At 41.4% G+C, this 288,358-nt stretch overlaps 6 protein-coding genes, 1 long non-coding RNA gene, 1 other non-coding gene and 2 pseudogenes across 15 annotated transcripts; 2 read left to right on the top strand and 8 right to left on the bottom strand.

Moving 5' to 3' along the window:
* Nucleotides 1-12,368: 12,368 nt before the first annotated feature.
* LOC105859972 (uncharacterized) lies at nt 12,369-35,642 on the bottom strand. Its single transcript, XM_020283230.2, has 4 exons — nt 35,600-35,642; nt 29,394-29,462; nt 26,350-26,476; nt 12,369-18,655 (listed from the first exon to the last, which is right to left on the bottom strand). Exons 2-4 carry the CDS (start codon nt 29,406-29,408, stop codon nt 16,989-16,991), a joined length of 1,809 nt encoding a protein of 602 aa, XP_020138819.2. The 5' UTR covers nt 29,409-29,462; nt 35,600-35,642; the 3' UTR covers nt 12,369-16,988.
* A 189-nt stretch (nt 35,643-35,831) lies between these two features.
* LOC142865738 (uncharacterized) lies at nt 35,832-45,664 on the bottom strand. 2 transcript variants are annotated; one of them, XR_012915873.1, is made up of 4 exons: nt 45,364-45,664; nt 45,050-45,243; nt 44,219-44,309; nt 35,832-35,942 (listed from the first exon to the last, which is right to left on the bottom strand). It is a non-coding gene; the product is annotated as an uncharacterized LOC142865738 (long non-coding RNA). The 2 variants fall into 2 exon arrangements; XR_012915874.1 differs by lacking the exon at nt 35,832-35,942 and adding an exon at nt 42,311-43,171.
* Nucleotides 45,665-65,317: 19,653 nt separating this feature from the next.
* On the bottom strand, nt 65,318-90,550 carry LOC105859968 (uncharacterized). Its single transcript, XM_075998933.1, has 6 exons — nt 90,476-90,550; nt 84,493-84,574; nt 84,236-84,335; nt 80,581-80,707; nt 80,396-80,425; nt 65,318-70,615 (listed from the first exon to the last, which is right to left on the bottom strand). Exons 3-6 carry the CDS (start codon nt 84,251-84,253, stop codon nt 68,766-68,768), a joined length of 2,025 nt encoding a protein of 674 aa, XP_075855048.1. The 5' UTR covers nt 84,254-84,335; nt 84,493-84,574; nt 90,476-90,550; the 3' UTR covers nt 65,318-68,765.
* Nucleotides 90,551-95,917: 5,367 nt separating this feature from the next.
* Nucleotides 95,918-146,230, bottom strand: LOC105859977 (uncharacterized). 3 transcript variants are annotated; one of them, XM_075998943.1, is made up of 6 exons: nt 145,328-146,230; nt 144,501-144,591; nt 142,924-143,007; nt 122,927-123,008; nt 119,180-119,306; nt 95,920-108,846 (listed from the first exon to the last, which is right to left on the bottom strand). In XM_075998943.1, exons 4-6 carry the CDS (start codon nt 122,939-122,941, stop codon nt 107,249-107,251), a joined length of 1,740 nt encoding a protein of 579 aa, XP_075855058.1. In that variant the 5' UTR covers nt 122,942-123,008; nt 142,924-143,007; nt 144,501-144,591; nt 145,328-146,230; the 3' UTR covers nt 95,920-107,248. The 3 variants fall into 3 exon arrangements, with proteins under 3 accessions (XP_012599756.1, XP_075855058.1, XP_075855057.1); XM_012744302.3 differs by lacking the exons at nt 142,924-143,007; nt 144,501-144,591; nt 145,328-146,230 and adding exons at nt 122,670-122,789; nt 129,321-129,686 and having other exon boundaries at nt 95,918-108,846; XM_075998942.1 differs by lacking the exons at nt 142,924-143,007; nt 144,501-144,591; nt 145,328-146,230 and adding an exon at nt 129,321-129,682 and having other exon boundaries at nt 95,921-108,846.
* A 2,622-nt stretch (nt 146,231-148,852) lies between these two features.
* On the bottom strand, nt 148,853-178,056 carry LOC142865732 (uncharacterized). The gene is made up of 4 exons (XM_075998926.1): nt 177,987-178,056; nt 171,201-171,282; nt 168,014-168,140; nt 148,853-160,188 (listed from the first exon to the last, which is right to left on the bottom strand). Exons 2-4 carry the CDS (start codon nt 171,213-171,215, stop codon nt 158,087-158,089), a joined length of 2,244 nt encoding a protein of 747 aa, XP_075855041.1. The 5' UTR covers nt 171,216-171,282; nt 177,987-178,056; the 3' UTR covers nt 148,853-158,086.
* Nucleotides 170,207-171,218, top strand: LOC105859966 (tRNA (guanine(6)-N(2))-methyltransferase THUMP3 pseudogene; annotated as a pseudogene).
* A 4,943-nt stretch (nt 178,057-182,999) lies between the features above and the next one.
* On the bottom strand, nt 183,000-245,332 carry LOC105859976 (uncharacterized). The gene is given in 15 exon segments (XM_075998985.1): nt 183,000-191,480; nt 199,891-200,019; nt 200,713-200,839; nt 206,527-206,584; nt 211,258-211,756; nt 221,098-222,279; nt 222,391-222,448; nt 222,743-223,098; nt 228,754-228,882; nt 229,195-229,310; nt 229,639-229,826; nt 239,668-239,758; nt 239,845-239,906; nt 240,869-241,013; nt 245,067-245,332. Coding segments are annotated over 12 exon segments (4,428 nt in total). The 5' UTR covers nt 239,740-239,758; nt 239,845-239,906; nt 240,869-241,013; nt 245,067-245,332; the 3' UTR covers nt 183,000-189,966.
* LOC105859965 (proteasome assembly chaperone 3 pseudogene) lies at nt 225,222-226,086 on the bottom strand (annotated as a pseudogene).
* Nucleotides 235,412-235,527, top strand: LOC142865775 (U5 spliceosomal RNA). The gene has a single exon (XR_012915903.1). It is a non-coding gene; the product is annotated as a U5 spliceosomal RNA (small nuclear RNA).
* An 8,428-nt stretch (nt 245,333-253,760) lies between the features above and the next one.
* Nucleotides 253,761-268,021, bottom strand: LOC105859969 (uncharacterized). 5 transcript variants are annotated; one of them, XM_012744264.3, is made up of 6 exons: nt 267,944-268,002; nt 266,274-266,351; nt 265,829-265,904; nt 262,257-262,383; nt 261,648-261,779; nt 253,761-256,576 (listed from the first exon to the last, which is right to left on the bottom strand). In XM_012744264.3, the coding sequence occupies exons 2-6, from the start codon at nt 266,288-266,290 to the stop codon at nt 254,286-254,288; spliced, it is 2,643 nt and encodes an 880-aa protein (XP_012599718.2). In that variant the 5' UTR covers nt 266,291-266,351; nt 267,944-268,002; the 3' UTR covers nt 253,761-254,285. The 5 variants fall into 5 exon arrangements, with proteins under 5 accessions (XP_012599718.2, XP_075855039.1, XP_012599721.2 ...); XM_075998924.1 differs by having other exon boundaries at nt 261,648-261,776; XM_012744267.3 differs by lacking the exon at nt 266,274-266,351 and having other exon boundaries at nt 265,829-265,919; nt 267,944-268,021.
* Between the last annotated feature and the right edge of the window lie 20,337 nt (nt 268,022-288,358).

Raw genomic sequence — 288,358 nt, 5'->3', positions numbered from 1 at the left:
CAGCAACCTCAAACTCCTGGGCTCAAGCAATCCTACTGCCTCAGCCTCCCGAGTAGCTGGGACTACAGGCATGCGTCACCATGCCCGGCAAGTTTTTTCTATATATAGTAGTTGGCCAATTAATTTCTTTCTATTTATAGTAGAGACAGGTCTCGCTCTTGCTCAGGCTGGTTTCGAACTCCTAATCTCGAGCAATCCGTCCGCCTCGGCCTCCCAGAGAGCTAGGATTACAGGCGTGAGCCACCGTGCCCAGCCTGTAACTGTTAAATTGAATAAAAACTTTGAGTTATATAAAAAATGGGCCAGGCATGGTGGCTCAGACCTGTAATCCTAGTACTTTAGGAGGCCAAGCCTGGAGAATCACTTGAGACCAGGAGTTCAAGAACAGCCTGAGCAAGAAGAGTGAGACCCTTACTCTACTAAATATAGAAAAAATTAGTTAGGTGTGGTGGTACATGCCTCTATTCCCAGCTACTTGGGAGACTGAGGCAGGAGGATCACTTGATCCCAGGAGTTGGAGGTTGCACTGAGCTATGATCACACCATTGCACTCCAGCCTGGGTGATGGAACAAGACCCTGTTTCTAGAAAAAAATATAAATCAAAATTATACAGAGATGTAAACAAAACTGTAAACAATGAAACATTAGATCTAAATGAAACACAGGATTTTATAATCATGCACTAAACAAGGCCCATCAAAGCAAGATAAACAAACAAAAATGGGGTCATGAGAAAGAAGATTTCTGTTTCACACTAGAAAAAAGAAAAAACAATACTGGCCTATTAAGAATTAAACTAGAGAATAAAATAGCTCTTAAAATATAAGAAAAGAGATTGGAACAAAGTATTATTATTCATTTAATATATACATATACACAAAACAATAAAACCTACTCAGGCTCAAATAATTAGAAAATGTACATTATTAAAAGTTGCCATTTTCCTATATAACCCAAATATAAAAAGATCATGGTAGTAACTTTTGCTTAAATGAGTGAGAAATCCCATTTGGTGTAGATGGCAGATGGTACCCTTGTAGCTGACACTAGAGACAGAATTTTCCCCAATCCAGCAAACTAGGAAACGCACCAACAGAAAAGAGTCAATCACTCTTTCCGTTGCCCAAGCTGGAGGATTCCTTTGATGTCTGGAGTGAGGTCGGCATGCTCAGAGGCAGCCAGTGCGGCATTATTTGTATCAGTGGAAAATTATAAAAGACCCACCTGTCTTCAGAGAATGCTCCACAGAGGATGAAAAGGAGCAAACTCTCCTGCTTGCTAACTTGACAACATGTAAATTTTTAAAACTTGCAGGATAAAATATCACAACAAAATATTCACTGAAGAATTTATTCAAAATCTCAATAACAATGTACAAACACATTTCTACAGGGCTTGGGCTGCCTCTAGCCACAGCACTAACAGCAGTGGGTCCCTACTGAGATGAGAGGCAGGCTGGGAGGCTTGAAAGAGGATGATCTGCATCTTAGCACCTAAGTGAACTGTGACCTAGGGTTTTACAGTGAAACAAATGTGCACACCAGGTGATGTCTCAAATAAACGTTATATGCAATAACAATAGAATGAGACTATGGCTCCATTCTCTCTAATGACAAACAAGTTCTACCCTGGGCTGGGCCTGGTGGCTGATGCCTGTAATCCTAGCACTCTGGGAGGCTGAGCCTTAAGGATTGCTTGAGCTCAAGAGTTGAAGCCCAGCCTGAGCAAAAGCAAGACCCCCGTCTCTACTAAAAATAGACAAAGAATTAGCCGGGCATGGAGGCAGATGCCTGGAGTCCTAGCTACTCGGGAGGCTGAGGCAGGAGGATCGACTGAGCCCAGGAGTTTGAGATTGTTGTGAGCCAGGCTGACGCTACGGCACTTAAGCCCAGGCAACAGAGTGAGACTCTGTCTCAAAAAATATAAAAGGAAGAAATTAAGAAGTTCTGCTCTGTGGTCTGAGTGAAATTGTAAACAATTTTACCTATAACACCTGCAACGCAAATGTCCCTGAGCAAACATCATAGTATAAGTGGGACCAAAGTCTTCAGAACAATATAAAGAATCTTCTGTAGTTACATATTTCTATCAATTTCATATTTTAAAATTAATGAAGGAATAAAACGTCCTCTATCTCTGACATCTGTTTCTCAACTTTCCAATGCATTCCATGTGTGTGCATGGCATTCCAATGCATTCCTAGTAAGAGACATACAGACTCACTAGTTTCTCTTCAAATGATCATAAAATCAAGCACAAAATGTTTCCTTATTGGTATCCTCAGCAAGAATTTACCAGATTCCCATGTACATTAACATATGACTTCCATGGGCAGCTTCTCTAATCCCAGTCTACAGAGAGCTGACAGTGCATCCGGCCGTGGCCCCTGAACAGGCCCTGCTGCCCGACAGCACTGACGCCACAGGGCCACACCCATCTCCAACCCCTGCCTGGGTGAGAAGCCCTTCCCAGGACCGTGTCCAATGGAGCCTCTCCACAGGGTCCTGTCACTGGGTCACAGTGAGATAGAATCTGAGTGGAGGTGACAGGGACTGAGGGAAGGCACGGGTGAGTGTGAGCAAACACAACAGGCAGGACGCTGCAGAGTCACAGAAGATCAGCAACTCCAGTGCCCGGCATGTCAGAAAGGAGGGAGACACAGATCCACCCAAGAGAACATCACCTTACCTGAGCCAGAGCCATTCCCGACTCCTTTCCTTTCCTTTTCCTGCTCTTTCAGGCTTCCTGTTCACTTAACATGAGTCTGCAGAAGTCAATACTGAAAGATACAAATATGCTGCTAGATTCGGAGAATGTACACACCCCATTCCTGGCCCACAACCACACACACAAGACACACACAAGACATCTGCCCTGTGGACAGACAGTCCCCTGCCGCCCGCTGCACCACGGGGGATGCAGGGACAATAAACTCCTACAGGACGACAAACTAGTGAGTCTATGACCCCTTTCATCTGAACCTGGTCCCCGCCTGGTGAAGCCCACACGCACGCTGCAGCAGGGGGGAGCTGGGCTGGGCTGAGCTCCCCTCCAGGGCACGGACCCACCCTGACCAAACCGGATGCAGAGCACAGCCCCCCTCACCCCACTGTGGATCATGGGCAGAGCTAAGGCCTCAGAAATAGAGGACACATGGCCGGGTGCGGTGGCTCACGCCTGTAATCCTAGCTCTCTGGGAGGCCGAGGCGGGCGGATTGCTCAAGGTCAGGAGTTCAAAACCAGCCTGAGCAAGAGCGAGACCCCGTCTCTACTATAAATAGAAATAAATTAATTGGCCAACTGATATGTATATAAAAAATTAGCCAGGCATGGTGGCGCATGCCTGTAGTCCCAGCTACTCGGGAGGCTGAGGCAGAAGGATCCCTTGAGCCCAGGAGTGTGAGGTTGCTGTGAGCTAGGCTGACGCCACGGCACTCACTCTAGCCTGGACAACAAAGCGAGACTCTGTCTCAAAAAAAAAAAAAGAAAAAAAAAGAAATGGAGGACACAGAGCTTTGATTCTCTATGCTGGATACAGAATAGATCAATTTCAAGCATTATTGAAACTCAGGCGCAGTCTGAGAATGTGTGTGGGAATCTCTGGCTGAGCCCGGCACCTCCTGCGTTGTGACCTCCTCTCCCCCTGGGGCCTTGTCGTCACCACTGTCCAGAAAATGGAAGAAGGAGCAAAAAGAAACATGGAGAGCTGCAATGTGGTACTTAGGTGAAGGTGAGGGTGTGGCTGGAATGGTGAATGGGGGTGGGTCACAGAAGTCCCAACTGAGAAGGTGACATCAAAATAAACACCTGGGGAACAAAGCGTGTTGGTCCCCTGCAGCTGAGGGGCCTGAGAGTTCTAGGCAGAGGGACAGCCCACCTGGAGACCCTGAGGCAGGAGCCACCTTGGCCACAGGAAAGGGGAAGAGGCCTGTGTTGCTGGAGCAGAGCGAGGACGACACAAGCAGGAGATGAGGCCAGAGAGGTCCTGGGGGAGCAGAGCAGGGAGGGCCAGGTCTGCACACATTTCTCTCCTACACTCAAAAGAATTACGGAAATGATATATTTCTTCACCTGTCCTAAGTAAACAATTTTTTCATTATTAAATAAAATTACAAAGAATGTACTATCTCTTACATTATAAATATATGCTGACACATTCAGCTAAGCCCCAGGAAGTACAGGGTCACTCTCACGTAAGATGTGGGACTGCAGGGAACACATCTGGGGGGAGTTCAGAATGTCCCTCTTGGACATATGAAGGGGGAGGTGCCTGTTAGATGACCAGCAGAGATGTCACAGAGACAACCAGACACAGGATTCTAGAGTTCTGGGGAGAGGTCTGCAGGTGGCGTTTACACCATGAGATGAGATGATAAGGAAAGGCAGTGGGTGACAGAGATGGGAAGACATTAAAGGACTGAGCCTTGGACACTGCCACACTCAAGAGAACAGGGAGTTCATGAGACACCAGGACAGGAAAGTGTGAAGTCATCAGGGAGGCGATAAGAAAATTAAAATAGAGTTGTAAAGGTTAGTGGAATGGCCTGAAGGCAAGAAGAAAAAAGAAGCAGTAATCACTGTGCAACATGCTGCCAACAGCAAAAGAAAGATGAGCACAGAAAATTAAATGTTGGATTTAGAAATGGGCAGGTAACTACACTAGACTGTTTTTTTTTTTTTTTTTTGCATTTTTTTTTGTTTTGGCATATTATGGGGGTACAGATTTTCAGGTTTCAATAAATGCCCATTTCTCCCCCTCCTCCCACAATCTGAGTTTCCAGCATGACCATCCCCCAGATGGTGCACATCTCACTCATTATGTATGTATATACCCGCCCCCCTCCCACCTGCCCAATACCCTATTACTGTAGTACCTAGATGTCCACTTAGGTGCTGCTCAGTTAATACCAGTTTGCTGGTGAGTATATGTGGTGCTTGTTTTTGCATTCTTGAGATATTTAACTTAGTAGTATGGGTTCCAGCTCTAACCAGGAAAATATAAGATGTGCTATATCACCGTTGTTTCTTAGAGCTGAATAGTACTCCATGGTATACATATACCACATTTTATTAATCCATTCTTGGATTGATGGTCACTTGGGCCGTTTCCACAGCCTTGCAATTATGAATTGTGCTGCTATAAACATTCGAGTGCAGGTGTCTTTTTTGTAGAGTGTCATTGGATCTTTTGGGTAGATGCCCAGCAATGGGATTGCTGGATCAAATGGTAGATTCACTTGTATCGCTTTAAGGTATCTCCATATTGCTTTCCACAGAAGTTGAACTAGTTTGCAGTCCCACCAGCAGTGTAGGAGTGTTCTTCTCTCTCTGCAACCACGCCAGCATTTATTGTTTGGAGACTTTTTGATAAAGGCCATTCTCACTGAAGTTAAGTGATATCTCATTGTGGTTTTGATTTGCATTTCCCTGATGATTAGAGATGTTGAGCATTTTTTCATAAGTTTGTTGGCCATTCTTCTGTCTTCTTTAGAAAAGTTTCTGTTCAAGTCCTTTGCCCACTTTTTAATAGGGTTATTTGATTTTTTCTTGCTGATTTTCGTGAGTTCTAAGTATATTCTAGTTATCAGCTCCTTATCGGATGCGTAGGATGCAAAAATTGTCTCCCATTCTGTAGGTTGTCTATTTACTTTCATGACTGTTTCTTTGGCTGTGCAGAAGCTTTGTAGTTTGATCATGTCCCATTTATTTATTTTTGTTGCTGCGGTGATTGCCTTTGGAGACTTCTTCATAAACTCTTTGCCTAGGCCAATGTCTAGGAGAGTGTTTCCAACATTTTCCTCTAGAATTCTAATAGTTTCATACCTTAGGTTTAAGTCTGTTATCCAGCGTGAGTTGATTTTTGTGAGAGGTGAAAGGTGTGGGTCCTGCTTTAGCCTTCTACAGGTGGCTATCCAGTTTTCCCAGCACCATTTATTGAAAAGGGATTCTTTTCCCCAGCATATGTTTTTGTCTACTTTGTCAAAGATTAGATGGCTATATGAGGATGGTTTTATATCAGATCTGTTCCACTGCTCAATATTCCTATTTTTGTGCCAATACCAGATTGATTTAATTACTACAGCTTTGTAGTATAGTTTGATATCTGGCATATTAATACCTCCCATTTTGTTTTTGTTGCCTACAATTGCTTTTGATATTCAGGGTCTTCTTTGGTTCCATATGAAGTGTAAAATTATTTTTTCTATATCTGTGAAGAATGCTGATGGGATTTTAATAGGTATTGCATTGAATCTGTAGATCAGTTTGGGTAGTATAGACATTTTAATGATGTTAAGTCTGCCGATCCATGAGCGTGGTATGGATTTCCATCTGTTTACATCCTCTGCTATTTCCTTCCTCAATGTTTCATAGTTCTCCCTGCAGAGGTCTTTTACCTCCTTGGTTAAGTATATTCCTAGGTACTTTAATTTCTTTGTTGCTATTGTGAAGGGAATTGAGTCTTTGATGTGGTTCTCAATTTGATTGTTTTTGGGTTATATGAATGCCTCTGATTTCTGTGTATTGAATTTGTATCCTGAGACTTTACTAAATTCATTGATCAGTTCCAGGAGTTTCTTGGTTGAATCTTTGGGGTTTTCTAAATATAATATCATATCATCAGCAAACAGTGAAATTTCATCTCTTCTGCCCCTATTTGGATACCTTTAATTCCACTTTCCTGTCTGATTGCTGTAGCCAGGACTTCCAGCACTATGTTGAATAGAAATGAAGATAGTGGGCAGCCTTATCTGGTTCCAGTTCTAAGTGGGAATGCTTTCAATTTTTCCCCATTCAGTATTATGTTGGCTATGGGTCTGTAATATATGGCTTGTATCATTTTTAGGTATGTTCCTCCTATGCCTATTTTCTTAAGTGTTCGTATCATGAAAGGGCGTTGAATTTTGTCAAAAGCTTTTTCTGCATGTATTGAAAGAATCATGTGGTCTTTGTTTTTGCTTCTGTTTATGTGGTGAATTGCATTTATAGATTTACGTATGTTGAACCATCCCTGCATCCCTGGGATGAAGCCCACTTGGTCGTGATGGATTATTTTTTGATAAGCGTCTGGATTCGGTGAGCTAAGATTTTGTTGAAAAATTTTGCATCTATATTCATTAGGGATATTGGTCTGTAGTTTTCTTTTTTTGTTGTATCCTTTCCTGGTTTTGGTTTCAGAGTAATATTCGCTTCATAAAAGGTGTCGGGGAGGTTTCCGTTCTTCTCGATGTTGTGGAATGGTTTCTGCAAGATAGGTACTAGTTCTTCTTTGTAAGTGTGGTAAAATTCAAGTGTGACACCATCTGGATCGGGACTTTTCTTTTTAGGGAGATTTTTAATTGCTGTTTCTATTTCAGCTCTTGAGATTGGTCTGTTCAGGAAATCTATTTCTTCCTGGTTGATCCTAGGGAGACTGTGTGTTTCTAGAAATTTGTCCATTTCCTCCACATTTTCCAGTTTGTGTGCATAAAGATTTTTGTAGTATTCATAAATTATATCTTGTATCTCTTTGGGATCAGTTGTGATATCTGCTTTTTTGTTCCTGATGGAGCTTATTAGATATTTCTCTTTTCTGCTTTTAGTTAGCTTAGCCAATGGCGTGTCAATTTTGTTTTTTGAAAGAACCTATTTTTTGTTTCATTAATCTCCTGAATAGCTTCCCTGTTTTCAATTTCGTTTAGTTCTGACTTGATCTTGTTGATTTCACTTCTTCTGCTGGGTTTGGGGTTGGTCTGTTCTTCTTTTTCCAGCTCTTTGAGTCATTTCGTTAGATTGTCTATTTGTGATCTTTTTGACTTTTGGTTATAGGCATTTATGGAGATAAACTCTCCTCTCAGAACTGCTTTAGCTCTGTCCCAGAGGATTTGATATCTTGTCTCTCCATTGTCATTTTGTTCATAGAATTTTTTTATTTCCATCTTGATTTCCTAATTTATGAAGTAATCATTTAGTAGGAGGTTGTTTAATTTCCACGTTTTTGTGTAGAAATGTGAGTTTCTGTTAGGGTTGATTTCTACTTTTATTCCACTGTGACTCTTAAATGAAACACAGAAGAATGTTACTTACTACTGTGAAATACATAGTTCATAGAGAATATTTTGTTTTAAAAATGGAAGAATGAATGGAACAAAAATCCTTACATACTGTGTGTTTCTGTGTGTGTGTGTGTATGTTTGAATAGACAGTACCTCCATTTGGGTGCACTGACCAAAATAATTCCCTAGATGTAAAAATCGATGATGCTGTGAAGGAAGGATTCTACACCATGCGCAGACTGTGAATAGGGTGGCAAGTGGCACATAATCGCAGGGCCAGCAACAGCCAGGAGCAGGGACAGACCATTCCCAGGCACTACTGAGTAGAGACCGCAGGCCCTGACACAGGGGGCCGGGCCTGTGGGGGAAGCTTTCTTCCTTTGCTTCCAGGGGCTCAATGGAGAGAGAAGAAAGGTCTTGGAGAGAAAAGACGGAAGAGGAAGAGTCAGACTCTACTTAGAAGTTCATAGTCCGTATCTGACCAGATCAAATAACAAAAAATTGAATAATAGACTAACTGGTTAAACTAGGTTTTGATGTTAAGGTAAAAGATCATTGACATCTTTACCCAGTATGCACTGAAAGAATCTAAAGTTATATATTAGTTACCAAACAATAATTCCAGTAAAAGATAAAAAGTAGAAAGCAAACAGACCTCCACATGAATCATACACAATTAATTTCAAAAGAAAAAATTAAATTGTTAAAAAAAAATCTCATGAATTCTAGGGTCAAAGATGAAAAAAATTGAAAACGTAACATGTTTAGAAAAGAATGATGTCACCTGATTATACGATGCCACCAAAGCTTACTTCAGAAGTAATTATGTATATACAAATGGAAATTGAATACAATAAGATTTATCCTAAACTTCCAAAGGAATACGAATGAAATGAATAAGAAAAAAAGTAAATCGGCCGTGGTGGCTCATGCCTGTAATCCTAGCTCTCTGGGAGGCCGAGGCGGGCGGATCGCTGGAGGTCAGGAGTTCGAAACCAGCCTGAGCAAGAGTGAGACCCCGTCTCTACTATAAATAGAAAGAAATTAATTGGCCAACTAATACATATAGAAAAAATTAGCCGGGCATGGTGGCGCATGCCTGTAGTCCCAGCTACTTGGGAGGCTGAGGCAGCAGGATTGCTTGAGACCAGGAGATTGAGGTTGCTGTGAGCTAGGCTGACGCCACGGCACTCACTCTACCCTGGGCGACAAAGTGAGACTCTGTCTCAAAAAAAAAAAAAAGAAAAAAGAAAAAAAGTAAATCAATTCCAAGAAGAGAAAAGCACTCTTAACGTGTCTTTTAAAAGTAACCACCTGGAAACAGAGACTCAGTCACTTTTCTGCCCTACTTCACTGCGCCACTCGCCACCATCCCAGAGGGACCCACAACTGACCGTGTGAAGTCACCGTCGTCTGGCCGAATAGGGCCTGCAAGCGAAAGACAGATTCTGACGCCGTAATTACAAAATGCACGTGTCTTACAGACCGGACTTTCCAATTCTCACCCTCGACCGTGTCATCGAAACAAGTGTTGACTGTATTAGATGACAGAGAAAGAAACGAACACACCCCGACGTAACCGTCACATGCCATCGCCGCCCACCGTCGCGCTGGCCTCCTCCGCGGGCGCGCAGGGAGAGCGGCGGCTGCGAGGGGAGGCCTGGGCGCCGAGGGCGGCGCGGAGGGCGGCGGGTCCGGGCGGGCGCGCGGTGCAGGCCGGGAGGGCGCGGCTCTCCTGAAGGGGCTGCGGCACGGCGCCCACTAGGAAGGCGGGAGCGCGGCCGGCCGTCGCAGCTTACGCGGGCGGGCCTGGCGGCCGGCGTCACCGGAAGGTTCTAGACAGGAAAACGCGCCCACGGCGGGTTCTGTGTGGCCCGAAGGCGGCGAGACGGAAGGCAGACGCGGTTCCCAGGACGACTGTCCCCAACGCGAGGCGACTCCCGGACCGCACGGGACGTCCGAGGTGTGTGTGGTGGCGGGACGCTAAAGCCATCCTCCTGCTTCAGCTTCACCAAAGTACTGGAACTACAGGTGTGAGCCACTGCACCCGGCCTATTATTCAATATCAATTCTTGGCATCATTTTCTTCTTTGTACTCTTATCATATTAATCAATCATGCACAGTCTCTTTGTGTCATCTCATTCCTCTCCCCATAACACACAAGGGATCTGTAAGCTCAGGGATCTGAGCATTAGAAAAGAATCTGATATTTTTTTAAATGGAAGAAAATCTCAGGGAAGCAGAAAATCCAGTGAGACACATATTTGACTCTGACTCCCTCATGGCTAAGACCTCAACATTTCCTGCTGTCTCCATGTGAGGCCATCTGCCTCCAGGACTCATGGAAATGAAGTAGCCTCTCTAAAACACTCCAACCATTTTTCTGGAGATACTAATACTTACTGGACATTTGTAATCGTTTGTGGTATTTGAAAACTAGGATAAATTGTTAAAAAAATATTTCCAAGTGCGGTGATGATTGTGGTCCTGTGGTGAGGTGAGGTCAGAGGATCACAAATCTTTACCTCAGGGCCTGCCTTTCTCTCACACACATCCTGGTGCTGAGCTCTTCACGGTTTATCTGTCATCCCGGCGGCAAGGAGTATGGTATTTTCTATTTTAGTATAAGAGGGTACTTGTTAAGGGCAAGCAAATAATAGGAATCTAGAGAGGTTCTCATAGCAGAAAAAGGATCCTACCTGGTAGAAACTCATCTAGATATCCCTTTGGGTTGTAGGAATAATTCCTGGGGTATTTGCTGAGCTTGTGGAGAAGGGAAGAGTTTAGTGACTCTACATCAATCCCTGATGCTGCTTAATATAATTTGATATGATCCACACTTATGATGATGGTTAATGTTTTATCCAAACAGTAATATACTCTGATATTTAAGTCAATCCATAATTGTATTTCTATATACATTCACCCCAGAATTGCAAGCAGTAATTTCAGAATATTACCGTGTTTCCCCAAAAATAAGACAGGGTCTTATATTTATTTTTCCTCAAGAAGACACCCTAGGGCTTATTTTCAGGGAATGTGTTATTTTCCCCTCAAAGGCTCAGCTTGCAGCACACACAGGATGGCCAGGACCTGACAGGGGTAGCTCACCTTGTTGGTGGGGCTGCCTGCACCTGTCCCGTCACCTCTAGGATAGTAGCTGTCAAGATCGGGCAGATGTGAAGGGCTGCACATCTTCTTTACCGCTTGGCCAAGAAATGAATGGGTTGTGCCGATAGGCTGCGTAGCCATGCCCATCAGTAGGTCTTATTTTGGGGTAGGGCTTATATTGTGCAAATACTTACAAATACTGCTAGGGCTTATTTTATGGGTAGGTCTCATTTGGGGGGAAACAAGATAGGTATTGGTGACAAACGTGTTCATGTCATGATGAATAAAGATACTATTTAAAGACAAGGTCTTACTATTTTGCCCAGGCTAAATTCAAACTCCGAGGCTCAAGTGATGCTTTAGCTTCAGCCTCTTGTAGTTGGGACTACAGGCATGTACCACTATGCCTGGCAGAACAGTGATTCTGTGTGATTGATATGAAGAAAAATGTATATGCAGACATAAGAAACAGCTCTTTAAATACAAATTAATTATTAGCTATTTCTGGAAGGAAAAAAATACAGAATATTTGATGTCATTTTCCATGGTAAAACTAGCCTAAATGTCCTATTATCTTGTAAGATTCCCTGGATCTGAATAGGAATGCCAGCCAATGAGAAGTGACTGGCCACCAGGCATTACGAAATGGGTATTATCTCCCCCTCACAAACTGTAATTAAAATCTTGGAGACTTTCTCCCTTCTATATCATTATATTTTCATATAATTTTCAGATATAGTTAGCTGAGAAGATTAGAAGCTTAGATATAACTGCTTAGCCTCAACACAGTTGCCTTTCAAACACCTGACCTTAGCCAACTCCCACATTAAGAGCCTTGTTAACCCTCCTGCACTTTATCAGTTTTCACTGAATTAAAGAAACATTTCTTTTTAATAATCATAGAGGAACTAGTTTGTATCAGCCATTGACTTATGTGTACTTCCATGTCATAAAATATTGTCTCCAAACAGCACTTTCATTTATGTAACCCCCAAATTTTTGGTTTTTGTGAACCCCTTGGTCAATTTGCAGCCCCTAAAATTATCACTGGAATAGAACATGGAAAAAATTTAGATTAAATATATCATTGGCATTAGTGTATGAAAGGAAAAATAAGGAAAATTCATGTGTAAAGATTTTTTTCTATACTTGAAAATAAGTCATGTCATATGGTAATATTATACTCTGAAATCTATACTTCTATAGACATTTTGAAAATGCGTATAGCAAAATTACTTAATATTTTTATTGAATAAACATTCCACATATTATCTTTTATTAAATTACAATAAAAATATGTTAAGCAATTTAAAGAGTATTCCAAAAACATTTTCAAAAATCATATTATGAAATGGTATCTACGAAAATTGTCGCCAGGCACAGTACCATGTTTCCCCGAAAATAAGAGATACCCATAAAATAAGCCCTAGCAGGATTTGTACGCATTTGCACAATATGAGCCCTACCCCCAAAATAAGACCTAATGATGGGCGAGGCTACGCAGCGTATCTGCACAACCCATGCATTCCTCACAGAGCAGTAAAGAAGAGCAGCCCGTCTCATCTGCCCCATGAGAGCTCTATTGCTCAACATGAGAGATTGGGGCCGATGGTTTTAAAGGAAATAGAGTGTCAAGAAATTCAGGATGGAATTCAGGGTTTGGAGAGTTATGATGATGTTTCAGAAGACGACAACTTAACTATATTTAAATAAAGGTAGATTGTTGTACCATACTTAAAAAAAAATTACACATCCCCTGAATATAAGCCCTAGGGTGTCTTCTTGAGGAAAAATAAATATAAGACCCTGACTTATTTTCAATGAAACATGGTAGCTCATGTTTCCCAGCATTTTGAGAGGTCAAGGTAGGAGGAACTTGTGAGGCTAGGCGTTTGAAACCAGCCTGGGCAACATAGCAAGACCTCATCTCCACAAAAACAAGTTAAAAATTTAAATTGAATCAAATTAAACTAAGTTGCGTGTTGTGACACACGCCTGTATTCCACAACTACTTAGGAGGCTGAAGCAGGGGATCCCATGAGCTTGAGAGTTCAAGACTGCAGTGAGCTATGATTGTGCCACTGCACTCCAGCCTGGGCAACAGAGTGAGACTGTCTGGAATGATTCAATGAAAATTATGCAATACAAACATCAGGAGTATCAAGAGTTAACATACAGGGTTTTATTAAGATTCTGACTCCATTTTTTGGTGTTTGACTAATGACACCCTTTAAGCCTCTCTACTCAAACTTCCCGTTTGGCCTTTCTGGAAAAGGTCATAATAAAGCCTATGAGTGCTCCCTTTCTTGGCAGCAGGAATTCCTAAACTGGTCCAGGTACCCTAAGTCCGTCCTTCATGTCATCACCAATATATCATAAGGCAGTGATATTTCCCTGCTCTCGAGGCATTTTTGGATCAGTTTAGGAAGCCTACTGTGCTTCTCCCAGAACATTGCAGTATGTGATCATAATCTACCTACCACTTCAACGTATTACATCATCACTTTTGAAAAACAAACCAATTGTTGGGGAGTGGTCAATGCAGGTCCAGTGAAGTGGTCACAAGAACAAATTACAAAAAATGTAATAGGGGTAAATATATGAAGTTACTAGGCTTATATAAAATAAAAATCTTATGGTATTTATTCTTAAGAGGAAACTCATAACTATTAATCTTTCCCGATTAGTTCCCTGAGCACTCTAAAGAGAACAAAGTTATTTTTATCCTTATTCCCTACATATACTTTTATTTTGTAGTATTTTTCATATTGTACATTTGTATTTTTACTTTGTGTAAATTAAAGCATGTGCCATGTATCTTATTTGGCATGCAAGATAGGCATTTAGAATATTTTCATTTTTTCAGATAGAAGTCTCACTCTATTTCCTGGGTTAGAGAGCAGTGGTGTCATCATAGCTCACTGCAACCTAAAATGTCTGGCCTCAAATGATCCTCTTACCTCAGCCTCCGAAGTAGCTGGAGCTACAGGCATGCTTCACCATACTCAGCCAATTTTTGTACTTTTTTTAGAAATGGGGTCTCATTATGTTGCTCAGGCTGGTCTCGAACTCCTGACATCAAGTGATCCTCCCTTCAAGGTCTCCCAGAGTGCTAGGATTAGAGGTGTAAGCCACCAAGACCAGCTGTATTTAGATTTATAATACAATCCATATTCAACAATAGTAATGGAGGCTTTCAGGTCTCAGAGAACAGAACTGCACTGCTATGGGATTTTCACCATACCCACATAAGTATTTCAAGTCAGATGGCAAAGACACTGACTCAAGTGCAAAACATACTTATAACTTCTCAATACTGTATGTTGATTCCACCACTAAAATATTATTATAGATTCTTTACCCTTAGGAAGCAAATGGTACAGTGTTATGTCAGATATGAAGTATCCTACTGAGGTGAAATAAAACTATGCTGGTAGAACAATCATGATTCACTCATAGTTAAAAAAAAGATTAAATGTTATTCATACATAAAACCTATGATACAGTTTGAATAAAACAATAGGAAATAATGCCAGCAGTTAAATGTGATTCCTGATCAAGCATATGCTATTGTGGTTCTTCTGATTCAATTCTCCTGTCTGATACATGTTCTCTTTTCAGTTTAAACAGTAAAAATATTTTTCGTCAATCTTGATATCCAATAGCTATTTCCATTGAATGGAAAAGGTGCTACCATTTTCCCTGCACTATTTCTACTATATCATCAGTACCAGCTAACATAGTACTTTCCTCCCATAAAAATTCTAGTCTCCTAAGGCATTGGATATCTGTATTTGATCAGAGCATTCCTTTTCTATTTACCACAGTGGTCTTCAGCATGGAGATGGGTACCCTGAATGCAATGAGCATGACTGATAATAATTTTACATTATTCTTAGCCCCTTCCAAATGCTAATTTTAATATTTAATTTTAAAAGGTAGTGTCCTTGATCTCCAGGAATGTGAATAGAAATCAGCCTCACCTAACAAAATAGGCTCTTTCTGCTAGAGGACCATGAAATGAGTAAGAAAGGCATAATATTTTTTTTTTTTTTTTTGTGGACGAGGTTCTAGGGCCCCAAGAGAGGGGGGCCCCAGAAGTCGCCCATAGAAAGGCATAATATTTTTTTTTTTTTTGCTGTGTGGTCGATATCTGACGAAAGGCATAATATTAATAAAAACAGATTCCAAACTTCATTTTGACAGTCAAAAATAAAGTAGCTTTTCTAAAAAACTTGAAATAATAGAATAAAATATTTTGTAACCTGACAATAATTGCACATTTCAAATGTCCTTTCACCTTTGATATATGCCATGACTTTTAACATATTTTCACTTGTAATTATTGTGCAGTAAATAAATACCAAAGGTTAATCTTGGAGAATTTGAGACTTCTTTATTCTAGGAACTCTCCAATGTGGAGTGTATTATGAGAATTGATGAAATAATCTCCAATATCATTAAATTTGTAAGTGTTCATTTGAGTATAAATTCATGAATGAATCCTAAGGATGCACCTTAGTGAATTTTCTAGGTTCACTATATTTGCCTTGTTTTTATCAAGTATGAACCTTTTGTGACAAAATACTCATGACTGTTTGACTAAAGGGTCAATACATTCACTATTTCGTGCAGTTCCTCTCCCGGAGGAACACTCTGATGACTGACAACATCAATTTTTGGGAGTTTTCTTGGAGACAGATTCTCACGTTGTTGCCTGGGCTACAGTGCCGTGGCATCAGCTTAGCTCACAGCAACCTCAAACTCCTGGGCTCATGCAATCCTTCTGCCTTAGCCTCCTGACTAGCTGGGATTACAGGCATGCACCAACATGCCCAGCTAATTTTTTCCATATTTTCCTTAGTTGACCAATTAATTTGTTTCTATTTTTAGCAGAGATGGAGTCTTACTCTTGCTCAGGCTGGTTTTGAACTCCTGACCTCTAGCAATCCACCTGCCCTGGCCTCCCAGAGTGCTAGGATTACAGGCGTGATACACCATGCCCAGCCAACATCATGTTTTGATGTTTGAATAAATGCCTAAGCATGCACCTTATCTTCGTATGGTTTCACCAAAGATGTATTTTTTGATGCCTACTGAGTTTAAGACCATGAAAATATCTGTGACATACATTATAATTACATGAAAGCTCATACATTACAATTAGATGAAAGGGAATTATGAATTCCCTGTTTTGATCATGCTTGAACTCATAACAAAGCTTTGAAACTCTCATCATATTTCTAAGTTTTCTCTCCTGTATGAGTTATCTGATGTGCCTAAGGAGTGAAGGTACACTAAAAGATTTGCATTTGTTAGGTTTGCCTCCAGCAAGAATTGTTTGCAGAATACTGATGTCCAAATTATACCCTAAGGCTCGCCACATTCAATACATTTGTAAGGCTGTTCTCCACTATGCATTAACTGGCAGTTATTATGCCGTAAGCAAAGACTAAAGGCTTTGCTGCATTCATCATACTTGAAAAGTTTCTTTTTACTATCCAATGTCTTTCAAGGCTTTAATGCTGACATAATACCTTCCCATGTCAATTACATTCATTACATTGCCACATTAATAAAATTTCTCCACAGGATGAAATCTCTAATAATGTGCAAGGTATGAATTCCCACTGAAACCCTTGCCACACTCATTTCATGACACTTAAAAGGTTTCTCCAGTATGGATTCTATGATGGTTAGTAAGGCTTGAACGCACACTAAAGGTTTTGTCACACTCGTTACACTTGTAAGGTTTCTCTCCAGTATGAACTCTCCGATGATGTGCCAAGAAGTAGTTTAGACTGAAGACCTTTCCACACTCATGACATTTGTAAGGTTTCTCTCAGGTATGAATTCTGCGATGATATACAAGATATGAATTTTGACTGAACACTTTGCCACATTCATTACATTTGTAAGGGTTCTCTCCAGTATGGATTCTTTGATGATATACAAGGTGTGAATTTTGAGTGAACACCTTGCCACACTCATTACATTTATAAGGTTTCTCTCCAGTATGGATTCTTTGATGATATACAAGGTGTGAATTCTGACTGAACACCTTGCCACACTCATTACATTTATAAGGTTTCTCACCAGTATGTATTCTTAGATGTTGCACAAGACATGAACTTCTACTGAATACCTTGCCACATTCTTTACATTTGTAAGGTTTCTCTCCAGTATGAATTCTCCAATGCTTTCCTAGGGATGACTTATAACTGTACACCTTCCCACATTTATTACATTTGTAAGGTTTCTCTCCAGTATGAATTCTGCTATGATATACAAGATATGAATTTTGACTGAAGACTTTGCCACATTCATTACACTTGTAAGGTTTCTCTCCTGTGTGGATTATAAGATGTTGTACTAGACATGAATTTCGAATGAACACTTTGCCACATTCATTACATTTGTAAGGTTTCTCTCCAGTATGAATTCTCCGATGTTGTACAAGGTGTGAAATATGTTTAAAACCGTTGCCACATTCCTTACATTTGTAAGGTTTCTCTCCAGTATGAATTTTCTGATGATATGCTAGGGATGACTTATAGTGGAACACCTTCCCACATTGATTACATTTGTAAGGTTTCTCTCCTGTGTGGATCATCAGATGTTGTACTAGGTATGAATTTCGACTGAACACCTTACCACATTCATTACATTTGTAAAGTTTCTTTCCAGTATGAACTGTCTGATGTTGTGCAAGGTGTGAAATTTGATTGAAGACCTTTCCACATTCATTACATTTGTAAGGTTTCTCTCCAGTGTGTATTCTCCGATGTTGTGCAAGAACTAAAATATTATTGAAGACCTCGCCACATTCGTTACACTTGTAAGATTTCTCTCCAGTATGTCTTCTCTGATGACTTGCAAGGTATGATTTCATATTAACGACCTTGGCACATATATCACACTCAAATCCTTTCTCTTCTGCATGGATTATTTGATGTATAGTGAAATGTAAGCCTAGATTAAAGGTCTTGCCACACTCATTACATTTGTAAAGTTCTGTCTCTATGTGTGCTTTCTGTTTCTGTGTAAATAATGAATCCATAAAATCATACTCATCTTCATGAGATATGTGGGGTTTGATAGAAGGAATGCTGCCAGATGGGGAAACCAAGGAATTGTTGACATAGTTCTCCATGTGATTCCATTCATAAGTTTTCTCTTCAGCCTTAAATAGCCTCAGTTCTGGTATATGTGACTGAAAGTTTAATCCAACCTCATTTTTAATAAATTTATTTCCTACATTCCTTCTATCATGCTGATCTCTTCTTCCATTGATATTTTCCTTATGCGTCTTATGGATTCTTTGGTAATATCTTTCAGCAACTTGCCACTGATACTCAAAGTTTGGTACATTTTTCTGGATTTGCCTAAACCAAAAATCTTCCATGTCATGGCTTTCGTGCCTTTCCAACATCACTGTTTGGGATATTTCTCCTGTATTTCTGTTTTCTTTAAGTGGGAATTCACTTATCATACATATAGAAGACAGACCTACAAGATATAAAGAACCACAGGTTTATAATGAAGAGGGTTATTAAACCATGCAGATGGTTATTAAAAACCTCCTAGTCAAATACATAACCTGACACCAAGAATAACATAGGTATAATAAGCAGAATTATAAAACCTCCAATTGTGACATGTGAGTTTTAGGAAAATGAGGTGCTTTTAAAATACAGAAAACATGGTTACACATCATTGAAAATAATTGCAGGGAACCCTATTATGAAACAATCTATCACCAGAACAGACTGTACAAACCTATATTGACCCTGGAAGAAGGAAGAATGTTCCACCATCAAGCCAAAGCACACAGCAATGAGCTGAAAGCACATGGCTGACCAATAATGAAAGAGAGCCGGGCGCGGTGGCTCACGCCTGTAATCCTAGCACTTTGGGAGGCCGAGGCGGGCGGATTGCTCAAGGTCAGGTGTTCGAAACCAGCCTGAGCAAGAGTGACACCCCGTCTCTACTATAAATAGAAAGAAATTAATTGGCCAACTAATATATATAGAAAAAATTAGCTGGGCATGGTGGCACATGCCTGTAGTCCCAGCTACTCGGGAGGCTGAGGCAGTAGGATTGCTTGAGCCCAGGAGATTGAGGTTGCTGTGAGCTAGGCTGACACCACAGCACTCAGTCTAGCCTGGGCAACACAGTGAGACTCTGTCTCCAAAAAAAAAAAAATAATAATAATGAAAGAGAATTATGTACTTATACTAGGAAAATGTATTAACTAGGGTCAGAGAATACACTGTTTGGAACAAATTAAAAAATAAAATCCTATATGACATAATGCAGGAAACCATGGCCTGAATACTTCTGTTGACTAAATTCATCTGCTAAAGTTCTATTCACAATCTTGCAGTCTTTACATACACCATGAAATATTCTTAGCCATTAACCAGCACTAGCTTGTTAGAAGAACTTTGAGATAAATTATCACTTTTCAATAATAACAGGAAGTCTACAACATTTATGTATCTAACTCCAACTGCACATTAAGTGAAGAAAAGACGACTTGATCCTGGGACTGCCAGTTTACACATGTTCTCAGGAACAACTGCTGATCCAAGCAGTACCAAAAACAATAGGTCATAGGAAACAGAGTAGCACAGTAAATATTATTTCAAGGGAGACACAAGATCTAAGCTGTGTTGCTAATGAAGTTACTCATCCTGCATTGATAATGGTATGTCAGTCATCACCCAGGGCACCAGTGAAAATAATGACTGAGGGATACCCTGGGTGATGACTGCACAAGTGTCCTGGAAAAGTTTTCCAATAGGGAACAACTGTCTTTACTTACACAGTGACAGCAGTGTGGCTGGTAAGGGAGCTTTGTGGAAATGGGAGTGGAACAAAAATTAATATGCTAAACAGTGATTGGATAGTCCATTTAAACCAAGAAACCACACGAGGAAAGGCCAAGGATGGAGGAAAGGCAAGAGTGGAAGGAAGGAAGCAATGGAGGGAAGATGTTTGTGTGCATAGAACGCTTCCTTGGCTGACTGTGCTGAGGTGGGTTTGAGGAAACAAAGATAGCAGGAGGATGTTGTCAAGTCTTGCCTGGATCACATTACTGAAATTGGGATAAAATACAACCTCATGAACTACAATATTAAACATATATTTTCATAGGCAACATTATGTCTGCAAATCTACAGAAATAGAAGCATACCATGTCAGTTAAAATTCTGACCTTGGTAGAAAAGAGAATCTGATGTAACCAGCCAATACATAACTATCCCATTATTAACTATGAGAATAAACAGATTTAATGGAAACTTAGTTTGATGATGTGGAAAGAAATTAGGTTTACATGTCTTACGTTATTTCATATAAAATTAAATTTATCAAATTCAGTGGCCTCTGAATTCTATCTCTAGGTGTGTGATCTACATACACATTCCAGAAAATGAGGTGTTCTCAGTGCAACCTTAAGGAAATAAATACCTGAATATGGCCATGGAGAAGAGATAGATGATTTCATTCTGTACAAACAAAGATACGATGAAACTTTACAAAGACGACAGCAATGTTGGGAGATCATGGATGCAGAATGATGATCTACTGGCTGAGTAGGTACAGATATGTTTGAAGAAACAAAGCTACTAGGCTGTCACTGACGTCTGCCCTGGATCACATTAGTAAAATTAAATAAAAACCTCACTAACTATAATATTAAATAAAGAATACGTTACTTTAAGAGAGGAATTTTGACACAAAAAAACTTGAAGAGTTAGTCTCCCTTTTTGGCACATAAAAGTTACAGTGCCTCTTTGCTGGCTCCTTTAATTATTTAAAATTCATCACTGGACCTCTTAAGACAGAACCTGGCATAAATAAAAGGCAGGAGGGCTGATGTCTGCAAGATAGCAGACTGAAAATCTCCAGACCTCATTACCTTAGGAAGAACCAAGTTACCAATATATCATACAGAACAGCATTGGGAAAACTCTTGAAACAAGACAGCCCTCTGAATTACTTGACAAAAATGTAAAACAGCTATCTTAATCATGCTCAATGAGCTACTAAATAACTGAGATAGACAACTAAAAGAAATTAGTAGAAAGATATATGAACAAAATGAGAATATAAAAAAGAGTAAAAGTATAAAGAACATCCGATCAGAACTTCTCCAGTTGAAATGCAGTGACATGAAAAAAATGCACTAGAGTGTTTCAACAGCAGACAACATAAAGCAGGAAAGAAATGAAAGAACTTGAAAACAAAGTAGCGTGTTTCCCCAAAAATAAGACAGGCTCTTATATTTATTTTTCCTTAAGAGGACACCGTAGGGCTTATTATCAGGGGATGTATTATTTTTTTTAAGTACAGTACAACAGTCTACATTAATTGAAATACAGTTAAGTTATCCTCTTCTGGAACATCATAACTTTTCAAACCCCAAGTTCCAACCTGAATTTTTTGATACTCTATTTCTTTTAGAACCACTGGCCTCAATCCCCTTGCCCTTAAAATATCTACAAAATATACACAAAAATAAATAAAAGGGAGTAAAAGCATGTCTCTACAATAAAGCAACAAGACACAAAAGAAGACGGTAAGTGAAAAATGAGGAACAAAAAATCTCACAGGAAATACAGATAGTACACAGCAAAAAGGCAATAGTATGGCCTTCTCCATTAATAATAGTTGAAATGTCAACGTCTAACTCAGCATTCAGAAGACACAGATTGGCTAAATAACAGGATCCAACTACATGTTGTCCACAGCATACTCACCTTAGCTCTAAGGATACAGGCTGAATTTGAAAACATAAAAAAATGATATTGCAAGCAAATGGTATCCAAAAGACAGCAGAGGTGGTATACTAATATACACTTTAACTTAAAAAATCTTTAATTAGAGACAAAAAAAGACAGCATATCATAATGAAAGGATCAACTCACCAACAAGGTACACTATGTCAAGGAAATATCAGAGTTCCATATATAAAGCAAACATTTACCCATTTGAATAATGGATAGAACAATGAGAGTTGATCAATAAGAAAGTAGAGGATTTAACTATCAATATAAACCAGTTGGACCTAACAGACACATACAGAACATACCACCTCAAAACAACAGAATATAAATGCTTCTGCACCATACATAAAGTAATCTCCAAACTTGACCTGATGTTAGGACACAAAAGGAAGTTTTAAAAAGATTTTTAAAACACTGAAATCATACAAAGTATCTTTTCCTGTCAGAGTGGAATAAAATCGGAGATCAACAGTATAAGGAAAACTGGAAGATCAACAAATATGGGTAAATGAAGACACTCTTAACCAAATGTGTTGAAAAAAATCACAAGGGAAATTAGAAAAAAATGAGAGACAAATCAGAAAGGCAACACCAAACACCAAATATGATGGAATACAAAAAAAACCCAGAGGGGTTAAAAGAGAGTCTTTCCTATAAAGCCTTACATTGAAATAGAATATCTCAAATCAACAACCCAACTTTATATCTCATTGAAGTAGAAAAAATAAAACACATCCAAAGATTGGAAGAACAAAATAATAAATATTAGAGCCAAGACAAAGAATAAAAAAGTATAGTGAAAACCAAGAAAATAAGAGTTACTTTGAATAGCTTATGAAAATTGAGAAAATTAATAATATTAAATACGAGGAATAACTCAAAAGCAAAAGCAACAAAAGCAAAAGTAGACACATGAGACTACATCAAGCTAAAGAGCTTCTGTACTGCAGGAAAAAAACAGAAGAGAAGCTGACCGGGCGCCGAGGCTCACGCATGTAATCCTAGCACTCTGGGAGGCCAAGGCAGGCAGATTGCTCGAGGTCAGGAGTTCGAAACCAACCTGAGCAAGAGCGAGACACCGTCTCTACTATAAATGGAAATAAATTAATTGGCCAACTAATATATATAGAAAAAATTAACCGGCCATGGTGGCACATTCCTGTAGTCCCAGCTACTCGGGAGGCTGAGGCAGTAGGATTGCTTGAGCCAAGGAGTTTGAGGTTGCTGTGAGTTAGGCTGAAGCCACGGCACTCACTCTAGCCCGGGCAACAAAGTGAGACTCTGTCTCCAAAAAAAAAAAAAAAAAAAACATACAGGGACCAGGAGAGGCTATGGAAAATTCAAGTGCAAAGAAAGATGAAGAGCAAAACAATATTCATGTGTTAACTGAAGAATGCAGTTTCCCCGAGAAATGTTGCAGAAAATACAGGTGGTATAAAAATAGTAGAGAAGGTGATAACGTATAAGAAATGTAGGAAGTTATGCTTCCAATAGAATAGTATGAGATATTCAAATATGAATTTAGCTTATCAAAATAGACATGATGAATCTAGACAGAAAGAATAATTATTATATTAAAATATATCATTTATTCCAAGAAAAGCTAAAATTTAAATAATATCCACAGATTATACTTAGAAAATTGGAAACACACTACAGAAAACTCAATGTGTTCAAATAAATTATGGCAAATCAACTTAATGGTATTTCTGAGATTAAGATAGTAATTTAACACAAAAAGGTGCAAATTTTGAGATATCACAAAGCCCTATTTTACATATTGTAATAAATTCAATGGACAAAAGTATTGTGGGTTTTTTTTTTTTCGACACAGAGTCTCACTCTTGTTACCCAAGTTAGAGTGGCGTGGCATCAGCCTAGCTCACAGCAACCTCAAACTCTTGGGCTCAAGCGATCCTCCTGCCTCAGCCTCCCAAGTAGCTGGGACTATAGGCATATGCCACCATGCCCAGCTATTTTTTCTATATAATCTTAGTTGGCCAATTAATTTCTTTCTATTTTTAGTAGAGATGGGGTCTTGCTCTTGCTCAGGCTGGTTTCAAACTCCGGACCTTAAGCGATCCACTCGCCTTGGCCTCCCAGAATGCTAGGATTAAAGGCGCAAGCCACCATGCCCGGCCTAAAAGTATACTTTAACAGTAAGTACACACTCAGATGAAACTGATGTAAAGGAATAATTAAATTGAATTGTAGGACACCCAGTAGGTGTGGGCCAGAAAATTGCCTGTGGGAGGACAGAGATCCCCACACATTTTGGTGACCAGAGGGAAGTGTTCTGCGGTGTGTGACAGGAGAAACACTTTGGCTGTTTCCTATCTCAAATAGACCTGAACAGGCCGAGAGGGCTGGAGGCAGCTCAATGCACTTGCTACAACCCAGATGCAATGAAAGGGCAGCCAGTATTTTCCCATCTGCTGATTAGCTTTTTCAAGTTCAGGAAATGGGGTGCAACCTGAGCACCATATGGAACCAAGTACAAAAGGAGACAGCAAGGGAGGAGACCACTTTGAAAAGGCCCCTCCTGTGCTGCAAATGGTTTAGGGACCAAAGAGTTCATAGAAGGCAGACCACAGGGGGTTGTCCATCACAATTTAAAGATTTTGCCTTTGTCTCAGCTGGAGCTGCATCAGTAGTAGAGGGTGAAAAACAAACCATCACATGTCTAAAGACCAGAGAGGTAAGTGGGGGCAAAGAAAGATTTCCGTTCAAAGCTCAAGTATTAAAACTGTATTGTGGCAGGGCGCGGTGGCTCACGCTTGTAATCATAGCACTCTGGGAGGCCGACGCGGGCAAATTGCTTGAGGTCAGGAGTTCGAAACCAGCCTAGGCAAGAGTGAGACCCCGTCTCTACTATAAATAGAAAGAAATTAATTAGCCAACTAAAATATATAGAAAACAATAGCCGGGCATGGTGGCACATGCCTGTAGTCCCAGCTACTCGGGAGGCTGAGGCAGCAGGATTGCTTCAGCCCAGGAGTTTGAGGTTGCTGTGAGCTAGGCTGACGCCACAGCACTCACTCTAGCCTGGGAAACAAAGCGAGACTCTGTCTCAAAAAAAATAAATAAATAAAACTGCATGGTGCCGCAGAACTCTTTGACATGGGGAGAGTTTTCTGAATACTATTTAATGGAGCAGCGTATTCTCTGCCCATCTGAGCTCTTACCTGTGTTCACACTTTCCATATGTCAACAGAAAAGTACCCAAACTCTGTAAAACAATTTGAAGAGGTTTATCCTGAGCCGAGTATGTGTGACAATGTCTTGGAGAGCCACAACCAAGAAGACTTTGAGCAAGGGATCTCGCCTTGGTTAGGTTTCAGTTTCGTTTAATGTATTTCAGGAAGTCAGAAATCACATGTAAAGTCATAAATCAATACATCGGAGGCGTCCACTAGTTTGGCCTGAAAAGGCAGGATGCCTTGAAGCTGGGCATTACAGGTTACAGGTAGGTTAAAAGATTCTTTGATTTGTAACTGGTTCACAAAATAAAGCTTTGTCTAAAGGCTTGAAATGTTTTAAGTTAAGATAAAGAAGTGTGTTAATCAGAGATAAGCCACTGGACATATACTGGACATATACAAATATTCAAGTAATCTGATAAGTAAATTGAGGACCTACAGGTATGGTTTTAGCTTTGTCATGCATAGCCTGAACCCTGTAAATGAGTTATAAATGACATCTCCAGGAAAGGAAGGGCAAAATGAGGCGTATCTGACATTCCTTCTCATGGCCAGTAACTCTGCTTAAGGGCATTTCTGGGGTCCCCTTGGCCAAGAGGGGTCCATTCAGTCACATGCAGGGGTAGTTTAAGATTTTATTTCAGTTTACAGATATACTCCTACCCTTTGGACTTTTTTCTATTTTCACTTTAGTCTCTATAGACTAGGGCTCTTTCCCTTGCTCCAACATGAAGATGATACTCAGGTCAAAAACATAGATTCCTGCTTTAAAAAAAAAAAAAAGGAACATCATGTGCTGGTGCTTTTCCAAAATCCCAACCCCACATTAAGATAGGAGGAAGGACATTACAGATGGATATAGAAAAATATTTCACAAATTCATCCACTGAATGTCCACCAGTGAATGCTTAGGGAATACTGTAAGATGCAGATGTCTTGCTGTCTTCCAAAATCTACTGAATCAAAAGCATGGGGGCAGAAAACAAAGAATTGGATATTTTAGAAGCCACATGGCCTTATGCATACCTCAGCCTATTATGATGAAGGGCAGAACATCTGAAAAAGGGGAACAGGTAAAGTCTAGTGGTACATTATGAAGCTTTTCACTTCTCAATCAATACAGCTTCATTCAGTCGGCAATGCGGGGGGTCCCAAGAGGCAATCAGAGAAAATATACAGATCCTGACTTCTAAAGAAAAGTAATTCTCACCCAGGGAGACTAGGTTCCTGTAGTTCTCCAACATCACGTCCCTGTATAAAGTCCTCTGAGCAAGGTCCAGGCATGTCCATTCCTCCTGAGAGAATTCTATGGCCACATCCCTGAATGTCAAAGGCCTCTGAAATGAAAACACATTTTACTGAAGGGTTATGGGGAGGGTTTTTATGTTTACACAAAAAGAGAAAAGGAAAGAGGTGAAAGGATCAATTCATTGAATTGGACGTTCTGACAAATCCAAGTGAGGTATTTTTGACCACATTATGTTTCCCTAATTCTCTTTTATTATACTTTTCCATTAAAGGTTCTAACTCCCTCTAAATGAGTATGGATTTTTTATATATATAGACAATAGAAGAAATATAACAATTAAAAATTCAATGCAGGGTTATCTCTAGAGATGTGTCAGATACTACTTGTGACACTGGAGTGATATTCAGTATCTAGATGAGTTAAAGTATCAATGGTGACTTCAGAGATGACAACATCTATGACGCCTTTAAAGAAAGGTCAGAATCTAAAATCCAACATGATGAGACCAATGGCAGTGACTGAAGCTTCTGAATACTTCCCATGTGCTAGGCGCTATTCCAAACACAAAAACAAACAGAAAAGATGGCTGACAAGTGAAAAGGCAGAGGGAGAGTAAGTGTTTACTGGGTACAGTTTCAATTTCCCAATATGGTAAATTTCTAGCAACTTGTTGGACAATAATTTGAATATACCTAACATTACTGAACTGTGAACAAGGGAACACACTTTACTAAAAGATGTATCAAAGACCAGAAAACCCAATTATCACTGGAAGACGTGGAGATGTAAAGACCTCTGTGATGAGAAGTCTAGAGCCATTCAAAGACAAAGAGAACATATGAGATTTCCATGAATTTGACAGTGTCGTGTCACAGGAGAACAAACATAATTATGAAAAGAAAAAGAAAATGGAAGGGTTTATCAGGCTCAACAGAAACCTCTTATGACATTACATAAATAAAATACCTGAAATAAGATATACATAAAAATTCAAATTAAACTGAGACATAATCAAAATGTTAAACAATAAAAGTTTAGATGTAAATGAAACATACTATTCTGTAATCGTGCAAGGCCATCCAAATAAAGATAAAATAAACAACAAACAAAGGCACAATAAAAAAAAGGTGGCATGAGAAAAAGGTTTCTGTATCATATTTAAAGAATGTATAATCTAAAAAAAGATACCAGGATATGTATAAAGAATAAAAACCACAGGATACAAAATACATCCTGAAATACATGAACACAAAATTGAGCAAAGTATGAAAATACTTTTTACATATACATATCCAGAAAATGAAAACCACACAGACTTACAAGAAACGGAAAAATGTTAATAGAAACGTTTGTCATTTTCCCCAGGTTTTCAAAAATATAAAAAGAACAAAGTAGCAAGTTTGGTTTAATGAGGGAGAATCTCACACGTTCTGGGTAGCAGAGGGTATCTCTGCAGCTGGGGTAGGGAAGCAATCTTAGCAGATCTAACAAACTACTAACATCTTCGTCCTAGAGACAGCAATCATTCTTTCAAGTGCCAACCTGAAGGAACCTTCAGACGTCTGTAGAGATGTAGGCAGGCACAGAGGCAGCCACTGTGACATTCTTTATAACAGTGAAAAATTATAAAGATCCACGTTCAGGGAATACTCCAACGAAAATGTGAAATAGCAAGCTATCCATGTTTACTGACGCGAAAACATGTAAATTTTCACAACCAGCAGGATAAATTATCACAAAGAAACATTCCCTGAAGATTTTTTTCTAAAATCTCATAACAACATGGAATATATCTGTACAAAACTTGCTCTGCCTCCTGCCAAACAACTGACAGGAGTGGTCCCCAAGTGACACTGGAGGGATGGTGGCAGATTGAGAGAGGGATGCTTTACATGTCAGGCTCTCAGCTGCATCTGTGTGTGGAGTTTTACTTTAACACAAACGGACACAGGAAGTGATGTTTAAAATAAAAAATATATATTTAATAATAATTGGTGGAGCGAGAATATGGCTGCACCCTCTCTGATGACAAAGTAATTCTGCTTCAATACGTGAGCAAAATTATAACCATTTTTACCTAAAACACCTGTTGCAGAAAAGGTTCTGCCAGAACATCACAGTCTCCATAGAATGGATGTGCTGAGAATGGTTTAAAAACTTTCCTACTCTAGGCCCTTTTCTTTAGAACAAGAGGCCCATTGACCATTTCGTGGCAAGCACATCTTGCTCTCACTCTGAAAACCTATATCTTGCTCTTGCCCTGTAACCTATCTTGTCCTTCCCTAATAAACTTCATTTCACACTTGCAAAAACAAGAAACAAACAAACACTTTCCTGCTCTAAGGCAAGAGGACTGGCAGGAGTCTGAGGTTATACTAAGCTATGCTGACACCACTGTACTCTAGCCTGGGCAAGAGAGTCAGATCATGACTCAAACACACACACACAAAAAAAAACAACAAAGAAAAACACCATAACAACAAAAACAAATATATATGTATACACACACATGTGTATGTGTATTAAACGTATTTCAAAAAAATTAAAACTTTCCTGCTGTTAGATATTTACTATGAACGTAGTTTGAGAAAAGATTTCCCACTTCTGATGTCTTTTTTCCCAAATTAACCAGGTATTTGTGCACCTTAGTATAAGACTTCAACTGCAGCTTCTCTAATCTTGGCCTTATAGCTGACAGTGCATCCAGAGCCCTGCTGCCCAACTGCACTGACACGACAGGGACCTCACCTTCTCTGCAATCCACATCTGGGTGTGAAGCCCTATCTAGGCCTGTGTCCAATAGATCCTCTCCACAGGGTCCTGTCACTGGGTCGCAGTGAGATGGAAAGGCAGTGGAGGAGACAGGGACTGAGGGAAGGCACGGGTGAGTGTGACCAAACACAACAGGCAGGACGCTTCAGAGTCACAGAAGATCAGCGACTCCAGTGCCCGGCATGTCAGAAAGGAGGGGGACACAGAGCCACCCACTGAGAACATCACCTTACCTGAGCCACAGCCATTCCTGACTCCTTTCCTTTCCTCTTCTGGACTTCTTCTTCACGTAACTGGAGTTACTGAAATTCCCATTGACAGTGTTAGGTTAGGCACAGGCTTAATAACATTTAGAGTTGATTCTATTCTGTGTCCAGTCAAGGTTCTGAGTCCTCCATTTGTCAGGGCTGAGGTCCCTGCAGGGGTGAGGGGGGCTGTGCTCTGCATCCTGTTTGGTTGGGGCTGGCTCTGGCCCAGGAGGGGAGCTCAGCCCAGCCCAGCTCCCCACTGCTGCAGCCTGTGGGAAAGATGGTCCCCTGTTGCCCATGGCCCCAGGAGAGATGCAGAAACAATAAACTCCTGCAGGAAGCCAAACCAGTGAGTTTTTGACACCTTTTGTCAGATCTTGCTCCCCTCCTGGTGAAGCCCACACACTCACTGCAGCAAGGGAAATGGGAATCTCCAGTAAGAGGGTTAAGACATGAATCTGCAAAATGCCTCAACACCCTAATGTGAAGCCAGGGCTGAGCTCCACTCAAAGCCAGTAAGCCTGGTAAAACCTCCCACCCTCTGACTCTGCTCCCCGCTCAGGGACATGCCATCACCAGTGTCCAGACAGTGGAAGGTAAAGGAGCAGAAACGAATACCCATTGTACAATATGGTCCACAGGTGGGGTTGAGAGTGTTGCTGGAATGTTAAATAGGGGCATGTCAAAGAAGTCCCCACTGAGAAGGGGATATCAGAACAACACCATGGAAGGAATGCTGTTTGTCATCTACAGCTGAGGGGCCAGAGGGTTCTAGGCAGAGGATCAGGCAACCTGGAGGCCCTGAGGCAGGAGCCACCTTGGCCCCAGGAATAGGAAAGAGGCCAGTGTGGCTGGAGCAGAGCCAGCCAGGACCACACAAGCAGATGAGGCCAGAGAGGTCCAGGGGGAGCAGAGCAGGCAGGGCCAGGTCTGCACACATTTCTCTCCCACACCTCAGAAGAACATTGGAAATGATGTATTTCCTCACCTGTTTTAAGTAAACATGTAATTTTTTTATTATTAAAACACTTATGAACAATGTAGTATTTCCTATGTTTAAAATATTAGCCAGTGTGCTCAGCTAATCCCCAGGAAGCACAGGGGCGCCCTCACCTGACATGTGGGGACTACTAGGAACATGTTTTGGGTGTTCAGAAAGTTGCTTTTGGACATATGAAGGTGGAGATGCTTGTGAGATGGTCTGGCACAGATGTCACAGGGACAACTGGCCAGAGGATTCCAGAGTTCAGGGGAGAGGGCTGCAGGGGAAATGGAGACATGTAGTGGGGCTTAAAGCATGAGATAAGATGTTAAGGAAAGGCAGGGGGTGTGCACAGAGAAAAGAGGTTCAAGGGCCAAGCTGTGGATCACTCTCACATTCACAGAACAAGGAGTTCAGGAGACTCCAGCAGAGACAAGTGTGAAGTCTTTAGGAGCCAAAAAAAAATTAAAACAGGCCGGGCACTATGGCTCACACCTGTAATCCCAGCACTTCGGGAGGCCAATATGGGAGGGTGACTCAAAGACAGGATTTTGAGACCAGCTTGAGCAACATAGTACCAAGACCACGTCTCTAGAAAAAATTTAAAAATTAGCCGGGTTGGCCGGGCACGGTGGCTCATGCTTGTAATCCTAGCACTCTGGGAGGCCAAGGCGGGCAGATTGCTTAAGGTCAGGAGTTCAAAACCAGCCTGAGCGAGACCCCGTCTCTACTATAAAAATACAAAGAAATTAATTGGCCAACTAATATATATATATATATATATATTAGTTATATATATAATAATATATATAATATAATATTATAATAAAATATATAATATAATATTATAATAAAATATATAATATAATATATATATTATATATATAAAAAAATTAGCCGGGCATGGCGGTGCGAGCCTGTAGTCCCAGCCACTCGGGAGGCTGAGGCAGTAGGATTGCTTGAGCCCAGGAGTTTGAGGTTGCTTTTAGCTACGCTGACACCACGGCACTCACTCTAGCCTGGGCAACAAAGCGAGACTCTGTCTCAAAAAAAAAAAAAAAAAATTAGCCAGGCATGGTGGTGCATGCCTGTAGTCTCAGCTGCTCAGGAGGAGGCTGAGGCAGGAAGATGGTTGGAGCCCGTAAGTATGAAGTGACAGTCAGCTATAATCATGCCACTACACTTTAGCCCAGGTGACACAGTAAGACCATCTCAAAAATAAATTAAAAAAAAAATTTTTACATAGTTTTATAATGGTTAGTGGTATGTCCTGAAGGCAAGAAAAAAGAAGCAATGAACAGCTTTGCAACATGCTGCTAACAGGAACAGGAAGATGATGACAGGAAATGAAATGTTGGATTTAAAAATGGCAAGGTCAGTGGTGACTCTGAAAAGGAAAGGATTAGTGGAAGGGTAGATGTGCAAGCTTCATTGCAGTGGTAAATCAAGAACCGAAGGCTAAATTAATGAAAGAATACAAACAAGATTTCAGTGTATGTTCTCTTAAATGGAACATAGATAAGGGATGCTTTACCCAAGAAGGAATGCAGTAAACAGAATACTTTCTGCTTTAATGATGGACTGTGGATGGAAAATAAAGGCTTTATTATGTGTATGTGTTTTAACAGATAATACCTCCTTCTGGGTAAGCTGACCAAACTAACTCCCTTGAACTAAAAATGGACGATGCCATGGAGGAAGGATGCCACACCGTCCTGGGACTTTGAGTGTGGCTGGCAAGCGGGGCACAATCGCAGGGCCAGCGACAGTCAGGAGCAAGGACAGACCATTCCCAGTCACCCCTAAGCAGAGACCACAGGCCCTGCGATGGGAGTGGGCCTGTGGGATGCAAATAAAACCTGAGTGACGTGATAGAGGCTGACTGACTTGCGGAGGGGACCCGAAATGATAAGGTGGGAGAGGTGGGAGACTAGACCTGAAGGAAGAGAAAGGGCAAGAGCTGTGATGATTTAAGGACAAAGGGTAAGATCAGGGACAAAGACCTGAGACAGGAAAGGTTTCTGTGTTTGGGAAAAGAAAAATGCAAATGTGATGGGGTGGGGGAAGAAATCTCTGAGCCTAGATCTGAAGGAGAAAGGGCCAGAGTCAGGACAATTTAGGGACACAGGGTAAGAGCAGGGACAAAGACTTGAGACAGGAAAGGGTTTGGACAAAGATAAATGCAAATGTGACCAGGGTAGAGAGCCACGACAACGGTGGGCTCCCAGGAGGAGGCTGCACACACTGGCAAGGCTCTGTGACACAGGGCTGTGGAGCCACAGGGAGGATCTGGACTTGCCCTCAGGAACATGGGAAGCCAGAGGAGGGCTCAATGCCAGGGACTGACATGACCTGCCTTTAGATTTAGCCCCGATAATCCTAATGCAAAGAAAGGCCTCTATTTATGGTTTCTGTCTCTGACCCTAAGGCTGCTTTTTCCCTTCTTGTGGGTCTGTTTCCATTTTGTTTACAGACACACACTCAATTTGGCCAATCATTTCACAGGCCGAATGTCAATCGAATTGAGGTTGTCTGGTCTAGTCCCTCATTTCCGTGTTGCAGGTGGGCTCACTGAGGCCAGAGGGGGAAACATTAAACCAAGTTATCTAAGAAGGTCTAAGTTGAGTGACAAGAAGGAGGTATAACTAAATTCTAATACAATGGCCCAGAAGGTCCAATGAGGTGAGTTGTTCTTTATCACACCTCCACTTGAAAATTGCATGACCATGTTTCACATGTATGAGCAAAAAAAACAACAAAAAAAAAACCCTCTCCTTCAACATTCTGATGCTACTGATTGAAAACATTTAATTTCTTTTTACAGGAAAAATCACAGTAATACATTGGTATGTGTTCACAATAACACGAACACATAGTTACTGGTGCTGAAGACAGTGAAAGATAATCATTTCCAGAAATAAGTTCTGAGCAACTTTTCTAATCAAGAATGCATGGACTCTTTTAGAACATCATTCCAGGTGAATCGAGCCCACCTTTCAACATACGCACATAATGGACTAGGGGAAACGAAAACATCTACTTAGTAAATCACAGATCACTATTTGAACAGATGATGTAAGGTAAGAAAAGTGAATAGAAGCACTGCTTAAACTAGCTTTTGATTTTAAGGTAATTGACATCTTTACCAACTATACACTGAAACAATCTAAAATCATTTGTTGGTTACCATGGAATGTTTTCAATAAATATTAATAATAAACAGTGGAAAGTATGTAGACCTCCATCTAATACGTAATTAATTTCAAAGAGAAACTATTTTGAAATGTTTTCATATCCTAATAAATTCTGGGGTCACGGGAAAAATTTGAAAATATATTCTATTTAGAAAAGAATTAAGTGAAGTGCACTGATTATACGATGCCACCAAGGCTTATTTTTGAAGTAATTTTATATGAACAATCAATCTGAATAAACTGGAATTTATTTCAAACTTTATAAAAAAATGAATGAAATGAAGGGGAACCAGAAAAATAAAAGGTAAATCCATTACCAAATGAAAACAAAATCACTTTCAATGTTCCTTATAAAAAGCTGCACAAAGCAACAGAGACTCATTATTTGTTCTACTTCACTTCCCTAGTCCCCACCCCATCCCAAGAAAGGAGGGTGACCCACAACTGAATGAGTAAAGTCACTGTCCTCTGGCTGAACAGGGACTGCAAGTGGAAGCTATACTCTGATGCCATAACTATAAAATGCACTAGCCCTTATGGACAGGAGTTTTGCAATTCTCATGCTCATCTGTGTAATTTAAACACACAAAATTTAAATTCATTATATTGCAGAGAAAGAAATCAATGTATTACAACTTAATCATCCATAAACAATCAAGTCACCACTCACCTGGAGTCAGGTTCACCCACTTTCTTCATTACTGTGTTTGCCACCCTCATTACACACATATCCCTCATTCTCACCTTCTCTCTTTAGCTCTTTCTCCCCCTCTTTTCTTAATTTTACCCCCGGGTTTCTGACCCCCTCTCCTCTTCTGCTTTCTCCCCTTCTTCCCTCTATTCCTTCTCTTCCATCTGAGCTGCTCCAGTCTTAAACCTTGTTTCACCTGCTTGTTGCTCTTTCTCTCCCATCTTTTCATTGTCCCCAATCTCCTATATTTCTGCCTCTTTCTTTCCCATCTCTGCTCTCCCCTGCTCTCCCTGTTAAAGTCTCTCTTCCCTGTGACACCCACTGTCTCCTCTCTCTGGCACCCCCAGGTTTCCTCCCTGCTGTGGTGCCCCCTCTTGTCCCAGCACCACGCTGCTCTCTCTGCCCTGGCTCCAAATAATTCGTCCTCTCCCCTCTGTCTGAGGTGCCTCCCCTTTGCTGCCTCTCTCCCTATTTTGCTGTCCTCCTCTTGGGAGACAGAGATTCTCTGTACGTTTGTCCACTTGCTTTTCTCCCCCTACTACTTTCTCGGCTTCTTTGACTCTTTGAAACTCCCTGACCCATGCTCTACTATGACATGTGTGCATGTGTCCCTCATTCTTCCTTATCTCTTTACCAGTCATTCCATTTTCCTCTGCATTCTCTCTTTCTCCTGACCCTCTTGCCCCCATGTTCAGCGGGAGGAGGATGGAATAAGATGCCCGCCTCCCAGAGGAGCACATTTCCAGAAGGGGGGGGAATTTCAGACGTTAGAAGTTTGGACTTGACGACCGGCCCCATCACCTCCCAAAAGGAAACGCGGGGTCCGGGAAGCGGCGACTGCGGAGGGGAGGATGAGGGGCGGAAGGGCCCGGCCGGGGACAGGGCGGGGTGTCTCAACGGAAGGGCGGGGTCTGCAGACTCCCCCCGCGGGCGGAAGACGCGGCCTCCCCGAACTGGCGCAGCGGCGCGCCCGGCAGGGGCGGACGAGAGCGAGGCTTGGAGGACGCGACAGACCGACCGCACCTCGCAGGTGAGGACTTTAAACGGCGCGGGGCGGGCCAAGAGGTCAGTAAAGCGCTTTCAGCAGAAAAAGGGCGCGAAAGGTTTCTCCATGGCCCTAAGGCTAAAAGCCTGCGGCAGAGGCCGCCCTGAGGGACACTTCAAACCCAAAACGAAGCGACCCCCGGGACTCCCATGGGGACGTCTGAATTTATTCCCCGTGGAGGAACGCGGATTTCAAGGCCCGCAGTGCCCCCAGATCCCGGGTATGGAAGAGCTGAGGGACTGCGAAGAGCAGACTTAAAACAGAGAGGACCACACTCACGCGCTGCACCGCGACAGTCACTCCCAGAGATCGGCTTCCGGGTCAGGCCTCAGCGCGGCGGGCGGGGCCACGACGGGGCGTGAGGAAGGGGCGGGGCGGGAGCCCACTTGGCTCCACGGGGCCTGGGGTGGTGCGAGGGGCGGGGAGGACGGGGTGAGGGGCGTGGCAGGGCGTGGCGAGGGCGGGGCCTGCGCTTCTCTCCCCACCTTGTGCCGCGGATCTCCCATTTTTCCGGTTGTGGAGGCGAGACCTGGCAGGGAGGTTGGAGCAACTGCAGGCTCTCTGTGAACTGGAGCGCTCTGGCGGGGTCGGCGTGAGGCAGTGATTGGATCCAAGAAAGGTCCTGTTATTAAAATTAATTTTAACAATATAATTCAAAAGCCCTGGATTGTCTGTGCAGCGGGTGCAGACTAGAATGTGAAACACAAAACCCTGCCTGGGCGGAATGTGCCAGGCATTGCATGCTGACGCCCAACTGCACAGAATACAAACACTCTATTTCTGCTCCCATTCACTCCGGAGGGGGAGAGTCACCCCAGTGCTCCGTTCCAGGATTTTCATGGAAACACCACCCCGGGGGCCTGGAGGACTAGGGCCACTGATAGGTCACCAAGTGTTGCTGTGGAATAAAATGGTAAATTTAAGGTAAAGAGTAGATAGAAATTACATAGTTCTTCTTTACACTTGATATTTCATTATACACTTGAAATGCCATCCTCCAGCCTCAACCTCTGGAATAGCTGGGACTCTATATTAGGTATTTGGGGTTTTTTCCTTTTTTTTTTTTTTTTAATGTTCTGTCAGGTGTCTATAACAAAGCCTGTAAGATAGTCTTGAGAACATATTTGGATTGATTTTCACCAGGACACAATTAATTATGCAATACTGCTCAGGGTATTTGCAGGCAGGTTGTTTTTTATAGGAACTGAAAGAAAGTAAAACTAGATTAGCAAATTTTAAATAACTTCACTTCTACCGTCAATAATTTTATGGCAATGTCTGTGAGTTAATGTGTACAATCAAGTATGTTTTCTGTCACATCTTTCATTGTGGAAGGTTTCGTCCTTCAAGAATTGGTAATTGACATACGATCATGTGTAAATGGAAAATTAGCATATTTGAAATATTAGCCAGTTAAAACAAGCACCATTTCCTGGCATGACATACAGATAAATATAGTATATATATGCTCATTTATATAAGATGCAGTGTCTGGGATAGATTTTGGCATCTTTACAAGCTGGATTCCTCTGCAATACTGCAGTATTCTGCAATACTGCTAAATAGCTATGTTCCCAAGAAGGAACTTTTAGCCTGGGCTTCATGATCTCAAGCAAAGAAATGAATTGATTGTGGAGCTTTTCTTTACACTCAGAACAAGCTAGGTGGCCAGGCTTGGTGGCTCATTCCTGAAATCCCAGCCCTTTGGGAGCCTCAGGTGGAAGGACTGCTTGAGGCTATCAATTTAAGACAAGCCTGGCCTCTATCTATACAAAAACAAATACTTTTTTCTAAAAAAACTCAGAACAGAGAAGCTGATTATAGCTGAAAGTCATAGATGTGTTTTCTATGTGGGGAGTTTGGTTGCTTCTAAAACTTTCAAAGGAGCATCTTGAACATACTTAGATACAAGAAAAATTTTTAAAATTTCCTTAACCACAGAAAGGTTTTAACATATGCCTCCTTGTAATATCATTGTAAGACTTAGGCCAGCATATGGAAGTGGGGAATTAAAAAAATAAGATAGATGCAAATTATTAACAATTCAAAAATGGTTTTAATCATACTTTCACGTATTGAGTATGTATTATAGCATGTGAGACAAACACACATATATACATATATATACATATACATATATATACATATATATACATATACATATATATATACATATACATATATATATACATATACATATATATATATATATATATATATATATATATATATATATATATACAGATTCTAACACAGATGGAACAATGAAATTTCCACTGTCAAAAAACAAATTCAGGCTGGGTGCGGTGGCTCACGCCTGTAATCCTAGTACTCTGGGAGGCCCAGGTGGGCGGATTGCTCGAGGTCAGGAGTTTGAAACCAGCCCAAGCAAGAGTGAGACCCTGTCTCTACTATAAATAGAAAGAAATTAATTCGCCAAATAATACATATAGAAAAAATTAACCGGGCATGGTGGCATATGCCTGTACTCCCAGCTACTCGCGAGGCTGAGGCAGCAGGATTGCTTGAGCCCTGGAGTTTGAGGTTGCTGTGAGCTAGGCTGACACCACGGCACTCACTGTAGCCTGGACAACAAAGCAAGACCCTGTTTCAAAAAAACAAAACAAAACAAATTCAGACTCTGGTTAAGAGAGATTTCATTCAAAAGGAAGAATGTTCCAAGAAGATGTGCAAATGTGCAAGAGTGACAGAGAAAATAGCTTTTCTTTTATATGGAGGAAGAAACAAGTCCAGGTAACACCAGGTGTGGGGCAGTGGATGAGCACCTGCCATGACTCAGGGATATTTTATCCTAAAATCAGCCTAGTCCTGGGGGAACTGTTAAGGAGGAGAGGTTGTTCTGAATCACAGTGCCCAAGGGTGGTCCAAAGTGCAGGGATCTGGGAGAAGCAGTGAAGCCTAAAGCTTGATCAAGTCAAGTTAACCAGCATTGTTCCCACACAACAATGATGTAGGCTTTAGGGTGTCAGAGTATGAACCTGCACTGCTCTAGGATATTCATTATACCCACGTAAGTATCCTAGGCAGACTGCAGAGAGAATAACTCAAGTGCAAAGTATGATTATATGTTCTGAAAATTATATGTTGTTTAATTGCACCTTGAAAAACATTGTTATAGAGGCTTCAGGCTTAGGAACTTCGTGGTGCACTGTTAGCATCTGTTACGACATATGAAAAACATTAAATTTTATTAGCTAACACATGAGATCTATAATACATTCTGAACTAACAGATAGCAAATGTAATGTCAGCAGTAAAACGTGACTCCTGATTCAGAATATGCTATTGTGATTCTTTCAAGTAAGCCTCCTCTCTGATAACTGTTTGCTTATTGGTTGATTGGTTTATGGATTGAGACAGAGTCTCACTCTCTCCCCTAGGCTAGAGTGCCATGGCATCAGCCTAGCTCACAGCAACCTCAAACTCCTGGGCTCAAATGATCCTCCTGCCTCAGCCTCCCAAGTACTTGGGCTACAGGACATGCTACCATGCCTGGATGATTTTTTCTAATTTTAGTAGAGATGGGGTCTTGATCTTGCCCAGGCTGGTCTTGAACTTCTAACCTCAAGCAATGCTCCCACCTCAGCCTTCCAGAGTGGTAGGATTTTAGGCATGAGCCACTGCACTGGTTGCCTTATTTTTTAATTAAAAAGTAAAAAGTTTGCACACTGAAAACTAACAAATATTAATAAAAGAAATTAAGAACATATATATAAATTGAAATACCTCAAATATTCATGGATTAGATTATTAAATGTGCACAATATCCAATGTAATTTATAGATTCAATACAATTTCCATAGAAATTACTATAGGTTTTTTACAAAAAGAAACAGAAAAAGCAATCCTAACATTCAAATGGAACAAAATACAGCTCTAAATAGCCAAAATAATCTGTAGAACAAAGTACAAAAGTGAAGTTTTCACATTTATGTATTTTAAAATGTTACAAAACTACAGTAATTAAAACTGTATTGTGCTGGCATAAAGACAGACATATAAACATATCGAACAGAAGGGAACAGTCCATAAGTAAACCCACACTTATACAAGATACCAACTGATCTTCAACCAGGGTCAAAAGAACATAAAATGGAGATAGTGTTTTCATTAAACAATTCTGGAAAAAATGGATATCTAATGGAAAAAATACAATTGGATCCTTATGTTACATTTAACACAATAACAAATTCAAAGTGCATTCAAGACTTGACTGTAAGATGTGAAACTATAAAATTCTAACAATAAACCATAGGAGAAAGCTTCGTGACATTTAGTCTTAGCTTCATTTCTTGGATGTGACACCAAATGCATAGCTAACAAAAGCAAAAAGAGACAAATGGGACTATATCATACTAAAAATATTCTCCATAGCAAAAAATAAAGGAAAAAAAGAATTAAGAGGATGAAAAGTTAACCCATGGAATTAGAGAAAAATATTTCCAAACAATATGTCTGGTAAGAGATTAATATCAAAAATATATAAAAAACTCAACTCAATAGCAATAAAACAACTAACTTGATGAAAAATTGAACATATTATACTGGTACTTTTGATTAAACCCTCCCCTCTGACAAGTATTCTTTTCAATTTTAAAAATAAAACTAATATTTCCTCGGGTGACCATCATTTCCCCTGCATTATTTGTACTACACAATCAGTCCCTAATAATCTATTAAATCTTCATGCCCTAAGGTCTTGGCCTGCTGTATGTATGGGTCAGTTGGTTGTTTTCCTTTTATCCCACAGTGCCCTCCAGTCAGGAGAAAGGCACCCTGAAAACAAAGAGCATGATGAATAACATCATAGTTTTATAGTATTTTCAGCCTCTCCCATACATTCATTCAGACATTTAATTATAAAGGGCAGAGTCTTTCTTCAAGAAACTTAGATAGAAATGATCTTCATCTAATGAAGTAAGTCCATTCATCTTATTAATTTCTTATCCAGAGACCCCCATCAAAGGCATGTAAGAATGTACAACATGGCCGGGCGCGGTGGCTCACACCTGTAATCCTAGCTCTCTGGGAGGCCGAGGCGGGCGGATTGCTCAAGGTCAGGAGTTCGAAACCAGCCTGAGCAAGAGCGAGACCCCGTCTCTACTAAAAATAGAAAGAAATTAATTGGCCAACTAATATATATAGAAAAACACAGCCGGGCGTGGTGGTGCATGCCTGTAGTCCCAGCTACTTGGGAGGCTGAGGCAGCAGGATTGCTTGAGCCCGGAGATTGAGGTTGCTGTGAGCTAGGCTGACGCCATGGCACGCACTCTAGCCTGGGCAGCAAAGCGAGACTCTGTCTCAAAAAAAAAAAAAGAATGTACAACATAAACACATTTCAAGTTGAGGATAAAAGTCATAAACAGCAATGTACTCTTTTCAGTAAACCTCAAATAATTGAATATAACCCAAAGAAAACTGGCCATTTCCAAACTTCCTGGTCCCTTTGATAAATATATCTCAGATTGTAACATATTTTGACTTATAACTGTTCTGCTGTATGTAATCTGAAAGATTAATCAGGACATTGAAATTTCGTGGCCCGATTGCAGGATGGGGGATGAACACAGAAAGACACAGACACAAAAGACGATACAAGACTGCAATGCTTAAAGTACCAGTCGTTTTATTTTTATACTATTCCATTTGGCAAGCGTCCTGCAGCTATTTTCTCACGCCAGCTATTTTCCCAGCTACTTGTTGGTACATGACTTCCCACGGGCCAACAGCACCTGTTCCTTTAGACATAGCACCAGAGATGCCCTTCAACGTCTGATACCGTTTGCAAATAACAAGACGCCTGGCTTGTTTGCATAGCACAATAGAGGAAGATGTTTGCATCGTATCCTCCACGTCTCATACCATTTGAGGATAACGAGACGCCTTGGCATGCATGTAAAAGCACAGGTCCTTGGCCGTTTGTCCAGAGGAACAGTTCTCACTGCTAGTCAACATGTCACGTCCTGCTAATTGTGGAAACAAGCAATGTGCTTCCGTTCTGCTGACTTTGGGTTTCGGCCAATCTGACCCAGGAACAGCTCCTTCAACTCACGGTGGCTCACACCTGTAATCCTAGCACTTTAGGAGGCGGAGGCCAGAGAATCGCTTGAGACCAGGAGTTCAAGAACAGCCTGAGCAAGAAAAGTGAGACCCTTACCCTACTAAATATAGAAAAAATTAGTTAGGTGTGGTGGTACATGCCTCTATTCCCAGCTACTTGGGAGACTGAGGCAGGAGGATCACTTGATCCCAGGAGTTGGAGGTTGTACTGAGCTATGATCACACCATTGCACTCCAGCTGGGTGATGGAACAAGACCCCTATTTCTAGAAAAAAATATAAATCAAAATTATACAGAGATGTAAACAAAACTGTAAACAATGAAACATTAGATCTAAATAAAACACAGGATTTTATAATCATGACTAAACAAGGCCCATCAAAGCAAGATAAACAAACAAAAATAGGGTCATGAGAAAGAAGATTTCTGTTTCACAATAAAAAAAAGAACATAAACTAAAAAACAATACCGGCCTATTAAGAAAGAAGTAAACTAGAGAATAAAATAGCTCTTAAAATATAAGAAAAGAGATTGGAACAAAGTATTATTATTGATTTGATATATACACATAAACAAAATAAAACCTACTCAGGCTCCCAAATAATTAGAAAATGTACATTATTAAAAGTTGCCATTTTCCTACATAACCCAAATATAAAAAGATCATGGTAGTAACTTTCGCTTAAATGAGTGAGAAATCCCATTTAGTGTAGATGGCAGAAGGTACCCTTGTAGCTGACACTAGAGACAGAATTTTCCCCAATCCAGCAAACTAGGAAACGCACCAACAGAAAAGAGTCAATCACTCTTTCCGTTGCCCAAGCTGGAGGATTCCTTTGATGTCTGGAGTGAGGTCGGCATGCTCAGAGGCAGCCAGTGCGGCATTATATGTATCAGTGGAAAATTATAAAAGACCCACCTGTCTTCAGAGAATGCTCCACAGAGGATGAAAAGGAGCAAACTCTCCTGCTTGATAACATGACAACATGTAAATTTTCAAAACTTGCAGGATAAAATATCACAACAAAATATTCACTGAAGAATTTATTCAAAATCTCAACAACAATGTACAAACACATTTCTACAGGGCTTGGGCTGCCTCTTGCCACAGCACTAACAGCAGTGGGTCCCTACTGAGATGAGAGGCAGGCTGGGAGGCTTGACAGAGGATGCTCTGCATCTTAGCACCTAAGTGAACTGTGATCTAGGGTCTTACAATGAAACAAATGTGCACGCCAGGTGGTGTCCCAAATAAACGTTATATGCAATAAGGATAGAATGAGACTATGGCTCCATTCTCTCTAATGACAAACAAGTTCTACCCTTGGCTGGGCCTGGTGGCTCATGCCTGTAATCCTAGCACTCTGGGAGGCTGAGCCCCAAGGATTGCTTGAGTTGAGGAGTTCAAGACCAGTCTGAACAACAGCCAGACCCTCGTCTCTACTAAAAAGAGAAAGAGAGGCCGGGCGCAGTGGCTCACGCCTGTAATCCTAGCACTCTGGGAGGCCGAGGCGGGAGGATTACTCGAGGTCAGGAGTTCGAAACCAGCCTGAGCAAGAGCGAGACCCCGACTCTACTATAAATAGAAAGAAATTAATTGGCCAACTAATATATATAGAAAATATTAGCCAGGGATGGTGGCGCATGCCTGTAGTCCCAGCTCCTCGGGAGGCTGAGGCAGGAGGATTGCTTGAGTCCAGGAGTTTGAGGTTGCTGTGACCTAGGCTGACGCCATGGCACTCATTCTAGCGTGGGCAACAAAGAGAGACTCTGTCTCAAAAAAAAAAGAAAGAAAGAATTAGCCGGACATGGTGGCACATGCCTGTAGTCCAAGCTACTCGGGAGGCTGAGGCAGGAGGATTGCCTGAGCCCAGGAGTTTGAGGTTGCTGTGAGCTAGGCTGACCATCAAAGGGATGTAAGAATGTACAACATAAACACATTTCAAGTTCAGGATGAAAGTCTTAAACAGTAATGTACCCTTTTGAATATACCTCAAATATGGATTACAGCACTTAAGCCCAGGGAACAGAGTGAGACGCTGTCTCAAAAAATATAAAAGAAAGAAATTAAGAAGTTCTGCTCGGACGTGTGAGTGAAATTATAAAATTTTTACCTATAACACCTGCAACGCAAGTGTCCCTGAGCAAACACCACAGTCTTAGTGAGACCAAAGTCCTCAGAACAACTTAAAGAATCTTCTGTAGTTACATATTTCTATCAATTTCATCTTTAAAATCAATGAAAGAATAAAACCTCCTCTATCTATTCATCTGTTTCTCAACTTTCCAATGCATTCCATGTGTGTGCATGGCATTCCAATGCATTCCTCATAAGAGACATACAGACTCACTAGTTTCTCTTCAAATGATTATAAAATCAAGCGAAAAATGTTTCCTTATTGGTATCCTCAAAAAGAATTTACCAGATTCCCATGTACATTAATATATGACTTCCATGGGCAGCTTCTCTAATCCCAGTCTACAGAGAGCTGACAGTGCATCCAGCCGTGGCCCCTAAACAGGCCCTGCTGCCCGACAGCACTGACGCCACAGGGCCACACCCGTCTCCAACCCCTGCCTGGGTGAGAAGCCCTTCCCAGGACCGTGTCCAATGGAGCCTCTCCACAGGGTCCTGTCACTGGGTCACAGTGAGATGGAATCTGAGTGGAGGTGACAGGGACTGAGGGAAGGCACGGGTGAGTGTGAGCAAACACAACAGGCAGGACGCTGCAGAGTCACAGAAGATCAGCAACTCCAGTGCCCAGCATGTCAGAAAAGAGGGAGACACAGAGCCACCCACTGAGAACATCACCTTACCTGAGCCAGAGCCATTCCTGAGTCCTTTCCTTTCCTCTTCCTGCGCTTTCAGGCTTCCTGTTCACTTAACATGAGTCTGCAGAAGTCAATCCTGAAAGATACAAATATGCTGCTGGATGCGGAGAATGTACACAACCTATTCCTGGCCCACAACCACACACACAAGACACACACAAGACGTCTGCCCTGTGGACAGACAGTCCCCTGCCGCCCGCTGCACCACGGGGGATGCAGGGACAATAAACTCCTACAGGACGACAAACTAGTGAGTCTATGACCCCTTTCATCTGAACCTGGTCCCCGCCTGGTGAAGCCCACACGCACGCTGCAGCAGGGGGGAGCTGGGCTGGGCTGAGCTCCCCTCCAGGGCACAGACCCACCCTGACCAAACCGGATGCAGAGCACAGCCCCCCTCACCCCACTGTAGATCCTGGGCAGAGCTAAGGCCTCAGAAATGGAGGACACAGAGCTTTGATTCTCTATGCTGGATACAGAATAGAATCAATTTCAAGCATTATTGAAACTCAGGCGCAGTCTGAGAATGTGTGTGGGAATCTCTGGCTGAGCCCGGCACCTCCTGCGTTGTGACTTTCTCTCTCCCTGGGGCCTTGTCACCACTGTCCAGAAAATGGAAGAAGGAGCAAAAAGAAACATGGAGAGCTGTAATGTGGTACTTAGGTGGCGGTGAGGGTGTGGCTGGAATGGTGAATGGGGATGGGTCACAGAAGTCCCAACTGAGAAGGTGACATCAAAATAAACACCTGGGGAACAAAGCGTGTTGGTCGCCTGCAGCTGAGGGGCCTGAGAGTTCTAGGCAGAGGGACAGCCCACCTGGAGACCCTGAGGCAGGAGCCACCTTGGCCACAGGAAAAGGGAAGAGGCCTGTGTTGCTGGAGCGGAGCGAGGACGACACAAGCAGGAGATGAGGCCAGAGAGGTCCTGGGGGAGCAGAGCAGGGAGGGCCAGGTCTGCACACATTTCTCTCGTAGACTCAATAGAATTACGGAAATGATATATTTCTTCACCTGTCTTGAGAAAACAATTTTTTCATTATTAAGTAAAATTACAAACAATGTACTATCTCCTACATTATAAAATATGCTGACACATTTAGCTAAGCCCCAGAAGTATAAGATCACTCTCACGTAAGATGTGGGACTGCAGGGAACACATCTGGGGGGAGTTCAGAATGTCCCTCTTGGACATATGAAGAGGGAGGTGCCTGTTAGATGACCAGCAGAGATGTCACAGAGACAACCAGACACAGGATTCTAGAGTTCTGGGGAGAGGTCTGCAGGGGAAATGGAGACCCACAGGTGGCGTTTATACCATGAGATGAGATGATAAGGAAAGGCAGTGGGTGACAGAGATGGGAAGACATTAAAGGACTGAGCCTTGGACACTGCCACACTCAAGAGAACAGGGAGTTCATGAGACACCAGGACAGGAAAGTGTAAATTCATCAGGGAGGCGATAAGAAAATTAAAATAAAGTTGTAATGGTTAGTTGAATGTCCTGAAGGCAAGAAGAAAAAAGAGGGAGCAATCAACTGTGCAACATCCTGCCAACAGGAAAAGAAAGATGAGCACAGAAAATTAAAGGTCGGATTTAGAAATGGGCAGGTCCCTGGTGACTGTACTAGATTCTTAAATGAAACACAGAAGAACGTTACTTACTACTGTGAAATACATAGTTCATAGAGAATATTTTGTTTTAAAATGGAAGAATGAACGGAACAAAAATCCTTACATACTGTGTGTATATTTTAATAGACAGTACCTCCATCTGGGTGCAATGACCAAAATAATTCCCTAGATGTAAAAATCGATGACGCTGTGAAGGAAGGATGCCACGCCATCCGGAGACTGTGAGTAGGCGGCAAGTGGCACATAATCGCAGGGCCAGCGACAGCCAGGAGCAGGGACAGACCATTCCCCGGCATACTGAGTAGAGACCACAGGCCCTGACACAGGGGGCCGGGCCTGTGGGGGAAGCTTTCTTCCTTTGCTTCCAGGGGCTCAATGGAGAGAGAAGTAAGGTCTTTGAGAGAAAAAGATGGAAGAGAAAGAGTGAAACTCTACTCAGAGGTTCACAGTCCCTATTTTACCAGATCAAGTAAAAAAAGTCACCGTCGTCTGGCCGAATAGGGACTGCAAGCGAAAGACAGATTCTGACGCCGTAATTACAAAATGCACGTGTCTTACAGACCGGACTTTCCAATTCTCACCCTTGACTGTGTCATCGAAACAAGTGTTGACTGTATTAGATGACAGAGAAAGAAACGAACACACCCCGACGTAACCGTCACATCATCGCTGCCCACGGTCGCGCTGGCCTCCTCCGCGGGCGCGCAGGGAGAGCGGCGGCTGCGAGGGGAGGCCTGGGCGCCGAGGGCGGCGGGTCCGGGCGGGCGCGCGGTGCAGGCCGGGAGGGCGCGGCTCTCCTGAAGGGGCAGCGGCGCTGACGAGGGCGCGCTCGGGCCGGAAGGCGGGAGCGCGGCAGCCCGTCGCAGCTTACGCGGGCGGGGCTGGCAGCCGGCGTCACCGGAAGGTTCTAGACGGGAAAACGCGCCCACGGCGGCGGGTTCTGTGTGGCCCGAAAGTGGCGAGACCGAAGGCAGACGCGGTTCTCAGGACGACTGTCCCCAACGCGAGGCGACTCCCGGACCGTCCGAGGTGTGTGTGGTGGCGGGACGCCCGGGATGTGAAGGGCTGCAGGCACTGCCCGCCCTGCACGGACGACGCCGAGCGCCAAGCGCAGGTTTCCCCTCAACCTAGTAAGAGAAAAACCCTCCCGCCAGGGCGTCACCCGCCCTCCGCGCCCTCCGCTGCGGTGTGTGGGACCTGGTGAGCGCCCTGGGGGCGGGGCTGGTGCAGGGCAGGGGCAGAGTCCGGACGCTCCCGGCAGGGCCATGGCCCCATAATCCCTGGGCGGAGCGCGAGCGGACGGCGGGGCCAAGGCGCCATAATCCCTGGGCGGGGCGCGAGCGGCGGGGCTATGGCCCCATAATCCCTGGGCGGGGCGCGAGCGGACGGCGGGGCCGAGGCCGGGTCTGGACGGGGCCTGCGCATCCGGGCACCTCGCTAACTGTGAGACTGTTTTCCGAGTTTGAGAGACCAGTCCTCCCCACTTACCCTCAGGGGACATGTTCCAAGACTCCCAATGGATACCTGAAACCTCAGATAGTATCAAACCACACATATGCTATGTTTTTTCTATATGTATGTACCTATGGTAAAATTTAATTTATAAATTAAGCACAGTAAGAGACTAACAACAATAATAAAATAAAACAATTATAACAATATACTGTAAAAACAAAAAAAGCGACTAGTACTGCACCATACTGTAAAAACAAAAAAAGCAACTAGTACTGCCTGTGGGGCTGGAGCACCTAGCTGGGATCTCGCTGCCAGTGTCAGTGTGAGTCGGTAATTGGATTCAGGAATGTTCGTGCTGTCAGAATTCATTTGAGTAATTTAATTTGAACCCGGTGCAGTATTCTGTTAAGGGGATGCAGTCCAGAGAGCAAAATGCAAAACACTGGGAAGAATGTGGAATTCTTTTTTTTTTTTTTTCTTTTTTGAGACAGAGTCTCACTTTGTTGCCCATGCTGGAGTGTGTGGCGTCAGCCAAGCTCACAGAAACCCCAAACTCCTGGGCTCAAGCAGTCTTTCTGCCTCAGCCTCCCAAGTAGCTGTGACTACAGGCATGCGCCACCATGCCCAGCTAATTTTTTCTATATATACTTTTAGTTGGCCAATTAATTTCTTTGTGTTTTTAGTAGAGAGGGGATCTTGCTCTTACTCAGGCTGCTTTTGAACTCCTGACTGTCCTTCTCTGATTACAGGATGGGGGATGACACACAGAACATACACATAAGATGCAGACAGACAGAATTGGCTGCAGTCCCAGAAGAATAAGGGACACAGAGACAAGACACAGTTTGAGACTGCAGAACAGAAATACACTAGTCGTTTTATTTACATACAGTTTAATTGGGGAAGCATCCCGCAGCTATTTTCTCATGCCAGCTACGTTCCCAGCTACTTATTGGTACATGACTTCCCATGGCCAACAACACCTGCTTTTCCAGTCAAAGCAAAAAAGTATGGCCTTGTATAAGACACCACATTTGATGTCTGACACTGCTTTCAGATAACAATCTCAGCTGGAGTGCGAGACCACAAGTCCTTGGCCACCTTGCAGCGCCTAGCACCCTGTGCTGGTTACCAGGCAACCTTGGCTCACATGGGAGGCCACGGGTGCTTGGCCTTTTCCCTGGAGCAACAGTTCCTTCAGCCCGTCAACAAGCCACATCCTGTTGATTGTGGGAACAAGCAATGGACTCCCGTTCTGCTGAATTTGGGTCTCAGCCAATCTGACCCAGGGACAGCTCACTTCAGCTCACTTGATCTCCCCCTATTATTTTAATTATTTAATTATTTAAAATAATTATTTAAAATAATTATTTAATTATTTTAATTTTTGAGCACGGATATGTTGAAAAACCATCCTGATATCGTAAGACTGTTCTTTTCTTTTTACTTAGTGGTATGCACACAAACTGGAAAATGTGGAGGAAATGCACAAATTTCTAGAAACACACAGCCTCCCTAGGTTCAACCAGGAAGAAATAGATTTCCTGAACAGACCAATCTCAAGAGCTGAAATAGAAATAGCAATTAAAAATCTCCCTAAAAGAAAAGTCCCAGTCAAGATGGTTTCACACCCAAATTTTACCACACTTACAAAGAACTAGTACCTATCTTGCAGAAATTATTCCACAACATCGAGAAGAATGGAAACCTCCCCGACACCTTTTATGAGGCGAATGTTACTCTGATACTAAAACCAGGAAAGGATGCACCAAAAAAAAAAAAAGAAAACTACAGATCAATATCCCTAATGAATATTGATGCAGAAACTTTCAACAAAATCTTAGCTAATTGAATCCAGACGGTTATCAAAAAATAATTCATCACGACCAAGTGGACTTCATCCCAAGGATGCAGGGATGGTTCAACATACGTAAATCTATAAATCACCATATAAACAGAAGCAAAAACAAAGACCACATGATTCTTTCAATAGATGCAGAAAAAGCTTTTGACAAAATTCAACACCCTTTCATGATACGAACACTTAAGAAAATAGGCATAGAAGGAACATACCTAAAAATGATACAAGCCATATATTGCATACCCATAGCCAACATAATACTGAATGGGGAAAAATTGAAAGCATTCCCACTTAGAACTGGAACCAGATAAGGCTGCCCACTGTCTCCATTTCTATTCAACATAGTGCTGGAAGTCTTGGCTACAGCAATCAAACAGGAAAGTGGAATTAAAGGTATCCAAATAGGGGCAGAGGAGATCAAACTTTCACTGTTTGCTGATGATATCATAATATATTTAGAAAACCCCAAAGATTCAACCAAGAAACTCCTGGAACTGATCAATGAATTTAGTAAAGTCTCAGAATACAAAATCAATACATAGAAATCAGAGGCATTCATATACGCCAATAACAATCAAAATGAGAACCAGAAAAAGACTCAATTCCCTTCACAATAGCAACAAAGAAATTAAAGTACCTAGGAATATACTTAACCAAGGAAGTAAAAGACCTCTACAGGGAGAGCTATGAAACACTGAGGAAGGAAATAGCAGAGGATGTAAACAGATGGAAATCCAGTCCATGCTCATGTATCGGCAGACTCAACATCATTAAAATGTCTATACTACCCAAACTGATCTACAGATTCAATGCAATACCTATTAAAATCCCATCAGCATTCTTCACAGATATAGAAAAAATAATTTTACACTTCGTATGGAACCAAAGAAGACCCCGAATATCAAGAGCAATTCTAGGCAACAAAAATAAAATGGGAGGTGTTAATATACCAGATATCAAACTATACTACAAAGCTGTAGTAATTAAAACAATCTGGTATTGGCAAAAAATAGGAATATTGACCAGTGGAACAGATCTGAGAATCCTGACATAAAACCATCCTCATATAGCCATCTAATCTTTGACAAAGTAGACAAAAACATACGCTGGGGAAAAGAATCCCTTTTCAATAAATGGTGCTGGGAAAACTGGATAGCCTCTTGTAGAAGCCTAAAGCAGGACCCACACCTTTCACCTCTCACAAAAATCAACTCACGCTGGGTAACAGACTTAAACCTAAGGTATGAAACTGTTAGAATTCTAGAGGAAAATGTTGGAAACACTCTCCTAGACATCACCCTAGACAAAGATTTTATTAAGAAATCCCCAAAGGCAATCACCACAGCAACAAAAATAAATAAATGGGACATGATCAAACTACAAAGCTTCTGCACAGCCAAAGAAACAGTCATGAAAGTAAAAGGACAACCTACAGAATGGGAGAAAATTTTGGTATCCTACGCATCTGATAAGGGGCTGATAACTAGAATATACTTAGAACTCACGAAAATCAGCAAGAAAAAATCAAATAACCCTATTAAAAAGTGGGCAAAGGACTTGAACAGAAACTTTTCTAAAGAAGACAGAAGAATGGCCAACAAACATATGAAAAAATGCTCAACATCTCTAATCAGGGAAATGCAAATCAAAACCACAATGAGATATCACTTAACTCCAGTGAAAATGGCCTTTATCAAAAAGTCTCCAAACAATAAATGCTGGCGTGGATGTGGAGAGAGAGGAACACTCCTACACTGCTGGTGGGACTGCAAACTAGTTCAACCTCTGTGGAAAGGAATATGGAGATACCTTAAAGCAATACAAGTGGATCTACCATTTGATCCAGCAATCCCATTACTAGGCATCCACCCAAAAGATCCAATGACACTCTACATCTGGCGGATGGTCATGTTGGAAACTCAGACTTGTGCGGGGAGGGGAGGAAAGGGCATTTATTGAAACCTTAAAATTTGCACCCTCATAATATGCCAAAATAAAATAATAATAAAAAAAGAAACTACAAAGTATTAAGAGACCTAAAAATCCTATATTAACTCCTATTAACCTAAATAATGTCTTTAACTGTGAAATCAGGCTTACTAGTGCCACCCTATGGGCTAGGCCTTGGAAAAACTCATTTTCATTAAATTCTGGAAGATTCTCTTGGAAGATGCTTTTAATCTCTCACTCGAGACTTTGAAAATCAGCAGTGAAATTGCGACTTCCAGTCAGCATATGCCACAAGGCCTGCCAATGTTTACTGCTATTAAAAGGGATAGGGGTGACACAGAACTTAGTAGAATTCCAGTCACATCAAAGGAATGACTGAGTGGTTAAAACCTGAATTTGATCGCCAAGCCACTGAATCGTGCTTTATAAATGGAGGATCTCTCCTTCTAACTGACTATCAATCTCCTGCTGATGTTGCCACAATCGATGAGAGTCCTCATGCCCACTTGGGAATACAACCAGCGGTCTGCACTAGTGCTGTAATGCCATCCCTGCAGTAGCAGCAGTGGCAGAAATGGCAATTAAACCCACAACAGTAGTAACTATAAGACCAATGGTTCTCTTGGCTATTGAAGGGAATGCCTGTATTGTGATGGACAGAATAAAAGCAAGGAAATCAGTAAGTTTATGAGAGATATATGCAGGAGCATTGTCAGTTTTAACAATTTCTGGAAGTACCATGACTGTGAAACAAGAAGAAGGTGAGTAATGACAGCATCAGCCTTTTCAGAGCTTTGGGCCGTGGCCCACTGAATATGAGAATGGGTATCAATGGTGTGGTGGACATAACGGAGTCATTGAAAGGAAGCAACATAAGTAACATCTATTTGCCAAATATGGTTCCCTCGTAATCCAGGTGGATTGCACCCGGAAGGGAGGGGAGAGAGGGTGAGAGGAGCACAGGTAGCACAAGAACAAACTATTGCACATGCTTGCTTACAGGAGAGAGAGAGGACGTTGAAGGCCTTTAGCACTGGTATGATGAAGAGTATGTTCAGTAAGGGCTTCTTGAATGGGCACAACGAGAAGAGAATCAACACTTTCATTGCCTTTAGACAAAGGACCTGGTAATCCAGAACGAGATTTAATATGCACAATAAAAATAGGAAAGTGGTGAGCTTGAAGGAGAGTCTTCAAATGAAAGAACAAATATTGTAAAGTTGTTTGGGGGTTAAGTGGTAAAGAAACAGTGGGAAGTTGAGAAGTAATATAAAGAACATATTGAGAATCACTGACAATGTTTAAAGGCTCAGAAGGGAAATTTTGCAACACTAAACATATTGTGCTGTGGCCCGTTTACAGGACGGGGGATGAACACAGAACTTAAAAGAAAGACATGAACACACACAGACAGTACATGACTCGAGTGCCCAATGCACTGGTCAGTTTATTTTTATACTCTGAAAAATTAAAGTTAGTTCCCTGTACGTGACCACCTAGGCATTACAGCAATGGCCATACATTGTGGAAGACATAGCCTTAAAGGACACAGATGTCCCCTGACTCAAGGTTTTTAGGTGGTTGCTCTAGGTGCCAGGCATAGATCACAGACCAAGATTAGCAATGTTGGGCAAGGCAGCCACGGTTCCTCTAGGCTGGCCCACGGTAGCTGTGTCTGTCTTAGGTCGTTCCTCCCTGAGGAATCTTACCCGTCATTGACTAACCAGCCATCTCAGGGGGCAAAGCAGCAATCACAGGAACAATATGTTTATCGTGTGGCCTCCAGATCCCCCCACTGCCTCGGGGCTGGGCAGCTCTTGCCTTAGTGCAAAAACTCAGGTCCTTTGTTATGCCTCTAGGCAGCAACCTTGTTTGTCACAAGGACCCAGTCGAAAACACATTGCTCTCAAACATTCTGGCAGAGCACGTAGATTACTCACTTAATTTAATTCTCTTTTTAAAATTTATTTATTTTTTTAGAGACAGAGTCTTGCTTTGTTGAGTGCCGTGGCATCAGCCTAGCTCATGGCAACCTCAATCTCCTGGGCTCAAGTGATCCTTCTGCCTACGCCTCCCGAGTAGCTGGGACTACAGGCATGCCTGGCTCATTTTTTTCTATATATATTAGCTGGCCAATTAGTTTCTTTCTATTTATAGTAGAGACAGGGTCTCACTCTTGCTCAGGCTGGTTTCAAACTCCTGACCTCGAGCCATCCACCCGCCTCGGCCGCCCAGAGTGCTAGGATTACAGGTGTGAGCCACCACCCCCAGCCTTAATTTAATTCTTAAACCAAAAAAGTGTAATGTCAGTCCCCAACATATTGCATACAGTTCACTCTGTTGTACAGATGTGAAAAGAGAAGTAACAATTTTCTGTGCTGTAGAACTCCAATAACCTGCTTTTTGAGAGCTAGAAGCATCTGTAAAAAAAAAAAAAGTGAACCCTTGGAAAGGACTGGAAGTGATGGGAGACAGTGGGAGGACTGTGTGTACCTGCAAAAAAGAATATAGCTTATGTGGGGGATAATGGTTATCGAAGCTGCCAATGTAATCTGCATAAGCCACCTGCCAAGCAGTAGAAAATTCAGAGTTAGTTTGAATATCTTTAGAACTTAAACTGGTAACAATTTTACAATGATCTTGTCCAGAGAGTTGACAGCATTGCTGGTGACCTCTGATGATTAGCTGGGCAAGTTTATCCACATATGTTAGGTGCTTTTTATTCTGTTGATTTGATAAAAATATCCATTCAAGAATTCCATGGGTCTGTCCTAGACATCCAGAAGGAGAATGAAAAGTATGAAAAAGAAACAATATAACAGTGAATAAGGATTCAGAAAAGGCAAGGAAACCAGAACTGAGATGCTGCTCTACAAATTGTAATACTTGTTCTGCTTGTGGAGTGAGAGATCGGGGGCTGTTGAGGGCAGAATCACCCTTGAGGTAGCAAACAGATGTTGCAATGCAGAAGTAGGTATACCAAGTGATGGCCAAAGCCAATTAATATATCCAAGTAATTTCTGAAAATCATTAAGAGTCCTAAGGTTATCTCTCTGAATTTGTAATTTTTGGGGTCGAACCTGTGTTTCTGAAAGACAATACCCCAAGTAATCTAAAGGTAGGGTAGTTTGAACCTTTTCAGGGGCAATAACCAATTTAAAAAGCTTAAGGTGCTCCTGAATTTCAGCAAAGGCTGCATCAGGCAAAGCTTGTGATGGAGCAGCAAGGAGAATGTCATCCATATAATGGTATAACACAACAGCAGGGTGCCAAATACGAACAGGATTTATGGCATGATCAAAACACTCTTGCCGGGTGTGGTGGCTCACGCCTGTAATCCTAGCACTTTGGGAGGCTGAGGCGGGCGGATTGCTCAAGGTCAGGAGTTCAAAACCAGCCTGAGCGAGACCCTGTCTCTACCAAAAATAGAAATAAATTAATTGACCAACTAAAAATATATATACAAAAAAAAATTAGCCGGGCATGGTGGTGCATGCCTGTAGTCCCAGCTCCTCGGGAGGCTGAGGCAGTAGGATCGCTGAGCCCCGGAGATTGAGGTTGCTGTGAGCCAGGCTGACGCCACGGCACTCACTCTAGCCTGGGCAACAAAGTGAGACTCTGTCTCAAAAAAAAAAAAAAAAAACACTCTTGACACAAAGTAGGGCTATTTAGCATGCCTTGAGGAAGCACCCACCACTGATATCTTTCAGTGGAGCAGCCATTATTATATTCAGGTATAGTAAAAGGAAAATGTTCACAATCTGAATGCTGCAGAGGGATAGTAAAGAAGCAATCTTTAAGATCTATAACCATCAAAGACCATCCAGCTGGAATCATAGAAGGCAGGGGCAGGCCAGCCAGCAAATGACTCATGGGTTGGATACATTTATTAATCTCTCAAACATCTGTGAGAAATCGCCATTTTCCAGATTTCTTTTTAATAACAAAAACAGGAGAATTCCAAGGAGAAGTAGAAGGTTCAATATGTCCAGCATTAAGCTGTTCAGCCACCAGTATTTTTCATGCTTCAAGCTTTTCTTTTGTCAGAGGCCACTGCTCAACCCACACAGGTTTATCTGTGTTCCATTGGAGTGGAAGAGCTCGAGGGATCTCGTGACCAGTGGCAATTAGTTTAAAGAAGGGGATTTTTCTGAAGGCTGCTTAGGATTCAATTCCATCTTTAACATCATATTCTTAACATTAGGGGAAAGATGAGGAATAGTCATAAAAGCTCCAAATTGATGTAGCAAATCTCGCCCCCATAGGTTCACAGCAATGTTAGTAATATGAAACTGTAAAGAAGCTGTTTGGACTTCTGGTCCCCCACAGTCAAAAGTATCATTGCTACAATAGACATATTGAGCTTGTCGTAACTCAGAACAGTGACCTTTGGCCAGTCGGGAGGCCATTGAGCAAGACAGTTAATAGAAACATCTGTTCCAGTATCCACCGGGCCCTCAAAAAAACGGCCAGCAACAGTAAGGTTAAGTACAGGCTGGGAGTCCTGAATAACAGTTTCCGAAAACACCTTTGTTCCTGTGCTGCCAAAACCTCCTTTGTGGTTGGCATTCCTTGCAGGAAAAGGAGCAAAAAGCAAAAGCAAAATTGAGCTATATGAGTCCCTGCAAATATTTGAGTTATATGAGAGCCAGAAACCATGATTTGAATCTCTCCAGTATAATCAGGATCAATAACTCCCAGATGTATAAATATGCCTTTAAGTGCACAGCTAATTCTGCAATTACTAATCCAACCTTCCCTTCAGGAAGAGGCCCATACACTTGAGTAGATAATCTGTGAACTCCATCTGCATGGGTTAGCGTATAAATTCTAGTGACAGCAAGATCTGCCGCTGCACTCCCCAAGGTGGCAGCATAGAGCTGAGTAACTTTCAGGGATTGCTCAGTTGATGCACTGTTCCATTGGTCACTGGGTATTGCGGAAACTGAGGCCTCATATTGATGTAAGGGCCCTGAGACTGAGGGCTCTCTGGGAAGTTTTCCGAATTCCCACCATTAAGAGGTGGCAAAGGACTGCCATTCTTGTCAAACGTTGGTCTACACTCATTAGCCCGGTGCGGCCCCTTCCCACAACGCTCACACAACCTTCACGGCTGTTTCCTTGACACCCTGGGCACAGGGCCAGCATTATCTTGCTTGCCCCACCTACACTCTTTTCTCACATGTCCAACTTTTCCACAAACAGGTGAAATGATTATTTCCCTTTTGAATAGCTCTAGCTAATAAGGTGGCGTTGTACCCAAATGCTCCCAGGATAATAGGAGTAAGAGATTTTCACTGGAAAAAGCATCAATCAACCCAGTAAAAAAAGGAGACTGCGGACTGTATGCCTGAACGGAGTGTTCCAACTCTTTTAAAAATTTGTATTGCAAAGATTGATAAGTGACATTCACTCCACCCTGGGGATAATTAGGGTCCTGGCCGGGACCAAACTCTTGCTGAGTAATGGGGAAAACTGATGGTTGAGGAAAAGTGAAAGTGGCTCAGGATTCTAGACCCTATCCGCTGCACCACTTGTTGTGGCCCGATTACAGGACAGGGGATGACACACAGAACATACACATAAGATGCAGACAGACAGAATTGGCTGCAGTCCCAGAAGAATAAAGGACACAGAGACAAGACACAGTTTCAGACTGCAGCACAGAAATGCACCAGTCATTTTATTTATATACAGTTTAAATGGGGAAGGGTCCGGCAGCTATTTTCTCATGCCAGCTACTTTCCCAGCTACTTTTGGTACGTGACTTCCCACGGCCAACAACACCTGTTTTTCCAGTCAAAGCAAAAAAGCACAGCCTTCTATAAGACATGGCCTTTGATATCTGACACTGCCTTCAGAAAACAAACAATCTCGGCTCGAGTGTGAGACCACAGGTGCTTGGCTGTTTCCCTGGAGAAATAGTTCCTTCAGCCGGTCAACAAGCCTCGTCCTGTTAATTGTAGGAACAGGCAATGGGCTCCTGTTCTGCTGACTTTGGGTCTCAACCAATCTGACCTAGGGACGACTTGCTTCAGCTCACTTCACCTGACCTTGTGCAATCCTCCCACCTTGGCATCCCATTGTGCTAGGATTACAGGCGTGAGCCACTGTGCCTGGCCTGAATGTTGAATTTTGTGCTGATGTTCCACAGAACAAAATAGAAATCTTTTCCCTTTTTCTTCCCCATTCAATCCAGAGGCAGTCAACCCAGGACTCAGTTCCAGAGACGTTCACAGAGACAACAGCTGGCTTGCATGGCATGGAGGACAAAGGCCAGTGATAAGTTAAGTCACCAACAATTGCTTTAAAAAGCACAATACGTTTGTAAAAGTAGATATTAATTATGTAGTTCTTCCTTCAACTTCTTGTCTACTTCACAGGAGATGAAATAACCTCAAATACCTTTTGAATAAACATTGTTGATATAATATGCTTCTTCAATAATTCCTAAATATACTCCAATTTCAAATTCACCTTATATGAATTCAGGAAATTACTAGAAAATGTTTACTGTGAAGATTGTAATCAATTTTAGGCTTTCTCTTTGTTTCCCCTTTCTGAACGTTCTGTCAGGTGTGGGTAACAAAGCCTACAAATTAGACAGACTTCAGAAGACATTTGAATTTATTTTCTCCTAAAGAATAATTAATGTTGCACTTTGGCCTATGGCAGAACGTTGTGGTCCATCACCAGTCATTCTACTCATGCATCAGCTCCATGCCCTTTAGTTGAGGAGGATTTAAAAACAGTAGGCCAGCATCCTTCATAGTGTTTCCTTTTCAAGGTTTTCCCAGTGATTCTCATTTGTTTATGCTACTGCATGTTGGGGGCTGATTCTGGAGTTATGCCTTATGCTAATCATTCACTACAGCCTGTAATGTGCGTGTGCTGCCTGACACAGCGGTAGTCGGCATTTTCTTCAGACGCAGTTGCTGCCTTGTGACTTGATAAGAGGCCTGAGTTGTTCCACATAAGCAAATGCTCCCAACTCCCACACGGACGGCCCCTGTGGTTGGAGTCTGGAGGCCATGAGAACAAGAACAAGAACTCTCCTAAGAACTGGCCCCCAATTGATGATTGGTAGTCAATGATGGGTAAGACTCCCCATGGAGGGGGGCTACCTAAGACAGCACAACCGTGGGGGCCAGGGAGGATCCGCCACTTGGGATTGAGACCAAGAAGCACTTGAAATGGCTGCATTGTTTTATGTTGCCTATCTCGACCTTGGCATTTGAGCTCTGTCCGGCACCTTAACTTTAGTAACCATTTTGAGGTCTGAGATCATGGGAAATTGTTCCTTTTTGAAACAACTCCGGAATTGACTGATGTCGCTGCTATACATAAATGCTCACGTACAAGGAACTAAACTTGGATCTGTAGGGTATAAAAATAAAGTGACCGGTGCATTGGTCACTCGAATCATTGTCATGTCCATGTGTGTCTGTGTCAGTGTTTTATGTTGTGTGTCATTCCATGTCCTGTAATTGAGCCATGTAAACTGTATGAAACCTGCAATGAAATAAAATCTGATAGAATATACATAATCTAATAATATCAATTTTACAAGTGATCTAAAGGAAAATTGGTGACTGTCTTACCTACCTATTTTCATTTATTATATATTATTTTTATATATTATTTCTATTGTATTTATTCATTATATTTGATTTTTTATTTTATTTTTTTCATTATTTATTCTTTATTATTTATATTTATCATTTTATATTATTTTTCTATGTTTATATTGTGAATCAATACACATATCATAAAATTCATACCTGGTGACATTTACATATTCACAATGTTGTGTAACCATCACAACTATCTAATTCCACAATATTTTCATCACCTCAGAGGAAACCCTGTACCTAACAAGCAGTCACTCCCCATTCCTTCCTCCCTTCTCCCTCAGGTGACTACTAATCTGCTATCTGTATCTACACATTTGTCTGTTGTGGGTATTGCGTATGAATGGAACTGTAACATATGTGACCTAATGTGTCTTATATTGCATTATTAGATTTTATGTTCTTGTACCTTTGGCTTATAACACAAGCCTTTCATGTCTTACTTATAGTCCCAATGTTCTGTTCAAACACTAATAGTTAGATTGAAGTTTTCCTAGTTTTCAAGATCAGTGAATATTTCAAATACCATTGATTTTAATGTATTTACAACATACCAGGATTTTCTGTTAAATGATCTCATCATGATGCTTTTGTGTGTGAGAAATTTTATACAAATCTTATACATCTTTTCTCTGGATATTCTGCTATATAGGTGTTCTGCCTTTAACAATGTCAATACTGGGAGAGTGCATTTTCTTAGAAAATTCCCATTGTTTAAGGGTTTCCAAATCAGTATTCATTGAATCATACAATTTCTTCAGTGTCTTTCAAATTTTAATGAAACTTATTGTTGGAACAGTTTTAGATTTCTAGACAAAAATTGCAAAGATAATACAGAGAGTTTCTATTAGCCTCTACACAGTACAGGATCACTACTGAGATATACTTGTTAACAGATTCATACTTTATGCAGATTTCCTTAGATTTTACCTAACATCCTTCATCTCTTCTTACATCTCCTTTATGGTACCACCTTACAAGCAGTGCTCATCTGTACTTATTTTCTCATGGGGTTTGACAATTTTTCAGACTTTCCTTGCTTTGGAAAAACTTAAAGGTTTTGAGAACTATGGCTTAGGTACAATGGCACTGTCAGTGGTGGCACTGGCAAAAGCAACTCTTCTGGAACTTGTCTGGTGTTTATCTCATGATTAGACTGGTGTTATCTAGAAAAAGACCTTCAAGAAAAGTACTATGTTCACGGTATCATGTGAAGGGTGCACACTATCAACAGGACTTACTGCTGCTTGTGTTGACCATGATCACCTGGCTAAGATTGGGCTTGTCAGGTTTCTATGCTGTAAATATAATCTGCACCCTGCTAGATACTGTATTCTTTAACAGGGAGTAACTGTCCACAGCCTACACTTGAGGACTTGGGAATGATTTTCTCCCTCACTGAGAGAGAACAATTTACATAACTTATTTGGATTTCTTTTGAATGGAAATTTGCCTCCTCCCCATTTATTTACTTTTTTTTTTTTTTTTTTTGAGACAGAGTCTGGCTTTGTTGTCCAGGCTAGAGTGAGTGCCGTGGCATCAGCCTAGCTCACAACAACCTCAAACTCCTGGGCTCGAGCAATCCGTCTGCCTCAGCCTCCCAAGTAGCTGGGACTACAGGCATGCGCCACCATGCCCGGCTAATTTTTTATATATATATCAGTTGGCCAATTAATTTCTTTCTATTTTATAGTAGAGACGGGGTCTCGCTCTTGCTCAGGCTGGCTTTTGAACTCCTGACCTTGAGCAATCCACCCGCCTCGGCCTCCCAGAGAGCTAGGATTACAGGCGTGAGCCACCGCGCCCGGCCCCATTTATTTACTTTTAAAATCATGTTTTTATATCCTAATAGGCCACCTAATCTTTTTCTTTAAAAAAATTGTTTTTGTAGACACAGGTTCTCTGTTGCCCAGGCTGCCCTCAAACTCCTGGGCTAAAGCCATCCTCCTGCTTCAGCTTGACCAAAGTACTGGAACTATAGGTATGAGCCACTGCACCCAGCCTATTTTTCATTATCAATTCTTGGCATCATTTTCTTCTTTGTACTCTTATCACATTAATCAGTCATACTCAGTCTCCTTGTGTCATCTCCTATCTCTCCCCATAATACAGAAGGGATATGAAAGCTCAGGAATCTCAGCGTTAGAAAAGAATTAGATGTTTTTTTATTTATTTTTTTTTTATATAAACTCTACTCGTGTGGAAGATGTTTTTTTAAATGGAAGGAAATCTCAGGGAAGCAGAAAATCCAATGAGACACATATTTGACTCTGACTCCCTCATGGCTAAGACCTCAACATTTCCTGCTGTCTCCATGTGAGGCCATCTGCCTCCAGGACTCATGGAAATGAAGTAGCCTCTCTAAATCACTCCAACCATTTTTCTGGAGATAGTACTAACTGGACATTTGTAATCGTTTCTGGTGTTTGAGAACTAGGATAAATTGTTAAAAAATATTTCCAAGTGCAGTGATGATTGTGGTCCTTGATGAGGTGAGGTCACAGGATCACAAATCTTTACTGCTGGGCCAGCCTTTCTCTCACACACATCCTGGTGCTGAGATCTTCATGGTTTATCTGTCATCCCAGCAGCAAGAAGGAGTATGGTATTTTTTATTTAATTACAAGAGGGTGCTTCTTAAGGGAAAGCATATATAAGGAATCTAGTGAGGTTCTCATAGCAGAGAAAGGATCCAACCTGGTAGAAACTGGTCTACATATACCTTTGGGTTGTAGGAATAATTCCTAGGGTATTTGCTGAGCTTGTGGAAAAGGGAAATGTTTAATGACTCTACATCAATTCCTGATGCTGCTTAATATGACTTGCTATGATCTACACTCATGATGATGGTTAATGTTTTATCCAAACAGTGATATACTCTGATATTTAAGTCAATCCATAATTGTATTTCTACATACATTCACCCCAGAATTGCAAACAGTAATTCTGGATAATACCGTGTTTCCCCAAAAATAAGACAGGGTCTTATATTTATTTTTCCTCAAGAAGACACCCTAGGGCTTATTTTCAGGGGATGTGTTATTTTCCCTTAAAAGCCTCAGCTTGCAGCACGCACAGGATTGCCAGGACATGACAGAGGGAGCCGACCTTGTTGGTGGGGCTGCCCGCACCTTTCCCATCGCCTCTAGGATAGTAGCTGTCAAGATCAGGCAGATGCAAAGGGCTGCACATCTTCTTTGCCACTTGGCCAAAAAATGCATGGGTTGTGCAGATAGGCTGCGTAGCCATGCTCGTCACTAGGTCTTATTTTCAGGGTGGGGCTTCTATTGTGCAAATGCTTAGAAATCCTCATAGGGCTTATTTTATGGGTAGGGCTTATTTTATGGGTAAGTCTTATTTTTGGGGAAACACGGTAAGTATTGGTGATAAACCTGTTCATGTCATGATGAATAAAGAAAAATTTTAAAGACAAGGTCTTACTATTTTGCCCAGGCTAAATTCAAACTCCAAGGCTCAAGTGATGCTTTAGCTTCAGCCTCCTAAGTACTTGGGACTACAGGCATGTACCACTATGCCTGGCAGAACAGTGATTCTGTGTGATTGATATAAAGAAAAATGTATATGCAGACACAAGAAACAGCTCTTTAAATAAAAATAATTAGCTATTTCTGGAAGGAAAAAAATACAGAATATTGGATGTCATTTTGCATGGTAAAACTGGCACAAATGTCTTATTACCTTGTAAGATTCCCTGGATCTGAATAGGAATGCCAGCCAAAGGGAAGTGACTGGCCACTAGGCATTAGGAAATGGATATTATCTCCCCCTCACAAACTAAAATTAAAATCTTGGAGACTTTCTCCCTTCTATATCATTATATTTTTATATAATTTTCAGATATGGTTAGCTGAGAAGATTAGGTTAGATATAACTGCTTAGTCTCAACACAGTTGCCTTTCTGATCTTTGCCGACTCCCACATTAAGAGACTTCAGTTAACCCTCCTGCAATTAATCAGTTTTGACTGGATTAAAGAAACATTCCTTTTTAATAATCATAGAGCAACTAGTTTATATCAGCCATTGACTTATGTGTATTTCCATGTCATAAAATATTGTCTCCAAACAGCACTTTCATTTATGTATCCCCTCAATTTTTGTTGGTTTTTGGCAACCCCTTGATGTATTTGCAGCCCCTAAATTTATCACTGAAATAGAACAAGGAAAAAATTTAGATTAAATATGTAATTGGCATTAGTGTATGAAAGGAAAAATAAAGAAAATTCATGCATAAAAATTTTCTGTATACTTGAAAATGAGCCATGTCATATGATAATATGATAATCTGAAATCTATACTTTTATAGACATTGGAAAATGCTTATAGCAAAATTCTTAATATTTTTATTGAATAAACATTCCACGTACTATCATTTATTAAATTACAATGAAAATATGTTAAGAAATTTAAACAGTATTCCAAAAACATTTTCAACAACCATATTGTAGAATAGTATCTATGAAAATTGTCGCCAGCTGCAGTACCGTGTTTCCCCGAAAATGAGACCTACCCATAAAATAAGATCTAGCAGGATTTCTAAGCATTTACACAATATGAGCCCTACCCCGAAAATAAGACCTAATCATGGGCGAGGCTATGCAGCATATCTGCACAACCAATGCATTTTCTCATGGAGCAGTATAGAAGAAGAGGAGCCCTTCTCATCTGCCCCATGAGAGCTCTATTGCTCGACATGGCAGATTGGGGCTAATGGTTCTAAAGGAAATAGAGTTGCAAGAAATTCAGGATGGAATTCGAGCTTTGGAGAGTTATGATGATGTTCCACAAGACGACTTAACTATATTTAAATAAAGGTAGATTGTTGTACGGTACTTAAAAAATAAGAACACATCCCCAGAAAATAAGCCTTAGGATATCTTCTTGAGGAAAAATAAATATAAGATCCTGTCTTATTTTTGGGGAAACACAGTAGCTCATGCCTATAATCCCAGCATTCTGGAAGGTCAAGGCAGAAGGATCTCATGAGGCCACGCATTTGAAACCAGCCTGGGCAACATAGCAAGACCTCATCTCTACAAAAACAATTTAAAAATTTAAATTCAATTAAGTTGGGTGTGGTGACACACGCCTGTAGTCCACAACTACTTAGGAGGCTGAAGCAAGGGATCCCTTGAGCTTTAGACTTCAAGACTAGAGCGAGCTATGATTGTGCCACTGCACTCCACCGTGGGCAACAGAGTGAGACCCTGTCTCCAATGATTAAATGAAAATTATGCGATACAAATATCAGGAGTATCAAGAGTTAACGTACAGGGTTTCACTAAAAGTCTGACTCCATTTTTTTGTGTTTGACTAATGACCCTTTAAGCCTCTCCACTCCCTCCCTCTTCTGTTTGGCCTCTCTGGAAAAGGTCATAATAAAGGCTATGAGTGCTCCATGCCTTGGCAGCAGGAATTCCCAATTGGTCCAGGTATCCTCACTCCTGCCTCCTGTCATCACCACTATAACATAAGGCAGTGGTATTTCCCTGCTCTCAAGGCATTTTTAGACCAGTTTAGGAAGTCTACTCTGCTTCTCCCAGAACATTGCAGTATGTGATCATAATCTACATACCACTTCAACGTATAGCATCATTTTTGAAAAACAAACCAATTGTTGGGGATTGGTCAATGCAGGTCCAGTGAAGTGGTCACAGTAGTAATTACCAAAAATATAATAGGGGTAAATCTATGAAGTTACTAGGTTTATATAAAATAAAAATCTTATGGTGTCTATTTATTCTTAAGAGGAAACTCATAACTATTAATCTTTTCAGATTAGTTCACCAAGCACTCTAAAGAGAACAAAGTTATTTTTATCCTTATTCCCTACATATACTTTTATTTTTTAATATTTTTCATAGTGTACGTTTGTATTTTTACTTTGTGTAAATTAAAGCATATGCCACGTATCTTATATGGCATGCAAGATAGGCATTTAGAATATTTTCATTTTTTGAGATAGAAGTCTCACTCTATTTCCTGGGTTAGAGAGCAGTGGTGTCATCATAGCCCACTGCAACCTCAAATGTCTGGCCTCAAATGACCCTCCTACCTCAGCCTCCGAAGTACCTGGAGCTACAGATATGCTTCACCATGCTCAGCCAATTTTTGTACATTTGTAGACACGGGGTCTCATTATGTTGCTCAGGCTGGACTTGAACTCCTGACCTCAAGCGATCCTCCCTTCTAGGTCTCCCAGAGTGCTAGGATTAGAGGTGTAAGCCATTAGGCCCAGCTGGATTTATATTTACAATACAATCCATGTTCAGCAATAGTAATGCAGGCTTTCAGGTCTCAGAGAACAGAACTGCACTGCTATGGGATTTTCATTATATCTACATAAGTATCTCAAGTAAAATGGCAGAGAGCATGACTTAAGTGCAAAACATACTTCACAGTTGATTCCGCCACTAAAATATTATTATAGATTCTTTACCCTTAGGAAGCAAATGGTACAGTGTTATGTCAAATATGAAGTATCCTACTGAGGTCAAATGAAATTATGCTGGTAGAACAATCATGATTCACTCATAGTTTAAAAAAAGATTAAATTTTATTCATACATAAAACCTATGATACAGTTTGAATAAAACAATAGGAAATAATGCCAGCAGTTAAACGTGATTCCTGATCAAGCATATGCTATTGTGGTTCTTCTGATTCAATTCTCCTGTCTGATACATGTTCTCTTTTCAGTTTAAAGAGTAACACTATTTGGCCGGGCGCGGTGGCTCAAGCCTGTAATCCTAGCACTCTGGGAGGCCGAGGCGGGCGGATTGCTCAAGGTCAGGAGTTCAAAACCAGCCTGAGCAAGAGCAAGACCCCGTCTCTACTATAAATAGAAAGAAATTAATTGGCCAACTAATATATATATATAAAATTAGCCGGGCGTGGTGGCGCATGCCTGTAGTCCCAGCTACTCGGGAGGCTGAGGCAGCAGGATTGCTTGAGCCCAGGAGTTTGAGGTTGCTGTGAGCTAGGCTGATGCCACGGCACTCACTCTAGCCTGTGCAACAAAGCGAGACTCTGTCTCAAAAAAAAAAAAAAAAAAAAAAAGAGTAACACTATTTTTCGTCAATCTTGATATCCAATAGCTATTTCCATTGAATGGAAAAGGTGCTACCATTTTCCCTGCACTATTTCTACTATATCATCAGTACCAGCTAACATAGTACTTTCTTCCCATAAAAATTCTAGTCTCCTAAGGCATTGGTTATCTGTATTTGATCAGAGCATTCCTTTTCTATTTACCACAGTGGTCTTCAGCATGGAGACAGGTACCCTGAATGCAATGAGCATGACTGATAATAATTTTACATTATTCTTAGCCCTTTCCAAATGATAAGTTTAATATTTAATTTTAAAAGGCAGTGTCCTTGATCTCCAGGAATGTGAATAGAAATCAGCCTTACCTAACAAAATATGCTCTTTCCTCTAGAGGATGATGAAATGAGTGTAAGAAAGGCATAATATTAATATAAATAGATTCCAAACTTCATTTTGAAAGTCAAAACTAAAGAAGCCTTTCCAAAAAACTTGCAATAATGGAATAAAATATTTTCTATCCTGACAATAACTGCACATTTCAAATGTCCTTTCACCTTTGATATATGGCATGACTTTTAACATATTTGGACTTGTAATTATTAGGCAGTATATATCAAAGGTTAATCTTGGAGAATTTGAGACTTCCTTATTCTATGAACTCTCCAATATGGAGTGTTTTATTAGAATTGATTAAATAATTTACAATATCATTACATTTATAAGTGTTCATCTGAGTATAAATTCTTTAATGAATCCTAAGGATGCACCTTAGTGAACATTCTAGGTTCAGTACATTTGCCTTGTTTTTATCAAGTATTAACATTTTGTGGCCGGGCGCTGTGGCTCACGCCTGTAATCCTAGCTCTTGGGAGGCCGAGGCGGGCGGATTGCTCAAGGTCAGGAGTTCAAAACCAGCCTGAGCAAGAGCGAGACCCCGTCTCTACTATAAATAGAAAAGAAATTAATTGGCCAACTGATATATATATAAAAAATTAGCCGGGCATGGTGGCGCATGCCTGTAGTCCCAGCTACTCGGGAGGCTGAGGCAGAAGGATCACTCAAGCCCAGGAGTTTGAGGTTGCTGTGAGCTAGGCTGATGCCACGGCACTCACTCTAGCCTGGACAACAAAGTGAGACTCTGTCTCAAAAAAAAAAAAAAAAAAAACATTTTGTGACAAAAAACTCATGACTGTTTGACTAAAAGGGTCAATACATTCACTATATTTGTGCAGTTCCTCTCCAGGATGAACATTCTGATGTTTGACATCATCAGTTTTTTAAATTTTTGAGACAGATTCTCACTTTGTTGCCCGAGCTAGAGTGCCATGGCCTCAGCCTAGTTCACAGCAACCTCAAACTCCCAGGCTCAGGCAATCCTTCTGCCTTACCCTTCTGAGTAGCTGGGATTACAGGCATGTGCCACAATGCCCAGCTAATTGTTTCCATATTTTCTTTAGTTAACCAATTAATTTGTTTCTATTTTTAGCAGAGATGGGGTCTCACTCTTGCTCAGGCTGGTTTTAAACTCCTGACTTCTAGCAATCCACCTTCCTTACCTCCCAGAGTGCTAGAATTACAGGTTTGAGCCACCGTGCCTGGCCGGCATCATCAGTTTTGATGTTTGAATAAATGCCTAAGCATGCACCTCAGCTTTGTATGGTTTCACCAAACATGTATTTTTTGATGGCTACTGAGTGTAAGGCCATGAAAATATCTGTCACATACATTATAATTACATGAAAGTTCATACATTACAATTTGATGAAATGGAATTATGAATTCCCTGTTTTGATCATGCTTGAACTCATAACAAAGCTTTGAAACTCTCATCATATTTCCAAATTTTCTCTCAGGTATAAATTCTCTGATGATGTGTAAGGTGTGAATGTGGCAGAAGACCTTCCCACATTCATTACATTGGAACGGCTTCTCTCCTGTATGAGTTATCTGATGTGCCTAAGGAGTGAAAGTACACTAAAAGATTTGCATTTGTTAGGTTTGTCAACAGCAAGAATTGTTTGCAGAATACTGATGTCCAAATTATACCCTGAGGCTCGTCACATTCAATACATTTGTAAGGCTGTTCTCCACTATGCATTAACTGGCAGCTATTATGCCTTAAATAATAACTAAAGGCTTTGCTGCATTCATCACACTTTAAAATTTTCTTTTACTGTGAATTATCCAATGTCTTTAAAGGCTTTAATGTTGACATACCTTCCCATGTTAATTACATTCATTACATTGTCACATTAATAAAATTTCTCCACAGGATGAAATCTCTGATGATGTGCAACATACGAATTCCCACTGAAACCCTTGCCACACTCATTTCATGACACTTTAAAGGTTTCTCCAGTATGGATTCTATGATGGTTAGCAAGGCTTGAACACACACTAAAGGTTTTGCCACACTCATTACACTTGTAAGGTTTCTGTCCAGTATGAACTCTCCGATGACTTGCCAAGAAGGAGTTTAGACTGAAGACCTTTCCACACTCATGACATTCATAAGGTTTCTCTCAGGTATGACTTCTGTGATGATATACAAGATATGATTTTTTTTTTTTTTTTTTTGAGACAGAGTCTCGCATTCTTGCCTAGGCTAGAGTGAGTGCCGTGGCGTCAGCCTAGCTCACAGCAACCTCAAACTCCTGGGCTCAAGCAATCCTACTGCCTCAGCCTCCCGAGTTGCTGGGACTACAGGCACGAGCCACCATGCCCGGCTAATTTTATATATATATATTAGTTGGCCAATTGATTTCTTTCTATTTTTATAGTAGAGACGGGGTCTCGCTCAGGCTGGTTTTGAACTCCTGACCTTGAGCAATCCGCCCGCCTCGGCCTCCCAGAGTGCTAGGATTACAAGCGTGAGCCACCGCGCCCGGCCAAGATATGAATTTTGACTGAAGACTTTGCCACATTCATTACATTTCTAAGATTTTTCTCCAGTATGGATTCTTTGATGAACTACAAGGTGTGAAATATGATTAAAGACCTTGCCACATTCATTACATTTGTAAGGTTTCTCTCCAGTATGGATTCTTTGATGAACTACAAGGTGTGAAATATGATTAAAGACCTTGCCACATTCATTACATTTGTAAGGTTTCTCTCCAGTATGGATTCTTTGATGATTTACAAGGTGTGAATTTTGACTGAATGCCTTGCCACACTCATTACACTTATAAGGTTTCTCACCAGTATGAATTCTTAGATGTTGCACAAGGTATAAATTGCGACTGAAGACCTTGCCACATTCATTACATTTGTAGGGTTTCTCTCCAGTATGAATTCTCCAATGATCTCCTAGGGATGACTTATGACTGAACACCTTCCCACATTCATGACATTTGTAAGGTTTCTCTCCAGTATGAACTCTCCGATGTTGTGCAAGGTGTGAAATATGTTTAAAGACCTTCCCACATTCATTACATTTGTAAGGTTTCTCTCCAGTATGAATTCTGCGATGATATACAAGATATAAATTTTGACTGAAGACTTTGCCACATTCATTACATTTGTAAGGTTTCTCTCCAGTATGGATTCTTTGATGATTTATAAGCTGTGCATTTTGACTGAACACTTTGCCACATTCATTACATTTGTAAGGTTTCTCTCCGGTATGGATCCTTTGATGATTTACAAGGTGAGAATTTCGACTGAACAGCTTGCCACATTCATTACATTTGTAAGGTTTATCTCCAGTATGAATTCTCCGATGTCGTGCAAGGGGTGATATATGCTTAAAGACCTTGCCACATTCATTACATTTGTAAGGTTTCTCTCCAGTATGAACTGTCTGATGACTTGCTAGGGATGACTTATAATGGAATTCCTTCCCACATTCAATACATTTGTAAGGTTTCTCTCCTGTGTGGATTGTCCGATGTTGTACTAGGTATGAATTTCGACTGAGCACCTTACCACATTCATTACATTTGTAAGGTTTCTCTCCAGTATGGATTGCCTGATGTTTTGCCAGGTGTGAAATTTGATGGAGTACCTTTCCACATTCATTACATTTGTAAGGTTTCTCTCCAGTGTGCATTCTCCGATGTTGTGCAACATGTGAAATATTATTGAAGACCTCGCCACTTTCGTTACATTTGTAAGGTTTCTCTCCAGTATGTATTCTCTGATGACTTACAAGGCATGATTTTTTATTAAAGACCTTGGCACATATACCACATTCAAATCGTTTATCTTCTGCATGGATTATTTGATGTACAGTGAAATGTAAGCCTTGATTAAAGGTCTTGCCACACCGATTACATTTGTAATATTCTGTCTCTATGTGTGCTTTCGGTTTCTGTGTAAATAATGAATCCACAAAATCATACTCATCTTCATGACATATATGGGGATTGATAGTAGAAGGAATTCTGTCCAGTGGGGAAACCAAGAAATTGTTGACATAGTTCTTCATGTGATTCCATTCATAAATTTTCTCTTCAGTCATAAATAGTTCCAGTTCTGGTAGATGTGACTGAAAGTTTAATCCAACCTCATTTTTAATAAACTTATTTTCTACATTCCTTCTGTCATGCTGGTCTCTTCTACCATTGAGATTTTCCTCATGGGTATTATGGATTCTTTGGTAATATCTTTCAGCAACTTGCCACTGATACTCAAAGTTTTGTATATTTTTCTGGATTTTCCTAAACCAAAAATCTTCCATGTCATGGCTTTCGTGCCTTTCCAACATCACTGTTTGGGATATTTCTCCTGTATTACCGCTCTCTTTAAGTGGCAATTCGCTTATCATAGATATAGAAGATAGACCTACAAGATATAAAGAACAGGTTTATAATGAATTGCAGATGGTTATTAAATACCTCCTATTGAAATACATAACCTAACACCAAGAGTAACATACGCATAATACGCAGAGTTATAAAACCTCCAATTCTGACATGCAGGTTTTAGGAAAATGAGGTGCTTTTAAAATACAAAAACGTGGTTACATATCATTGAAAATGCAGGGAACCCTATTATGAAACAGTCTATCACAAGAACAGACTGTACAAACCTATATTGACCCTGGAAGACGGAGGATTGTTCCACCATCAAGCCAAAGCACACAGCAATGGGCTAAAAGCACATGGCTGACCAATAATCAAAGAGAATTATGTACTTATACTAGGAAAATGTATTAACTGGGGTCTGAAAAAACACTGTTTGGAACAAATTAAAAAATAAAATCCTATGTGACATAATCCAGGCAACCATGGCCTGAATAATTTTGTTGGCCAAAATTCACCTGCTGAAGTTCTAGTCACAATCTTGCCAACACCATGCAATATTTTTAGCCATTGACCAGCACTAACTTGTTAGAAGAACCTTGAGATAAATTCTCACTTTTCAAATAAAAACGAGAGGTCTACAACGTTTATGTATCTAACCCCAATTTGCACATTAAGTGAGAAAAAGACGACTTGATCCTGGGACTGCATGCTTACTCATGTTCTCAGGAACAACTGCTGATCCAAGCAGTACCAAAAACAATAGGTCATAGGAAACAGAGGAGCACAGGAAGGATTATTTCAAGGGAGACACAAGATCTAAGCTGTGTTGCTAATAGAGTTACTCATCCTTCATTGATAATGGTATGTCAGTCATCACTCAGGGCACCAGTGAAAATAGTCACTAAGGGGTACCCTGGGTGATGACTGCACAAACATCCTGGAGAAGTTTTCCAATAGGGAACAACTGTCTTTACTTGCACAGTGACAGCAGTGTGGCTGGTAAGGGGGCCTTGTGGAAATTGGAGTGGTCACAAATACAAAAATTAATATGCTAAACAGTGATTGGATATTCCAAGCTACATGAGGAAAGGCCAAAGATGGACAAAAGGCAAGAGTGGAAGGAAAGAAGCAATGGAGGGAAGATGTTTATGTAAACAGGGACTCATCCTTGGCTGACTATGCTGAGGTGGGTTTGAGGAAAGAAAGATAGCAGGAGGATGCTGTCAAGTTCTGCCTTTGATCACATTACTGAAATGGGGAGAAAATACAACCTCATGAACTACAATATTAAACATATATTTTCATAGGCGACATTATGTTTGCAAATCTACAGAAACAGAAGCATACCATGTCAGTTAAAATTCTGACCTTGGTAGAAGAGAGAAGCTTATGTAACCAGCCAATACATAACTATCCCATTATTAACTATGAGAATAAACAGATTTAATGGAAACTTAGTTTCATGATGTGGAAAGAAATTAGGTTTACATGTCTTACATTATTTCATATGAAATACAATTTATCAAATTCAATGGCTTCTGAATTCTATCTCTAGGCGTGTAATCTACATACAGATTCTAGAAGAGTAGGTGTTCTCAGTGCAACCTTAAGGAAATAAATACCTGAATATGGCCACGGAGAAGAGATGGATGATTTCATTCTGTACACACAAAGATATGATGAAACTTTACAAAGACGACAGTAATGTAGGGAGATCATGGGTGCAGAATGATGATCTACTGGCTGAGTAGGTACAGATATGTTTGAAGAAACAAATCTACGAGGCTGTCATTGACTGTGGTCTGCCCTGGATCACATTAGTAAAATTAAATAAAAACCTCACTAACTATAATATTAAATAAAGAATATGTTACTTTAAAAGAGGAATTTTGACACAAAAAAACTTGAAGAGCTAGTCTCCCCTTTTGGCACATAAAAGTTACAGTGCCTCTTTGCTGGCTCCTTTAATTATTTTAAATTCATCACTAGACCTCTTAAGACAGAACCTAGCATAAATAAAAGGCAGAAGGGCTGATGTCTGCAAGATAGCAGACTGAAAATCTCCAGACCTCATTCCCTTAGGAAGAACCAAGTTACCTATATATCATACAGAACAGCATTGGGAAAACTCTTGAAACAAGACAGCCCTCTGAATTACTTGACAAAAATGTAAAACAGCTGTCTTAATCATGCTCAATAAGCTACTAAGTAACTGACATAGACAACTAAATGAAATTAGTAAAACGATATATGAAGAAAATGAGAATATAAAAAAAAGTATAAAGAACATCCAATCAGAACTTCTCCAGTTGAAATGCAATGACTTGAAAAAAATACACTATTCATCTGACATTTTTAATCTAAAATAAAAAAAAAAAATACACTAGAGTGGTTCCACAGTAGACAACATAAAGCAGAGAAGAAATGAAAGAACTTGAAAACAAAGTACCTTGTGTCCCGAAAAATAAGACAGAATCTTATATTTATTTTTCCTCAAGAAGATACCCTAGGGCTTATTTTCAGGGGATGTCTTTTTTTTTTAAAGTTTGGTATAACAATCTACATTTATTGTAATATGGTTAAGTCGTCTTCTTCTGGAACATCATCATAACTCTCCGAACCCCAAGTTCCATCCTCAATTTCTTGATACTCTATTTCCTTTAGAACCACTGGCCCAATCTCTAATTTCCAGCCATAGAGCTCTCATTAGGCAGATGAGAAGGGCTGCCTGTCTTCATAACCGCTCTGTGAGGAAATGCATAGGTTGTGCAGATAAGGTGTGTAGTCACCCACATCACTAGGTCCCATTTTCAGGGTGGGGCTTATATTGTGCAAATGCTTAGAAATCCTGGTAGGGCTTATTTTAGGTTAGGTCTTATTTTCCCGGAAATATCGCATAAGCCTGGGGATGAAATGCGCATGCGCTGAATGAGCCGGCTGCTCTGGGAGGCTGTGGAAGGGCACTTAGAGGAGAAGCAGGGGAAAAGGAAAGCGAAGGGGAAAAAGAGGGCGGGGGAAGGGATGAGACTGTGCTCTGCACATCTGTGCCAGCCCTACAGACTAAGAGTAACAAAAACAAACCAGCCCAATAGTTTTCTCACACATCATCAAATGGAAAAATATAAATACATTCAGAGGCTCACAAAGAGAAAGACCATTTGAAGAACTCATTTGAGAACTCATTTGAAGAAATAATTTCCAAAATATCCCAAATTCAAGGAAAGAAATGGATATACAAATTTAAGAAGCTCAACCAACTCCAACTTAATATAATCCAAACACACCCACACAAGATACATTAGAAACAAATCATTAAAAGGCAATAACACAATGGACGTCATATACAGAGCAAGAGCAGACTGGTGATATGCAAGGGAACTTTATATATGATTACCTACATTTCTCAGCAAAAACCTTTCAGTCCAGCAATCAGTGGGATGGTATGTTCCAAGTAGTTAATTAAAAAAACGATCAACCGAGAATCCTATGGTTTGCAAAATTCTTTTTCAAAAATAAAAAGGAAATTTATACCTTCCCAGATGAGGAAGACCTGAGGGAGTTCATTAGCCCTCTAGACCTGTCTTAGGAGTAATGTTAAAGAGAGGCTATCAAGTTGAAACCAGAAAATGCTAGATAGTAACTCCAACCCATAACTAAATATAAAGTCCTCCAATAAAGGTAAATAAATGAATACAAGAACCTTCATAATTGTACCCCTTTCTCATAACTTGACGTTTCTCTCCTAACTTTAAAAAGAAAAAACCATACAAGTATACTATACATATATATTAATGGAGACACAACATATATAGAAATAATTCTGAAATCAATAACAAAAAGTCAGTGAAGATGTAAAGGAGTATGTAAAAGTTATGGAAATTAAGTTGTTATCAGTTTAATACTTTACAACGTTAAGATGTTTAATATACCTGTAATTGTACCCTTGCCCTCAATATATCTACAAAATACATACAAAAATAAATAAAAGGGAGTAACAGCATTTCTCTACAATAAAGTAACAAGACATAAAAGAAGGCAACAAGTGAAAAATGAGGAACAAAAAATCTCACAGGGGCCGGGCACGGTGGCTCACGCCTGTAATCCTAGCACTATGGGAGGCCGAGGCGGGCGGATTGCTCGAGGTCAGGAGTTCTAAACCAGCCTGAGCAAGAGTGAGAACCCGTCTCTACTATAAATAGAAAGAAATTAATTGGCCAACTAATATACATATACAGAAAAAATTAGCCGGGCATGGCGGCGCATGCCTGTAGTCCCAGCTACTCGGGAGGCTGAGGCAGGAGGATCGCTTGAGCCCACGAGTGTGAGGTTGCTGTGAGCTAGGCTGACGCCACGGCACTCACTCTAGCCTGGGCAACAAAGTGAGACCCTGTCTCAAAAAAAAAAAAAAAAAAAAATCTCACAGGAAATACAGATAGTATACAACAAAAAGGAAATAGTATGGCCTTCTCCATTAAAAATAGTTGAAATGACAATGTCTAACTCAGGACTCAGAAGACACAGATTGGCTGAATAAACAGGATCCAACTACATGTTGTCCATAGCATACTCCTCTTAGCTCTAAGGATACAGGCTAAATTTGAAAATATAAAGAAATGATACTGTAAGCAAATGGTATCCAAAAGACAGCAGAGGTGGCTATACTAATATACACTTTAACTTAAAAAATCTTTAATTAGAGACAAAGAAGGACAGTATATCATAATGAAAGGATCAACTCAGCAACAAGGTACACTATGTCAAGGAAATATCAGAGTTCCATGTATAAAGTAAACATTTACCCATTTAAATAATGGATAGAACAATGAGAGTTGATCAATAAGAAAGTATGGGATTTAACTATCAATATAAACCAGTTGGACCTAACAGACATATACAGAACATACCACCTCAAAACAACAGAATATAAATGTTTCTGTGACGTACATAAAGTAATCTCCAAACTTGACCTGATGTTAGGACACAAAAGGAAGTTTTAAAAAGATTTTTAAAACACTGAAATCATACAAAGTATTTTTTTCCTGTCAGAGTGGAATAAAACCGGAGATCAACAGTATAAGGAAAGCTGGAAAATCAACAAATATGGGTAAATGAAGACACTCTTAACCAATATGTTGAATAAATCACAAGGGAAATTAGAAAATAATGGGAGACAAATCAGAAAGGCAACACTAAATACCAAAACTTATGGAATACAAAAAAAAAAAAAAAACACAGAGGGATTAAAAAAGAGTCTTTCCTACAAAGCCTTACATTGAAATAGAAGATATTGAATCAACAACCCAACTTTTTGCCAAATGTTTAGAGGCTTCCAGAGGAAATAAATAAATAAATAAGAAACAACCCAACTTTATACCTCCTTAAAGTAGAAAAAGAAAAACACATCCAAACACAACAGGAAGAACAAAATAATAAATATTAGAGCCAAGACAAAGAAGAAAAAAGTATACTGAAAACCAGGAAAATAACAGTTACTTTGAATAAATTATGAAAATTGAGAAAATTAATCATATTAAATAATAGGAAAACCTCAAAAGCAGCAAGAAAAGCAAAAGTATACACATGAGACTACATCAAGCTGAAAAGCTTCTGTACTGCAGGAAAAAAACAAAAGAGAACAAAACAAAACTAGCAAAATGAGACAACTTGAAACTGGAGAAAATATTTTCAAACTATCCATCTGTAAGAAACTCAAACAACTGAACAGCAAAACACTAAAGAAGATCATTTAAAAATGGGCAAAAGACCTGAATAGACATTTGTTATGATATGATTAACATCTCAAATTATCATGAAATTGCAAATCAAACAATCTGAATAGGACAATACAGAAATACTTTGATGAAAATAGCATAAAATCACAATACCTAATACAATGCCAATGTATCACTTCCTTCATGTGGATTCAGCATGGGACTAACACCTGCCAGACACAAGTTTTACTTTTTGAAAGTGACATAATTCTTTTTGATTAACAGTTGGTTGAATTCTCAGACTCAGATTCCGTGCATATGGAATATGTTGATATGTTGATACGGAGTGCTGACTATAGGACCTACCCAGAAATACTTCAAAACTGAATTATCATAGGACCCTTCAATTCCATATCTGCGTATATACACAAAAGATTCAAAAACAGGATCTCGAAGAGATATTTGTAAGCCCATTGACAGCACTATTGTTCACAATAGCCAAAAGGTAGAAGCAACGCAGGTGTAGATCCCAAATAAACAGACAGACAAACTGTGACAAACACAGGCAATACAATGGAACATTACTCAGCTTTGAAAAAGACAGAAACTCTGTTTTATGCTACTAAATAGATAAATCTTGAGAATACTATGCTCAGTGAAAGAAGCCAGTTATAAAAAGTAAAATATTATGATTGCACTTATATGAGGAATCTAAAACAGGCAAATTCATACACATATAAATTAGAATGCTAGTTACCAAATACTAGAGAGAGAGAGAGAGGAAGTGACTTTAAATAGTCATGGTAATTAATAAAAACTAAATGAGAACAACACACAGAATAAGGTACACTTTAACTTTCCTAAGCTTGTACAATATAAAATATTTTGAAGCTATCTGACAAAATATAAAATAGTTATGTGGTTATGGGTAATGTAACTGTATGTGTTTTGGTATATAGTTGCTGGTGTGAGTGAAAGAATATTCATGTGCACTTATCCAAAATTAATATATTGGACTTCGCAAATAGCACCAGGAGAACACAAGTAACCTTACAGAGAAAATAAGTACATGACCCACAGTGGGGAATGGTTTGTACTGAAGGTCATTGTTGGTAGCTGCAAAGTCAGGAAACATTTCCTGGCAGTGGCACAGAAACCCACTGAGGGGGTGGCCAGCAACATAAACAGCAAATAAGAGGCAGGGAACAGGAGGAGAGTTAACAGGGACCAGGTAGAGGTTACAGAAAATTCAGATGCAAAGAAAGATGAGTAGCAAAGCAATATTCATGTGTTACTGAAGAATGCAGTTTCCCGGAGAAATGCTGCAGAAAATACAGGTGATATAAACAATAGTAGAGAAGGTGATAAAGAATAAGAAATGGGGGAAGTTTCTAATAGAATACTATGAGATATTCAAATATTAATTTAGCTTATCAAAATACACATGATGAATCTAGAAAGAATGATTACTATATTGAAACACATCATTTATTCCAAGAAAAGCTAAAATTTAAACAATATCCACAGATTATGCTTAGAAAATTGAAAACACACTACAGAAAACTCAATGTGTTTAATAACAATTTATGGCAAGTCAACTTAATATATTTCTGAGATTAAGACAGTAATTTAACACAAAATAAGTGTTAATTTTGATATCACAAAGTCCTATTTTACATATTGTAATAAATTCAATGGACAAAAGTATTGTGGGGTTTTTTTTTTGAGACAGAGTCTCAGTCTGTTACCCGGGCTAGAGTGCCGTGGCATCAGCTTAGCTCACAGCAACCTCAAACTCTTGGGCTCAAGCCATCCTCCTAGTTCAGCCTCCCGAGTATCTCGGACCACAGGTATGTGCCACCATGCCCAGCTAATTTTTTCTATATATTTTGATTTGGCCAATTAGTTTCTTTCTGTTTTTAGTAGCCATGGGGTCTCGCTCTTGCTCAGGCTGGTTTCAAACTCCGGACTTTAAGCGATCCACTGGCCTTGGCCTCCCAGAGTGCTAGGATTACAGGCCTGAGGCACCCCGCCCGGCCTAAAAGTATACTTTAAGAGTAAGTACTCGGTCACATGAAACTGATGTAAAGGAATAATTAAATTGAATTGTAGGACACTCAGTAGGTGTGGGCCAGAAAATTGGCTGTGGGAGGACAGAAATCCCCACACATTTTGGTGACCAGAGGGAAGTGTTCTGCGGTGTGTGACAGGAGAAACACTTTGGCTGCTTCCTATCTCAAATAGACCTGAACAGGCCCAGAGGGCTGGAGGCAGCTCAATGCACTTGCTACAACCCAGAAGCAATGAAAGGGCAGCCAGTGTTTTCCCATCTGCTGATTAGCTCTTCCAAGTACAGGAAATGGGGTGCAGCCTGAGCACCATATGGAATAAAGTACAGAAGGAGACATTAAGGGAAATGGAGACCACTTTCAAAAGGCCCTTCCTCTGCTGCAAATAGTTTAGGGACCAAAGCCAGACCGCAGGGTGTTGTCCATCACAATTTAAAGACTTTGCCTTTGTCTCAGCTGGAGCTGCATCAGCAGTAGAGGGTGAAAAATAAACCATCACATGTCTAAAGACCAGAGAGGTAAGTAGGGGGACAGAAAGTTTTCCATTCAAACCTCAAGGATTAAAACTGTATTGTGGCCGGGCGCGGTGGCTCACGCCTGTAATCCTAGCTCTCTGGGAGGCCGAGGCGGGCGGATTGCTCAAGGTCAGGAGTTCAAAACCAGCCTGAGCAAGAGCGAGACCTCGTCTCTACTATAAATAGAAAGAAACTAATTGGCCAACTGATATATATATAAAAATTAGCCGGGCATGGTGGCGCATGCCTGTAGTCCCAGCTACTCGGGAGGCTGAGACAGAAGGATCGCTCGAGCCCAGGAGTTTGAGGTTGCTGTGAGCTAGGCTGACGCCACAGCACTCACACTAGCCTAGGCAACAAAGCGAGACTCTGTCTCAAAAAAAAAAAAAAAAAAAAAAAAAAACTGTATTGTGCCGCAGAACTCTTTGACATGGGGAGAGTTTTCCAAATACTATTTAATGGAGCAGCTTATTCTCTGCCCATCTGAGCTCTTACCGGTGTTCACACTTTCCACATGTCAACAGAAAAGTACTCAAACTCTGTAAAACAATTTGAAGAGGTTTATTCTGTGCCGAGTATGTGTGACAATGTCTCGGAGAGCCACAACCAAGAAGACTTTAAGCAAGGGATCTCTCCTTGTGTAGGTTTCAGTTTCGTTTTATGTACTTCAGGAAGTCAGAAATCACATGTTAAGTCATAAATCAATACGTCTGAGGCATCCACTGGTTTGGTCTGAAAAGGGAGGATGCCTTGAAGCAGGGCATTACAGGTTACAGGCGGGTTTAAAGATGCTTTGATTTGTAACTGGTTCACAAAATGAAGCTTCATCTAAAGGTTTCAAATGTTTTAAGATAAGGAAGTGTGATAATCATAGATAATCCACTGGACATATACTAACATTCAAGTAATCTGGTAAGTAAATTGAGGACCTACAGGTGTGGTTTTAGCTTTTTCCTGCATAGCCTTAGCCCTGTAAATGAGTTATAAAGGACATCTCCAGGAAAGGAAGGGCATAATGAGGCGTATCTGACATTCCTTCTCATGGCCAGAAACTCTGCTTTAGGGCATTTCTGGGGTCCCCTTGGCCAAGAGGGGTCCATTAAGTCAGATGCGGGGGTAGTTTAAGATTTTATTTCAGTTTATAGATACACTCCTACCCTTTGGACTTTTTGCTATTTTCACTTTAGTCTCTATAGACTAGGGCTCTTTCCCTTGGTCCAACATGAAGATGATACTCAGGTGAGAAACATAGATTCCTGCTTTAAAAACAAAAAAAAAGGGAACATCATGTGCTGGTGCTTTTCCAAAATTCCAGCCCCACATTAAGGTAGGAGGAAGGACATTACAGATGAATCTAGGAAAATATTTCACAAATTCATCCTGTGAATGTCCACCAGTGAATGTTTACGGAATACTGTAAGATGCAGATGTCTGTCTGTCTTCCAAAATCTACTGAATCAAAAGCATGGGGGCAGAAAACAAAGAATGGGATATTTTAAAAGCCACATGGCTTTATACATACCTGCGCCTACTATGGTGAAGGGCAGAACATCTGAAAAAGGGGGACAGGTAAAGTCCAGATGGTACATTATGAAGCTTTTCATTTCTCTATCAATATAGCTTCACTCAGTCGGTAAGGCGGGGGGTCCCAAGAGGCAATCAGGGAAAATATACAGATCCTGACTTCTGAAGAAAAGTAATTCTCACCCAGGGAGACCAGGTTCCTATAGTTCTCCAACATCACGTCCCTGTATAAAGTCCTCTGAGCAAGGTCCAGGCACGTCCATTCCTCCTGAGAGAATTCTATGGCCACATCCCTGAATGTCAAAGGCCTCTGAAATGAAAACACATTTTACCAAGGGGTTATGGGGAGGGTTTTTATGTTTACAAAAAACGAGAAGAGGAAGAGGTGAAAGGATCAATTCATTTAATTGGACGTTCTGACAAATCCAAGTAAGGTATTTATGACCACATTATGTTTCCCTAATTCTCTTTTATTATACTTTTCCACTAAAGGTTCTAACTCCCTCTAAATCAGTATGGATTTTCTTATTTTTGTAGACCATAGAAGAAATATAAAAATTAAAAAATCAATGCAGGGTTATCTCTTGAGTAGTGTCTGATACTACTTGTGACACTGGAAGTGATATTCAGTATCTAGATGAGCTAAGGTGTCAATGGTGACTTCAGAGATGACAACGTCTATGACGCCTTTAAAGAAAGGTCAGAATCTAAAATCCAACATGATGAGAGCAATGGCAGTGACTGAAGCTTCTGAACACTTCCCATGTGCTAGGCGCTATTCCAAACACAAAAACAAACAGAAAAGATGGCTGACAATGAAAAGGCAGAGGGAGAGTAAGTGTTTACTGGGTACAGTTTCAATTTCCCAATATGAAAAACTTCTAGCACCTTGTTGGACAATAATTTGAATACACCTAACATTACGAACAAGGGAACAAACTTTACTAAAAGACGTATCAAAGACATGATCAAAGACCAGGAAACCTAATTCTGACTGGAAGATGTGGAGATGTAAAGACCTCTGTGATCAGAAGTCTAGAGCCATTGAAAGACAAAGAGAACATATGAGATTTCCACGAATCTCACTGTGTCGTGTCACAGGAGAACAAAGATAATTATGAAAAGAAAAAGAAAATGGAGGAGTTTACCAGGTTCAACATGAACCTCTTATGACATTACATAAATAAAATACCTAAAATAAGATATACATAAAAATTCAAATTAAACTGAGACATAATCAAAATGTTAAACAATAAAAGTTTAGATGTAAATGAAACATACTATTCTGTAATCGTGCAAGGCCTTCCAAATAAAGATAAAATAAACAACAAAGGCACAATAAAAACCAGATGGTATGCGAAAAAGGTTGCTGTTTCATATTTAAAGAATGTATAATGTAAAAAAAGACACCAGGATATGTATAAAGAATATAAACCACGGGATACAAAATAGATCCTGAAGTATATATATGAAGACAAAATTGAGCAAAGTATGTAAATCCTTTTTATATATACATGTCCAGAAAATAATGAAAACCATGCAGACTTACAAGAAAGGAAAAATGTTAATACAAAAGTTTGTCATTTTCCCCAGGTTTTCAAAAATATAAAAAGAACAAAGTCGTAATCCTAGCACTTTGGGAGGCCGAGGCGGGCGGATTGCTCAAGGTCAGGAGTTCGAAACCAGCCTGAGCGAGACCCCGTCTCTACCAAAAATAGAAAGAAATTAATTGACCAACTAAAAATATATATACAAAAAATTAGCCAGGCATGGTGGTGCATGCCTGTAGTCCCAGCTACTCAGGAGGCTGAGGCAGTAGGATCGCTTGAGCCCAGGAGATTGAGGTTGCTGTGAGCTAGCCTGACACCACGGCACTCACTCTAGCCTGGGCAACAAAGTGAGACTCTGTCTCAAAAAAAAAAAAAAAAAAAAAAAGAACAAAGTAGCAAGTTTTGTTTAATGAGGGAGAATCTAACTCGTTCTGGGTAGCAGAGGGTATCCCTGCAGCTGGGGTAGGGAAGCAATCTTAGCAGATATAACAAAGTACCAACAGCTTCGTACTAAAGGCATCAATCACTCTTTCAAGTGCCAACATGAAGGAACCTTCAGACGTCTGTAGAGATGTAGGCAGGCACAGAGGCAGCCACTGTGACATTCTTTTTAACAGTGAAAAGTTATAAAGATCCACGTTCAGAGAATACTCCAACGAAAATGTGAAGTAGCAAGCTATCCATGTTTACTGACACGAAAACATGTAAATTTTCACAACCAGCAGGATAAATTATTACAAAGAAACATTCCCTGAAGAATTTTTTCTAAAATCTCATAGCAACGTGGAATACATCTGTACAAAACTTGCTCTGCCTCCTGCCAAACAACTGACAAGAGTGGTCCCAAAATCACCCTGGAGGGATGGTAGCAGATTGAGAGAGGGATGCTTTACATGTCAGGCTCTCAGCTGCATCTTTGTGTGAAGTTTTACTTTAATACAAACATACACAGGAAGTGATGTTTAAAATAAAAAATATATATTTAATAACAATTGGTGGAGCGAGAATATGGCCGCACCCTCTGTGATGACAAAGTAATTCTGCTTCGATACCTGAGTAAAATTATAATCATTTTTACCTAAAACACATGTTGCAGAAGAGGTTCTGCCAGAACACCAGAGTCTCCATGGAATGCATGTGCTGAGAATGGTTTAAAAACTTTCTTGCTCTAGGCCCTTTTTGTTAGAACAAGAGGCCCATTCACCTTTCGATACCAAGCATATCTTCCTCTCACTCTGTAAGCCTATATTTTGTTCTTGCTCTGTAAACATATCTTGTCCTTCCTTAATAAACTTCATTTGACACTTGCAAAAACAAGAAACAAACAAACAAAAACTTTCCTGCTCTAAGGCAAGAGTGATTAGCAGGAGTCTGAGGTCCTAGTAAGCTATGCTAACACCACTGGACTCTAGTGTGGGCAACAGAGTAAGACCCTGACTCAGAAACAAAACAACAACAACTAAAAGAAAAACGGCTGGGCCCAGTGGCTGACAACTGTTATCCTGGCACTCTGGGAGGCCGAGGCAGGCGGATCGCTCAAGGTTAGGAGTTCAAAACCAGCCTGAGCAAGAGCGAGACCCCGTCTCTACTATATAAATAGAAAGAAATTAATTGGCCACCTAATATATGTAGAAAAAATTAGCCGGGCATAGTGGTGCACGCCTGTAGTCCCAGCTACTTGGGAGGCTGAGGAAGGAGGATTGCCTGAGCCCAGGAGTTTGAGGTTGCTGTGAGCTAGGCTGACGCCACGGCACTCACGAGACCCTGTCTCTACTATAAATAGAAAGAAATTAATTGACAAACTAATATATATAGAAAAAATTAGCTGGGTATGGTGGCACATGCCCGTAGTCCCAGTTACATGGGAGGCTGAAGCAGGAGGATTGCTTGAGCCCAGGAGTTTAAGGTTGCTGTGACCTAGGCTGATCCATGGCAATCACTCTAGCCCGGGCAACAAAGAGAGACTCTGTCACAAAAAACCAAAAAAACCCACAACGACAAAGAAATCACCACAAAAAAAACCCAAATATCTATGTATACACAGACACATATGTGTGTCTGGGTATTAAATATACTTTCAAAAATTAAAACTTTTCTACTGTCAGATATTTACTACAAAGGTAGTTTCAGAAAGGATTTCCCACTTCTGATGTCTTTTTCCAAATTAACCAGGTATTTGTGCACCTTAGTATAAGACTTCACATGCAGCTTCACTAATCTTGGCCTTATAGCTGACAGTGCATCCAGAGCCCTGCTGCCCAACTGCACTGACACGACAGGGACCTCACCTTCTCTGCAATCCACATCTGGGTGTGAAGCCCTATCGAGGCCTGTGTCCAATGGAGCCTTTTCCCAAGGTCCTGTCACTGGGTCACAGGGAGATGGAATCTGAGTGGAGGTGACAGGGACTGAGGGAAGGCACGGGTGAGTGTGAGCAAACACAACAGGCAGGACGCTTCAGAGTCACAGAAGATCAGCGACTCCAGAGCCCGGCATGTCAGAAAGGAGGGAGTCACAGAGCCACCCACTGAGAACATCACCTTACCTGAGTCACAGCCATTCCTGACTCCTTTCCTTTCCTCTTCTGGACTTCTTCTTCACGTAACTGGAGTGTTTACAAGTCAATCCTAAATAATAAAAATATGCTGTTTAATGCTCAGAACCAACACACCCCCTTGTGTGACAACCACACACAGGTTGGAGACTGGATACTGCTGAGGACATGGCTCTAAGCAGGGAGCAGAGTCAGCGGGTGCCGGGCTTCCCACCTCTGAGTGGAGCTCAGCCCTGGCTTCACATTAGGGTGTTGAGGCATTCTGCGACTTCATCTCTTATGCCCTCTTACTGGAGATTCCCATTGACAGTGTTAGGTTAGGCACAGGCTTAATAACATTTAGAGTTGATTCTATTCTGTGTCCAGTCAAGGTTCTGAGTCCTCCATTTGTCATGGCTGAGGTCCCTGCAGGGGTGAGGGGGGCTGTGCTCTGCATCCTGTTTGGTTGGGGCTGGCTCTGGCCCAGGAGGGCAGCTCAGCCCAGCCCAGCTCCCCACTGCTGCAGCCTGTGGGAAAGATGGCCCCCTGTTGCTCATGGCCCCAGGAGAGATGCAGAAACAATAAACTCCTACAGGAAGCCGAACCAGTGAGTTTTTGACATCTTTTGTCAGATCTTGCTCCCCTCCTGGTGAAGCCCACACACTCACTGCAGCAAGGGAAATGGGAATCTCTAGTAAGAGGGTTAAGACATGAATCTGCAAAATGCCTCAACACCCTAATGTGAAGCCAGGGCTGAGCTCCACTCAAAGGCAGTAAGCCTGGTAAAACCTCCCACCCTCTGACTCTGCTCCCCGCTCAGGGACATGCCATCACCAGTATCCAGACACTGGAAGGTGGAGGAGCAGAAAGGAACGGGCATTGTACAATATGGTCCACAGGTGGGGTTGAGAGTGTTGGTGGAATGTTAAATAGGGGCATGTCACAGAAGTCCCCACTAAGAAGGGGATATCAGAACAACACCATGGAAGAAATGGTGTTTGTCATCTACAGCTGAGTGGCCAGAGGGTTCTAGGCAGAGGATCAGGCAACCTGGAGGTCCGGAGGCAGGAGCCACCTTGGCCCCAGGAATAGGAAAGAGGCCTGTGAGGCTGGAGCAGAGCCAGCCAGGACCACACAAGCAGGAGATGAGGCCAGAGAGTTCCAGGGGGAGCAGAGCACGCAGGGCCAGGTCTGCACACATTTCTCTCCCACACCTCAGAAGAACACTGGAAATGATGTATTTCCTCACCTGTTTTAAATAAACATGTAATATTTTTTATTATTATTAAAACACTTATAAACAATATAGTATTTCCTATGTTTAAAATATAAGCCAGTGAGCTCAACTAAGCCCCCTGAAGTACAGGGGGGCCCTCACCTGACATGTGGGGACTGTAAGGAACACATTTGGGGTGTTCAGAAAGTTGCTTTTGGACATACGAAGGTGGAGATGCCCGTGAGAGTCCAGCACAGATGTCACAGGGACAATTGGCCAGAGGATTCCAGAGTTCAGGGGAGAGGTGCAGGGGAAATGGAGACATGTAGTGGGGCTTAAAGCATTAGATAAAATGTTTAGGAAAGGCAGTGGGTGTGCACAGACAAGAGAAGAGGTTCAAGGGCCAAGCTGTGGGTCACTCTCACATTCACAGAACAAGGAGTCCAAGAACTCCAGCAGAGACAAGTGTGAACTCATTAGGAGCCAAAACCAAAATAAAACAGGCCGGGCACTATGGCTCACACCTGTAATCCCAGCACTTCGGGAGGCCAATATGGGAGGGTCACTTGAAGCCAGGATGTTGAGACGAGCCTGAGCAACATACTAGCAAGACCATGTCTCTAGAGAAAATTTAAAAATTAGCCGGGCATGGTGGTGCATGCCTGTAGTCTCAGCTGCTCAGGAGAAGGCTGAGGCAGGAAGATGGTTGGAGCACATAAGTTTCAAGTTACACTCATCTTAATCACGCCACTGCACTTTAGCCCAGTTGACACACTGAGACCATCTCAAAAATAAATTAATTAAAAAGTTTTTTCCCATAGTTTTATAATGGTTAGTGGTATGTCCTCAAGGCAAGAAAAAAGAAGCAATGATCATCTTTGCAACATGCTGCTGACAGGAAAAGGAAGATGATGACAGGAAATGAAATGTTGGATTTTAAATTGGCAAGGTCAGTGGTGACTCTGAAAAGGAAAGGATTAATGGAAGGGTAGATGTGCAAGCTTCATTGGAGTGGTCAATCAAGAACTGAGGAATGGAATTAAGAAAAGAATACAAAACAAGATTTCAGTGTTTGTTCTCTTTTTTTTTTTTTTTTTTACATCTGTCAACCTGTAGGAACAGTGTTTGTTCTCTTAAATGGAACATAGATAAGGGATGCTTTACACAAGAAGGAATGCAGTTAACAGAGTACTTTTTGCTTTAATGATGGACTGTGGATGGAAAATAACAGCTTTATTATTTGTATGTGTTTTAACGGATAATACCTCCTTCTGGGTAAGCTGACCAAACTAATTCCCTTGAACTAAAATGGACGATGCCATGGAGGAAGGATGCCATACCGTCCTGGGACTTCGAGTGTGGCTGGCAAGTGGGGCACAATCGCAGGGCCAGCGACAGTCAGGAGCAGGGACAGACCATTCCCAGTCACCCCTGAGCAGAGACCACAGGCCCTGCGACGGGGGTAGGCCTGTGGGATGCAAATAAAACCTGAGTGACGTAATAGAGGCTGACTGACTTGCGGAGGGGACCCGAAATGATAAGGTGGGAGACTAGACCTGAAGGAAGAGAAAGGGCAAGAGCTGTGATGATTTAAGGACAAAGGGTAAGACCAGGGACAAAGACCTGAGACAGGAAAGGTTTCTGTGTTTGTGAAAAGAAAAAAGCAAATGTGATAGGGTGGGGGAAGAAATCTCTGAGCCTAGATCTGAAGGAGAAAGGGTCAGAATCAGGACAATTTAGGGACAAAGGGTAAGAGCAGGGACAAAGACTTCAGACAGGAAAGGGTTTGGACAAAGATAAATGCAAATGTGACCAGGGTAGAGAGAGCCACGACAAGGGTGGGCTCCCAGGAGGAGGCTGCACACACTGGCAAGGCTCTGTGACACAGGGCTGTGGAGCCACAGGGAGGATCTGGACTTGCCCTCAGGAACATGGGAAGCCAGAGGAGGGCTCAATGCCAGGGACTGACATAACCTGCCTTTAGGTTTAGCCCCGATAATCCTAATGCAAAGAAAGGCATCTTACACAGTTTCTGTCTCTAACTCTAAGGCTGCTTCTTCCGTTCTCGTGGGTCTGTTTCCATTTTGTTTACAGACACACACTCAATTTGGCCAATCATTTCAGAGGCCAAATATCAATCAAATTGATGTTTTCTGGTCTAGTCCCTCATTTCCTTGTTGCAGGTGGGCTCACTGAGGGCAGAGGGGGAGACATTTCATCAAGTTATCCAAGACGGTCTAAGTTGAGTGACAAGAATGAGGTATAATTAATTCTAATACAATGGCCCAGAAGGTCCAATGAGGTGAGTTGGTCTTTATCACACCTCCACTTGAAAATTGCATGACCATTTTCACATGTGTGAGCAAAACAAACAAAAAAAAAACTCTCTCCTTCAACATTCTGATGCTACTGATTGAAAACATTTAATTTCTTTTTACAGGAAAATTCACAGTAATATATTGGTATGTGTTCACAATTACATGAAGACATAGTTACCAGTGCTGAAGACAATGAAAGATAATCAGTTGCAGAAATAAGTTCTGAGCAACTTTTCTAATCAAGAATGTGTGGACTCTTTTAGAACATCATTCTAAGTGAATCCAGCCCACCTTTCAACATATGCACAGAATGGACTAGGGGGACTCCAGGAAAACATCTACTTAGTAAATCACAGATCACTACTTGAACAGATGATCTGAGGGAAGAACACTGAATAGAAGCACTGCTTAAACTAGGTTTTGATTTTAAGGTAAAAGGTCACTGACATCTTTACCAACTATACACTGAAACAACCTAAAATCATTTGTTGGTTACCAGGGAATGTTTTCAATAAATATTAATAATAAACAGTGGAGAGCATGCAGACCTCCATCTAATACATAATTAATTTCAAAGAGAAACTATTTTGAAATGTCTTAATATCCTAATAAATTCTGGAGAAAAAGGGAAAAATTTGAAAATATATTCTATTTAGAAAAGAATTAAGTGAAGTGCACTGATTATAGGATGCCACCAAGGCTTATTCTCAAAGTAATTATATATGGAAAATCAGTCTGAATAAACTGAAATTTATTTCAAACTTAAACAAAATAACTTTCAATGTTCCAGGTAAAAGGCAGCACAAAGCAACAGAGACTCATTTTTTTGTTCTACTTCACTTCCCTAGTCCCCACCCCATCCCAAGAAAGGAGGGTGACCCACAACTGAATGAGTCAAGTCACTGTCCTCTGGCTGAACAGGGACTGCAAGTGGAAGCTATACTCTGATGCCATAACTATAAAATGCACTAGCCCTTATGCACAGGAGTTTTGCAATTCTCATGCTCATCTGTGTAATTTAAACACACAAAATTTAAATTCATTATATAACAGAGAAAGAAATCAATGTATTACAACTTGATCATCCATATTTAATCAAGTCACCACTCACCTGGAATCAGTTTCCTCAACTTTCTTCATTACTGTGTTTCCCACCCTCATTACACACATATCCCTCATTCTCACCTTCTCTCTTTAGCTCTTTCTCCCCCTCTTTTCTTAATTTTACCCCTGGACTTCTGACCCCCCCCCTTCTCATCTTCTGCTTTCTCCCCTTCTTCCCTCTATTCCTTCTCTTCCATCTGAGCTGCTCCAGTCTTAAACCTTGTTTCACCTGCTTGTTGCTCTTTCTCTCCCATCTTTTCATTGTCCCCAATCTCCTATATTTCTGCCTCTTTCTTTCCCATCTCTGCTCTCCCCTGCTCTCCCTGTTAAAGTCTCTCTTCCCTGTGACACCCACTGTCTCCTCTCTCTGGCACCCCCAGGTCCCCAGGCTTCCTCCCTGCTGTGGTGCCCCCTATTGTCCCAGCACCACGCTGCTCTCTCTGCCCTGGCTCCAAATAATTCGTCCTCTCCCCTCTGTCTGAGGTGCCTCCCCTTTGCTGCCTCTCTCCCTATTTTGCTGTCCTCCTCTTGGGAGACAGAGATTCTCTGTACGTTTCTCCACTTGCTTTTCTCCTACTACTTTCTCGGCTTCTTTGACTCTTTGAAACTCCCTGACCCATGCTCTACTATGACATGTGTGCATGTCTCCCTCATTCTTCCTTATCTCTTTACCAGTCATTCCATTTTCCTCTGCATTCTCTCTCTTTCTCCTGACGCCCTTTGCCCCCACGTTCCCAGGGAGGAAGATGGAATAACATGCCCGCCTCGCAGAGGGGCACATTTCGAGGGGGGATAATTTCAGGCGTTAGAACTTTGCAGGTGACGACCGGCCCCATCACCTCCCGAAACGCGGGGTCCGGGAAGCGGCGACTGCGGAGGGGAGGGTGGGGAGCGGAAGGGCCCGGCCGGGGACAGGGCGGGGTGTCTCAACGGAAGGGCGGGGTCTGCAGACTCCCCCCCGCGGGCGGAAGACGCGGCCTCCCAGAACTGGCGCAGCGGCGCGCCCGGCAGGGGCGGACGAGAGCGAGGCTTGGAGGACGCGACAGACCGACCGCACCTCGCAGGTGAGGACTTTAAACGGCGCGGGGCGGGCCAAGAGGTCAGTAAAGCGCTTTCAGCAGAAAAAGGGCGCGAAAGGTTTCTCCATGGCCCTAAGGCTAAAAGCCTGCGGCAGAGGCCGCCCTGAGGGACACTTTACACCCAAAACGAAGCGACCCCCGGGACTCCCATGGGGACGTCTGAATTTACTCCCCGTGGAGGAACGCGGATTTCAAGGCCCGTAGTGCCCCCCAGATCCCGGGTATGGAAGAGCTGAGGGACTGCGAAGAGCAGACTTAAAACAGAGGACCACACTCACGCGCCGCACCGCGACCTTCCCTCCAGGAGATCGGCTTCCGGGTCTGCGGAAAACTGCGCGCGCAGCAGAGAGGCCAGGCCTGAGCGGGGCGGGCGGGGCCAGGACGTGGCGTGGGGAAGGGGCGGGGCGCGCCAGGGCCGACCAGGGTCCGTGGGACCAGGGGCGATGGGAGGGCGGTGCGGACGCGCCGAGGGGCGTGGCGAGGGGCGTGGCGCGGGCGGGGCCTGCGCTTCTCTCCCCTTGCTGTGCGCGCGTCTCTTGTTTTCCGGGTTTTGGTGGCGAGACCTGGCAGGGAGGCTGGAGCAACTGCAGGCTCTCTGGGAACTGGAGCGCTCTGGCGGGGTCGGCGTGAGGCAGTGATAGGATCCAAGAAAGGTCCTGTTATTAAAATTAATTTTAACAATATAATTCAAAAGCCCTGGATTGTCTGTGCAGCGGGTGCAGACTAGAATGTGAAACACAAAACCCTGCCTGGGCGGAATGTGCCAGGCATTGCATGCTGACGCCCAACTGCACAGAATACAAACACTCTATTTCTGCTCCCCATTCACTCCGGAGGGGGAGGGTCACCCCAGTGCTCCGTTCCAGGATTTTCATGGAAACACCACCCGGGGGCCTGGAGGACTAGGGCCACTAACTATTGCTCCGAAAAAAAAGGTAAGTTTGAAGAGTAGATAGAAATTACATAGTTCTTCTTTACACTTGATATTTCATTATACACTTGAAATGCCATCCTCCAGCCTCAACCTCTGGAATAGCTGGTATTCTGTATTTGTTATTTTGGGTGTTTTCGTTTTTTTGTTTAATGTTCTGTCAGGTGTCTATAACAAAGCCTGTAAGATAGTCTTGAGAACACATTTGGATTGATTTTCACCAGGACACAATTAATTATGCAATACTGCTCAGGGTATTTGCAGGCCGGTTGTTTTTTATAGGAACTGAAAGAAAGTAAACCAAGATTAGCAAATTTCAAATAACTTCACTTCTACCGTCAATAATTTTATAGCAATGTCTGTGAGTTAATGTGTACAATCAAGTATGTTTTCTGTCACATCTTTCATTGTGGAAGGTTTCGTCTTTCAAGAATTGGTAATTGACATACGATCATGTGTAAATGGAAAATTAGCATATTTGAAATATTAGCCAGTAAAAACAAGCACCATTTCCTGGCATGACATACAGATAAATATAGTATATATATGCTCATTTATATAAGATGCAGTGTCTGGGATAGATTTTGGCATCTTTGCAAGCTGGATTCCTCTGTATTCTGCAATACTGCTAAATAGCTATGTTGCCAAGAAGGAACTTTTAGCCTGGGGTTCCATGATCTCAATCAAAGAAATGAATTGATTGTGGACCTTTTCTTTACACTCAGAACAAGCTAGGTGGCCAGGTTTGGTAGCTCATTCCTCAAATCCCAGCCCTTTGGGAGCCTTAGGTAGAAGGACTGCTTGAGGCTATCAATTTAAGATAAGCCTGGCCTCCATCTATACAAAAACAAATACTTTTTTAAAAAAAACCCTCAGAACAGTGGATGAGAATCTGATTATAGCTGAAAGTCATGGATGTCTTTTCTATGTGGGGAGTTCGGTTGCTTCTAAAACTTTCAAAGAAGCAACATGAACATACTAGAGACAAGAAAATGTTTTTTAATTTCCTTAACCACAGAAAGGTTTTAACATATGCCTCCTTGTAATATCATTGTAAGACTTAGACCAACTTATGGAAGTGGGGAATTAAAAAAAAGATATATGTAAATTATTAATGATTCAAAAATGTTTTTAATAGTATGTTCACGTATTCAGTATGTATTATAGCATGTGACACAAACACACAAATATATATATGTATATATATATATATACACAGATTCTAACACAGATGGAAAAATGACATTTCCACTGTCAAAAAACAAATTGAAGCCGGGCATGGTGTCTCATGCCTGTAATCCTAGCACTCTTGGAGGCTGAGGCGGGTGGATTGCTTGAGATCAGGAGTTCGAAACCAGCCTGAGCAAGAGCAAGATCCCGTCTCTACTATAAATAAATAGAAATTATTTGGCCAACAAATATATATAGAAAAAAAATTAGCCGGGCATGGTGGCGCATGCCTGTTGTCCCAGCTACCCGAGAGGCTGAGACAGAAGGATTGCTTCAGCCCAGCAGTTTGAGGTTGCTGTGAGCTAGGCTGATGCCATGGCACTCACTCTAACCTGGGTGACAAAGCGAGACACTGTCTCAAAAACAAAACAAAACAAAAAAACAACAAAAAAAACCAATTCGGACTCAGGTTAAGAGAGATTTCATTCAAAAGGAAGAATGTTCCAAGAAGATGTGCAAATGTGCAAGAGTGACAGAGAAAATACCTTTTCTTTTATATGGAGGAAGAAACAAGTCCAGGTAACACCAGGTGTGGGCAGTGGATGAGCACCTGCCATGACTCAGGGATATTTTATCCTAAAATCAGCCTAGTCCTGGGGGAACTGTTAAGGAGGAGAGGTTGTTCTGAATCACAGTGCCCAAGGGTGGTCCAAATTGCAGGGATCTGGGAGAAGCAGTGAAGCCTAAAGCTTGATCAAGTCAAGTTAACCAGCATTGTTCCCACACAACAATGATGTAGGCTTTAGGGTGTCAGAGTATGAACCTGCACTGCTCTAGGATATTCATTATACCCACGTAAGTATCCTAGGCAGACTGCAGAGAGAATAACTCAAGTGCAAAGCATGATTATATGTTCTGAAAATTATATGTTGTTTAATTGCACCAGGAAAAACATTGTTATAGAGGCTTCAGGCTTAGGAACCTCGTGGTGCATTGTTAGCATCTGTTACGACATATGAAAAACAGATTAAATTTTATTGGCTAACACATGAGATCTATAATACATTTTGAACTAACAAGTAGCAAATGTAATGTCAGCAGTAAAACGTGACTCCTGATTCAGAATATGCTATTGTGATTCTTTCAAGTAAGTCTCCTCTCTGATAACCGTTGGCTTATTGGTTGATTGGTTTATGAATTGAGACAGAGTCTCACTCTCTTCCCTAGGCTAGAGTGCCATGGCATCAGCCTAGCTCACAGCAACCTCAAACTCCTGGGCTCAAATGATCCTCCTGCCTCAGCCTCCCAAGTACCAGGACTACAGGCACATGCTGTCATGCCTGGATGATTTTTTCTAATTTTAGTAGAGACGGGGTATTGATCTTGCCCAGGCTGGTCTTGAACTTCTAACCTCAAGCAATGCTCCCACCTCAGCCTTCCAGAGTGGTAGGATTTTAGCCATGAGCCACTGCACCGGTTAACTTATCTTTTTAATTAAAAAGTGAAAAGTTTGCACACTGAAAACAAGCAAATGTTAATAAAATAAATTAAGAACATATAAATAAACTGAAATACCTCAAATATTCATGGATTAGATTATTAAAAGTGTATAATATCCAATGTAATCTATAGATTCAATGCAATCTCCATGGACATTACTGTAGGGTTTTTACATAAAGAAACAGAAAAAGCAATCCTAACATTAAAATGGAACAAAATACATCTCAAAATAGCCAAAATAATCTGTAGAACAAAGTACAAAAGTGAAGGTATCACATTTATCTATTTTATTTTATTTTATTTTTTATTTATTTATTTTTTGAGACAGAGTCTCGCTTTGTTGCCCGGGCTAGAGTGAGTGCCATGGCATCAGCCTAGTTCATAGCAACCTCAAACGCCTGGGTTTAAGCAATCCTCCTGCCTCAGCCTCCCAAGTAGCTGGGGCTACAGGAATGCGCCACCATGCCCGGCTAATTTTTTCTATATATATTAGTTGGTCAATTAATTTCTTTCTGTTTTTAGTATAGAGGGGATCTTGCTCTTACTCAGGCTGGTTTTGAACTCCTGACTGTCCTTGCCCGACTACACGATGGGGGATGACACACAGAACATACACACAAGATGCAGACAGACAGAATTAGCGGCAGTCCCAGAAGAATAAGGGACACAGAGACAAGACACAGTTTCAGACTGCAGCTCAGAAATGCACCAGTCGTTTTATTTATATACAGATTAATTGGTCAAGCATCCCGAAGCTATTTTGTCATGCCAGCTACTTTCCCAGATACTTGTTGATACGTGACTTCCCATGGCCAACAACACCTGCTTTTCCAGTCAAAGCAAAAAAGCATGGCCTTGTACAAGACACCGCATTTGATGTCTGACACTGCTTTCAGATAACAAACAATCTCAGCTGGAGTGCGAGACCACAAGTCCTTGGCCATCTTGCAGCTCCTAGAACCGCTTGCTGGTTACCAGGCAACCTTGGCTTGCATGCCAGGCCACAGGTGCTTAGCCATTTCCCTGGAGAAACAGTTCCTTCAGCCCATCAACAAGCCACATCCTGTTAATTGTGGAAACAAGCAATGGATTCCCGTTCTGCTGACTTTGGGTCTCAGCCAGTCTGAGCCAGGGACAGCTCACTTCACCTCACATCATCTCCCCCTATTAGTTTTAATTTTTTGAGCACCGATATGTTGAAAAACCATCATGATATCGTGAGACTGTTGTTTTCTTTTTACTTGGTGGTAGCACCAGCATCTGTAGACTAAGAAAATACAAAGTGTTAAGAGACCTAAAAATCCTCTATTAGGTCCTATTATACTAAATAATGTCTTTAACTGTGAAATCAGACTTACTTGTGCCAGCCTATGGGCTAGGCCTTGGAAAAACTCATATTCGTTAAATTCTGGAATATTCTCTTGGAAGATGCTTTTAATCTCTCGCTCAAGACTTTGAAGATCAGCAGTGAAATTGCGACTTCCAGTCAGCATATGCCACAAGGCCTGCCAATGTTTACTGCTATTAAAAAGGATAGGGGTGACACAGAACTTGGAAGAATTCCATCACATCGAAGAAATGACTGAGTGGTTAAAACCTGAATTTGATCGCCAAGCCACTGAACGGTGCTTTGTAAATGGAGGATCTCTCCTTCTAACCGACTATCAATCTCCTGCTGATGTTGCCACAATCGAAGAGAGTCCTCATGCCCACTTGGGAATAAAACCAGCAGTCTGCACTGAGTGCTGTAATGCCATCCCTGCAGTAGCAGCAGTGGCAGCAATGGCAATTAAACCCGCAACAGCAGTAACTATAAGACCGATGGCTCTCTTGGCTATTGAAGGGAATGCCTGTATTGTGATGGACAGAATAAAAGCAAGGAAATCAGCAAGTTTATGAGAGGTATATGCAGGAGCATTGTCAGTTTTAACAATTTCTGGAAGTCCCATGACTGTGAAAAAAGAAGAAGGTGAGTAATGACAGCATCAGCCTTTTCAGAGCTTTGGGCCGTGGCCGACTGAATATGAGAATGGGTATCAATGGTGTGGTGGACATAACGGAGTTGTCCAAAGGAAGCAACATAAGTGACATCTATTTGCCAATATGGTTCCCTCATAATCCAGGTGGATTGCACCCGGAAGGGAGGGGAGGGAGGGATGGTGAGAGGAGCACAGGTAGCACAAGAACGAACTACTGCAGGGGCTTGCTTACGGGAGAGCAAGAAACGACATTGAAGGCCTTTAGCATCGGTATGATGAAGAGCATGTTCAGTAAGGGCTTCTTGAACGGGTGCAATGAGAAGAGAATCAACACTTTCATTGCCTTTAGACAAAGGACCTGGTAATCCACAATGAGATCGAATATGCACAATAAAAATAGTAAAGTGGCGAGCTTGAAGGAGAGTCTTCAAATGAAAGAACAAATATTGTAAAGTTGTTTGGGGGTAAGTGGTAAAGAAACAGTGGGAAGTTGAGAAGTAATATAAAGAACATATTGAGAATCACTGACAATGTTTAAAGGCTCAGAAGGGAAATCTTGCAACACTAAACATATTGTGCTGTGGCCCGTTTACAGGACGGGGGATGAACACAGAACTTAAAAGAAAGACACAGACACACACAGACAGTACATGACTCTAGTGCCCAATGCACTGGTCAGTTTATTTTTATACTCTGAAATATTAAAGTTAGTTCCCTGTACATCACCACCTAGGCATTACAGCAATGGCCATAAATTGCGAAACACGTAGCCTAAAGGACACAGATGTCCCCTGACTCAAGGTTTCCAGGTGGTTGCTCTAGGCACCAGGCATAGATCACAGACCAAGATTAGCAAGGTTGGGCAAGGCAGCCATGGTTCTTCTAGGCTGGCCCATAGCGGCTGTGTCTGTCATAGGTTGTTCCTCCCTGAGGAATCTTACCTGTCATTGACTAACCAGCCATCTCATGGGGCTAAGCAGCAATCACAGGAATGATATGTTTATCATGTGGCCTCCAGACCCCCCCACTGCCGTGGGGCTGGGCAGCTCTTGCCTTAGTGCAAAACCTCAGGTCCTTTGTTATGCCTCTAAGCAGCAACCTTGTTTGTCACAAGGACCCAGTCCAAAACACATTGCTCTCAAACGCTCTGCAAGAGCATGTAAATTACTCACTTATTTTAATTCTTTTAATAAAATTTATTTATTTATTTTGATACAGAGTCTCACTTTGTTGTCCAGGCTAGAGTGAGTGCCGTGGCGTCAGACTAGCTCACAGCACCTCAATCTCCTGGGCTGAGGCGATCCTGCTGTCTCAGCCTCCCGAGTAGCTGGGACTACAGGCATGTGCCACCATGCCAGGCTGATATTTTCTATATATATTAGTTACCCAATTAGTTTCTTTCTATTTATAGTAGAGTCTCGCTCTTGCTCAGGCTGGTTTCGAACTCCTGAACTCAAGCCATCTGCCCGCCTCGGCTGCCCAGAGTGCTAGGATTACAGGCGTGAGCCACTGAGCCTGGCTCAAATGTGGAATTTTGTGCTGACGACCCACAGAACAAAATAGATATCTTTTCCCTTTCTCCTCCACATTCAATCCAGAGGCAGTCAACCCAGGACTCAGTTCCAGAGAAGTTCACAGAGACAACAGCTGGCTTGCGTGACATGGAGGACAAAGGCCAGTGATAAGTTAAGTCACCAACAATCACTTTAAAAAGCACAATAAGTTTGTAAAAGTAGATATTATTTATGTAGTTCTTCCTTCAACTTCTTGTCTACTCCACAGGAGATGAGATAACCTCAAATACTTTTTGAATAAACTTTGTTGATATAATATGCTTACTTCAATAATTTCTAAATATACTATAATTTCAAAATCACCTTATATGAATTCAGTAAAATTACTAGAAAACATTTTCTGTGAAGATTGTAATCAATTTTAGGCTTTCTCTTTGTTTCCCCTTTCTGAACGTTCTGTCAGGTGTGGGTAACAAAGCCTACAAATTAGACAGACTTCAGAAGACATTTGAATTTGTTTTCACCTAAAGAATAATTAATGTTGCACTTTGGCCTATGGCAAAAGGTGGTGGTCCATCACCAGTCATTCTACTCATGCATCAGCTCCATGCCCTTTAGTTGAGGAGGATTTGAAAACAGTAGGCCAACATCATTCATAGTGTTTCCTATTCAAGGTTTTCCCAGTGATTCTCATTTGTTTATGCTACTGCATGTTGGGGGCTGATTCTGGTGTGATGCCTTATGCTAATCATTCACTAGAGCCTGTCATGTGCGTGTGCTGCCTGACGCAGCGGTAGTCAGCATTTTCTTCAGACACGGTTGCTGCCTTGTGACTTGATAAGAGGCCTGAGTTGTTGCACATAAGCAAATGCTCCCAACTCCCACACGGAGGGCCCCCGTGGTGGGAGTCTGGAGGCCAGGAGAACAAGAACAAGAACTCTCCTAAGAACTGGCCCCCTTTGGTGGTTGGTAGTCAATAATGGGTAAGACTCCCCATGGAGGGGGGCGACCTAAGACATGCACAGCCGTGGGGCTAGGGAGGATCCGCCACTTGGGATTGAGACCAAGAAGCACTTCAAATGGCTGCATTGTTTTATGTTGCCTATCTCGGCTTTGGCTTTTGAGCTCTGTCTGGCATCTTAACTTTAGTAGCCGTTTTGAGGTCTGAGACCATGGGAATTGTTCCTGTTTTGAAACAACTCTGGAAATAACTAATATCGCTGCTATGCTCAGATGCTCACGTACAAGGAACTAACCTTGGATCTGTAGGGTATAAAAATAAAGTGACCGGTGCATTGGTCACTTGAATCATTGTCATGTCCATGTGTGTCTGTGTCAGTGTTTTATGTTGTGTGTCATTCCATGTTCTGTAATTGAGCCATGTAAACTGCATGAAACCTGCAATGAAATAAAATCTGATAGAATATACATAATCTAATAATATCAATTTTACAAGTGATCTAAAGGAAAATTGGTGACTGTCGTACCTACCTATTTTCATTTATTATATATTATTTTTATATATTATTTCTATTGTATTTATTCATTATATTTGATTATTTTATTGTTTTCATTATTTATATTTATCATTATAAATTATTTTTTCTATGTTTATATTGTGAATCAATGCACATAGCATAAAATTCATACCTGGTGACATTTACATATTCACAATGTTGTGTAACCATCAAAACTATCTACTTCCACAATGTTTTCATCACCTCAGAGGAAACCCTGTACCTAACAAGCAGTCACTCCCCATTCCTTCCTCCCTTCTCCCTTCTCAGGCGACCACTAATCTGCTATCTGTATCTACACATTTTCCTGTTGTGGGTATTGCGTATGAATGGAACTGTAACATATGTGACCTAATGTGTCTTATATTGCATTATTAGATTTTATGTTCTTGTACCTTTGGCTTATAACACAAGCCTTTCATGTCTTACTTATAGTCCCAATGTTCTGTTCAAACACTAATAGTTAGATTGAAGTTTTCCTAGTTTTCAATGATCAGTGAATATTTCAAATACCATTGATTTTAATGTATTTACAACATACCAGGATTTTCTGTTAAATGATCTCATCATGATGCTTTTGTTTGTGAGAAATTTTATACAAATCTTATACATCTTTTCTCTGGATATTCTGCTATATACATGTTCTGCCTTTAACAATGTCAATACTGGTAGAGTGCATTTTCTTAGAAAATTGCCATTGTTTAAGGGTTTCCAAATCAGTATTCATCGAATCATACAATTTCTGTAATGTCTTTCAAATTTTAATGAAACTTATTGTTGGAACAGTTTTAGATTTCTAGACAAAAATTGCAAAGATAATACAGAGAGTTTCTATTAGCCTCTACACAGTACATGATCACTACTGAGATATATTTGTTAACAGATTCATACTTTATGCAGATTTCCTTAGATTTTACCTAACATCCTTCATCACTTCCTTTCTCTCCTTTATGGTACCACCTTACAAGCAGTGCTCATCTCTACTTATTTTCCCCGGGGCTTTGACAATTTTCAGACTTTCCTTGCTTTGGAAAAACTTAAAGGTTTTGAGAACTATTGCTTAGGTACAATGGTACTGTCATTGCTGGCACTGGCAAAAGCAACTCTTTTGGACTTGTCTGGTGTTTTTCTCATGATTAGACTGGTGTTGTCTGGAAAAAGACCTTCAAGGAAAGTACTATGTTCATGGTATCATGTGAAGGGTGCACACTATCAACAGGACTTACTGCTGCTTGTGTTGACCATGATCACCTGGCTAAATTTGGGCTTGTCAGGTTTCTATGCTGTAAATGTAATCTCCACTCCCCTAGATACTGTATTCTTTAACAGGGAGTAACTGTCCACAGCCTACACTTGAGGACTTGGGAATGATTTTCTCCCTCACTGAGAGAGAACAATTTACATAACTTATTTGGATTTCGTTTGCATGCAAATTTGCCTTCTCCTCCATTTATTTACTTTTAAAATCACGTACTGGAACTACAGGTGTGAGCCACTGCACCCGGCATATTTTTCAATATCAATTCTTGGCATCATTTTCTTCTTTGTACTCTTATCACATTAATCAATCATGCTCAGTCTCTTTGTGTCATCTCATTCCTCTCCCCATAACACAGAAGGGATATGAAAGCTCAGGGATCTCAGCATTAGAAAAGAATTTGATATGTTTTTAAATGGAAGGAAATCTCAGGGAAGCAGAAAATCCAGTGAGACACATATTTGACTCTGACTCCCTCATGGCTAAGACCTCAACATTTCCTGCTGTCTCCATGTGAGGCCATCTGCCTCCAGGACTCATGGAAATGAAGTAGCCTCTCTAAAACACTCCAACCATTTTTTCTGGAGATATTAGTACTTACTGGACATTTGTAATCGCTCCTGGTGTTTGAGAACTAGGATAAATTGTTAAAAAATATTTCCAAGTGCAGTGATGATTGTGGTCCTGTGATGAGGTGAGGTCTGAGGATCACAAATCTTTACCGCAGGGCCTGCCTTTCTCTCACACACATCCTGGTGCTGAGATCTTCATGGTTTGTTTATCTGTCATCCCAGCAGCAAGAAGGAGTATGGTATTTTCTATTTTATTATAAGAGGGTACTTGTTAAGGGCAATCGTATAACAGGAATCTAGAGAGGTTCTCATAGCAGAAAAATTATCCTACCTGGTAGAAACTGGTCTAGATATCCCTTTGGTTTGTAGGAATAAATCCTGGGGTATTTGCTGAGCTTGTGGAGAAGGGAAGAGTTTAGTGACTCTACATCAATCCCTGATGCTGCTTAATATGATTTGCTATGATCCACACTCATGATGATTGTTAATGTTTTATCCAAATAGTAATATACTCTGATATTTAAGTCAGTCTATAATTGTATTTCTACATACATTCACCCCAGAATTGCAAACAGTAATTTCAGGATATTACCGTGTTCCCTGAAAAAAAGACAGAGTATTATATTTTCCTCAACAAGACACCCTAGGGCTTATTTTCAGGGTATTTGTTATTTTCCCTTCAAAGCCTCAGCTTCCAGCACACACAGGATGGCCGGGACCTGACAGGAGGAGCCAATCTTGTTGGTTGGGCTGCTCGCACCTTTCTGGTCAACTCTGGGATACTAGCTGTCAAGATGGGGCAGATGAGAAGGGCTGCACGTCTTCTTTACTGCTCGGCCAAAAAATGCATGGATTGTGCAGACAGGCTGCGTATCCACACCGATCATTAGGTCTTATTTTCCAAGTAGGGCTTCTATTGTGCAAATGCTTAGAAATCTTGCTAGGGCTTATTTTATAGGTAGGTCTTATTTTGGGGAAAACACAGTAGGTATTGGTGGTAAACCTATTCATGTCATGATGAATAAAGATACTTTTTAAAGACAAGGTCTTACTATTTTGCTCAGGCTAAATTCAACCTCCGAGGCTCAAGTGATGCTTTAGCTTCAGCCTCGTAAGTACTTGGGACTACAGGCATGTGCCACTATGCCTGGCAGAACAGTGATTCTGTGTGATTGATATAAAGAAAAATGTATATGCAGACATAAGAAACAGCTCTTTAAATACAAATATAATTATTAGCTATTTCTGAAGGAAAAAATAGAGAATATTGGATGTCATTTTGCATGGTAAAACTAGCACAAATGTCCTATCACCTTGTAAGATTCCCTGGATCTGAATAGGAATGCCAGCCAATGGGAAGTGACTGGCCACTAGGCATTAGGAAAGGGATATTATCTCCCCCTCACAAACTAAAATTAAAATCTTGGAGACTTTCTCCCTTCTATATCATTATTTTTATATAATTTTTATTTAATTTTCAGATATTTTCATTTTTATATAATTTTCAGATATCGTTAGCTGAGATTAGTTAGATATAATTGCTTAGCATCAACACAGTTGCCTTTCAAACACCTGATCTTTGCCAACTCCCACATTAAGAGACTTCAGTTAAACCTCCTGCAATTTATCAGTTTTCATTGGATTAAAGTAACATTTCTTTCTAATAATCATAGAGCAACTAGTTTGTATCAGCCATTGAATTATGTGTACTTCCATGTCATAAAATATTGTCTCCAAACAGCACTTTCATTTATGTATCCCCCAAATATTTTTTGTTTTTTTTCAACCCCTTGGTCAATTTGCAGCCCCTAAATTTATCATTGAAATAGAACATGGAAAAAATTTAGATTAAATATATTATTTGCATTAGTGTATGAAAGGAAAAATAAAGAAAATTCATGCATAAAGATTTTTCTATACTTGAAAATGAGCCATGTCATATGGTAATACGATGATCTGAAATCTATACTTTTATAGACATTTGGAAAATGCTTCCAGCAAAATTACTTAATATTTTTATTGAATAAACATTCCACATATTATCTTTTATTAAATTACAATAAAAATATGTTAAGCAATTTAAATAGTATTCCAAAAACATTTTCAACAACCATATTGTGGAATGGTATCTATGAAAATTATTGCCAGGTGCAGTACCATATTTTCCGAAAATAAGACCTACCCATAAAATAAGCCCTAGTAGGATTTCTAAGCATTTGCACAATATGAGCCCTACTCCGAAAATAAGACCTAATGATGGGCGAGGCTACGCACTGTATCTGCACAACCAATGCATTTCCTCACGGAGCGGGAAAGAAGAGCAGCCCGTCTCATCTGCCCCATGAGAGCTCTATTGCTCGACATGAGAGATTGGGGCCAATGGTTCTAAAGGAAATAGAGTCGCAAGAAATTCAGGATGGTATTCGGGCTTTGGAGAGTTATGATGATGTTCCAGAAGAAGATGACTTAACTATATTTAAATAAAGGTAGATTGTTGTACCATAATTTAAAAAAATAACACATCCCCTGAAAATAAGTCCTAGGGTGTCTTCTAGAAGAAAAACAAATATAAAGCCCTGTCTTATTTTTAGGGAAACACAGTAGGTCATGCCTATAATCCAAGCATTTTGAAAGGTCAAGGCAGGAGGATCTTGTGAGGCCAGGCATTTGAAACCAGCCTGAGCAACATAGCAAGACCTCATCTCTATAAAAAGAATTTTAAAATTAGCTGGGTGTGGTGACAAACACCTGTAGTCCACAACTACTTAGGAGGCTGAAGCAGGGGAGCTGCTTTGAGCTTGAGAGTTCAAGACTGCAGTTAGCTATGATTGTGCCACTGCACTCCAACCTGGGCAACAGGGTGAGACCCTATCACAAATGATTGAATGAAAATTATGCGATACAAATATCAGGAGTATCAAGAGTTAACATACAGGGTTTTTTCTTTTTTTCTTTTTTGAGATAGAGTCTCGCTTTGTTCCCAGGCTAGAAGTGAGTGCCATGGCACCACCCTAGCTCACAGCAACCTCAAACTCCTGGTCTCAAGCAATCCTGCTGCCTCAGTCTCCCAATTAGCTGGGATTTCAGGCATGGGCCACGACGCCTGGCTAGTTTTTTCTATATATATTAGTTGGCCAATTAATTTCTTTCTATTTATAGTAGAGACTGGGTCTCGCTCTTGGTCAGGCTGGTTTTGAACTCCCGACCTCGAGCCATCTGCCTGCCTCGGACTCCCAGAGTGCTAGGATTACAGGCGTGAGCCAACATACAGGGTTTTATTAAGAGTATGACTCCATTTTTTGGTGTTTGACTAAAGACACCTTTTAAGCCTCTCCACTCCCTCTCCGTGTTTGGCCTTTCTGGGAAAGGTCATAATAAAGCCTATGAGTGCTCCATTCCTTGGCAGCAGGAATTCCCAAACTGGTACAGGGTACCCTCAGCCCTGCCTCATGTCATCACCACTATAACATAAGGAAGTGATATTTCCCTGCTTTCTTGAGGCATTTTTGGACCAGTTTAGGAAGTCTACTCTGCTTCTCCCAGAACATTGCAGTATGTGATCATAATCTACGTACCACTTTAACGAATAGCATCATCATTTTTGAAAAACAAACCAATTGTTAGGGAGTGGTCAATGCAGGTCCAGTGAAGTGGTCACAAGTACAAATTACCAAAAATATAATAGGGGTAAATTTATGAAGTTACTGGGTTTATGTAAAATAAAAATTCACCAAGCACCCTAAAGAGAAGTTATTTTTATCCTTATTCCTTACATATACTTTTATTTTGTAATATTTTTCATATTGTACGTTTGTATTTTTACATTGTGTAAATTAAAGCCTATACCATCTATCTTATTTGGCATGCAAGATAGGCATTTAGAATATTTTCATTTTTTGAGATAGAAGTGTCACTCTATTTCCTGGGTTAGAGAGCAGCGGTGTCATCATAGCTCACTGCAACCTCAAACATCTGGCCTCACATGATCCTCCTACCTCAGCCTCCGAAGTACCTGGAGGTACAGTCATGCTCCACCATGTTCAGCCTATTTTTGTACTTTTTGTAGATACAGGGTCTCATTATGTTGCTCAGGCTGGTCTCGAACTCCTGACCTCAAGTGATCCTCCCTTCTAGGTCTCCCAGAGTGCTAGGATTAGACGTGTAAGCCACCAGGCCCAGCTGCATTTAGATTTATAATACAATCCATGTTCAGCAATAGTAATGCAGGCTTTTAGGTCTCAGAGTACAAAACTGCACTGCTATGGGATTTTCATTATACCCACATAAGTGTCTCAAGTCAGATGGCAGAGAGGATGACTCAAGTGCAAAACATACTTATAACTTCTCAATACTGTGTTGATTCCACCACTAAAATATTGTTATAGATTCTTTACCCTTACAAGCAAATGGTACATTGTTATGTCAAATATGAAGTATCCTACTGAGGTGAAATAAAATTATGCTGGAAGAACAAACATGATAATAGTTATAAAAAAGAATGTTATTCATACATAAAACCTATGATATAGTTTGAATAAAACAATAGGAAATAATGCCAGCAGTTAAATGTGATTCCTGATCAAGTATATGCTATTTTGGTTGTTCTGATTCAATTTTCCTGTCTGATACATGTTCTCTTTTCAGTTTGAAGGGTAACAGTATTTTTCGTCAATCTTGATATCTAATAGCTATTTCTATTGAATGGAGAAGGTGCTACCATTTTCCCTGCACAATTTCTACTATTTAATCAGTCCCAGCTAACATAGTAGTTTCCTCCCATAAAAATTCTAGTCTCCTATGGTATTGGATACTGTATTTTATCATAGCATTCCTTTCCTATTTACCACAGTGGTGTTCAGCATGGAAAACGGTACCTTGAATGCAACGAGCATGACTGATAATAAGTTTACATTATTCTTAGCCCCTTCCAAATCCTAATTTTAATATTTAATTTCACATGGTAGTATCCTTGATCTCCAGGTATGTGAACAGAAATCAGCCTCACCTAAAAAAACAGGCTCTTTCCTCTAGAGGATGATTAAATGAGTATAAGAAAGGAATAATATTAATAAAAACAGATTCCAAACTTCAGTTTGAAAGTCAAAAATAAAGTAGCCTTTCCAAAAAACTTGCAATAATGGAATAAAATATTTTCTAACCTGACAATAATTGCACATTTAATGTCCTTTTACTTTTGATATATGACATGACTTTTAACATAATTTTGACTTGTAATTATTATGCAGTATATATCAAAGGTTAATCATGGAGAATTTGAGACTTCTTTACTCTATGAACTCTCCAATGTGGAGTGTATTATGAGAATTGACGAAATAATCTACAATATCATTAAATTTTCAAGTGTTCATTTGAGAATAAAATTCTTTAATGAATCCTAAGGATGCACCTTAGTGAACTAGAGGTTCACTACATTTGCCTTGTTTTTATCAAGTATGAACCTTTTGTGACAAAAACTCTTGAATGTTGGACTAAAAGGCTCCATACATTCACTATATTTGTGGAGTTCCTCTCCAGGAAGAACACTCTGGTGTTTGACATCATGTTTGTTTGTTTGTTCTTTTATTTTCGACAGATTCTCACTTTGTTGCCTCGGCTACAGTGCTGTGGCATCAGCCTAGCTCACAGCAACCTCCAACTCCTGGGCTCAAGCAATTCTTCTGCCTCAGCCTCCCAAGTAGCTGGGACTACAGGCATGCACCACCATGCCCAGCTAATTTTTTGTATATTTTTTTTTAGGTGGTAAATTAAATTTCTATTGTTAGCAGAGACAGGGTCTCACTCTTGCTGAGGCTGGTTTTAAACTCCTGATCTCTAGCTATCTGCCGGCCTTGGCCTCCCAGAGTGCTAGGATTAGAGGTGTGAGCCACCAGGACTGGCTGACATCATCAGTTTTGATGTTTCAATAAATGCCTAATCATGCACCTTAGCTTTGTATGGTTTCACCAAAGATTTATTTTTTGATGCCTACTGAGTTTGAAGCCATGAAAATATCTGTCACATACATTATAATTACATGAAAGGGAATTATGAATTCCCTGTTCTGATCATGCTTGAACTCATAACAAAGTTTTGAAACTCTCATCGTATTTCTAAGTTTTCTCTCAGGTACGAATTCTGATGATGTGTAAGGTGTTAATTGTGGCAGAAGACCTTCCCACGTTTGAACGGCTTCTCTCCTGTATGAGTTATCTGATGTGCCTAAGGAGTGAAAGTACACTAAGAGATTGGCATTTGTTAGGTTTGTCTCAAGCAAGAATTGTTTGGAGAATACTGATGTCCAAATTCTACCCTGAAGCTCGTCACATTCAATACATTTGTAAGGCTGTTCTCCACTATGCATTAACTGGCAGTTATTATGCCTTAAGTAATGACTAAAGGCTTTGCTGCATTCATCACACTTTAAATTTTACTTTTACTGTGAATTATCTAATGTCTTTCAAGGCTTTAATGGTGACATAATACCTTCCCATGTTAATTACATTCATTACATTCATTACATTGTCACATTAATAAAATTTCTCCACAGGATGAAATCTCTTGATGATGTGCAACATACGAATTCCCACTTGCCACACTGATTTCATGATACTTAAAAGGTTTCTCCAGTATGGATTCTATGATGGTTAGTAAGGCTTGAACGCACACTAAAGGTTTTGCCACACTCGTTACACTTGTAAGGTTTCTCTCCAGTGTGAACTCTCCGATGATGTGCCAAGGAGGAGTTTAGACTGAAGACCTTTCCACACTCATGACATTTGTAAGGTTTCTCTCCAGTATGAATTCTGCAATGATATACAAGATATGAATTTTGACTGAAGACTTTGCCACATTCATTACATTTGTAAGGTTTCTCTCCAGTATGGATTCTTTGATGATTTACAAGGTGTGAATTTTGAGTGAACACCTTGCCACATTCATTACATTTATAAGGTTTCTCTCCAGTATGAATTATTAGATGTTGCACAAGGTATGAATTGCGACTGAATACCTTGCCACATTCATTACATTTATAAGGTTTCTCTCCAGTATGAATTCTCCAATGATTTGCTAGGGATGACTTATGACTGAACACCTTCAAACATTCATTACATTTGTAAGGTTTCTCTCCAGTATGAATTCTCCGATGTTGTGCAAGGTGTGAAATATGATTAAAGACCTTGCCACATTCATTACATTTGTAAGGTTTCTCTCCTGTGTGGATTATCAGATGTTGTACTAGGTATGAATTTCGACTGAACACCTTACCACATTCATTACATTTGTAAGGTTTCTCTCCAGTATGAATTGTCTGATGTTGTGCAAGGTGTGAAATCTGATGGAATACCTTTCCACATTCATTACATTTGTAAGGTTTTTCACCAGTGTGAATTCTCCGATGTTGTGCAAGGTGTGAAATTTGACTGAAGACCTTTCCACATTCATTACATTTGTAAGGTTTCTCTCCAGTGTGTACTCTCCGATGTTGTGCAAGATGTGAAATATTATTGAAGACCTTGCCACATTCTTTACACTTGTAAGGTTTCTCTCCAGTATGTATTCTCTGATGACTTGCAAGGTATGATTTTTTATTAAAGACCTTAGTACATATATTACATTCAAATCGTTTCTCTTCTGCATGGATTATTTGATGTACAGTGACATGTAAGCCTTGATTAAAGGTCTTGCCAAACTCATTAACTTTGAAATGTTCTGTCTCTATGTGTGCTTTCTGTTTCTGTGTAAATAATGAATCCATAAAATCATTCATATCTTCATGACATATGTGAGGTTTGATAGTAGAAGGAATTCTATCCGGTGGAGAAACCAAGGAATTGTTGACATAGTTCTGCATATGATTCCATTCATAAATTTCCTCTTCAGCCTTAAATAGCTGCAGTTCTGATAGATGTGAGTGAAAGTTTAATCCAAGCTCATTTTTAAAAAACATATTTCCTACATTCCTTCTATCATGCTGATCTCTTCTACCACTGAGATTTTCCTCATGGGTATTATGCATTCTTTGGTAATGTGTTTCAGCGACTTGCCACTGATACTGAAAGTTTCGTATATTTTTCTGGATTTTCCTAAACCAAAAATCTTCCATGTCATGGCTTTCATTCCTTTCCAACATCCCTGTTAGGGATATTTCTCCTGTATTACTGTTTTCTTTAGGTGGGAATTCACTTATCATACATATAGGAGAGATACCTATAAGATATAAAGAACCAAAGGTTTATAATGAATTGCAGATGGTTATTAAATACCTTCTATTGAAATACATAACCTAACACCAAGAGTAATGCAGGTATAATAAGCAGAGTTATAAAACCTCCAATTGTGATATGCAAGTTTTAGGAAAATGAGGTATTTTTAAAACACAGAAAAGATGGTTACACATTATTTAAAATAATTGCAGGGAACCCTATTATGAAACAATCTATCACCAGAACAGACCATACAAACCTATACTGACCCTCGAAGGAGGAGGATTGTTCCACCATTAAGCCAAAGCACACAGCAATGAGATGAAAGCACATGGCTAACCAATAATGAAAGAGAATTATGTACTTATACTAGGAAAATATATTAACTAGGGTCGGAGAATACACTGTTTGGAACAAATTAAAAAATAAAATCCTATGTGACATAATCCAGGCAACCATGGCCTGAATAATTTTATTGGCCAAAATTCACCTGCTGAAGTTCTAGTCACAATCTTGCAGTCTTTACATTCACCATGAAATATTTTTAGCCATTGACCAGCACTAACTTGTTAGAAGAACCTTGAGATAAATTATCTCTTTTCAAATAAAAACAGGAGGTCTACAACATTTATGTATCTAACCCCAATTTCCACATTAAGTGAGAAAAAGAAGACTTGATCCTGGGACTGCATGCTGACTCATGTTCTTAGGAACAACTGCTGATCCAAGCAGTACCAAAAACAATAGGTCATAGGAAACAGAGGAGCACAGGAAGGATAATTTCAAGGGAGACACAAGATCTAAGCTGTGTTGCTAATAGAGTTACTCATCCTTCATTGATAATGGTATGTCAGTCATCACTCAGGGCACCAGTGAAAATAGTCACTAAGGGGTACCCTGGGTGATGACTGCACAAACGTCCTGGAGAAGTTTTCCAATAGGGAACAACTGTCTTTACTTGCACAGTGACAGCAGTGTGGCTGGTAAGGGGGCCTTGTGGAAATTGGAGTGGTCACAAATACAAAAATTAATATGCTAAACAGTGATTGGATATTCCAAGCTACATGAGGAAAGGCCAAAGATGGAGAAAAGGCAAGAGTGGAAGGAAAGAAGCAATGGAGTGAAGATGTTTGTGTGCATTGGGACGCTTCCTTGGCTGACTGTGCTGAGGTGGGTTTGAGGAAAGAAAGATAGCAGGAGGATGTTGTCAAGTCCTGCCTTGGATCACATTACTGAAATTGGGAGAAAAGACAACCTTGTGAACTATAATATTAAACATATTTTCATATGGGCACGCAGGAGCAGACATTATGTTTGCAAATCTACAGAAATAGAAATATACCATGTCAGTTAAAATTCTGACGTTTGTAGAAAAGAGAAGCTGATGTAACCAACCAATACATAACTATCCCATTCTTAACTGTGAGAATAAACAGATTTAATGGAAACTCAGTTTGATGATGTGGAAAGAAATTAGGTATACATGTCTTATGTTATTTCATATGAAATACAATTTATCAAATTCAATGGCCTCTGAATTCTATTTCTAGGCGTGTAATCTACATACAGATTCTAGAAGATCAGGTGTTCTCAGTTGTCAATGGAAAAAAGCCAAACTCTGCAAAATAATTTTAAAGAGATTTTTCTGAGCCAAATTTGAGGACCATGACCCAGAGCCACTGCCACAGGCCTTCGGCAAGTGGACTCATTGTGGCTGGGTTACAGTTTGGTTTTTATACATTTTAGAGACAAGGGTTACAGGTAAAGCCATCTATAAGTATGTGGGAGGCATACACTGGTTTGGCCTTAAAAGGTGAGCCATCTGAAAGCGGCAGAGGGGGGCCTTACAGGTTATAGGTTGAAAGATTCTTTGGATTGTAATTGGCTAAAAATATGAAGCTTTGTCTAAAGGCCTGGAATGTTTTAACATAAACTGTTTACCAGAGATAAGCCACCATTTGTTGCATAAACTGAGGACCTGCAAGTTTGTCTTGCATACCCTTAGGCCTGTTAAAGGTTTACAAAGAAAGTCTCCAAGAAAGGAGGGGGGCATGATAAGGCATGTCTGACCTCTCTCCTTCTGGCAGGCCATTTTGCTTTAGCATATTCCTTTGGCCACAAGGGGTCCATTCAGTCAGCTGGTGGGGAAGAGTGAGCATTCTAGTATACAATTCTCCCCTTTGGGCCAAGATCTGTCATAGGCAGCATCTATGGCCAAATTTTATTTTGTCCCATTCGTTGCCAGGGTCGTGTGGCTACCTGCCCTGGGTCCATCTAGTCCCTCAGTGGGATCCTTGTGGCCAAGAGGACTGAAGAGCCAAACTGGGGCTTACAGCCAATTCAATAAGCCAAAAAGGACCGGAGGTAGACAGGCACTCATTAATACTCTAAAATCCTTTAGATGACATAAGAGTAAAATGCAAAATATCAAAGGCAAAGCTGCAAAACTAATTTACCTACAAGTATTGAGATACTATATTCTTGGGTTTAGTGGAAGACTTGTAGCAAACATAAGCATCATTAACATTTAAGCTAAGGGAATTTAGTGATTTATACTAAGGTGTCTGATAAATTACTCATTATATTTTCTTTTGTATAATTTATAACTGATAAAAAATTACACTCAGTAAGTTTTAAGTCTATAAGAAGCAGGGAAAAAAAAAACTTTTACGATTGGGAGTGATATCTGCAGCATGTGGCTTAAAAAGACAAAGTATTTAATTTAGTATTCCTTTAGGCTTTTGTGTGTCCCTCCTTCATCTGGAGGGTCTAAACTAATTCCATCCCTCAGAATTGGCCCTTATAATCAGACACGCCCCCTTTTTCATATTCCCTGGGCTTAGATGGAGGATATTTGAAAAGGGCTTTGGCAGATGCCATGGTTTTAAGGTCCCAGAGATCAGGTAAACTTGCTAATTACCTAAAATTTGTCAGGACTCTGGAAAACAAAACAAAAGAATTAATAACGTTTTAAATAAAGAGTCTTTATATGAAAATTTAGTTATGTCTCATGAGGTTTGAGTTAGCTATACTCATGGTTGTATCAGATTTTTAATTAAACTTGAAGTATTAGAACTCTGTTTTGTTTTAGTCCAGTGGTATATATAATCTCCAGAATTATTACAAACCAGTATTTAACTGGATTTGTCAGTCCTTTCTATGGCCTTACTTGAAGAAGCCAATTTTGGGCTTAGCCAGAAAGAACCACTTTCTGAGATGAATCAAAGTAAAATAATAACTTAGAAGATGATAAAACTTGACCTGCCATGGTTAGAGACAGTTGACAAACCAAATTGGTTATTTTGTGACATATAACAATTTACATAATAACCATAATTATTACTGATAACACATACCAAGACATGTCAATATTTTACAATACTAGAATATATATTAATAAATACTTATACAACTACAGCCCAAAGAAAGTTAAATACCATTTTATATTTGACAATGTTTTCTGGATGATTTTGACATATCAAATAAATCTAATGTCTGCCTTAGACTTTTAAATGATCCTCACGTATAAAAAGCTAGTTTAAGGTAAAAATGCTGGATTTAGAATTTAAGTTTGGGTAAGGTTTTTTTTTTTTTTTGAGACAGAGTCTCACTTTGTTGCCCAGGCTAGAGTGAGTGCCGTGGCATCAGCCTAGCTCACAGCAACCTCAGACTCCTGGGCTCAAGGGATCCTACTGCCTCAGCCTCCCAAGTAGCTGGGACTACAGGCATGCACTACTATGCCCGGCTAATTTTTCTATATATATTAGTTGGCCAATTAATTTCTTTCTATTTATAGTAGAGATGGGGTCTCGCTCTTGCTCAGGCTGGTTTCGAACTCCTGACCTCGAGCTATCCGCGTGCCTCGGCCTCCCAGAGTGCTAGGATTACAGGCGTGAGCCACTGCACTGGGCCTAAAGGTTATTAAATATCAAAGGCTCAAAGCATTTGTTCATATATAATCACAAACCACTATAACAATAATTTAACCAAGAGAGATAGCCATGAAAGAGATTTTAAAGGTGATAAAGTTATATGGTTATAAACCTAAATCCTTTTAAACTTTAGTTTTTTTTTTTTTTTAGTTAGTCAAAACCTAATAAAGAGAATACAGGGATTATCTGACAAAGCATAAAATCCTTGTTTCTTTTAGGCCAATTACCAAAATTAAACAAAAACCTTTTGTACCACATTACTTTTTATATTAAAAGGAAAAGAAAAAAAACATGTTATAGAATCAAAATGAGTACATCATATCATTTTATTAAGAGTAAATATTGACAGAAATCTTTGTTTTAGCCAAAATTTTTTAATAAATTTTCTTTTATAAACTTTATCCCAACCTGCACGTACCACACACCATCTATAAAACATACCTTGAAACTTTTGGTTGTGTCCTATCATTCCCTTTTCCTAAATAACCAGTCATTTTAGGACAAAAATTTTATGCAAGATCCTTTTTTTACATTATTCTTTTTGTTTAACCTTTTGTACCAAAAATATATTTCTATATTTATTGCCCCTTTACATCTTTTTTGTTATACAAGTGAAATTTTCTTTTTATTTTCTTTCTAAATTTATTTTGATTTAACACTTAAATAACCTCTGAATTAGACAAAGTAATAAGTAAACTAAGCAGGTAAAATAAGTAAAATAAGTAGGCATACAGAGACAGATATTGCATCTTCTCACTCACATATGGGAGATAAGAAAATGGAGGTACAGAGTAGAACGGTGGTTAAAAGGCTGTGAGAAAGCAAGGGGTACACAGAGATGTCGGCCAAGGGGTACAAAAATACAGTTTTCTTCTAACATCTTTCTAAGAAGGAATGAGTTCTTGTAATTGATAGTGAACTAGGGAAATTGTTTATAATTAACAATAACTTATACTATATGTCAAATTAGCTAGAAGAGAAGAACTGTAATGCTTAGAACACAAAGAAAAGAAAAATGTTTGAGCTGATAAATATCCCCTCCCCCCAAAATGAGAAAAGGAATATAACAAGTGATTTTGTACAAATAAAAAGGATTTTAAGAAATAGTCCTGTCCAAAACAGGAAACCGAATGAAAAAATTTTCAAAGTGGCCCAAGATGACTGCAGTTTGGTCATAAAGGTAACAGAAGCTAGGCCTATGAATTGACGTTGAACTCCTGCTGGCAAGGATGAGGTCTATCAAACTTTTCACTAAAATGTATTGATTACAACCTTCCCTATCAGATGAAGCACAAGGGATAGAATCAATCATCCCTCTTCAGACCTTATATAAACTGTTTACCCTATGTTAACCATGTTTGCTTTGTCTTATGTATTAACATCACAAAATACCAATCAGAATTGTAAGAATGTCTCCTTTGCTTCATTGCCCTCTTCTCTCATTCTTCATGTAACAGACCGTATAAATGCCATGCTTTATGTAGTTCACTGGGGCACATTCTCAGTATGCCCCGAGTCTTATGTTTCTAGGCTGCAGGACTCAACTTGGCTCACAATAAAATTAGCTTTGATTTCTTTAAGTCTCTAGTGCCTCTTACTTAAACTTTTGGTTGACCATATTGAACAACCATTCAACAATAGAAATGATGACCAAGAAAAAAAAGGATAAATTCCTAGAAACAAACAATTTAGCAAGACTTAAGATTGAAGGAACAGAAAATCGAACTAGGTGAATAACAAATAGGGACACTGAATCACACATCAAAACCTTCCTAACAAAGAAAAGGACTAGAACACATGGGCTCAGGGGAGAATTCTACCCATCATTAAAAAAGAATTATTCTCAATCGTCCTCAAACTCTTCCAAAACACTAAGGAGGAGGAAACACTTCTACAGTCACTCCATGAGAAAGCATCACTCTGACAGAAAAGTAACACAAATATAAGAATATTAAAGACCAACATTCATGTTTAATCTGATCCAAAATCCTCAACAAAATAATTGAAAAAATCAACTTAAAAATACATTTAAAAGGATCATATACCATGACCACAGGAATTTATTCCTAGAATGTCGGTATGGTGCAACTTATGAACAGCAAACCCGAATTTAGAAAATGAAGAATAAAACCACAGGATCCACTCTGCTGATGCAAAAAAACTCATTGGAGAAAACTCAACATATTTTCATGATAAAAAGATTTGATACACTACGAATATAAAAACTCCACGTTAACATAATGAAGACCATATGGGAACACAGCAAATACTATCTTCAATGTTAAAAGACAGAAAGTTTTTCCTTAAAGATCAAGAAAAACACAAGGAAGCCTGTGTGTGCTATTTCTGCTCAACACAGTACTGAAATCCTAGCTAGAACAATTAAATAAGAAAAATAAAAGGCATACAAATAGGAAGGAAGAAGTAAAATGATCTGTTTCCAGATGACACAATCTTGTGTGCAGAATACACAAGATACAAAAAGGAATGTGAGGACATTCATTTTACTGAATCGATTCAGTAAAAATTGCAAAATATAAACTCAACCTGAAAAAATCAGCTGTGTTCATATACAGTGAATATGAACAAACTGAAAAGGATATTACAGAAATACTTTCTTGAACAACAGCATAAAATCACAATACCTAATACAATGCCAATGTATCACTTCCTTCATGTGGATTCAGCATGGGACTAACACCTACCAGATTCAAGTTTTACTTTTTGAAAGTGTCATAAATCTTTTGATTTTACAGTTGGTTGAATCCTCGGACCCAGAATCTGTGCATATGGAATACACTGATGCGGAGTGCTGACTATGGGACCTACCCTGAAATACTTCAAAACTGAATTATCATATGACCCCTCAATTCCTTATCTGCGTATATACACAAAAGATTCAAAAACAGGATCTCGAAGAGATTATTTGTAAGTCTGTTCACAGCACTACTGTTCACAATAGCCAAAAGGTGGAAGCAACCCAGGTATAGATCCCAAATAAACAGACAAACAAACTGTGACAGACACAGGCAATACAATGGAACATTACTCAGCTTTTAAAAAGACAGAAACTCTGTTTTATGCTACTAAATAGATAAATGTTGAGAATACTATGCTCAGTGAAAGAAGCCAGTTATAAAAAGCAAAATATTATGATTCCACTTACATGAGGTATCTAAAACAGGCAAATTCATACACATATAAATTAGAATGCTAGTTACCAAATACTAGAGAGAGGAATTGAGTTTAAATAGTCATGGTAATTAATAAAAACTAAATGAGAACAACACACAGAATAAGGTATACTTTAACTTTCCTAAGCTCCTACAATATAAGATATTTTGAAGCTATCTGACAAAAAAAAATAGTTATATGGTTATAGGTAATATAACTGTATGTATTTTGGTATATAGTTGTTGGTGTGAGTGAAAGAATATTCATGTGCACTTATCCAAAATTAATATATTGGACTTCGCAAATAGCACCAGGAGAACACAAGTAACCTTACAGAGAAAATAAGTACACGGGCCACAGTGGGGAATGGTTTGTACTGAAGGTCACTGTTGGTAGCTGCAAAGTCAGGAAACATTTCCTGGCAGTGGCACAGAAACCTACTGAGGAGGTAGCCAGCAACATAAACAGCAAATAAGAGGCAGGGAACAGGAGGAGAGTTAACAGGGACCAGGTAGAGGTTACAGAAAATTCAGATGCAAAGAAAGATGAGTAGCAAAATAATATTCATGCGTTAACTGAAGAATGCAAATTCGCCGAGAAATGTTGCAGAAAATATACATGATATAAACAATAGTAGAGAAGATGATAAACAATAAGAAATGGGGGAAGTTTCTAATAGAATACTATGAGATATTCAAATATGAATATAGCTTATCAAAATACATGATGAATCAAGACAGAAAGAATGATTATATTAGAATACATCATTTATTACAAGAAAATCTAAAATTTATACAATATCCACAGATTATGCTTAGAAAATTGAAAAAACACTACAGAAAACTCAGTGTGTTTAAATAACAAATTATGGCAAATAAACTTAATGGTATTTCTGGTAATAAGACAGTAACTTAACACAAAAAAGTACAAATTTTGACATATCAAAAACTAATCTTCTACATATTATAATAAATCCAAAGAACAAAACAATTATTATTATTATTTTGAGACACAGTCTCAGTCTGTTACCCAGGCTAGAGTGCTGTAGCATCAGCCTACCTCCAACAACCTGAAACTCTTGGGCTCAAGCGATCCTCCTGCCTCAGCCTTCCCAGTGGCTGGGACCACAGGCATGCGCCACCATGCCTAAATAATTTATTCTATATATTCTTAGTTGGCCAATTAATTTCTTTCTATTTTTAGTAGAGATGGGGTCTCGCTCTTGCTCAGACTAGTTTCCAACTCCTGACATTAAGCGATCCACTGGCCTTGGCCTCCCAGAGTGCTAGGATTACAGGCGTGAGCAACCGCGCCCAGCCTAAAAGTATACTTTAAGAGTAAGTACTCGGTCACATGAAACTGATGTAAAGGAATAATTAAATTGAATTATAGGACACCCAGTAGGTGTGGGCCAGAAAATTGGCTGTGGGAGGACAGAAATCCCCACACATTTTGGTGACCAGAGGGAAGTGTTCTGCGGTGTGTGACAGGAGAAACACTTTGGCTGTTTCCTATCTCAAATAGACCTGAACAGGCCGAGAGGGCTGGAGGCAGCTCAATGCACTTGCTACAACCCAGATGCAAAGAAAGGGCAGCCAGTGTTTTCTCATCTCCTGATTAGCTCTTCCAAGTACAGGAAATGGGGTACAACCTGAGCACCAAATGGAACCAAGTATAGAAGGAGACATCAAGGGAGAAGGAGACCACTTTCAAAAGGCCCTTTCTCTGCTGCAAATCGTATAGGGAACAAAGAGTTCATAGAAGCCAGACTGCAGGGTGTTGTCCACCACGATTCAAAGACTTTGCCTTTGTCTCAGCTGGAGCTGCATCAGCAGTAGAGGGTGAAAAAATAAACCATCACATGTCTAAAGACCAGAGAGGTAAGTGGGGGCAAAGAAACATTTCCGTTCAAAGCTCAAGGATTAAAACTGTACTGTGCCGCAGAACTCTTTGACATGGGGAGAGTTTTCCAAATACTATTTAATGGAGCAGCTTATTCTCTGCCCATCTGAGCTCTTACCGGTGTTCACACTTTCCACATGTCAACAGAAAAGTAACCAAACTCTGTAAAATAATTTGAAGAGGTTTATCCTGAGCCGAGTATGTGTGACAATGTCTCGGAGAGCCACAACCAAGAAGACTTTAAACAAGTGATCTCTCCTTGTGTAGGTTTCAGTTTCGTTTTATGTATTTCAGGAAGTCAGAAATCACATGTTAAGTCATAAATCAACACGTCTGAGGCATCCACTGGTTTGATCTGAAAAGGGAGGATGCCTTGAAGCAGGGCATTACAGGTTACAGGCGGGTTTAAGGATGCTTTGATTTGTAACTGGTTCACAAAATGAAGCTTCATCTAAAGGTTTCAAATGTTTTAAGATAAGGAAGTGTGATAATCATAGATAATCCACTGGACATATACTAACATTCAAGTAATCTGGTAAGTAAATTGAGGACCTACAGGTATGGTTTTAGCTTTTTCCTGCATAGCCTTAGCCCTGTAAATGAGTTATAAAGGACATCTCCAGGAAAGGAAGGGCATAATGAGGTATATCTGACATTCCTTCTCATGGCCAGAAACTCTGCTTTAGGGCATTTCTGGGGTCGCCTTGGCCAAGAGGGGTCCATTAAGTCAGATGCTGGGGTAGTTTAAGATTTTATTTCAGTTTACAGATACACTCCTACCCTTTGGACTTTTTGCTATTTTCACTTTAGTCTCTATAGACTAGGGCTCTTTCCCTTGGTCCAACATGAAGATGATACTCAGGTCAGAAACAGAGATTCCTGCTTTAAAAAAAAAAAAAAGGGAACATCATGTGCTGGTGCTTTTCCAAAATTCCAGCCCCACATTAAGGTAGGAGGAAGGACATCACAGATGAATCTAGGAAAATATTTCACAAATTCATCCTCTGAATGTCCACCAATGAATGTTTACGGAATACTGTAAGATGCAGATGTCTGTCTGTCTTCCAAAATCTACTGAATCAAAAGCATGGGGGCAGAAAACAAAGAATGGGATATTTTAAAAGCCACATGGCTTTATACATACCTGCGCCTACTATGGTGAAGGGCAGAACATCTGAAAAAGGGGGACAGGTAAAGTCCAGATGGTACATTATGAAGCTTTTCATTTCTCTATCAATATAGCTTCACTCAGTCCGTAATGCGGGGGGTCCCAAGAGGCAATCAGGGAAAATATACAGATCCTGACTTCTAAAGAAAAGTAATTCTCACCCAGGGAGACCAGGTTCCTATAGTTCTCCAACATCACGTCCCTGTATAAAGTCCTCTGAGCAAGGTCCAGGCACGTCCATTCCTCCTGAGAGAATTCTATGGCCACATCCCTGAATGTCAAAGGCCTCTGAAATGAAAACACATTTTACCGAAGGGTTATGGGGAGCGTTTTTATGTTTATACAAAAAGAGAAGAGGAAAGAGGTGAAAGGATCAATTCATTTAATTGGACGTTCTGACAAATCCAAGTAAGGTATTTTTGAGCACACTATGTTTCCCTAATTCTCTTTTATTATACTTTTCCATTAAAGGTTCTAACTCCCTCTAAATGAGTATGGATTTTCTTATTTTTATAGACAACAGAAGAAATATACAAATGAAAAAATCAATGCAGGGTTATCTCTAGAGATGTATTAGGTACTACTTGTGACACTGGAGTGATATTCAGTATCTAGATGAGCTAAAGTGTCAATGGTGACTTCAGAGATGATAACATCTATGGCGCCTTTAAGGAAAGGTCAGAATCTAAAATCCAACATGATGAGAGCAATGGCAGTGACTGAAGCTTCTGAACACTTCCCATGTGCTAGGCGCTATTCCAAACACAAAAACAAACAGAAAAGATGGCTGACAAGTGAAAAGGGAGAGGGAGAGTGTTTACTGGGTACATAGTTTCAATTTCTTTTTTTTTTTTTTTGAGACAGAGTCTCACTTTGTTGCCCAGGCTAGAGTGAGTGCCATGGCATCAGCCTAGCTCACAGCAACCTCAAACTCCTGGGCTCAAACAATCCTGCTGCCTCAGCCTCCTGAGTAGCTGGGACTACAGGCATGCGCCACCATGCCCGGCTAATTTTTTTCTATATATATTAGTTGGCCAATTAATTTCTATCTATTTATAGTAGAGACGGGGTCTCACTCTTGCTTAGGCTGGTTTCGAATTCCTGAGCTCAAACGATCCACCTGCCTCAGCCTCCCAGAGAGCTAGGATTACAGGCGTGAGCCACCGCGCCCGGCCCATAGTTTCAATTTCTCAATATGAAAAACTTCTAGCAACGTGTTGGACAATAATTTGAATAACCTAACATTACTGAACTGTGAACAAGGGAACAAACTTTACTAAAAGACGTATCAAAGACATGATCAAAGACCAGAAAACCCAATTCTCACTGGAAGATGTGGAGATATAAAGACCTCTGGGATGAGAAGCCATTCAAAGACAAAGAGAACATATGAGATTTCCATGAATCTGACTGTGTCGTGTCACAGGAGAACAAACATAATTAAGAAAAGAAAAAGAAAATGGAGGGGTTACCAGGCTCAACAGGAACCTCTTATAACATTACATAAATAAAATACCTGAAATAAGATATACATAAAAATTCAAATTAAACTGAGACATAATCAAAATGTTAAACAATAAAAGTTTAGATGTAAATGAAACATACTATTCTGTAATTGTGCAAGGCCTTCCAAATAAAGATAAAATATACAACAAAGGCACAATAAAAAACAGATGGCGTGAGAAAAAGGTTTCTGTTTCATATTTAAAGAATGTATAACCTAAAAAAAGACACCAGGATATATATAAAGAATATAAACCACAGGATACAAAACAGATCCTGAAATATATGAACTCAAAATAGAGCAAAGTATGAAAATCCTTTTTATATATACATGTCCAGAAAATAATGAAAACCATGCAGACTTACAAGAAATGGAAAAATGTTAATAGAAACGTTGTCAATTTCTCAGGGTTTCAAAAATATAGAAAGAAAAAAGTAGCAAGTTTTGTATAATGAGGGAGAATCTCACACGTTCTGGGTAGCAGAGGGTATCCCTGCAGCTGGATTAGGGAAGCAATCTTAGCAGATCTAACAAACTACCGCCTGCTTCGTCCCAGAGGCAGCAATCACTCTTTCAAGTGCCAACCTGAAGGAACCTTTAGATGTAAGTATAGATGTACCCAGGCACAGAGGCAGCCACTGTGACATTCTTTATAACAGTGAAAAATTATAAAGATCCACGTTCAGAGAATACTCCAATGAAAATGTGAAATAGCAAGCTATGCATGTTTACTGACATGAAAACATGTAAATTTTAACAACCAGCAGGATAAATTATCACAGAGAAACATTCCCTGAAGAATTTTTTCTAAAATCTCATAACAACGTGGAATACATCTGTACAAAACTTGTTCTGCCTCCTGCCAAACAACTGACAGGAGTGGTCCCCCAATGACACTGGAGGGATGGTGCCAGATTGAGAGAGGGATGCTTTACATGTCAGGCTCTCAGCTGCATCTTTGTGGGGAGTTTTACTTTAATACAAACATACACAGGAAGTGATGTTTAAAATAAAAAATATATATTTAATAACAAATTGGTGGAAGAGGAATATGGCTGCACCCTCTCTGATTACAAAGTAATTCTATTTCGATAACAGAGCAAAATTACAACGATTTATACCTAAAACACCTGTTGCAGAAGAGTTCTGCAAGAACACCAGAGTCTCTGTAGAATCGATGTGCTGAGAATGGTTTAAAAACTTTCCTGTTCTAGGCCCTTTTGGTTAGAATAAGAGGCCCGTTGACCATTCCATGGCAAGCATACCTTGCTCTCACTCTGTAAACCTATATATTGCTCTTGCTCTGTAAACCTATCTTGTCCTTCCTTAATAAACTTCATTTCACAATCACAAAAAAACAAAACAAGACACAAAGAAAACCTTTCCTGTCTAAGGCAAGCGGACTGGCAGGAGTCTGAGGTTATAGTAAGCTATGCTGACGCCACTGCACTTGAGCCTGGGCAACAGATTAAGACCCTGACTTAAAAACAAAACAATAGGCTCGGCGTGGTGGCTCACACCTGTAATCCTAGCACTCTGTGAGGCCAAGGCAGGCGGACTGCTCAAGGTCAGGAGTTCAAGACCAGCCTGAGCAAGAGTGAGACCCTGTGTCTAGTATAAATAGAAAGAAATTATTTGCCAACTCATATATTATAGAAAAAATTAGGTGGGTGTGGTGGCGCATGCCTGTAGTCCCAGTTACTTGGGAGGCTGAAGCAGGAGGATTGCTTGAGCCCAGGAGTTTAAGGTTGCTGTGACCTAGGCTGACGCCATGGCAATCACTCTAGCCTGGGCAACAAAGAGAGACTCTGTCACAAAAAACAAACAAACAAAAAAAAAAAAACCCACCACACAACAACAAAGAAATCACCACAAAAAAACACAAATATCTATGTATACACAGACACATATGTGTGTCTGGGTATCAAATATACTTTCAAAAATTAAAACTTTTCTGCTATCAGATATTTACTACAAAGGTAGTTTCAGAAAGGATTTCCCACTTCTGATGTCTTTTTCCAAATTAACCAGGTATTTGTGCACCTTAGTATAAGACTTCACATGCAGCTTCACTAATCTTGGCCTTACAGCTGACAGTGCATCCAGAGCCCTGCTGCCCAACTGCACTGACACGACAGGGACCTCACCTTCTCTGCAATCCACATCTGGGTGTGAAGCCCTATCGAGGCCTGTGTCCAATGGAGCCTTTTCCCAAGGTCCTGTCACTGGGTCACAGGGAGATGGAATCTGAGTGGAGGTGACAGGGACTGAGGGAAGGCACGGGTGAGTGTGAGCAAACACAACAGGCAGGACGCTTCAGAGTCACAGAAGATCAGCGACTCCAGAGCCCGGCATGTCAGAAAGGAGGGGGACACAGAGCCACCCACTGAGAACATCACCTTACCTGAGTCAGAGCCATTCCTGACTCCTTTCCTTTCCTCTTCTGGACTTCTTCTTCACGTAACTGGAGTGTTTACAAGTCAATCCTAAATAATAAAAATATGCTGTTTAATGCTCAGAACCAACACCCCCTTGTGTGACAACCACACACACAGGTTGGAGACTGGATACTGCTGAGGACATGGCTCTAAGCAGGGAGCAGAGTCAGCGGGTGTGGGGGCTGCCAGGCTTACAACCTCTGAGTGGAGCTCAGCCCTGGCTTCACATTAGGGTGTTGAGGCATTCTGCGACTTCATCTCTTATGCCCTCTTACTGGAGATTCCCATTGACAGTGTTAGGTTAGGCACAGGCTTAATAACATTTAGAGTTGATTCTATTCTGTGTCCAGTCAAGGTTCTGAGTACTCCATTTGTCATGGCTGAGGTCCCTGCAGGGGTGAGGGGGGCTGTGCTCTGCATCCTGTTTGGTTGGGGCTGGCTCTGGCCCAGGAGGGGAGCTCAGCCCAGCCCAGCTCCCCACTGCTGCAGCCTGAGGGAAAGATGGTCCCCTGTTGCCCATGGCCCCAGGAGAGATGCAGAAACAATAAACTCCTACAGGAAGCCCAACCTGTGAGTTTTTGACACCTTTTGTCAGATCTTGCTCCCCTCCTGGTGAAGCCCACACACTCACTGCAGCAAGGGAAATGGGAATCTCTAGTAAGAGGGTTAAGACATGAATCTGCAAAATGCCTCAACACCCTAATGTGAAGCCAGGGCTGAGCTCCACTCAAAGGCAGTAAGCCTGGTAAAACCTCCCACCCTCTGACTCTGCTCCCCACTCAGGGACATGCCATCACCAGTATCCAGACAGTGGAAGGTGAAGGAGCAGAAAGGAACAGGCATTGTACAATATGGTCCACGGGGGGGGGGGGGTTGAGAGTATTGCTGGAATGTTAAATAGGGGCATGTCAAAGAAGTCCCCACTGAGAAGGGGATATCAGAACAAACACCAGGGAAGGAATGGTGTTTGTCATCTACAGCTGAGGGGCCAGAGGGTTCTAGGCAGAGGATCAGGCAACCTGGAGGCACTGAGGCAGGAGCCACCTTGGCCCCAGGAATAGGAAATAGGCCTGTGAGGCTGTAGCAGAGCCAGCCAGGACCACACAAGCAGGAGATGAGGCCAGAGAGGTCCAGGGGGAGCAGAGCAGGGAGGGCCAGGTCTGCACACATTTCTCTCTCACACCTCAGAAGAACATTGGAAATGATGTATTTCCTCACCTGTTTTAAGTAAACATGTAATTTTTTTTATTATTAAAACACTTATGAACAATGTAGTATTTCCTATGTTTAAAATATAAGACAATCTGCTCAGACAAGCCCCAGGAAGCACAGGGGGGCCCTCACCTGACATGTGGGAACTGCAAAGAACACGTTTTGGGTGTTCAGAAAGTTGCTTTTGGACATTTGAAGGTGGAGATGCCTGTGAGATGGTCCAGCACAGACGTACAGGGACAATTGGCCAGAGGGTTCCAGAGTTCAGGGGAGAGGTCTGCAGGGGAAATGAAGACATGTAGTGGGGCTTAAAGCATGAGATAAGATGTTAAGAAAAGGCAGTAGATGTGCGCAGAAAAGAGAAGTGGTTCAAGGGCCAAGCTGTGGGTCACTCTCACATTCACAGAACAAGGAGTTCAGGAGACTCCAGCAGAGACAAGTGTGAAGTCTTTAGGAGCCAAAAAAAAAAAAAAAAACTAAAACAGGCCGGGCACTATGGCTCATCCCTGTAATCCCAGCACTTCGGGAGGCCAATATGGGAGGGTCACTTGAAGCCAGGATGTTTAGACGAGCCTGAGCAACATACTAGCAAGACGACGACTCTAGAAAAAAATTTAAAAATATCTGCACATGGTAGTGCATGCCTGTAGTCTCAGCTGCTCAGGAGGAGGTTGAGGCAGGAAGATGGTTGGAGCACATAACTTTCAAGTGACAGTCAGCTAAAATCACGCCACTGTACTTTAGCCCAGGTGACACAGTGAGACCATCTCAAAAATAAATTTAAAAAAATTTTTTTGGCCGGGCGCTGTGGCTCACGCCTGTAATCCTAGCTCTTGGGAGGCCGAGGCGGGCGGATTGCTCAAGGTCAGGAGTTCAAAACCAGCCTGAGCAAGAGCGAGACCCCGTCTCTACTATAAATAGAAAGAAATCAATTGGCCAACTGATATATATATAAAAAATTAGCCGGGCATGGTGGCACATGCCTGTAGTCCCAGCTACCAGGGAGGCTGAGGCAGAAGGATCGCTCGAGCCCAGGAGTTTGAGGTTGCTGTGAGCGAGGCTGACGCCACGGCACTCACTCTAGCCTGGGCAACAAAGCGAGACTCTGTCTCAAAAAAAAAAAAAAAAAAAAAAAAAAAAAAAAAAAAAAATTTTTTTACATAGTTTTATAATGGTTATTGGTATGTCCTCAAGGGAAGAAAAAAGAAGCAATGATTATCTTTGGAACATGCTGCTGACAGGAAAAGGAAGATGATGACAGGAAATGAAATGATGGATTTAAAAATGGCAAGGTCATCGGTGACTCTGAAAAGGAAAGGATTAGTGGAAGGGTGGATGTGCAAGCTTCATTAGAGTGGTAAATCAAGAAAAGAGGGCTGGAATTAATCAAAGAATACAAAACAAGATTTCAGTGTTTGTTCTCTTAAACGGATCATAGAAGGGATGCTTTACAGAAGAAGAAATACAGTTAACACAGTACTTTTTGCTTTAATGATGGACTGTGGATGAAAAATAACGGCTTTATTATGTGTAAGGCTTTATTATGTGTCTGTGTTTTAATGGACAATACCTCCTTCTGGGTAAGCTGACCAAAATAACTCTCTTGAAATAAAAATGGACGATGCCATGGAGGAAGGATGCCATGCCGTCCTGGGACTTCGAGTGTGGCTGGCAAGTGGGGCACAATCGCAGGGCCAGTGACAGTCAGGAGCAGGAACAGACCATTCCCAGTCACCCCTGAGCAGAGACCACGGGCCCTGCGACGGGGGTGGGCCTGTGGGATGCAAATAAAACCTGAGTGACGTGATAGAGGCTGACTGACTTTCAGAGGGGACCCGAAATGAAAAGGTGGGAGAGGTGGGAGACTAGACCTGAAGGAAGAGAAAGGGCAAGAGCTGTGATGACTTAAGGACAAAGGGTAAGATCAGGGACAAAGACCTGAGACAGGAAAGGTTTCTGTGTTTGTGAAAAGATAAACGCAAATGTGATGTGGTGGGGGAAGAAATCTCTGAGCCTAGATCTGAAGGAGAAAGGGCCAGAGTCAGGACAATTTAGGGACAAAGGGTAAAAGCAGGGACAAAGACTTGGGACAGGAAAGGGTTTGGACAAAGATAAATGCAAATGTGACCAGGGTAGAGAGAGCCACGACAAGGCTGGGCTCCCAGGAGGAGGCTGCACACACTGGCAAGGCTCTGTGACACAGGGCTGTGGAGCCACAGGGAGGATCTGGACTTGCCCTCAGGAACATGGGAAGCCAGAGGAGGGCTCAATGCCAGGGACTGACATGACCTGCCTTTAGATTTAACCCCGATAACCCTAATGCAAAGAAAGCCCTCTGTTTATGGTTTCTGTCTCTAACTCTAAGGCTGCTTCTTCCCTTCTTGTGGGTCTGTTTCCATTTTGTTTACAGACACACACTCAATTTGGCCAATCATTTCACAGGCTGAATGTCAATCGAATTGAGGTTGTCTAGTCTAGTCCCTCATTTCCTTGTTGCAGGTGGGCTCACTGAGGCCAGAGGGGGAGACATTTAACCAAGTTATCTAAGAAGGTCTAAGTTGAGTGACAAGAATGAGGTATAACTAAATTCTAATACAATGGCCCAGAAGGTCCAATGAGGTGAGTTGGTCTTTATCACACCTCCACTCGAAAATTGCATGACCATGTTTCACATGTATGAGCAAAAAAAATCCTCTCCTTCAACATTCTGATGCTACTGATTGAAAATATTTAATTTCTTTTTACAGGAAAATTCACAGTAATACATTGGTATGTGTTCACAATTACATGAACACATAGTTAATGGTGCTAAAGACAGTGAACGATAATCAGTTGTAGAAATAAGTTCTGAGCAAATTTTCTAATCAACAATGCGTGGACTCTTTTAGAACATCATTCCAACTGAATCCAGCCCATCTTTCAACATATGCACAGAATGGACTAGGGGGACTCCAGGAAAACATCTACTTAGTAAATCACAGATCACTATTTGAACAGATGATCTGAGGTAAGAAAAGTGAATAAAAGCACTGCTTAAACTTGGTTTTGATTTTAAGGTAAAAGGTCACTGACATCTTTACCAACTATACACTGAAACAATCTAAAATCATTTGTTGGTTACCAGGAAATGTTTTCAATAAACATTAATAATAAACAGTGGAAAGCATCCAGACCTCCATCTAAACTATATGTAATTAATTTCAAAGAGAAACTATTTTAAAGTGTTTAAATATTCTAATAAATTCTGGGGTCTAAGAGAAAAATTTGAAAATATATTCTATTTAGAAAAGAATTAAGTGAAGTGCACTGATTATACGAGGCTACCAAGGCTTATTTTGGAAGTAATTAAATATGGAAAATCAACCTGAATAAACTGAAATTTATTTCAAACTTAAAAAAAATGAATGAAATGAAGGAGAACCAGAAAAATAAAAGGCAAATCCATTACCAAATGAAAAGAAAACCACCTTCAATGTTCCCTATAAAAAGCAGCACAAAGCAACAGAGACTCAATTTTTGTTCTATTTCACTTCCCTAGTCCCCACCCCATCCCAAGAAAGGAAGGTGAGCCACCACTCAATAAGTCAAGTCACTGTCCTCTAGCTGAACAGGGACTGCAAGTGGAAGCTATACTCTGATGCCATAACTATAAAATGCACTAGCCCTTATGGACAACAGTTTTGCAATTCTCATGCTCATCTGTGTAATTTAAACACACAAAATTTAAATTCATTATATTACTGAGAAAGAAATCAATGTATTACAACTTAATCATCCATATCCAATCAAGTTACCACTCATCCAGAATCAGGTTCACCCACTTTCTTCATTACTTTGTTTCCCACCCTTATTACACACATATCCCTCATTCTCACCTTCTCTCTTTAGCTCTTTCTCCTCCTCTTTCCTTAATTTTACCCCTGGGTTTCTGCCCCTCCCCTCTCCTCTTCTGCTTTCTCCCCTTCTTCCTTCTCTTCCATCTGAGCTGCTCCAGTCTTAAACCTTGTTTCACCTGCTTGTTGCTCTTTCTCTCCCATCTTTTCATTTTCCCCAATCTCCTATATTTCTGCCTCTTTCTTTCCCATCTCTGCTCCCCCCTGCTCTCCCTGTTAAAGTCTCTCTTCCCTGTGACACCCACTGTCTCCTCTCTCTGGCACCCCCAGGTCCCCAGGCTTCCTCCCTGCTGTGGTACCCCCTATTGTCCCAGCACCATGCTGCTCTCTCTGCCCTGGCTACAAATAATTCGTCCTCTCTCCTCTGTCTGAGGTGCCTCCCCTTTGCTGCCTCTCTCCCTATTTTGCTGTCCTCCTCTTGGGAGACAGAGATTCTCTGTACGTTTCTCCACTTGCTTTTCTCCCCCTACTACTTTCTCGGCTTCTTTGACTCTTTGAAACTCCCTGACCCATGCTCTACTATGACATGTGTGCATGTGTCCCTCATTCTTCCTTATCTCTTTACCAGTCATTCCATTTCCCTCTGCATTTTCTCTCTTTCTCCTGACCCTCTTGCCCCCACGTTCAGCGGGAGGAGAATGGAATAAGATGACCGCCTCCCAGAGGAGAACATTTCCAGGCGGAGGGGGGGGGGGTTTCAGACATTAGAAGCTTGGACTTGACGACCGGCCCCATCACCTCCCGAAACGCGGGGTCCGGGAAGCGGCGACTGCGGAGGGGAGGATGAGGGGCGGAAGGGCCCGGCCGGGGACAGGGCGGGGTGTCTCAACGGAAGGGCGGGGTCTGCAGACTCCCCCCCGCGGGCGGAAGACGCGGCCTCCCCGAACTGGCGCAGCGGCGCGCCCGGCAGGGGCGGACGAGAGCGAGGCTTGGAGGACGCGACAGACCGACCGCACCTCGCAGGTGAGGACTTTAAACGGCGCGGGGCGGGCCAAGAGGTCAGTAAAGCGCTTTCAGCAGAAAAAGGGCGCGAAAGGTTTCTCCATGGCCCTAAGGCTAAAAGCCTGCGGCAGAGGCCGCCCTGAGGGACACTTTACACCCAAAACGAAGCGACCCCCGGGACTCCCATGGGGACGTCTGAATTTACTCCCCGTGGAGGAACGCGGATTTCAAGGCCCGCAGTGCCCCCAGATCCCGGGTATGGAAGAGCTGAGGGACTGCGAAGAGCAGACTTAAAACAGAGGACCACACTCACGCGCCGCACCGCGACCTTCCCTCCAGGAGATCGGCTTCCGGGTCTGCGGAAAACTGCGCGCGCAGCAGAGAGGCCAGGCCTGAGCGGGGCGGGCGGAGCCAGGACGTGGCGTGGGGAAGGGGCGGGGCGCGCCAGGGCCGACCAGGGTCCGTGGGACCAGGGGCGATGGGAGGGCGGTGCGGACGCGTCGAGGGGCGGGGCGAGGGGCGTGGCGCGGGCGGGGCCTGCGCTTCTCTCCCCTTGCTGTGCGCGCGTCTCCTGTTTCCCGGGTTGTGGAGGCGAGACCTGGCAGGGAGGCTGGAGCAACTGCAGGCTCTCTGGGAACTGGAGCGCTCTGGCGGGGTCGGCGTGAGGCAGTGATTGGATCCAAGAAAGATCCTGTTATTAAAATTAATTTTAACAATATAATTCAAAAGCCCTGGATTGTCTGTGCAGCGGGTGCAGACTAGAATGTGAAACACAAAACCCTGCCTGGGCGGAATGTGCCAGGCATTGCATGCTGATGCCCAACTGCACAGAATACAAACACTCTATTTCTGCTCCCCATTCACTCCGGAGGGGGAGAGTCACCCCAGTGCTCCGTTCCAGGATTTTCATGGAAACACCACCCGGGGGCCTGGAGGACTAAGGCCACTGATAGGTCACCATGTGTTGCTCTGGAATAAAAAGGTATATTTTGAAGAGTAAATAGAAATTACATAGTTCTTCTTTCCACCTGATATTTCATTATACACTTGAAATGCTATCCTGCATCCTCACCCTCTGGAATAGTTGGGAATCTATATTAGGTATTTTGGTTTTTTCCTTTTTTGTTTTTTTAAAATGTTCTGTCAGGTGTCTATAACAAAGCCTATAAGATAGTCTTGAGAATACGTTTGGATTGATTTTCAAAAAGACAAAATTAATTATGCAGTATTGCTCAGGGTATTTGCCGGCAGGTTGTTTTTTATAGGAACTGAAAGAATGTAAAACCAGATTAGCAAATTTTAAATAAGTTCACTTTTATCGTCAATAATTTTATGGCAATGTGTGTGAGTTAATGTGTACAATCAAGTATGTTTTCTGTCACATCTTTCATTGTGGAAGATCCATCAAGAATTGGTAATTGAAATCTGATCATGTGTAAATGGGAAAATTAGCATATTTGAAATATTAGCCAATTAAAACAAGCACCATTTCCTGGCATGACATACAGATAAATATAGTATATATATGCTCATTTATATAAGATGCAGTGTCTGGGATAGATTTTGGCATCTTCACAAGCTGGATACCTCTGTATTCTGCAATACTGCTAAATAGCTATGTTGCCAAGAAGGAACTTTTAGCCTGGACTTCCATGATCTCAAGCAAACAAATGAATTGATTGTGGAGCTTTTCTTTACACTCAGAACAAGCTAGGTAGCCAGGCTTGGTGGCTCATTCCTGAAATCCCAGCCCTTTGGGAGCCTGAGGTGGGAGGACTGCTTGAGACTACCAATTTAAGACAAGCCTGGCCTCCATCTATACAAATAACTGAAGTGCAAAGCATGATTATATGTTCTGAAAATTATATGTTGTTTAACTACACCATGAAAAACATTTTTATAGAGGCTTCAGGCTTAGGAACCTCTTGGTGCATTGTTAGCATCTGTTACGACATATCAAAAAGGGATTAAATTTTATTAGCTAACACATGAGATCTATAATACATTCTGAACTAACAGGTAGCAAATGTGGGCGGGAAAATGATGGAATAGGAGAGGTGAAGAGGGCAGACAACCACACGCAAGCCATCTGCACCTACTCTGGAGCAGTTTCGCAAGACTGCAAAGACACACCGGGATACAGAAATCGTGGACATCAATCAAAGGTAAACCGGAATTCTTCCACAAAACCGGGGAAGTCGGAAATATAGTGGGGAGGGAGTGCGTCCCTACGGGCTGGCCAGAGGAGGCATTCCTTCACCTACACAGGGAGACGATCCCTTCCCCACTGACCCCCACTACCATACAGGCAGGGAACTGCCTGAAGTTGGTGGGAGGTGGCAACATGGGCAGACGAGCGGTTTGGAGAGGGGTCTGGAGCAGGCAGCATTTTGAATTCTACACAGCGCCCCACTGAAGCAGTGGGGGGTGCAGGAAGGGTCTGAACCCAGCACCTGCTCCCAGCCCCGCCGCCCTGCCCCGTGGCTTGGAGACACCGTGCAGTTCCATGCGGGAGGAGTTTTCCGGGCATCCCCACTGCCCCAAACCAGCTGAACTGTTCGTCCTTCTGGAGAGGGCAGCATTTCAAGCTCCCAGCGCGCAACTGAAGTGGTAGTGGGTGGCGATAAAGTCCAAGCCCTGCAGCCACTTCCCAGCCCCGCCGCCCCACAGCCCTGCCCCACGGCTTGGAGACGCTGCCCAGAGCCCCTCGGGAGGGGTTCTCCAGGCATCCCCAACAACCCAAACCAGACAAACTGTTCAAGCTGCTGGAGAAGGCATCTTTTTGAACCCCCAGAGCTCCACTGAAGAAGTAGCAGGAGGAGAAAGGGTCCAAACCCTGCAGCTGCTTCCTAGCACCACTGCACTGCCCCAAAGCTTGGAGACACTGCGGGGGGCTGCGCTGGAAGCATTTCTTTGGCACCCCCTCTACCCTAAACTGGCTGAACTGTTCGGGCTTCTGGAAAAGGCAACTTGTTGAGCTCCCAGCACTCCGCTGAAGCAGTAGCGAGTGGGAGAGGGTCCGAACCCAGCAGCCGCTTCCCAGCTCCACCATGCAACTCCATAGTGTGTAAACGCTACGGAGGGCTGCCCTGGTAGTGATCTCAGTCTTCCCCTCTGCCCTAACCTGGCAGGTGGCCTCGGAAGATGAATTTATAAGGGTGGAAAGTTGAGAGCAGTGCTTTGTTCGGCGGCTGTCTCACAGGTTTGAACCTGGGTGGTTTCTAGCTGCATTTAGCTGTTGGCATTCTGTGCCCAGAGAGCAGAGCCTGTCTCAGCAAGGCGAAGCAGCAAAGGAGCCTGCTATTCCTGAGGACTCGAGGAACCCTTGGGAGTGGCAAGACATTCACTTAACACTGAGATACCTGTATATCCTATTTGGAGGATTAGAGCGCAATACAAAGATCTTGGGATATATTGATAACTGACTCCTTCCCACAAACCACAGAGAACAAAAGAAAGAGTAAACTTAGTGCTTAATACAGTGCCCCCCGCTTCAACCTAGTGGTAGAAACTGGTCTCCATCTCACTACAGTGAACAATCCCTTGGGTATCTAAGCAAGGGACCCAAACCCACTAAACTCTATAGACAGAAGGTGAAGACATCAGGTCAAAGATAACCCAACAGGCCCAAACTCCTCTTAGATGATACAGGATCAGAACACATCCTCCCCAGCTCTTCGGATCATTCCTTTGGAACCCAAGAACACAGCTCATAATCGTGTTCCAGCACCTCTGGTCCTCAACAAAGTATCCAGATGAGGAAGAAACAGGAAAAACATCAGGAATCATGAAAGATCCAAGAGAAAAGTCACCTCCAAAAGAAAATACTCATTCTCCACCAACTGACACCAACTTACATGATATGATTAAACTAACAGAGGAAGCATTCCGAATATGGATTGTTAGAAAGCTCAACGGAATTGAAGAGAAAATAGAATCCCAACATAGAGAAAGCACAAGAACAATCCAAGAAATGAATGAAAAATTCACCCAAGATATAGAAGTAATTCAGAGAAACCAAGCAGAAATTCTGGCAATGAAGGAAACATTCAAGGAACTCCATAATACAGTGGAAAGCCTCAAAAATAGGATAGATCATGCTCAGGAAAGAATCTCAGAACTTGAAGATTATACCTATACGCTAAACAAATCAGAGGAAGAAAGGGTGCACAGAAACGAGACAAGATCAAAGCTTACAGGAAATATGGGATTATGTAAAAAAGTCAAATCTCAGATTGATCAGAATTCCAGAAGGGGAAAAGGAACATTCCCAATGGTTGGAAAAAGTATTTTACGGCATACTGGGGGAAAATATGCTGGGCCTAACTAGAAATCTGGATATCCAAATTCAAGAGGCACACAAAAGTCTTGGGAGACACAATGTGAATAGGAAATCGCGTCATCATGTGGTTATTAAGCTGACCAAAGTAAATGTGAGAGAAGCAATCCGCCGTACAGCAAGGCATAAACAACAACTAACCTAGAAAGGAAAGCCTATCAGACTAACCACAGACTTCTCATCTGAAACCTTACAAGCCAGGAGAGAGTGGGTCCCTATCCTTAATCTTCTAAAACAGAACAAAGCCCAACCTAGAATTCTTTATCTGGCAAAATTAAGTTTCATCTACGAGGGTGAAATAAAATCCTTCTCAGAGAAGCTGAAGGAATATGCAAAGACCAGAACAGCAGTACGGGAAATTCTCAGACCTGCCTTCCACAGTAAACAGGGCAATAGACACTCCTCAAAATAAAATCTTCAAAGAATTAAAGTCTAGATCTTGAACTCCATGATGGCTCAAGGTCTAAGTCAAAACAAGAGAACTTCACCCACCAATATAAATGGAAATCTTCCTCCAATTTCAATCCTCTCAATAAACGTAAATGGTTTAAACTGTCCTCTGAAGAGACAAAGACTGGCAGAGTGGTTAAAATTCCACAAGCCTAGTATTTGCTGTCTATAGGAAACACACCTAAACCATAAAGATGCCTCCCGGCTGAAGATCAAGGGATGGAAAACTATCATCCAGGCAAACAGAAGTCAAAGAAAGCAGGGGTTGCTATATTATTCGTAGACAACATTAGATTTAAATTAGAAAAAGCAAAAGAAAATAAAGACGGCCACTCTATAATGGTAAAAGGGAAGATCCAACAAGAAGATCTAACAATTCTTAATATTTATGCTCCCAATGCAGGAGTACCCAAATACATAAAGCAATCCTTGTCTGAGCTAAATACCATTTTAAATAATACTGCCATAGTAGCAGGGGACTTCAATACACCACTAAATGAACTGGATAGATCCTTCAAACAGAAATTAAGTAAAGAAATAAGGATCCTAAACAAAGCTATTGACCAAAAAGGTCTGACAGATCTATACAGAACATTTCACCCAAATGCAGTTGAATTTACATTCTTCTCAGCAGCCCATGGATCCTTCTCCAAAATTGATCACATACTAGGCCAAAAAGCAGATCTCAAAAAATTCAAGAAAATAAAAATAATACCTTGTGTTTTCTCTGACCATAGTGGTATAAAATTAGAGTTCAATTCTAACAGAAACACACAGCACATCACTAAGTCATGGAAACTAAACAATCTACTGTTGAATAACTATTGGGTCAAGGAAGAAATTCAGAGGGAAATCAAGAATTTCTTTGAACAAAATGACAATGGAGCCACATCTTACCAAAACCTATGGGATACAGCAAAAGCATACCTTAGAGGAAAACTAATAGCAATAAAGGCTCACATCCAAAAAACAGAAAGATTAGACACTGGCAACCTAATGAATAGACTCAAGGAATTGGAAAAAGAAGAGCAAACAAATTCCAATCCTGGCAGAAGAAAAGAAATATCTAAGATCAAAGCTCAACTAAATGAAATGGAGAACAAGAGAACTATATGGAAGATCAACAAAACCAGAAGCTGGTTTTTCAAAAACATCAACAAAATTGACAGCCCTCTGGCTAGGCTGACAAGAACTCAAAGGGAAAGGACTCGAATAACCTCAATAAGAAATGAAAAAGGAAAGATCACAACAGACTCCACAGAAATACAAAACATTATGTTTGACTACTATAGAAATCTATATGTCCAAAAACTACAGAATGAAGACGAAATGGACAGATTCCTGGACTCACACAACCTCCCTCAGTTCACCCAGGAGGAAACTGAGTTCTTGAACAGACCAAGCAAGTTCAGAAATTGAAGCAGTAAGTAAAAACCTCCCCAAATGGAAAAGTCCTGGGCCAGATGGCTACACTCCAGAGTTCTACCAAACATTCAAAGATGAACCCATACCTATAATACATAAACTATTCCACACCATTGAGAAGGATGGTATTCTTCCTAACTCATTCTATGAAGCCAATATCACCTTGATACCAAAGCCAGGAAAAGATGCAACAAAAAAAGAAAATTACAGACCAATATCCCTTATGAATATAGATGCAAAAATCCTAAACAAAATTTCAGCAAATAGAATTCAACAGCACATCAAAAAAATAATTCATGATGACCAAGTGGGATTTATCCCTGGCATGCAAGGCTGGTTCAACATATGCAAGTCTATAAATGCAATTCACTTTATAAAGTCAAGAACAAAGACCATATGATTCTGTCAATATATGCAGAAAAAGCATTTGACAAAGTCCAAAATACCTTTATGATAAAAATTCTTAACAAAATAGGCATAGATGGCCCACATCTTAAATTTATCAAATCCATTTATAAAAAACCAATGGCTAATATCATTCTAAATGGGGAAAAATTAAAATCATTCCCTCTTTGAACCAGAATTAGACAAGGATGCTCACTTTCTCCACTCCTATTCAACATAGTACCCGAAGTCCTAGCTATAGCAATCAGGCATGAGAGGGGTATTAAGGGCATCCAAGTCGGAGCAGATGAGATCAAACTCTCACTCTTTGCTGATGATATGATATTATATCTATAAAACCCCATGGACTCATCCAAGAGACTCCTAGATTTGATAAATGAATTTGGTAAAGTTTCAGGGTATAAAATCAATACACACAAATCAGAAGCATTCCTATATGCCAAGAACCATCAAGCAGAAACTCAAATCAAAAATGCAATACCCTTTAATATAGCCTCAAAGAAAATTTAATACCCAGGAGTATACTTAACAGGAGATACGAAAGATTTCTACAAGGAGAACTACAAAACAAAAAAAAAAGAAATCTAAGATGATTTAAACAGATGGAAAAATCTACCATGCTCATGGCTTGGTAGAATCAATATTGTTAAAATGTCAATTACCTAAGGGGATCTACAGAATCAATGCAATCCCCATCAAAATACCACCAGCATTCTTTACACATCTAGAAAAAATAATTCTTCGCTTTGTATGGAACCAGAGAAAACCAGGTATAGCCAAAGCAATCTTAAGTAAAAAGAACAAACTGGGAGGCACCAGCCTTCCTGACTTCAACCTGTACTGTAAAGCAATAATAGTTAAATCTGCCTGGCGCTGGCACAAAAACAGAAGCATCGATATCTGAAATAGATCTGAAATTCCAGAGATCAAACCATCTGTATACAGTAACCTAATCTTTGATAAAGCAGACAAAAATATACTATGGGGAAAAGATTCTCTCTTCAATAAATGGTGCTGGGAAAACTTGTCAGCAACATGCAGAAGAGCAAATCAGGATCCCAACCTTTCACCTCTCACAAAAATTCACTCAAGATGGATAACAGACCTAAACCTAAGGCATGAAACTTTAAGAATCCTAGAAGAAAGTGTTGGGAAAACCCTATCAGATATTGGTCTAGGCAAAGAATTTATGAGGAAGTCCCCCAAGACAATCACCGCCACATCAAAAATAAATGGGATCTGATCAAATTGAAAAGTTTCTGCACTGCCAAGGAAACAATCATTAGAGCAAATAGACAACCCATAGAGTGGGAGAAAATATTCACTTTCTACACTTCAGATAAAGGTCTAATAACAAGAAACTATCTAGAACTTAAAAGAATAAATAAGAAAAAATCAACCCCATCAAGAAATGGGCAATGGAAATGAACAGAAACTTCTCCAAAGAAGACAGAATAATGGCCTGCAAACATATAAAAAAATGTTCAACATCTCTAATCATTAGACAAATGCAAATCAAAACCACAATGAGATACCACCTAACCCCAGTGAGAATGGCCTGTATCAAGAAATCCCAACACAACAAATGCTGGCGAGGATGAGGAGAGACAGGAACACTCTTAAACTGCTGGTGGGACTGCAAATTAGTGCAACCTTTGTGGAAAAGAATTTGGAGATACCTCAAATAGCTAGAAATAGAAATACCATTCAACCCAGCAATAGCATTTTTGGGCATCTACCCAAAACAATGTAAGTCACTCTATTATAAAGACATCTGCACCCAAACGTTTATGGCAGCACAATTCACTATCGCACAGTCATGGAAACTGCCCAAGTGCACGTCAATTCAAGAGTGGATAAGTAAGATGTGGTATATGCTCACAATAGAATATTATTCAATCCTAAGAAACGAAAGGGAGCTAGCACCATTTATGCTATCCTGGATTAAGCTTAAGCCCGTAATACAAAGCGAGACGAAACAAGATCTGGAAAATGGGCTACACATCTACTCGCCATCAAATTGGTAATGACAGACTAAAATTATGGTGCTCAAAAAATGGTAGTGTTCAACAGAAATTTGGCAGGGGAGGGGGGGAGGGAGACCCACATCTTAAGGATGTGGTGAGCATTGTGGGGGGAAAGGGATTACCTCTATCCCTTTTTAGGGAGAGGCAAAGATATACATTGTAACCAAAATGTCTAAAAAAAAAGAAAAAAAATCTATAACCCGGAGGTGGGCAGATGGAAGGGGGGAGGAGGGGAAGGGCATGCACTTACATGGTGGGTGCGGTGCGTACCACTTGGAGGCTGGGCACGCTTGAAGCTCTGGCATAGCAGGGTGAGGGAGGGGGGCAGGGGCTACATATTGTAACGCTAACAATATTTCTACCCCCATAACATGAGGCAACAAAAAAATGAAAAATAAAAAGTATCAAATGTAACGTCACCAGTAAAAGGAGATTCCTGATTCAGAATATGCTACTGTGGTTCTTTCAAGTAAGTCTCCTCTCTAATAACCGATTGTTTATTGATTGATTGGTTTATGGATTGAGACAAGAGTCTCACTCTCTCCCCTAGACTAGAGTGCCATGGCATCAACCTAGCTGACAGCAACCTCAAACTCATAGGCTCAAATGATCCTCCTGCCTCAGCATCCCAAGTACTTGGACTACAGGAATGCACCACCATGCTGGCTGATATTTTCTATTTTTAGTAGACACGGGGTCTTGCTCTTGCTCACGCTGGTCTTGAATTTCTGACCTCAAGGAATGCTCCCACCTCAGCCTTCCAGAGTGGCAGGATTTTAGGCAAGAGCCACTGCACCAGTTGCCTTATCTTTTTAATAAAAAAGTGAAAAGTCTGCACACTGAAAACTAACAAATATTAATGAATGAAATTAAGAATATATATATAAATTGAAATACATCAAACATTCATGGATTATGTTATTAAATGTGCATAATATCCAATGTAATTTATAGATTCAATGCACTCTCCTTAGAAATTACTATAGGTTTTTTACAAAAAGAAACAGAAAAAGCAATCCTAACATTCAAATGGAACAAAATACAGCTCTAAATAGCCAAAATAATTTATAGAACAAAGTACAAAAGTGAAGGTATCACATTTATCTATTTTAAAATGTTACAACACTACAGTAATTAAAACTGTATGGGCAGGGCGCGGTGGCTCACGCCTGTAATCCTAGCTCTCTGGGAGGCCGAGGGGGGAGGATTGCTCAAGGTCAGGAGTTCAAAACCAGCCTGAGCAAGAGCGAGACCCCGTCTCTACTGTAAATAGAAAGAAATTAATTGGCCAACTGATATATATATATAAAATTAGCCAGAGATGGTGGGACATGCCTGTAGTCCCAGCTACTCGGGAGGCTGAGGCAGGAGGATCGCTTGAGCCCAGGAGTTTGAGGTTGCTGTGAGCTAGGCTGACGCCACGGCACTCACTCTAGCCTGGACAACAAAGCAAGACTCTGTCTCAAAAAAACAAAACAAAACAACAACAACAAAAAAAACCGTATGGTGCTGCCATAAAGACAGACATATAAAAATATGGAACAGAAGGGAACAGTCCATACACCCACACATATACAAGATACCAACTGATCTTTGACTAGGGTCAAAAGAACATAAAATGGAGATAGTGTTTTCATTAAACAATTCTGGAAAAAATGGAGATCTAATTCAAAAGAATACAATTGGATCCTTATTTTACATATAACACAACAAAAAATTCAAAGTGCATTCAAGACTTGACTGTAAGATGTGAAACTATAGAATTCTTACAATAAACCATAGGAGAAAGCTTCATGACATTACTCTTAGCTTCATTTCTTGAATGTGACACCAAAAGCATAGGTAACAAAAGCAAAAGGAGACAAATGGGACTATATCAAACTAAAAATATTCTCCATAGAGGAAGGAAGAGAAGGAAAAAAAAGAATTAAGAGAATGCAAAGTTAACCTATCGAACTACAGAAAATATTTTCAAATAATACGTCTGGTAAGGGGTTAATATCATAAATATATAAGAAACTCAAACAACTCAATAGCAATAAAACAACTAACTTGATGAAAAACTGAGCAAAAGATATGAATAGATATTTTTAAAAAGGAGACATACAAATGGTAAACAGGTATATGGAAAGTTCTCACCACAGATCAAGGAAACGCAAATCAAACCACAATGAGGTATCACCTCACACCTGTTAAGATGGCCATTATAAAAAAAAGGTAAGTGTTGCAATGCAGGACATTTCTCCAGGTGCCCATGGACTGGCCCAGTTCTCTCGACCTTGTAGCTTGTAATTGTCAGGAATAACTGCATAATGGGCAGGAAATGCAACACCCTAAGAGAAGAGAAAAAGGAACTGGCTAGACAGACTGGGGGTCTGTTCCGGTCCCTTTTGGAAACAGGGTATCCATCCTTCAATGCCTTTGTGTCAATGATAGCCGTGTGTAAAACTCAGAGCAGACTGAATTTCAGGATCCCTCCACCACTGTGCAAATGGAGAACATGAAGATGAGACTCCATCTGCCCCAGGTAGCTCTTAAGACTTTTGAGCAGTGGCTCCCAATGAATCCTAGTCTTCTGTTGTCCCTTGCTGCCTATCTGTAAGTAATAAACCTTCACATAACTTGTGTGCGTGGCTCTTCTATCTCACTCTACTCAGACAAGCTACTAACTAGTGCATGGTGAAACTGCTTGACAAAATTGGCACAATGAGCAGGGTGGGGTCTGACAGAAGCACAGCTTCCTGGAAAAGTGGAAGGGGCAATACCCACATTAACTGTCCTATGGCAGTAACGGCCTGGAGGTACAGGGGCTGGACATGCTGCTGGATACTTTCTAGGCAAGGAGAGTGATGAGTGGGACATGAGGCACATGCACATGCACCTGTGCAGGTGAATCAGCTGGCTACGTGGATTCAGGCAGAGAGAACTGAATGTGGAAACCAGAAGTGAGACACTCAGTCACCTGAAACTGTTGGGCACCGATGTGATCAGTGAGAGCACAGAGCTCAGGACATGGGTACTCAGACAGACCCAGAGGCCCCAGAGAGGGAAGTAAAAAGATGCACTCAGATGGTCCCTGAGGCATCTGAGAGGAAACCAACATGAAGGATACATGCCTCCACAGAGTGGAGACTTATGATCTAGAAGAAAGATATGAAGAAAGGCCAGTGAGGTCTTATGCTACCTGGCTACTGCATTTGTTTAAAAAGACACATTGCAGACCTAATGTCTCATACTGAGTGAGGCAGTAGGGAACGAGTCAAAGGTCTTCATGTTCCCACTGGAGGCCAGTGGCCCTATACCCCTCTCAAGATAAAAGAGGAAAAGAAGGAAAAACAACTGACTGAAGACATCAGGTGGCCTGGGCATGAATGTGCTATCCCATGGTGCTTACCTGTTTATGGTGTTTTACCTGATTGTGGGTGGAGCCCTTTGGGGCACGCTGACTGCCAATAACAATGGTTCCTATCACTGAGTGCTTTATAGGCACTCATATTTTATAGGCTGCTTGTGGCACAGAGCATCACTGCAAACTGAGGGGATATGGTCCTTCACAGCTAAGGACCACAGATATGGTCCTCACATAACAGTGAGGCAAATCTAAGTCAGCCTGCCGCCTAAGCTATGAAGCCTCAATGGGTTAACAAAGTACTGGATACTAGGTGGAGAAAATGACAACTTTCCTAATTCAGGATTTCATAAAGATGTTACAACCCACCCTGTCTAAATGTAATATCCGAGACTGTCTGTTGATAAAGGTATTCAGGGCATGGGGAATAGCAATGGATGCTCCCAGGGTGAATGCCAAGACCACCTGGACAGAAAGCCAAAGAAATGTCCCAAATACAGTTAGGCAAAAATAATTGGCCATAATAACACTCACCAATAAAAAGGAGACCCAACATCTAATAGGACTCTTAGGGCACGAAAGACAGCATGCACTCTGCTTGTATGTGCTTTTAACTCTTGATCAAGCAGAACGGCAGAACTTCTACCTTTGAAAGGGGCCGTATGCAGCAGTGGGAACTGGACACTGTTCCACTGTGGGCCAGATACTGTCTTAAAAATCATCAGATCTGGGCCGGGCACGGTGGTTCACGCCTATAACCCTAGCACTCTGGGAGGCCGAGGCAGGCGGATTGCTTGAGGTGAGGAGTTCGAAACCAGCCTGAGCAAGAGCAAGACCCTGTCTCTACTATAAATAGAAAGAAATTAATTGGCCAACTAATATATAGAGAAAAAATTAGCCAGGCATGGTGGCGCATGCCTGTAGTCCCAGCTACTCGGGAGGCTGACGCAATAGGATTGCTTGAGCCCAGGAGTTGGAGGTTCCTGTGAGCTAGCCTGATGCCATGGCACTCACTCTAGCCTGGGCAACAAAGTGAGACTCTGTCTCAAAAAAATAAAAATAAAAATTGGCCGGGCGCTGTGGCTCACGCCTGTAATCCTAGCTCTTGGGAGGCCGAGGCGGGCGGATTGCTCAAGGTCAGGAGTTCAATACCAGCCTGAGCAAGAGCGAGACCCCGTCTCTACTATAAATAGAAAGAAATTAATTGGCCAACTGATATATATATAAAAAATTAGCCGGGCATGGTGGCGCATGCCTGTAGTCCCAGCTACTCGGGAGGCTGAGGCAGGAGGATCGCTTGAGCCCAGGAGTTTGAGGTTGCTGTGAGCAAGGCTGACGCCACGGCACTCACTCTAGCCTGGAAAACAAAGTGAGACTCTGTCTCAAAAAAAAAAAAAAAAATAAAATAAAAATAAAAATAAAAATAAAAATAAAAATAAAAAAAAGAACAGAACCTAAAAAACGATACCAGCCTATTAAGAAAGAATTAAACTACAGAATAAAATAGCTCTTGAAATATAAGAAAAGAGATTTGAACAAAGTATTATTATTCATTTAATACATACATTTACACAAAACAATAAAACCTATTCAGACTTCCAAATAATTAGAAAATGTACATTATTAAAACTTGCCATTTTCCTATATAACCCAAATATAAAAAGATCGTGGTAGTAACTTTTGCTTAAATGAGTGAGAAATCCCATTTGGTGTAGATGGCAGATGGTACCCTTGTAGCTGACACTAGAGACAGAATTTTCCCCAATCCAGCAAAATAAGAAACACACCAACAGAAAAGAGTCAATCACTCTTTCCATCACCCAAGCTGGAGGATTCCTTTGATGTCTGGAGTGAGGTCGGCATGCTCAGAGGCAGCCAGTGCGGCATTATTTGTATCAGTGGAAAATTATAAAAGACCCACCTGTCTTCAGAGAATGCTCCACAGAGGATGAAAAGGAGCAAACTCTCCTGCTTCCTAACTTGACAACATGTAAATTTTCAAAACCTGCAGGATAAAATATCACAACAAAATATTCACTGATGAATTTATTCAAAATCACAACAACAATGTACAAACACATTTCTACAGGGCTTGGGCTGCCTCTTGCCACAGCACTAACAGCAGTGGGTCCCTACTGAGATGAGAGGCAGGCTGGGAGGCTTGACAGAGGATGCTCTGCATCTTAGCACCTAAGTGAACTGTGATCTAGGGTTTTACAATGAAACAAATGTGCACACCAGGTGATGTCTCAAATAAACGTTATATGCAATAAAGATAGAATGAGACTATGGCTCCATTCTCTCTAATGACAAACAAGTTCTACCCTGGGCTGGGCCTGCTGGCTGATGCTTGTAATCCCAGCACTCTGGGAGGCTGAGCCCCAAGGATTGCTTGAGCTCAGGAGTTCAAGACCAGCCTGAGCAAAAGCCAGACACCCGTCTCTACTAAAACAGAAAGAGAATTAGCCGGGCATGGTGGCACATAGCTGTAGTCCAAGCTACTCGGCAGGCTGAGGCTGGAGGATCTCCTGAGCCCAGGAGTTTGAGGTTGCTATGAGAGAGGCAGACCATCAAAGGCATATAAGAATGTACAACAAAAACTCATTTCAAGTTCAGGATGAAAGTCATAAATACTAATGTACCCTTTTGAATAGACCTCAAATATGGGTTACGCCCCGGCACTTAAGCCCAGGCAACAGAGTGAGACTCTGTCTCAAAAAAATATATAAAAGAAAGAAATTAAGAAGTTGTGCTCTGTTGTCTGAGTGAAATTATAAACATTTTTACCTATAACACCTGCAACGCAAGTGTCCCTGAGCAAACACCACAGTCTTAGTGGGACCAAAGTCCTCAGAACAATTTAAAAAATATTCTGTAGTTACATATTTCTATCAATTTCATATTTTAAAATCAATGAAGGAATAAAACCTCCTCTATCTCTTACGTGTTTCTCAACTTTCCAATGCATTCCATGTGTGTGCATGGCATTCCAATGCATTCCTAGTAAGAGACATACAGACTCACTAGTTTCTCCTCAAATGATTATAAAATTAAGCACAAAATGTTTCCTTATTGGTATCCTCAGCAAGAATTTACCAGATTCCTATGTATATTAATATATGACTTCCATGGGCAGCTTCTCTAATCCTCCTCTACAGAGAGCTGACAGTGCATCCAGCCGTGGCCCCTAAACAGGCCCTGCTGCCCAACAGCACTGACGCCACAGGGCCACAGCCCATCTCCAACCCCTGCCTGGGTGAGAAGCCCTTCCCAGGACCCTGTCCAATGGAGCCTCTTCACAGGGTCCTGTCACTGGGTCACAGTGAGATGGAATCATGGAATCTCAGTGGAGATGAGAGGGACTGAGGGAAGTCATGGGTGAGTGTGAGCAAACACAACAGGCAGGACGCTGCAGAGTCACAGAAGATCAGCGACTCCAGTGCCCGGCATGTCAGAAAGGAGGGAGACACAGAGCCACCCAAGAGAACATCACCTTACCTGAGTAAGAGCCATTCCTGACTCCTTTCCTTTCCTCTTCCTGCGCTTTTAGGCTTCTTGTTCACTTAACATGAGTCTTCAGAAGTCAATCCTGAAAGATACAAATATGCTGCTAGATGCCAGGAATGCACACTCCCCATTCCTGGCCCACAACCAAACACACAACAAAGACTCACCCTGTGGACAGACAGCCCCCTGCCGCCCGCTGCACCACGGGGGATGCAGGGACAATAAACTCCTACACAACGACATACTAGTGAGTCTATGACCCCTTTCATCTGAACCTGGTCCCCGCCTGGTGAAGCCCACATGCACGCTGCAGCAGGGGGGATCTGGGCTGGGCTGAGCTCCCCTCCAGGGCACGGACCCACCCTGACAAAACCGGATGCAGAGCACAGCCCCCCTCACCCCACTGTGGATCATGGGCAGAGCTAAGGCCTCAGAAATAGAGGACGAAGAGCTTTGATTCTCTATGCTGGATACAGAATAGATCAATTTCAAGCATTATTGAAACTCAGGCGCAGTCTGAGAATGTGTGTGGGAATCTCTGGCTGAGCCCGGCACCTCCTGATTTGTGATCTCCTCTCCCCCTGGGGCCTTGTTGTCACCACTGTCTAGAAAATGAAAGGAGAAGGAACAAAAAGAAACATGGAGAGCTGCAATGTGGTACTTAGGTGGCGGTGAGGGTGTGGCTGGAATGGTGAATGGGGATGGGTCACAGAAGTCCCAACTGAGAAGGTGACATCAAAATAAACACCTGGGGAACAAAGCATGTTGGTCCCCTGCAGCTGAGGGGCCTGAGAGTTCTAGGCAGAGGGACAGCCCACCTGGAGACCCTGAGGCAGGAGCCACCTTGGCCACAGGAAAGGGGAAGAGGCCTGTGTTGCTGGAGCAGAGCGAGGACGACACAAGCAGGAGATGAGGCCAGAGAGGTCCTGGGGGAGCAGAGCAGGGAGGGCCAGGTCTGCACACATTTCTCTCCTAGACTCAAAAGAATCACGAAAATGATATATTTCTTCCCTTGTCTTAAGAAAAGAATTTTTTCATTATTAAGTAAAATTACAAACAATGTACTATCTCTTAAATTATAAATACATGCTGACACATTCAGCTAAGCCCCAGGAAATACAGGGTCACTCTCACGTAAGATGTGGGACTGCAGGGAACACATCTGGGGGGAGTTCAGAATGTCCCTCTTGGACATATGAAGGGGGAGGTGCCTGTTAGATGACCAGCAGAGATGTCACAGAGACAACCAGACACAGGATTCTAGAGTTCTGGGGAGAGGTCTGCAGAGGAAATGGAGACCCACTGGTGGCGTTTATACCATGAGATGAGATAATAAGGAAAGGCAGTAGGTGACAGAGATGGGAAGACATTAAAGGACTGAGCCTTGGACACTGCCACACTCAAGAGAACAGGGAGTTCATGAGACACCAGGACAGGAAAGTGTGAATTCATCAGGGAGGCGATAAGAAAATTAAAATAAATAAAGTTGTAATGGTTAGTGGAATGTCCTGAAGGCAAGAAGAAAAAAGAGGGAACAATCAACTGTGCAACATACTGCCAACAGGAAAAGAAAGATGAGCACAGAAAATTAAATGTCGGATTTAGAAATGGGCAGGTCCCTGGTGACTGTACTAGATTCTTAAATGAAACACAGAAGAACGTTACTTACTACTGTGAAATACATAGTTCATAGAGAATATTTTGTTTTAAAAATGGAAGAATGAATGAAACAAAAATTCTTACATACTGTGCATTTATGTGTGTGTGTATGTTTTAATAGACAGTACCTCTGTCTGGGTGCAATGACCAAAATAATTCCCTAGATGTAAAAATTGATGATGCTGTGAAGGATGCCATGCCATCCGGAGACTGTGAGTAGGGCGGCAAGTGGCACATAATCGCAGGGCCAGCAACAGCCAGGAGCAGGGACAGACCATTCCCCGGCATACTGAGTAGAGACTACAGGCCCTGACACAGGGGGCCGGGCCTATACGGGAAGCTTTCTTCCTTTGCTTCCAGGGGCTCAATGGAGAAAGAAGAAAGGTCTTGGAGAGAAAAGATGGAAGAGAAAGAGTCAGACTCTACTTAGAAGTTCACAGTCCCTATTTTAACAGATCAAATAACAAAAAATTGAATAATAGACTAACTGGTTAAACTAGGTTTTGATGTTAAGGTAAAAGATCATTGAGGCCGGGCACGGTGGCTCACGCCTGTAATCCTAGCTCTCTGGGAGGCCGAGGCGGGAGGATTGCTCAAGGTCAGGAGTTCAAAAGATCATTGACATCTTTACCCAGTATGCACTGAAAGAATCTAAAATTATATATTAGTTACCAAACAGTAATTCCAGTAAAAGATAAAAAGTAGAAAGCAAACAGACTTTCGTCTGAATCATACACAATTAATGTCAAAAGAAAAAAATGTTGTTAAAAAAAATCTAATCAATTCGAGGGTCAAAGATGAAAAAAATTGAGAACATAACATATTTAGAAAATAATGATGTCACCTGATTATACGATGTCACCAAAGCTTATTTCAGAAGTAATTATGTATACACAAATGGAAATTGAATACAATAAGATTTATCCTAAACTTCCAAAGGAATACGAATGAAATGAATAAGGAAAAAAAGTAAATCAATTCCAAGAAGAGAAAAGCACTCTTAACGTGTCTTTTAAAAGTAACCACCTGGAAACAGAGACTCAGTCACTTTTCTGCCCTACTTCACTGCGCCACTCGCCACCATCCCAGAGGGACCCACAACTGACCGTGTCAAGTCACCGTCGTCTGGCCGAATAGGGACTGCAAGGGAAAGACAGATTCTGACGCCGTAATTACAAAATGCACGTGTCTTACAGACCGGACTTTCCAATTCTCACCCTCGACCGTGTCATCGAAACAAGTGTTGACTGTATTAGATGACAGAGAAAGAAACGAACACACCCCGACGTAACCGTCACATGCCATCGCCGCCCACCGTCGCGCTGGCCTCCTCCGCGGGCGCGCAGGGAGAGCGGCGGCTGCGAGGGGAGGCCTGGGCGCCGAGGGCGGCGCGGAGGGCGGCGGGTCCGGGCGGGCGCGCGGTGCAGGCCGGGAGGGCGCGGCTCTCCTGAAGGGGCTGCGGCACGGCGCCCACTAGGAAGGCGGGAGCGCGGCCGGCCGTCGCAGCTTACGCGGGCGGGGCTGGCGGCCGGCGTCACCGGAAGGTTCTAGACGGGAAAACGCGCCAACGGCGGGTTCTGTGTGGCCCGAAAGTGGCGAGACCGAAGGCAGACGCGGTTCTCAGGACGACTGTCCCCAACGCGAGGCGACTCCCGGACCGTCCGAGGTGTGTGTGGTGGCGGGACGCCCGGGATGTGAAGGGCTGCAGCCACTGCCCGCCCTGCACGGACGACGCCTAGCGCCAAGCGCAGGTTCCAGCTCAACGTAGGAAGAGAAAAACCCTCCGGCCGCGGGCGTGAGGCGCCCTCCGCTGCGCTGTGCGCTACCCGCGCGCGCCCTGGGGGCGGGGCCGGGCGGGGCGCGAGGGGCGGGGCCGGGGCACCACAAGGCCAGGGCAGGGCCGCGAGCGGTGGGCGGGGCATAGGTCTGGGCGGGGCCTGCGCATCTGGGTGCTTCGCTAACTGCGGGGTGGTTTTCTGGGTTTTAGATAAAAGTCCTGCCTGTGGGGCTGGAGCAGCTAGCTGGGATCTCTCTGGGATTGTCAGTGTGAGTCGCTGATTGGATTCAAGAAAGTTCCTGCTATCGAAATTCATTTCAGTGATTTAATTCGAACCCCCTGCAATTGTCTATGAAGGGGATGCAATCCAGAATGCGAAATGCAAAACTCTGGGCACAATGTGCATTTCTCATTTTCTTTTTGAGACAGAGACTCCGTTGCCCGGGCTAGAGTGCCCTGGCCTCAGCCTAGCTCACATCAACCTCCAACTCCTGAGCTCAAGCAATCCTTCTGCCTCAGCTTCCTGAGTAGCTGAGACTGCAGGCACGTGCCACCATGCCCAGCGAATTCTTTCTATATATATTTTTAGCTGGCCAATTAATTTCTTTCTATTTATAGTGGAGACAGGGTCTCACTCTTGCTCAGGCTGGTTTCCAATTCCTGACTTTGAGCAATCCTCCCCCCCTTCCCTGCTATAGTGGTAGGGTTACAGGCGTGAGCCACCTCCCTGGGCCATAATTTGGAATTTCTTTTTTTTTTTTTTGGGACAGAGTCTGGCTTTGTTGCCCAAGCTAGAGTGCCCTGGCATCAGCCTAGCTCACAGCAACCTCAAACTCCTGGGTTCAAGCAATCCTATTGCCTCAGCCTCCAGAGTACCTGGGACTATAGGCTTGTACCACCATTCCCGGCTAATTTTTTCTATATATATTAGTTGGCCAATTAATTTCTTTCTCTTTACAGTGGAGACAGGGTCTCACTCTTGCTCGGTCTGGTTTTAGCTCCTGACCTTGAGCGATCAGCCAGCCTCCCCCTCCCAGAGTGCTAGGATTACAGGCATGAGCAACCATGCCCGGCCAGTATGTCGAATTTTATGCTGACGCCCCTCAGAATAAAATAGAAATCTTTTCCCATTTTCTTCCCCACTCAATCCAGAGGGAGTCAACCCGGGCTCAGTTCCAGAGACTTTCACAGGGACATCAGCTGAGGTGTGTGGCGTGGAGGACCAAGGCCAATCGCTTTAAAAAAGCCAGTAAGTTTGTAAAAGTAGATATTAATTACCTAGTTCTTCCTTAAACTTCTTGTCTACTCCACACGAGATGAAATAACCTCAAATACCTTTTGGATAAACATTGTTGATATAATATGCTTACTTCAATAATTTCTAAATATACTGTAATTTCAAATTCACTTTATATGCATTCAGGAAATTACTAGAAAACATTTTCTGTGAAGATTGTAATCAATTTTAGGCTTTCTCTTTGTTTCCCCTTTCTGAACGTTCTGTCAGGTGTGGGTAACAAAGCCTACAAATTAGACAGACTTCAGAAGACATTTGAATTTGTTTTAACCTAAAGAATAATTAATGTTGCACTTTGGCCTATGGCAGAAGGTGGTGGTCCATCACCAGTCATTCTACTCATGCATCAGCTCCATGCCCTTTAGTTGAGGAGGATTTAAAAACAGTAGGCCAGCATCCTTCATTGTGTTTGCTTTTCAAGGTTTTCCCAGTGATTCTCATTTGCTTATGCTACTGTATGAAATCTACAATGAAATAAAATCTGATGGCATATACATAATCAAATCATATCAATTTTGCAAATGAGCTAAAGGAAAATTGGTGACTATTGTATGTAGGTAATCTCATCTATTACATATTATTTATATATCTTTCTATTATATTTATGCATCATATTTGATTATTTTATTTTATTGTTCTTATTATTTTATTATTTATTATCTTTATTACTGTGTATTATTTTTTCTATGTTTTTATTGTGGATCAGTGCACATATCATAAAAGTCATACCTGGTGACATTTACACATTCACAGCATTGTGTAACTATAGCAACTATCTACTTCCACAACATTTTCATCACCTCAAAGGAAACCCTGTACCTAACAAGCAGTCACTCCCCATTCCTCCTCCCTCAGGCAACCACTAATCTGCTATCTGTATCTACACGTTTGCCTGTTGTGGGTATTGCATATGAATGGAACTGTAACATATGTGACCTAATGTGTCCTATATTGCATTATTAGATTGTATGTTCTTTTACCTTTGGCTTATAACACAAGCCTTTTATGTCTTACATAATTATAGTAGCAATGTTCTGTTCAAACACTAATAGTTATATTGAAGTCTTCCTATTGTTCAATGATCAGTGAATATTTCAAATATCACTGATTTTACTGTATTTACAACATACCAGAATTTCCTGTTAAATGATCTCATCATGATGCTTTTGTGTGTGAGAAATTTTATACAAATCTTATACATCTTTTCTCTGGATATTCTACTATATAGACGTTCTGCCTTTAACAATGTCAATACTGGTAGAGTTCATTTTCTTAGAAAATTGCCATTGTTTAAGGGTTTCCAAATCAGTATTCATTGAATCATACAATTTCTTTAGTGTCTTTCAAATTTTAATGAAACTTATTGTCAGAACAGTTTTAGATTTCTAGATAAAAATTGCAAAGATAATACAGAGAGTTTCCAGTAGCCTCTACACAGTACAGGATCACTACTGAGATATATTTGTTAACAAATTCATACTTTATGCAGATTTCCTTAGATTTTACCTAACATCCTTCAACTATTCCTATATCTCCTTTATGGTACCACCTTACAAGCAGTGCTCATCTCTACTTATTTTCCCCGGGGCTTTGACAATTTTTCAGACTTTTCTTGCTTTGGAAAAACTTAAAGGTTTTGAGAACTATTGCTTCCATACAATGGCACTGTCACTGCTGGCACTGGCAAAAGCAACTCTTTTGGAACTTGTCTGGTGTTTTTCTCATGATTAGACTGGTATTATCTGGGAAAAGACCTTCAAGAAAAGTACTATGTTCACGGTATCATGTGAAGGGTGCACACTATCAACAGGACTTACTGCTGCTTGTGTTGACCATGATCACCTGGCTAAGATTGGGCTTGTCAGGTTTCTATGCTGTAAATGTAATCTCCACTCCCCTAGATACTGTATTCTTTAACAGGGAGTAACTGTCCACAGCCTACACTTGAGGAGTTGGGAATGATTTTCTCCCTCACTGAGAGGGGAGAATTTACATAACCTATTTGGATTTCTTTTGCATGCAAATATATCTTCTCCCCCATTTATTTACTTTTAAAATCATGTTTTTATATCCTAATAGGCTACCTAATGTTTTTCTTTTAAAAAAATTGTTTTTGTAGACACAGGTTCTCTGTTGCCCAGACTGCTCTCAAACTCCTGGGCTAAAGCCATCCTCCTGCTTCAGCTTCACCAATGTACTGGAACTACAGGTGTAAGCCACTGCACCCGGCCTATTTTTCAATATCAATTCTTGGCATCATTTTCTTCTTTGTACTCTTATCACATTAATCAATCATGCTCAGTCTCTTTGTGTCATCTCATTCCTCTCCCCACAACACAGAAAGGATATGAAAGCTCAGGGATCTCAGCGTTAGAAAAGAATTACATGTTTTTTTAAATGGAAGGAAATCTCAGGGAAGCAGAAAATCCAATGAGACACATATTTGACTCTGACTCCCTCATGGGTAAGACCTCAACATTTCCTGCTGTCTCCATGTGAGGCCATCTGCCTCCAGGACTCATGGAAATGAAGTAGCCTCTCTAAATCACTCCAACCATTTTTCTGGAGATATTAATACTTACTGGAAATTTCTAATCGTTTCTGGTATTTGAGAACTGGATAAAGTGTTAAAAAGTATTTCCAAGTGCAATGATGATTGTGGTCCTGTGGTGAGGTGAGGTCACAGGATAACAAATCTTCATCACAGGGCCTGCCTTTCACACACATCCTGGTGCTGAGATCTTCATGGTTTGTTTATCTGTCATCCCAGCAGCAAGAAGGAGTATGGTATTTTCTATTTTATTTTAAGAGGGTGCTTGTTAAGGGCAAGCGTATAACAGGAATCTAGAGAGGTTCTCATCGCAAAAAAAGGATCCTACCTGGTAGAAACTCGTCTAGATATCCCTTTGGGTTGTAGGAATAATTCCTGGGGTATTTGCTGAGCTTGTGGAGAAGGGAAGAGGTTAGTGAATCTACATCAATCCCTGATGCTGCTTAATATAATTTGATATGATCCACATTCATGATGATGGTTAATGTTTTATCCAAATAGTAATATACTCTGATATTTAAGTCAGTCCATAATTGTATTTCTACATACATTCACCCCAGAATTTCAAACAGTAATTGCAGGATAATACTGTTTCCCTGAAAATAAGACAGGGTCTTATATTTATTTTTACTCAAGAAGATACCCTAGGGCTTATTTTTAGGGAATGTGTTATTTTCCCCTCAAAGCCTCAGCTTGCAGCACACACTGGGTGGCCAGGACATGACAGGGGGAGCCAACCTGGTTGGTGGGGCTGCCCGCGCCTTTCCAGTCACCTCTGGGATACTAGCTGTCACGGTGGGGCAGATGAGAAGGGCTGCACGTCTTCTTTACCACTTGGCCAAGAAACGCATGGGTTGTGCAGACAGGCTGTGTAGCCACGATCAACACTAGGTTTTATTTTCCAGGTAGGGCTTATATTGCACAAATGCTTAGAAATCCTGCTAGGGATTATTTTATGTGTAGATATCAGTTTTGGGGAAAAACGGTAGGTATTGGTGATAAACCTCTTCATGTCATGATGAATAAAGATAATTTTTAAAGACAAGGTCTTACTATTTTGCCCAGGCTAAATTCAAATTCCAAGGCTCAAGTTATGCTTTAGCTTCAGCCTCCTAAGTACTTGGGACTACAAGCATGTACCACTATGCCTGGCAGAACAGTGATTCTGTGTGATATAAAGACAAATGTATATCAGACATAAGAAACAGCTCTTTAAATATAAATATAATTATTAGCTATTTCTGGAAGGAAAAAATAGAGAATATTGGATGTCATTTTGCATGGTAAAACTAGCACAAATGTACTATTACCTTGTAAGATTCCCTGGATCTGAATAGGAATGCCAGCCAATGGGAAGTGACTGGCCACCAGGCATTAGGAAATGGATATTATCTCCCCCTCACAAACTATAATTAAAATCTTGGAGACTTTCTCCCTTCTATATCATTATATTTTTATATAATTTTCAGATATGGTTAGCTGAGAAGATTAATTAGATATAACTGCTTAGTCTCAACACAGTTGCCTTTCAAACACCTGATCTTTGCCAACTCCCACATTAAGAGACTTTAGTTAACCCTCCTGCAATTTATCAGTTTTCACTGGATTAAAGAAACATTCCTTTTTAATAATCATAGAGCAACTAGTTTGTATCAGCCATTGACTTATGTGTACTTCCATGTCATAAAAATCTCCAAACAGCACTTTCATTTATGTATCCCCTCAATTTTTGTTGGTTTTTGTGAACCCGTTGGTGAATTTGCAGCCCCTAAATTTATCACTGAAATAGAACATGGAAAAAATTTACATTAAATATATCATTAGCATTAATGTATGAAAGGAAAATGCATGCATAAAAGTTTTTTTGTATTCTTGAAAATGAGCCATGTCATATGCTAATATGATAATCTGATATGTATACTTTTATAGAAAGTTGGAAAATGCTTCTAGCAAAATTACTTAATATTTTTATTGAATAAACATTCCACATATCTTTTATTAAATTAGAATGAAAATATATTAAGCAATTTAAACAGTATTCCAAAACATTTTCAAAAATCATATTGTGGAATGGTATCTATGAAAATTGTCACCAGGCGCAGTACGTTTCCCCAAAAATAAGACCTACCCATAAAATAAGCCCTAGCAAGATTTCTATGCATTTGCACAATATAAACCCTACCCCGAAAATAAGACCTAATGATGGGCAAGGCTACACAGCATATCTGCACAAACCATGCATTTCCTCACAGAGTACTAAAGAAGAGCAGCCCATCTCATCTTCCCCATGAGAGCTCTATTGCTCAACATGAGAGATTGGGGCCAATGGTTCTAAAGGAAATAGAGCTGCAAGAAATTCAGGATGGAATTTGGGCTTTGGAGAATTATGATGATGTTCCAGAAGACGACGACTTAACTATATTTCAATATAGATTGTTGTACCATAATTTAAAAAAATAACACATCCCCTGAAAATAAACCCTAGGGTGTCTTCTTGAGGACAAATAGAAGACCCTGTCTTATTTGGGGGGAAACACAGTAGGTCATGCCTATAATTCCAGCATTTTGGAAGGTAAAGGCAGGAGGATCTTATGAGGCCAGCGTTTGAAACCAGCCTGGGCAACATAGCAAGACCTCATCTCTACAAAAACAATTTAAAAATTAGCTGGGTGTGGTGACAAACACCTGTAGTCTACAACTACTTAGGAGGCTGAAGCAGGGGATCCCTTGAGCTTGAGAGTTCAAGACTGCAGCGAGCTATGATTGTGCCACTGCACTCCAGCCTGGGCAACAGAGTGAGACCCTGTCTCGAATGACTGAATCAAAATTATGCAATACAAATATCAGGAGTATAAAGAGGTAACATACAGGGTTTAATTAAGAGTCTGACTCCATTTTTTGGTGTTTGACTAATGATACCCTTTAAGCCTCTCCACTCTGGCTTCCTGTTTGGCCTTTCTAGGAAAGGTCACAATAAAGCCTACGAGTGCTCCATTCCTTGGCAGCAGGAATTCCCAATTGGTCCAGGTATCCTCACTGCTGCCTCCTGTCATCACCACTATAACATAAGGCAGTGATATTTCCCTGCTCTCAAGGCATTTTTGGACCAGTTTAGGAAGTCTACTCTGCTTCTCCCAGAGCATTGCAGTATGTGATAATTTACGTACCACTTAAACGTATAGCATCATCATTTTTGAAAAACAAACCCATTGTTGGGGATTGGTCAATGCAGGTCCAGTGAAGTGGTCACAGTAGAAATTACCAAAAATATAATAGGGTAAATATATGAAGTTACTAGGCTTATATAAAATAAAAATATTATGGTGTGCATTTATTCTTAAGAGGAAACTCATAACTATTAATCTTTTCAGATTAGTTCACCAAGCACTCTAAAGAGAACAAAGTTATTTTTATCCTTATTCTGTACATATACTTTTATTTTGTAATATTTTTCATATTGTATGTTTGTATTTTTACTTTGTGTAAATTAAAGCATATGCCATGTTATCTTATTTGGCATGCAAGATAGGCATTTAGAATATTTTCCTTTTTTGAGATAGAAGTCTCTATTTCCTGGGTTAGAGAGCAGTGGTGTCATCATAGCTCACTGCAACCTCAAACGTCTGGGCTCAAATGATCCTCCTACCTCAGCCTCCGAAGTACCTTGAGCTACAGGCATGCTTCACCATACTCAGCCAATTTTTGTACTTTTTTTAGAAATGGGGTCTCATTATGTTGCTCAGGCTGGTCTCGAACTCCTGACCTCAAGTGATCCTCCCTTCTGGGTTTCCCAGAGTGCAGGAATATAGGTGTAAGCCACCAGGCCCAGCTGCATTTAGATTTATAATACAATTCATTTTCAGCAGTAGTAACACAGGTTCAAGTCTCAGAATACAGAACTTCACTGCTATGGGATTTTCATTATACCCATATAAGTATCTCAAGTCAGATGGCAGAGATGACTCAAGTGCAAAACATACTTATAACTTCTGAATACTGTGTGTTGATACCACCACTAAAATACTGTTATAGATTCTTTACCCTTACAAATGGTACATTGTTATGTCAAATATGAAGTATCCTACTGAGGTGAAATAAAACTATGCTGGTAGAACAAACATGATTCATAGTTATAAAAAAGAATAAATGTTATTCATACATAAAACCTACGATACAGTTTGAATAAAACAATAGGAAATAATGCCAGCAGTTAAATGAGATTCCTGATCAAGCATATGCTATTGTGGTTCTTCTGATTCAATTCTCCTGTCTGATACCTGTTCTCTTTTCAGTTTGAAGAGTAACACTATTTTTTGTCAATCTTGATATCCAATAGCTATTTCCATTGAATAGAGATGGTGCTACCATTTCCCTGTACTATTTCCACTATATCACCAGTCCCAACTAACAGTACTTTCCTCCCATACAAATTCTAGTCTCCTATGGTATTGGATATCTGTATTTTGTCAGATTATGATCACATACTGCATTACTTTACTATTTACCACAGTGGTCTTCAGCATGGAAAAGGGTACCCTGAATGCAATGAGCATGACTGGTAATAATTTTACATTATTCTTAGCCCCTTCCAAATGCTAATTTTAAAAGGTAGTGTCCTTGATCTCCAGGAATGTGCACAGAAATAAGCCTCACGTAACAAAATAGGCTCTTTCCTCTAGAGGACCATGAAATGAGTGTAAGAAAGGCATCATATTAATAAAAAACAGATTCCAAACTTCAGTTTGAAAGTCAAAAATAAAGTAGCCTTTCCAAAAAACTTGCAATAATGAAATAAAATATTTTCTAACCTGACAATAATTGCACATTTCAAAAGTCCTTTTATCTTTGATATATGGCATGACTTTTAACATATTTTGACTTGTAATTATTAGGCAGTATATGTCAAAGGTTAATCTTAGAGAATTTGAGACTTCTTTATTCTATGAACTCTCCAATGTGGAGTGTATTATGAGAATTGATGAAATCTACAATATCATTAAATTTGTAAGTGTTGAGTATAAATTCTTTAATGAATCATAAGGGTGCACTTTAGTGAACTTTCTAGGTTCACTAGATTTCCCTTGTTTTTATCAAGTATGAACCTTTTGTGACAAAAAACTCTTGAATGTTGGATAAAAGTCTCCATACATTCAGTATATTTGTGCAGATCCTCTCCAGGAAGAACACTCTGATGTTTGACATCATGTTTTTATTTATTTATTTATTTATTTTTATTTTAGACAGATTCTCACTTTGTTGACTGGGCTACAGTAACATGGCATCAGCTTAGCTCATAGCAACCTCCAACTCCTGGGCTCAAGCAATTCTTGTGCCTCAGCCTCCCAAGTACCTGGGACTATAGGCATACACCACCATGCCCGGCTAATTTTATGTATATATATTTTTTAGGTGGCCAATTAATTTGTTTCTATTGTTAGCAGAGACAGGATCTTGCTCTTGCTCAGGCTGGTTTTCAACTCCTGATCTCTAGGGATCTGCTGGCCTTGGCCTCCCAGAGTGCTAGGATTACAGTCATGAGCCACCAGGACTGGCCGACATCATCAGTTTTGATGTTTCAATAAATGCCTAAGTATGCACCTTAGCTTTGTATGGTTTCACCGAAGATGTATTTTTTGATGCCTACTGAGTTTAAGGCCATGAAAATATCTGTCACATACATTATAATTACATGAAAGCTCATACATTATAACTATATGATGGAGAATTATGAATTTCCTGTTTTGATCATGCCTGAACTCATAACAAAGCTTTGAAACTCTCATCATATTTCTAAGTTCTCTCAGGTATGAATTATCTGATGATGTGTAAGGTGTGAATGTGGCAGAAGACCTTCCCACATTCATTACATTTGAACGGCTTCTCTCCTGTATGAGTTATCTGATGTGCCTAAGGAGTGAAAGTACACTAAAAGATTTGCATTTGTTAGGTTTGTCTCCAGCAAGAATTGTTTGGAGAATACTGATATCCAAATTCTACCCTGAGGCTCATCACATTCAATACATTTGTAAGGCTGTTCTCCACTATGCATTAACTGGCAGTTATTATGCCTTAAGTAATGACTAAAGGCTTTGCTGCATTCATCACACTTTAAAATTTTCTTTTACTGTGAATTATCTAATGTCTTTCAAGGCTTTAATGCTGACATAATACCTTCCCATGTTTATTACATTGGTTACATTGCCACAATAAAATTTCTCCACAGGATGAAATCTCTGATGATGTGCAACATATGAATTCCCACTGAAACCCTTGCCACACTCATTTCATGACACTTAAAAGGTTTCTCCAGTATGGATTCTATGATGGTTAGTAAGGCTTGAACGCACACTAAAGGTTTTGCTACACTTGATACACTTGTAAGGTTTCTCTCCAGTATGAACTCTCCGATGACTTGCCAAGAAGGAGTTTAGACTGAAGACCTTTCCACACTCATGACATTCATAAGGTTTCTCTCCAGTATGACTTCTGCGATGATATACAAGATATGAATTTTGACTGAAGACTTTGCCACATTCATTACATTTGTAAGGTTTCTCTCCAGTATGGATTCTTTGATGATTTACAAGGTGTGAAATATGATTAAAGACCTTGCCACATTCATTACATTTGTAAGGTTTCTCTCCAGTATGGATTCTTTGATGATTTACAAGGTGTGAATTTTGACTGAACACCTTGCCACACTCATTACATTTATAAGGTTTCTCACCAGTATGAATTCTTAGATGTTGCACAAGGTATGAATTGCGACTGAAGACCTTACCACAATCATTACATTTGTAAGGTTTCTCTCCAGTATGAATTCTCCAATGGTTTCCTAGGGATGACTTATAACTGAACACCTTGCCACATTCATTACATTTGTAAGGTTTCTCTCCAGTATGAATTCTCCGATGTCGTGCAAGGTGTGCAATATGATTAAAGACCTTCCCACATTCATGACATTTGTAAGGTTTCTCTCCAGTATGAATTCCGCGATGATATACAAGATATGAATTTTGACTGAAGACTTTGCCACATTCATTACATTTGTAAGGTTTCTCTCCAGTATGGATTCTTTGATGATTTACAAGCTGTGAATTTTGACTGAACACCTTGCCACATTCATTACATTTGTAAGGTTTCTCTCCAGTATGGATTCTTTGATGATTTACAAGGTGTGAATTTCGACTGAACAGCTTGCCACATTCATTACATTTGTAAGGTTTCTCTCCAGTATGAACTCTCCGATGTTGTGCAAGGTGTGAAATATGTTTAAAGACCTTCCCACATTCATTACATTTGTAAGGTTTCTCTCCGGTATGAATTGTCCAATGACTTGCTAGGGATGACTTATAATGGAACAGCTTCCCACATTCATTACATTTGTAAGGTTTCTCTCCTGTGTGGATTGTCCGATGTTGTACTAGGTATGAATTTCGACTGAACACTTTACCACATTCATTACATTTGTAAGGCTTCTCTCTAGTATGAATTGTCTGATGTTTTTCAAGCTGTGAAATTTGATGGAATGCCTTTCCACATTCATTACACTTGTAAGGTTTCTCTCCAGTGTGAATTCTCTGATGTTGGGCAAGGTGTGAAACTTCATTGAAGACCTTTCCACATTCATTACATTTGTAAGGTTTCTCTCCAGTGTGCATTCTCCGATGTTGTGCAAGATGCGAAATATTATTGAAGACCTTGCCACATTCTTTACACTTGTAAGGTATCTCTTCAGTATGTATTCTCTGATGACTCACAAGGCATGATTTTTTATTAAAGACCTTGGCACATATATCACATTCAAATCGTTTATCTTCTGCATGGATTATTTGATGTACAGTGAAATGTAAACCTTGATTAAAGGTCTTGCCACACTCATTACATTTATAATGTTCTGTCTCTATGTGTGCTTTCTGTTTCTGTGTAAATAATGAATCCATAAAATCATACTCATCTTCATGAGATATGTGGGGTTTGATAGTAGAAGGAATTCTGTCCAGTGGGGAAACCAAGAAATTGTTGACATAGTTCTCCATGTGATTCCATTCATAAATTTTGTCTTCATTCTTAAATAGCTGCAGTTCTGGTAGATGTGACTGAAAGTTTAATCCAAGCTCATTTTTAATAAGCGTATTTCCTACATTTCTTCTATCATGCTGATCTCTTCTACCATTGAGATTTTCCTCATGGGTATTATGGATTCCTTCGTAATGTCTTTCAGCAACTTGACACTGATACTGAAAATTTGGTATATTTTTCTGGATTTGCCTAAACCAAAAATCTTCCATGTCATTGCTTTTGTGCCTTTCCAACATCCCTGTTTGGGATATTTCTCCTGTATTACTGTTCTCTTTAGGTGGCAATTCACTTATCATACATATAGAAGACAGACCTACAAGATATAAAGAACCACAGGTTTATAATGAACTGCGGATGGTTATTAAATTCCTCCTATTGAAATACATAAAATGACACCAAGAGTAACATAGGCATAATAAGCAGAGTTATAAAACCTCCAATTGTGATAAGTTTTAGGAAAATGAGGTGTTTTTAAAATACAGAAAACGTCGTTACACATCATTGAAAATAATTGCAGGGAACCCTAATATGAAACAATCTATCACCAGACAGACTGTACAAACCTATACTGACCCTGGAAGAAGGAGGATTGTTCCACCATCAAGCCAAAGCACACAGCAATGAGCTGAAAGCACATGGCTAACCAATAATGAAAAAGAATTATGTACTTAAACTAGGAAAATGTATTAACCAGGGTCAGAGAAAACACTGTTTGGAACAAATTAAAAAATAAAATCCTATGTGACAAAATGCAGGCAACCATGGCCTGAATAATTCTGTTAGCCAAAATTCACCTGCTGAAGTTCTAGTCACAATCTTGCAAACACCATGCAATATACTTAGCCATTAACCAGCACTAACTTGTTAGAACAACCTTGAGATAAATTATCTCTTTTCAAATAAAAACAGGAGGTCTACAACATTTATATATCTAACCCCAATTTCCACATTAAGTGAGAAAAAGAAGACTTGATCCTGGGACTGCATGCTTACTCATGTTCTTAGGAACAACTGCTGATCCAAGCAGTACCAAAAACAATAGGTCATAGGAAACAGAGGAGCACAGGAAGGATTATTTCAAGGGAGACACAAGATCTAAGCTGTGTTGCTAATAGAGTTACTCATCCTTCATTGATAATGGTATGTCAGTCATCACCCAGAGCACCAGTGAAAATAATGACTCAGGAATACCCTGGGTGATGACTGCACAAGTGTCCTGGAGAAGTTTTCCAATAGGGAAAAACTGTCTATACTTGCACAGTGACAGCAGTGTGGCTGGTAAGGGGACCTTGTGGAAATCGGAGTGGTCACAAATACAAAAATTAATATGCTAAACCGTGATTGGATAGTCTATTTAAACCAAGAAGCCACATGAGGAAATTCCAAGGCTGGAGGAAAGGCAAGAGTGGAAGGAAGGAAGCAATGGAGTGAAGATGTTTGTGTGCATAGGGACGCTTCCTTGGCTGACGGTGCTGAGATGGGTTTGAGGAAACATAGCTAGTAAGAGGCTGTTGTCAAGTCCTGCCTTTGATCACATTACTGAAATTGGGAGAAAAGACAACCTTGTGAACTACAATATTAAACATATTTTCATATGGGCACGCAGGAGCAGACATTATGTTTGCAAATCTACAGAAACAGAAGCATACCATGTCAGTTAAAATTCTGGCCTTGGTAGAAAAGAGAAGCTGATGTAACCAACCAATACATAATGATACCATTCTTAACTATGAGAATAAACAGATTTAATGGAAACTCAGTTTGATGATGTGGAAAGAAATTAGATATACATGTCTTACATTATTTCATATGAAATTAAATTTATCAAATTCAATGGCCTCTGAATTCTATCTCTAGGCGTGTAATCTACATACAGATTCTAGATTGGGCGTTCTCTGTACAACCTAAAGGAAATAAATACCTAAATATGGCCATGGAGAAGAGATGGATGATTTCATTCTGTACACACAAAGATACGATGAAACTTTACAAAGATGACAGCAATGTAGGGAGATCATGGGTGCAGAATGATGATCTACTGGCTCATTAGGTAGAGATATGTTTGAAGAAACAAAGCTACAAGGCTTTGAGGTTTACCCTGGATCACATTAGTAAAATTAAATAAAAACTTCAATAACTATAATACTAAATAAAGAATATGTTACTTAAAAAAGGAATTTTGCCGGGCGTGGTGGCTCACGCCTGTAATCCTAGCACTCTGGGAGCCCGAGGCGGGCAGACTGTTTGAGGTCAGGAGTTCGAAACCAGCCTGAGCAAGAGTGAGACCGTCTCTACCATAAATAGAAAGAAATTAATTGGCCAACTAATATATATAGAAAAAATTAGCCAGGCATGGTGGTGCATGCCTGTAGTCCCAGCTACTCCGGGAAGCTGAGACAGCAGGATTCCTTGAGCCCAGGAGTTTGAGGTTGCTGTGAGCTAGGCTGACGCCACGGCACTCACTCTAGCTTGGGCAACACAGTAAGACTGTCTCAAAAAAAAAAAAATAAATAAATAAACAAAAGAGGAATTATGACACAAAAAATTTTGAAGAGTTAGTCTCCGTTTGTGGCATATAAAAGTTACAGTGCCTATTTGCTGGCCCATTTAATTATTTAAAATTTATCACTGGACCTCTTAAGACAGAACCTGACATAAATAAAAGGCAGGAGGGCTCATATCTGCATGACAGCAGACTGAAAATCTCCAGACCTCATTCCCTTAGGAAGACCAAGTTACTAATATATCATACAGAACACCATTGGCTAAAGTCTTGAAACAAGACAGCCCTCTGAATTACTTGACAAAAATGTAAAACAGCTATCTTAATCATGCTCAATGAGCTACTAAATAACTGAGATAGACAACTAAATGAAATTAGTAAAAAGATATATGAACAAAATGAAAATATAAAAAGGACTAAAAGTACAAAGAACATCCAATCAGAACTTCTCCAGTTGAAATGCAGTGACTTGAAAAAAATACACTAGATGGGTTCAACAGCAAACAACATAAAGCAGAAAAGAAATGAAAGAACTTCAAAACAAAGTACCCTGTTTCCCCAAAAATAAGATAGGCTCTAATATTTATTTTTCCTCAAGAGGACACCCTAGGGCTTATTTTCAGGGGATGTGTTATTTTTTTTTAAGTACAGTACATCAATCTACATTTATTCAAATATAGTTAAGTCATCTTCTTCTGGAACATCATCATAACTCTCCAAACCCCAAGTTCCATCCTGAATTTCTTGACACTCTATTACCTTTAGAACCATTGGCCCCAATCTCTAATTTCCAGCCATAGAGGTCTCATAGGGCAGATGAAAAGGGCTGCTCGTCTTCTTTACCGCTCCAAGAGAAAACGCATAGGTTGCGCAGATAAGGTGTGTAGCGGTGCCCACCACTAGGTCTCATTTTCGGGGTGGGGCCTATATTGCGCAAATGCTTAGAAATCCTGCTAGGACTTATTTTATGGGTAGGTCTTATTTTCCAGGAAACATCGTATTATAAAACAGGCCACTGAAAACGCAAAGTGAAAAACTGACAAAAAGAAACAGCCTAATAGAGACCTCAAGGGCAGAGGCCCTGCTGGAGAGCCTGGCCCTGATGGGTGGGAGAGCGGCGGCGAGTTCGAGCCCCACCGCTCACACAGCACCTGCCCGGCCTTAGCGACCTCGGACTGCGCAGGACAGCAGGGAGTCGCCAGGCGCCCAGGCAGCGCCTCTCGGTGGTCGGTGGTCGGGAGGCGCCGTCGCAGGGCGAAGGCCGGGGGGCGGGGCTTGGGGCGGTGGGACGGATTTCCTCACACAGCCTCAGTCAAGAGAGGGAGAGGCGGTCCAAGCCACTGTGGTGTGCCACGTGGCGGGACCAAGCTGGGCTCAGCGATGGCGGGCACAGAGGCAGTGTAACGCAGGGAAATGACGGGCCAACTAACGAATGATTCGCCACAGCCCACATGCCCAGGAAAGGGAATTGAGAGCACATAGGGGAGGGGCGGCGACAGCTACCGGCTGCCAGAGAGCCGGCTCGGTCCCCAGAGCCCTAAGTGGAGAGCCAGACATGCGCAGTGAGCCCAGGGTGGCTGCCAGCGGGAGGGGCTGGCGCGAGCCCGCTGACGTGTTTGTCCGGTTTTCTGGATGGGCGGTCAAAGCGCAAGTGTGAGGGGGAAAGGCGGCAGAGCCGGGTGGTGAAATGCGCATGCCCTGAGTGAGCCGGTGGCTCTGGGAGGCTGTGGAAGGGCTCTTGGAGGAGAAGCAGGGAAAAGGGAAGCCAAGGGAAGAAAAGGGCGGGGGAAGGAATGAGACTGAGCTCTGCACATCCGTGCCAGCCCTACAGACTAAGAGTAACAAAAACAAACCAGCCTTATAGTTTTCTGACACATCATCAAATGAAAGAATATAAATACGTTCAGAGACTCACAAAGACAAGGGCCATTTGAAAACTCATTTGAAGAAATAATTTCCAAAATATCCCAAATTCAAGGAAAGAAATGGATATACAAGCTTAAGAAGCTCAACCAACTCCAACTTAATATAATCCAAACACACCCCCACGATACACATTGGAAACAAATCATTAAAAGGCAATAACAAAATGAGCATCATATACAGAGCAAGAGCAAACAGACTGGTGATATACAAGGGAACTTTATGTATGATTACCTACATTTCTCAGCAGAAACCTTTCAGTACAGAAAGCAGTGGGATGGTATGTTCCAAGTAGTTAATGAAAAAAACGATCAACCGAGAATCCTATACTTTGCAAAATTCTTTTTCAAAAATAAAAAGGAAATTTACACCTTCCCACATGAAGAAGAGTGAGGGAGTTCATTAGCCCTCTAGACCTGTCTTAGGAGTAATGTTAAAGAGAGGCTATCAAGTTGAAACCAGAAAATGCTAGATAGTAACTCCAACCCATAATTAAATATAAAGTTCTCCAATAAAGGTAAATAAATGGATACAAGAACCTTCATAATTGTACCCCTTTTTTATAACTTGACGTTTCTCTCCTAACGTTAAAAAGAAAAAAGCACGGTGGCTCACGCCTGTAATCCTAGCACTCTGGGAGGCCGAGGCGGGCGGATTGTTTGAGCTCAGGAGTTCGAAACCAACCTGAGCAAGTGCGAGACCCTGTCTCTACTATAAATAGAAAGAAATTAATTGGCCAACTAATATATATAGAAAAAATTAGCTGGGCATGGTGGCGCATGCCTGTAGTCCCAGCTACTTGGGAGGCTGAGGCAGGAGGATTGCTTGAGCCCAGGAGTTTGAGGTTGCTGTGAGCTAGGCTGACGCCATGGCACTCACTCTAGCCTGGGCAACAAAGCGAGACTCTGTCTCAAAAAAAAAAAAAAAGAAAAAAGCATACAAGTATACTATAGATATATATTAATGGAGATACAACATATATAGAAATACTTCTGACATCAATAACAAAAAGTCAGTGAAGATATAAAGGAGTACTTTTTGCAGGTTATAGAAATTAAGTTGTTATCAGTTTAATACTTTACAACGTTAAGATGTTTAATATACCTGTAATTGTATCCTTGCCTTCAAAATATCTACAAAATATACACAAAAATAAATAAAAGGGAGTACAAGCATGTCTCTACAATAAAGCAACAAGACATAAAAGAAGACGGTAAGTGAAAAATGAGGAACAAAAAATCTTACAGGAAATACAGATAGTACACAACAAAAAGACAATAGTATGGCTTTCTCCATTAAAAATAGTTGAAATGTCACTATCTAACTCAGGACTCGGAAGACACAGATTGGAGGAATAACAGGATCCAACTACATGTTGTCCACAGCATACTCACCTTAGCTCTAAGGATACAGGCTGAATTTGAAAACATAAAGAAATGATACTGCAAGTATATGGTATCCAAAAGACAGCAGAGGTGGCTATACTAATACACACTTTAACTTAAAAAAATCTTTAATCAGAGACAAAGAAGGACAGTATATCATAATGAAATGATCAACTCACCAACAAGGTACACTATGTCAAGAAATATCATAGTTCCATATATAAAGCAAACATTTACCCATTTCCATAATGGATAGAACAATGAGAGTTGATCAATAAGAAAGTAGAGGATTTAACTATCAATATAAACCAGTTGGACCTAACAGACACACACAGAACATACTACCTCAAAATAACAGAATATAAATGTTTCTGTGACGTACATAAAGTAATCTCCAAACTTGACCTGATGTTAGGACACAAAAGGAAGTTTTAAAAAGATTTTTAAAACACTGAAATCATACAAAGTATGTTTTCCTGTAAGAGTGGAATAAAACCGGAGATCAATAGTATAAGGAAAACTGGAAAATCAACAAATATGGGTACATAAAGACACTTTTAACCAATGTGTTAAAAAAAACCACAAGGAAAATTAGAAAATAATGTGAGACAAATCAGAAAGGCAACACCACACACCAAAACTTATGGGATACAAAAACACCCAGAGGAGTTGAAAGAGTTTTTCCTATAAAGCCTTACATTGAAATAGAAGATCTCAAATCAATAACCCAATTTAATACCTTATTGAAGCAGAAAAAGAAAAACACATCCAAAGAGAGCTGGAAGAAGGAAATAGTAAATATTAGAGCCAAGACAAAGAATAAAAAAGTATAGTGGAAACCAGGAAAATAACAGTTCTTACTTTGAATAGATTCTGAAAACTGAGAAAATTAATAATATTAAATAACAGGAAAACCTCAAAAGCAAAAGCAAAAATAGACACATGAGACTACATCAAGCTAAAAAGCTTCTGTACTGCAGTAAAAAAACAAAAGAGAACAAAACAAAACTAGCAAAATGAGACAACTCGAAATTGGAGAAAATATTTTCAAACTATCTACCTATAAGAAACTCAAACAACTAAACAGCAAAACACTAAAGAAGATGATTTAAAAATGGGCAAAAGACCTTAATAGACATTTGTTACGATATGATTAACATCTCAAATTATCATGGAATTGCAAATCAAAACCATAATGATATACCATCTTGCTTTAGTTACAAAGGCCATCACCAAGAATAATAAAAATGAAAACAAGTGGTGGCAAGGATGTGGACAGACAGGACGATTATATACGTTCGGTGGGAAGGTACAGCCATATAGTAAACGATATGAAGGTTCCACAAGAAACTAAACGTACAACTACCATATGATCCAGAAATGCAATTAGTGGGTATATATCCAAGGGGAAAAAAAAGAGAATCAGTATACTGAAGTCATATCTGTACTCCCATATTTACTGCATGATTTACAATAAACACAATGTGAAACCAACCTTGTGTCTATCAACTGTTGAATGGATAAAGAAAAGGGGCATATATACACAATGTAACGCTATGTAGCCATAAAAAAGAATAAAATTGTGTCATTTGCAACAACATGGATGGAACTAGAGGTCGTCTTGTTAAGTAAAATAAGCAGGCACAAAGAGATAAATATTGCATGTTCTCATGCACATGTGGGAGATAAGAAAATGGAGGTAAAGAGTAGCACGGTGGTTAAAATGCTTTGAGAAAAGGCTGGGTGCGGTGGCTCATGCCTGTAATCCTAGCACTCTGGGAGGCCCAGGCAGGCTGATTGCTCGAGGTCAGGAGTTCGAAACCAGCCTGAGCAAGAGCAAGGCCCCGTACCCCCATAATATGCCGAAATAAAAAAACAAACAAACAAACAACAAAAAGGGAACATCATGTGCTGGTGCTTTTCCAAAATCCCAGCCCCACATTAAGGTAGGAGGAAGCACATTACAGATGGATCTAGGAAAATATTTCACAAATTCATCCACTGAATGTCCACCAGTGAATGCTTATGGAATACTGTAAGACGCAGATGTCTTGCTGTCTTCCAAAAACTACTAAATCAAAAGCATGGGGGCAAAAAACAAAGAATTGGATATTTTAAAAGCTACATGGCTTTATGCATACATCAGCCTAATATGGTGAAGGGAAGAACATCTGAAAAAGGGGAACAGGTAAAGTCCAGATGGTACATTATGAAGCTTTTAATTTCTCTATCAATATAGCTTCATTCAGTCAGCAATGCGGAGGGGTCCCAAGAGGCAATCAGGGAAAATATACACATCGTGACTTTTAGAGAAAAGTAATTCTCACCCAGGGAGACCAGGTTCCTATAGTTCTCCAACATCACGTCCCTGTATAAAGTCCTCTGAGCAAGGTCCAGGCACATCCATTCCTCCTGAGAGAATTCTATGGCCACATCCCTGAATGTCAAAGGCCTCTGAAATGAAAACACATTTTACCGAAGGGTTATGGAGAGCGTTTTTATGTTTATACAAAAAGAGAAGAGGAAAGAGGTGAAAGGATCAATTCATTGAATTGGACGTTCTGACAAATCCAAGTAAGGTATTTTTGAGCACATTGTTTTTCCCTAATTCTCTTTTATTATACTTTTCCACTAAAAGTTCTAACTCCCTCTAAATGAGTATGGATTTTCTTATTTTTGTAGACAATAGAAGAAATATACAAATGAAAAAATCAATGCAGGGTTATCTCTAGAGATGTATTAGGTACTACTTGTGACACTGGAGTGATATTCAGTATCTAGATGAGCTAAAGTATAAATGGTGACTTCAGAGATGACAACATCTATGACGCCTTTAAAGAAAGGTCAGAATCTAAAATCCAACATGATGAGAGCAATGGCAGTGACTGAAGCTTCTGAACACTTCTCATGTGCTAGGCGCTATTCCAAACACAAAAACAAACAGAAAAGATGGCTGACAAGTGAAAAGGCAGAGGGAGAGTGTTTACTGGGTACATATTTTCAATTTCCCAATACAAAAAATTTCTAGCAACTTGTTGGACAATAATTTGAATACACCTAACATTACTGAACTGTGAACAAGGGAACAAACTTTACTAAAACACGTATCAAAGACATGATCAAAGACCAGAAAACCCAATTCTCACTGGAAGATGTGGAGATGTAAAGACCTCTGTGATGAGAAGCCATTCAAAGACAAAGAGAACATATGAGATTTCCATGAATCTGACTGTGTCGTGTCACAGGAGAACAAACATAATTAAGAAAAGAAAAAGAAAATGGAGGCATTTACCAGGCTCAACACGAACCTCTTATAACATTACATAAATAAAATACTTGAAATAAGATATACATAAAAATTCAAATTAAACGGAGACATAATCAAAATGTTAAACAATAAAAGTTTAGATGTAAATGAAACATACTATTCTGTAATTGTGCAAGGCCTTCCAAATAAAGATAAACAACAGACACAAGCACAATAAAAACCAGGTGGTATGAGAAAAAAGTTGCTGTTTCATATTTAAAGAATGTATAACCTAAAAAAAGACACCAGGATATGTATAAGGAATATAAACCACAGGATACAAAATAGATCCTGAAATATATGAACTCAAAATTGAGCAAAGTATGAAAATCCTTTTTATATATACATGTCCAGAAAATAACGAAAACCATGCTGACTTACAAGAAACGGAAAAATGTTAATAGAAATGTTTGTCATTTTCCCAGGGTTTGAAAAATATAAAAAGAACAAAGTAGCAAGTTTTGTTTAATGAGGGAGAATCTCACACGTTCTAGGTAGCAGAGGGTATCCCTGCAGCTGGGGTAGGGAAGCAATCTTAGCAGATCTAACAAACTATCGCCTGCTTCATCCCAGAGGCAGCAATCACTCTTTCAAGTGCCAACCTGAAGGAACCTTCAAACGTCTGTAGAGATGTAGGCAGCCACAGAGGCAGCCACTGTGACATTCTGTATAACAGTGAAAAATTATAAAGATCCACGTTCAGAGAATACTCCAACGAAAATGTGAAATAGCAAGCTATCCATGTTTACTGACATGAAAACATGTAAATTCTCACAACCAGCAGGATAAATAATCACAAAGAAACTTTCCCTGAAGAATTCTTACTAAAATCTCATAACAACGGGGAATATATCTATACAAAACTTGCTCTGCCTCCTGCCAAACAATTGACAGGAGTGGTCCCCAAGTGACACTGGACGGATGGTGGCAGATTAACAGAGGGAGCTTTACATCTCAAGGTCTCAGCTGCATCTTTGTGTGGAGTTGTCCTTTAATACAAACATACACGGGAAGTGATGTTTAACATAAAAAATATATATTTAATAACAATTGGTGGAAAGAAAATATGGCTGCACCCTCTCTGATGACAAAGTAATTCTGCTTCAATACCTGAGCAAAATTATAATCATTTTTACCTAAAACACCTGTTGCAGAAAAGGTTCTGCAAGAACACCAGAGTCTCCGTGGAATGGATGTGCTGAGAATGGTTTAAAAACTTTCCTGCTCTTCCACTAACCAACTCACAGATGTGAACCTTCCTGAGAACCAGAGATCTGTACAAGTGACAGAAAGTGACCTCAGAAGTGAGTCTGAGCTTCTAGTCACTATTGGAGCCACTGTACCTACTGGCTTTGAGAAAACAGCAGCAGATGAAGTGAGAGAGAAATTGGGGTCATCATGCAAAATCAGGAGAGACCGTGGCAAGATATATTTTGTCATTTCAGTGCAAAGTCTGGCTCAAGTTCACTGTTTGAGATCAGTTGATAACTTATTTGTGGTGGTTCAGGAATTTCAAGATTACCAGTTCAAAAAAAAAGAAAGAATGCGTTCTAAAGGATTTTGAAGACTTGGCTAGAAAACTTCCATGGTCAGACCCTTTAAAAGTATGGAAAATTAACACCAGTTTTAAGAAAAAAAAAAGTGCAAAAAGATAAATCAGAATTCAAGTAAAGGGAAGATTAATAATGGAAAAGAGAAGAACAAAATAGATGAGACAGGTATTAAAGAGTTCCTTGACAGTGCTTTAGATTCACATATCTTAGATTACTATGAAAATCCAGCCATCAAAGAGGAGATATCAACGTTAGTGGGTGATGATATGGCATCCTGTAAAGATGAGACTGACGAATGACAAGAAACCGAGCCTCAAGTGCTGAAGTTCAGAGTTACAAGCAACAGGGCAGGGGACAAACAATGCTTTACCTCCAACGAGGTGGCAAGAGATTTTGGAGGTGCCGTTCAAGATTATTTTAAGTGGAAGGCTGACATGACCAACTTCGATGTGGAGGTTCTCTTGAAGAAGAAATGTCACTGGGTCACAGTGAGATGGAAAGGCAGTGGAGATGAGAGGGACTGAGGGAAGGCACGGGTGAGTGTGAGCAAACACAATAGGCAGGACGCTTCAGAGTCACAGATCAGCAACTCCAGTGCCCGGCGTGTCAGAAAGGAGGGGGACACAGAGCCACCCACTGAGAACATCACCTTACCTGAGTCACAGCCATTCCTGACTCCTTTCCTTTCCTCTTCTGGACTTCTTCTACACGTAACTGGAGTGTTTACAAGTCAATCCTGAACAATAAAAATATGCTGTTTAATCCTCAGAACCAACACACCCCCTTGTGTGACAACCACACACACAGGTTGGAGACTGGATACTGCTGAGGACATGGCTCTAAGCAGGGAGCAGAGTCAGCGGGTGCGGGGGGTGCCGGGCTTACCACCTCTGAGTGGAGCTCAGCCCTGGCTTCACATTAGGGTGTTGAGGCATTCTGCGACTTCATCTCTTATGCCCTCTTACTGGAGATTCCCATTGACAGTGTTAGGTTAGGCACAGGCTTAATAACATTTAGAGTTGATTCTATTCTGTGTCCAGTCAAGGTTCTGAGTCCTCCATTTGTCAGGGCTGAGGTCCCTGCAGGGGTGAGGGGGGCTGTGCTCTGCATCCTGTTTGGTTGGGGCTGGCTCTGGCCCAGGAGGGGAGCTCAGCCCAGCCCAGCTCCCCACTGCTGCAGCCTGTGGGAAAGATGGTCCCCTGTTGCCCATGGCCCCAGGAGAGATGCAGAAACAATAAACTCCTGCAGGAAGCCCAACCAGTGAGTTTTTGACACCTTTTGTCAGATCTTGTTCCCCTCCTGGTTAAGCCCACACACTCACTGCAGCAAGGGAAATGGGAATCTCTAGTAAGAGGGTTAAGACATGAATCTGCAAAATGCCTCAACACCCTAATGTGAAGCCAGGGCTGAGCTCCACTCAAAGGCAGTAAGCCTGGTAAAACCTCCCACCCTCTGACTCTGCTCCCTGCTAAGGGACATGCCATCACCAGTGTCCAGACAGTGGAAGGTGAAGGAGCAGAAACTAATAGCCATTGTACAATATGGTCCACAGGGGGGGTTGAGAGTATTGCTGGAATGTTAAATAGGGGCATGTCACAGAAGTCCCCACTGAGAAGGGGATATCAGAACAAACACCAGGGAAGGAATGCTGTTTGTCATCTACAGCTGAGGGACCACAGGGTTCTAGGCAGAGGATCAGGCAACCTGGAGGCCCTGAGGCAGGAGCCACCTTGGCCCCAGGAATAGGAAAGAGGCCTGCGAGGCTGGAGCAGAGCGAGGACGACACAAGCAGGAAATGAGGCCAGAGAGGTCTAGGGGGAGCAGAGCAGGCAGGGCCAGGTCTGCACACATTTCTCTCCCACACCTCAGAAGAACACTGGAAATGATGTATTTCCTCACCTGTTTTAAGTAAATATGTAAATTTTTTTATTATTAAACCACTTACGAATAATATAGTATTTCCTATGTTTTAAATATATGACAGTGTGCTCAGCTAAGCCCCAGGAAGCACAGGGGGGCCTCACCTGACATGTGGGGACTTCAAGGAACACATTTTGGGTGTTCAGAAAGTTGCTTTTGGACATTTGAGGGTGGAGATGCCTGTGAGATGGTCCAGCACAGATGTCACAGGGACAACTGGCCAGAGGATTCCAGAGTTCAGGGGAGAGGGCTGCAGGGGAAATGAAGACATGTAGTGGGGCTTAAAGCATGAGATAAGATGTTAAGGAAAGGCAGGGGGTGTGCACAGAGAAGAGAAGAGGTTCAAGGGCAAAGCTGTGGGTCACTCTCACATTCACAGAACAAGGAGTTCAGGAGACTCCAGCAGAGACAAGTGTGAAGTCTTTAGGAGCCAAAAAAAAAATTAAAATAGGCCAGGCACTATGGCTCACACCTACAATCCCAGCACTTTGGGAGGGTCACTTGAAGCCAGAATTTTGAGACCAGCCTGAGCAATATACTACCAAGACCACGTCTCTAGAAAAAATTTAAAAATTAGCCAGGCATGGTGGTGCATGCCTGTAGTCTCAGCTGCTCAGGAGGAGGCTGAGGCAGAACGATGGTTGGAGCACATAAGTTTGAAGTGACAGTCAGCTATAATCATGCCACTGCACTTTAGCCCAGGTGACACAGTGAGACCATCTCAAAAATAAATTAATTAAAAAAAATTGTTTTACATAGATTTCTAATAGTTAGTGGTATGTCCCCAAGGCAAGAAAAAAGAAGCAATGATCATCTTTGCAACATGCTGCTGACAGGAAAAGGAAGATGATGACAGGAAATGAAATGATGGATTTAAAAATGGCAAGGTCAGTGGTGACTCTGAAAAGGAAAGGATTAGTGGAAGGGTAGATGTGCAAGCTTCATTGCAGTGGTAAATCAAGAAATGAGGGCTGAATTAATGAAAGAATACAAACAAGATTTCAGTATTTGTTCTCTTAAATGGAACATAGATAAGGGATGCTTTACACAAGAAGGAATGCAGTTAACAGAATACTTTTTGCTTTAATGATGGACTGTGGATGGAAAATAAAGGCTTTATTATGTGTATGTTTTAATGGACAATACTTCCTTCGGGGTAAGCTGACCAAACTAACTCCCTTGAACTAAAAATGGACAATGCCATGAGGGAAGGATGCCACGCCGTCCAGGGACTTCGAGTGTGGCTGGCAAGTGGGGCACAATCGCAGGGCCAGCGACAGTCAGGAGCAGGGACAGACCATTCCCAGTCACCGTTGAGCAGAGACTACAGGCCCTGCGACAGGGGGTGGGCCTGTAGGATGTAAATAAAACCTGAGTGACGTGATAGAGGCTAACTGACTTGCGGAGGGAACCCGAAATGAAAAGGTGGGAGAGGTGGGAGACTAGACCTGAAGGAAGAGAAAGGGCAAGAGCTGTGATGATTTAAGGACAAAGGGTAAGATCAGGGACAAAGACCTGAGACAGGAAAGGTTTCTGTGTTCGGGGAAAAGAAAAACGCAAATGTGATGGGGTGGGGGAAGAAATCCTGTGGGACCCAAGCTACCTGCCATCTTGGCCCCTGTACTTTGGCTTTTGTACATCGCTTGCTTGCTTGCCACTTACCCTGACTGAAGCCATGACAGGCTTCTGCAGAATAAATTTTAAAAAAACCAAAAAACAAGACCCCAGGACTCCAGGGGAGATACTGCAAGGCACTAACTGATGAGGTACTGGAAAGTCCCTGGAACCTAGCTAACCAATCAGAATACACGGCCAGCGTGATCAGTGCATGAACAGTTTATGTGGGGTTTCTAGATGCTGGGTGGGCTCCAGTTACCAACTGTAACCAGTAACCTGAGTTGCACAACAACTAAAAGTATAAAACCTGTGCTAAAACCTTGCCAAAGGTCCTTGTCCGTTGAGAGGCCACTGCGTTGGTGCTGCTCTGGGACCTAGACCGGAGCTCGAGCTAATCCCAATAAACTCCCTATTGTAACCTAAATTATTCCGTGACCAGCTCTTTGTTTTGGGGTATCGGGATCCGGACATAACAATCTCTAAGCCTAGATCTGAAGGAGAAAGGGCCAGAGTCAGGACAATTTAGGGACACAGGGTAAGAGCAGGGACAAAGACTTGGGACAGGAAAGGGTTTGGACAAAGATAAATGCAAATGTGACCAGGGTAGAGAGAGCCACGAGGAGGGTGGGCTCCCAGGAGGAGGCTGCACACACTGTCAGGGCTCTGTGACACAGGGCTGTGGAGCCACAGGGAGGATCTGGACTTGTCCTCAGGAACATGGGAAGCCCCAGAGGAGGGCTCAATGCCAGGGACTGACAAGACCTGCCTTTAGATTTAGCCCCGATAATCCTAACGCAAAGAAAGGCCTCTGTACATGGTTTCTGTCTGACTCTAAGGCCGCTTCTTCCCTTCTTGTGGGTCTGTTTCCATTTTGTTTACAAACACACACTCAATTTGGCCAATCATTTCAGAGGCTAAATGTCAAATCAAATTGACGTTTTCTGGTCTAGTCCCTCAATTCCGTGTTACAGGTGGACTCACTGAGGCCACAGGGGGAGCCATTTCACCAAGTTATCTAAGAAGGTCTAAGTTGAGTGAGAAGAAGGAGGTATAACTAAATTCTAGTACAAAGGCCTAGAAGGTCCAATGAGGTGAGTTGGTCTTTATCACACCTCCACTTGAAAATTGCATGACAACATGCCGTCTCTACTATAAATGGAAATTAATTGCCCAACTAATATATATACAAAAAAATTTAGCCGGGCATGGTGGCGCATGCCTGTAGCCCCAGCTACTTGGGAGGCTGAGGCAGGAGGATTGTTTGACGCCAGGAGTTTGAGGTTGCTGTGAGCTAGGCTGATGCCACAGCACTCACTCTAGCCTGGGCAACAAAGTGAGACTCTGTCTCAAAAAAAAAGAAAAAGAAGAAAACAAAATTGGACAACCATCTTTCACATGTCTCAGTAAAAAAACAACAACAACAACAAAAAAAACCCTCTCCTTGGACATTCTGATGCTACTGATTGAAAACATTTAATTTCCTTTTACAGGAAAAATCACAGTAATATATTGGTATGTGTTCACAATTACATGAACACATAGTTACTGGTGTTGAAGACAGTGAAAGATAATCAATTGTAGAAATAAGTTCTGAGCAACTTTTCTAATCAACAATGCGTGGACTCTTTTAGAACATCATTCCAAATTAATCCTGTCCATCTTTCAACATATGCACATAATGGAATAGAGGGACTCCAGGAAAACATCTACTTAGTAAATCACAGATAACCATTTGGACCGATTATATGACGAAAAAAATTGAATAGACTCACCTGTTAAACTAGGTTTTGATTTTAAGGTAAAAGGTCACTGACATCTTTTCCAACTATACACTGAAACAATCTGAAATCATTTGTTGGTTACCAGGGAATGTTTTCAATAAATATTAATAATAAACAGTGGAAAGCATCCAGACCTCCATCTAAACTATACATAATTAATTTCAAAGAGAAACTATTGTGAAATGTTTTAATAATGTAATCAATTCTTGGGTCAAAGGGAAAAATTTGAAAATATATTCTACTTAGAAAAGAATTAAGTGAAGTGCACTGATTATAGGATGCCACCAAGGTTTATTTTAGAAGTAATTATATATGGAAAATCAACCTGAATAAACTGCAATTTATTTCAAACTTAAGAATAAATGAATGAAATGAAGGGGAACCAGAAAAATAAAAGGTAAATCCATTACCAAATGAAAAGAAAAATCAACGTTCCTTGTAAAAAGCAGCAAAAAGCAACAGAGACTCATTTTTTGTTCTACTTCACTTCCCTAGTCCCCACCCCATCCCAAGAAAGGAGGGTGACCCACAACTGAATGAGTAAAGTCACTGTCCTCTGGCTGAACAGGGACTGCAAGTGGAAGCTATACTCTGATGCCATAACTATAAAATGCACTAGCCCTTATGCACAGGAGTTTTGCAATTCTCATGCTCATCTGTGTAATTTAAACACACAAAATTTAAATTCATTATATAACAGAGAAAGAAATCAATGTATTACAACTTGATCATCCATAAACAATCAAGTCACCACTCACCTGGAATCAAGTTCACCCACTTTCTTCGTTACTGTGTTTGCCACCCTCATTACGCACATATCCCTCATTCTCATCTTCTCTCTTTAGCTCTTTCTCCCCCTCTTTTCTTAATTTTACCCCCAGGTTTCTGACCCCCCTCTCCTCTTCTGCTTTCTCCCCTTCTTCCCTCTATTCCTTCTCTTCCATCTGAGCTGCTCCAGTCTTAAACCTTGTTTCACCTGCTTGTTGCTCTTTCTCTCCCATCTTTTCATTGTCCCCAATCTCCTATATTTCTGCCTCTTTCTTTCCCATCTCTGCTCCCCCTCTGCTCTCCCTGTTAAAGTTCTCTTCCCTGTGACACCCACTGTCTCCTCTCTCTGGCACCCCCAGGTCCCCAGGCTTCCTCCCTGCTGTGGTACCCCCTATTGTCCCAGCACCACGCTGCTCTCTCTGCCCTGGCTCCAAATAATTCGTCCTCTCCCCTCTGTCTGAGGTGCCTCCCCTTTGCTGCCTCTCTCCCTATTTTGCTGTCCTCCTCTTGGGAGACAGAGATTCTCTGTACGTTTCTCCACTTGCTTTTCTCCCCCTACTACTTTCTCGGCTTCTTTGACTCTTTGAAACTCCCTGACCCATGCTCTACTTTGACATGTGTGCATGTGTCCCTCATTCTTCCTTATCTCTTTACCAGTCATTCCATTTCCCTCTGCATTCTCTCTCTTTCTCCTGACCCTCTTGCCCCCATGTTCAGCGGGAGGAGGATGGAATAAGATGCCCGCCTCCCAGAGGAGCACATTTCCAGACCGGGGGGGGGGGGGGGGGTAATTTCAGACGTTAGAAGTTTGGACTTGACGACCGGCCCCATCACCTCCCGAAACGCGGGGTCCGGGAAGCGGCGACTGCGGAGGGGAGGATGAGGGGCGGAAGGGCCCGGCCGGGGACAGGGCGGGGTGTCTCAACGGAAGGGCGGGGTCTGCAGACTCCCCCCCGCGGGCGGAAGACGCGGCCTCCCCGAACTGGCGCAGCGGCGCGCCCTGCAGGGGCGGACGAGAGCGAGGCTTGGAGGACGCGACAGACCGACCGCACCTCGCAGGTGAGGACTTTAAACGGCGCGGGGCGGGCCAAGAGGTCAGTAAAGCGCTTTCAGCAGAAAAAGGGCGCGAAAGGTTTCTCCATGGCCCTAAGGCTAAAAGCCTGCGGCAGAGGCCGCCCTGAGGGACACTTCAAACCCAAAACGAAGCGACCCCCGGGACTCCCATGGGGACGTCTGAATTTACTCCCCGTGGAGGAACGCGGATTTCAAGGCCCGCAGTGCCCCCCAGATCCCGGGTATGGAAGAGCTGAGGGACTGCGAAGAGCAGACTTAAAACAGAGAGGACCACACTCACGCGCCGCACCGCGACCTTCTCTCCAGGAGATCGGCTTCCGGGTCTGCGGAAAACTGCGCGCGCAGCAGAGAGGCCAGGCCTGAGCGGGGCGGGCGGGGCCAGGACGTGGCGTGGGGAAGGGGCGGGGCGCGCCAGGGCCGACCAGGGTCCGTGGGACCAGGGGCGATGGGAGGGCGGTGCGGACGCGCCGAGGGGCGGGGCGAGGGGCGGGGCGCGGGCGGGGCCTGCGCTTCTCTCCCCTTGCTGTGCGCGCGTGACTTGTTTTCCGGTTGTGGAGGCGAGACCTGGCAGGGAGGCTGGAGCAACTGCAGGCTCTCTGGGAACTGGAGCGCTCTGGCGGGGTCCGTGTGAGGCAGTGATTGGATCCAAGAAAGGTCCTGTTATTAAAATTAATTTTAACAATAATTCAAAAGCCCTGGATTGTCTGTGCAGCGGGTGCAGACTAGAATGTGAAACACAAAACCCTGCCTGGGCGAAATGTGCCAGGCATTGCATGCTGACGCCCAACTGCACAGAATACAAACACTCTATTTCTGCTCCCCATTCACTCCGGAGGGGGAGAGTCACCCCAGCGCTCCGTTCCAGGATTTTCATGGAAACACCACCCGGGGGCCTGGAGGACTAAGGCCACTATAGGTCACCAACTGTTGCTGTAGAATAAAAAGGTAAATTTTGAAGAGTAAATAGAAATTACATAGTTCTTTCCACCTGATATTTCATTATACACTTGAAATGCTATCCTGCATCCTCACCCTCTGGAATAGCTGGGAGTCTATATTAGGTATTTTGGTTTTTTCCTTTTTTTTTTTTTTTAAATGTTCTGTCAGGTGTCTATAACAAAGCCTGTGAGATAGTCTTGAGAACACATTTGGATTGATTTTCAAAAAGACAAAATTAATTATGCAATATTGCTCAGGGTATTTGCAGGCAGGTTCCTTTTTATATGAATTGAAAAAAAGTAAAACTAGATTAGCAAATTTTAAATAACTTCACTTCTACTGTCAATTTTATGGCAATGTCTGTGAGTTAATATGTACAATCAAGTATGTTTTCTGTCACAGCTTTCATTGTGGAAGGTTTCATCCATCAAGAATTGGTAATTGAAATCCGATCATGTGTAAATGGGAAAATTAACAGATTTAAAATATTAGCCAGTTAAAACAAGCACCATTTCCTGGCATGACATACAGATAAATATAGTATATATACGCTCATTTATAAAACATTCAGTGTCTGGGATAGATTTTGGCATATTTACAAGCTGGATTACTCTGTATTTTGCAATCCTGCTAAATACATATGTTGCCAAGAAGGAACTTTTAGCCTAGGCTTCCATGATCTCAAGCAAACAAATGAATTGATTGTGGTGCTTCTCTTTACACTCAGAACAAGCTAGGTGGCCAGGCTTGGAGGCTCATTCCTGAAATCCCAGCCCTTTGGGAGCCTGAGGTGGGAGGACTGCTTGAGGCTACCAATTTAAGACAAGCCTGGCCTCCATCTATACAAACACAAATACTTTTTTAAAAGAAAACTCAGAACAGTAAATAAGAAGCTGATTATAGCTGAAAGTCATGAATGTATTTTCTATGTGGGGAGTTTGGTTGCTTCTGAAACTTTAAAAGGAGTCACATGAACATACTTAGAAGAAAATTTTTTTAATTTCGTTAATCACAGAAAGGTTTTAACATATTTCTCCTTGTAATATCATTGTAAGACTTAGACCAGCTTATGGAAGTGGGGAATTGAAAAAAAGATACATACAAATTATTAACGATTCAAAAATGATTTTGTTTTTTTTTTAACATAGAATATCACTTTCTTGCCCAGGCTAGAGTGAGTGCCATGGCGTCAGCCTAGCTCACATCAACCTCAAACTCCTGGGCTCAAGCAATCCTGCTGCCTCAGCCTCCCGATTAACTGGGACTACACGCATGCGCCACTATACCCGGCTCATGTTTTCTATATATATTAGTTGGCTAATTAATTTCTTTTTATTTATAGTAGAGACAGGGTCTCGCTCTTGTTCAGGCTGGTTTCGAACTCCCAACCTTGAACAATCCGCCCACCTCTGCCTCCCAGAGTGCTAGGTTTACAAGTGAGAGCTACCGCGCCGGGCCCTCAAAAATGTTTTTAACAATACTTTCACATATTGAGTATGTATTATAGCATGTGACACAAACACACAAATATATATATTCAGATTCTAACACAGATGGAACAATGAAATTTCCACTGTCAAAACACAAATTCAGACTCAGGTTAAAAGAGATTTTATTCAAAAGGAAGAATGTTCCAAGAAGATGTGCAAATGTCCAAGAGTGACAGAGAAAATAGCTTTTCTGTTATATAGAGGAAGAAACAAGTCCAGATAACACCAAGTGTGGGGCAGTAGATGAGCACCTGCCATGACTCAGGGATATTTTATCCTAAAATCAGCCTAGTCTTGGGGGAACTGTTAAGGAGGAGAGGTTGTTCTGAATCCCAGTGCCCAATGGTGGTCCAAAGTGCAGGGATCTGGGAGAAGCAGTGAAGCCTAAAGTTTGATTAAGTCAAGTTAACCAGCATTGTTCCCACACAACAATGATGTAGGCTTTAGGGTGTCAGAGTATGAACCTGCACTGCTATAGGATATTCATTATACCCACGTAAGTATCCTAGGCAGACTGCAGAGAGAATAACTCAAGTGCAAAAGCATGATTATATGTTCTGAAAATTATATGTTGTTTAATTGCAGCAGGAATAACATTGTTATAGAGGCTTCAGGCTTAGGAACCTCGTGGTGCATTGTTAGCATCTGTTACGACATATGAAAAACAGATTAAATTTTATTAGCTAACACATGAGATCTATAATACATTCTGAATTAACAAGTAGCAAATGTAATGTCAGCAGTAAAACGTGATTCCTGATTCAAAATATGTTATTGTGGTTCTTTCAAGTCTCCTCTCTGATAACCGATTGTTTATTGATTGATTGGTTTGTGGATTGAGACAGAGTCTCACTCTCTCCCCTAGACTAGAGTGCCATGACATCAGCCTAGCTCACAGCAACCTCAAACTCCTGGGCTCAAATGATCCTCCTGCCTCAGCCTCCCAAGTACCTGGAGTACAGGCACATGCCACCATGCCTAGCTGATAGTTTCTAATTTTAGTAGACACGGGGTCTTGCTCTTGCTCACGCTGGTCTTGAACTTCTGACCTCAAGGAATGCTCCCATCTCAGCCTTCTAGAGTGGCAGCATTTTAGGCATTAGCCACTGCACTGGTTGCCTTATCTTTTTAATAAAAAAGTGAAAAGTTTGCACACTGAAAACTAACAAATATTTATGAAAGAAATTAAGAACATATATATAAATTGAAATACATCAAATATTCATGGATTGGGTTATTAAATGTGCATAATATCCAATGTAATTTATAGATTGAATGCAATCTCCATAGAAATTACTATAGGTTTTTTACAAAAAGAAATAGAAAAAGCAATCCTAACATTCAAATGGAACAAAATACAGCTCTAAATAGCTAAAATAATTTGTAGAACAAAGTACAAAAGTGAAGTTATCACATTTATCTATTTTAAAATGTTACAAAACTACAGTAATTAAAACTGTATGGTGCTGGCATAAAGACAGACATAGAAATATATGGAAAAGAAGGGAATGGTCCATAAATAAACCCACATATATATAAGATACCAACTGATCTTTGACCAGGGTCAAAAGAACATAAAATAGAGAAAGTGTTTTCATTAAACAACTGTGGAAAAACTGGATATCTAATACAAAAGAATACAATTGGATCCTTATTTTACATATAACACAATAATTCAAAGTGCATTCAAGACTTGACTGTAAGATGTGAAACTATAGAATTCTTACAATAAACCATAGGAGAAAGCTTCGTCACATTAGTCTTAACTTCATTTCTTGGATGTGACACCAAAAGCACAAGTAACAAAAGCAAAAGGAGACAAATGGGACTATATCAAACTAAAAATATTCTTCATAGCAAAAAAAGAAAGAAAGGAAAAAGTGGGAAAAAAAAGAATTAAGAGAATGAAACGTTAACCTATCGAATTACAGAAAATATTTGCAAACAATATGTCTGGTAAGAGGTTAAAATCATAAATATATAAGAAACTCAAACTCAATAGCAATAAAACTAACTTGATGAAAAACTGAACAAACGATATGAATAGATATTATTAAAAAGAAGACATACAGGCCGGGCGCGGTGGCTCACACCTGTAATCCTAGCTCTCTGGGAGGCCGAGGCGGGCGGATTGCTCGAGGTCGGGAGTTCGAAACCAGCCTGAGCAAGAGCGAGACCCCGTCTCTACTATAAACAGAAACTAATTGGCCAACTAATATATATAGAAAAAATTAGCTGGGTATGGTGGTGCATACCTGTAGTCCCAGCTACTTGGGAGGCTGAGACAGAAGGATCACTTGAGCCCAGGAGATTGAGGTTGCTGTGAGCTAGGCTGACGCCACGGCACTCACTCTAGCCTGGGCAACAAAGCGAGACTCTGTCTCAAAAAAAAAAAAAAAAAAAAAAAAGACATACAAATGATCAACAGGTATATGGAAAGTTCACAACACAGATCAAGGAAATGCAAATCAAACCACAATGAGGTATCACCTCACACCTGTTAAGATGGCCATTATAAAAAAACAAAAGGTGGCCGGGCGCAGTGGCTCAAGCCTGTAATCCTAGCACTCTGGGAGGCCGAGGCGGGCGGATTGCTCGAGGTCAGGAGTTCGAAACCAGCCTGAGCAAGAGCAAGACCCCGTCTCTACTATAAATAGAAAGAAATTAATTGGCCAACTAATATATATATATATAAAATTAGCCGGGCGTGGTGGCGCATGCCTGTAGTCCCAGCTACTCGGGAGGCTGAGGCAGCAGGATCGCTTGAGCCCAGGAGTTTGAGGTTTCTGTGAGCTAGGCTGACGCCACGGCACTCACTCTAGCCTGTGCAACAAAGCAAGACTCTGTCTCAAAAAAAAAAAAAAAAAAAAGGTAAGTGTGGCAATACAGGACATTTCTCTAGGTGCCCTTGGACTGGCCCAGTTCTCTCCGCCTTCTTGCTTGTAATTTTCAAGAATAACTCCATAATGGGCTGGAAATGCAACACCCTAAGACAAGAGAAGGAACTGGCTAGAAGGGCTGGGGGTCTGTTCCAGTCCCTTTTGGAAACAGGGTATCCATCCTTCAATGCCTTTGTGTCAATGATAGCCGTGTGTAAAACTCAGAGCAGACTGAATTTCAGGATCCCTCCACCACTGTGCAAATGGAGAACATGAAGATGAGACTCCATCTGCCCCAGGTAGCTCTTAAGACTTTTGAGCAGTGGCTCCCAATGAATCCTAGTCTTCTGTTGTCCCTTGCTGCCTATCTGTAAGTAATAAACCTTCACATAACTTGTGTGCGTGGCTCTTCTATCTCACTCTACTCAGACAAGCTACTAACTAGTGCATGGTGAAACTGCTTGACAAAATTGGCACAATGAGCAGGGTGGGGTCTGACAGAAGCACAGCTTCCTGGAAAAGTGGAAGGGGCAATACCCACATTAACTGTCCTATGGCAGTAATGGCTTGGAGGTACAGGGGCTGGACATGCTGCTGGATACTTTCTAGGCAAGGAGAGTGATGAGTGGGACATGAGGCACATGCACATGCACCTGTGCAGGTGAATCAGCTGGCTACGTGGATTCAGGCAGAGAGAACTGAATGTGGAAACCAGAAGTGAGACACTCAGTCACCTGAAACTGTTGGGCACCGATGTGATCAGTGAGAGCACAGAGCTCAGGACGTGGGTACTCAGACAGACCCAGAGGCCCCAGAGAGGGAAGTAAAAAGATGCACTCAGATGGTCCCTGAGGCATCTGAGAGGAAACCAACATGAAGGATACATGCCTCCACAGAGTGGAGACTTATGATCTAGAAGAAAGATATGAAGAAAGGCCAGTGAGGTCTTATGCTACCTGGCTACTGCATTTGTTTAAAAAGACACATTGCAGACCTAATGTCTCATACTGAGTGAGGCAGTAGGGAACGAGTCAAAGGTCTTCATGTTCCCACTGGAGGCCAGTGGCCCTATACCCCTCTCAAGGTAAAGGAGAAAAAGAAGGAAAAACAACTGACTGAAGACAACAGGTGGATTGGGCATGAATGTGCTATCCCATGGTGCTTACCTGTTTATGGTGTTTACCTGATTGTGGGTGGGGCCCTTTGGGGCATGCTGACTGCCAGTAACAATGGTTCCTATCACTGAGTGCTTTATATGGACTCATATTTTATAGGCTGCTTGTGGCACAGAGCATCACTGCAAACTGAGGGGATATGGTCCTTCACAGCTAATGATTTGCGCCATAACAGTGAGGCAAATCTAAGTCAGCCTGCCGCCTAAGCTATGAAGCTTCAATGGGTTAACAAAGTACTGCATACTAGGTGGAGAAAATGACAACTTTTTTTTTGAGACAGTCTCACTTCATTGCCCAGGCTAGAGTGAGTGCCATGGGGTCATCCTAGCTCACACCAACCTCAAACTCCTGGGCTCAAGCCATCCTACTGCCTCAGCCTCCCAAGAAACTGAGACTACAGGCATGCGCCACTATGCCCGGCTAATTTTTTCGATATATATTAGTTGGCCAATTAATTTCTTTCTATTTATAGTAAAGATGGGGTCTCACTCTTGCTCAGGCTGGTTTTGAACTCCTGACCTTGAGCAATCCTCCTGCCTCGGCCTCCCAGAGTGCTACAATTACAGGTGTGAGCCACCACGCCCAGCCATGACAACTTTCTTAATTCAGGATTTGATACAGATAAAAATGTTTCAACCCACCCTGTCCCAATGTAATAGCCCAGACTGCCTGCTGATAAAGGTATTCAAGGCATGGGGAACAACAATGGATGCTCCCAGGCTGAATGCCAAGACCACCTGGACAGAAAGCCAAAGAAATGTCCCAGATACAGTTAGGCAAAAATAGTTGGCCCTAATAGCACTCACCAATTAAAAAGGAGACCCAACATCTAGTAGACTTCTTTGGGCACTGAGGAGAGCATGCACCCTGCCTGTATGTTCTCTTCACTCTTAATCAAGATGAACGGCAAAGCTTCTAACCTTGAAAGGGGCCCTATGCAGCAGTGAGAGCTGGACACTGTTCCATAAGCTGTGGGCCAGATATGGTCTTAAAAGTCATTAGATCTTGCTAGCCTGATGGAATTACAGGTATCGGTAACCTCAATGCATACTGATTAGGGGCTGTGGCAACAGAAAAATGCCACTGGGTTGCACCAACCTCTCAGATCTTTGACATGTAAGTTACCTGAGACAGCTCCACATATATACCTTTTGAATGGCAACACCTTGCTTACCATTGAGCGCTGGAGGGGACTGTACATTTTATTGTTGGAGCACCATGTGATGCTGTTACATGAAGTGCCTATTCTCACTTGGACGCACACAAACACCAATAAAACTGAACAGGCTCTGGCCAGGCATCATGGCTCATGCTTGGAATCCCAGCATTTTGGGAGGTCAAGGTGGGAGGATTGCTCCAAGAATTTAAGACCAGCCTGGGCAACAGTGCAAGACCCAATTTCTATAAAAAATAAAAAAATCAGTTGGATGTGGTACCACCTACCTGGAGTCCTAAGATACTCAGTAGGCTGAGGCAGGAGGATACATAGGTTGAGCGCAGGGCTTGAAATGGCAGTAAGATATGAACACGCCACTGCACTCCAGCCTGAGAGACAGAGAGAGTACCTGTCCCTTAAAAAAAACAAAAATCAAACAGGCTCAAAAGAGCTCAACTATCAAATAGTAAATGGTACATTCAAAATTTGGTCCAGCTTAGATGGAAGGGACCACACACTCCCTGAACAAATGGCTAGCATACCCTTGGATTTTGTGGCTCCTCCTGTGGCTCTCTGGGGACCAAGATTCAGAGACATGCCTATGAACTGTTTATGCACAGTTTAATGATGGTTCCACACAACAGGGTTCACAGAACTGTGCCTTACTCCCATCCAATGGATGGCCATCCTTTCACTAAGACAAGACACTGACATTACACTCAATTGACTGAACTACATACAATATTAATTGCCATGCAGGCACCCCTAGCAACATATCTTGCTACCTTTTTTTTACAACTTGTGGGTCAATGACAATAGCCAAGCCATGTGGTCAGACTGACAAGTGAGTTACTAGACTCTTAAAGGATTCCATATGGGCACAAGGAACGTGGTAACAGCTTGGTGCCCAGACATGACAAATATATGCCATTTATATGGATGTTGGGACAACCATGGTCACCCTTGAGGGGAACTTCTGTTTCTTGATACATGAGACTTCACTCTGACCATAGAGTATGATTCCCTGTCAAAGCAATACTATAATGGGCACACTCTAAAAGGACACGATACACTTTCTTTTCACCTTGTAATCTGAGTGCCAATGGAGTGACTGAATGATGGATCAGCCAACCAACAAAGCAACTGAAAAGAGAACATTCCGATGGCCTGCTAGTGGGGTAACACCCTGGTCTTGCTAGAGCAGTATGGACAGCAAACTCTGCACCCCAGGACAAGGGAAACATGGGACTGCAGCGCATGTTGAGACACAATAAATGTAGAGTGGATGGAGCTGGACCAGGCAGCCACCTGATTAGGCTGTGCCTATGAAATCTCAATCTCAATGTTCCCGACCATTCTTTTTCCATTTTTTCCCCTTTAGAGTGCTGGGGATAGTTTGAGGTTGAGGCCACTACAATCCCACGTGCTACTCTTATAGTATACCACAGCGACCTTCTTCTCTGCCAGTGTAAACTACACCACCATTCCTAACATTGTAGTGTACAACAGAACCCAAGATCTGGATTACAGAGTGAACATGTGGTGCCCAGGACATGGTATCTGTTTTAACTCAGCTGACTCTGTGGTAAAATGTCACAACCACAACTAACAAAACCTTACCATGCTGCTGCTTTGAAATCACATATTCCTTCAAGTACATGGCCAACCCATCATGATGAAAAAAACAAGGACTGAACTAGTTCTAGCCTTAAGTGTAGGGGCTTCAGGAACAATACCGTACGGGGAACATAAGCTCATGCAACTATGCCATCAATAAGACTCGGATGCTGAATGACAATTCTTTTGTTGAGAAGTAATATACACAGCAAAGACAGATATTAGACAAATAAGCTAGATTAGAATACATGGAAGGAAAAAATTATAAGTAAAAATCATATACAAAAACAAAAAGTCATTTTAATACAGTTGAACATGAAGCATAGGACATATTTTTCAAAAATTGAAAATGACATTTCTATTGCCTTTGAGAAAATACCCTTCTAGAAAAGTTGCTTAGTAATACTTACACCTTTTCACACGTTTTCATTGAAGTAGCACAAAAAATGTCTTAGGCAACTTAACTGAATATCATTTCACAGACATCTGCAATAATCATATGGTCTATAATGGGACCTATGTGTGATGCAGTTAATCCCATAAAGAAAACTGGGCATCTTTGAAACCAAAAAGGCAGGAGTTTCCAAGAACAACCATTCTGTATTTCAGGGAAGAATCAGTCTACATTTCCATGCTTGACTACTAATGCCCTTTACACTTCTACACACCCTCTTCCTAGTGCATCCACCTGGACAAATAGACAGTAACAGCTCAGCGCTCCCTCCTGTGGCACCAGCTACAAGTTGAAAGCACATGCGGGTACAACCACCCCACCTGCACCCTGTAACAACCATAATGACTTAAGCCAGTCACCTATTGCTGTTCCCTGAAGCCATTTATGCACTAGATTCAAAACCTATTATGCTTTCCCCAGAAAGCCATATTATGTAAAACATTCTCACAACACTTCTGTGTATTGCATCTTCATTCTGAATACTCACACCAAACTTTTAGGCAGACTTCAATCAAGTTCTAGTGGACTAGTCACAAGTTCAACTTACCAACAATGATATGAGAGTCAATATATGAGCTTTGTAGTTTACCCACCCAAATTAAATATTCCCATTGAGTATGTTCATTTTTGAGAGAAAACACAGGAACATTAATCTTTTCAAACTAATCTACAAGCAACTTAAGGACAAAACCAAAAAAGGATTGTGTTATTTTCATTTTTATTCCCTACAATTTACTTTATATATTTTTACTAAATACCTATTTTCACTTTATGTAAAAAATGATATATGCCATGGGTCTTACTTGCTACAGAAGAAAGAGCCATGTAGAATTAGAACACATTGCATATTCACCAACAGCAATGCAGGTTTCAGAGTGTAACATTTTCAAGTTGCAGTGGTAGGAGGTTTTCATTATAAACACATTAAGTAATCTAGGGCAGAGTGCAGAGAGAACTCAAACACAAAGTATAACTATGTTTCCAAAATTGTATATTATTTGGGTATACCAAGAAAAAAACTGTTCTAGATCCTTCAGTCTTAAGAGCTTATTGATGCATTTTTTTGTTTGTTTGTTTGGTTGGTTTTTTTTGAGACAGAGTCTCACTTTCTTGCCCAGGCTAGAGTGAGTGCCGTGGCGTCAGCCTGGCTCACAGCAACCTCAAACTCCTGGGCTCAAGCGATCCTCCTGCCTCAGCCTCCCGAGTAGCTGGGACTACAGGCATGCGCAACCATGCCCGGCTAATTTTTTTTGTATATATATTTTTAGTTGGTCAATTAATTTCTTTCTATATTTTGGTAGAGACAGGGTCTTGCTCAGGCTGGTTTTGATGCATTTTTATTACTTCTTATGAAGTATCCTACTAAGGTAGTATTATGTTCGTAAAAATAATGTGACTCTCAAGCAGAACCTTTGAGGAAAGTTTTTTTAAAAAAAGAAAAAGTAAATAAAATAAAAATGTGACTCACAGTTATAGAAAAAAGATTAAATTCCATTAATTAAAATGGGACCAATAGCACACTCTGAATCAATCAATGGCAAAATGTAGTATCAGGAGAACAATGTGAATCCTACTCAAGAGGCATACTATACTGGTACTTTTGATTAAACTCTCCCCTCTGACAAGTGTTATTTTCAATTTTAAAAATAAAACTAATACTTCCTCGGGTGGCCATCATTTCCCCTGCATTATTTGTACCACACAATAAGTCCCTAATAACCTATTAAATCCTCATGCCCTAAGGTCTTGGCCTGCTCTATGTATGGTTCAGTTGGTAAGTATTTTTTTCCTTTTATCCCACAGTGCCCTCCAGTCAGGAGAAAGGCACCCTGGAAACAAAGAGCATGATGAATGACATCGTAGTTTTACATTGTTTTCAGCCTCTCCCAAATGCTCATTCAGACATCTAATTATAAAGAGTAGAGTCTTTCTTCAAGAAACTTAGATAGAAATGATCTTCATCTAATGAAATAAGTCCATTCATATTATTAATTTCTTATCCAGAGACCACCATCAAAGCATGTAAGAATGTACAACATAAACACATTTCAAGTTCAGGATGAAAGTCATAAACAGTAATGTACCCTTTTCAATAAACCTCAAATAACTGAATATAACCCAAAGAAAACTGGCCATTTCCAAAATTCCTGGTCCCTTTGATATCTCAGATTGTAACATATTTTGACTTTTAACTGTTCTGCAGTATGTAGTCTGAAAGATTAATCATGACACTGAATTATTCCTCACATATCCTATGATGGTCTACAGTTTTCATTATGTGGGTAATAACCTCAGAATGCATGTTACAATTGTATGGTTTCATCAAAGATGTATACTTTGTTGTCTGCTGAACTGTGGCCAGTATAAATGGTTCACAACATGCATTAGTTATACCATATATTCTTAATATGGATGCTGTAATGTCAATTAATGCTTGACCTCAAGTTGAAGAGTTTGCTGTACTCATTGCATTTGTAAGGAGTATCTTAAAAATGAATTCTCGGATATTGTGTAAGAAATGAATTGTGACTGAAGAAAATACCACACTCATTACAAAGGTGTCTCTCCAACATGGATTATCTGATGTCTAGTGAGGTTTGAATGCACACTAAAGGCTTTGCCACATTCATTACATTTGTAAGGTTTCTCTCCAGTATGAATTCTACGATGTAATGTGAGGTGTGAAGTTTGAGTAAAGCCTTTGCCACATTTATTACATTTGTAAGGTTTCTCTCCAGTATGAATTCTCCAATGTTTTCCAAGGTGTGAAGCTTGACTGAAGACCTTGCCACATATATTACATTTGTAAGGTTTCTCTCCAGTATGAATTCTCCGATGATTTGAAAGAGTTGCAGTTCTACTGAATACCTTGCCACATTCATTACACTTATACGGTTTCTCTCCAGTATGAATTCTCCAGTGATTTGCAAGGGTTGTGGGATGACTAAACACTTTGCCACATTCATTACACTTGTATGGTTTCTCTCCAGTATGAATTCTCTGATGACTTGCAAGATTTGCAGGCTGACTAAAGAGCTTGCCACATTCATTACACTTGTAAGGATTCTCTGCATTATGAATTCTCCGATGACTGGCAAGATTTGCTGCTTGACTGAAGACTTTTCCACATTCATTACATTTATAAGGTTTCTCTCCACTATGGATTAACTGATGGTTAGTAAGTGTGGACCGTGTACTAAAGGCTTTCCCACACTCATTACATTTGTAAGGTTTCTCTCCAGTATGAGTTCTCCAATGTTGTGAAAGGTGTGAATCACGTCTGAAAACTTTGTCACATTGCTTACATTTGTAAGGTTTCTCTCCAGTGTGAATTCTCCAATGACTTTTAAGGTGTGAGTAACGACTGAAAACTTTGTCACATTCCTTACATTTATATGGTTTTTCTCCAGTATGAACTCTACCATGACGTGCAAAGTTTGATTTATGATTAAAGACCTTACCACATACATCACATTTATATTGTTCTTCTCCAGAATGAATGGTCTGATGTATACTGAAATGTGAGCCATAACTGAAGGATTTGCCACACTCATTATATTTGTAAGGCTTTTCTCTATGGTGTACTTTCTGGTTTTGTGTGAATAAGGAAGAATAGAAGAAATCATTCCCATATTGATTAAAAGTATGGGTTTTTAGCCTACAAGAAATCCCTTGGGATGTTGAACCTAAGGAACCACTGTTGATAGACATCTCCATTTGATTACCAATTTTCTCTTCAGTTTGAAATACATGCAGTTCAGGTGTATGTGACTGAAAGCGTGATCCAAGCTGATTTTTAATAGCCTTGTTTCCAGCATCCTTTCTATCACATTGTTTTCTACTACCGGTAAAATTTTCGTTCTTTGTCAAAGGCACAGCACTGTAATTTGTTTCATCATCTCTCCACTGAAATTCAAAGTCATGAATATTTTTCTGAATTTCTCTGAAGCAAAAATCTCCAATGGGATGGCTTTCATGTCTTTCCAACATCACTGTGTGGAATACTTCTCTACTACTTTTCCCTGTTGGGGGTAATTCCTTGACCACACATTTAGGAGAGATATCTACAAAATAAAAGATCCATAGGTTTCCTATTAACTAGAGGTGTAAATAAATATTTAATATAAAATATATAATATTACACAAAAAGCAGTACTAATATTAAACCTCCTAACCATGATCTTACCATTCAGGAACACAAATAGAATTATTTAATAAAGAAAGTATCATTACATGTAATTCAAATTAATTCTAGGGAAGCCTAGTTTCCAACATAAAGACCAAACATTCGGCCGGGCGCAGTGGCTCATGCCTGTAATCCTAGCACTCTGGGAGGCCGAGGCGGGTGGACTGCTCGAGGTCAGGAGTTCGAAATCACCCTGAGCAAGACCCTGTCTCTACTAAAAAATAGAAAGAAATTAATTGACCAACTAAAACTATATATACAAAAAATTAGCCAGGCATGGTGGCGCATGCCTGTAGACCCCGCTACTTGGGAGGCTGAGGCAGGAGGATCACTTGAGCCCAGGAGATTGAGGTTGCTATGAGCTACGCTGACACCATGGCACTCATTCTAGCCTGGGTAACAAAGTGAGACTCTGTCTCAAAAAAAAAAAAAACCCAAACATTCATATTACACAAACATATACAAGCCTGAAATAAATAGTATTTTTCCACCATAACCACAGAATATTAAAAAAAATCACAGAAAATACATCACTGGCCGGGCACGGTGGCTCACGCCTGTAATCCTAGCATTCTGGGAGGCCGAGGCAGACAGAATGCTCAAGGTCAGGAGTTCGAAACCAGCCTCACCAAGAGCGAGACCCTGTCTCTACTATAAATAGAAAGAAATTAATTGGCCAACTAATATATATAGAAAAAATTAGCTGGGCATGGTGGCGCATGCCTGTAGTCCCAGCTACTTGGGAGGTTGAGGCAGCAGGATTGCTTCAGCCCAGGAGACTGAGTTTGCTGTGAGCTAGGCTGACACCATGGCACTTACTCTAGCCTGGGCAACAAAGCAAGACTGTTGTCTCCAAAAAAAAAACAGGAAAAAAAAAGAAAAGAAAAGAAAAGAAAACACATCACTATCTCATAACTGAATAGAAAAAAATACATCCAACATAGTTACAGTATATTTACCATGCATGAATAAATGTTAAAGGACCATACATTATACTGTATTGGTAAAATATCCACAGCAAACTTATGTACACATAACCTAAATGAATGGTAATTCTGAATTATAAAACATAATAGCACTGAGGAAATAAAAAAAGATAAATAAAACAATGTTAACCATACAATATTTTTCTAAATACCTACCGTAAAATTCACTATGCCAACACAAAACAGGCATTTTGTGACATTAACAAGTGATGCATTTGAGTTATATTTCATAACACATACTGAAAAATCATCATCTGAAAATCATAATAAAAATTAATTAAGATGGACACAATGACTCCCACCTGGAATCTCAAGCACTTTGGGATCTGACCAGAAGATCATTTGAGACAAGAAGTTCAAGGCTGCAATGAACTATTATTGCATCATTGCACTCTAGCCTGCATGTCAGAGCAAGACCCAATCTCTTAAACAAACAAAAAAGTAATTAAACACTACAGTAACTTATAAAACAATAAATAATTAAGGTCATTAACACAAAGTTATTGTTTGCAGAATTCTAAAGAATTCTCTCTTAAGAACGTCAGCTCTTCTGATCACTCAAGCCCAGGAGTTTGAGGTTGCTGTGAGCTAGGCTGACGCCACGGCACTCACTCTAGCCTGGACAACAAAGTGAGACTCTGTCGCAAAAAAAAAAAAAAAAAAAAAAAGAACGTCAGCTCTTCTGACATTCAGAACCAGCACACAATGTAAGAAGTGGAATACATGTTAAAATCCCTGACTTTTGATGTATGAGGTCAGGAAACTACATAGCATTATAAAGAATAAGAATTGAGTAACAAAGTGAGAAATCACAAGTGTGATTGCACACTTGCAGTTATATAACAGTTAATAGAGCAATTCCCTATATATGTAGTGTCCTGTAATCATGTAGCTTATTAGCCATAAAATATATGTAATAACATTTGTACTTGGAAAATTCATTAAGTAACATTTGTTTTGTGGGAAGGAAGGGAGGGAGGGAGGGAAGGAAGGGAAGGGAAGGAGAAGGGAGGGGAAGAAAGAAAAGAAGGGGAGGGGAGGGGAGGGGAGGGGAGGGGAGGGGAGGGGAGGGGAGGGAGGGAGGGAGGGAGGGAGGGAGGGAGGGAGGGAGGGAGGGAGGGAGGAAGGAAGGAAGGAAGGAAGGAAGGAAGGAAGGAAGGAAGGAAGGAAGGAAGGAAGGAAGGAAGGAAGGAAGGAAGGAAGGAAGGAAGGAAGGGGAAGGAAGGAGGGAGGGAGGGAGGGAGGGAAGGAAGGGAAGGGAAGGAGAAGGGAGGGGAAGAAAGAAAAGGAGGGGAGGGGAGGGGAGGGGAGGGGAGGGGAGGGGAGGGGAGGGAGGGAGGGAGGGAGGGAGGGAGGAAGGAAGGAAGGAAGGAAGGAAGGAAGGAAGGAAGGAAGGAAGGAAGGAAGGAAGGAAGGAAGGAAGGAAGGAAGGAAGGAAGGAAAGAAGGAAGGAAAGAAGGAAGGAAGGAAGGAGTACAGGCTTTATGTTCTGGATGCTTGTAGCAGCCAAAATTCATGTGCAGAGGCGTTACTGTCCAATGGAATGTTATTGGATGTGGGGCCTTAGAGAGGTAATTAGGTTATTAGGGTAGACTATTCAGGAATAGAATTAGTGCTCTTACAAAAACAGACATGAGAGTGCTTATTTCCTCTCAGTCTTTCTACCATGTCAGGACACAGCAAGAAGACGGGTGGGCTAAACCAGGAACCAAGTCAGCTGGGCACCTTGATCTTGGACTTGTCAGCTGACAGATCTGAGATAAATGAAATTTCTGTGTTTTAAGCTTCTCAGTCTATGGTATTTCTGATGGGACAAGTTGACTAAGACAGAAAAAGGACGATCTCATTATACATGTCACCAACAGCTGATAAATCTTATTAAGCAAAAGAAGTTTAGAATCGTTACTATTAATATAAAACTTGTAATATTTTAAGCCATCCAAGAGCATTTATTTATTTTAAAAACATTTACTATTTTTCAATACTCTCAAAGAAAAATAAATAAATAAAATTAAGGCCGGGCGCGGTGGCTCACGCCTGTAATCCTAGCACCCTGGGAGGCTGAGGTGGGCGGATTGCTCAAGGTCAGGAGTTCGAAACCAGCCTGAGCAAGAGCGAGACCCCATCTCTACTATAAATAGAAAGAAATTAATTGGCCAACTAATATATATGTATATAAAAAAAAAAATTAGCCGGGCATGGTGGTGCATGCCTGTAGTCCCAGCTACTTGGGAGGCTGAGGCAGAAGGATTACTTGAGCCCAGGAGTTTGAGGTTGCTGTGAGCCAGGCTGACGCCACGGCACTCACTATAGCCTGGGCAACAAGTGAGACTCTGTCTCAAAAAAAAAAAAATTAAAAAAATTAAATCCTTGAGGTAAATTAACATTATTTCTAAAATAAGGACACCAGGCCAACAGTGTTCATATATATGTTTAATCCAGTTTTGCACATAAAGTAAATAAAAGAAACAAGACTTAATCCTGGCTCTGCAGGATCAGACAACATGCTCTTAAGCACAACTGTCCACCCAGACAGTACAAAAAACAACCAGGCCGGCCGCAGTGGCTCACGCCTGTAATCCCAGCACTCTGGGAGGCCGAGGCAGGCGGATTGCTCGAGGTCAGGAGTTCGAAACCAGCCTGAGCAAGAGCGAGACCCCGTCTCTACTACAAATAGAAAGAAATTAATTGGCCAACTTATATAGAAAAAACTAGCCGGGCATGGTGGTGCATGCAGCTACTCGGGAGGCTGAAGCAGGAGGATTGCTTGAGCTCAGGAGTTTGAGGTTGCTGTGAGCCAGGCTGACGCCACAGCACTCACTCTAGCCTGGGCAACAAAGCGAGATTCTGTCTCAAAAAAAAACAAAAAACAAAAAACAACCAGTCTCAGTAAATATAAGCAGCATATAAAGAAATATTTCAAGGGGGATGTGTTACTAAGCCATACTCATGGAAAATGTTCTGAGTCTTCACCCCTTGTGCTTGATTTAGGCAGTGTTCCCGAACAATTGTCCAGTGGATGAGTAGTCTTGCCTTATTCAGTGAGAGTAGCGTGGGAAGCAAGGGTCATTTGGAAATTGGGGGTTCAGAAGCATAAAATCGACATGCTAGGAAGTTAACAGTATATTCCATCAACATCAAGGTACCATGTGAGGAATGACCAGGACAGAGGAAGGGCAGAGTGGAGGGCAGAGAGTTATGGCCATGTAGAAGTAAACTTTGTATATGCAAATCTGTGGGAATATAACTGTGCTGAAATAGTTCAAATTCTGACCTTGGAAGAAAGAGAAACTAATTTAGCAAGCATTATATAATATTGACCCATGGTTAAATATGGGTATTACACCATGGATGTGGGACAAGAACGGAAGAGATCCATAAAGGAGATAGCCTAGTGACATGGGAGGAAAGCAAGTGTGACAACTCTTAAAGGTCCTGTGAATTCTATCCCCAAGCATATATTCAACAAAAAGGACTTTTTAAAATATAGTCTAGATTTATGTACACACAAGAGTACAGCACTGTAGGAGACCACTGGGGCAGGAGGATGATCCCTGGCTAAGTAGGCAGAGATATGTTTGGAGAAACAAAGCTACATGAAGGCTGTTGCCAAGGTCTCTGCTTGGTCACATTAGTGAAGAAAGACAATAGCCCACTAGCACTCTGGGAGGCTGAGATGCAAGTAACTGCTTGAGCTCAGAAGTTCGAGAGCAGCCTTAGCAAGAATGAGAACCGTCTTTACTAAAAACAGTACAATTAGCCAGACATGGTGGTACACCCCCCCTATAGTCCCAGCTACTCAGGAGGCTGAGGCAGGAGAATCGCTTGAGCCCAGGAGCTTGAGGTTGCAGTGAGTTATGACACCCCCGCACTATAGCCCAGGTGACAGAGTGAGACACAGTCTTAAAACAAACAAACAACATATATATAAATCAATAGCCATTCCCTGAATTAATAGTCCTCACACTACAAGTGTAAAAGAAAGAACACTAAAACTATCATTAAAAATATGAAACTGAGGCCGGGCGTGGTGGCTCACGCCTGTAATCCTAGCTCTCTGGGAGGCCGAGGCAGGCGGATTGCTCGAGGTCAGGAGTTCGAAACCAGCCTGAGCAAGAGCGAGACCCCGTCTCTACTATAAATAGAAAGAAATTAATTGGCCAACTAATATATATATGTATAAAAAAATTAGCCGGGCATGGTGGCACATGCCTGTAGTCCCAGCTACTTGGAAGGCTGAGGCAGAAGGATTGCTTGAGCCAGGAGATTGAGGTTGCTGTGAGCTAGGCTGACGCCATGGCACTCACTCTAGCCTAGGCAACAAAGCGAGACTCTGTCTCAAAAAAAAAAAAAATGAAACTGATGATTAAGTAACAAGTTCATTTATAATACATGGAAATGTATAAGATAAAAACCACTCTGGCTTAAACAAATAACAGCAGAATTAAAATATCGGGACATGATTCAACTTCGTAAGTGACCTCAATAAAATGCATCAAAACTGTTATCTGTTATAGTTTTGAAACTACAACAAATTGAACAAAAGTTTTATTGTTAAAAATGAATGCTACATACAGGAGATGAAAAATGTGGCATGAACAACAGTTTAGTCAAGAGCCTCAGGCACAGGCTTTGAACTTGAACAATGTTCTCCTTAAGAGGAACTTCTCCACCATTGATTGTTGGCTCAGAGGAGATGATCATTAATTAGTACATGTGATCAACAGTGTCACATTGCCCTTCAGAGACACTTTTGTGAAGCTTCTCAAAAACCAGAATGATAGGCCGGGCGCGGTGGCTCACGCCTGTAATCCTAGCACTCTGGGAGGCTGAGGCGGGCGGATTGCTCAAGGTCAGGAGTTCAAAACCAGCCTGAGCGAGACCCCGTCTCTACCATAAAAATAGAAAGAAATTAATTGGCCAACTAATATATATAATATAAAAAAAAAAAAATCAGCCGGGCATGGTGGCTCGTGCCTGTAGTCCCAGCTACTCGGGAGGCTGAGGCAGGAGGATCGCTTGAGCCCAGGAGTTTGAGGTTGCTGTGAGCTAGGCTGACGCCACGGCACTCACTCTAGCCTAGGCAAGAAAGCGAGACTCTGTCTCAAAAAAAAAAAAAAAAAAAAAAAAAACCAGAATGATAACTGGAAAATACTTCTCAGTCAGACCCTCGTGATACTTTGCATCTCAGTATCCTGGGACATGCTGACAATTTTGCTCAGGGTTTCAAGGTACATCTCTGTATTTAACAGGATCATATTCAAACATATTTTTTTTTTTTTTTTTTGAGACAGAGTCTTGCTTTGTTGCCTAGGATAGAGTGAGTGCCGTGGCGTCAGCGTAGCTCACAGCTACCTCAAACTCCTGGGCTCAAGCAATCCTTGCCTCAGCCTCCCAAGTAGCTGGGATTACAGGCATGCGCCACCATGCCCGGCTAATTGTTTCTATATATATTAGGTGGCCAATTAATTTCTCTCTATTTCTAGTAGAGACAGGGTCTCGCTCTTGCTCAGGCTGGTTTCGAACTCCTGACCTCGAGCAATCCGCCCACCTCAGCCTCCCAGAGAGCTAGGATTACAGGCGTGAGCCACCTTGAATATGCCCGGCATATTCAAACATATTAATCAAAGTGTTCTCCTTCATCAATTTCCTGTTTTCACATAAACCCATACCATAGGAAAGTCCACTAGAATGTAATTTATAGTTAGGTTTATCACAGTGGGGAAAAAAAGACAGCATGTCCTAGGAATGTGTTTATCAAAAGCAATTATTGGCCAGGCGTGGTGGCTCACGCCTGTAATCCTAGCACTTTGGGAGGCCAAGGCAGGTGGATCACTCAAGGTTAGGAGTTCAAAACCAGCCTGAGCAAGAGTGAGACCCCATCTTTACTAAAAATAGAAAGAAATTAATTGGACAATTAAAAATATATGTATATAAAAATTAGCCAGGCATGGTGGCACATGCCTGTAGTCCTAGCTACTTGGGAGGCTGAGGCAGGAGAACTGCTTGAGCCCAGGAGTCTGAGGTTGCTGTGAGCTAGGCTGATAGCAAGCCACTCTAGCCTGGGCAACTGAGTAAGACTCTGTCTCAAAAAAAAAAAAAATTAAAAAAAAAAAAAGCAATTATCACTTTGGGCAGCCGAGGCAGGAGGATCATTTAAGCTCAGGAATTCGAAACCAGCCTGAGCAAGAGCCAGACCCCATCTCTACTATAAATAGAAAGAAATTAATTGGCCAACTAAAAATATATATAGAAAAAATTTGCCGGGCATGGTGGCACGTGCCTGTAGTCCCAGCTACTTGGGAGACTGAGGCACGAGGATCGATCACTTAAGCCCAGGAGTTTGAGGTTGCTGTGAGCTAGGCTGCCGCCACAGCACTCTAACCCAGGCAACAGAGTGAGACTCTGTTTCAAAAAGAAAAAACTATTATCAGAGGCAAAAAGCACAAAAACTTCAGAGAATATAAAATTAGGAAGAGCCAAGGTTTTTCTATATCAATATAGAAAGAGCAGTGGAAGAGAGAAATATACAACATATGGGGTCAGATTTTAAGGGATCGTAAGAGGGGACTCTGTGCTGCCCACAGGTCCTAAGCTAAGAGCCTGAAAGAATGATATACGCTCCCCATGTAGGACTAAAGATCAAAGAGAGGAGACCTGTCAACTGATTTCACAGTTCTGTGGAATAACAATCTCAGAAGATCCTACTCCTGTGTTCCACATACCCATGAACTATGGGAAAAACAGAAGAAAAAAATGGCTGGTGAACTCAACACGCAGAGAGGCTTTAAGACAGCTCCATGCAGTTTCTGGGGCCCCAGACACAAAGGAGGAGCAGCCAATGAGTCCCATCTTCTGACTGGGTCTTCCAAGCATGTGAAATGGGATGGAACATGGAGAGGTCCAAACATCAAACTATAGAGGCTTCCACTCTGATCTACATGGAAAGTCAACTGAGCATCAGACGGAATCAAGTACAGAAGAGACCCAAGGGAGGAGCCCTTTGTCAAATGGGCCTCCCCCAAGACCTCTCAGAGTAAAGGAACCAGAGAGTTTGTAGAAGCCACATGACAAGACTGTTGTCTATAAGAAGGAATTTCTATTTGTCTCTGAGCTGCAGCATCACTGGAGGGTGAATGGATAACTTTTTACATGTCTGTAGAGTAAGTGAGAAATGTTTAAAATTTCCTTTGAGAGTTCACAGGAGATACACATCTGTTTTCTCACATTATCCCTCCCACTTGGTGAGAGATTCCAAAACACTAATGGTGCGGCTTCCACTATGTCCATCTGAGCTCTTACCTGTGATCACACCTTTCATTCGTTCCCACTGCTTTGGTTTCCTTGCTATTTTCACTTGGCTCTCCACAGACCAGGGCTTTTCCTCTGTTGCCAACATGGAGATAAGATTCAGGCCAGGAAAAGAATATCCTGCTCATAAAATGAAAGGAACATGATGTACTCTGGCTTTTCCAGAATCCCAACCCTATATTTATGTGAAAATAGAAGACATTACAAAGAAATCTAGGAAAATATTTTACAATTTATCCACTACTTGCCTCTTCCTGGAAGCTAAGGGAACACTACAAAATGCAGATACCTTGTTGGGTTCCAAGAACTACTGAATAAAAAGCACAGGAGGCCGGGCGCTGTGGCTCACGCCTGTAATCCTAGCTCTTGGGAGGCCGAGGCGGGCGGATTGCTCAAGGTCAGGAGTTCAAAACCAGCCTGAGCAAGAGCGAGACCCCGTCTCTACTATAAATAGAAAGAAATTAATTGGCCAACAGATATATATATATATATATATATATATATATATATATATATATATATAAAAAAAAAGCACAGGGGTAGAAAATAGGGAATTGGGTGTGTTAAAAGACTGCTGTAAGTTTTATGCATATTTCAGCTCTGGAATCACCTCACCATTGCTGTATCATGAATGGAGCAAAACATCTGAAGAAGGGGGATGCTTAAAGTCCAGATGCTGCATTACAGAGCTTTCCATTCCTGAAATAAGGCTTGAATCTCAGCCACGCAATGCAGGGGCTTCTAAGAGGCACACGAGATTAAATGCAAAGATACACAAGATGATATTTTGACTTCTGAGAAAGTTATCCTCACCCAGGGAGACCAGGTTCCTGTAGTTCTCCAACATCACGGCCCTGTATAAAGCCCTCTGAGCAGGGTCCAGGCACTTCCACTCTTCCTGAGAGAATTCTATGGCCACATCCCTGTATGTCAAGTGTTCCTAAAATGGAAAAAACACATTTCACTAAGGCATTACAGAGAGTTATCATCTTCACACAAAATGAGGAGAGGAGCAAAATTAAATATTAACTTGCTTGAAGTCAATGTTCTCACAAATCCAGAGCAGGTTTTCTACTTCTGAGCAGGTTTTCTCTATCTAAATGCATTTTATTGTACTTTCCATAAGAGATTGATAACCTCTAAATCAGTATGAATTTCTCAGTTTTGTGGACAATACACGCAATAAACAAATAAAATGTAAACACAGCGTTATCTCCATAGAAATGTTATATAGTATATTTAACACACTAAGAGATAATTAGTATCTAGATGAGCTGGAATACAAGTGGTGTCTTCAGAGATGACAAAATCCGCAGTGGCTTTAAAGAAAGTGAAAAGTCAGAATCTAACAACTGTGGTGCTAACAGCAACAGCAATGACTAACATTTTTCAACACTTCCCATGTGCAAAACACTATTCTAAATTCTTTACATGTACAACTAACTCATAAAAAAAGTTCCTAGCCCATGACAGACAGAGTTATACTAGAAGACAACTCCCATCACAGATGCTCTAAGAAACTGGCCACAAATCAAAGAGCTAAAAATAGCAGAGCAAGCACCAGAACCCAGGTGTCTGGGATTCAGATTAAAACATAAGGGCCAGCCGGTGCGGTGGCTCATGCCTGTAATCCCAGCACTCTGGGAGGCCGAGGCAGGAGGATTGCTCAAGGTCAGGAGTCAAAACCAGCCTGAGCAAGAACGAGACCCCATCTCTACTATAAATAGAAAGAAATTAATTGGCCAACTAATATATATAGAAAAAATTAGCCGGGCATGGTGGCGCATGCCTGTAGTCCCAGCTACTTGGGAGGCTGAGGCAGAAGGATTGCTTGAGGCCAGGAGTTCGAGGTTGCTGTGAGCTAGGCTGATGCCACGGCACTCACTCTAGCCTGAGCAACAAAGCGAGACTGTGTTTCAAAAAAAAAAAAAAGTCACAGATACAGAATCAAAGTAAATTGGCAGAGGTTTATCTAACAGAGAAAATGTGAAACAAGTTCAAAGGTAAGAACATGAAACATCATAAAAGATCAATGTATAGGCACATAATATATATATTTTTTTTTTTTTTTTTTTTTTTTTTGAGACAGAGTCTCGCTTTCTTGCCTAGGCTAGAGTGAGTGCCATGGCGTCAGCCTAGCTCACAGCAACCTCAAACTCCTGGGCTCAAGCAATCCTCCTGCCTCAGCCTCCCGAGTAGCTGGGACTACAGGCACGAGCCACCATGCCCGGCTGATTTTTATATTATATATATTAGTTGGCCAATTAGTTTCTTTCTATTTTTATGGTAGAGACGGGGTCTCGCTCAGGCTGGTTTTGAACTCCTGACCTTGAGCAATCCGCCCGCCTCGGCCTCCCAGAGTGCTAGGATTACAGGCGCATAATATATTTTTGTTCTTATTACAATTAACCGGTTAATATGATAGTTTAGAACAAATTTAAGACCATGGACAAAAAAAGAAAAAGAAGGCCAGGTGCTCCTAGCTCTTGGGAGGCCGAGGCGGGCGGATTGCTCAAGGTCAGGAGTTCAAAACCAGCCTGAGCAAGAGCGAGACCCCGTCTCTATTCTAAAAAAATAAAAAATAAAAAAAAATAAAAAAAAGAAGGCCAGGTGCATTGACTGATGCCGGTAATCCTTGCACTTTGGGAGGCCAAGTCAGGAGGATCACTTGAGGCCAGGAGTTTGAGACTAGCCTGAGCAACATGGTGAGACCCCCATCTCTACAAATTGAAAAATTAGCCAGGCATGGTAGCACGCAAGATCTGAAGTCCCAGTTACTTAGAAGGCTGAGGCAGGAGGATGGATTAAGCCCAGGAATTTGAGGTTGCAGTGAGCTATGATCACACCACTGTAGTCTAGCCTGGACAAGAGAGTGACACCCTGTTTCATAAAAGCAAAACAAAACAAAAGACCATAGAAAATATTTAACATAATTTCATTATTACAAAATATAAAACTTATTGCAAATAATGATGTTGCTTTGATATAAACCATGGGCTTGCCCATCAATGCACTCATGCACACACATCACATATCCATACACCTAAATTAACATCAGTTAGCAGATTATAAGCAAAAGTCTAGAAAGGACACATCCCCAGAAATAGCTTGAGAGGTCTCAAGAATCTTGAGCCATGCTGACTGGAAAGTGTCCTTCCTGAAGGAAGTCAGACACCAAAAACAGGGAGAGCGGCTGATTTTGGAACTGCTGAAGTACTAACAGAGGATAACAAGACATACAATGAGAAAAGAAAACACATCCAATACAAAGTGACAAATTAAATAACCACAAACTGACATCAAAGAAACAGAAATTTACAAATAATCAAATCAAAAATTCAAAGAAAGAGTCATAATGATGCTCAATGAATTACAAGACAGCATACACAGACAACTTTAGGAGACCATTAAACCAATGCAAGAAGAAAATGACAAGATCAACAAAGAGACAAAAACTATGAAGAAGAACTACACAGGCATTCATAAGCTAAAAATATAATAACTGACTTGAAAAACTCAATAGAGGGGTTCAAAATAGACCTAACCAGGCAAAGAATTAGTGAAGAGGAAAAGTACTAGAAGAAAACAAGAATCAAGAAAAATGAAGAGAGCCTAAGGGACTAACAAGATACCATCAAGGGCAACATCCTACACATTGTTAAAGTCCCAAAAGAAGGTGATACAAAGCCTGTTTGAAGACATAATTGGTCCAAATCTTCCCAAATTTGAGAAGATACATGAATGTATAAATTCAAGAGCTTAAAGATATTCAACTAGGATAACTCTGAGACACCTACAACAAACAACATCATAATAAAACTGTCAAAATTCAGAGAGAAAGAATCTTAACAAGAGAACAGCTACGTCTCACCCAAGAGGAAGCTTCTGTAATATTACCAAGAGATTTCTCAGTAGAAACCTTGCAGCCTACAAGGGAATGAAATGATATATTCAAAGTGCTGAAAGAAAACAACTGGAAACTAAAAATACGACACCTGGGGAAACTATCACTCAAAAGAAATGGAGAAATTAGGTCTTCCTCGGAGAAATTAGGTCTTCCTCAGATAAATGAAAGGTGAGGGAGTTGGTCACCACTAGACTTGCATCTATGGTCTGAATGATTTAATGGTCTAAAAGGGAAAATTATAATGTTCTTAGTAGGTACAGAATTTCAGTTTTGCAAGAAGAAAAAGCTCTAGAAAATCTGCTACACAATAATGTAAATATGCCTAAGACTATTTTACTGTAAAACAAATAAAGAACTTTACTGAAATATGTGATCAAAGACTCACCCAATTCTTATCGGAAGATGTGATCTCAAGACTTCTATAACTGTAGATAATAATAGCCATTAAACACAAAAGAAACAGCTGAATTTCAATAAAACCTGACTGCGTTCTCCCAAAGGAAAACCAATGTAATTTTGAAAAGAAAAAATATGGAGTTTACCAAACTACATACAAACCGCTTATGACATATATTACCTAAAACTTTAAATTGAATCAAATGAAATACCTAAAAGATTATGTAAAAATCCAAATTAATTATAGATGTTAACAAAATTTTAAACAATAAAAATATGTCAGTGAAGCAGTATTTTGTAATCATGCACTAAGCAAGGCCTGTCAAAGCAAAATGAAACAAACAAATGAAAAAAGGGGACAGGAGAAAGACTTCTATTTTACATTTTTAAAAAAAGTACAAATGAAAACAGACACTAGGGTATAAAGAGTTAAACTACAGAATATAAAATAGCTCTTAAAATATATGCATATTGAGTAAAGTATTAAAATCCATTTTACATATGTGTGTCTACAAACTAATGAAACCTACTTAGACTCCCAAGGAACTGGAAAATATAAATAAAAAGGGTGATTATTTCTCCAAAATATGAAAAGAACACAGTGCTAAATTTTACTTAAATCAGTGGAAAATCTAACATGGTCTTGGTATCTTTGCAGCTGGGGTTAAGGAGGAAATCTTGCCAGATCTAAGAAAACAGGAAATGAATTCTGCTAGTAGAAGCAACACTTTTTCAATTGCCTAACCTGCATGACCCCTCAGACATCTGCAGTGAAGTCAGTGTGCTCAGAGGCAGGCAGTATGTCATTCTTTGCAATAGTGGGAAACGAAAGACCCACCTGTCTTTATTCAGAAAACACACCAAGGCCAGGTACCGTGGCTCACGCCTGTAATCCTACCACTCTGGGAGGCTGAGGTGGGCGGATTGCTCGAGGTCAGGAGTTTGAAACCAGCCTGAGCAAGAGTGAGACCTCGTCTATACTATAAATAGAAAGAAATTAATTGGCCAACTAATATATATAGAAAAAATTAGCCGGGCATGGTGGTGCATGCCTGTAGTCCCAGCTACTTGGAAGGCTGAGGCAGGAGGATCGGCTGAGCCCAGGAGTTTGAGGTTGCTGTGAGCTAGGATGATGCCATGGCACTCTAGCCCAGGCAACAGAGTAAGACTCTGTCTCAAAAAAAAGAAAACACACCACGGAGGATATAAAAAAGCAAGCTATCATGTTTATTAACATGAAAACAGGCACATTTTCAAAACTGGCAGGATAAAATATTAATATCACAAGAAAACATTCAATGAAGAATTCTTTCTAAGATCTCATAACGATTTACAAATACATTTGTATAAGGCTTGTGGCGATCCTTGCATCAGAACTGACAGCAGTGATACCCCACTGACACGTGAGGAAGCGTGGAAGGTTGGACATAAAAGTGGATGCTTCACATCTTAGCACCTAAGTGCATCACTGCTTGCAGTTTTACTATAATACAAATATGCACACCATGTGGGGTTAAAAATGAAAGAAATGCAACACTTAATAACAATAGGTAGAATGAGAATATGGCTCCATCAAAGAAGTTCTCTGATTTCTGAGGAAAATCATAAATATTTCTACTTAAATAACCTGCAGCACAAGAGTCTCTGCAGAAACAACAGTTGCCATGGAGGGAAGTGCTGAGAATGGCTTAAAAAATGTCCTACAGTTAGATATTTATATTGATTTCTTACTTTAAAATAAATGATGGAAGAAAGCATCTTCTATCACTGATGTCTCTGATACTTTCAGAGACATTCCAACTCTCTTGGAACTTTCCATTCCATTCCAACTTTCCATTCCATTCCAAGTCATTAAGAGCCTGAGTCAAGGATAACAAAATATGACTTGAAATATATCCCCTTATTGGTCTCGTTTTCCAGAATTTAGCAGGTAATCATGCACATGAATACGTGACTTCCACAGGCAGCTTCTCTAATCCTGGTCTACAGAGAGCTGACAGTGCATCCAGATGTGATCGCTTAACAGGCCCTGCGGCCCAACAGCACGACGCCATGGGACCATAGCCTGGGACCATAGCCTGTCTCCAATCCATGTCTGGGTGTGAAGCCCTTCCCAGGACGACGCCCAGTGTAGCCTCCTCACAAGGCAATGTCGCTGGGTACGGTGAATCTAAGTGGAGAGGAGGACTGAGGGAAGGCATGGTTGCGTGCATGCAAGCACATCAGGCAGGACGTGTCAGAGTCAGAGAATTTCAGCAACTCCAATGCCCGGCATTTCAGAAAGGAAGGAGACACAGAACAATCCACTCACAGTATCACTTTACCTGACTAAGAGCCATTCTGACTCCTTTTCTTTCCTCTTCCTCCTCTTCTGGGCTTCTTCTTCACATATGATGAGTCTTTAACAGTCAATCCTGAATGTCAAAAATAGGAGGTTTAGAGCTTAGAAACCACACACCCCCTTCCTGTGCTACACCACACACAAAGAAAGACCTCACCCTGCAGAAAGAGGGTCCTCTGTGACCCACTGCACCAGGAGGGATGCAAGGATAAAAACCTCCCACAGGAAGCCCAAAGGGTGAGTTTTTGACCCCTTTGTGCAGAACTCGCCCTCCTTGTGGAAGCCCACACTCACGCTGCAGCAGGGGGGAGCTGGGCTAGGCTGGGCTCCCCTCCAGGGCACAGGTGTGGCCCTGACCAAACCTGATGCAGAGCACAGCCCCCTCACCCCTGCATGGACTGCAGGCTGGTCTCTGCCCATAGAAATAAAAGAAATTGAGCCTTAACACTCGACACTGGATACACACTAGAGCCATGCGGGGCACTGTAAAGATATTGAAGGAGGGTCCCAACTTGACTATGGGAGCGGGAATCTCTGCAAAGGGGGCACAGGGATGTATCTGCAAAGCCTTAGCACCCTAACGTGCAGCCAGGCGTGAGCTTGGGGAACAAGCCCAGCACACCTCCCTCTGCTCTTGTCCCCTTGGGGACTTGGTGCCACCAGTATCCAGACAGTGAACGGCAAAAAACAAAAGGATTCCATCCCTCTGTACTACAAAAAAAATAAATAAATAAATAAAAAATAAAAAAACAAAAGGAAACACACAGAACAGGCAATATGGACCAGTGTGGGGGGTGAGGGTGTGGCTGGAATCTTAAACTGGGGGAAGTCGGAGAAGCCTCCACTGAGAAGGGGATACCAGGACAATGACTTGGTCAAGGAAGGATGTTTCCACCTCCAGGAGGGAGGGCAGAGAGTTCTAGGCAGACAGACTGCCCATGTGGAAGCCCTGAGGCAGGAGCCACCTTGGCCCCAGGAAAAGGGAAGAGGCCTGCGAGGCTGGAGCAGAGCGAGGACGACACAAGCAGATGAGGCCAGAGAGGTCCTGGGGGAGCAGAGCAGGGAGGGCCAGGTCTGCACACGTTTCTCTTCCACATCTCAAGAGAATTTTGGAAACTATGTATACCCTCACCCATATCCAGTGAACGTGTGATTTTTTTCTTTATATTACAAACTACAACCCTTACAAATAAGGTAATTATCTTAAATATTTAAAGTACAGGGTAACTCTCACCTGATATGTGGGGACGAAAGGGGAACACATTTGGGGGAGTTCAGAATGTCCCTTTTGGACATGCGAAAGGGAGATGCCTGTTAGCCCAGCAGAGAGTGGAGGACACAGCTGGACGCAGGAGTCTACAGTTCGGGGCAGAGGTCTGCAAGGGAAATTTTGACATGTCAGTAAGGCTTAAACCACGAGAAGAGACGACTAGGAAAGGCAGTGTGTGTGGACTGAGATGAGAAGAGGCTCAAGGACTAAGCTGTGGGTCACGCACACATTCAGAGAACAGCGAGTTCAGGACACACCAGAAGAGGAAAGTGTAAAGTCATCAGGGAGGTGACAAGAAAATTAAATCAAACAGACTTGTGAAGGTTAGTGGGACATCCTTTACAGCAAGGGGAAAAGAGACAGAGGGAGACCAGCTGTGCAACGTGCTGTGGACAGGAGAAAAAGAAAAAAGGACAAGGCCAGGTGTGGTGGCTCACGCCTGTAATCCTAGCACTCTGGGAGGCCAAGGCGGGCGGATTGCTCGAGGTCAGGAGTTTGAAACCAGCCTGAGCAAGAGTAAGACCCCGTCTCTACTATAAATAGAAAGAAATTAATTGCCCAACTAATATATATAGAAAAAATTAGCTGGGCATGGTGGCACATGCCTACATGACTACAGTCCCAGCTACTTGGGAGGCTGAGGCAGCAGGATTGCTTGAGCCCAGGAGATTGAGGTTGCCGTGAGCTAGGCTGATGCCACAACACTCACTCTAGCCTGGGCAACAAAACAAGACTCTGTCTCAAAATAAGAAAAGAAAAAAGGACAGAAAATTAAATACTTGTTTAGAAATGGGGAGATCACTGGTGACTCTGAAAAAGAAACTATCAATGGAATAGTGGATGTGAAAGCTCAATGTCAACCACACTAAGGTTTTCTGGGATAATCTCTCATCTCCATGTTGCGGGTGGGCTCACTGGGGCTCAGATAAGTTTCACCAAGTTATCCTGAGAAGGTCTGGGTTCAGCAAGAAGAGGATGTACCTGGATCCTGATATGGTGGCCTGGAAGGGCCAATGTACGGGTTTCTCTCTATCACATCTCCTCTAGAAAATTCCAGGACCATCTTTCACATGTCTCAGCAAAAGAAAATTCTCTGTCAGGTTCTGATGTCACTGATCCGAAACATTTAATTACTCTCTATCAGAAGATCACAGTAATATACTAAAAAAATACACAACTGTGAACACATAGCTATGTGTGTTTAAAACAGTCAGGTGTGAGCAAATTTTTTCTTCACCAATACATGGCTCTGTTGGAAGAAGCTTCCAAGTCAATCTAACCCTTCCTTCTACCTTTGCAGAGAACATGATGGACCAGAGGGACTTGAGGGGAATATCTATTTAGGAGCTCACAGCTCACTATTTTTAACAGATGACAAGAGGGAAGAAAATTAATACCTGACTAGCTACTTCAACTAGGTTTTGATGCTAAGGTGAAAAATGGGTCATTGATATCTTTAAGAAATACACATTGAAACAATCTAAAATTACATATTAGGTCCCAAAGAATGTTTCTAATATATGATAAAGACTAGCCAGGTGTGGTGGCTAACACCTATAATCTCAAAGACTAGAGCCTAAGAGACAGCAACACCATTTCAGCCCAGGAGGCTGCAGTGAGCTATAATTATGTCCCTTTCCAGTCTAGGCAACAGAACCAGACCCTATGTCTTAAAAAAAAATGTCATCATGGAAAGAATAGAAGGAAAAAATAAATAAATAACCTGGACACAACTGATTTCAAAGAGAAACAATTCTGAAATTCTTTAAAAAACAAAAAACAAAACTAATGAATTCTGGGGTCAAAGAAAAAAATATGAAAATATGCAATTTTGAAAACAGTAATGTAAACTGATTACAGGATACTACCAATCCTATTTCAGAAGTAATTATATATAGAAAAATACAAATTGAATAAACTAAAAATCATATCAAGCTTCAAAAAACAATTAATGAAATGAAAAAGAACAAGAAAGGAAATCCATTATAAAAAGAGCACAAAACCATTTTCAATGTTCCTTTTGAAAGGCACCATGTGGGCTCAGAACTGTAATCCCAGCACTTTGAGAGGCTAAGGTGGGAGAACTGCATGAGGCCAGGAGTTCAAGACCAGCCTGGGCAAGAAAGCAAGACCCCTACCTCTACCAAAAAAATTTCTTTTTTAAAAGGCATCCTGGGCCGGGCACGGTGGCTCACGCTGGTAATCCTAGCACTCTGGGAGGCTGAGGCCGGGGGATTGCTCAAGTTCAGGAGTTCGAAACCAACCTGAGCAAGAGCGAGACCCCGTCTCTACTATAAATAGAAATTAATTGGCCAACTAATATATAGAGAAAACATTAGCCAGGCATGGTGGTGCATGCCTGTAGTCCCAGCTACTTGGGAGGCTGAGGCAGGAGGATTGCTAGAGCCCAGGAATTTGAGGTTACTGTGCGCTAGGCTGACGCCACAGACCTCACTCTAGCCTGGCCAACAAAGTGAGACTCTGTCTAAAAAAAATAAATAAAAAATAAAAATAAAAGGCATCCTGCAGTAATGGACTCCATCACTTCTTGCCCACTTCACTTCCCATACCCTACCCCATCGCAGGAAAAGAGAAGAGATTACCCAACTGAATAAGTTAAGTCACTTTCCTCTGCCTGAATATGGATTACAAGTGGAAGCAAACCTCTGATGTCATAAATATAAAATGCACCAACCTTATAAAGAGGAATTTGACAATTCTCATTGTCATCTGAACAATTTAAACAAAAATTAATTATATAGAGTGAAATCAACAGGTCACAATTTAATCATCATATTCAATCATCTTAACACTCATCTGCTCCCAGTGTCCCCCCACTTTTCTCATTACTGTGTGCATCCCTCCCTCATTCGTCCCCTATCTCTCAATCTCACCTTCTTCCTCTAGCTCTTTTTTTTTCCTGTGTTTTCCCCCTGAGTTTCAGCCCCTCTCCTCTTCTGCTTTCTCCCCTTCTTCCTCTCTCTATTCCTTCTCTTCTGCCTGTCCTGCTCCACTCTGGAAACTTGCTTCATCTCCTGTTCCTTTTTCCCCAGTCTTTCCACTGTCCCCACTCTCCATGTATTTATGTCTCTTTCTTCCCTGTCTCTGCTCCCCCTCTGCTCTCCCTGGTAAACTCCCTCTTCCCTGCACAATCCCTCAGTCCCAGGCTCTGCCACCCCCAGGTCCCTACACTTCCTCCCTCCTTGGTTCCCCCTCTGCTCTCCTTGTCACCAGGAGGCCCCTCTTACTGTCCCAGCACCATGCTGCTGTCTCCCCCACTCTCTGTCTGAGGTGCCTGCCCCTTGGCTGCCCCTGTCCTTATTTTGCTGAAATTCATCTCTCGCGATATCAAGCCCTTCTCTGCATTTCTCCAGTTGCTTTTCTGCCCCTGCTACTTTCCCAGATCCTTCTTTCACTCTTACTGTTTCTTTGCAAATCCTTCACCCATCCTGGACTTTGCATTCTGTTTTGCGCATTCTCAGTTTTTCTGTTTCCTCCCAGTCTGTCTCTCCTGATCCCCTGTGCCCACAGTCAAAGGGAGGGGAACGCGGTGAGATGTCCGACTCCAAGAAGGGCGGCATTTCCCAGTGGGCGTCATTTGGGACCAACGACACTGGCTGTCTCCAGAAGGGACCATGGTCACCTCCCCCAACGCGGAATCGGAGGAACGGGTGACTGCTAAGAGTCCTGGGGAGCAGAAGGGCCCGGCCCAAGGAGGAAGGAGGGGTGAGGGGGGTTTGCAGAATCCCCGGACCAGGGAGAGGACAGGGCTTCCCCAGGACTGGGCTGCAGCGCCGCCCCCCAGGGGCCCAGAAGGGCGAGGCTTGGGGACCGGAAGGGCCTGAATCCACCTGAGGGTGAAGCTTTACATGGCTCAGGGGGGCCGAGAGGTCAGTGACGGGTTTCAAGCAGGAAAACGGCGCCAAAGGAGGCGTCTCGCGGCCTGAAGGCAGAAAGACTGGGGACAGGAAAAGCCTCTCAGTGATTTTCTCCAACCGAGGCGACCCCGCACCCGGGGCTACGCCTGATTTACTTAGGGAGAAGGGAATGCTGTGAGGATTTAAGGTCTGTAAGACACCCTAGATCCCAGGTATGGAAGCCCCGGAAGACTGAGAAGCCGAGGTTCAAACTTAACGCAGATAAAAGGAAACTCACGCGCAGCCACGCCACACTCCCTCCACGCGATCCGCTTCCGGGTCCACAGAATGCTGCGCGCGCAGGAGACCCAGGCCTGGGCGGGGCCGGCGAGGGTGTGGGCGGGGCCTGGTGTGCTGTGGGCGGGGCCGGAGTTTTCCTCCGCCTAGCTCTGAGCACTAGCTGTTGCAAGGCTTTGAAAGGTTTGGGGGACCCAACACTAAGGCTGAAGCAACTCAGGGGACTAAGAGCTGGGATCGGTCTGGCGGGATCCGCGTGGGTTGTGATTTCATCCAGGAAAGTTCCTTCCATTCAAATTGATGTTAGCAAATTAAACAGCCCCAGAATTGAGTGCGAAGGGGATACAAGCTAGAATGTGAAATGCAAATCTCTGGGTGGGCAGAATATGCAATTTCATGCTGACGCCCAACAGAACAGAATGGAAATCCTTTCCGTTTATATTCCCCATATACTATGAAGGGAGTCAACCCTGTGCTCAGTTCCAGAGACTTTCATAGGGACAACACCTGAGGTGCAAGGCATGGAAACCTAAATCCAGTAATAAGTTAGGTCGCCAATTGTTGCTTTTAAAAAAGCAATAACTTTTTAAAGTAGATATTAATTAGTTCTTCCTTACACTTGGTACACTTATTATGTTATGCCACTGAAGGTAGGTTAACCTGAAATACTTTTGAGATAAACTTTGTTGACATCACAATATTTATGTCAATAATTTCTAAATATACTGAAATTCAAATTGACTTTACCTGTAATCCTAGCACTCTGGGAGGCTGAGGCAGGTGGATCACTCAAGGTCAGGAGTTCAAAAGCAGCCTGAGCAAGAGCGAGACCCCCGTCTCTACTAAAAATAGAAAGAAATTAATTGGACAACTAAAAATATACAGAAAAAATTAGCCGGGCATGGTGGTGCATGCCTGTAGTCCCAGCTACTTGGGAGGCTGAGGCAGAAGGATCGCCTGAGCCTAGGAGTTTGAGGTTGCTGTGAGCTAGGCTGACGCCATGGCACTCTAGCCAGGGCAACAGTGAGACTCTGTCTCTCTCTCTCTCTCTCTCTCTATATATATATATAATTGACTTTATGTGCATTATGAAAACCTACTTTTCATTTTAAAACGGTAATGTATTTTAGGTCTTTGTTTTATGTTTCTGAATGTTCTGTTACGTATAGATAACATAGGCATTTGTATTTATTTTCCCCTAGAGAATGATTTTGCAATAGTTCTAAGACTATATGGCAGGTAGGCTATTCTCCTTCATAAGAACCCTGAAGAAAGGCAACTTGATTATAAAATATTAAATATCTTCATTTCTACCAGCAATAATTTTATGGCAGCATCTGTGAGTTAACATGTACTGAGAAGTATGTTTTTCTCTAATATCATTATTTGTGGAAATTTTCATTCATGAAGAAATGATAATAAATTTAAATATGACCATGCTGATATAGGAAACTTAGCATATTTAACATTTTATCATCGTGAAATGAGCAGAATGTCCTGGCATGGCACACAGATGAATACAAAAAGATATATCTGCATTTTTTTTTAAAGACTAGTCAAGTGCAGTGCATGTTTTTAAAAGTTGCACTGTCCAGGATAGAATTTGGGATCTTTACAAGTTAGATAATTCTGTATTATGCAATATTGTTAAGTAACTGTGTTGCTAGGACGGAACTTTCAATCTAGACTTCCCTGATCTCACGCAGATAAATGAATTGATTGTGGAGCCTTTGGTTAAACTCAAAACACTAGATGGGAAGGTGAGTATAGCTGAAAGTCTTGAATCCATTTTGCATACAGGAGTTTTGCTGCTTCTAAAAATTTCAAGGAAGCAACATGGACATTCTTATTCATGAGAAATAAAAAGGGATATTTTCTCAGCCACAGAAAAATTTTGATACATGTTCCCTGTAATAGCATTATAAGGCAAACACAAATTACTAAGAATTAAAAAACATTTTCTGGCCAGGCGCGGTGGCTCACACCTGTAATCCTAGCACTCTGGGAGGCCAAGGCCGGCGGATTGCTCAAGGTCAGGAGTTCAAAACCAGCCTAAGCGAGACCCTGTCTCTACCATAAAAATAGAAAGAAATTAATTGGCCAACTAATATATATATATAAAAATCAGCCAGGCATGGTGGCTCGTGCCTGTAGTCCCAGCTACTCGGGAGGCTGAGGCAGGAGGATTGCTTGATCCCAGGAGTTTGAGGTTGCTGTGAGCTAGGCTGACACCACGGCACTCACTCTAGCCTAGGCAAGAAAGGGAGACTCTGTCTCAAAAAAAAAAAAAAAAGTTTTTCTAACTAGTAGCTACTTTCACCTATCGAATATATATTATAGCCTACACCATAAAAAATAGAATGAGCAATTTTTGTTTTGCAAATGTCTTAGAGTCACAAAGAAAATAACTTTTCTTTTATATGAAGGAGTAAATAAGTCTAGGAATCACCAGGTGTGGGGCAGTGGATGAGCACCTGGGACCTACAGGTACTCAGGCAAAATTTTAGCCTAAGATCAGCCTATTCTTGGGAGGAGGGGTTGCTCAGAAGCAAAGTTTGTTCTGATTTTCAATGACCTAGGGCAGTCCAAAGTTTGGGAGCCTGGAAGGAGTGAAACTTAACTAAGGTTTCATTAAGTTAAGCAGCATTGGCCGGGTGTGGTGGCTCACGCCTATAATCTTAGCACTTTGGAAGCCAAAGGTGGAAGAATTCCTCGAGGCCAGGAATTGGAGACCAGCCTGAGCAAAACAAGACCAGGCAGCTACAAAAAAAAAAAAAAAAAAAAAATACAAAAAATAGCTGGGCATGGTAGTAGGAGCCCATGTAGTCCCAGCTATTCCAGAAGTTGAGGCAGGAAGATTGCTTGAGCCCAGGAGTTGGAGGCTGCAGTCTAGCAAGGGTGACAAAGCAAAACCCTAGTTCCAAAAACAAACAAATAAACCCAGCATTGTTCTTATTGATCAGTGGGGACAGACAATTAAAAAATCTTTAATAAGACAAAGGATGGGAATTTGGAGGGCCTTTATCTAGCTTTCTCCTATGTAAATACAGGTGCTATCATTAGACTTAATGTAAGTGCTATGGGGCAGGTGTAGATAATGCCTGTAATCCTAGAACTCTTGGAGGCTGAAGCAGGATGATTGCTTGAGTTCAGGAGTTGGAGACCAGTCTGAGCAAGAGCAAGACTCAGTGGCTACAAAAATAGAAAAGTTAGCTGGGTGTGGTGGTGCGCACCTGTAGTCCCAGCTACTTGGGAGCCTGAGGCAAGAGCATCACCAGGGCCCAGGAGCTTGAGTTTGCAGTGAGCTGTGATGACGCCACTGCACACTAGCCTAGGCAACAGAGTAAGACCCTGTCTCAAAAAAAAAAAGTAGACATGGCACCAAAAGCATGAGTCATGATAGAAAAAAAAATCTATAAACTGGATTTTATGAGATTTAAAACTTTGGTATGTAAAAGAATTTGTTAAGATGATTAAAAAAAAAAAGCCACCAAATAAAAAATATTTGCCTACTATATACCTGGGAAAAAACTTGATATGTGTAATATATACAGAATTCTAGAATGACTTTACAAAAATCAAATTTATCAAATTAAAAAATGGACAAAAATATGAAGAGACTTCTTACTGAAGTAGATATACAGACAGCAAAGAGTCACATGTAAAGACTTCCAATATCACTACCCAAGTGTGAGACTTCAGCATTTTTGCTTTCTCCATGTGAAGCCCTGACTGCCTTTGGAGATGATGGAAAAGGAAGAACTCCCACCAAATATTCTCAAGTGTGTGTGCTGATGCATATTAGGAACCTGTAATTGTTTCTGAGAATTGACAATAGGAACACAGGTTTTCAAAATATTCTCATCTCAGGAAGCATACACTCTCATTGACACTATTGGTAAATTGTTCATTGCAGCTCAATGAGCTGATATTTAAGAATCACAAATAGATCAAGGACTGGATACCTCTTTTGAAAGATTGGATGGTCTTTCTTATATGATTATGTGGTAACGAGTGTTTCTCCAACTAGTTTAAGCATTATTCATAGGAACTACTGACCTATAAAATAAAAGTACAAGCCGGGCGCGGTGGCTCACGCCTGTAATCCTAGCACTCTGGGAGGCTGAGGCGGGCGGATTGCTCGAGGTCAGAAGTTCGAAACCAGCCTGAGCAAGAGCGAGACCCCGTCTCTACTATAAATAGAAAGAAATTAATTGGCCAACTAATATATATATAAAATTAGCCGGGCATGGTGGCGCATGCCTGTAGTCAGTCCCAGCTACTCGGGAGGCTGAGGCAGCAGGATTGCTTGAGCCCAGGAGTTTGAGGCTGCTGTGAGCTAGGCTGACGCCACGGCACTCACTCTAGCCTGGGCAACAAAGCGAGACTCTGTCTCAAAAATAAATAAATAAATAAAGTACAAGGGCTAGGCAAGGTGGTGTGCACCTGTAGTCCCAGTGACTTGGGAAACTGAGGTGAAAGGATCAGTTGAGCCAAGGAATTACAGGTGATAGTGAGCTATGATCAATCAGGCTGCACTTCAGCCTGGGTCACAGAGTGAGACCCTGTCTCAAAATAATAAGAAAAATTATAGTGTAAATATAATAGAAATTTATCAGAATCACAATAATGTATGAAGATAACCCATTTAAAATGACAACAGATACTAACCAAAGAAGTATAGATGTTGAGTAGTTGAAGGACGTAAGTTACTGGCACTGTTACTGTGGAATCACAGTTGAGATTGGTCTTTGCAGCCAGACATGAATTCAAATCCTAACTCAGTCACTGGGATGTGACTAGGTGAGTCTCTTTTGTAAGAGACAGAGTCTCAAACTGTTGCCCAGGCTGTAGTGCAGCAGCATGATCAGAGCTCACTGTCACCTCTGACTCTTGGGCTCCAGTGATCCTGCCTCACGCTACCGATTAGCTAGGACTACAGGCTAGTGTTTTTATTTTTTGTAGAGACAAGGTCTCATTATGTTGCCCAGATATGGGTGAGTCTTTAACCTGCTAATGTCCTAGGTTTCTTCATTGCTGAAATAAGAATATCATCAATACTTATTTCAGAAATAAGATTTTATCAGTTATTAGACATAAAACATTAATAACAGTGATTATTATTCTAAGTGTGATTAATGTAAAGGAAAATACACATGCAAACAAAAGAAATCACTTATTAAAGAAAATCTATTTATTAAGTATTTTTGGATGGCAACAAATATAAGGGGAAAATACCAGGTGTCAGTTTCCTTGGAAAAATGAGCACAAACGTTACATTTTCCTGCAAGATCCTCTGGCTCTGAATAGGAACACCAGGCAGTAGGAAGTGGTAGAATGGCCTCCAGGAATTTGCCAATGGAGATTCTCTCTTTCTCACAAACTCTAGGAGAAGTCTTGGGAACTACCTCCTTCATTAACTATATTTTCAGATATCTGTCCAGATGCTGACTGGACTCCACACACTTCATTTTCAAGCACCTAATACTATATAACTTCTCTATTAAGAGACTTCACCATCTTGTATCACCTTAGTACTTTCACTGAACTAAAGACTCACAGAGACAATTCTGTTTTTGTATTTATAGAGAACCTAGTTTATCCCTGCCATTGTTTTACGTGCATTTTCACTTCACAAAATTTCATCACCAAACAACACACTAATTTATCCAACCCCCGCTACATTTTTCACTGGAGTAAGATAAGGAAGAAATGTATTAAATTTATAATCTGTATTACCATGCATGGAAGAAAAACATCTCCAGCAAAAATCATATACAAAAAGTAATTTTACTACAATTTTAAAAAGACCATAGAGGCCAGATGTGGTGGCTCATGCCTGTAATCCTAGCACTCTGTGAAGCCAAGGCAGAAGGATCACTGGAGGTTAGGAGTTTGAGACCAGCCTGAGCAACAGTGACACCCCATCTCTACTAAAAATAGAAAGAAATTAGTCAGACAACTAAAAACATATAGAAAAAATTAGCTGGGCATGGTGGTGCATGCCTATAGTGGCAGCTACTTGGGAGGCTAAGGCAGGAGGATGGTTTGAACCCAGGAGTTTGAGGTTGCTGTGAGCCAAGCAGACACCATGGTATTCTAGTAGCCCAGGCAACAGAGTGAGACTCTGTCTAAAAAAAAAAAAAAAGAAGAATATATTGCTCAGTATCATAAACTAAAAACCATATGTCCACAGCCTTTGGAAAAATACTCACATGGTGGCAGGTGCCTGTAGTCCTGACTACTTGGGAGCCTGAGGCAGAAGGATTGGTTGAGCCCAAGAGTTTGAGGCTTCGGTGAAGTATGATCACAGCCCTGCACTGCAGCCTGTGAAACAAAGTAAGACCCCATCTTTCATTCTTTTTTTTTTTTTTTTTTTTTTTTGAGACAGAGTCTCGCTTTTTGTTGTCCAGGCTAGAGTGAGTGCCGTGGCGTCAGCCTAGCTCACAGCAACCTCAAACTCCTGGGCTCGAGCGATCCTTCTGCCTCAGCCTCCCGAGTAGCTGGGACTACAGGCATGCGCCACCATGCCCGGCTAATTTTTTTTTTATATATATATCAGTTGGCCAATTAATTTCTTTCTATTTATAGTAGAGACGGGGTCTCGCTCTTGCTCAGGCTGGTTTTGAACTCCTGACCTTGAGCAATCCGCCCGCCTCGGCCTCCCAAGAGCTAGGATTACAGGCGTGAGCCACCGCGCCCGGCCTTTCATTCTTTTTTTTAAACAACTCTTCCAGTAAAATTTCTTAGTCCTGTTCATAAAAATCTTTTCCATAATTTTAATTGAACTAATGTAAAAATATCTTAGGCAATTTAGCTAAACAGGATTCAGAAACATTTCAACAAGAATGTTGTGTAATGAGACCTATGGGCACAGCAGAAAAAGAAATGTATAAGCGATTACTATGAAGAAAATTGGGATCTTCCCAACTTTCTGAACCAAGAATTCAGGAGTTTCAAGAGTAAACATTCAGTGTTGTATTGCAGAGTCAGTGTCCATTGTGAAGTTAGACCACTGACCCCTACTAACCTCTGCACTCCCTCTTCCTGTTCTTTCCAACCTGTCCAGCTGATAGTTCCTGGGTGTGCATTCCTTTGGCAGCAGATGGAAGTTCAAAACACAGGGGTGGGGGGGACTCACACCCAACCCCACCATTTAATGATCATAACATTCCAAGCTAATTACTTATTCCTGTTTTCTCAATCTATTTTTGGACCAGTCTCGGAAGTCTACCCATCTTTCCCCAGGAAGCCACATTATGTAATAAACATTCTCCTAACACTTCAGCATTGGCATCATCATTCTCTATATTCAAACCAAATGGTAAGTGGGGTTCAATCTAGTTCAAGGGGACTGGTCACAAATTGAAATTACCAAAAATATTAGGAGGGTGAATATATAAATCAATAGTTTATCAAAATGAAACAATATTCTCGTTATGTTCATTCTTAAAAGAAATTTCATGAATATCAATGTTTCCAAATGACATCACTGAGCATTCCTAGGACAAAAAAAGAGGTATTTCTATTCTTATACGCCATACTTTCTTTTATTTCCTTATATTTTTCATATTCTTACTATATTTGTATTTTCACTTCATATAAATCAAGATGCATACCATGGGTCTTATTTGGCACACAAAAAGACGCAAGTGGAAATATAAAACAGTGCATGTTCACCAACAGTGATGCAGTTTTTGGGGTTTAAGAGTCTGAAATTGCACATCTATGGGATTTTCATTATACCTGCATCAGTATCCTAAGACATCATGTGGAGAGAATAACTTAAGTGCAATATATGATTCTAGGTTTTTGAAATGACATATTGTGGATTTCCACCAAGAAAATAGTTGTTCCAGATCCTTAAACCTTAAGGACCTAAGGGTGCATTGTTATTTTCTATTATTATGTGTACTACTGAGGTAGGATAACACTATGTTGGTTAAGAATGTGATGAATTCATAGGTATGAAATAACAATACATTTTATAACACATTAGATCTGCAATACATTCTCAAATACATTTCTCAAAGTAGCAGAAAGTTCTAATCTCAGCAGTTAGATGTGAATCCTACTCCAAGAACGCTACTCTGGTTCTTTTGATTAATCTTTCCACCCTGATAACTGTTATTTCTTAATTTTCAAAAATAAGACCAATTTTTCACCAATGGTTGCTATGGAGTACCTATTGCCATTCAATGGCAAAAGTGGCAACCATTTTCCTAGCAGGCTTTCTACCATATAATCGGTCCTTAATAATGTACTTCTCTTTGCACAGAAGCCCCAGTGTCTTAAGGTCGTAATTTGCTTTGTATTATAGTCAGTTGATTGAGCTTTGTCTCCTTTAACCTACACTGCCCGCCTGTTAGGAAAAGAAAACCCTGGACACAATGAGCAAGATGAGTGACATCATACTTTTACATTATTCTCTGCCCCTCCCAAATGCTAATTCAGACGGTACTTAATATTCAAGGGCAGCATCCTTCTTCTTATAGAAACATGGACAGAAATGATCCTCAAACTTAAAGCAGGCCCTGCCATGCAATGGATTCTTTCCACAGACCACAATGAAAGGCTGTGAAAAAGGCATAACAGTACGTTTTCAAAGTTCAAGTTGAAAGTTATGAATAGTAAAGTAACCCTTTCAAGAATATTCAAATGAATAAAATATTGTGTAACTTCAAAGTAATTGGCCATCTGCAAACGTCCTGTCACCTTTGATATATATCATGCCATAAATTTGAACATATTTGGACTTATAATTCTTTTACAGTATGTAATATCAAAGGTTAATCATGAAGAATTAGAGATTGAGTCGTTCCTCATACAAATCCTCACCTACATTTATGGCCCTGGGTAATAGCCTCAACTTATACTTTACTTTTGTTTGCTTTCATCAAAGATGTGTATTGTGATGCCCAGTGGGTTGTGAGACACACAAAAAAGGTTCATCCACATACAATTATGATTTTTCTTGAGCACGGGCTGTCCAGTGTTAATGCTTGAACTCATGACGGGTTTGCTATAGTCTGCATTTGTAAGGATTCTCTTGAGAATGAATTCTCTAACGTCATCCAAGGAGTGAATTGTGACTGAAAACTTTGCCACATTCATTCATATGGATTCTTTCAACTATGAATTCTGTGATGCCTTGCAAGCTTTGATCGTTCACTGAAGAGCTTGCCATAGTCATTACATCTGTATGGTTTCTCTCCAGTATGAATTTATTGATGATTCGCAAGTTGTGAATGTTGAGTGAAAGTCTTGCCACATTCATTACATTTGTAAGGTTTTTCACCGTTGTGAATTCTTTGATGGCATGCAACAGAGCTATTATGCTTGAAGACATTCCCACATTTGTAACATTTATAAGGTTTCTCTCCAGTATGCCTTCTCCTGTGACATGCAAGCTGTGAATGCTGAGAGAAGGCCATGCCACACACATTACATTTGTAAGGTTTTTCTCCAGTATGCCTTCTCCTGTGACGTGCAAGGGATGCATTTTGAGTGAAGACCTTGCCACACTCATTACATTCGTAAGGTTTCTCGCCAGTATGGATTTTCTGATGGGTAGTTTGTACTAAACAAAAACTAAAGGCTTTGCCACACTCATAACACTTGTAAGGTTTCTCTCCACTGTGAATACTTTGATGACTAATAAGGTGTGAATTTCGAGCGAAGGCCTTGCCACATTCATTACATTTGTAAGGTTTTTTTCCAGTATGACTTCTCCTGTGACATACAAGGTTTGAAGTTTGAGTGAAGGCCTTGGCGCATATATTACATTTGTAAGGTTTTTCTCCAGTATGTGTTCTCCTGTGACGTGCAAGGTGTGCATTTCCAGTAAAGACCTTGCCACACTCATTACATTTGTGGGGTTCCTCTCCAGTATGGATTCTCTGATGGGGAGATAAGACTGAACAAAGACTAAAAGCTTTTCCATACTCATAACACTTGTAAGGTTTCTCTCTGTGAACACTGTGATGCCTAACAAGGTGTGCATTTCGAGTGAAGAGCTTGCCACACTCATAACACTTATAAGGTTTCTCACCAGTATGAATTCTTTGATGGTATGCAAGGGAGCCATTTTGCCTGAAGACCTTCTCACATTCGTAACATTCATAAGGTTTTTCACCAGTATGGATTACCTGATGGGGAGTTAGATTTGAATAAACACTAAAGGCTTTACCACACTCATTACACTTATAAGGCTTCTCTCTAGTATGAATTCTCTGATGACATTCAAGATGTAAATTTTCAGTGCACACTTTGCCACATTCAGTACATTTGTAAGGCTTTCCACCATTGTTCACTGTTTATTCTTGTGTGAGTGATGAAGAAAAAATGAAATCATTTTCATATTTTTTAGATATGTGAGTTTTGACACTAGAAGGGATTTGTTGAAGTGGTGAAACTGAGGAACCATGGTTGATAGACTTGACTTGATTACATTCATCAACTTTCCTTTTACTTTGAAATAGCTGCAGTTGAGGCAGCTTAAAATTAATCCAAACTGGCCGGGTGTGGTGTCTCACGCCTATAATCCTAGCACACTGGGAGGCCGAGGCAGGAGGATCGCTCGAGGTCAGGAGTTCGAAACCAGCCTGAGTGAGACCCTGTCTCTACCAAAAATAGAAAGAAATTAATTGGCCAACTAAAACTATATATACAAAAAATTAGCTGGGCATGGTGGCGCATGCCTGTGGTCCCAGCTACTCAGGAGGCTGAGGCAGTAGGATCGCTTAAGCCCAGGAGATTTAGGTTGCTGTGAGCTAGGCTGACACCACGGCACTCACTCTAGCCAGAACAACAAAGTGAGACTCTGTCACAAAAAAAAAAAAAATTAATCCACACTGATTTTTAATAAACTTGCTTCCTACATCCCTTCTATCATATTGATCTCTTCTACCAGTGAGATTTTCTTTCTGAGTCATAAGCACTGCTTTGTTACTTCCTTCATCATCTCCCCATTGACACTCAAAGTCAGGTATATTTTTCTGGACTTCCCTAAAGTAAAAGTCTTCAGTGTCATGGCTCTCGGGTCTTTCCAATGTCACTGTTTGGAATACTTCTCCTGGATTGGTCTTCACATTCGGTGGTATATTTTTTATTACAAATGCAGGAGAGAGATCTACAAGATATAAATAACCGTAAGTTTCCAATTAATTACAGCATGTAAATAAACATTTCACACTGATAAACTTAATATTACACCAAAAGTAATACTGATATTAAACATACTTATGAAACTTCAGAAAGGTAAAATTCAATTTTTTTTTTTTTTTGAGTCAGAGTCTCACTCTATTGCCTGGACTAGAGTTCCATGGCATCAGCCTAGCTCACAGCAACCTCAAACTCTTAGGCTCAAGCAATCCTACTGTCTCAGACTCCCGAGTAGCTGGGACTACAGGCATGCACCACCATGCCCGGCTAATTTTTCTATATATTTTTAGTTGGCCCATTAATTTCCTTCTATTTTTAGTAGAGATGGGGTCTCGCTCTTGCTCAGGCTGGTTTCAAACTCCTGACCTTGAGTGATCCATCCACCTCGGCCTCCCAGAGTGCTAGGATTATAGGCGTGAGCCACCGTGCCAGGCCTAAAATTCAATTTTAGGAACACGAAAGGAATAGTATTGTTTAATAAACAAAAGGTGATTACATGTGATCCAAATTAATATTGTGGAAGTCTAGTTTCAAACCACCTATAACTAAAATACAATGTGCAAACCTATGTTAGCCCTGAAAGGAGTTACCCCAAGATATACACCAATTGACAAAAAACACCTTATGAGATATGGCTATCTCATAATTGAAATGAAAACAAGTTATATTGCATAATACATACTTAAAAACTATCATCTATATATCATAATAAAAGTACCTAGTAAAACATCCTAGTAACCCATCATAAAACAAGCAAAGAATCAGTAACCACATCCATAAAAACTTACAGTCTGTAGAAATGGGAACAATTTTCTCTTAAGAACAAAGCAAGGACATCCATTTTAGAACCAGTACAGAGTACAAGAACTGGAATACGACTTTTCGAAATGTTTATTATATATCAACAAATTATAATTGTATATATTTACAGGGAACAAAGTAATATCATAATATACCTATATAATGTGGAATGATGGAATAAAGCTTATAAACAGTATCCATCACCACAAAAACTTATCAATTACTCCTGCTTTTGAATTGAAACTTTCTACCCACTGACCAATCTATTCTTCATCCTCCAGCCTCTGATAACCAACACTCTACTCCAATTGCATTCCACATATAAATGAAAACATCCAATACTTGTATTTCTGTGTCTGGTTCCTTCAGTTAGCAAAATGTCCTCTATGTTGAGCCACATGTGGGAAACTGAACTTTCTTCTTTTGAAGGCTGAATACTATTCCACTCTGTATTGTAAACTACATTTTCTGTATCTATTCATCTGTTAATGTATACGTAGTTTGACTATATAACTTGGCTGTGTGAATAATGCCACAGTAAACACGAAGTGCAGATATCTTAGACATACAGATATCAAATTCTTTGGATTGAACCCAGAAATGAGATTGTTGGATCATATAGTAATATTAATTTTAGATGAAACTCCATATAGTTTTCCATACTGCCTATACTAATTTACATTCCCACCAACAGTTTAGAAGGGTTCCCTTTTCTCCATATCCTCACCAACACTTCTCATCAATAGCCATTATGATAGGTGTGCAGTGGAATCTCCTTGTGGTTTAAATTTATATTTTCATAATGACTACTAATGTTGAGTCATTTTTTTTGTTTGTTTTTTCTTTTAGACAGTCTCACTTTGTTGCCCAGGCTAGAGTGAGTGCCATGGCATCAGCCTAGCTCACAGCAACCTCAAACTCCTGGGCTCAAGCAATCCTGCTGCCTCAGCCTCCCAAGTTGCTGGGACTACAGGCATGTGTCACCATACCTGGCTAATTTTTTCTATATATATTAGTTAGCCAATTAATTTCTTTCTATTTATAGTAGAGACGAGGTCTCGCTCTTGCTCAGGCTGGTTTACAGCTCCTGACCTCGAGCAATCTGCACGCCTCGGCCTCCCAGAGTGCTAGGATTACAGATGTGAGCCACCGAGCGCAGCCTTGAGTCTTTTTAATATATCTATTGTTGATATATGTATGTAGTCTGTCAAGAAATGTCTATTAAGGTCCTTTGATCATCTTTTAATTGGATTATTTCTTTTTTTTTTTTTTTTTTTTTAAGTGATGGAAGCGTTTAGTCCGTTTAATGGCTACCAGACAGCTCTGGGCAGCTGCAGAGAAGTATGACTGAGAAAAGGCACCAAACACCAGCAACTATTTGGACCCCAGTGAGAACCAGTCACGACTCCCTCAAGACATATCCCACTTTTCCCCTGCATACACAGACGACATCAGTAACCAGAGTAAAGTCGGCCTGAGACACGAATATTTTTTCTGGCTCAAGGGCTAAAGCCAGATAAAGTTCCTCCCTCTGCCGTGTCAGAAGGAGGGTCTTCCAGTCACTGAGTGGGTGTTTTGAGTTTCCACATGGTCCTGCCGGGCAGCATGTGACTGCTAACTCCACGTCACCACACCTGGCACACCCGGATCACCTCCTTCAAGGCCTTCACCCCCTCCATGCTCTTGTCCTTCATGGCCATGGCTAGCAGGACTGCTCTGTGTCCAGCTTCTTGAGACACAAACGCTACCAGGTTCTTTGCAAAGACGTGGATGAGAGGCTCATCCTGCCCGAGAAGGACTTTTGTAGTAAGCACCGGCTTGCTGATGTCGCTGGCCACATTGCTAGGCTCCAGGGAGACCAGGGTACCCATCTTCCCAAATTGGGTCACCACCACCAGGATGTGACTGCTGAAGGCTGTGCAAACCACCTGGGTGGGGACCCCCCACACCACTTCAGTTTTCTGCTTCGAGGTCACCAATGGTTTGCTTTCGATGGCTGAGTCTCTTTAACAGTAGCCGCTGGCTCGGGCTGCCCCGCTCAGAAGCCCGCCGCCCGCGTCCTGCTGCATCAGGGTTGGGGAGTCTGCTGGTACTGCGCAGACGAGCAGCACCCATTAAGGGCGAGGGAAACCCGCACACTGCTGATCCCAGCCATGAAACCCGCTCTGGATTATTTCTTTTGATGCCATTGAGTTGTTTCAGTTTCTTACACATTTTGGATATTAATTTCCTACCAGATGTATGGCTTGGAAATATTTTCTCACAATGCAAAGTTTCTCTTAATTATTTCCTTTGCTAGGAAGAAACAGTTTGGTTTGGTGCAATCTCACTTGTCTATATTTGCTTCTGTTGCCTGAGCTTTGGGGATCAGATCTAAAAAAATGACTGCTCAGACCAATGTCATGTAGGTTTTTCCCTGTGATTTCTTCTAGTAGTTGATTTTTACACAAGGGCTGTGGGAAAGTATCCAGCTATTGTTAATACTATTTTTCATATGACATGGCTGGATACTTTCTGGACAACCCTTGTATATGATTAGAGATAAGGGTCCAGTTTTATTCTTCCATATGTAGAATCACTTTTGTAGCATTATATATTGAGACACTGTCTTTTTTCACTTTGTGTTCTTGGCACCTTTGTCAAAAATCCATTGACCATATATGTATTGGTTCATTTCTCTTCTCTATTCTACTTCATTAATCAATGTGTCTATTTTTAGGCTACTACAATCCTGTTTTAATTGCCATACTTTTGTAATATAGTTTGAAATCAGGTAGTATGATAACTCTAACTTTGTTCTTTATGGTCAAACTTGCCTTGAATATATGAACTGCTGATTAAATAAATTTTTTAAAAGTTCATTTATAATACATAAAACTAGGCCGGGTGCAGTGGCTCATGCCTATAATCCTAGCACTCTGGGAGGCCAAGGCAGGTGGATTGCTCAAGGTCAGGAGTTCTAAACCACCCTAATCAAGAGCAAAACCCGTCTCTACTATAAATAGAAAGAAATTAATTGGCCAACTAAAAATATATAGAAAAAATTAGCTAGGCATGGTGGCGCACGCCTGCAGTCCCAGCTACTCAGGAGGCTGTGGCAGGAGGATCTCTTGAGCCCAGGAATTTGAGGTTGCTGTGAGCTATGCTGATGCCACGGCACTCTAGCCCCGGCCACAAAGTGAGACTCTGTCTCAAAAAACTAAAAAAAAATTTTTAATACATAAAACTATACAAGATGAAACCTGTACTGGCTTAAACAAATCATGGTAGAATTAAAATACAGAGACATCATTTAACTTCATAAGCTCCCTCAAGAAGATGTTTCAAAACCATGCCTGTTACAGGTATGAACCAATGACAAAATGACAGTTTTTGTTGTTGAAAATTAATAGTGACACATACAAGGGATGAAAAATGTGGCAGGAACAACAGTTTATGCATGAGGCAGTGATCTTAAACAATGTTCTCCCTAAAAGAAATTCCTACAACACTGACTGCTGGCTCAAAGGAGATGATCATTAGTATATGTGATCAGCATTGTCGCAGTGACACTTTTGTGATGCTTTTCAAAAAGTAGAAAAACAATAGGAAACACTTATCAGTCATACTCTCCTGATACTTTTTATCTCAGGATCATGGGCCAACTCTACTCAGTGGCTTCAAAGGGCATCTCCGAATGTAGCAGGATAATATTCAATCACATTAGTTAAAGTGTTCTCCTTCATCAATTTTATGTTATGCCATAAACTCACTCCATGGGACACTCTACAAGAAGTTATGCATAACCTAAGGCTGGATTATCCCAACAAGTCAACCCTGAGGCTATCATCTCAGTGAAGCAATGCAGGGGTTAACAAGAGACTCACAAGAGAAACTGCAAAGATACATGAGGGAAGATCCTGACTTCTACAGGAATGTGCATGTTACAAGCAAGTTTTAGAAAGAAAATCATATAAACTAAGAGAGTACAAAATGAGGCAGAGCCAAGGCTCTCTACATTCCCTGAGTAGTAACAGCAGTGGAAAAGAGAAAAATACAATGCATGGGCATCAGATTTTGTGGCATCTTGAGAATGGACTCCATGCTCTGCCAATAGAGCCCACACAACGAGACTGAAAGAATAGGATTTACACCTATGTAGGACTGGAGACCAAAGAGAGGATGTTTCTATTGACTTTTTTTCCTGCTGAGTGACAATCTCAGAATATCCAACTCACTCCCCTGTCATACAAACCCGTGAAGTGTGGCAAAAATGGCTGAGGGATCTATCTCACCAGGCAGGAAGGGCTTTAAAAAGCTCCAAGAAGTTTCTGGAAACCTACATGTGAAGGAAGACCAGACAAGGTTTCCCATCTCCTGACTGGGTTTTCGAAGCACATGAAATGGGATGGAACATGGAGAGGTCCAGCCGTCAGGACTATGAAGGCCACAGATGTGATTGATATGGACTGAGAACTTAGCATCAGATGAAATCAACTATAGAAGGAAAGACCAAGGTGGAAAGCAACTCTTCTGAAACAGCCTTTCCTGTGCAACTCAGTGTCAACAACAAAAGAGTTCATGAAGTCAGCTAACACAGTGTTGTCTACCATGATAAGGACTTTCCATTTGTTTCTGTTTTGAGTTGAAGTACCACCAGAGGGTACAAGGATGAAGTGTTACATATCTGAGAAACAGAGTGAGAAGTGAAGGAAAAGTAAAATTTCCTTTCAGAGCTCATAGGGCATAAACTTTTGTTTTCCCATAGATCCCAGAGATTTGCATAGAGTTTCCAAAACACTACTTAATGAACAGCTTTTTCTCTATCCATCTGAGCACTTACTTGTGATCATACCTTTGATCCATTTCCACCCATTTGATTTTCTTGATATTTGCACTTGGCTCTCCATAGTCCAGGGTTCTTTCCCTTGTTCCAACATGGAGATAATACTCAGGTCAAAATGAGAAATTCCTGCTTATAGAAAGAAAGGAATATAAGGTACCATGGCTTTTCCAGTATCCCAGCCCTATGTTTAGGTAAGGAGAAAGGAAATTCCAGATGGATATGTAAATATATAACAAAATCCCATGATCAGCTGGGCATGGTGGCTCAAGCCTGTAATCTTAGCACTCTGGGAGGCCAAGGTGGGAGGATCACTGAAAGTCAGGAGTCTGAAACCAGTCTGAGCAAGAGCGAGACCCCCGTCTCTACTAAAAATAGAAAGAAATTAATTGGCCAACTAAAAATATACAGAAAAAATTAGCTGGGCACAGTGGTGTGTACCTGTAATCCCAGCTCCTCCAGAGGCTGAGTCAGAAGGATTGCTTTCTGCCAGGAGTTTGAGGTTGCTGTGAGCTAGGCTGATTCCAGAGCGCTCTAGTGGGGGCAAGTGTGAGACTCTGTCGGAAAAAAAAAAAAATCCATCCTCTGAATGCCTCCTTTTGAATGCTTTGGGAATATTGTAACATGTAGACATTTAGTTGTCTTTGAAGAACCAATGAATCAAAGCACAAGAGTAAAACACAGGAAATTGATATTTTAAACATCTGCCCCAAAGTTGACACATACATAAGCTCTGGAATCATCCAATGATATATCATGAAAGGGAAGAACATCTGAAGAAAGGGGGCAGTTAAAGTCCAGATACCCCATTTTAAAGCTTTTCATTTCTGAATCAAAAGAGCTTCAATCTCAGTCAAGCAATGCAGGGGCTAACAAGAGACTCACAAGAGAAAATGCAAAGATACACAAGAGGATATTCTGACTTTTGAAAGAAAGTTATTCTCACCCAGGGAGAACAGGTTCCTGTAGTTCTCCAACATCACGTCCCTGTATAAAGCCCTCTGAGCAGGGTCTAAGCATTTCCACTCCTCTGGAGAGAATTCTATGGCCACATCCCTGAAGGTCACCTGTCCCTAAAATGAAAAATTCACCAAGAGGCTATTAGGAGAGTTCTAATGTTCACATAATATAAGGAGAGAACTCTAACAATAGATTTGATTAACGTTAATTGGCCGACAGATCCACCTTGTGATACTGTGAAATATTAATATATGTGGTCGTCTACTCCCTCCTGAAATACAACTCACTTGAAATCTCTGGAGGGACAGTATCTTTTTGTATGTTAATGAGATAAGCGGTGGCCAGAGGCCCCTACATAGCTTCAGGCTGGGGGCTGGTCACTGGAAATACCCAGGATGGATTATAGGGTCAGAACTTTTAGTTCCAGCCCCCAACATCCCATGAGAGGAGAAGGGCTGGAGGTTCACTTTATCACCAATGTTCAGTGATATACACAATCATGCTCATGTAGTCATGTCTCCACAAAAACCCAAAAGGACAGTGTTCAGAGTACCTTCTAGATAGGTGAACAGGTAAAGGTTCCCAGAAAGTGATGCTTGTAAAGATGGCATGGAAGCTCTGAGCCCCTTCCTTCCACACCTTGCCTAATACATCCCTTCCATCTGGCTGTTAATCTACACACTTTGGAATATCTTTTATAATATTTTTTCAGGCTTCAGTAAAACCTCTGATATTAATTTAAGGATATAGAGTTCTGCCTCTTACACTCATAAATTGTGGTAACAATTTAGATAAGGAAGTTGACTGCAGAAAGAATATTATTTGTAAAGAGAAATAAATAAGAAACTCTTGGGTGATACCATTTTCCCTGCAGCCTACTGTGCCTACTATGTTGAAAACCTTTGTTCTCAAAGCAGTATATTGATGAGATAATAGTAGTTCCCAGGGAAACTTTAATGTAATCTCTTAACCCTTTTAAAATGGATTGTACACAGTGGCGTCTTCTCCTAGGCTCCAAGTTGAGTACTCTCCCATCATTTTAATACTATTTTAGGCCATTCCTATGACAATTATACCAACGAGTTTCCTCAAACAACCCAAGCTCATCAACAGCTCCTTCTCTATGTGCACTTCAGGCTGATGTCTTCACGGAGAGTGAGGCTCTCCCCTCTTACCTTGAAGACTTGGTGGAATAGAGGAGCACAATTCGGGAGCTAACTGCGAGCTAGTGTTTCAGAACTAGATCAAGAAAAGGATGCCCACTGTCACCACTTCCATTCATCATAGTGCTGGAAGTCCTAGCCATAGCAATCAGGCAAGAGAAGGAATCGAACGGTGTCCAAATGGGGAAAAAGGAGGTCAAACTATCACTCTTTACTTTACTGATATGATCTTATATCTAGAAAACCCAAAGGATTCTGCCAAGAGACTCTGGGAATTGATAAATAAATTCAGTAAAGTCTCAGGTTACAAAATCAATATACACAAATCAGTAGTATCTCTATACACCAACAACAATCAAGCTGAGAATCAAATCAAAGAATCAATACCTTTCACAACAGCAACGAAGAAAATAAAATACCCAGGAATATATGTAACCAAGGATGTGAAAGATCTCTACAAGGAGAACTATGAATCACTGGGGAAGGAAATTGCAGAGGACAGAAACAAATGGAAATACATATCATGCTCATGGATAGGCAGAATCAACATTGTTGAAATGTCCATACTACCCAAAGTGATGTACAGATTCAATGCAACCTCCATCAAAATACCAAGGTCATTTTTCACAGATCTAGAAAAAATCCTTCTACACTTTGTATGGAACTGGAAAAGAGCTTCAATAGCTAAAGCAACCTTAAGCAAAAGGAACAAATCAGGAGGCATCACTTTACCAGACTTCAAGCAATACTACAAGGCCACAGTAACCAAAACAGCATGGTATTGGCAAAAAAATAGGGACACAGACCAATGTAACAGAACAGAGAACCCAGATATAAAGCCCTCCACACAGACCAATGTAACAGAACAGAAAACCCACATATAAAACCCACCATATATAACCATCTGATCTTTAACAAAGCAGATAATACTATATTGGGGAAAAGAATCCGTGTTCAATAAATTGTGCTGGGAAAATTGGACAGCCACATGTGGAAGATTGAAACAGGATCTTTACCTCTCACCACTCACATAAATCAATTCCTGATGTGTTGGGGGCTGATTCTGGTGTTATATCTTATAATAATCATTCACTACACTCTGTAATGTACGTGTGCTGCCTGACGCAGCAGTAGTCAGCATTTTCTTCAGACATGGTTGCTGCCTTGTGACTTGATAAGAGGCCTGAGATGTTGCACATAAGCAAATGCTCCCAACTCCCACACGGACGGCCCCTGTGGTTGGAGTCTGGAGGCCATGAGAACAAGAACAAGAACTCTCCCAACTACTGGCCCCCGATTGATGGTTGTTAGTCAATGATGCGTAAGACTCCCCATGGGGGGGTCGACCTAAAACAGGCACCACCGTGGAGGCCAGGGAGGAGCCGCCACCTGGGATTGAGACCAAGAAGCACTTCAAATGGCTGCATTGTTTTATGTTGCCTATCTCGGCCTTGGCTTTTGAGCTCTGTCCAGCACCTTAACTTTAGTAACCATTTTGAGGTCTGAGGCCATGGGAAATTGTTTCCTTTTGATACAACTCCGGAATTGGCTGATATTGCTGCTATGCTCAGATGCTCAGGTACAAGGAACTAACCTTGGGCCTGGGGGGTATAAAAATAAAGCGACCGACGCATTGGTCACTTGAGTCATTGTCATGTCCATGTGTGTCTGTGTTGTTATTTTGTGTTCTGTGTCATCCTACGTCCTGTAATCGGGCCACGTCACTGATGGATAACAGACTTAAACCCAAGACATGAATGAAACTATAAGAATGCTAGAAGAAAATGTTGGAAAAACTCTTCTAGATATTGGCCTAGGCAAAGAATTTAGAAGACAAACCCCAACTGCAATTACAGCAAGAACAAAAATTAATAAACAGGATTTGATGAAATTAAAAAGCTTCTGCACAGCCAAGGAAATAATCAATAGAGCGAATAGACAACCTACAGAATGGGAGAAAATATTTGCATGCTATAATCTGATAAAGGGCTAATGACTAGAAATTCCAAAGAACTCAAGCAAACCAGCAAGAAAAAAAATCAAACAACCCCATTAAAAACAGGGCAAAAGACATGAACAGAGCTTTTATTTTATTTTTTCAGACAGTCTCACTTTGTTGCCCCGGCTAGAGTGCCATTGACTCAGCCTAGCACACAGCAACCTCAAACTCCTGGGCTCAAGCGATACTTCTGCAGCCTCCCGAGTAGCTGGGACTACAGGCATGTGCCACCATGTCCAGCTAATTTTTTCTATTTTAGTAGAGACAGGGTCTCACTCTTGTTCAGGCTGGTCTTGAACTCCTGAGCTCAAATGATCCACCAGCCTCAGCCTCCCAGAGTGCTAGGATCACAGGCGTGAGCCACCGCACCCGTCCTGAACAGAGCTTTTAGATAGACACTAGACTAATGGCCAATACACATATGAGAAAATGCTCAATGTCTCTAATTATCAGGGAAATGCATATCAAAACCATAATGAGATATCACCTGACTCCAGTGAGAATGGCTTCTATCAAAATGTCCCAAAACAATACATGCTGGTGTGGATGCAGAGAGAAAGGAACAGTTACACACTGTTTGTGGGACTGCAAAGCAGTACAGCCTCTATGCAAATTAGTATGCAGATACCTCAACGAACTAAAAGTAGACTTATCATCTGATCTATCAATTCCACTACTGGGTATTTCCCCAAAGGACAAAATGTCCTTTTATTAAAAAGACACTTGATTGGAAACTGTGATGAGGAACTAAAAAAAAAAAAAAATAGGAAAAAAGACACTTGCACTCAGGTGTTTATTTCAGCACAATTCACATTCGCAAAGATGTGGAATCAACCTAAGCATACGTTAATTCATGAGTGGATTAATAAAATGTGGTATATGCATACCATGGAGTACTACTCAGCCATAATAAAAAGATGAATTAATACCCTTTGTAATAACCCGGACAAGCTAGAGATCATTCTCCTACGTGAAACAGCACAAGAATGAAAAAACAAACACCACATGTAATCACTGTTAAATTGGAACTAACCAATCAGCACTCAAGTGCATATATGGAAGTAAACCTAAAGGAAATCAAGCAGGTGAAAGGGGGGACAAGGGAATGGGTGAAATCACACCTAATGGATACAATGTACACTGTCTGAGTGATGTACACTCTTATAACTTTGACTCAAGCTGTACAAAAGCAATCTATGTAACCAAAACACCTGTATCCCCATAATATTCTGAAATAAAAAATTTTTAAAAAGTGGTACAACATAAAAAAATATAGGAACCTGAACTCTAATGCCTATTAAATACATATATTCAAAACTATAGATACAATTTTTCTATGCAGTTAAATTTAGATATGTAGGCATTACCAAAAGCCCAATGGAGTTTATTATAATAGTTTATTCTTGTAATAAAATCATAAAATGAGAAATGGAAATTTTCAGTATCATATATTAATTTAACAAATTTAGATTAGGCCAGTGCAGTGGCTCACATCTATAATCCCAGCACTTTGGGAGGCCAAGGTGGGAGGACAGCTTAAAGCCAGGAGGTCGAGCCCAGTCTGGCAACATAGTAAGAACCTGCCTCTACCAAAAAACTAAAAATTAGCCAGCTTTGGTGGTGCACACCTGTAGTCCCAGTTACTTGGGAGGCTGAGGCAGGCGGACTGCTTAAAGCCCAGGAGTTGGAGGCTGCAGTGAGCTCTGATCATACCTCTGTACTCGAGCCTAGGCAACAAAGTAAGACCCGGTGTCTTAAAAAAATAATAAAAAAACAGATATAGATTTATAAAATATGTATTACAATATTATGTGCCCTGAAATAATTATTAGATAGTTAAAAATCAGGCCAAAAAATAAATATGGGGAAAAACCCTAACGTTAAGCACGGATACTTCACCAAATATCATGATCACCAGTAAGCACTGGATGCATCTCCTTTAATTAATACGGAGAAAAGTGGGCTAGCCACGGCTCTAGACAAACACACTGTCCTTTATATCCGAGCAGGGACCAATAAAGAGGAAGATAGTGAAAAAAAAAAGGGGGGGGTGAGTGGGGAAGAGAGTAAAGAACTAGATTTGTTGGCCGGGTGCGGTGGCTCACGCTTGTAATCCTAGCACTCTGGGAGGCCGAGGCGGGCGGATTGCTCAAGGTCAGGAGTTCAAAACCAGCCTGAGCGAGACCCCGTCTCTACTATAAAAAATAGAAAGAAATTAATTGGCCAACTAATATATATATATATATATATAATATATATATATTATATATATATATATAAAATTAGCCGGGCATGGTGGCTTGTGCCTGTAGTCTCAGCAACTCGGGAGGCTGAGGCAGTAGGATTGCTTAAGCCCAGGAGTTTGAGGTTGCTGTGAGCTAGGCTGACGCCATGGCACTCACTCTAACCTAGGCAAGAAAGCGAGACTCTGTCTCAAAAAAAAAAAAAAAAAAAAAAAACTAGATTTGTTAAAATTAACAGATGACATGACTGCAACCTAGAAAAAGAATGATGTTTAAGTATAAAAACTAATACCATACTCTGGTTTCTCTTCAGATCGTATAAATCTTTCGCCTTTTACTAAAGATTTCCGTGGAGAGGAACAATTCTGAGTCTTAACCCAATTTTTTGAGGCCTTGCGCTTGCAGGGCTACTTAAAAAAAAAAAAAAAAAAAAATAACAAAAAAAAAAAGAAAAAAAAAAAAAAAAAAAAAAAAAAAAAAAAACTAATACCAATATACTGAAAACCATATTCTTTCCTTAGCAGCTCTCATTAAACAGACACATACACATGGTACATCTGATATTTCCACTAGCAAATATATCATGGCCCCAATTAAAATATATTTCCAGGCTTATGTAAGGAAATTATAAAAGTGTATTCATGTGGTGACATCAGTAAGACAGAGGAATAGCAAATCCCAAACATGGAGACACACAGATAACAACACACAGAGCAACTGCCTACGTGAGAAGTTGAGAAATCACTTAAGAAGTTGGAACCCCCTAATGGATGCCTAACAGGAACACTTGAGACACTTTGCCAGAGACACTACCCTGCCATGATGTGGCAACATTTTGAAGAACCCCCTAACTACTGATTTCTTGTGGAGGAGGAAAAATATGGGAACATCCATCCAAATTCTGATTTTCAGGGGACTACTGGAGGGACAAGTTTCTATCTTGGGTAAATATAATCACTGAAAGTAAAAACACACTGGGTCAGGGACCCATTGAAAACAAAGGCCATCAATGTAATCAATTACTGCAGGAACAGGGGTAGAATAGGGGAAGACCCAGACCACAGTTTGCTAGAGCACCAGGGAGGCTGCAGACTACCAGGCAGACAACAGGAGAGCTTCTGAGTAGAAAATGGTTCAAATGGCAAAATCTGTTCAGTTGGATTATAACCAAAAGGCTAGAGAAGACACATCCTCACAGAGTCTTGAGAGGTCTCCAGAATCTCTGGTCAGGCTACATGAAGAGTGTCCTCCCTGCATGAAGGGAAACAAAAAACCGGAAATGAGTGCCTGATCTGTGAAATGCTGAAGTCCCAACAGGAGATAACAACATATATAAAATACAAAAAAAAAAATAACCCATACCTAGGACCAAATTAAATCAACACAAACTGACACTAAAAATATGAAGATTTTCTGAATTACAATGCAAAGAATTCAAAGTAAGAGTCGCAAGGATATTCAACAAATTAAGAGACCACATGTGGACCTTCAGAACATCAGAAAAACAATGTATAATATGAACAAAATGAGATTATGAACAGAACTAGAACTATAAGAAACAGAAGAGAAATTGTTGAGCTGAAAAATATAACAATAACTGAATTGAAAAACACACTAGTGGGCATCAAAAGCTGATTTGACCAGGTAGAAGAAATAAACGGTAAACAAAGCAGCAAAAGAAAAAAACAGAATGAAGAAAAATGAAAACAGCCTAAGGGAATTAGGGAACACCATCACACGCATCACCTGCATGTCATAGTTAGAAGAAAGTGTAAAGACAATTATGGTCAAGAATATGCCAACAAATTAGATAAACTAGAAGAAATTGATCAATCTGTAGAAATACACACAACCTACTGAGTAAAAAAAATCTACACACACCTATAAGTAGTGAGATTAATCAAAATCTCCCATCCAAGAGCCTACATATAGATGCAAAATTCATAATTACCATATAATTCTATCAAACTTTTAATAAAAAATTAACACCAATCCTTCTCATTTCCAAATGATGGAAAAAAGAGAACACAAAAAAATTTCATTCTGTGACTCCACCATGACTGATACAACCCAGGCAAACATATTACAAGAAAACAAAAGTATATAATGTTCCTGATAAATACTGATGAAAAAGTCCTCAACAGGGTGAGTTGTAGTGGTTCTTCCCTGTACTCCCAGCATTTGGGGAGGCTGAGGAGGAAGGATCTCTCGAGCTCAGTAGTTTGAGAACACCCTGGGCAACATAGCAAGACCCCATCTCAACAAAAAGTTTTAAAAGTTACCTGGGGCCAGGCTCAGTAGCTCACGCCTGTAAACCTAGCACTCTGGGAGGCCAAGGCAGGTAGATTGTTTGAGCTCAGGACTTTGAGACCAGTTTGAGCAAGAGCAAGACCCTGTCTCTACTAAAAATGAAAGAAATTAGCTAGACAACTAAAATTATATATAGAAAAAATTAGCCGGGCATGGTGGTGCATGCCTGTAGTCCCAGCTACTCGGGAGGCTGAGGCAGGAGGATCGCCTAAGCCCAGGAGTTTGAGGTTGCTGTGAGCTAGCTGATGCCACAGCACTCTAGCACGGGCAATAAAGTGAGACTCTGTCTCAAAAAAACAGGAAAAGTGAAACGGTAGGCCTGTGTTCTGTCAAAGCAGCAGCAACGTAATCCTGAACAACAATAACAAAATGAAATCTTTTGACAAACTACATAGAAACAACTTATGATATATATTATTTGAAACTTTAAATCAGTTAAAGTACCTACAATGTATATTCAAAAATCCAAATTAATAAGACATGCAAACAAAATATTAAACTGCTAGATCTAAATGAATCATACCATTTTGTATCCATGCACAAGGGAGCTCTTCCAAAGCAAGATAAAATACACACACAACAAAAGATGAGGGTTTGAAGCAGAAAAGGATTTTGTTTCACGCTAAAAAATCCAGAACTTACAGAAAGACAACAAGTCATATACATAAAGAGTTAAACCACGGACTATAAAATAGCTCTTAATATACGAGATAAGAAAATGGAGCAACATATAAAATCCATCTTACATATACCTATCCCCAAAGTAATGAAAGCTCATGAGACTCATGAGGAATCAGAAAATGTAGGGGGAAAAAAGGATTGTAATTTTGCCCAGATTTTAAAAATGTAAAATGAACACAGTAGCAAATTTTGTATAATGAAGGGGAAATCTCTCATGTTGTTGGTGGGAGAGGGTAAACCTTTGCAGCTGAGGTGGGGATGGAATGTTGCCAGATGTAGCAAGGTAGAAAATGCACCATCCTAGAAGCAGCAATCACTCTTTCAAATGCCCAATCTGCAGGAATCCTCTGATATCTAGAGTGAAGTTGGCTTGTTCAGAGGCAGCCACTGTGGCATTCTTTGTAACACTGGGAAAGTTAAAATATCCACCTGTCTTCACTAGCAGAAGGCTCCAACAAGGATGTAGAATTCCAGAACAGGCTATCTGTCAATGTTTCCTAACAAAAAACATATACATTTTTGAAGCCTACAGGTTAAAATGTCTTAACAAAGCATTCCCTGAAGAACTTTACCTTTTAATCTCACAATGAAGTAGACGTTTCCACAGGACTTGTGCTCTCTCCACAAAACTGGCAACACTGATTCCCCACTAACACGTGAGGGAGGGTGGAAGGCTAAACAGGATGGGTGGTGCTCTATGCCTTAGCACCTAAGCTCAGCATGTTTGTTTGGAGTTTTACTATAAAGTAAATATATGTTGTGGGATGTTTCAAGTAAAATGGGATATTTAATAATAATTGATAAAACAAAATATAGTTCCATCTTCTCTAATGGCAAAGAAGTTCTGCTCCTCAGTCTGAGCAAAATTATAACTACTTTTACTTGGCTAAAACGCCTGTCGCACAAGAGTCCCTGCAGGAACACCATGGTATCTGTGGTATGGATTGTCTGAGAATAGTTTAATGAAGCTCTTGCTATTTGACATCTAAGTTATAGTAAAAACAGATGATGGAATGAAAGAATCCTCCATCATTGATGTCTGTGTCTAACTTTCCATTCCACTCTGTCACTAAGAGTTTGAGTCAGTGACTCACTAATTTAGCTACAAATGTAATATAATGATTCAGAAATAATTTCTCCTGATTATTCTCTTTTTAGAGCATTCAGCAGGTGTTTGTGCGCATTACCCATGACTCAAGGGCAGCTTCTCCAATCCCAGTCTACAGAGAGCTGACAGTGCATCCGGCCGTGGCCCCTGAACAGGCCCTGCTGCCCGACAGCACTGACGCCACAGGGCCACACCCGTCTCCAACCCCTGCCTGGGTGAGAAGCCCTTCCCAGGACCATGTCCAATGGAGCCTCTCCACAGGGTCCTGTCACTGGGTCACAGTGAGATGGAATCACAGTGGAGGTGAAAGGGACTGAGGGAAGGCACGGGGGAGTGTGAGTAAAAACAACAGGCTGGACGCTTCAGAGTCACAGAAGATCAGCAACTCCAGTGCCCAACATTTCAGAAAGGAGGGAGACACAGAGCCACCCACTGAGAACATCACCTTACCTGAGTCAGAGCCATTCCTGACTCCTTTCCTTTCCTCCTGCCCCGCTTCCAGGCTTCTTCCTCACCCAACATGAGTCTTTAGAAGTCAATCCTGAATGTCAAAAATATGATGCTCAACGCTGAGAATAAACAGATTCTCTTTCTGGGCCACAGTTAGACAAACAGGAAAGACCTCACCTTGTGTAAAAATGGTCCTCTCCTTCACAAGGCACCAGGTGGGATGCAGACACAAAAAACTCCTAAAGGAAGACCAACAAGTTAGTTTTTGACCCCTTTGATCAGACCTTGCCGCCTTCCTAGTGAAGCCCACACAAATGCTGCGGCAGTGGGGAGCTGGGCTGGACTGAGCTCCCTGCCAGGACACAGACCCAATCCTGACCAAACCAGATATACAGCACAGCCCCCTTCAGCCCTTTGTGGACCACAGACTGATCTCTGCCCACAGAAATGGAGGACATAGAGCTGCGGTGCTCAATGTGGGACACAGAATAGAATATCAACTCAATATTGTTAAGGCTAGACCCTTATCTTTTTGAATGAAAATATCTGGTAAGGGGGCACAAGAGATGTATCTGCAATATGTATTAGCACTGTAAGGTGAAGCCAGGGTTCAGCTCCACTTAGAGGGGCAAAATCAGCACACCTCCCACTATCTGGTTCTGCTCTCCCCTTGGACCTGGTTGTCACCAGTATCCAGACAGTGGACAACCAAGGAACAAAAAGACATATGCAGAGCAGCCAATATGGACCTGAGGTGAGGTTGAGGGTATTGCTTGAATGTCAAATGGGAGCTGTGGAATATCAGAACGATGACCTGGGGAAAGAAGGGTGTTTCCACCTCCAGCTGGGGGCCCAGAGTTTTAGGCAGAGGGGTAGCCCATGTGGAGACTGTGAGGCAAGAGACCCTTGGAAAAGGAAAGAGTTTTGTGTGGTGGGGGCAGAGCCAGCAAGGATGACACAAGCAAGAGATGAGGCCAGAGAGGTCCTGGGGGAGCAGAGCAGGGAGGGCCAGGTCTGCACACATTTCTCTCCCACACCTTGAAAAAATTTGGAAATGATGTATTTCTTTACCTATTTTTAAGTAAACATCAGATTTTTTTCTTTATTTTATAAATTAATGCACTTACAATGTAGTATCATACATTTTAAATATATGACAAGAAGTTCATCTAAGCCCCAGGAAGCACAGGGTCGCCCTTACCTGAGATATGGGGACGAGAAGGGAATGCATTTGGGGGAGTCAGGAAGTCCCTTTGAACATTTGAAGGTGGAGATGCCTGTTAGACGGCCCAGCAGATTGTTGAGGAGACGACTGGACACAGGATTCTAGAGCTCAGGGGAGAGTTCTGCAGGGGAAACGTAGACATGTATGTGGGGTTTAAACCATGAAATGAGACAATAAGGAAAGGCAGTGGGTGTGGACAGAGATGAAAAGAGGTTCAAGGACTAAGCCGTGGGTCATGCCACATTCAGAGAACAGGAAGTTTAGGGGACACCAGAGGAGGAAAGGAGATCCGGGATGCATCAAAAAAATTAAAACAGATCTTTAAAGGTTAATGGGATGTCCTCTAAACAAAGAAAACAGAAAACAAAGTGACCAACTATGCTACTGATGGGAAATGAAAGATGAGGACAGGAAATTAAATATTAGATATACAAATGGGGAGGTCACTCGTGACTAGAAAAGGATCAGTCGAATGCTTAAAGTGAAAGCTTGATTGAAGCTAGAATTTAAGGGTTCAAGCAAGAACAGGCAGAAAAAACTGAAGACCAAGAAAGAACAAGTTTTTAGTGTATTATGTTCTGAGATATAGCACACAAGAGGGTACTTACAATAGAGGAAGATGTAGGTAAGAGTATTTTTGTTAAAAAGATGGAAGAGTAAAAGGATAAAAGATTAATTCTGTATGTGTTTGTGTGTGTTTGAATGGACAAGACCACTGGTTTGCTGATAAAAATAATTCCCTTCAAGTAAAAATTTATGAGACAGTACAGGAGGGATGCCATGATATTCTGAGACTGCAAGTGGCGCTGGCAAGTGGTGTACCATCACAGGGCCAGCAACAGCCAGGAGCAGGGACAGATCATTCTCAGTCACTACTGGGCAGAGATCACACAGGCCATTAGACAGAGTGGTGGGCTGCATGGAGAAGATCTCTTTCTTTACTGTTTGAGATAGGAAAAGGCAAATTGCTCATAGTACTTACATTCAATGCAGAATCCTTCACGTTTAGTCACCAAAATGTGTATATATTTTCTCTCAACGATCAGCTCTCTAGCAGAATCCCAGATGGTGTCCTACAATTTAACTGAATTCTGACACTATCTACAAGATAGCATCAGATGCCCCAGGTTAAGAGCTCAGTCCCCACAAGGCTGCCCCTCACTTCAGATGTACTAAGCATGCAGTAGCTGTCACCTCTACTTCTGACTGACCTGATAAATATTGTGGTTCTTTTAACCCTTCCTCCAGTTTGATCAATTTGCTAGGACAGCTCTTCCATCTGGCTGTTCATCTGTATCGTGTGTAATATCCTTTATAACAAATGGGCGAATGAAGTAAAGTGTTACCCTCAGTTCTGCAAGTTGCTCTGGCAAATCAATAGGACCTGAGGAGGAAGTCACGAGAACCCCACAACTTATATCTGGTTATTCAGAAGTTCAGTTCCCCAGCTGGGACTTGTGACTGGCACCTGAAGTGGGGGCAGACTTGTAGAACTGAGACCTCAACCAGTGGGATTTGATGCTAACTCCAGGTAAAGAGTGTCAGAATTAAGTTAAAGTATAGAATGCCCAGTTGGTGTCAGATGGAGAAAGGTTGTTGGTGGGAAGAAATCCCCACACATATTGGTGATCAGAGGTGAAGTATTCTGTGTTGAATGTTCACAGTTTTATTGAGTTTGACAGGAGAAAAAAACACATTGGTTTTTCCTCCTAGTTCACACACTCCTCCACACCCTACCACATGCCAAGGAAAGAGAATTGCAAATGAAGCTATACATACCCAGATACCAAGCATTATAAAACACTCACGTCTTATAGACAGATTTTGCCATTCTCACCCACATCTGCATAATTTGAACAAGCATATTTAAAATTCCAAACTAAATACCAGGTGAAAAAAAGTTTTTAAATAATCTTAAATATTTTAAAATAAAATTTGTTAAATTATAAACACAGAAATTAATATACCACAAGTCAAGCCTCATATCCAATCAACTCACCACTCATCTGGACCCAGGGACCCTCTTCTTCATTAATGTGTGTTTCCCTCTCTCACTCTGTATATATCTCTCATTCTTTTTTTTTTTTTGAGACAGAGTCTCACTTTGTTGCCCAGGCTAGAGTGAGTGCCCTGGTGCCATCAGCCTAGCTCACAGTAACCAAACTCCTGGGCTCAAGCGATCCTCCTGCCTCAGCCTCGTGAGTAGTTGGGACTACAGGCATGTGCCACCATGTCCAGCTAATTTTTTCTATATATATTAGTTGGCCAATTAATTTCTTTCTATTTATAGTAGAGATGGGTCTCACTCTTGCTCAGGCTGGTTTTGAACTCCTGACCTCGAACAATCCGCCCGCCTTGGCCTCCCAGAGAGCTAGGATTACAGGCGTGAGCCACCGCGCCTGGCCATGTATCTCTCATTCTTATCTTCTTTCTCTAGCTCTTTATTTTCCTTTTTTTTTTTTTTTTTTTTGAGACAGAGTCTCACTGTTGCCCAGGCTAGAGTGAGTGCCCTGGCATCAGCCTAGCTCACAGCAACCTCAATCTCGTGGGCTCAAGTGATCCTTCTGCCTCAACCTCCCAAGTAGCTGGTACTACAGGCATGTGCCACCACGCATGGCTAATTTTTTAATATATATTTTTAGTTGGTCGATTAATTTCTTTTTATTTTTAGTAGAGACGGGGTCTCACTCAGGCTGGTTTTGAACTCCTGACCTCGATCAATCCGCCAGCCTCGGCCTCCCATAGTGCTAGGATTACAGTAGGATTACAGGCATGAGCCACGGCACCTGGCCTCTTTTCTTTTCTTTCTTTCATTTTTTTTTTTACCTGTATTTCCCCCTAGGTTTCTGCTCCTCATTTTGTGCCCCTCTCCTCTCCAGCTTTTCCTCCCCTTCTGCCCTCTATTCCTTCTCTTACACCTGATCTGCTCTATTCTAGCAACTTATTTCACCTCTTGCTCCTCTTTCTCCACCAATCTTTTCATTGTCCCCACTCTCTTCCTCCTCTTTCTTCATCTCTGCTGCCCCTGTGCTCTCCTTGTTACAACCCCTTGTCCTCGCTCTCTGACACCGCCAGGTCCCTAGGCTTCATCCCTACTGTGGTTCCCTCTCTGCTCTCCTTGTCACCAGGTGTCTCCTCTTGTCCCAGCACCAAACTGCTCTGTCTACCCTGGCTCCAAATCATTCATCCCTCCCTGCACTCTCCGCCTGAGGTGCCTCCCCCTTTGCCGCTCCTCTCCCTATGTCTTGGGAGATCCAGAAGTTCTCTCAATTTCTCCAGTTAGTCTTCTCCCCCTGATACCTTCTCAGCTTCTTTCACTATTACTGCGTGTTTGCAAATCCCTTCCTCACCGTCCACTTTGACATCTGTTTATGGTTCTACCTCATTCTTTTCTTTCTTTCTTTTTTTTTTCTTTTTTGAGACAGAGTCTCACTCTGTTGCCTGGGCTAGAGTGCCATGGCGTCAGCCTAGCTCGCAGCAACCTCAAACTCCTGAGCTCAAGCGATCCTTCTGCCTCAGCCTCCCCAGTAGCTGGGACTACAGGCATGCTGCCACCAGACCCAACTAATTTTTTTCCTATTTTTAGTAGAAACAGGGTCTTGCTCTTCCTCAGCCTGGTTTCAAACTCCTGACCTTGAGCGATCCTCCCACCTCGGCCTCCCAGAGTGCTAGGATTACAGGCGTGAGGCACCGTGCCCGGCCTCTTTTCTTTTTAGTTTTTCTCTCAGTTGCTCTCTCCCTCTCTCTCCTGGGATCCCTTTTGTCCACACATTCACAGGGACAGGGAAGTAATAAGATGCCGCCTCCCGGAAGAGCGGCATTTTCCAGCGGGGTGGAACTGGGGACATAAGAACGCTGGGTGTCACGAGACAGGCCCCGCCCGGTCGCCTCTCCAAACCAGGGGCTACGGGGAAGTCTAGGGAGCTGAAGAAGGATCAGGCCTGAGGAGGAAGAGACACGGTGGGGCGACCTGCCCCAGACGCCCAGGCCCAGGCAGGGGACGCGGGACTGAGCCTACGGCCCGCGCCGTCCTCCAGGGCCCCACTCGGGCGAGGGCTGGGGCGCGGGAAGGACGTGAATCCACCTGGCGGGTGAGGGCTGTACCTGGCGCGGGGTGGGAGAAGAGGTCAGTAAAGGGTTGCCAGCAGGGAATGACACGAAACGCGGTGTTTACCTGGCCCGAAGGCAGAAAGCCCGAGGGACGGGACCAGCCTCACAGATTTGAACCAGGAAGGAAGCGGCTCCCGGATCCACGCCGCGAGGTCTGCAGGTACCTGCGTAGAGGGGGTGGTGTGGGGACTTTAAAGTCCGTAGAGACCCCTGCCCTCCCGCACCGAGTAAGGAACACGTGGGAGGAAGAAGCTCAGGCTTAACCTCGACTGGGGTAACTTTCCCTCCACGCGACGCGCTTCCGGGACAGCCGAAAAGTGCCAGGCGCTGAAAGAGGAGGCCGGACAGGCCGGGGGCGGGGCGGAGGCGAGAGGGGGCGGGGCGTGGAGAGAGGCCGGTCTGAGGCGCGAACGCGGAGGGAGCGGGGCGTGGAGAGAGGCCAGTTCTCAGGGGGGGAAATGGGACGGGGGCGGGGCGTGGAGAGAGGCATGGTCTGAGGCGGGAACGGGGAGGGGGCGGGGCGTGGAGAAGCCAGTTCTGAGGTGGGACTGGGGAGGGGGCGGGGCGTGGAGAGGCCAGTTTTGAGGCAGGAACGGGGAGGGGGCGGGGCGTGGAGAGACCCGGTCTGCGGCGGGAACGGGCAGGGGGCGGGGCATGGAGAGACACCAGGTCTGAGGCGGGGGAGAGGGAGAGGGCGGGGCGTGGAGAGAAGCCGGGTCTGAGACCGGGAGGGGGCGGGGCGTGGGGAGAGGCCCGGTCTGAGGCGGGAACGGGCAGGGGGCGAGGCATGGAGAGACGCCCGGTCTGAGGCGGAGGAGGGGGCGGGCGAGGGGGCGGAGCGTGGAGCGAAGAGAAGCCGGGTCTGAGCCGGGGAGGGGGCGGGGCGTGGGGAGAGGCCGGGTCTGAGGCGGGGCGTGGGGAGAGGCCAGTCTGAGGCGGGACCAGACCGGGCGGGACAGAGCTTCCATCCTACTTTGTTCTCAACCGATTTCCCCGGGTTAGAAGTCGCCCTGCCATTTCTTGTGTCTAGGTAGCCATCTTAATGTTTCCAGCAGTTTTAGGGTAAAAGCAGGTGTTGTGTCAGCCACTTATGTTGGAAAACAAAATGTTTTCCTCTTCCTAAACTGAGAATGGTTTATGTTGTGAAGTAAAATAAAATTTTAAGGCTAATCCCCCACGGGCAAATAGAATGGACCCCTCTTGGCCAAGGGAATATCCTAAAACTAAATTGCCTACCACCAGGAGGGAGGTCAGACATGCTTCATCTTGCCCCCTCTCTTCTTGGGGACATCCTTTGTAACTCATTAACAGGCCTAGGGGTATGCAAGACAAACCTGCAGGTCCTGAAGTTACACAACAAATAAATGTCCTGTGACTTATCATTGATAAATAGCTCCTTTTGTTAAAACATTCCAAACCTTTAGACAAAGCTTCAAGTCTTTAACCAGTTATAAGCCAAAGAATCTTTAAACCCACATATAGCCTGTAAGCCCCCCACCTTTGAGATGGCTCACCTTTTTGGGCCAAACCAATGTATGCCTCCCAGGTATTGATTTATGACTTTACCTGTAACCCCTGTCTCCCTGAAATGTATAAACCAAACTGTAACCCAGCCACAGGGAGTCCACTTGCTCAGGGCTTCTAGGGCGTGGCTCCAGGTCACAGTCCTCAAATTTGGCTCAGAATAAATCTCTTTAAAATTACTTTATAGATTTTGGCTTTTTTTCCATTGACATGTTAAAACCACCTCTGCTAGCAGGTTGGACTCAGTCCTGATGGTGAGTGTGATCTAGTTAAACACTCTGGGAACTGGGGTGTACATTGATGATATCCTATTTGCCACAAATCTTCAAGGAGTTCGTTGACTTTCTTGTTCTGGATGTCTAAATCTCTAGCAAGATGAGGGAAGCATTCCTCCATTATTCTCTTAGATTTTCCATGCTTTTTTCTTCTTCTCTCACAGATGTCTATGATTGTTATGTGTGGGTATTTGACATAATCCTGTATGTCTTGGAAATCCTCTTCATTTCTTGATTCATCTCTCTTCATTTTTGACTACCTGGATTAATTTAAAAGCCTTGTCTTCAAGCTCTGAAATTCTTTCTTGTGTTTGATCTAGTCAGTTCTTAAAACTTTCCACTGTATTTTTTCTTTTTATTTCAAAATCTTAAGTGGGGGCCGGGCGCTGTGGCTCACGCCTGTAATCCTAGCTCTTGGGAGGCCGAGGCGGGCGGATTGCTCAAGGTCAGGAGTTCAAAACCAGCCTGAGCAAGAGTGAGACCCCGTCTCTACTATAAATAGAAAGAAATTAATTGGCCAACTGATATATATATATAAAAAATTAGCCGGGCATGGTGGCGCATGCCTGTAGTCCCAGCTACCCGGGAGGCTGAGGCAGAAGGATCACTCGAGCCCAGGAGTTTGAGGTTGCTGTGAGCTAGGACGCCACGGCACTCACTCTAGCCTGGGCAACAAAGCGAGACTCTGTCTCAAAAAAAAAAAAAAAAAAAAAAATCTTAAGTGGGTATGTTTTTAATAAAGGATACCTTTTAAAAGCATTAAATTGGAGCTCTTAGTGTGCCCATCATCAGAATACTGTTCATTGTACCTGATAGGTAGGTTTTTACCCCTTTTCCACTGTATTTTGAAATTCCCTAAAATACTCTTTCATTTCCAGTAGGTCTGTTATGACTTATTTTAAGCTATCTATCTCTTTGGTGAATTTTTTAGTCATGTCCTGAATTACTGTTTTAGTTTCTTTAAGTGGGTTTTCAACTTCCTTATCAATCCCATTGAGCTTACTTGGGATCCACATTTTGTATTCCATATCTGAAATTTCAAAAGGTTCCCTTTGGTTGAAGTCCATTGCAGAAGAGCTAGTGTGACCCTCTGGAGGTATATGAAAGGGGTGTTTTTATACATTGTCATATTCTTCTGCTGGTTCCTTCTCATGTGGAATATCTTCCCTCACTTCAAGACAAGTCTGCAGTCCACCTGTTCCATGCTAGGAATTCCCTTGCTCTTTCAACTCATGTTGGTAGGTATCAATTGCAGTGTTGGTTTTAATTTATATGAGTTGGAACTCAAACCCCTGGGAAGGTGTCTGGGTGCTAGTGGTGGTGGACTAGGTTAGGTATCCTCAGTTTCTAGGTCCCTGGATTGCGTGCTTGAGTCATGCTCCAGAATACTCGGGCAAAAGAGGGACAGATACATCATGAGCCTCTAACACTGCTGCTCTTCTGCATCTCCTTGTTCCCCTGTGGTTGTCTCAGTCCAAGCAGGTGCTGGGCCAAGCTCATGTGCAGGGGTGGGCTGGTCCCCAGCCCAATGCTGAAAGTTCAGGTAGAAGCAAGGTGGGTGACTCTCCAAGGTAGCAGTGGAATCAAGAGGCTGGGTAGGTTTGCTGGAGACTTGGTCCTGTGTCAGGAACAGCAGCAGCAGTGGGGTTTGGTGGTTGTGGGGCTTTAGTTTCCCAAGGATCCTCCAGTGAAAGTGGCAGCACCAGCAAGCCTAGTCCCCAGGGTCTCTAATCACAACTGGCCTCTCTATTGTCTCAATATCCTGGCAGCAATGAGGTGGTTGCGGCAACAGAACTGGCTCTCAGGCAGATGCAGCACTGTAAGGTTGGACTCTAAGAATGGAGCCACACTGCTCAGGGTTCAGCACCCTGTGGGACCACGTTGTACCACTTCTCTGGAGGAGTGTCACCGTGCAGTTTATAAGTAGCTCCCTGTGTTTATCTGAAGGGCTGAGGGAGTAGAGGGGCCCTCTTGTAGCTCAGATAGGGATGACTATGGGGGGAGTATGGAGTGCTACAGATCTCTCACCTGCCCTTCCCCATGTGCAGACAGCGCCCTGGCTAATGCTTACCCACCCGAGGGGGTGCCTTACTTCCTTCTCCTTTGCTTTCGGCATATTCTGTCCCCTCTCTGTTGAATCCCATGGCTGTTGCTCAGACTATTCAGCCAAAAGTGAATATCTACTTACCATTTTTGATCCTCTGGTGAGAGAAGCATGTGTCAGATGCTTCTGGCCCACCACCTTGGCCCCTCTCTACAAATCACTTTTTCTCTTTGAGACAGGGTCTTCTGATGTGACCCAGGATGATTTCTAACTCCAGGACTCAAATAATCCTCCTGCCTTGGCTTCCCAGGGAGCAGGGATTGTAAGTGTGCACCATTTCACCCAGCTTGAAATTATTAAAAGAAAATGTACTTATTAAGTAACTTTGGATGGAAACAGATCTATTGGGTGCTAGTTTTCATGGTACAAGTAACACAAACATCTTGTTTTCCTGAAAGATTCTCACTGTGAATAGAAATACTAGCCAGTGTGAGGTGGTAGAATGGCCTCTGAGGATTAAGCAATAAAGATTATCTCCCTGTGACAAACTGAAGTTGAAATCTGGGGGGTTTTCCCTCTTACCTTTTTATTTACCTCTGCAGATTCTGATTAACCTCCACACATTTGATTTTCAATCATGTGATCTTATATAATACCGCCCACATTAAGAAACTGCAGTTCACTATTTTGTACTGTCCCAATGCTTTCCCTAAAGTAAAGACTTTAAGGGACACTGCTTTTTCAAATTTATTCCCTTCCACTGTCCTATCTACATGCTCATGTCACAAAATCTATCTCCAAATGGCACCCTCATTTAGAAATTCCCTAAATACTTCACAGAGTAACACAGGTAAAAACTGTATTAAACATTCATCCTGGCCTACAATGTATGAAAGAGGGGGAAAAATGACCAAAAAATCATATAAAAAATGAGAAAATTTTATTAGACTTGAAAATGGACCATGGTGTTTAATACCATAATCTGAAAATGATATTTACATAATATTATAAAAATCCTCTTTTAATAAAATTCCTTAATCATATTTATAAGAAACACTTCCACACAATAATTTGCATTCTACTATAAAAAATATTTTAGGGAATTTAACTAAATAGTATTTAACAAACATTTTAAACAGTCATACTGTGTGACGGGACTTACATATGCAGCCAAGAAAGGCATATAGTAAGCTATTAACATGGGAAAAATTAGGATCTTTCCTAACCAAGTCAGGGGATTCAAGAACAAACACTCAGTGTTACTTAAAAACTCAGACTACATTATGTGATACTGAATACTGGTACCTTTTACACCTCTGAATTCCTTCTTCCTGTTCTGCCCAGTTGGGTAAGCCAACAATGCCTGAGTGCTCCTCCCTCCTTTGGCAGCAGCTGGAAATCAAACATGTGGGTACTCGACCTCCACCCACCCTTTAACAATCTTAACACACCAAGCCAATCACACATCCCAGTTCCTCTGAAGCCATTTTTGGACCAGGTGTGAAAGACTATTCTGCTTCCCTCAGAAAGCCTCACTGTGCCATAAAAGTTCTCTTCAGTGTACAGCATCCATCTCAATATCCAAACCAAATGTTAAGTGCACATCAATCAAGTATTTGGGGAGTGGTGAAAAGTTCGCCTTCAGAAACGTGTTACAATAGTGAATATAGATAGTTGCTACTTTATCCAGCAAAACAAAGTTCCCATTTTCTATGATTATTCATAAAAGGAAATACATGAATGATAATATTTAAAACTTTTGTCACTGAGTACTGCAAGGACAAAAAACACATGCTTTCATTTATTTATTTATTTGAGACACAGTCTGTGTTGCCCAGGGTAGAGTGCCACGGCTGGGCTCAAGCGACCCTCCTGCCTCAGCCTCCCGGGTAGCTGGGACTACAGGCATACGCCACCATGCCCAGCTAATTTTTTCTATATATATTTTTTTTAGTTGGCCAATTAATTTTTCTATTTTTAGTAGAGACGGGGTCTCACTCTTGCTCAGGCTGGTTTCAAACTCCTGACCTTGAGCAATCCGCCCTCCTCAGCCTCCCAGAATGCTAGGATTACAAGCGTGAGCCACTGCGCCTGATCCATGCTATTATTTTTATCCTTATTGCCCCACACATTCTTTGTTTCATAACTTCAATATTACTCTATATGCATTTTTGCTTAAGGAAAATGAAGGTGCATGTCATGGGTCCTACATGGCACATAAGAAAAGCATGTAGAAATACTATAATGCATGTTCATCAACAATGATGCTTGTTCGAGGGTATAAGACTCTGACACTACAGCGCTATTCAATTTTTAGTAGACTCACAAGTATCATAGGGCAGAGTGTAGCTAGAATAACAAGTACTAAGAATGATTACCCCAAATCATACTGAACTAACAAGTATATGTATCCAAAAGGGTATGTTTTTTGATTTCACCAAAAACACTGTTCTTGATGCTTCAACCATAAGGGTCTAATAGAATATTATTCTCTCTTATAAACTATCCTCCTGAGGTGGAATAAGACAATGGTGGTAGAAACATTTTGATTCTTTTATAGCCATGAAGAAATACTAAATTTTCTTAATTAAAATTGAAGATTATAATATATTCTGAATAGGCCGGGCGCGGTGGCTCACGCCTGTAATCCTAGCTCTCTGGGAGGCCGAGGCGGGTGGATTGCTCAAGGTCAGGACTTCGAAACCAGCCTGAGCAAGAGCAAGACCCCGTCTCTACTATGAATAGAAAGAAATTAATTGGCCAACTAATATGTGTAGAAAAAATTAGCCGGGCATGGTGGCACATGCCTGTAATCCCAGCTACTCGGGAGGCCGAGGCAGGAGGATTGCTTGAGCCCAGGAGTTTGAGGTTGCTGTGAGCTAGGCTGACACCATGGCACTCACTCTAGCCTGGGCAACAAAGCGAGAGTCTGTCTCAAAAAAAAAAAAAAAATATATATATATATATATATATATATATATTCTGAATAAAATACTTGCAGATTGCAATGCCAAGAGGTAAGTACAAATCCTCCCCAAGAACATGCTCTACTGGTAGTTTCTATTTTTTTTTTTTTTTTTGCTGAATCCACGCACAGGGATGGTAGTTTCTATTAAAGTGCCTATTCTGATGATAACTTTTCTCAATTTAGCTTCAAAAAAACACGATTTTTGTCATCAATCTTTGCTAAACAAAAGGTACTGCCATTCAATAGAGAAGGTGACAAGCATTATCCCTGTATTGTTTCTATGACATAATTAGTCCTTAAGAACCTATTGTCTTCCCACGAAATTCCCAGTGTCCAGAGGTTGTGGCCGATTATTTTTCTGTGAGTTGTTAGAACATTTCGTTTCTATAACCCACTGTGCCCTCCTTCAGGTGAAGCGTGTGCTGAATGCATTAGGCATTTAGACTGGCACCCCAGTTTTAAATCATTCTCTGCCCACTGCCATCCTCTCTAAATCACACAGTATTTAATCGGAAAGGACAAGGCACAGTGGCTCATATCTGTAATTTCTGCATGCTAGGAGGACAAGTTGGGAGAATTGCTAAAATCCAAAGTTTGCAACCAGCCTGAAGAACATAGTGAGACTTTTTCTCTCAAAAACAAATTAATAGGCCGGGCGCGGTGGCTCACGCCTGTAATCCTAGCTCTCTGGGAGGCCGAGGCGGGCGGATTGCTCAAGGTCAGGAGTTCGAAACCAGCCTGAGCAAGAGCGAGACCCCGTCTCTACTATAAAAATAGAAAGAAATTAATTGGCCAACTAATATATACAAAAAAAAAAAAATTAGCCGGGCATGGTGGCGAATGCCTGTAGTCCCAGCTACATGGGAGGCTGAGGCAGGAGGATTGCTTGAGCCAGGAGTTTGAGGTTGCTGTGAGCTAGGCTGACGCCACAGCACTCACTCTAGCCTGGGCAACAAAGCGAGACTCTGTCTCAAAAAAAAAAAAAAAAAAAACAAATTAATATAATTGCAAGGCTGTGGAAACATCCCAAGTGCCCATCAATCCAAGAATGGATTAATAAAATGTGGTATATGTATACCACGGAGTACTATTCAGCTCTAAGAAACAATGGTGATATCGCACATTTTATATTTTCCTGGTTAGAGCTGGAACCCATACTACTAAGTGAAGTATCCCAAGAATGGAAAAACAAGCACCACATATACTCACCAGCAAACTGGTATTAACTGAGCAGCACCTAAGTGGACACATCGGTACTACAGTAACAGGGTACTGGGCAGGTGGGAGGGGGGCGGGTATATACACACGAGTGAGATGTGCACCATGTGGGAGATGGTCATGCTGGAAACTCAGACTTGTGGGGGGAGGGGGGAAAGGGCATTTATTGAAACCTTAAAATCTGTACCCCCATAATATGCCAAAATTAAAAAAAAAACAAACAACAAATTAATAACAATCAGCTGGACCAGCTGTGGTATACCTGTAGTCTCAGCTATGTGTGAGGTAGAGTGGAGAGGATAGTTTGAGCCCATGAATTAGGCAGGCGTCCTCAAACTATGGCCCATGGGCCACATGTGGCCCGCCAAGGACATTTATCCGGCCTGCCCGGTGATTTTGCCGCAGCTGCTTGTCCTGCTTAGCAGCTGACTCGTCCCAGGCCCACAGTGCGCTTGTGTGGAATGTGTGCCGCACTCTCCAATGGCCCTCCAATGGTCTAAGGGACAGTGAACTGGCCCCCTATTTAAAAACTTTGAGGAGCCCTGAATTAGAGAGTGCAGTGGGCTATGATCACACCACTTAACTTCACCCAGGGTAACAGAGCAACACTGTAACAGGTAACCCTGTCTCCATAAAAATACAAAAAAAAAAAATTAATCTCAAAAGCCAGTATCCTCTCTCCTCTAGGAAATGGGATATCGATGATTCTCAGTAATCAATTGAGACCTATCATTCTATTGATTTATTTCCCGAGACACCACAGTGAAATGCTGGTAAGGAAGGCATATGAAGAGATTTCCAAAGTTTGGACTGAAAGTCATAAAGAATAAAGTGGCCCTTTGAAAGAACTTCAAATTAACTATTGTATAACCAAAACAGAACGCATCATGTCCATATGTCCTTGCATCTTTGATATATATCGTGTCATGAGAGTCAATGTATTTTGATTTAGAATTATTCATCACCACATAACATCAGAGATTAATATTACAGAACCAGAGACTAAGTTACTTATAGTATAAATCCTGACATTCTACAGTAATGTTCCTTGGGTACTAGCCTCACCATAAACATTTCATTGGCGTGTTTCATTGAAGGTGTACCTTTTCATGTGTAGTGAGTGGTGAGACCTGGATAAAGCCCCCGCCACATACATTGCACTTATTTGATTTCTCTTGTATGGACTCTCTGATGTTGATTACTGATAGAACTCATGATGAAGAGTTTGCACCCTGAAGGAGTCTGCAGAGTCTCTCACAAATGACTTCTCTGATGCTGAGCAAGCCGTGAAATGTGACTAAAAACCTTACCACATACATTGCATTTGTAAGGTTTCTCTCCAGTATGGATTCTGTGATGAGTTTTAAGGTTTGATTTTTCACGGAACGCCTTGCCACACTCATTACATTTGTAAGGTTTCTCTCCAGTATGGATTCTGTGATGAGATTTAAGGTTTGATTTTTCACAGAAGACCTTGCCACACTCATTACATTTGTAAGGTTTCTCTCCAGTGTGAGTTCGCCGATGACGTGTAAGGGATATCTTTTGTCTGAAGGCCTTATCACATTCATTACATTTGAAAGGTTTCTCTCCTGTATGGATTGTGTGATGATTTTTAAGGTTTGATTTGTGACGGAAGACCCTGCCACACTCATTACATTTGTATGGTTTCTCTCCCGAATGGACAACATGATGATTTTTAAGGTTTGATTTCTGACAAAACAATTTGCCACACTGATTGCATTGGTAAGGCCTCTCTCCAGTATGAATACAGAGATGTCGTGCAAGGGTTGAATTGTAATGGAAGATCTTGCCACATTCGTTACATTTGTAAGGTTTCCGTCCGGTATGGTTTCTGTGATGATCTTCAAGGTTTGAGTTTTGACAGAAGGCCTTGCCACACTCATTATGTTTGTAAGTTCTCTCTCCAGTATGTGTTTTCTGATGAACTGTAAGAGATACCTTGTGTCTGAAGGCCTTGCCACATTCATTACATTTGTAAGGTTTCTCTCCAGTATGAATTCTAAGATGAACTGTCAGAGATAATTTGTGCCTGAAAACCTTGCCACAATACTCACATTTGTAAGGTTTATCTGCATTATGGATAACCTGATGAATATGAAGCCTCGAAAACAAACTAAACTTTTTACCACATTCATAACATTTGTAAGGTTTCTCTCCCAAATGGATCGTGTGATGATTTTTAAGGTTTGATTTTTGACGGAAAACCTTGCCACATTCATTGCATTTGTAAGGTTTCTCTCCAGTATGAATGCCCTGATGTCTTGTAAGGTATGAATTGCAAGTAAAGACCTTGCCACATTCATGACATTTGTAAGGTTTCTCTGCAGTATGAATACTCGCATGTTGTACAAGGTATGAATTGTAAATGAAGGCCTTGCCACATTCATTGCATTTGTAAGGTTTCTCTCCAGTGTGAATACTCTTATGTCGTCTAAGGTATGAATTGCAACTAAAGACCTTTCCACATTCATCACATTTGTAAGGTTTCTCTTGAGTATGAATTCTCCGATGTTGTGTAAGGTATGAATTACAACTAAAGACCTTTCCACATTCATCACATTTGTAAGGTTTCTCTTGAGTATGAATTCTCCGATGTTGTGCAAGGTATGAATTAAAACTAAAGACCTTACCACATTCATGACATTTATAAGGTTTCTCTCCAGTGTGAATTCTACGATGATTTGCTAAGTTTGAATTTTGACTGAAAACCTTGCCACAAACATCACATTTGTAAGGTTTATCTGCATTATGGATAACCTGATGTATATAAAGCCTTGAAAGTACACTAAATGCACTGCCACAGTCATTACATTTGTAAGGTCTCTCTCCGGTATGAATACTCTGATGTCGTCTAAGGTATGAATTGCAACTAAAGACCTTGCCACATTCATCACATTTGTAAGGATTATCTCTTTTATGGATTTGCAGATGGGCTGTAAGTGTGGAACGCACACTAAATACTCTGCCACAGTCATCACACTTGTAAGGTTTCTCCCCAGTATGAATAGTCTGATGTCGAGATAGGTGTGAATTTTGACTGAAGTCTTTGCCACACTCATTACATCTGTATGGTTTCTCTCCACTGTGGATTCTCCAATGTCGTACAAGGTCTGAATTTTGCCTGAAGGCTTTGCCACACTCTTTACATTTGAAAGGCTTCTTTCCAGTAAGGATTACCCCATAGTTAGGAAGGCTTGAAGACACACTAAAGGCTTTGCTGTGCTCATTAGGTTTATAAGGTTCTTCCCTAATGTGTGCTTTCTGTTCTTCTGTGAATACTGGAGAACTGACAAAATCATTCTTATATTTATGAAATCTGTGGGTTTTCAGTTGAGAAGTAAGGTTTTCAAGTGGTAAAAGTGAGGTAATAGGGTTGATAGTATTTTCAACTTGATTACATTCATAAATTTTCCCTTCAGCTTGAAATAGCTGCATTTCAGGCAGATGGAACTGAAAGCTTAATCCCAGTTCAGTTTTAATGGGCTTGTTTCCTGCATCATTTCCCAAGACACAGCTCCTCCCTAGGAAAGCAAGAAAAGAGTGGAACTTGAACCTATGGATCTGGCACTTCTAGAGTCTGAGAAAAAGACTAGCATCTGCCCCACCTGACTCACATATAGAAAGGAATATCACCACAGTTTGTCTATCGCCTGAGCAAGAGCAAGACCCCGTCTCTACTATAAATAGAAAGAAATTAATTGGTCAACTAACATATATAGAAAAAACTAGCCGGGCATGGTGGTGCATGCCTGTAGTCCCAGCTACTCAGGAGGCTGAGGCAGCAGGATTGCTTGAGCCCTAGAGTTTGAGGTTGCTGTGAGCTAGGTTGACGCCATGGCACTCACTCTAGCCTGGGCAACAAAGCAAGACTCTGTCTCAAAAAAATAAAATAAATAAATAAATAAATAACAATCACATATAAAGAACCTATCTTTTTACTTCAATGAACTATGGGAACAAACTAAATACAATAATAGCTGAAAGATGAATAAAGATTAGAACACAAACCAACTGGAGTCTGGAAAAACACAACAGAAAATCACAGAAGTAACAGATCATACACCAAATGATAAGAAGACTGACAAACCCTTGGCCAGATAAAATAAAAAATAAAAAAACCCAGAAGAGAGAAATTACTATAATTAGAAACAAAAAAAAGAAACATGACGATTGTATGTTAATAGAAAGGAAATTAAGAGAATGAGATGGAACAATAACAATAAATTTAATAACCAAGAATGCATCAATGTGTAGAAATACACCACTTACCAACACTTAAGCATGAAGAACTTAGAAACATTAAACACACCAGTGACAAAGACAGTCACTCACTAATCAAATATCTCCTATTAAAGGAAAGTACAGAACCAGATGACTGGAATGTCAATCTATGAAATATTGCAAAACAATAAAAATAAACACAAACACTCCTGAAAATCTTCCAAAAATTATCAAGGCAGGGAACATTTCCAAACTCAATTAATGAGGCTTGTGTTATCTTCACAGAAAAGACAGATAAAGGCCCTACAAGAAAAGAACACTGTAGAGCAATATTCCAGATTATTCAAATGCAAAAGTCCTCAACAAATTGCTGGCAAGACAAACTTTCAGCAGCACACTGAAAAGAATCACACATCATGACCAAATGGGATTTATTCCCAGAATACAAGGGGGTTGCAACTTAGAAACATAAATCTGTGTCTTACTCCACAAAAACAGAATAGAGGAAAAAGTCCAAACATTCACCTCAGTTGGTGCAAAAAAAAACCCTTAAAAATGTATCATAACAAAATCACTCAATACACTAAGAATACGAGGAATCTACTTAACATAATAAAGGCCATATATAAGAAGCTGACAGCTAACTTCATACTCAAAATTGAATGAAGGCTCTTCCATTAAGATGAGAAAAAAGAAAATGAAAGCCTACTAGCATTATTTCTATAAATCATACAGTTGTCCCTCATTATGGAGTGTTGGGTCCAGGTCACCACCATGATACCACATTCTGGGGATCCTCGTCCATATCTGTGGTTTCTACATCCTCAGGTTCAACTAAACACAGATTGAAAAATACAGTCTGCCTTTGTATCCCTGAGTTCCACGTGTGTAGTTCATCTACTGTGGATGGCTGATGTAGGAGTCATTGAATTTGTGCATGCAGAAGCTATGGATATGGAGGGCAAAGTGTAGTTACTGGAATCGTAGCTGAAGCAATGGGAAAAGAGAAAGAAATAAAAGGCATGCAATTGGAAAGGAAGACATAAAATGATCTTTGTTCAGATGACAATCTTTTACGTAGAAAATCCTAGAGATTCCACAAAAAACTGTTGGAAGTAATGAACGAATTCAAAGATAGAGGATACAAAATCTACTTAAAGTTAGTTTCTTTCATATACATGAATATAAAAAATGCCAAAAGAGGCCGGGCGCTGTGGCTCACGCCTGTAATCCTAGCTCTTGGGAGGCCGAGTTGGGCGGATTGCTCAAGGTCAGGAGTTCAAAACCAGCCTGAGCGAGACCCCGTCTCTACTATAAATAGAAAGAAATTAATTGGCCAACTGATATATATATAAAAAAAATTAGCCGGGCATGGTGGCGCATGCCTGTAGTCCCAGCTACCCGGGAGGCTGAGGCAGAAGGATCACTCGAGCCCAGGAGTTTGAGGTTGCTGTGAGCTAGGCTGACGCCACGGCACTCACTCTAGCCCGGGCAACAAAGCGAGACTCTGTCTCAAAAAAAAAAAAAAAAAAAAAATGCCAAAAGAAAAATAAGTAAATGATTTACCATACCATCAAAAAGAATTAAATACTTAGGAATGAGCTTAACAAGGAGGAAACTGATTTGTAAACAGAAATGTAAGAAATAACTACTGAAAGAAATTAGAGGACACACAAACAAATGCAAAAATGTCCCATGTTCATGCTTTGAAAGACTTGATGTGAAATGTCAGTAACAACCATAGTGACCTACACATTTAGTGAAATCCTTAGCAAAATTGTAATGAAACTTTCTGCAAAGGTAAATTTATACTTAAAAAGAAATCACACAATCACCTAAATACGAAAAAAAATCTTCAAAGAAATACAAGAAGAGGTCTTACATCGCCTTATTACAAAACTCATTACAAAGCTACCTTAATCAATCCAGTACTGTACTGCCATGAAGATAGATGTATGAAGCAATGGAAAAGAATAGCATTCACAACAAAACTCACGAATATATGGTCTAACCATGATCAAGTAAGGGGCAACACAATGTAAAGGGGAAAGGACAATCCCTTCAACAAAAGTGCTAAGGGCAGGGCACGGTGGCCTACACCTGTAATCCTAGCACTCTGGGAGGCCAAGGTGGATGGATCCTTTGAGCTGAGGAGTTTTGAGACCAGCCTGAGCAAGAACAAGACCCCATCTTTACTTAAAAAAAAAAAAAAAAAAAAACAAAGAAATTAGGTGGACAACTAAAAATATATATAGAAAAAATTAGATGGGAATGGTAGTACATGCCTGTAGTCCCAGCTACTTGGAAGGCTGAGGCAGGATTATTTGAACCCAGGAGTTGGAGGTTGCTGTGAGCTAGGCTGACATCACAACACTCTAGCCTGGGCAACAGAGTGAGATGCTGTCTCAAAACACAAAAAGAAAAGAAAGAGTCCAAAACAAATTGAATATCCACATGCAAAAGAATGAAGTTGGACCTTTATGTCACACAATACGAAAAAATTTACTTAAAATGGATTCATGACGTATATAAGAAACCTGAAATTATAAAACTCTTAGAAGAAATTATAGGCAAAAAGCTTTATGAGATTGGATTCAACCATGATTTCCTGGATATAACACCAATACACAGAAAACAAGATAAAAATACCCATCAGAATGTCTATTTTCAAAACTAATAAAAGAAAATCCTCAAAATAAAAAGTGTTGGTGAGAACTAGAGAAAGGAGAGACTCGGCCCCTGCTGGTAGAATATAAAATGGTGGAACCACTTTGGAAACCAGTAAGAAATTTCTTCATATAATTCAAAATTGGGAATTATCTTATAAACCAATAATATCATATCTGGGTATATATTGAAAAGAATTAAAGACAGGATTGTAGGCTGGGCGAGATGGCTCACATCTGTAATCCTAGCACTCTGGGAAGCCGAGGCAGGCGGATTACTCAAGGTCAGGAGATCGAAACCAGCCCGAGCAAGAGTGAGAGTGAGACCCTGTCTCTACTAGAAATAGAAGAAAATTAATTGAACAACTAAAAACATATATACAGAAAAAATTAGCTGGGCATGGTGGCATATGCCTATAGTCCCAGGTACTTGAGAGGCTGAGGCAGAAGGATTGCTTAAGCCCAAGAGTTTGAGGTTGCTGTGAGCTAGGCTGATGACACGGCATTCTAGCCTAGGCAACAGAGTGAAACTCTGTCCCCCCCCTAAAAACAAAACTCAGACTTGTGGGGGGAAGGGGGGAAAATGGGCATTTATTGAAACCTTAAAATCTGTAGCCCCATAATATGCCGAAAAAAAAAAAAAAAGATTGTGAGCAGGTATATACAAACTCATGTTAAAAAAAAAACAACACTATTAAAAAGTCAACAAGAAGCGAAGTGTTCACTACCAATAAATGGATAAACATGTCTATATTAAATACATAAAAAAAAGATTGAGTCCATAAAAAAAAATTACTTTATATGCTACAATATGGTTTAACCTGAAGGAAACTACACTAAGTGAAACAAGCCAGACATTAAATAACAAATACTCTATGATTTCACTTCTATGAGGGATCTGAAATTATCAAATTCATAGAAATAAAAATGGGGAGGGCCAGAGAAAATAGGTTAGGGAGAAGTGACTTTCAATATTCTAGGTAATGAAACAATTCTAAATACAAAGAATGAGAAAAACATGATGAATTTTAGCTCTGCTAATCTCATAAAACGTAAGATATTGTCAAATTTCTTTGAAAACAAAAGGGGCATGATATCAGAGGTACCACCACTTTACATATTAGTAGATACAGAGTTGTGCTTGTGCAATGAATGAAAACTTATGTGCATGTATCTAAAATGAGTAAATCTAACTTCATAATTGTCACCAGAAGAGCATAAATAAATAAGTAAATGACCCACATTGAGGATAGCTCACATTGAAGGGCACTATTAGGAACAGCAACGAGCAGCAACATACCCTGGCAGTGGTATGGACACCCACGGACAAGGTCATCAGCAACAAAGGCAGCAGAACAACAAAGGCACAGAACAACAGGACAGCACCAGGCTGTCAGTTACCAGGGGCCAGGTGAACATTACAGGAAAGTCAGATGAAAAGAGTTCACAGAAGCCAGATGACAGGTGTCCCATAGAATCTTTATTCTACTTTGCCCTGGTCTCTGTTTGAGCTGCAGCACCCCCTGGAGGCCAAAAGGATAAACTATCACATGTCTAAAGAATAGAGTGGTTAAGGATGGGCAAAGATTTCTGCTTAGAGCTCACAGCATTAAAACTTTGTTTGACCACCTAACTCCCCGACTTGCAAACTTTTCCAAACACTGTTTAATAGTGTGGCTTCCACTGTGCCCACCGGAGCTCTTACCTGAATGCAAACCTGGGATCCTCTCCTCCCTATTTGAGTTTCCTGGTGTTTTCATTTCACTGTCCATAGTCCAGGGATCTTCCCCTTCCTCCAACACAGAGATAACCCTCAGGTCAGGAAGCAAGATTCCTGCTAGGAAAAACAAACAATCAAGAAGTGCTGTGGCTTTGCCAAAATTCAAGCCCTATATTTAGGTAGGAGAGAGGACATTACAAATGGAACAAGAAACATACTCCACAAAGTCATCCATAGATGGCGTCTTTCTGAATGTGTATACAAGTGAGTTATGCAAACATCTAGTTCTCCCCCAGATAACTACTGAAGTGAAAGGTTGGGAGGAGAAGACAAGGACCTGGACATTTTTAAAGTTTCCCACAAGGCTTTTTTACATATGGAAACCATTGTGCCACAAAATGATGTATTATGAAGAAGACAGAACACTTGAAGAAAGGGGACATTTAAAGTCCAGAAGGCATTATGGGGCTTTCATTTCTGAGGCAATAAGACTTCCATCCCAGTCAAGCAATGCAGGGCCTCCCAAGGGGCACACAGAGAAAATGCAGACACACACAAGGCAGATCCCGATGTCGAGAGCCACGTTATCCTCACCCAGGGAGACCAGGTTCCTGTAGTTCTCCAACATCACGGCCCTGTATAAAGCCCTCTGAGCAGGGTCCAGGCACTTCCACTCTTCCTGAGAGAATTCTATGGCCACATCCCTGAATGTCAAATGTCCCTAAAATGTAAAACATCTCATTACAAAAAATGAGAAGAGACCTGTAAAAATTGATTTGGTTGAAGTGAGTATTCTGACAGATCCACATTAATATACTTTTGAGCCATTATGTGTTTTATAATACTTTCTCGTAAGAAGTTACGATATCTTCTAAATAGGTGTGGATCTCATTTTTGTGGACAATACAAAAAAAAACAAAAAATTAACAGAGGTTTATCTCTTTTCTCTATAGAGGTGTTAGATATTCTGTCTGACACACCAAATGATATTCAGTATCTCCCTGAACTAGAATATGAGTAGTGTCTAGTGTCTTCAAGATGACTATGTCCATAGTGGCTTGTAAAAGAAGATCAGAATCTAAAAACCTGTGATGAAGACAGCAGAGGCATACTGGAAGCTTTTGAACACCTCCCATATGCTAGGCAGTATTCTAAATGCTTTACTTGTACTACCTGCTATAACAACAAGAGCCCATGAGAGAAAGATCCATTCCCATCTTACTAAGGAGATAAATCTGTCTCAGACACACTTAGAAAAAACAGCTCTGAGGGCAATGGGCTAAAAATGACAGAGTAAGCACTGATCCCAGGTGTCTGGGCATTAGGATGAGACCTCATGGATCACAGAGTTAAGACGCAGATCAGCCTCAAAAGTAAATTGACAGAGAATTACTTAACTGAGAGAAGTTGAAAGACATTCAAGGATAAAGCATGCTAGTGGCCGGGCGTGGTGGCTCACGCCTGTAATCCTAGCACTCTGGGAGGCCGAGGCGGGTGGATTGCTTGAGGTCAGGAGTTCAAAACCAGCCTAAGCGAGACCCATCTCTACTATAAATAGAAAGAAATTTATTGCCCAACTAACATATATGGAAAAAAATTAGCTGGGCATGGTGGTGCATGCCTGTAGTCCCAACTACTTGAAAGGCTAAGGCAGCAGGATTGCTTGAGCCCAGGAGTTTGAGGTTGCTGTGAGCTAGGCTGATGCCATGGCACACTCTAGTCTGGGCAACAAAGTGAGACTATCTCAAAAAAAAAAAAAGAGCAAAGCATGCTACTACACCAAAGGTCATTACACACATGTACACACATGTATACCAGTCATATGTTACATATACTCACTAATATCAATTCATTAACATGATAGTATAGAAAAATTTGAAGCCCATGGAAAATATTCAAGATAAAATTATAACTGACAAAAATATAAAATTTATATAAAGTGATGATGTGCCTTTGGTGATCCATGCCCACATTCACACACATCACATGCACACACTTATATATATATACACTTATACATGTCCACTGAAATAACAGGACATGTCTCTGTGCAGATATGTCCCTCTGCTGCCCACTGAACCAGGGTGTTTCACAGAAAATAAACTGCAATAGGAAGACAAACTGCAGAGTTTCTGACCATTTCCGAACTCGCTCTACTCCTGGTGACACCCACACTCACGCTGCACCAGTGGGGAGCTGGGCTGGGCTGAGCTCCCACCAGGGCACTGACCTACCCAGGACCAAACCTGATGCAGAGCACAGCCTCCCTCACTCCTCCTTGGATCTCAGGCTGATCTCCACCCTCAGCAATGGAGAACACTGTGCCTTAGTATTAAATTCTGGACACAGAACAGGGAAGAATCCCCTGATTCACTGGAGATATGCTCCAATAACCCCAGTGGAACCATGGATACTGCCGAACCTTATATGCTAAGCAAGTCGAAGGAATATCAACATAATTTTGAAAAACGAAAGAAAACAGCTTGCTAAATGACATGAACATCTTATGACATATATTTTATATATATGATCTGAAACTTCCATTATAAAACATCACAACAAAACGTTCACGGAAGAATTTTTTCCAGCTCGGCATGTGCCTGACGATTACAATCCCAGCACTTTGGGAGGTCAGGGGGGGATGACAAAGGCCAGAAGTTCAGCTCCAGCCTGGGTAACATAACAAGACCCCATCTCTACGAAAAGGAAAAAAAAAGGAGACAGACACGATGATGTGTGCCTACACTGTAAGCTACTTGGGAGGCTGAGGTGGGAGGATGGCTTCAGCACAGGAATTCGGGCCTACACTGATCTATGATTGTGCCACTGCACTCCGGTCTGGGAAGCCCAAGATCTGGTCTGGAAAAAACAAACAAACAAACAAAAAAGAATCCATGCTGGAAACCCACAGTCTCTATGGGGTGGATACACTGAGAATAACTGAACCAAACTTCTGCTTTTGTTTTTTTTACGGAAATACATTTTATTTTTAACTTTCAAAAGTAAAACAGTTACAGTTGAAGTAAACTATTAACAACATATAGTTGATATCTATTAACCTCATACAGCATTGCTATCTTTTCTTGAAAATACTCAAACACACTTGCATTCTATCCTTTAGAAAATAGGATATTTGCATTTAACAACTTTGGTGGAGAACACAATTCTACAACATCCATGTTTTCTTTTTTTTTGAAAACAGAGTCTCACTTTGTTGCCTAGGCTAGAGTAAGTGCCGTGGCATCAGGCTAGCTGACAGCAACTTTAATCTCCTGGGCTCAAGCGAACCTACCTCAGCCTCCCAAATAGCTGGGACTACAGGCTTGTGCCACCATGCCCAGCTAATTTTTGTATATATATTTTTAGTTGGTAAATTAATTTCTTTCTATTTTAGTAGAGACGGGGTCTTGCTCAGGCTGGTTTCAAACTCCTGACCTAGAGCAATCGACCCACCTCGGCCTCCCAGAGTGCTAGGATTACAGGACCATACATGTTTTTCATGATACTTGAAATACTGAGTTAAATGGCAACTTAACCTATCTCTTCGAAAAAATAACACAATTCTGAACCAAACTCCTGCTCTCAGACATTGATGTTGACGTCATTATTATAAAATAGATGATGGAATAAAATATTATCACTGATGTCTATCGTTCCACACTATTCCTGGTAAGAAATAATTTTGCATCAGAAACATACTGAACACTCGATTAGCTTGAAAGGTAGTAGAAAATCAGGCAGAAAAGATTTCCTCGAATGGGTCTCCTTTTCCAGAATTCAGCATGCTAAGCCCTGACTTACAAGTGCAGCTTGTCTAATGCTGCTCTGCAGAGAGCTGACAGTACACCCAGAGGTGGCCCCTGAACAGTCCCTGCTGCTCAACAGCACTGACACGACAGGGCCACAGCCGGTCTCTAACCTATGTCACTGTGTGAAGCCCTTCCCAGGACTGTGCCCAATGGAGCCGCTTCACCAGGTCATGTGACTAGGTCACAGTGACATGGAATCAAAGTGGAGATATGAGAGGCACTGAAGGAAGGCATGGGTGAGTGGGAGCAAACAAGTCAGTGAGAATGGCTCAGAGTCAGAGAAGACTAGCAACTCCAATGCCCAGCATTTGAGAGAGGAACATGACATAGAACAATCCAATAAGATTATTACTTTACCTGAGTAACAGCCATTCCTGACTCCTTTAGTTTCTTCTTCCTCCTGATCTGGGATTCTTCCTCACCCAACACGAATCTTTAAAAGTCAATCCTGAATGTCAAAAATATGCTGTTGAATGCTGAGATTCAACACATGCCCCCTCTGTGCCACAATCCATGAAGAGCAAAAGACATCCCACGTAAAAACGTGGTTTCTCCTGTCCATTACACCAAGGGGGGATGCAGGGACAATAAACTCATAGGTGACGATCAACTGGTGAGTCTATGACCCCTTTGATCAGAACTGGCTCTCCTCTTGGTGAAGCCCACACTCACGCTGCAGCAGCAGGGAGCTGGGCTGGGCTGAGCTCCCCTGCAGGGCACAGGTATGGCCCTGACCAAACCCAATGCAAAGCACAGCCTCCCCCCCCCCTAATCTCAGCCTTCGGAAATGGAGGACACACACCTGTGGTTATCTACCATGAATACAAAGTCCCAACTCTAAATACTCTTCAGCCTGGGAACACCCTATGTGGAGTTGAATCTGTGACAAGGAGACAAAATAAATATTTGCCAAATGCCTCAGCACCCTAACGTGAAGCCAGGAGTGACATCCACTCAGAGGAGCAAGGCCGGGATCCCTCCCAAAATCTGGCAGTCCTCTTCCCTCGGAACTTGTCGCCAGTGTCCAGACACTACAAGATGAAGGACCAAGAAGAAACATGCAGAGCAGCCAATATGGACCACAGGTGGGGGTCAAGGTGTGGCTGGAATGTTAAATGGGGAACACGGATAACAGAAGTCCTCTCTGAGAAGGTGATGTCAGAACAAAGACCTGGGGAAGGAAGGGTGCTTCTTACATGCAGCCGAGTAGCCAGAGAGTTCTAGGCGTTGCTTCCCCATGAGCATCTCTTCATTTTGTTGCTCTCTTCTCTCCTGCTCCTTCTCCCCTTCTTCCCCCTACTGCTTCTCTTCTACCTGTTATGGTCTATTCTGGGAACTGTTTTACCCATTGTTGCTCCTTCTCCCCAGTCTTTTCACTGTCCCAATCACATGTATTTCTGCCTCTTTCTTCCCATGTCTGCTCCCTCTCTGCTCTCCTGGTAAAATTCCCTCTTTCCTAGAGACACCCCCTTGTCCCCACTCTCTGGCATCCCCAGCTGTGATGCCCTCTCTGCTCTACTTGTCACCAGGTGCTCCCTCTTCTACTCTGTTGGACCTGGCTGCAAATCATAGGTCCCCTCCCCCACTCTCTGACTCAGATGCCTCCACCTGTGCTGCCCATGGCCCTAGTCGGCTGTCCTTCAGAGCTCAGGAGATCTAGAGTTTCTCTAAACTTCCTTCAGGGACTTTTCTCCCCGTGCTAGTTCCCAGCTTCTGATTTCACTCTTCCTGTGTCTCTGTAAATCCCTCCCACACCCTCTACTTTGCAGCGTGTTCATGTGCTTGTCCTTCTTCCTTTCTCTTTCTACATTCTATTTCCTCTCCCTTGCTGTCCATCTCTTTCTCCACATATTCACACGGAAGGAATAGGAAAACCATGCTCAGCTCCAGAAGAGCACATTTTCTAGTGGGGAGGAATGTGGGATGAAAAACATTGGGTGTCACAACACAAGCCTTGGTCACCTCCCCCAGCGCGAAATCAGAGGAAGTGGTTTCTGAAAACACACTGGGAGAGCTGAAGGGCCCGGCCCAAGGAGGAGGTGGAGGGGAGCAGATTAGGAGAGAAGTGGGGTCCGCAGAATCCCTGGACCAGGGAGGAACGCGGCTTCTCCAGGCCTGGGGCTGCGGCGCCGCCCTCCAGGGGTCGGCCAGGGCGAGGCTGGGGGACCCGAAGGGCCTGGACCCACCCTCAGGTGAGGACTTTACGGGGGCGGAGCGAGCGTTAGGGGTCACCGAATAGCTTTCAGCAGGGAAACAGTCCGGAAAGCGCGGTCTGCAGGGCCCGAAGGCAGAAAGGTCGGGCGCAGGACCCGCCTCAGGTGGACTCTAACTCACAGGGAAGCGACACCCGACTCTCCGGGACGTTCACATTCACTCGGGGACAGAGGGCGGTGAGGATTTCAGGGTCTGAAGGTCCCCCGCTCCCACGTACAGAAGTACTGGGAACTGCTGAGGGGACAAAGGGAAACTCACCCGCCAGAGGGTCGCAGTCTCTCCACGCCAGCGTCTTCCGGGTCTGCGGGAAAGTGCGCGCGCAGGCGAGGCCGGGGCGGGGCCGCCGGGGTGGGCGGGGCCGGGGCGGGGCCGAGGCGGCGGCTGGGCGGGGCCTGCGCGTCCTGCCACCTGGCTCCTGTCTGCTCCACTTTTCTGCATTCGGGAGGCCAAACCTACCAGGGAGGCTGCGGCAATTCAGCGGTCTGGGAAGTGGAATCTGGATGGCGGCGTCAGCGTCGGTTGGTTTGAATCCAGGACAGTTCCTGCAATTAAAATTAAGTTTAGCAATTAAGTTTTCTGTAAAACACAGGCAAACGAAAATGTGTATCGCAAAACCCGCCTGGGCGGAAGGTGGCATTTCATGCTGATGCCCAACACAACACAGGAGAAATCCTTTCCGTTTCTAGTCCCCGTTCACTCCGGAGGGAGAGTCAGGCCGAGCTCAGTTTCAGAGACTTTCACAGGGACGACACTCAGGGCGTGGAGGGCTAAGGTCAGTGACAAGTTAGGTCACCAAGTATTCCTTTAAAAAAGGCAATAACTTAAATATAGGTAGAAATTAGGTAGTTGTTCCTTACACTTATTACTCTCTTACACTCTTGAGAGGAGGTAACAAATACCTGTCAGATAAATTTTGCTGACATCATAATATGTTCACATCAATATCTTGTAAATCATGTAAGTGCATTATGAACGTAATTAGGAAGAAAACATACTTTTATTTAAAAATTCGAATAGATTTTAGGTCTTTTGTTTTCTCCTTTTCAATACTCTGGCAAGAGTGGAAAACAAAGCCTGTAAAATCATCTTCAGAAGACCATTGGATATATTGACATAAACAATCATGAATTCTGCAATATTTCCAAGTGTATGGAATAGACACATTATTCTCTTTTATGGAACACTTAAGAAAGCTTATCAAAATTTACACAGCTTCATGTCTGCCAACAATAATTTTATAGCAATATTTATTTATTTACTTTTTAGACAGAGTCTCACTTTGTTGCCCAGGCTAGAGTGAGTGCTGTGGCATCAGCCTAGCTCACAGCAACCTCAATCTCCTGGGCTCAAGCGATCCTACTACCTCAGACTCCCGAGTAGCTGGGACTACAGGCATGAGCCACCATGCTCAGCTAATTTTTTGTATATATATTTTTAGTTGGTCAATCAATTTCTCTCTATTTTTAGTAAAAACAGGGTCTCGCTCTTGATCAGCCTGGTTTAGAACTCCTGACCTCTAGCAATCCGTCCACCTCGCCCTGCGAGAGTGCTAAGATTATAGGCGTGAGCCACCACACTCGGCCTATAGCAATGTTTTTGAATGAAAATATAGCAGTATGATTTTCTCTCACATCCTTAGTTGGGAAGGCTTCCTCCATCCTAAGGTGGTAATTAGTGGAAACATGATGTTTAGATATGAAAATTACCATTAACATATTAGCAGCTTAAAATGAGCACTGGCATGGCACAGTGATGAATGTGAGAAGTTATGTCAGCATTTTATTATTATATTTGTTTTGTTATAGAAACAGGGTCTCCCTATAATGGCCAGGCTAGATTTGAATGTTTCGCCTGAAGCAATTCTTCCACCATAGCCTCGCATAAGTAGCTAGCCCTACAGGTGTATGCCAGTTTGACTGCTATCATCATATTTTCTTTGTTGTTTCTTTGTTTATATATTTATTTATTTTTGAGACATGGTCATGCTCCCAGGCTAGAGTACAGGGGTACAATCATAGCTCACTGCAAAATCAAACTCCTGGGCTCTAGCAATCCTCCAGCCTCAACCACCCAGAGTGCTAGGATTACAGGTGTGAGCCACTGTGCCCGGCCTCAGTAAATTATTGAATTTTCAAAACACATTTCCAAACTACAAACTACTTTCAAATATTGAGTATGTATTTTAGCTTCAGGCACAAAAAGAGAAGAGAATATACATATACATATTCTAACACAGATGGAAGAAAGAAAATATTTTCCTGTGTTAAAAGAGAAATTCAACTTTAGTCTAGAAGAAATTGTATTGAAAAGGATTATTGCAATAGGGGGAATGCTCCAAAAATAAGCTCCCCAAACATTCAAGAGTCACACAGAAGAGACCTCTCTTTAAGATGGAAGAAGAAACAGGCTAGGAACGACCAGGCATGGGGCAGAACATGAGCCCCGGGCATGACCTATACTTCTTCAGGGAATGTTTTGTCCTAAGCCTGGTCTTGGGAGGGCTTGCAAGGAGGAGAGGGTGGTCATTTCACTGGCCAAGACTGTCCAAAGTTCAGGGATCTGGGAGGAGGAGGAAAGCCTGAGGTTTGGTAAGTCAAGTTAGCCAGCATTTTTTATTGATCAGTGAGGAAAAACAATTCAATACAAACAATAATCCTTGATAAGAAGAAGAATGAGAATTTGAAGGATCTGTCTCTGGATTTTACTTTTGTAAATAAGGGAGCTATCATTAGACTTAATGAAGTGCTGTCAGGAGTATGGTTCTTTGCAATGAGCCATTTCTACAAAAACCAAAAAGCGGGTGGAAGGAAGGGGAGTTGTGGTTGTTTTTTACACTCTCTTATTTCCTAGCAGTATCACCATCTATTATAACATGAGCAAAATTCAAGAATTAACGCATGTCATGTTTTACAAGTGGACTATGAGAAAATGTAAAGTAAAAATAATAATAGCAATAAACTTACCCACACTTCAGTCTTTGAATGGCACTGAAGGGCCCTGAGTATTCACTTAGCTGTGTGGTGTCTGTTCCTGTCACATATAGAAAACGTTGTAATCGTCAAAAGATATGGCCGTTCAGTTGACTGATGAGTAGAAAATTAAGGAAAAATAAAAAGAAAGATGGGGCCATAAATGCCAAAGTCAGGGTTCTGTGTAATCATTAAATTCAACAACACCTAGAGTTATTTTCAGGACAATATTTTCTCTTTTATATTTTCCTGCTGATCATGGAAAAAAATGTGCACACAGCTGCCTGAATTCTTTGGTCATAATTACACAATGCAAGCAGTAACACCAACATAACAGTCAAAAACTAAGTTCTCATGACATCCCCGCTGTACCAGCTGAGCCCTGCTCAAGATAAGGAAGAGAGGAAGTTTTGTTATCTAGCAGATAAATAAACTGATGAGAATAAATTTTTCTTAACAAACATAAAGAAGCTTCTGTTTTTCTCTGTGACCTGGGAAAGAAAGCTGTAGGTGAATCCATAGTGCAGATTTGATATACGGAATAAATACAGATATGGATGTAACAGATACTCCTTTAAAAGTCTTTGTATCCACAAACCTGCTGAAAGTGTTAATGTAATCCTTCATTGAGGCTGTATTAGGAATTTAGTGTACCTAAAGTAGTAAACACAAACTAGTTATCCACAAACTGATTAAATCATGGAAATTATCCAAGAAATGACATTCATTACCTTTCAAAACTATCGGGAGAATATAATTAAAATTTTCTAAAAATCAGAAGGGAGAGGTGTGAAATATATTTAGCTTCTATTTTTAAAATTTAAGAATATTATGGGTGTAGAAAAACATTTTGTTAAATATACTACTGATCCAAAATTTCTCTGCACAAAAGTAGTGGAGAAAGAAAACAATTTTATTCGTGAACATGCATTAAGCTAGATTGTGATGGGCAACAGACACAACCTACTAAGAGATGAAACAGGAAGGAACTGGAGCTTCCATACAACCCATTAGGCACTTGTTTTCAAGATAAACACTAAGTAGCCTCAAATGAGAGGACCTGACAGCACCCTTGGTCATCCTGACTCCGCTGCGTAATGGAGTGACCATCTAGGTTAGCTAATTAGCTTACCCGGAGGGATGGGGAAAAACCCTAACCCACAGACACATTTATGACAGGTGGTGGGTTTCCAACTTGGAGCCAGGTGCTCACTCTAGTTTGGCTCCTATAATTCCACAGAAACGAAGAAATACAGGTGTTATCTCCCTTGATGTTGACACGTCAAATGCATGGCTCTCAAGTCCATCAGAAAGACATGCCCAGGTTATTATACTACCAAAAGGTTCACTTAGTTTCTCACAATATACATTTCATGAGAAACTACTCATATTTACAAGTTTTCTAAGGTAAATGTTCTCAGAAAAACAGAAGGGAGGAAAGTGTCTTGCCTTATTTTCAAAGGAGGAGTGAAGCCCACATACAATATATATCACTGACCTTAATGTAGGCCAAGCAAAGATTTTAGCTCAGTGAATAAATGAAGTACCAAGCAAATATATTTAAAAGACATTGGAATTTGGCCAGGCACCATGGCTCATGCCTGTAATGCTAGCATTCTGGGAGGCTGAGTAGGGAGGATTGTTTGAGGCCAGGGGTTGGAGCTCAGCCAGTCTATACAAAATATAGAAAAATTAGCAGAACATGGTGGCACCCACCTGTAGTCCCAGTTATTTGGGAGGCTGACACAGGTGAATCCCTTGAGCCTAGGAATTTGAGGTTTCAGTAAGCTATGATGACACCATTGTACTCCAGGCCAGGGGATAGAGTGAGCCTCTGTCTCCAAAAAAAAAAAAAAAAAAAAGGGATAGGAATGTGTAATTTCCCTCCAGTGTGAAGCAATGAGCTTTGCATTCCACCTGCTAGTTTGCATCCTGTGCAGAACACTCAGGTCCTTGTTTAATTAAATGAGCTCTTGTAATTGCCAGTTCCCAGGGGCAACCACCGCCCCACAGGGACCCTTCACTGAGGCCGCCTCACCCCTCCCACCGCCTAGCCCAGGCAGAGCCCACTCATCTCACCTGTAGGATCCCTGTTTCACCTGCTCACAAAAGGAGCTCTTCATTCGAACCTTTGTCACTTTCATTGGAAGAAAAAGGTCAGCATTTAATATAACCGGCCATTTAGAACTGTGATCTTTATGTTTATTTTATTTTTGAGACAGTCTCAATTTGTTGCCCAGGCTAGAGTGAGTGCCGTGGCGTCAGCCTAGCTCACAGCAACCTCAAACTCCTGGGCTCAAGCAATCCTGCTGCCTCAGCCTCCCAAGTATATGAGAATACAAGCAAGCGCCACCATGCCCGGCTAAATTTTTCTGTATATATTAATTAGCCAATTAATCTCTTTCTATTTATAGTAGAGATTGGGGGGGGGTCTCCCTCTTGCTGAACCTGGTCTCGAACTCCTAACCTTGAGCAGTCCGTCCGCCTCGGCCTCCCACAGTGCTAGGATTAGAGGGGTGAGCCACCGCGCCTGGCCTATGTTTAAATTGTTTGAGATATCAACTTCCAATCCATAGGAAGGAGGGTGATCAGGAGACTCCCTTGATGGAATGCGGTGATGCAGTTCTAGAGGGCAGAGGGACTGACAGGGCCACGGCCAGGAGAGGAGCGCCCCCTGCCGCCTGCATCCCGACCCAACCCGCCCTTTACGAGCGTCCAGGCCCCGCCCCCGCTGGCTACGGCCCCGCCCAGGGCCCGCCCCCTCCCTGGCTCTGCCTGCAACTTCCCGCAGACAACACGCCGCAAGCAGGTGCGTGGGGTTCAGACTTTCCGGTTCAGATCTACTCTTTGCAGGACCCTCCTTCAAGCACCCCGGAATCCCGGTCCCTGCAGACCATAACATCCCCAGGGACTCCCGCGCGGTGGGCAGCGAGGCCGGGCGTCGCAGGGAGAGCGTCTCAGGTCTGGAAGATCTCCAGCGTTTGCACTATTGCTTACCCTGTCTGCAGGATAGTCCTCCCTTCCTTAAGGAGCTTGGTATCAGCGAGCAAAGGAGATTCATCAACCCAGGAAGCAAGACACCATTAACGTTAACTTTGAGCAGGCTGGTTGTGTTCAGGTATGAACAAGAGACATTTTTACGTTTTATATCAACTCAAAGCTGGCTATCAGCTTTAGGGACTTTCTGTCCTGATCTTCTCCCACCTGGAGGAGAATGAGGAACAAAACACCATCAAAGCTGTTTCTTTCAATCCTACACTAAGTCCTAAACCTCCTACACAGGACATGGAGACTCTTAATCCCCTTCTTGGAACCATGTAGGCCAAGAAATTTCCTCCTGGAAGACTTCTGGAATCCTCCTCCCCAGGTCATTAAACTCCTTGGAATTTTCTTTTGTACTAAAAGCCATGTATATGTCTGTCCCGAGTTCATTAACACACAAAATGTTAAGTTACAAAAAGAAAATAAACGAGGTATAATGATTAGCACAAAATAAGTTCATAAAGTCCAACTCTTCTGTTCCAATGTATCAGTGATTAAACATAAATGAACCAAATGCTCTTGTTAAAGCAAATCTTACGTTATTTTTTCAACTGGTTTTCTAAAGATATACTGCAGTTGTTTCTATACACATATCTACAAAATAGAGAAAACAAGAAAATGGCAACAGTAAGGTCTTCCCTATCAAAAGTTATATGTAAATAGATTCAACTCCAGGCCGGGCGCTGTGGCTCACGCCTGTAATCCTAGCTCTCTGGGAGGCCGAGGTGGGCGGATTGCTCAAGGTCAGGAGTTCAAAACCAGCCTGAGCAAGAGCGAGATCCCGTCTCTACTATAAATAGAAAGAAATTAATTGGCCAACTGATATGTATATAAAAAAAAATTAGCCAGGCATGGTGGCGCATGCCTGTAGTCCCAGCTACTCGGGAGGCTGAGGCAGTAGGATTGCTCGAGCCCAGGAGTTTGAGGTGGCTGTGAGCTAGGCTGACGCCACGGCACTCACTCTAGCCTGGGCAACAAAGCGAGACTCTGTCTCAAAAAAAAAAAAAAATAGATTCAACTCCAGATTTAAAGACATGGAGTGGCTGAATGGATTAAAAATTAAGACCGAAATATACACTGTCTAGAAGAAACTCAGGGTAAATTTAAGGACACATACAGTGTTTCTTCCTTCTTTCAACGCAAGGGATGGAAAAAGCCATTCCCTGAAAGTGGTGACTGAAAGAGAGCAGAGGTTACTACACATCAGACAAAAGTCAAAGTTATCACAAGACACAATGAGGTTTATGATATAATGATGAAAATATCAATACAACAGGAAGATATAACTATACGAGTAAGCATATATGTACCCACCATAGTATCGCCTAAATAAATACAGACAACATTGGCAGAAGTGCAGGGAGAAATAGCCATGCGATAGTAGGAGACTTCAATATCCCTCTCTATGTTGCAGAGAGTTTACAGACAGAAAATCAACATGGAAATAGCACAAGGAACAACACTACAGACCAAATGGTCCTAACAGATAAGAACAGAACTTTTCACACCACAACAGAATTCACACCCTTCTCAAGCACACAGAACATTCTCTAGCATAGCTCACGTTAGATCGCACGTCTTAACTAATTTAAGATCATTTCCTTCCATGTATCACTCCAAACACAAACCAAAAATCAAGTAGGCGGGCACAGTGGATCACGCCTGTAATCCTAGCACTTAGGGAGGCCGAGGCGGGCGGATTGCTGAAGGTAAGGAGTTCGAAACCTGCCTAAGCAAGAGCGAGACCCCGTCTCTACTATAAATAAAAAGAAACTTATTGGCTAAATAATATATAGAGAGAAAATTAGTCGGGCATGATAGTGCATGCCTGTAGTCCCAGCTACTCGGGAGGCTGAGGCAGGAGGATCACTTGAGTCCAGGAGTTTCAAGTTGCTGTGAGCTAGGCTGACACCACAGCACTCACTCCAGCCTGGGCAACAAAGTGAAACTCTGTCTTTAAAAAATAAATAAATAAATAAATAAATAGGCTGGGCGCGGTGGCTCAGGCCTGTAATCCTAGCACTCTGGGAGGCCGAGGCGGGCGGATTGCTCGAGGTCAGGAGTTCGAAACCAGCCTGAGCAAGAGCGAGACCCCCGTCTCTACTATAAATAGAAAGAAATTAATTGGCCAACTAATATATATACAAAAAAAAAATTAGCCGGGCATGGTGGCGCATGCCTGTAGTCCCAGCTACTTGGGAGGCTGAGGCAGGAGGATTGCTTGAGCCCAGGAGTTTGAGGTTGCTGTGAGCTAGGCTGACGCCATGGCACTCACTCTAGCCTGGGCAACAAAGGAGACTCTGTCTCAAAAAAAAAAAAAAAAAGATGAAGAAAGAAGAGCTGCAAAGTCATAGAAAATATTTACCTGTCATTTATCTGACAAAGACTAATATCAGAATAAAGAACTTTAGCTGGTAATCTGAGCACTTTGGGAGGCTGAGGCAAGAGGATTGCTTGATGCCACTTCAAGATCAGCCTCAGCAACATAGCAAGACCCCATCTCTATTTTTTAAAAAATTCTAGAATGACTAAAGAAGGGGGGAAAAAGCAAAATAATCAAAATAGAGAATGGACAAACATATGCAGACATGGATGCAAATACACCAGCAAATAGGCACATGAAAAGATTTCCAACATTATCCATCGGGTGGCAGACATCAGGATTTTCTGTCTCTTTCATGTGTTGGACCCATGTCTGTCTTCAGAGATAATTTTAAAGAACGAGCTCCTACCAAACACTCCAATACGTCCATGCTCAGGGACATTAGGACCTTGTGACTGTTTCTGCAAATCAGCAATGGGGGAAAAAATTGTTAAGATATGCTCAGCTCAATGAGTGTGCATTTATCATTGTCACTGTTGATGGATGGTTACATACTGGCCCATGAATTGATATTTATGAAGACCAGATTTGTACCTCAGGAAACGGATGCCTCTGCTGAAAACTGGGTCATCATTCTTAAAGGGAAATGTGGTAATGCAATCTAGAATTAATTCATAGGTAATATTGGTCTATGAAATAAAAGTATAGACATAACAGAAAGTTACCAGAACCTCAATGATACAGGAAAATAAACCATTTTAAAATGGTGGCTCACGCCTGTAATCCTAGCACTCTGGGAGGCTGAGGCAGGTGGATTGCTTGAGGTCAGGAGTTCGAAACCAGCCTGAGCAAGAGCGAAACCCCATCTCTACTATAAATAGAAAGAAATTAATTGGCCAACTAATATATATAAGAAAAACTAGCTGGGTGTGGTGGCGCATGCCTGTAGTCCCAGCTACTTGGGAGGCTGAGGCAGCAGGAATGCTTGAGCCCAGGAGTTTGAGGTTGCTGTGAGCTAGACTGACGCCATGGCACTCACTCTAGCCTGGCCAACAAAGTAAGACTCTTTCTCAAAAATAAAATAAAATAAACTACAAGACGAGAGATACCAACAAAACAAAAGACAATGAGGACTTAGACAAAAGTAATTCACCTTTGACTGTAGCTCCATGGTTAAGAAACTTGAATTGGCAGCCTAACAACATGGATTAGATTCTGAACCAGCCACTTACTGGAATGTGGCTGGAGGATTCTTTCAGCCCGTTTTTATACTACTACGTTTCCTCATGTGTGAAATGACGATATCATCAGTATTTATTTCAAGAACTGGCAATCCCATCAGTCCTTACACAGAAAGAATTACCTTAAGTGTTACTGATGTAAAGGAAAATGTACAGCAGACATAAGAAATCACTTTTATTTAGACTGGTGTCACTGTGTTCCAGGCTCGTTTCCTACTTCTGGCCTCAAGAGGTCCTCCCACCCCAGCTGCCACTGCACCCAGTCAGAAATTACTAAAGGAACTGTAGAGGGGGTCATGGATAGGGAGGATTAAAATGGGTGACCAGACACACCAGCTCCCAGAGTGTCTCACTAAGAAGTTTTAGATGACAGAGAAAAATGGCCCGTCTCAAAGTCTGGCAGCCATGAGGTGGTTTCAGCAGCAGAACTGGCCCCTGGCAGACACCGCACTCTGGATTTGGGCTCTAAGTATGGCCACAGCTGCACTGCTTAGGGGCAGCACGCTAGGGAACCACATTGTACCACCTGTCTGGAGCAATGCCACTGTGCAGTCGCTAAGCAGCGCCCTGTGTTTATGTGGAGGCCAAGACAGTGGAGGGGCCCTCTTGTAGCTCAGATGGGATTGGCTCAGGGGGCGTGTGGCGTGCTGGACACCTCTCACCTGCCCTTCCCCATGGGAGGGCACCACCCTGGCTACTGCTCACCTGGCCAAGAGGGTGGCCTCACTTCCTTTTCCTTCTGTGTCTTCTGTCACTTCTCTGAAGAATCCCACTATTCTCTCTCAGACCACGCGGCCACAGGTATCTACACATGATTTTCGATCCTCCCTGAGAGAACCATGTACCAGCTGCTTCAGGTCCACACCTTGGCTGCTCCCCACAAATCACTTCTGGTCTTACTATGTGGCCCAGGGTGATTTCTAACTCCTGGCCTCAAATGATCCTCCTGTCTCAGCTTCCCAGATACTGAGGATTATAAGTGTACACCACCTCACCCAGCTTGAAATTATTAAAAGAAAATGTACTTATTAGTAATTATGGATGGAAACAAATCTATAGGGTGCCAGTTCTCATGGTACATGCAACAAAAACATTGTTTTCCTGAAAGATTCTCACTCTGATGGGAAATACAGTGGCAAGTGGCAGAATAGCCTCGAGACATTCAGCAATGGAGGTCATTTCCTCCTCACAAAGTTAAACTATGGAGCATTTTCCATTCTTATCAGCTTCTCATTTACCTTGCAGATGCTGCTTAACCTCCACACATTTGATTTTCAAGCACTTGATGTTACATAAGGCCCACAATATGAAATTTCAGTTCACTATCTTGTATTGTTCCAATGCTTTCCCCACAGACTTTAAGAGTCACTGCTTTTTCATTTATTGAGAATTTCGTTTTTACCTGCCATTGTCCTGTGTTATATTCATGTCAAAAATCTCTCTCCAAATAGCACCCTTATTAATAAACTCCCTAAATTTTTCACTAGAGCAACAGAGGGAAAAATGCATTCAACATACATGCTGGCCTACAATATATGAAAGAGGAAGAAAAGACAAAAAAAATCATATACAAAGCTGAAAATTTTATTAGACATCAAAATGAACCATTGTATATGCTGCTTAATACCATACTCTGAAAATGACATTTCCATACTCTCGGAAAAATCCTTTTATTACAATTCCGTACTTACATTGTATAATAAACATTTCCACAAAATAATTTTCATTCTCCTGACAGAAAGATTTTAGGCAGTTTTTTTTTTTTTTTTTTTTTGAGACAGAGTCTTGCTTTGTTGCCTAGGCTAGAGTGAGTGCCATGGCGTCAGCCTAGCTCACAGCAACCTCAAACTCCTGGGCTCAAGCGATCCTTCTGTCTCAGCCTCCCAAGTAGCTGGGACTACAGGCATGAGCCACCATGCCCAGCTAATTTTTTCTATATATATTAGTTGGCCAATTAGTTTCTTTCTATTTATAGTAGAGACGGGGTCTCGCTCTTGCTCAGGCTGGTTTCGAACTCCCGACCTCGAGCGATCCGCTCGCCTCGGCCTCCCAGAGAGCTAGGATTACAGGCGTGAGCCACCGCGCCCGGCCTGATTTTAGGCAGTTTAACTGAATAGTATTTCACAAACATTTTAAACAGTCATACTATCACACATATGTGGGAAGCCAACAAAGGAATATATATTAAGCTAAAATCAGGAGAAAAATTGGGGTCTTTCCTAACCAAGTCGGGAGGTTTCAGGAATAAACACTCAGTGTTACCTTAAAAACTCAGACTTCACTGTATGATACTACTAGTACCTTTTACACCTCTGCATTCCGTCTTCCTGTTCTGCCCACCTGGGTCGGCCAACAATGCCTGAGTGCTCCTCCCTCCTTTGGCAGCAGCTGGAAATCAAACATGTGGGTACTCGACCTCCACCCACCCTTAATGATCTTAACACCCCAAGCCAGTCACACATCCCAGTTCCTCTGAAGCCATTTTTGGTCCAGCTGGAAGACTATTGTGCTTCCCTCAGAAAGCCTCACTGTGTGAAAACAGTTCTCTTCTCTCTTCAGTGTACAGCATCCATCTCAATATCCAAACCAGATGTTTAGTGCACACCAATCAAGTTCCCAGGCAGTGCTGAAAAGTTGAACTTAGGAAAAGTGTTACAATATAGGTAGTTCCTAGTTTACCTAGCAAAACAAAGTTCCTATTTCCTCTGCTTATTCATGAAAGGAAACGCATGAATGATAATATGTAAAAATTATGTCACTGAGTACTCCAAGGACAAAAAAACACATGCTATTTTTTTATCCTTACTGCCCACACATTCTTTTATTTCATAGTAACTTCCATATTGCTGTATGTGCATTTCTGCTTAAGGAAAATGAAGGTGCATGTCATGGGGTCCTGCTTCGCACATGACAGAAGCGTGCAGAAATATAGTAATACAGTGCATGTTCATCAACAATGATGCATGTTCGAGGATGTAGGAGTCTGAAACCATACTGCTATACAATTTTCACTGGACTCCCATGAGTACTGCAGGGCAGAGTGTGGCTAGAATAACTTAAGTAGTAAGAATGATGACCGCAAATCATACTCACCTAGGTATATGTACCCAAAAGAATATGTTCTTTCATTTCACGAAAAAAAAAAAAGAAAAGGTTCTAGATGCTTCAACAATAAGGGCCTAATGGTACATTAGTATAGTCTGCTACGAAGTATCCTCCTGAGGAGGAATAAGACGATGTTGCTGGAAACACTGTGATTCATTTATAGGTATGAAAAAATACTAAATTTTCTTAGATTAAATTGAGGGTTTTCATATATTCTGAATAAAATACTTGAAGATTGCAATGCCAAGGAGTAGATGCGAATCCTCATCAAGAACATGCAATACTGGTAGTTTTTATTAAACTGTATAGGGCAGAGGAATTTGTAGGACAGAGGAATTCTTCCAATTGTTGGGAATTTACTTGGGTGGGGCAATGAGCTAACCCCAAACCTTTGCTTCTGGTCATTGCTTGCTTGCTACACTGCTGTAAGGGGAATTATGGGATGAGGTCATTGAAGCACGGGCGACTGGCCTATCAGGCAATAGAGGGCAACCAACCCGCCAATTATTTCAAAAGGCAATAGTGGGCAACCAATCATTTTAAATGGATCATGCGTTGTCAGCTTGTGTGCAGCTTGTGCACCATGGGGATAAAAGGCATGCCGTTGTTCCGGTCGGGGTCCTTGCCTGCGAGAGTGGCCACTGCGTTGGTGCTCTGGGGCTTGGACCCTGGCTAGCCAGAAAATAAACCTCCTCTTGTGTGATTGCATCCTCGATGTCTCTGCTTTTCTGTCCGGTGGGGCTGTGGAAGGTCGGTCCCTAACAACTGTCTACTCTGATACAACTTTTTTCTCTTCACCTTCAAAAAACCACAATTTTTTCATCAATCTTTGCTAAATGACAGCTATTGCCATTCCATGGAGAAGGTGACAACCAATATTGCTGCGTTACTACTACAACATAATTAGTCCTAAAGAACATATTGCTCTCTTCCCATAAAATTCCCAGGGTCCAGAGGTTGTGGCCAGTTCTTTCTCTGAGTTGGTAGAACATTGCTTTTGTCAACGGAAAAAAGCCAAACTCTGTAAAATATTTTTTTTTTGAGACAGTCTTGCTTTGTTGCCCAGGCTAGAGTGAGTGCCGTGGTGTCATTCCTAGCTCACAGCAACCTGAGTCTTCTGGCCTTAAGCGATCCTGCTGCCTCAGCCTCCTGAGTAGCTGGGACTACAGACATATGCCACCATGCCTGGCTAATTATTTCTATATATGTTTTTCTTCCTATTTATAGTAGAGACGGGTCTCCCTCTTGCTCAGGTTGGTTCAGAACTCCTGACCTTGAGCAATCCACCCGCCTCAGCCTCCCAGAGGGCTAGGATTACAGGCATGAGCCACCACACCCAGCCTCTGTAAAATAATTTTAAAGAGATTTATTCTGAGCCAAATTTGAGGACCCTGACCTGGAGCCACTGCCAAGAGGCTTTGAGCAAGTGGACTCGTCGTGCCTGGGTTACAGTTTGGTTTTTATACATTTCAGAGACAGGGGTATAGGTAAAGCCATCAATCAATACGTGGGAGGCATACATTGGTTTGGCCCACAAAGGTGGGACATCTTGGGGGGGGGCTTACAGGTTATAGGTGCGTTTAAAGACATGAAGCTTGGTCTAAAGGCTTGCAATGTTTTCACATAAACTGTTTACCAGAGATAAGCCACCATTTGTTGTGTAAAATGAGGACCTGCAGGTTTGTCTTGCATACCCTTAGGTCTATTACTAATGGGTTACAAAAGAAGTGTCCAAGAATGGACTGGGACATGATAAGGCAAGTCTGACCTCCCCCCTCCTGGCAGGCAATTTTGCTTTAGGATATTCCTTTGGCCACAAGGAGGTCCATTCAGTCAGCCAGTGGGGGGGTAAGCATTTTAGTTCACAATTCCCCCCTTTGGCCAAGATCTGTCATAGGCAGCATCTATGGCCAAACTTTTATTTTGTCCCATCCTTTGCCAGGGTGGTGTGGCTACCTGCCCCGGGTCCATCTAGTCCCTTGATGGGACCCTTGCAGCCAAGGGGACTGAAGAGCCAAACTGGGGCTTAGAGCCAATTAAATAAGCCAAACAGGACCAGAGGTAGACAGGCACTCATTAATACTCTAAAATCCTTTAGATGGCATAGAGTAAAATGCAAAATATCAAAGGCAAAGCTGCAAAACTAATTTACCTACAGGTATTGAGATACTATATTCTTGGGTTTAGTGGTAGACTTGTAGCAAATATAAGCCTCATTAACATTTAAGCTAAGGGAATTTAGTAATTTATACTAAGGTGGCCGATAAATTACTCATTATATTTTCTTTTGTATAATCCATAACTGATAAAAATTATACTCAGTAAATTCTAAATCTATAAGAAGCAGGAAAAAAGAACTTTTATGATTGGGATGGATATCTGCAAGCATGTGGCCTGAAAAGACAAAGTATTTCATTTAGTATTCCTTTAGGCCTTTGTGTGTCCCTCCTTCATCTGCAGGGTCTAAACTAATTCCATCCCTCAGAATTGGCCCTTATAATCTGACACGCCCCCTCTTCTGCGATATTCCCTGGGCTTAGAGGGAGGATATTTGAACAGGGCTTTGGCAGATTCTATGGTTTTAAGGTCCCAGAGATCAGGTAAACTTGCTAATCACCTAAAATTTGTCAGGACTCTGGAAAACAAAAGAATTAGTAATGTTTTAAATAAAGTCTTTATATGAAAATTTAGTTCCATCTCATGAGGTTTGAGTTAGCTATACTCATGGTTGTATCAGATTTTTTAACTAATGTTGAAGTCTTGGAAAAGTCTGTTTTGTTTTAGTCCACTGGTATACAATCTCCAAAGTTATCAGAAACCAGTATTCAAGTGGATTTGTCAGTCCTTTCCATGACCTTTACTTGAAGTCAACTTTGGACTTAGCCAGAAAGAACCACTTTCTGAGATGAATCAAAGTAAAATAATATTTTAAAAGATGATAAAACTTGGACCAGCCATGGTTAGAGACAATTGAAAACCTAAACTGGTTAATAACATATAGCAATTTAAATAATAACCACAATTATTACTGATAACACATACTAAGACATGTCAATGTTTTATAATACTAGAATATATTAATAACATACTTACACAAGTACAGCCCAAAAAAAGTTAAACACTATTTCATATTTGACAATGTTCTCTGGATAGTTTTGATACATCAAATAAATCTAATGTCAGTCTTAGACTTTTTTTTTTTTTTGACAGAGTCTCGTTTTGTTGCCCAGGCTAGAGTGAGTGCCATGGCGTCAGCCTAGCTCACAGCAACCTCAAACTCCTGGGCTCAAGAGATCCTCCTGCCTCAGCCTCCCGAGCAGCTAGGACTACAGGCCTGTGCCACCATGCCCGGCTAATTTTTTCTATATATATTAGTTGGCCAATTAATTTCTTTGTATTTATAGTAGAGACCGGGGTCTCGCTCTTGGTCAGGCTGGTTTCGAACTCCTGACTTCGAGCAATCCACCTGCCTCGGCCTCCCAGAGTGCTAGGATTACAGGCGTGAGCCACCGCATCCGGCCTGTGTCTTAGACTTTTAGTGATCCTAATGTATAAAAAGCTAGTTTAAAGTCAAAAGGTTGGATTTAGAATGTAAGTTTTGGAAAGATTGTGAAATATCAAAGGCTTAAAGCATTTGTTCATATACAATCACAAACTACTATAAAATAATTTAACGAAGAGAGATAGTCATCAAATAAATCTATAGGTGATAAAGTTATATGGATATAAATCTTAACCCTTTTAAAGTTTAGCTTTTCTAGTTAGTCAAAACCTAATAAAGAGGCCAGGGGCGGTGGCTCACGCCTGTAATCCTAGCTCTCTGGGAGGCCGAGGCGGGCAGATTCCTCAAGGTCAGGAGTTCAGAACCAGCCTAAACAAGAGCGAGACCCCGTCTCTACTATAAATAGAAAGAAATTAATTGGCCAACTGATATATATATATATATAAAAATTAGCAGGGCATGGTGGTGCATGCCTGTAGTCCCAGCTACTTGGGAGGCTGAGGCAGGAGGATCGCTTGAGCCCAGGAGTTTGAGGTTGCTGTGAGCTAGGCTGAAGCCAGGGCACTCACTCTAGCCTGGACAACAAAGTGAGACTCTGTCTCAAAAAAAAATAAATAAATAAAATAAAATAAAAACCTAATAAAGAGAGCACAGGGATTATCTGACAAAGCATAAAATCTTTGTTTTTTTTTAGGCCAATTACCAAAATTAAACAACCTTTTGTACTATATTACTTTTTAATATAAAAGGAAAACAACATGTTATAGAATCAAAATGAGTACATCATGTCATTTCATTAAGAGTAAATTAAGGCCGGGTGAGGTGGCTCACGCCTGTAATCCTAGCACTCTGGGAGGCTGAGGCGGGTGGATTGCTCAAGGTCAGGAGTTCGAAACCACCCTGAGCAAGAGCGAGACCCGTCTCTACTATAAATAGAAACAAATTAATTGGCCAACTAATATATATAGAAAAAATTAGCTGGGCATGGTGGCGCATGCCTATAGTCCCAGCTACTCGGGAGGCTGAGGCAGGAGGATCGCTTGAGCCCAGGAGTTTGAGGTTGCTGTGAGCTAGGCTGACGCCATGGCACTCTAGCTTGGGCAACAAAGCGAGACTCTGTCTCAAAAAAAAAAAAAAGAGTAAATTAATACTGGCCATGTGCGGGCACTCACTCTAGCCTAGGCAACAAAGTGAGACTCTGTCTCAAAAAAAAAAAAAAAAAAAAAAAGAGTAAATTAATATTGACAGAAATCTTTTTAGCCAAAATTCTTTAATAAATTTATTTTTATAAACTTTATCCCAACCTGCACGTACCATACACCATCTACAAAACATACCTTAAAACTTTCAGTTTTGTCTTAACATTCCCTTTTTCTAAATAACCAGTCATTTTAGGACAAAAATTTCATGCAAGATCCTTTCTTTACATTATTCTTTCTGTTTAACCTTTCTTACCAAAAATATATTTCTATATTCATTGCCCATTTACATCTTTATCTTTTTTTTTTTTTTTTTTGAGACAGAGTCTCACTTTGTTGCCCGGGCTAGAGTGAGTGCCGTGGCGTCAGCCTAGCTCACAGCAACCTCAAACTCCTGGGCTCGAGTGATCCTTCTGCCTCTGCCTCCCGGGTAGCTGGGACTACAGGCATGCGCCACCATGCCCGGCTAATTTTTTATATATATATCAGTTGGCCAATTAATTTCTTTCTATTTATAGTAGAGACGGGGTCTCGCTAAGGCTGGTTTTGAACTCCTGACCTTGAGCAATCCGCCCGCCTCGGCCTCCCAAGAGCTAGGATTACAGGCGTGAGCCACAGCGCCCGGCCTTACATCTTTATCTTATACACAAGTGGAATTTTGTTTTTTCTTTCTAAATTTATTTTGATTTAACCCTTAAATAACCTCTGAATTAGACAAAGTTATATTATTTTAATGAGAACACATTCTGTTTTATAATTTTTCTTATTGAAAAATCTTATTCTTTGGTACACCTCATATATAGAATTATGCGCATTGACTAGAATTCTTATTTTTAGTAACTTTAAATTTTAGTGAAAGGTTAAAAAGTAGGAAGTCATGAATTGTTAATCATAAGACACTTGTCATGAAACAAGATTGTAGGTTACTATAAAATTATAGCCAAATTAATAATTCAAATACATATATTTTTAAATGCCCAAATCCTATTTTTTTTGAGAAAGGAGACTCAGTGTCTCAAACAAGTAAAAGACCTAATAGACTGCAGTACAAGTTAAGGAAGCTGAATCTGTGTCTTTTTTTCTTCTCTTCCTTTTTGCAGTTTATTAAAAGGTGAATGAAAACCTTTTGTTATTCCTATTAATATCATATGACAATCTAGTTTAAAAGAGAAAACCAAATTTCATTGTATTAATGTATTAATGATCAAAGTTAATTTTAATAAAATCTTATAAACAAATCCATCTAATTTTAACCAATTTGACTATAAGACTTTTATAAACCTTTTAGAACTTTTATATCTACTTAATTTTTAATGATCATTTTATATATTGAACAAGTAGTTTCAAAAACCAATAAACTAAACAAAATAATGAACCTAAACAGAACTCTAGAACAAGTGGTCCTAACTGGCATTTACAGGACATTCTACCCTAAAACCACTGAATATATGTTCTTCTCAAGCCGGCTTCTTCTCAGGCCCAGAGAGGTGGCTCACACCTGTAATCCTAGCACTCTGGGAGGCCGAGGCGGGCAAGATTGCTTGAGGTCAGGAGTTAGAAATGTTCTTCTCATCAGCTCATGGGTCATTCTCTAAGATTGACCATATGCTAGGACACAAAGCATGTCTCAAACAATTTTTTGTTTTTTTTCAGACGGAGTCTCACTTTGTCGCCCAGGCTAGAGTGAGTGCCATGGCATCAGCCTAGCTCACCGCAACTTCAATCTCCTGGGCTGAAGCAATCCTGCTGCTTCAGCCTCCCCAGTAGCTGGGACTACAGGCATGTGCCACCATGCCCGGCTGATTTTTTCTATACATATATTAGTTGGCCAATTAATTTGTTTCTATTTATAGTACAGACAGGGGTCTCACTCTTGCTCAGGCTGGTTTCGAACTCCTGACCTTGAGCAATCCGCCTGCCTCGGCCTCCCAGAGTGCTAGGATTGCAGGCGTGAGCCACTGCGCCCTGCCATCAAACAACTTTTTAAAAAAATAGAAATTATACCATGTCTCTTTTCAGATCACAATGGAATAAATGTAGAAATCAACCCTAACAGGAACTCTCATTTTTACACAAAGTCATGGAAACTAAACAACCTTCTGCTAAATGATCACTTCATAAATGAGGAAATCAAGATGGAAAAAGATTCTTTGAACTAAATGACAACACAAGTTATCAAACACAAGTTATCAAAACCTGTGGGACACAGCTAAAGCAGTCCTGAGAGGAAAGTTTATTTCCATAATGTTAGGGACCGGCTTCCTGCTCCCCGCCAGGCAGACGAACAAAGACACCAAGGATGCAATCACTCAAGAGGAGCTTTATTTTCTGGCTAGCCAGGGTCCAGGCCCTAGAGTGCCAGCGCAGTGGCCGCTCTTACAGGCAAGGACCCTGACCAAAGCTGGGGCTCCCCTTTTATCCCCCCTCCCTCTTGAACACCCGAGCTGCACAAGCTGATTGTGCGTGTTAGTCTTTAAAATGATTGGTGGACTGGTATCCCGCCGGCGGCAAAGGGGGCTTTCTCCCTTATCTGGCACCGTACCTATGCGTCCAGCTGCAAGCAAGCGATTCTCAGAAGCAGAAATATGCGTTTAGCCGATAGCTCTACCTTTGGGCCCCAAGCTAGCAGTTTCCAGGAGCCGATGATTACTCCTCCCCTGGGCCCATTTTCTGTTATCCGGGCTCGCACAAGTGAGCCAGCAGCTTTGGGCTGCAATCAGGCCCTTACAATAAATGTCTATGAACAAAATTATCTTTCAACAAAACTAATACTTATGTTGTATAACATGTTTATTAAAAGAATTTTTGTATAGGGTTGTTTTCATCTAGAAGTTTTAGTTACACGTACTAATCATAATGTCAACTCTTAGAAAACCCTAGGAAGTTAAAGTAACTTGTAACAATTAGTCACCAATTTTATTAGTATTCCTAAATATAAAGCTATCAAGGTATAAGCTTAAACTTATATTTAAGAACTGATGTTCTAGTATTTTACCTTATAAATGACCTATTTATAAGGGACATATAATCACACTTTATGATCTTTTTTAACTTGACTTTAAGATTTTAAATTACATGAAAACTTTATTTGTATTTATTGCATTTGTATTTACTTAATTCATCGATATCAGTTTACTTAGATCCTAGCTATTAAACTTTTTTTTTTTTTTTTTTGAGACAGTCTCGCTTTGTTGCCCAGGCTAGAGTGAGTGCCGTGGCGTCAGCCTAGCTCACAGCAACCTCAAACTCCTGGCTCAAGCAATCCTCCTGCCTCAGCCTCCCAAGTAGCTGG

The sequence above is a fragment of the Microcebus murinus genome, chromosome 32 (assembly GCF_040939455.1).
Source record: "Microcebus murinus isolate Inina chromosome 32, M.murinus_Inina_mat1.0, whole genome shotgun sequence".
Taxonomy (NCBI): domain Eukaryota; kingdom Metazoa; phylum Chordata; class Mammalia; order Primates; family Cheirogaleidae; genus Microcebus; species Microcebus murinus.
The sequence above is the reverse complement of the archived record's forward strand: the minus strand, read 5'-3'. Positions and strand labels throughout refer to the sequence as shown.

Excerpts from the sequence above, each read along its gene's own strand:
- LOC105859972 (XM_020283230.2), bottom strand. Across the intron at positions 18,656-26,349 it reads CAGGAACCTAGTCTCCCTGG|GTCTGTCTTCTATATGTATG; the intron begins GTGAGAATTACT and ends TATATCTTGTAG.
- LOC105859968 (XM_075998933.1), bottom strand. Across the intron at positions 80,426-80,580 it reads TAGGAACCTGGTCTCCCTGG|ATGTTCTGCCCTTCACCATA; the intron begins GTGAGAATTACT and ends CCCCTTTTTCAG. Across the intron at positions 70,616-80,395 it reads CTTCACCATAGTAGGCGCAG|GTCTATCTTCTATATCTATG; the intron begins GTATGTATAAAG and ends TATATCTTGTAG.
- LOC105859969 (XM_012744264.3), bottom strand. Across the intron at positions 262,384-265,828 it reads CAGGAATGGCTGTTACTCAG|GGACATTTGACATTCAGGGA; the intron begins GTAAAGTAATAA and ends TTTACATTTTAG. Across the intron at positions 256,577-261,647 it reads GATCCCAGGTTTGCATTCAG|GGAGGAGCTGTGTCTTGGGA; the intron begins GTAAGAGCTCCG and ends TTGCTTTCCTAG.
- LOC142865732 (XM_075998926.1), bottom strand. Across the intron at positions 160,189-168,013 it reads TAGGAACCTGGTCTCCCTGG|GTCTGTCTTCTATATGTATG; the intron begins GTGAGAATTACT and ends TATATCTTGTAG.
- LOC105859977 (XM_012744302.3), bottom strand. Across the intron at positions 108,847-119,179 it reads TAGGAACCTGGTCTCCCTGG|GTATCTCTCCTATATGTATG; the intron begins GTGAGAATTACT and ends TATATCTTATAG.